Source organism: Heterodontus francisci, unplaced genomic scaffold (assembly GCF_036365525.1).
Source record: "Heterodontus francisci isolate sHetFra1 unplaced genomic scaffold, sHetFra1.hap1 HAP1_SCAFFOLD_778, whole genome shotgun sequence".
Taxonomy (NCBI): Eukaryota; Metazoa; Chordata; class Chondrichthyes; order Heterodontiformes; family Heterodontidae; genus Heterodontus; species Heterodontus francisci.
In genome coordinates, this window is record NW_027140149.1 from 3,448 (window position 1) to 291,805 (window position 288,358).

A 288,358-nucleotide genomic window follows, 5' to 3' on the forward strand; every position below is an offset into this window, starting at 1 on the left:
GTAAAAGACAGGCAACTCCCTCAGAGAGGCGTGGCTAACGGATTCCACCGGGAGCTGCGTGTCGTCTTGAAGGCAGTGACACTGGCGGAAAAAATACGTCGCCAGCGCACACCATCTGGGAGGACGCACGACGTACAGGTATCTCTGCAGGGTCCGAAGGCAGAGAGTCGCAGCCTGGGTGCGGACGCACACCAGCGACTGACCGCCCTCCTCGATCGGGAGACTCAGGACCGCGGCAGAAACCCAGTGTTTCCTCTTGCCCCAGAAGAAATCGACGAGTTTTTTCTGGATCTTGTTGGCAAATACAGGGGGCGGGGCCAAAGTGACCAACCGGTACCACAGCATGGAGGCCACCAGTTGGTTTATGACCAGCGCTCGGCCCCTGTAGGAAAGCACTTGGAGCAGTCCTGTCCAGCGCCCCAGCCGAGCGGTGACTTGCGCCTCCAACTCCTGCCAGTTTGCCGGCCAGGCTTCCTCAGCGGGGCTAAGGTGGACGCCCAGATAGAGGAGGTGCGTGGTGCTCACGCAAAAAGTGTCATCTCCTCCGGCAGGGAGTCCACCCGCCACTGACCAACCAGGAGTCCGGAACATTTCTCCCAATTGATCCTCGCGGAGGATGCGGCAGAAAAGGTCTGCTGGCAGTCGCGCATCCTCCGCAAGTCAACGGGATCTGTGATTGCGAGGAGCACGTCGTCGGCGTAAGCCGAGAGGACGACCCGCATGGCCGGCTCGCGCAGAGCCAATCCCGTCAACCTCCTGCGAAGCAGGCACAGGGAGGGCTCCACGCAGATGGTATACAATTGGCCGGACATGGGGCACCCCTGACGCACTCCTCTCCCAAAGCGAAGGGGCGCCGTCAAGGACCCGTTAACTTTGACTAGACACTCTGCGGCGGCGTATAAAAGTCGGACCCGGGCCACAAAATGCGGCCCGAGTCCGAAAGCGCGCAGAGTCCCGAAAAGGTAATCGTGATCCACCCTGTCGAACGCCTTCTCCTGATCGAGGGAGAGAAAGGCGACCGACTGACCAGTCCTCTGGGAAAGATGGATCAGGTCCCGGACCAGGTGGATGTTGTCCTGGATGGACCGGCCCGGGACCATGTAGGACTGGTCGGGGTGGATCATGTGGGCCAGCACGGAGCCCAGGCGGGTAGACATAGCCCGGGCAAAGATCTTACAATCCGTGCTGAGGAGGGAGACCGGACGCCAGTTTTTAAGCAGGCGGAGATCGCCCCTCTTCGGCAGCAGGACAATGACCGCCCTGCGCCACGAGAGGGGCATCTCCCCGGTCGCCAGGCTTTCCCCCAGGACCCGCGCGTAATCGTCCCCCAGGACGTCCCAGAACGCCCTGAGGAACTCCACGGTCAACCCATCCAGCCCCGGGGATTTGCCCCTCGAGAGCTGGTGGAGGGCGCCAGTCAGCTCCGCCAACGTGAGCGGAGCCTCCAATCCTTCGGCGCCCTCCGGCTGACCTGCGGCAGGTCCTCCCACAAAACTCTGCGTGCATCCTCGCTGGACGGATCCGGAGAGAACAACGCACTGTAATACGTCCGGACCAGGAGGCCCATTCCCTCCGGATCCGTGATGGAGGATCCGTCGTCGGCCAGCAGCTCGACGAGCTGCTTACGGACCCCCCGCCATTTTTCCAGCGAGTAGAAGAAGGGTGAGGCGCGGTCCAAATCTTCCAGGATCTGGATCCGCGACCTCACGTACGCGCCTCGGGACCCTATGAGCTGCAGGTCTCTCAGCGCGCCTTCTTCTCTTTGTACGCCTGCCACAGGGCCGGGTCCACGACGGCATGACCGAGGTGGGACTCCAAGTCGAGCACCTCCCTCTCAAGGCGCCCGATCTCGGCTTCCCGCCTCTTGGTCGACCCCTTCGCATACTCCTGACAGAAGACGTGGATGTGAGTCTTGCCCACATCCCACCATAGCCTCAAGGAGGGGAAGCCCCCCTGCTTCCTTCTCCAGTCGGCCCAGAATCGACAGAACGAGTCCCGAAATCGCTCGTCCTCCAGCAGCCGGTTGTTCAAGTGCCAGTACGCGGACCCCGCCCGCGTGCGGAGCGGAGTAAACTCTGCCCACACCAAGTGGTGGTCCGAGCACGGCACCAGCCGCATGGAGGCCACCGAGACGCGGGAGGCGTACGCCTGCGAAATGTAGAGGCGGTCGATTCGCGACCCCCCTCCTCCAGACCTCCACGTGAAGGCGCTGGAGTCGGGATGGAGATTCGCCAGACGTCCACCAAGTTAAGGGAGCTGATCAGTCCCCTCAACTTCTCCACCGACGCTTGGCCGCGCTGGGGACCGGAGCGATCCCCCACCTCGAGGGTGCAGTTAAAATCCCCCCCGAGGATGATGCACTCGCCGCTATCGATGGAGCTCAAGAGAGCGGACACTTCTTCAAAGAAGCGCGCTTGCAACGCGCCAGGTCTGGGTGCGTACACATTCACAAAGTGGAGCGGCACGCTACCCAGGCGAACGGCGAGGTGGAGCAAGCGGCCCGGCACTAGCTCCTTGACCCCCAAGATCTCCGGCTGAAAAGTAGGGGCCAACAAGATAGCCACCCCACTAGAAATAGGGGTGAGGTGACTCATGTAGACCCCACCCTGCCACTCCAGGAGCCAGGTGGCTTCGTCTCCCGAAACGGTGTGGGTTTCCTGCAGAAAGCTCACCGCGTATCTCCCTTCCCTGAGGACTGAGAGATTGTGAAATCTGCGGTGAGACCCCCTGCTGCCGTTGATGTTGAGGCTGGCTATGGTTATCTTCATGTCAAAGGTACTTAAAACCCGTAACCAACACCTCACTGTGAGGAGGGAGTGGAAGTGCACCTGGCCTTCCACTCCCCCAGCAACCCATTGAGGAACACATTAAAACGGCGCCTCTCAACCAGTTTCACGCCCGCGCGCTTGCCCGTTATCTTCAGGGCAGCACGGACGGACTGGATGATCAGCGCCAGATTCGACCAACGGTCGAGGGCCAGCTGAACTTTATTGCGGCAACCTCTGCAAGCCGCGAGGAAATCCCGGAGTTCCGCCGTGGGGATGAGAGGAGATTCGGTGGGAGGCACGAGGGACTCCACCACCTCACTGGCGATGGAATCAAGATCATCCTCCGTGCCCCCCACCGAATCCCCATCCTCCTCCGGGTCATCACCGCCAACGGCCGACACGCCCACCGCACACTGTGGGGCGAACGTCCCGGCCGCGCCAGCTGGTCCCGCCTCCGTCACGATCCCACCCCCAGGATCGATGGCGGAGGAGTCCTCTCTGGGTTCTATTGTGAAACTGGAGCCTGTAGGCACCAGCGGTTCAGGACCCCCCTCCACCTCCGTCCCCAGGCCAATGAGTGGTCCAGGGGAGACAGAAGTTCCGGACTCCGGGAAACCAGCCGGAGCCGAGACTGGAGGCGGAGGGAGGAGGCTATCTCCCGCTCCGCCCGCACCCACAGGCCCAGCAGATGGGGCAGCATTCTCGGTTATAACTGGGTCGGGTGTCTCCTGGTTGGTGGTGGACTCCGGCTGGGAGGCCCGACCCTCTGGGGCCTCGCCCTCCCCTTCATTCAGGGCACCCGACCCAGTAGCAGTGGCGGAATGGGCGGTTTCCCCAGGCTCCCCCACCACAAGCAGGGCCCCACTTACTCCTTTAGGAGGGGCCTCACGTACCGGGGCCATCCCCTCCCCTCCATCCTGAGGAATAGGGAGCTCCTGCCCAGACTTTGCAGCCTTGGTGGTGGCGGTAGGGGGAACCTGAGGACCAGAAACAGGAGGCAGCTCCCCTCCAACAGATGGGCCCTGCACCTCAGGGCCCTGTGTTATTTCTGTGGAGGGGTGCCTTCTCCTCTTTTTCGCACTTGGGCGCGGAGACTCAGAGACCTCCATGTCATCAGAGGCCTCCGCCTCCGCACCCTTTTTTTCCTTTTTAGTCACCCTGGGCCTGAGCCCAGCCCTGGGACAGGTGGATTCCATGGGAATGGGCTTTGGGCTGAGCTCAGGCTCGGGTTGAGTCAAAGTGTCCAGGGGACGCGCCTCATGATGTTTCTTTTTTCCCCGCGTCTTCCTTCTGCTCGGACGGACGCTCCCCTCCCCGCCAGAGGCTGTGAAAACCACAGCCTCCGGAACCGACTGAGCGGTGTCTGTTGGATCTGCGGGGGGAGTGGGAGGAGGTGCTGTGGAACCACTCTGGGCCGCCGAGGTGGAGCTGGCGGCCGGGAGGTTGGGGCAGTTCTTACGAACATGCCCCACCCCCTTGCAGACATGGCACCGCGCCCCATCCGAGGTCCAGAAGACGCGGTAGGCCGTCCCCTGAAACTCTATACCGAAGTGGCCCTCCAAGACCTCCTCCCGCACCAGCTGCATGAATAGCTGGCGGCGGAAGGAGTAGACATGTCGGAGGCTGTGCTCCCGAAGACCGAGCGGGACTGGGGTGATCCCTGACCTCACCTCCCCCAGATGGTGTAGATGGGGGAGGAGGAGCTCATCAGGAATGAAGGGTGGGACGTTCGACAAGGTTACCCGATGTGCAGTGGCCCCCAGAGGGTCCACTGGCAGGAAAATCCCACCCACTGTGAGCCCCGTACTTAGGGCGAGGGACACAGCCCGCTCGGTCTTCAGGAAGAACACAGCCTTCCCATACATCTTTGAGGCTGCAACAATGGCCGAGGGGCCGACAACCACGGCCATTGCCTTAACACAAGCCTCAATAGTCATATTAGGATGAGTGTAACTCTTCACCCCATGCTTTGATGTTAAGATTTTAAATGGTGACAGGGCCACAGGAGCAGCTGTCGCAGCTGCTGCAGCATAGGAGGGCCCCGCCACCGGAGAGAACTGAGAAGTCATGGGGTAGAAGAGTTACAAGCACTTTGCTGAGAGAAAAAAAAAGACCAAATACAATAAATCAAAAAAGCAACATTTAAAGGATGTAGCACAGGGGAAGAGGCTGAGGGAGAGGAAGGCCAGGAGGAATCAGTCTTTGTTGGTATTTTAAAGAAGTCTTGTAGCTGGTCTTCCAGTTGGGAGGGTGGGGTGATGTCTTCACCTGGGTCAGCTGTAAGCTGCCAAGGCACACGCCTCCTTCGATGTTCAGATAAGAGAAAAGAGAAGAAAAGTCTCTTCACCTGGGCAGCTCCAGTTGTCCCAGGCTTAGTAGTTGGGGTGGGGAGGGAGCTCCCTATCCAACGATGTTAAACACAGGAGCTCCCTATTGAACAATACAGCCCCACCCAAGGTCTTCAGGTCTCTTCTTTCCCCACCCCCAACAATCAATGAAAAAGACTTCAGGATAAAACAAACTCACAAAAGAGCTTCCAGTTCTCTGCCTTCCTTCCTTTGTTGAAATTTGGAACAAACTTTTGTTTCAGTTTGAATCTCCCTCTTGCAGCAGTCACACAGCCTGCAGCCTCCAACCTCTGCACACAGCCCACAGTCAGCTGCACCTCGTTGATGCACTCAGGCTCCCAAATCAGAGAGCAGCCAATCCCAGTGCTGTACCTGTCCTGGGAGTGTTTGATGGGGACAGTGTAGAGGGAGCTTTACTCTGTATCTAACCCGTGCTGTATCTGTCCTGGGAGTGTTTGATGGGGACAGTGTAGAGGGAGCTTTACTCTGTATCTAACCCGTACTGTACCTGCCCTGGGAGTGTTTGATACTTTGCCAAAAGCAGAATTTATTTTGATGAGTGCATGTGTACGAAGTGCTTTCTCTAATTGCTGTTTTGGGCATCCTGGATCCTGTTGGCACTATTTATACCCACACCAGAGATGAATACACACACACAGCCATGGGTTTAACGGAGCTTTATTCCCCCTGATGTATTACAGTTTCTCACAATTCTAGCTGAGGGGCTCCATTAATGTGTGAAATTAACCCACTTCAGAGACTTCCCTTGAAGTTTGTGTGCTGGGGGAATGAAGATGGTTAGTTCAGGATTATGGAGCAGGTTCCCAGTGGGTGAGCTGTGCCAGTCTCGACCTGAGTTGACGGGTACCCAGTGAGTCTGAGGATGCAGGAGAGAGGGGTAGAGGGAGGGAGATAAAGAAAGTTAGGGGGCAATTTAAGAGGCGGAGAGGGAGCGAGGGAAGGAGAGAGAGACTGAGACAGGGAGGGATTTGAGTTTTACAGAGGGGGAAGGAAGTGTTCCGTGTCACAGGTCAATGCTTAGCAATAACAGAGACACAAGCCAAACTGTTTGTGGGGAATTGTGGAGCTGGTGCAGGGGGTGTACATTCTCCGGGGGAGGTGGGGTTGGTGGCTAGGTGGGAGAGTGGTTAACCAGGGGGCAGCAGTGTGAGGGGGATGGGTGTCACCCAGGGGGTGTTTGGTGTTTCTGTCATCCAGAAGTGTAGCCATGGTGAGAGATGTAAACTCCTGCTAAACACAATAGTTGGATCAGGTGATTCAGGGAGAAGGTGGATTGAATGTTTGCTGGGTGAGGGATTGGGTGACTTGGTGATGACCCCGTTCTCCATGGGTTTTGCTTGTGGATAATTTCAGGCTTGTTCTGCTGTCTATTGGTGAACTGGCTCTTCCATCAGCCCCCTGGGATCCATGACCCTCCCGATGTGCAGCAGAGAGCCAGAGGGATTGTCATACAGGACCAGGAGGAAAGGCCGGTTGACATGGAAATCCATGATGAGTTGTCTGTCATTGGGATCCAACACCGGAGGCTCCCTAACACCTTTCTCGTCCAACTCCAAGACAGCATGGTGTTTAATGCTGGAGACCATCAATGGCACATTTGTAATTTTATTCAGTCGGGACGGTGTGTACAGAGGAGTCAGACCTGGTTTAAAACAAACAGACATTTCTATGTTTACGTGCTTTTGTTTGAAATTTCTGCAAGAAATTAAAAATTTTACCAAATTCCCACTTCACCCCACAAAAATGTATCAAGCATTTTCGGCCTGCAGGTTTAAAACAGCAGGTGGAGGAAAGATGTGAAACCTCAAGTTGCTGGAGAAGAGAGAGAATCAGGGAGAGGTAGAGGAACTTAATGTTACAATGCAAGGAGATGGTCAACACAGATAGAATGATTGACCAACCTTATCCAGCACAGACTGCTGAGAGGCTGAGCTCAATCAGACACTAAGGATTTGCTGAAACCACACTTGGTTTTTGAAAGCTTGCAGAATGATAAAATAATACAGAACAATAGGAGGCAATTGTTCCTGTGTCGGCTTTTACAATCTATCCAATTAGTCCCACTATCCCCTCTTTCCCCACAGCCCTGCACATTTTTAATTTTCAACTATTTATCCAACTCCCTTTTGAAAGTTACTATTGAATCTGCTTCCACCTCCCTTTCAGGCAGCATGTTCCAGATCACAACAACTCACTGTGTAAACAAAAAAAATTCTCCTCATCTCCCCCCCCTGATTCTTTTTCCAATGATCTGAAATCTGTATCCTCTGGTTACTCACCCCGCCCCCGCCCCCCCCTCTGCCACTGGAAGCTTTCTCCTTATTTACTCTATGAAAACCCACATAATTTTGAACATCTATTAAATCTCTTAACCCTCTCTGCTCGAAGGAGAACAATCCCAGTTTTTCCAGTCTCTCCACAAAACTCAAGTCCTCCATCCCTGGTCCCATCCTGGTAAATCTCCTCCGCACCCTCTCCAAGGCTTTGACATTTTTATTAAAGTGTGCTGCCCAGAAAGGAACACAATTCCCCTGAGGCCAAACCAGCATTTTGTAAAGGTTTAGCATAATTTGCATTTGCATTCTCTGCCTGTGTTTTCAGAGGATTCCTTTTATTACAGTAAGGAATCTGAGAGAAGGTTTGGAAGGAAGGCTCAATAGAGCCTAACCTGCTGCCTAAAACATTAGAGTCATAGAGAGATACAGCACTGAAACAGGCCCTTCGGCCCACCGAGTCTGTGCTGACCAACAACCACCCATTTATACTAATCCTACATTAATCCCATATTTGCTACCAAATCCCCGCCATTCTCCTACCACCTACCTACACTAGGGGCAATTTACAATAGCCAATTTACCTATCAACCTGCAAGTCTTTGGCTGTGGGAGGAAACCGGAGCACCCGGAGAAAACCCACACGGTCACAGGAAGAACTTGCATACTCCACACAGGCAGTACCCGGAATCGAACCTGGGTCCCTGGAGCTGTGAGGCTGCGGTGCTAATCACTGCACCACATTGAAAGAAAACACTTACATTTCTATAATCCTATTATGACGTCATTGGCTTTACAGCCAATTAAAAACTTTTCAACGTGGTTATTGTTATAATGTTGGAAACACGGCACACAGCAAGATCCCACAAACAGCAATGTGATAATGACCAGATAATCTAGTTAGTGATGTCAGTTGATTGATAAATTTTGGCCAGGACACTGAAGAGAGCTCCCCTGCTCTTTAGTAGCGATCATGGGATCTTTTACATCCACCTGAGAGAGCGGAGAGGGTTTCAGTTTAATACCTCATCTCAAAGAGGGCAGTGCGGCGCTCCCTCAGTACTGACCCTCCGATAGTGCAGCACTCCCTCATTACTGACCCTCCGACAGTGCAGCACTCCCTCATTACTGACCCTCCAACAGTGCAGCACTCCCTCATGACTGACCCTCCGACAGTGCAGCACTCCCTCAGTACTGACCCTCCGACAGTGCGGCACTCCCTCAGTACTGACCCTCCGACAGTGCGGCACTCCCTCAGTACTGACCCTCCGACAGTGCGGCGCTCCCTCAGTACTGACCCTCCGACAGTGCGGCGCTCCCTCAGTACTGACCCTCCGACAGTGCAGCACTCCCTCAGGACTGACCCTCCGACAGTGCAACACTCCCTCAGTACTGACCCTCCGACAGTGCAGCACTCCCTCAGTACTGACCCTCCGACAGTGCAGCACTCCATCATTACTGACCCTCCGACAGTGCAGCACTCCCTCATTACTGACCCTCCGACAGTGCAGCACTCCCTCAGTACTGACCCTCCGACAGTGCAGCACTCCCTCATTACTGACCCTCCGACAGTGCAGCACTCCCTCATTACTGACCCTCCGACAGTGCAGTGCTCCCTCATTACTGACCCTCCGACAGTGCAGCGCTCCCTCATTACTGACCCTACGACAGTGCAGCGCTCCCTCATTACTGACCCTCCGACAGTGCAGCGCTCCCTCTTTACTGACCCTCCGACAGTGCAGCGCTCCCTCAGTACTGACCCTCCGACAGTGCAGCACTCCCTCAGTACTGACCCTCCGACAGTGCAGCGCTCCCTCATTACTGACCCTCCGACAGTGCAGCACTCCCTCAGTACTGACCCTCCGACAGTGCAGCACTACCTCAGTACTGACCCTCCGACAGTGCAGCGCTCCCTCAGTACTGACCCTCTGACAGTGCAGCACTCCCTCAGTACTGACCCTCCGACAGTGCAGTGCTCCCTCATTACTGACCCTCCGACAGTGCAGCGCTCCCTCATTACTGACCCTACGACAGTGCAGCGCTCCCTCATTACTGACCCTCCGACAGTGCAGCGCTCCCTCTTTACTGACCCTCCGACAGTGCAGCGCTCCCTCAGTACTGACCCTCCGACAGTGCAGCACTCCCTCAGTACTGACCCTCCGACAGTGCAGCGCTCCCTCATTACTGACCCTCCGACAGTGCAGCACTCCCTCAGTACTGACCCTCCGACAGTGCAGCACTACCTCAGTACTGACCCTCCGACAGTGCAGCGCTCCCTCAGTACTGACCCTCCGACAGTGCAGCGCTCCCTCAGTACTGACCCTCTGACAGTGCAGCACTCCCTCAGTACTGACCCTCCGACAGTGCAGCGCTCCCTCAGTACTGACCCTCCGACAGTGCAGCACTCCCTCAGTACTGACCCTCCGACAGTGCAGCACTCCCTCAGTACTGACCCTCCAACAGTGCAGCGCTCCCTCATCACTGACCCTCCGACAGTGCAGCGCTCCCTCATTACTGACCCTCCGACAGTGCGGCACTCCCTCAGTACTGACCCTCCGACAGTGCAGCGCTCCCTCAGTACTGACCCTCCGACAGTGCAGCACTCCCTCAGTACTGACCCTCCGACAGTGCAGCGCACCCTCATTACTGACCCTCCGACAGTGCAGCACTCCCTCATTACTGACCCTCCGACAGTGCAGCATTCCCTCAGTACTGTCGCCAATGGAAACGCACTTACTCATTTCCCCAAGCGATTCCTTCAGCTCCAGTTCAGCATTAATCTTGAGCCTGGGTAAAGAGACACTCGCTTTCACTTCCTGCAGCTGACTGACCAGATCATGGATAAACACGGGGTTCAGACTCTCCTCCAGCAGGCTCATGTTCTTCCTGATATCGATGGGCAGAAAGATGAGCAGGCTGATGTCACCCAGATATCGAAACAGGCCAATCTGGAGAACAAAGAGTGAATTCTTTCGACAGAAATCTGTGAAACTCCACAAGTTCTGCAATCTGCTCCATCCAAACACACAATCACACAGAAGAGTGTAAGCAGAGAGCAGAACACTGGCTGATGTGGCACTGAGCTCCACACACAGCAGGAGGCCCAGGCTGGTGCCGAGTTAGTGAATCTCACCAGGGAGGCAGTAGATATCGCCCTGCATTAGGGAGAAAATCAGCCAGGATTCCTTCTCCTGATTGATGTCCTGTGACCACATGCTGGAAGGGTTGCTTTGCGTCTATTGGATTACAAGGTTCAGCTGTATTACCTCTCCGACAGTCAGCACTCCCTCAGTACTGACTCTCCAACAGTGCGGCGCTCCCTCAGTACTGACCCTCCAACAGTGCGGCGCTCCCTCAGTACTGACCCTCCAACAGTGCGGCGTTCCCTCAGTACTGACTCTCCAACAGTGCGGCACTCCCTCAGTACTGACCCTCCAACAGTGCGGCGCTCCCTCAGTACTGACCCTCCAACAGTGCGGCGCTCCCTCAGTACTGACCCTCCAACAGTGCAGCACTCCCTCAGTACTGACCCTCCAACAGTGCGGCGCTCCCTCAGTACTGACCCTCCAACAGTGCGGCGTTCCCTCAGTACTGACTCTCCAACAGTGCGGCACTCCCTCAGTACTGACCCTCCAACAGTGCGGCGCTCCCTCAGTACTGACCCTCCAACAGTGCAGCACTCCCTCAGTACTGACCCTCCAACAGTGCGGCGCTCCCTCAGTACTGACCCTCCCACAGTGCGGCGCTCCCTCAGTACTGACCCTCCCACAGTGCGGCGCTCCCTCAGTACTGACCCTCCGACAGTCAGCGCTCCCTCAGTACTGACCCTCCCACAGTGCGGCGCTCCCTCAGTACTGACCCTCCGACAGTCAGCGCTCCCTCAGTACTGACCCTCCGACAGTCAGCGCTCCCTCAGTACTGACCCTCCCACAGTGCGGCGCTCCCTCAGTACTGACCCTCCGACAGTCAGCGCTCCCTCAGTACTGACCCTCCCACAGTGCGGCGTTCTCTCAGTACTGACCCTCCAACAGTGCGGCGCTCCCTCAGTACTGACCCTCCCACAGTGCGGCGCTCCCTCAGTACTGACCCTCCCACAGTGCGGCGCTCTCTCAGTACTGCCCCTCCGACAGTCAGCGCTCCCTCAGTACTGACCCTCCGACAGTCAGCACTCCCTCAGTACTGACCCTCCCACAGTGCAGCACTCCCTCAGTACTGACCCTCCGACAGTGCAGCACTCCCTCAGTACTGACCCTCCAACAGTGCAGCACTCCCTCAGTACTGACCCTCCGACAGTCAGCGCTCCCTCAGTACTGACCCTCCAACAATGCAGCACTCCCTCAGTACTGACCCTCCGACAGTGCAGCGCTCCCTCAGTACTGACCCTCCAACAATGCAGCGCTCCCTCAGTACTGACCCTCCCACAGTGCGGCACTCCTTCAGTACTGACCCTCCAACAGTGCGGCGTTCCCTCAGTACTGACCCTCCAACAGTGCGGCGTTCCCTCAGTACTGACCCTCCGACAGTGCAGCACTCCCTCAGTACTGACCCTCCAACAGTGCGGCGTTCCCTCAGTACTGACCCTCCAACAGTGCGGCGTTCCCTCAGTACTGACCCTCCAACAATGCAGCGCTCCCTCAGTACTGACCCTCCAACAGTGCGGCGTTCTCTCAGTACTGCCCCTCCGACAGTGCGGCACTCCCTCAGTACTGACCCTCCAACAGTGCAGCACTCCCTCAGTACTGACCCTCCAACAGTGCGGCGTTCCCTCAGTACTGACCCTCCGACAGTGCAGCACTCCCTCAGTACTGACCCTCCGACAGTGCAGCACTCCCTCAGTACTGACCCTCCGACAGTGCAGCACTCCCTCAGTACTGACCCTCCGACAGTGCAGCACTCCCTCAGTACTGCCCCTCCCACAGTGCAGCGCTCCCTCAGTACTGACCCTCCGACAGTGCAGCACTCCCTCAGTACTGACCCTCCAACAGTGCGGCGTTCCCTCAGTACTGACCCTCCGACAGTGCAGCACTCCCTCAGTACTGACCCTCCGACAGTCAGCGCTCCCTCAGTACTGACCCTCCAACAGTGCGGTGCTCCCTCAGTACTGACCCTCCGACAGTGCAGCACTCCCTCAGTACTGACCCTCCGACAGTGCAGCACTCCCTCAGTACTGACCCTCCGACAGTGCAGCACTCCCTCAGTACTGACCCTCCGACAGTGCAGCACTCCCTCAGTACTGACCCTCCGACAGTGCGGCGTTCCCTCAGTACTGACCCTCCAACAGTGTGGCACTCCCTCAGTACTGACCCTCCAACAGTGCAGCGTTCCCTCAGTACTGACCCTCCGACAGTGCGGCGCTCCCTCAGTACTGACCCTCCGACAGTGCGGCGTTCCCTCAGTACTGACCCTCCGACAGTGCGGCGCTCCCTCAGTACTGAGGGTTAACCAGAGGTTTAATAGTGAGAGATTATTCTGACTGGAAATTAATCAGAAAGAGGAGATTGACAGATTTTTTGGGGGGTCAGGATCTCTGTAGCTATGAATCAAAGCTGGGTAAATGCTATTGAGGTACAGATCAGACAAATATTCTGAGGGATCAGGATTAGAATTAGAGACAACGGGAGGGAGAAGGGAGTGATCAGACCTTCCAATCTATTTCCCAAAAACACTGAACTGGACACAACTTTGAGAGGGAATCAGACAGCAAGGAAGGGAAGGAAAGAGGGAAAGAGGCAGGGAGTAGCGAATAGCTATCGTGTGGACACAGCGCTGGCTTCACTTTTTGACTTTGCAGCCATCTGTGGGTAAAGATTACCTTGCAGCTCAACTCGGAGTCATAACCGTAACGTAAAGGATAGTTTGTGTCAGACATCATGGGAACAATGACATTTTGGCCGTAATCTACGCTGAACACCTTTTGTGTCGTCTCAGCTGAATTGAATTTGGTTAACAGTTGACCTGAAAGAAAAGAAAAGACAATGTACCAGGACAGCTGGACTGTGGAATAAGGCTGGCACAAAGCTGGCAAACTTTGGATCAATCACAGTCAATGCCACCAATTCCATTCACTGGACACCGACTCCATCTCTTTCTCCAGCCACTGTCTCAAGCTTGTGCAGTCGCTTCATAACCTTGGTTTCTTATTTGACCTGACGCTGAATTTACAATACCATATCCACCAGCAAAACTTCCGAACAACACTCGCCTCAGCTCATCTGCTGCTGAAACCCTCGTGTGCCTTCCCTTCATTATACCAACACTGTTTTGGCCAGTTTCCCATCTTCCACCCTGTGTAATCACAAGCTCAGTCAAGCCTCCAGTGAGAGTCAGCACCTTCAGGAACTGTCCCCCAGTGAGAGTCAGCACCTTCTGGAACTGTGTCCCAGTGAGAGTCAGTACCTTCAGGAACTGTATCCCAGTGAGAGTCAACACGTTCAGGAACTGTATCCCAGTGAGAGTCAGTACCTTCAGGAACTGTCCCTCAGTGAGAGTCAGCACCTTCAGGAACTGTATCCCAGTGAGAGTCAGCACCTTCAGGAACTGTCCCCCAGTGAGAGTCAGCACCTTCAGGAACTGTCCCCTAGTGAGAGTCAGCACCTTCTGGAACTGTGTCCCAGTGAGAGTCAGTACCTTCAGGAACTGCCCCCCAGTGAGAGTAAGTACCTTCAGGAACTGTATCCCAGTGAGAGTCAACACGTTCAGGAACTGTATCCCAGTGAGAGTCAGTACCTTCAGGAACTGTCCCTCAGTGAGAGTCAGCACCTTCAGGAACTGTATCCCAGTGAGAGTCAGCACCTTCAGGAACTGTCCCCCAGTGAGAGTCAGCACCTTCAGGAACTGTCCCCCAGTGAGAGTCAGCACCTTCAGGAACTGTCCCCCAGTGAGAGTCAGCACCTTCTGGAACTGTGTCCCAGTGAGAGTCAGCACCTTCAGGAACTGTACCCCAGTGAGAGTCAGCACCTTCAGGAACTGTACCCCAGTGAGAGTCAGCAACTTCAGGAACTGTCCCCCAGTGAGAGTCAGCACCTTCTGGAACTGTGTCCCAGTGAGAGTCAGCACCTTCAGGAACTGTACCCCAGTGAGAGTCAGCACCTTCAGGAACTGTACCCCAGTGAGAGTCAGCACATTCAGGAACTGTACCCCAGTGAGAGTCAGCACCTTCAGGAACTGTCCCCCAGTGAGAGTCAGCACCTTCAGGAACTGTCTCCCAATGAGAGTCAGCACCTTCTGGAACTGTCCCCCAGTGAGAGTCAGCACCTTCAGGGACTGTATCCCAGTGAGAGTCAGCACCTTCTGGAACTGTCCCCCAGTGAGAGTCAGCACCTTCTGGAACTGTACCCCAGTGAGAGTCAGCACCTTCAGGGACTGTACCCCAGTGAGAGTCAGCACCTTCAGGAACTGTATCCCAGTGAGAGTCAGCACCTTCAGGAACTGTCCCCCAGTGAGAGTCAGCACCTTCAGGAACTGTATCCCAGTGAGAGTCAGCACCTTCAGGAACTGTCCCCCAGTGAGAGTCAGCACCTTCAGGAACTGTATCCCAGTGAGAGTCAGCACCTTCAGGAACTGTCCCCCAGTGAGAGTCAGCACCTTCAGGGACTGTCTCCCAGTGAGAGTCAGCACCTTCAGGAACTGTCTCCCAATGAGAGTCAGCACCTTCTGGAACTGTCCCCCAGTGAGAGTCAGCACCTTCAGGGACTGTATCCCAGTGAGAGTCAGCACCTTCTGGAACTGTCCCCCAGTGAGAGTCAGCACCTTCAGGAACTGTACCCCAGTGAGAGTCAGCACCTTCAGGGACTGTACCCCAGTGAGAGTCAGCACCTTCAGGAACTGTATCCCAGTGAGAGTCAGCACCTTCAGGAACTGTCCCCCAGTGAGAGTCAGCACCTTCAGGGACTGTACCCCAGTGAGAGTCAGCACCTTCAGGAACTGTACCCCAGTGAGAGTCAGCACCTTCAGGAACTGTCCCCCAGTGAGAGTCAGCACCTTCAGGAACTGTACCATCACAGGGATTCCTTGACTCCAAAGGATTGTGCTGACCAGGCTGTGCCACTGGGTCTCTGGGCTGAACCAACTGACCAGACTTCAACAACTCCCCCTCCCCTTCATCTCATCCTCATGCCAAGTTCAGCACAGGTTCAAGTTTCAGACCCTGCCTATGTGCAGAATTTTGTGCTCTGGCCAGTACCTTTATAATGAGCAGCACTGAGCAGGAGCAGGCTGATGTCTTGTGGCATTGAGCTGATTACTTGCTTTATCAGACCACTGGTACGGGACTTCGCCCACTGATTAATATTCCGCAGGTCCACCTGGACATTGCCAAACACAGCCTTGGGCCTGGCACCGTAGAACTGATCAACTTGGTTCACAAACTTTGACCTCATTTTCAGTTCTGTGTGAAAAAGAAAAGAAAGAAGAGCAAACAGCAGCAGCTCAATTCCTCAAATTCATTCAATTGACACATTTCCCAGTGCGTTTGCTCAGAGTTTTCCTGATTCAGACTGGCTTTACGTAGTATGATCTGATGGAATCTCACTCCCGTTGATGCTGTCACTCACACTCTCTATTCCTGCTGGTGACCCGGACAGCAGGAGGCAAGGGCAGGAATGAGCTGGTCCTCTGCTGGTTACAGACCAGTGGGCTGCATCATTCTCATTGCAATCAGCCAGCTCACACCCTGGGCTCAAAGTTCGGCTGAGGCACACAATGAGGGTGCTAGTCTCTCACTCACTGACACACAAGCACACACTCAGACAGACACAAATGTATGTGTGCCAGCACAGGTACACACACACACAGTAACACACACAGAGTTATACACACACACACACAATTACACACACTTATACACACACAATAACACACAGTTGTACACACACACACAGTGACACACATATAGTTATACACACACACAGTTACACACAGTTATAAACACACACACAATTACACACAGTTATGCACACGCACACAGTTATACACACACACAATTACACACAGTTATACACACACACACATAATTACACATTGTTATCCTTTTGGGCCTCCTTATCTCGAGAGACAATGGATACGCGCCTGGAGGTGGTCAGTGGTTTGTGAAGCAGTGCCTGGAGTGGCTATAAAGGCCAATTTTGGAGTGACAGGCTCTTCCACAGGTGCTGCAGAGAAATTTGTTTGTTGGGGCTGTTGCACAGTTGGCTCTCCCCTTGCGCCTCTGTCTTTTTTCCTGCCAACTACTAAGTCTCTTCGACTCGCCACAATTTAGCCCTGTCTTTATGGCTGCCCGCCAGCTCTGGCGAATGCTGGCAACTGACTCCCACGACTTGTGATCAATGTCACACGATTTCATGTCGCGTTTGCAGACGTCTTTATAACGGAGACATGGACGGCCGGTGGGTCTGATACCAGTGGCGAGCTCGCTGTACAATGTGTCTTTGGGGATCCTGCCATCTTCCATGCGGCTCACATGGCCAAGCCATCTCAAGCGCCGCTGACTCAGTAGTATGTATAAGCTGGGGGTGTTGGCCGCTTCAAGGACTTCTGTGTTGGAGATATAGTCCTGCCACCTGATGCCAAGTATTCTCCGAAGGCAGCGAAGATGGAATGAATTGAGACGTCGCTCTTGGCTGGCATACGTTGTCCAGGCCTCGCTGCCGTAGAGCAAGGTACTGAGGACACAGGCCTGATACACTCGGACTTTTGTGTTCCGTGTCAGTGCGCCATTTTCCCACACTCTCTTGGCCAGTCTGGACATAGCAGTGGAAGCCTTACCCATGCGCTTGTTGATTTCTGCATCTAGAGACAGGTTACTGGTGATAGTTGAGCCTAGGTAGGTGAACTCTTGAACCACTTCCAGAGCGTGGTCGCCAATATTGATGGATGGAGCATTTCTGACATCCTGCCCCATGATGTTCGTTTTCTTGAGGCTGATGGTTAGGCCAAATTCATTGCAGGCAGACGCAAACCTGTCGATGAGACTCTGCAGGCATTCTTCAGTGTGAGATGTTAAAGCAGCATCGTCAGCAAAGAGGAGTTCTCTGATGAGGACTTTCCGCACTTTGGACTTCGCTCTTAGACGGGCAAGGTTGAACAACCTGCCCCCTGATCTTGTGTGGAGGAAAATTCCTTCTTCAGAGGATTTGAACGCATGTGAAAGCAGCAGGGAGAAGAAAATCCCAAAAAGTGTGGGTGCGAGAACACAGCCCTGTTTCACACCACTCAGGATAGGAAAGGGCTCTGATGAGGAGCCACCATGTTGAATTGTGCCTTTCATATTGTCATGGAATGAGGTGATGATACTTAGTAGCTTTGGTGGACATCCGATCTTTTCTAGTAGTCTGAAGAGACCACGTCTGCTGACGAGGTCAAAGGCTTTGGTGAGATCAATGAAAGCAATGTCGAGGGGCATCTGTTGTTCACGGCATTTCTCCTGTATCTGACGAAGGGAGAACAGCATGTCAATAGTCGATCTCTCTGCACGAAAGCCACACTGTGCCTCAGGGTAGACGCGCTCGGCCAGCTTCTGGAGCCTGTTCAGAGCGACTCGAGCAAAGACTTTCCCCACTATGCTGAGCAGGGAGATTCCACGGTAGTTGTTGCAGTCACCGCGGTCACCTTTGTTTTTATAGAGGGTGATGATGTTGGCATCGCGCATGTCCTGGGGTACTGCTCCCTCGTCCCAGCACAGGCATAGCAGTTCATGTAGTGCTGAGAGTATAGCAGGCTTGGCACTCTTGATTATTTCAGGGGTAATGCTGTCCTTCCCAGGGGCTTTTCCGCTGGCTAGGGAATCAATGGCATCACTGAGTTCCGATTTGGTTGGCTGTATGTCCAGCTCATCCATGACTGGTAGAGGCTGGCTGCATTGAGGGCGGTCTCAGTGACAACATTCTCCCTGGAGTACAGTTCTAGGTAGTGCTCAACCCAGCGGTCCATCTGTTTGCGTTGGTCAGTGATTATGTCCCCTGATTTAGATTTGAGGGGGGTGATCTTCTTGATGGTTGGCCCAAGAGCTCTCTTCATGCCATCATACATTCCTCTGATGTTTCCGGTGTCTGAGGCCAGCTGAATATGACTGCATAGGTGTTGCCAGTAGTCGTTTGCGCAACGCCTAGCTGTTCTTTGTGCAGTACTTCTGGCTGCTTTAAGTGCTGCGGATGTTAACTCGCTGGGGGCTTTCTTGTAGTTCAAAAGTGCAATGCGCTTAGCGGCTATGACAGGTTCCAGCTCTTCATTATGAGATTGAAACCAGTCTGCATTTCTCTTCGCACTTTTGCCGTAGGTGGTCAAAGCTGACTCATAGATGGCGTCTCTGATGTGGGCCCACTTGGTCTCAGCATCCCCTGTGGGAGTGTTTTGAAGGGCTGTTACAAGTGAATTTAGAAATTTTTGTAACAGCTGTGGGTGAGAAATTCTGCTCGTGTTGATGCGCGGGTGGCCCTTCTGCTTGGAATGATGCAACTTCTTTGGTCTGAGTCTAACCTTGCTGCACACCAGGGAGTGGTCGGTGTCGCAGTCCGCACTGTGGAAGCTGCGTGTGATTTGAACACTGTTTAAGGCGGCTCGCCTTGTGACAATGAGGTCTAGCTGGTGCCAACGACGTGATCTTGGGTGCCTCCATGAAACCTGGTGACAGGGTTTAGTGTGAAAGAACGAGTTGGTGATGCAGAGGTTATGATAGGTACACAACTCAAGCAGTCTCTGCCCGTTCTCATTCATCCTTCCAACGCCATAGCGCCCAAGGCAGGAGGGCCATGAGTCATGGTCGGCCCCAACCCTGGCATTAAAGTCCCCCAGCAGGAATAGGTGTTCGGTGTTGGGGATGCTGCTAATGATGTTATGGAGTTGTTCATAGAACTGGTCTTTAGCTTCAGGTGCGGAACAGAGTGTTGGAGCATAGATGCTGAGTAGGTGTACTGGACCAGAGGTGGTGAGCAGTCGGATGGACAGTATGCGTTCCGAGCCATTTGAGGGAGGCTCTATCATGCTGAGCAAGGAGTTTCTGATGGCGAAGCCCACTCCATGCTGTCTTGGTTCTTCAGGATCCCTGCCCTGCCAGAAGAAGGTGTAGTCTTGCTCTGCTAGAGAGCCAGTCGCGGGGAGGCGAGTCTCCTGAAGTGCTGCAATGTCCACATTGAGTCTACTGAGCTCGTTGTTAATGATGGCGGTCTTCCGAGAATCGTTGATTTGTGTAAGGTCTTCCGACAGGCCAGGACACGTAGTTCTGACGTTCCAGCTTGCAAAGCGAAGGGCTGGTACCTTCTTTCCTTTTTTCATGTTGTTTGGTGCGGTGTATCAGTCCACCTTTCAGGCAATGACCCTGAGCTCCAAGCACCCATTGAAGCAGGCAGACTGTGGCGGGACAGAACCTTATTGACCGGGGGCTGCCCGGTTTGAGGCGGGCGGTAGCTGTCCAGTGAGGTGCAATGACCTCTCCCACCGACAAAGGCAACCCGTGGCGCCCAGTTTCTACGCCAATTTATCTGGACTTATAACCCGTAACTGCTGCCTTCCGTGTTGTTTCAGTCGCTGTGAGGCAACTATGGAGTGACCTCTCCATGGCGCATGCCTGGGCAAATTTATGGAGGTTGAGAGTTGCCCAGTCGTCAAAACCCCCCTCTCGGCCTTTCTGGTGGGGTCCAAAGGAGTGCAGGACACGACGTTTGGCACCAGTATGGCTGCAGGAACTGCCGGAAACATGCCAAAGGTGACACATGACCGCCTACGGGGTTCCGCTCCGGATTTTCTGTTAGGGTTTACTCCCTTAGCCTTGGTCTCTCCCGAGACGCCCACAAGGCAGTGGGGTTGTTGGGGCCCCTACACAGGTGTAGGATGGTGCCGGTGGGAGGAGGGGATGCAAGGGGGAGGGGTAGAGGGAGGAGGGGGGGGTGCAGGGGAAGGGGGTGCGGGGTGAAGATGGTGCGAGGGGGGGGCGGGCTGGGACGGGGTTGTGAGGGGGTGAGCTGAGAGGGTGGAGCAGGGAAGGGGACGGGGGTGGAAGGGGGGTAAAGGGGGGGGAGGGGGGGTGGAATCTGGTGCAGGTAATAAGCCATTTCCTCAGTGCCCACCATCGACGTCCGGAAAGCTCATCCACGTCCTTCGGGAGGTGAAGCATCATTTGGCAGACTTAGAGGTGATTACATTTGCTAAGGGTTTTTTTTTTGCAGTGGTTTAAATAAAGGCATGCAGCATTGCCGACAGTGCGCTGCAGATGCTCTCCGAGCCATCTCCCGCGGGCGCTTTGAAGTTGCGGCCGGGGGGGCCGTTCGTGGATGTTTTGGGTGTTCGGGGCACCTTTTCACAGGACTTCTCTCGGGTCCCGCAGCTCCTTCTTCACCTCAATGGACTTACCGCATGCCGTGGCTGCAGACACTCTGGACTGTGAAGACAGCAGGATCGGAGATTAAAGTATCGGCAGCTGTTCTCGTCAGTTTCATCCGGATCAATTTCATTGAGAAAACAAAGAGCAGGTGTGGCTGGGGGAGGGCAGTGGGCCCAGGTAACATACACTAAACTAACTGTTAACTTTTAGATAGGGCTAAAATGAACTGATTTAAAGAGCCAGGGGAATTTAAACAGTTTAAGAGGGCAGATTGGGGGAGAAAACGTTAGGGATGGGAGCAGATGGCCATGGATAGAGTTGAACAGCAAGGGAGCTTCCTAGGGAGCTTCCAGCCCAGGAGCCATCTTGAACAACCATCACATTGTTATACACACACATAATTACACACAGTTATATACACACACAATTATGCACAGTTATATACACACACAATTAAACACAGTTAAACACACACACACAATTGCACACAGTTATACACACACACAATTACACACAGTTATACACACACACACACAGTTACACAGTTATACCCACACACACACACAGCTATACACAGACACACAGTTATACACAGTAATACACACACACAAAATTACACACAGTTATACACACACACACACAATTACACACAGTTATACACACACACAGTTATACACACGCACACACACAATTACACACAGTTATACACACACACACACAGTTACACAGTTATACCCACACACACACAGTTATGCACATGCACACAGTTATACACACAGTTACACACACACAAAATTACACACAGTTATACACACACACACACACACAATTACACACAGTTATATACACACACAGTTATACACACGCACACACACAATTACACACAGTTATACACACGCACACACACAATTACACACAGTTATACACACACACACTATTACACACAGTTATACACACACACACATAATTACAAACAGTTATACATGCACACAATTACACACAGTTATACACACACACAATTACACACAGTTATATACACACACACAGTTACACAAAGTTATACTCACACACACAGACAATTACACAGTTATACACACACACACACACAATTACACACAGTTATAAATACACACTCAATTACACACAGTTATACACACACACACACACAATTACACACTGTTATATACACACACAGTTATGCACACACACAGTTATACACACGCACACACACAATTACACACAGTTATACACACACACAGTTATACACACACAGTTATACACACACACATAATTACACACAGTTATACACACACAGTTATACACACGCACACACACAATTACACACAGTTATACACACACACATATAATTACAAACAGTTATACATGCACACAATTACATACAGTTATACACACACACACAGTTACACACAGTTATAAACACACACACACAATTACACAGTTATACACTCACACACAATTACACACACACAATTACACACAGTTATACACACACACACAGTTATATACACAGTTATACATACACACACAATTACACACACACAGTTATACACACACACACACAGTTACACACAGTTATAAACACACACACAATTACACACAGTTATGCACACGCACACAGTTATACACACACACAATTACACACAGTTATACACACACACACATAATTACACATTGTTATACACACACATAATTACACACAGTTATACATGCACACAATTACACACAGTTATACACACACACAGTTATGCACACACACACACAATTACACACATTTATATACACACACAATTATGCACAGTTATATACACACACAATTAAACACAGTTAAACACACACACACAATTGCACACAGTTATACACACACACAATTACACACAGTTATACACACACACACACAGTTACACAGTTATACCCACACACACACACAGCTATACACAGACACACAGTTATACACAGTAATACACACACACAAAATTACACACAGTTATACACACACACACACAATTACACACAGTTATACACACACACAGTTATACACACGCACACACACAATTACACACAGTTATACACACGCACACACACAATTACACACAGTTATACACACATACACATAATTACAAACAGTTATACATGCACACAATTACACACAGTTATACACACACACAATTACACACAGTTATATACACACACACAGTTACACAAAGTTATACTCACACACACAGACAATTACACAGTTATACACACACACACACAATTACACACAGTTATAAACACACACTCAATTACACACAGTTATACACACACACACACACAATTACACACAGTTATATACACACACAGTTATGCACACACACAGTTATACACACGCACACACACAATTACACACAGTTATACACACACACATAATTACACACAGTTATACACACACAGTTATACACACGCACACACACAATTACACACAGTTATACACACACACATATAATTACAAACAATTATACATGCACACAATTACATACAGTTATACACACACACACACACACACACACAGTTACACACAGTTATAAACACACACACACAATTACACAGTTATACACTCACACACAATTACACACACACAATTACACACAGTTATACACACACACACACAATTACACACAGTTATACACACACACACACACACAGTTACACAAAGTTATACACACACACACACACACACAGACAATTACACACAGTTATAAACACACACACACACAGTTATATACACAGTTATACAAACACACACAATTACACACACACAGTTATACACACACACAGACACAGTTACACACAGTTATAAACACATACACACAATTACACAGTTATACACTCACACGCAATTACACACACACAATTACACACAGTTATATACACACACACATAATTACACACAGTTATACATGCACACAATTATACACACACAGTTATACACACACACACTATTACACACAGTTATATACACACACAATTACGCACAGTTATATACACACACAATTACACACAGTTATAAACATACACAATTACGCACAGTTATATACACACACATTTACACACAGTTATACACACACACAGTTATGCACACACACAATTACACACACACAATTACACACAGTTAAACACACACACACAGTTACACACACACACAATTACACACAGTTATACACACAATTACACACAGTTATACACAGATACACAGTTATACACAGTAATACACACACACATAATTACATACAGTTATACACACAATTACACACAGTTATGCACACACACAGTTATATACACAGTTACACACACACGCACATTTACACACAGTTATATACACACAATTACACACAGTTATACACACACACACACAATTACACACAGTTATATACACACACAATTACACACACACACAGTTATACACACGCACACACACAATTACACATAGTTATACACACACACAGTTATACACACACACACTATTACACACATTTATACACACACACATAATTACACACAGTTATACACACACACATATAATTTCAAACAGTTATACATGCACACAATTAAACACAGTTATACACACACACACAATTACACACAGTTATACACACACACACAGTTATACACACACACACACACAATTACACAATTACTCACAGTTAAATACACACACAATTACACACAGTTATACACACACACACTCAATTACACACAGACAGTTACACACAGTTGTACACACACGCATACAATTACACACAGTTATATACACACACACACTGTTACACACACAGAATTACACATAGTTATACACACACACAATTACACAGTTATATACACACACACAGTTACACAAAGTTATACACACACACACAATTACATACAGTTATAGACACACACACAGTTACACAGTTATACCCACAAACACACACAGTTATACACACACACAGTTATACACGCACACACAATTACACACAGTTATACACACGCACACAATTACACACACACACAATTACACACAGTTATACACACACACACACAATTACACAGTTATACACACACACACAGTTATACACACACACAGTTATACACACACACACACACAATTACACAATTACTCACAGTTAAATACACACACAATTACACACAGTTATACACACACACACTCAATTACACACAGACAGTTACACACAGTTGTACACACACGCATACAATTACACACAGTTATATACACACACACACTGTTACACACACAGAATTACACATAGTTATACACACACACAATTACACAGTTATACATACACACATACACAATTACACACATTGGAAGAGCCTGTCACTCCAGAATTGGCCTTTATAGCCACTCCAGGCGCTGCTTCACAAACCACTGACCACCTCCAGGTGCGTATCCATTGTCTCTCGAGATAAGGAGGCCCAAAAGAAAGAAAGAAAAGAACACATACACAATTACACACAGTTATACACACACACACAATTACACACTGTTATACACACACAGTTAGACACACACACAGTTATACACACACACATAATTACAATATACATACACACAGTTACACACACACACACAATTACACACAGTGATACACACACACACACACAATTACACACAGTTATATACACACACAGTCATACACACATACACAGTTACACACACACACAGTTACACACACACGCACAGTTACACGCAGTTATATACACACAATTACACACAGTTATACACACACACACACAATTAAACACAGTTATATACACACACAATTACACACACGCACAGTTATACACACGCACACACACAATTACACACAGTTATACACACACACAGTTATACACACACACACTATTACACACATTTATACACACACACATAATTACACACAGTTATACACACACACATATAATTTCAAACAGTTATACATGCACACAATTACACACAGTTATACACACACACACACAATTACACACAGTTATACACACACACACACAATTACACAGTTATACACACGCACACAGTTACAAAGTTATACACACACTCACACACACACAGACAATTACACACAGTTATACACACACACACACACACAATTACACACAGTTATATACACACACATGATTACGCACAGTTATATACACACATAATTACACACAGTTATACATACACACAGTTACACACACACAGACACAGTTACACACAGTTATACACACACAGTTACACACACACACACAGTTACACACAGTTATACACACACACGCAATTACACACAGTTATACACACACACAGTTATATACACGCACAGCTGCACACATTTATACACACATACACAATTACACACACAGTTCTACACACACACACACAATTATACACAGTTATACACACACACAGTTATACACACACACAGTTAAACACAGTTATACACACACACACACACACAATTGCACACAGTTATACACATACACAATTACACACAGTTATACACGCACACACAATTACACACACACAATTACACACAGTTATGCACACACAAGAGTTACAGACAGTTATACACACACAGAATTACACACACACACACAGTTACACACAGTTATAAACACACACACACAAATACACACACACACAATTACACACAGTTATACACACACACAATTACACACAGTTTTTTTTTAGAGATACAGCACTGAAACAGGCCCTTCGGCCCACCAAGTCTGTGCCGAACATCAACCACCCATTTATACTAATCCTACACTAATCCCATATTCCTACCAAACATCCCCACCTGTCCCTATATTTCCCTACCACCTACCTATACTAGTGACAATTTATAATGGCCAATTTACCTATCAACCTGCAAGTCTTTGGCTGTGGGAGGAAACCGGAGCACCCGGAGAAAACCCACGCAGACACAGGGAGAACTTGCAAACTCCACACAGGCAGTACCCAGAATTGAACCCGGGTCGCTGGAGCTGTGAGGCTGCAATGCTAACCACTGCGCCACTGTGCCGCCCTATACACATGCACACAGTTATACACACACACATATAATTTCAAACAGTTATACATGCACACAATTACACACAGTTATACGCACACACATATAATTTCAAACAGTTATACATGCACACAATTACACACAGTTATACGCACACACACACAATTACACACAGTTATACACACACACACAATTACACAGTTATATACGCACATACAGTTACACAAAGTTATACACACACTCACACACACACAGACAATTACACACAGTTAAACACACACACACAATTACACACAGTTATACACACACACATAATTTCAAACAGTTATACATGCACACAATTACACACAGTTATACGCACACACACACAATTACACACAGTTATACACACACACACAATTACACAGTTATATACGCACATACAGTTACACAAAGTTATACACACACTCACACACACACAGACAATTACACACAGTTAAACACACACACACAATTACATACAGTTATACACACACACAGTTATACACACACACACAATTACACACGGTTATACACACGCACACAATTACACACACACACAATTACACAGTTATACACACACACACGATTACACACAGTTATACACACACACACAATTACACAGTTATACACACACAGTCACACAAAGTTATACACACACTCACACACAGACAGACAATTACACACAGTTATACACACACACACACAATTACATACAGTTATAGACACACACACAGTTACACAGTTATACCCACACCCACACACAGTTATACACACGCACACACACAATTACACACAGTTATATACACACACAATTACACACAGTTATACACACATAAACAGTTACACACACACACAGTTACACACATAAACAATTACTCGCAGTTAAATACACACACAATTACACACAGTTATACACACACACACTCAATTAAACACAGACAGTTACACACAGTTGTACACACATGCATACAATTACACACAGTTATATACACACACACACTGTTACACACACAGAATTACACACAGTTATACACACACAATTACACAGTTATACATACACACACACACACAATTACACACTTATACACACACAGTTAGACACACACACAGTTATATACACACACATAATTACACACAGTTATACATACACACAGTTACACACACAATTACACACACAATTACACACAGTTATATACACACACATGATTATGCACAGTTATATACACACATAATTACACACTGTTATACATACACACAGTTACACACACACACACACAGTTACACACAGTTACACACACACAGACAGTTATACACACACACACAATTACACACAGTTCTACACACACACACACACAATTACACACAGTTATACACACACATACACAGTTATACACACACACAGTTAAACACAGTTATACACACACACACACACACACAATTACACACAGTTATACACACACACACAGTTATACACACACACAGTTAAACACAGTTATATACACACACACACACACACACAATTACACACAGTTATACACACACACAGTTACACACAGCTACAAACACACACACACACTTACACACATAAACAATTACACACAGTTATACACACACACACATACAATTACACACAGTTATATACACAGACAATTACACACAGTTATACACACTTACACAGTTACACACACACACACACACAGTTATACACACACAATTACACAGTTAGACATACACACACACACAATTACACAGTTATACACACACACACACAATTGCACAGTTATACACACACAATTACACACAGTTATACACACACATATAATTACACACAGTTATACATGCACACAATTACACACAGTTATACACACACACAATTACACACAGTTATACACACACACACACACAATTACACACTGTTATACACACACAGTTAGACACACACACAGTTAGACACACACACACAATTACACACAGTGATACACACACACACATACAATTACACACAGTTATATACACACACATGATTACGCGCCGTTATATACACACATAATTACACACAGTTATACATACACACAGTTACACACACACACAGTTACACACAGTTATACACACACAGTTACACACACACAGACAGTTATACACACACACACAATTACACACGGTTATATACACGCACAGCTACACACATTTATACACACATACACAATTACACACACAGTTCTACACACACACACACACAATTACACACAGTTATACACACACACATACACAGTTATACACACACACAGTTAAACACAGTTATACACACACACGCAATTACACACAGTTATACACACACACAGTTATATACACACATACACAATTAAACACACAGTTCTACACACACACAATTATACACAGTTATACACACACACAGTTATACACACACACAGTTAAACACAGTTATACACACAAACACAATTACACACAGTTATACACACATACACAATTACACACAGTTATACAAACACACACACAATTACACACAGTTATACACATACACAATTACACACAGTTATACACGCACACACAATTACACACAGGTATGCACACACAGAGTTACACACAGTTATACACACACAGAATTACACACACACACACAATTACACACAGTTATACACACACACACACAATTACACACAGTTATGCACATGCACACAGTTACACACAGTTATACACACACACACAATTACACACAGTTATACACACACACATATAATTACACACAGTTATACACACAATTACACACAGTTATACACACACACATATAATTACACACAGTTATACACACACACAGTTATACACACACAGTTATACACACACACACAATTACACACAGTTATACACACACACATAATTACACACAGTTATACACACAATTACACACAGTTATATATACACACACAATTATGCACAGTTATATACACACACAATTACACACACACAGATACACACAGTTATACACACACACAGTTTCACACATACATAATTACTCGCAGTTAAATACACACACACAATTACACACAGTTATACACACACACACTCAATTACACACAGTTACACACAGTTGTACACACACGCATACAATTACACACAGTTATATACACACACACACTGTTACACACACAAAATTACACACAGTTATACACACACGCAATTACACAGTTATACATACACACACACACACAATTACACACAGTTATACATACACACACACACAATTACACACAGTTATACACACACACAATTACACACTGTTATACACACACAGTTAGACACACACACAGTTACACACACACACAGTTATACACACACAGTTATACACACACACATAATTACACACAGTTATACACACAATTACACACAGTTATATATACACACACAATTATGCACAGTTATATACACACACAATTACACACACACAGATACACACAGTTATACACACACACAGTTTCACACATACATAATTACTCGCAGTTAAATACACACACACAATTACACACAGTTATACACACACACACTCAATTACACACAGTTACACACAGTTGTACACACACGCATACAATTACACACAGTTATATACACACACACACTGTTACACACACAAAATTACACACAGTTATACACACACGCAATTACACAGTTATACATACACACACACACACAATTACACACAGTCATACATACACACACACACAATTACACACAGTTATACACACACACAATTACACACTGTTATACACAACCAGTTAGACACACACACAGTTACACACAGCTACACACACACACACACACAATTATACACACACACAGTTATACACACACATAATTACACACACACACACACACACAATTCCACACAGTTATACACACACACACTCAATTAAACACAGACAGTTACACACAGTTGTACACACATGCATACAATTACACACAGTTATATACACACACACACTGTTACACACACAGAATTACACACAGTTATACACACACACAATTACACAGTTATACATACACACACACACAATTACACACTTATACACACACAGTTAGACACACACACAGTTATACACAGTTATACATACACACAGTTACACACACACACACAATTACACACAGTGATACACACACACACACACAATTACACACAGTTATATACACACACATGATTACGCACAGTTATATACACACACAATTACACAGTTAGACATACACACACACAATTACACACAGTTATACACACACACACAGTTATACACACACACACAGTTACACACAGTTACACACACACAGACAGTTATACACACACACACAATTACACACAGTTATACACACACAGTTCTACACACACACACACACACAATTACACACAGTTATACACACACACATACACAGTTATACACACACACAGTTAAACACAGTTATACACACACACACACACACACAATTACACACAGTTATGCACACACACACACAGTTATACACACACACACAGTTAAACACAGTTATACACACACACACAATTACACATACTCACACACACAATTACACACAATTATACACACACACACACACACACACACAGTTACACACAGTTATAAGCACACACACACAATTACACACAGTTATACACACACACAATTACACACATACAATTACACACAGTTATACACACGCACACAGTTACACACAGTTATACACACACAGTTATACATGCACACAATTACACACAGTTATACACACACACACATAATTACACACTGTTATACACACACACATAATTACACACAGTTATATACACACACAATTACACAGTTAGACATACACACGCACAATTACACAGTTATGCACACACAATTACACAGTTATACACACACACAATTACACAGTTATCCACACACACACAATTACACACAGTTATATACACACACACACAATTACACAGTTATACACACACAATTACACAGTTATACACACACAAAATTACACAGTTATCCACACACACACAATTACACACAGTTATACACACACACACACAATTACACACACAGTTATACACACACAGTTACACACAGTTACACACAGCTATAAACACACACAGTAATACAGACACACACAGTTATACACACAAACATAATTACACACATTTATACATGCACACAATTACACACAGTTATACACACACACAATTACACACAGTTATACACACACACACACTTACATACAGTTATACACACACACACAGTTACACAAACTTATACACAATTACACACACACAGACAAGTACACACAGTTATACACACACACACGCACACACACAATTACACAGTTATACACATGCACACAGTTATACACAGTAATACACACATACACACAATTACACACACACAGTTATACACACGCACACACACAATTACACAGTTATACACACACACAGTTATACACAGTTATACACACACAGTTACACACAGTTATACACACATACACAATTACACACAGTTATACACACACACACAGTTACACATAGTTATACACATACTCACACACACAATTACACACACACAGACAAGTACACACAGTTATACACACACACACACAATTACACACAGTTATAGACACACACACACAGTTACACAGTTATACACACACACACACACACACACAGTTATACACACAAACACAGTTATACACACACACAATTACACACAGTTATACACACGCACACATTTATACACAGTTATACACACACACACACAATTACACACAGTTAATCACACACAGAGTTACACACAGTTATACATGCACAGTTACACACAGTTATACGCACATACACAATTACACACACACAATTATACTCAGTTATACATGCACACACACAATTACACACAGTTATACACACACTCACACACACACAATTACACACAGTTATACACACACTCACACACACACAATTACACACAGATATACACACACACACAATTACACACAGTTATACACACACACAGAGTTACACAAACTTATACACATACTCACACACACAATTACACACACACAGACAAGTACACACAGTTATACACACACACACACACACACACACAATTACACACAGTTATAGACACACACACAGTTACATAATTATACCCACACACACACACAGTTATACACACACACAGAGTTATACCGACGCACACACACAATTACACACAGTTATACACATGCACACAGTTAAACACAGTAATACACGCGCACCCAATTACACACAGTTATGCATACACAGAGTTTCACACACACACACACACACACTTACACACAATTACACACACACACACACACAATTACACACAGTTATAAACACACACACACAATTACACACAGTTATATACACACACAATTATACACAGTTAGACACACACACACAATTACACACAGTTATACACACACACAGATACACACAGTTATACACACACACACAGTTACACACATACACAATTACACACAGTTAAACACACACACACAATTACACACAGTTTTACACACACACACTCAATTACACACAGACAGTTACACACACACAGACAGTTATACACACACACACAATGACACACAGTTATATACACACACACAATTAAACACTGTTAAACACACATATAGACACAAACACAGTTACACACAGCTACACACACACACACAATTATACACACACAGTTATATACACACACAATTACACACAGTTATACACACAGACACAATTACACACTGTTATACACACAGTTAGACACAAACACAGTTACACACAGCTACACACACACACACACAATTATACACACACAGTTATACACATACAGTTATACACATACACAATTACACGCAGTTATACACATACACACAATTACACACTGTTATACACACACAGTTATACACACACAATTACACACAGTTATACACATACACACAATTACACACTGTTATACACACACAGTTATACACACACACAGTTATACACACACACAGTTACACACAGTTATACACACAGACACAATTACACACTGTTATACACACAGTTAGACACAAACACAGTTACACACAGCTACACACACACACGCACAATTATACACACACACAGTTACACACACACACAGTTATACACACACAGTTATACACACACACACAATTACACACAGTTATACACACACACATAATTACACACAGTTATACACACAATTACACACAGTTATATATACACACACAATTATGCACAGTTATATACACACACAATTACACACACACAGATACACACAGTTATACACACACACAGTTTCACACATACATAATTACTCGCAGTTAAATACACACACACAATTACACACAGTTATACACACACACACAGTTACACATAGTTATACACATACTCACACACACAATTACACACACACAGACAAGTACACACAGTTATAGACACACACACAGTTACACAGTTATACACACACACACACACACACACACAGTTATACACACAAACACAGTTATACACACACACACAATTACACACAGTTATACACACGCACACATTTATACACAGTTATACACACACACACACAATTACACACAGTTAATCACACACAGAGTTACACACAGTTATACACGCACAGTTACACACAGTTATACGCACATACACAATTACACACACACAATTACACTCAGATATACATGCACACACACAATTACACACAGTTATACACACACTCACACACACACAATTACACACAGATATATACACACACACAATTACACACAGTTATACACACACTCACACACACACAATTACACACAGTTATACACACACACAGAGTTATACCGACGCACACACACAATTACACACAGTTATACACATGCACACAGTTAAACACAGTAATACACGCGCACCCAATTACACACAGTTATGCATACACAGAGTTTCACACACACACACACACAATTACACACAATTACACACAATTACACACACACAATTACACACAGTTATAAACACACACACACAATTACACACAGTTATATACACACACAATTATACACAGTTAGACACACACACACAATTACACACAGTTATACACACACACAGATACACACAGTTATACACACACACACAGTTACACACATACACAATTACACACAGTTAAACACACACACACAATTACACACAGTTTTACACACACACTCAATTACACACAGACAGTTACACACAGTTGTACACACATGCACACAATGACACACAGTTATATACACACACACAATTAAACACTGTTAAACACACATATAGACACAAACACAGTTACACACAGCTACACACACACACACAATTATACACACACAGTTATACACACACACAATTACACACAGTTATACACACAGACACAATTACACACTGTTATACACACAGTTAGACACAAACACAGTTACACACAGCTACACACACACACACACAATTATACACACACAGTTATACACATACCGTTATACACATACACAATTACACACAGTTATACACATACACACAATTACACACTGTTATACACACACAGTTATACACACACAATTACACACAGTTATACACATACACACAATTACACACTGTTATACACACACAGTTATACACACACACAGTTATACACACACACAGTTACACACAGCTACACACACACACACAATTATACACACACAGTTATACACACACACAATTACACACAGTTATACACACAGACACAATTACACACTGTTATACACACAGTTAGACACAAACACAGTTACACACAGCTACACACACACACACACAATTATACACACACAGTTATACACATACAGTTATACACATACACAATTACACACAGTTAAACACACACAATTACACACAGTTATACACATACACACAATTACACACTGTTATACACACACAGTTATACACACACACAGTTATACACACACACAGTTACACACAGCTACACACACACACACAATTACACACAGTTATACATACAGACAGTTACACACACACAATTACACACAATTATACACACACACAGTTACACACACACACAGAATTACACACAATTATACACACACACAGTTACACACACACACACAATTACACACAGTTATACATACACACACACACACAATTACACACAGTTATATACACACACACGATTACGCAGTTATATACACACACAATTACACACAGTTATACACACACACAGATACACACAGTTGTACACACACACACAGTTACACACACACACAATTACACACTGTTAAACTCACACACACAATTACACATAGTTCTACACACACACACAATTACACACAGTTGTATACACAAGCACACAATTACACACAGTTATAGACACACACACAGTTACACACTGTTACACACACACAATTACACAGTCATACATACACACAATTACACACAGTTATACACACACACACAATTGCACACTGTTATACACACACACAGTTATACACACACACAATTACACAGTTATACACACACACAATTACACACAGTTATACACACAGATACAATTACACACTTTTATACACACACACAGTTACACACAGTTACACACAGTTATACACACACACAGTTACACACAGCTATACACACGCACACACAATTACACACAGTTCCACACACATATACACAGTGTCAGACAATTGCACACACAAACAATTACAGTTATTCACACACACACACAGCAGCACACAGTTGCACACACACACAAACAATGACAGTTACACACACAGTGTCACACAGTTGTACACACAAACAATTACAGTTATACACACACACATAGTGTCACACAGGCCCCTTTAATTCTCATTGTCATCAGTTAAGACTCCAATTTCTTACTCTTCTTTATGTAAATTCGCGAAACTGTTCTGAAGTGTTTGGGGAGAGCTGTAATCTCAGTCAGGAGGACCTTGTAGACACTGTGAATATCCAAATCCTTCACTAAATCATAGTTCAGGAGTCGATGCAAAATCTGTGCATTTGTGGAGTCAGTACCTTAAAGAGGGAATAAAAAACAGCAAGGTTGTAATGAACCCATGTCAGCATTGCCATTTCTTCATCACCCCTCTAAAAATCAGAGATCGATACTAGAAACACAGAATCAGAGAATGATCACAGCACTGAAGGAGGCCATTCGGCCCATCGTGTCTATACCGGCTTTCTGCAAAAGCGACTCACATAGTCCCACGGCCCTGCCTTTTCCCAGTAAACCTGCAATTTATTTCTCTTCTGATAATTGTCCACTTCTCTTTTGAAGGCTTCAACTGAACGTGCCTCCACCACACTCTCAGACAGTACATTCCAGATGCTAAACACTCACTGAACCTGCCTCCACCACACTCTCAGACAGTGCATTCCAGATCCTAAACACTCACTGAACCTGCCTCCACCACACTCTCAGACAGTGCATTCCAGATCCTAAACACTCACTGAACCTGCCTCCACCGCACTCTCAGGCAGAGCATTCCAGATCCTAAACACACAATAAACCTGCCTCCACCACACTCTCAGACAGTGCATTCCAGATCCTAAACACTCACTGAACCTGCCTCCACCACACTCTCAGACAGTTCATTCCAGATCCTAAACACTCACTGAACCTGCCTCCACCACACCCTCAGACAGTGTATTCCAGATCCTAAACACTCACTGAAACTGCCTCCACCACACTCTCAGACAGTGCATTCCAGATCCTAAACACTCACTGAACCTGCCTCCACCACACTCTCAGACAGTTCATTCCAGATCCTGAACACTCACTGAACCTGCCTCCACCACACTCTCAGACAGTGTATTCTAGATCCTAAACACTCACTGAAACTGCCTCCACCACACTCTCAGACAGTGCATTCCAGATCCTAAACACTCACTGAACCTGCCTCCACCACACTCTCAGACAGTTCATTCCAGATCCTGAACACTCACTGAACCTGCCTCCACCACACTCTCAGACAGAGTATTCCAGATCCTAAACACTCACTGAACCTGCCTCCACCACACTCTCAGACAGTTCATTCCAGATCCTGAACACTCACTGAACCTGCCTCCACCACACTCTCAGACAGTTCATTCCAGATCCTGAACACTCACTGAACCTGCCTCCACCACACTCTCAGACAGTGCATTCCAGATCCTAAACACACAAAGAACCTGCGTCCACGACACTCTCAGACAGTGCATTCCAGATCCTAAACACTCACTGAACCTGCCTCCACCACACTCTCAGACAGTGCATTCCAGATCCTAAACACTCACTGAACCTGCCTCCACCACACTCTCAGACAGTTCATTCCAGATCCTAAACACTCACTGAACCTGCCTCCACCGCACTCTCAGACAGTGCATTCCAGATCCTAAACACACAAAGAACCTGCCTCCACCACACTCTCAGACAGTGCATTCCAGATCCTAAACACTCACTGAACCTGCCTCCACCACACTCTCAGACAGTGCATTCCAGATCCTAAACACTCACTGAACCTGCCTCCACCACACTCTCAGACAGTGCATTCCAGATCCTAAACACACACTGAACCCGCCTCCACCACACTCTCAGACAGTACATTCCAGATCCTAAACACTCACTGAACCTGCCTCCACCACACTCTCAGACAGTGCATTCCAGATCCTAAACACTCACTGAACCTGCCTCCACCACACTCTCAGACAGTGCATTCCAGATCCTAAACACTCACTGAACCTGCCTCCACCGCACTCTCAGGCAGAGCATTCCAGATCCTAAACACACAATAAACCTGCCTCCACCACACTCTCAGACAGTGCATTCCAGATCCTAAACACTCACTGAACCTGCCTCCACCACACTCTCAGACAGTGCATTCCAGATCCTAAACACTCACTGAACCTGCCTCCACCACACTCTCAGACAGTGCATTCCAGATCCTAAACACACACTGAACCCGCCTCCACCACACTCTCAGACAGTACATTCCAGATCCTAAACACTCACTGAACCTGCCTCCACCGCACTCTCAGACAGTGCATTCCAGATCCTAAACACTCACTGAACCTGCCTCCACCACACTCTCAGACAGTGCATTCCTGATCCTAAGCACTCACTGAACCTGCCTCCACCACACTCTCAGGCAGTGCATTCCAGATCCGAAACACTCACTGAAACTGCCTCCACCACACTCTCAGACAGAGTATTCCAGATCTGAAAAATTCACTGAACCTGCCTCTACCGCACTCTCAGACAGTTCATTCCAGATCCTAAACACACAATAAACCTGCCTCCACCACACTCTCAGACAGTGCATTCCAGATCCTAAACACTCACTGAACCTGCCTCCACCACACTCTCAGACAGTTCATTCCAGATCCTAAACACTCACTGAACCTGCCTCCACCACACTCTCAGACAGTGTATTCCAGATCCTAAATACTCACTGAACCTGCCTCCACCACACTCTCAGACAGTTCATTCTAGATCCTAAACACTCACTGAACCTGCCTCCACCACACTCTCAGACAGTGTATTCCAGATCCGAAACACTCACTGAACCTGCCTCCACCACACTCTCAGACAGTGTATTCCAGATCCGAAACACTCACTGAACCTGCCTCCACCACACTCTCAGACAGTTCATTCCAGATCCTAAACACTCACTGAACCTGCCTCCACCGCACTCTCAGACAGTGCATTCCAGATCCTAAACACTCACTGAACCTGCCTCCACCACGCTCTCAGACAGTGCATTCCAGATCCTAAACACTCACTGAACCTGCCTCCACCACACTCTCAGACAGTGCATTCCAGATCCTAAACACTCACTGAACCTGCCTCCACCACACTCTCAGACAATGCATTCCAGATCCTAAACACACACTGAACCTGCCTCCACCACACTCTCAGACAGTTCATTCCAGATCCTAAACACTCACTGAACCTGCCTCCACCACACTCTCAGACAGTGCATTCTAGATCCTAAACACTCACTGAACCTGCCTCCACCACACTCTCAGACAGTGTATTCCAGATCCTAAACACTCACTGAACCTGCCTCCACCACACTCTCAGACAGTTCATTCCAGATCCTAAACACACACGGAACCTGCCTCCACCACACTCTCAGACATTGCATTCCAGATCCTAAACACTCACTGAACCTGCCTCCACCACACTCTCAGACAGTTCATTCCAGATCCTAAACACACACGGAACCTGCCTCCACCACACTCTCAGACAGTGCATTCTAGATCCTAAACACTCACTGAACCTGCCTCCACCACACTCTCAGACAGTGCATTCCAGATCCTAAACACTCACTGAACCTGCCTCCACCACACTCTCAGACAGTTCATTCCAGATCCGAAACACTCACTGAACCTGCCTCCACCACACTCTCAGACAGTGTATTCCAGATCCTAAACACTCACTGAACCTGCCTCCACCACACTCTCAGGCAGTGCATTCCAGATCCTAAACACTCACTGAACCTGCCTCCACCACACTCTCAGACAGTTCATTCCAGATCCGAAACACTCACTGAACCTGCCTCCACCACACTCTCAGACAGTGCATTCCAGATCCTAAACACTCACTGAACCTGCCTCCACCACACTCTCAGGCAGTGCATTCCAGATCCTAAACACTCACTGAACCTGCCTCCACCACACTCTCAGGCAGTGCATTCCAGATCCTAAACACTCACTGAACCTGCCTCCACCACACTCTCAGACAGTTCATTCCAGATCCGAAACACTCACTGAACCTGCCTCCACCACACTCTCAGGCAGTGCATTCCAGATCCTAAACACTCACTGAACCTGCCTCCACCACACTCTCAGACAGTTCATTCCAGATCCGAAACACTCACTGAACCTGCCTCCACCACACTCTCAGGCAGTGCATTCCAGATCCTAAACACTCACTGAACCCGCCTCCACCACACTCTCAGACAGTACATTCCAGATCCTAAACACTCACTGAACCTGCCTCCACCGCACTCTCAGACAGTGCATTCCAGATCCTAAACACTCACTGAACCTGCCTCCACCACACTCTCAGACAGTGCATTCCTGATCCTAAGCACTCACTGAACCTGCCTCCACCACACTCTCAGGCAGTGCATTCCAGATCCGAAACACTCACTGAAACTGCCTCCACCACACTCTCAGACAGAGTATTCCAGATCTGAAAAATTCACTGAACCTGCCTCTACCGCACTCTCAGACAGTTCATTCCAGATCCTAAACACACAATAAACCTGCCTCCACCACACTCTCAGACAGTGCATTCCAGATCCTAAACACTCACTGAACCTGCCTCCACCACACTCTCAGACAGTTCATTCCAGATCCTAAACACTCACTGAACCTGCCTCCACCACACTCTCAGACAGTGTATTCCAGATCCTAAATACTCACTGAACCTGCCTCCACCACACTCTCAGACAGTTCATTCTAGATCCTAAACACTCACTGAACCTGCCTCCACCACACTCTCAGACAGTGTATTCCAGATCCGAAACACTCACTGAACCTGCCTCCACCACACTCTCAGACAGTGTATTCCAGATCCGAAACACTCACTGAACCTGCCTCCACCACACTCTCAGACAGTTCATTCCAGATCCTAAACACTCACTGAACCTGCCTCCACCGCACTCTCAGACAGTGCATTCCAGATCCTAAACACTCACTGAACCTGCCTCCACCACGCTCTCAGACAGTGCATTCCAGATCCTAAACACTCACTGAACCTGCCTCCACCACACTCTCAGACAGTGCATTCCAGATCCTAAACACTCACTGAACCTGCCTCCACCACACTCTCAGACAATGCATTCCAGATCCTAAACACACACTGAACCTGCCTCCACCACACTCTCAGACAGTTCATTCCAGATCCTAAACACTCACTGAACCTGCCTCCACCACACTCTCAGACAGTGCATTCTAGATCCTAAACACTCACTGAACCTGCCTCCACCACACTCTCAGACAGTGTATTCCAGATCCTAAACACTCACTGAACCTGCCTCCACCACACTCTCAGACAGTTCATTCCAGATCCTAAACACACACGGAACCTGCCTCCACCACACTCTCAGACATTGCATTCCAGATCCTAAACACTCACTGAACCTGCCTCCACCACACTCTCAGACAGTTCATTCCAGATCCTAAACACACACGGAACCTGCCTCCACCACACTCTCAGACAGTGCATTCTAGATCCTAAACACTCACTGAACCTGCCTCCACCACACTCTCAGACAGTGCATTCCAGATCCTAAACACTCACTGAACCTGCCTCCACCACACTCTCAGACAGTTCATTCCAGATCCGAAACACTCACTGAACCTGCCTCCACCACACTCTCAGACAGTGTATTCCAGATCCTAAACACTCACTGAACCTGCCTCCACCACACTCTCAGGCAGTGCATTCCAGATCCTAAACACTCACTGAACCTGCCTCCACCACACTCTCAGACAGTTCATTCCAGATCCGAAACACTCACTGAACCTGCCTCCACCACACTCTCAGACAGTGCATTCCAGATCCTAAACACTCACTGAACCTGCCTCCACCACACTCTCAGGCAGTGCATTCCAGATCCTAAACACTCACTGAACCTGCCTCCACCACACTCTCAGGCAGTGCATTCCAGATCCTAAACACTCACTGAACCTGCCTCCACCACACTCTCAGACAGTTCATTCCAGATCCGAAACACTCACTGAACCTGCCTCCACCACACTCTCAGGCAGTGCATTCCAGATCCTAAACACTCACTGAACCTGCCTCCACCACACTCTCAGACAGTTCATTCCAGATCCGAAACACTCACTGAACCTGCCTCCACCACACTCTCAGACAGTGCATTCCAGATCCTAAACACTCACTGAACCTGCCTCCACCACACTCTCAGACAGTGCATTCTAGATCCTAAACACTCACTGAACCTGCCTCCACCACACTCTCAGACAGTTCATTCCAGATCCTAAACACTCACTGAACCTGCCTCCACCACACTCGCAGACAGTGCATTCCAGATCCTAAACACTCACTGAACCTGCCTCCACCACACTCTCAGACAGTTCATTCCAGATCCTAAACACACACTGAAACTGCCTCCACCACACTCTCAGACAGTGCATTCCAGATCCTAAACACTCACTGAACCTGCCTCCACCTCACTCTCAGACAGTTCATTCCAGATCCTAAACACTCACTGAACCTGCCTCCACCACACTCTCAGATAGTTCATTCCAGATCCTAAACACTCACTGAACCTGCCTCCACCACACCCTCAGACAGTGTATTCCAGATCCTAAACACTCACTGAAACTGCCTCCACCACACTCTCAGACAGTGCATTCCAGATCCTAAACACTCACTGAACCTGCCTCCACCACACTCTCAGACAGTTCATTCCAGATCCTGAACACTCACTGAACCTGCCTCCACCACACTCTCAGACAGTGTATTCTAGATCCTAAACACTCACTGAAACTGCCTCCACCACACTCTCAGACAGAGTATTCCAGATCTGAAAAATTCACTGAACCTGCCTCCACCACACTCTCAGACAGTTCATTCCAGATCCGAAACACTCACTGAACCTGCCTCCACCACATTCTCAGACAGTTCATTCCAGATCCTAAACACTCACTGAACCTGCCTCCACCACACTCTCAGACAGTGTATTCCAGATCCTAAACACTCACTGAACCTGCCTCCACCACACTCTCAGACAGTGCATTCCTGATCCTAAACACTCACTGAACCTGCCTCCACCACACTCTCAGGCAGTGCATTCCAGATCCTAAACACTCACTGAAACTGCCTCCACCACACTCACAGACAGAGTATTCAAGATCTGAAAAATTCACTGAACCTGCCTCCACCACACTCTCAGACAGTTCATTCCAGATCCGAAACACTCACTGAACCTGCCTCCACCACACTCTCAGACAGTGTATTCTAGATCCTAAACACTCACTGAAACTGCCTCCACCACACTCTCAGACAGAGTATTCCAGATCTGAAAAATTCACTGAACCTGCCTCCACCGCACTCTCAGACAGTTCATTCCAGATCCTAAACACTCACTGAACCTGCCTCCACCACACTCTCAGACAGTGCATTCCAGATCCTAAACACTCACTGAACCTGCCTCCACCGCACTCTCAGGCAGTGCATTCCAGATCCTAAACACACAATAAACCTGCCTCCACCACACTCTCAGACAGTGCATTCCAGATCCTAAACACTCACTGAACCTGCCTCCACCACACTCTCAGACAGTTCATTCCAGATCCTAAACACTCACTGAACCTGCCTCCACCACACTCTCAGACAGTGTATTCCAGATCCTAAATACTCACTGAACCTGCCTCCACCACACTCTCAGACAGTTCATTCTAGATCCTAAACACTCACTGAACCTGCCTCCACCACACTCTCAGACAGTGTATTCCAGATCCGAAACACTCACTGAACCTGCCTCCACCACACTCTCAGACAGTTCATTCCAGATCCTAAACACTCACTGAACCTGCCTCCACCGCACTCTCAGACAGTGCATTCCAGATCCTAAACACTCACTGAACCTGCCTCCACCACGCTCTCAGACAGTGCATTCCAGATCCTAAACACTCACTGAACCTGCCTCCACCACAGTCTCAGACAGTTCATTCCAGATCCTAAACACACACTGAACCTGCCTCCACCACACTCTCAGACAGTTCATTCCAGATCCTAAACACACACGGAACCTGCCTCCACCACACTCTCAGACAGTGCATTCCTGATCCTAAACACTCACTGAACCTGCCTCCACCACACTCTCAGGCAGTGCATTCCAGATCCTAAACACTCACTGAAACTGCCTCCACCACACTCACAGACAGAGTATTCAAGATCTGAAAAATTCACTGAACCTGCCTCCACCACACTCTCAGACAGTTCATTCCAGATCCGAAACACTCACTGAACCTGCCTCCACCACACTCTCAGACAGTGTATTCTAGATCCTAAACACTCACTGAAACTGCCTCCACCACACTCTCAGACAGAGTATTCCAGATCTGAAAAATTCACTGAACCTGCCTCCACCGCACTCTCAGACAGTTCATTCCAGATCCTAAACACTCACTGAACCTGCCTCCACCACACTCTCAGACAGTGCATTCCAGATCCTAAACACTCACTGAACCTGCCTCCACCGCACTCTCAGGCAGTGCATTCCAGATCCTAAACACACAATAAACCTGCCTCCACCACACTCTCAGACAGTGCATTCCAGATCCTAAACACTCACTGAACCTGCCTCCACCACACTCTCAGACAGTTCATTCCAGATCCTAAACACTCACTGAACCTGCCTCCACCACACTCTCAGACAGTGTATTCCAGATCCTAAATACTCACTGAACCTGCCTCCACCACACTCTCAGACAGTTCATTCTAGATCCTAAACACTCACTGAACCTGCCTCCACCACACTCTCAGACAGTGTATTCCAGATCCGAAACACTCACTGAACCTGCCTCCACCACACTCTCAGACAGTTCATTCCAGATCCTAAACACTCACTGAACCTGCCTCCACCGCACTCTCAGACAGTGCATTCCAGATCCTAAACACTCACTGAACCTGCCTCCACCACGCTCTCAGACAGTGCATTCCAGATCCTAAACACTCACTGAACCTGCCTCCACCACAGTCTCAGACAGTTCATTCCAGATCCTAAACACACACTGAACCTGCCTCCACCACACTCTCAGACAGTTCATTCCAGATCCTAAACACACACGGAACCTGCCTCCACCACACTCTCAGACAGTGCATTCCTGATCCGAAACACTCACTGAACCTGCCTCCACCACACTCTCAGGCAGTGCATTCCAGATCCTAAACACTCACTGAACCTGCCTCCACCACACTCTCAGACAGTGCATTCTAGATCCTAAGCACTCACTGAACCTGCCTCCACCACACTCTCAGGCAGTGCATTCCAGATCCGAAACACTCACTGAAACTGCCTCCACCACACTCTCAGACAGAGTATTCCAGATCTGAAAAATTCACTGAACCTGCCTCTACCGCACTCTCAGACAGTTCATTCCAGATCCTAAACACACAATAAACCTGCCTCCACCACACTCTCAGACAGTGCATTCCAGATCCTAAACACTCACTGAACCTGCCTCCACCACACTCTCAGACAGTTCATTCCAGATCCTAAACACTCACTGAACCTGCCTCCACCACACTCTCAGACAGTGTATTCCAGATCCTAAATACTCACTGAACCTGCCTCCACCACACTCTCAGACAGTTCATTCTAGATCCTAAACACTCACTGAACCTGCCTCCACCACACTCTCAGACAGTGTATTCCAGATCCGAAACACTCACTGAACCTGCCTCCACCACACTCTCAGACAGTGTATTCCAGATCCGAAACACTCACTGAACCTGCCTCCACCACACTCTCAGACAGTTCATTCCAGATCCTAAACACTCACTGAACCTGCCTCCACCGCACTCTCAGACAGTGCATTCCAGATCCTAAACACTCACTGAACCTGCCTCCACCACGCTCTCAGACAGTGCATTCCAGATCCTAAACACTCACTGAACCTGCCTCCACCACACTCTCAGACAGTGCATTCCAGATCCTAAACACTCACTGAACCTGCCTCCACCACACTCTCAGACAATGCATTCCAGATCCTAAACACACACTGAACCTGCCTCCACCACACTCTCAGACAGTTCATTCCAGATCCTAAACACTCACTGAACCTGCCTCCACCACACTCTCAGACAGTGCATTCTAGATCCTAAACACTCACTGAACCTGCCTCCACCACACTCTCAGACAGTGTATTCCAGATCCTAAACACTCACTGAACCTGCCTCCACCACACTCTCAGACAGTTCATTCCAGATCCTAAACACACACGGAACCTGCCTCCACCACACTCTCAGACATTGCATTCCAGATCCTAAACACTCACTGAACCTGCCTCCACCACACTCTCAGACAGTTCATTCCAGATCCTAAACACACACGGAACCTGCCTCCACCACACTCTCAGACAGTGCATTCTAGATCCTAAACACTCACTGAACCTGCCTCCACCACACTCTCAGACAGTGTATTCCAGATCCTAAACACTCACTGAACCTGCCTCCACCACACTCTCAGACAGTTCATTCCAGATCCGAAACACTCACTGAACCTGCCTCCACCACACTCTCAGACAGTGTATTCCAGATCCTAAACACTCACTGAACCTGCCTCCACCACACTCTCAGGCAGTGCATTCCAGATCCTAAACACTCACTGAACCTGCCTCCACCACACTCTCAGACAGTTCATTCCAGATCCGAAACACTCACTGAACCTGCCTCCACCACACTCTCAGACAGTGCATTCCAGATCCTAAACACTCACTGAACCTGCCTCCACCACACTCTCAGGCAGTGCATTCCAGATCCTAAACACTCACTGAACCTGCCTCCACCACACTCTCAGGCAGTGCATTCCAGATCCTAAACACTCACTGAACCTGCCTCCACCACACTCTCAGACAGTTCATTCCAGATCCGAAACACTCACTGAACCTGCCTCCACCACACTCTCAGGCAGTGCATTCCAGATCTTAAACACTCACTGAACCTGCCTCCACCACACTCTCAGACAGTTCATTCCAGATCCTAAACACTCACTGAACCTGCCTCCACCACACTCTCAGACAGTGCATTCCAGATCCTAAACACTCACTGAACCTGCCTCCACCACACTCTCAGACAGTGCATTCTAGATCCTAAACACTCACTGAACCTGCCTCCACCACACTCTCAGACAGTTCATTCCAGATCCTAAACACTCACTGAACCTGCCTCCACCACACTCGCAGACAGTGCATTCCAGATCCTAAACACTCACTGAACCTGCCTCCACCACACTCTCAGACAGAGTATTCCAGATCTGAAAAATTCACTGAACCTGCCTCCACCACACTCTCAGACAGTTCATTCCAGATCCTAAACACACACTGAAACTGCCTCCACCACACTCTCAGACAGTGCATTCCAGATCCTAAACACTCACTGAACCTGCCTCCACCTCACTCTCAGACAGTTCATTCCAGATCCTAAACACTCACTGAACCTGCCTCCACCACACTCTCAGATAGTTCATTCCAGATCCTAAACACTCACTGAACCTGCCTCCACCACACCCTCAGACAGTGTATTCCAGATCCTAAACACTCACTGAAACTGCCTCCACCACACTCTCAGACAGTGCATTCCAGATCCTAAACACTCACTGAACCTGCCTCCACCACACTCTCAGACAGTTCATTCCAGATCCTGAACACTCACTGAACCTGCCTCCACCACACTCTCAGACAGTGTATTCTAGATCCTAAACACTCACTGAAACTGCCTCCACCACACTCTCAGACAGAGTATTCCAGATCTGAAAAATTCACTGAACCTGCCTCCACCACACTCTCAGACAGTTCATTCCAGATCCGAAACACTCACTGAACCTGCCTCCACCACATTCTCAGACAGTTCATTCCAGATCCTAAACACTCACTGAACCTGCCTCCACCACACTCTCAGACAGTGTATTCCAGATCCTAAACACTCACTGAACCTGCCTCCACCACACTCTCAGACAGTGCATTCCTGATCCTAAACACTCACTGAACCTGCCTCCACCACACTCTCAGGCAGTGCATTCCAGATCCTAAACACTCACTGAACCTGCCTCCACCACACTCTCAGGCAGTGCATTCCAGATCCTAAACACTCACTGAAACTGCCTCCACCACACTCACAGACAGAGTATTCAAGATCTGAAAAATTCACTGAACCTGCCTCCACCACACTCTCAGACAGTTCATTCCAGATCCGAAACACTCACTGAACCTGCCTCCACCACACTCTCAGACAGTGTATTCTAGATCCTAAACACTCACTGAAACTGCCTCCACCACACTCTCAGACAGAGTATTCCAGATCTGAAAAATTCACTGAACCTGCCTCCACCGCACTCTCAGACAGTTCATTCCAGATCCTAAACACTCACTGAACCTGCCTCCACCACACTCTCAGACAGTGCATTCCAGATCCTAAACACTCACTGAACCTGCCTCCACCGCACTCTCAGGCAGTGCATTCCAGATCCTAAACACACAATAAACCTGCCTCCACCACACTCTCAGACAGTGCATTCCAGATCCTAAACACTCACTGAACCTGCCTCCACCACACTCTCAGACAGTTCATTCCAGATCCTAAACACTCACTGAACCTGCCTCCACCACACTCTCAGACAGTGTATTCCAGATCCTAAATACTCACTGAACCTGCCTCCACCACACTCTCAGACAGTTCATTCTAGATCCTAAACACTCACTGAACCTGCCTCCACCACACTCTCAGACAGTGTATTCCAGATCCGAAACACTCACTGAACCTGCCTCCACCACACTCTCAGACAGTTCATTCCAGATCCTAAACACTCACTGAACCTGCCTCCACCGCACTCTCAGACAGTGCATTCCAGATCCTAAACACTCACTGAACCTGCCTCCACCACGCTCTCAGACAGTGCATTCCAGATCCTAAACACTCACTGAACCTGCCTCCACCACAGTCTCAGACAGTTCATTCCAGATCCTAAACACACACTGAACCTGCCTCCACCACACTCTCAGACAGTTCATTCCAGATCCTAAACACACACGGAACCTGCCTCCACCACACTCTCAGACAGTGCATTCCTGATCCTAAACACTCACTGAACCTGCCTCCACCACACTCTCAGGCAGTGCATTCCAGATCCTAAACACTCACTGAAACTGCCTCCACCACACTCACAGACAGAGTATTCAAGATCTGAAAAATTCACTGAACCTGCCTCCACCACACTCTCAGACAGTTCATTCCAGATCCGAAACACTCACTGAACCTGCCTCCACCACACTCTCAGACAGTGTATTCTAGATCCTAAACACTCACTGAAACTGCCTCCACCACACTCTCAGACAGAGTATTCCAGATCTGAAAAATTCACTGAACCTGCCTCCACCGCACTCTCAGACAGTTCATTGCAGATCCTAAACACTCACTGAACCTGCCTCCACCACACTCTCAGACAGTGCATTCCAGATCCTAAACACTCACTGAACCTGCCTCCACCGCACTCTCAGGCAGTGCATTCCAGATCCTAAACACACAATAAACCTGCCTCCACCACACTCTCAGACAGTGCATTCCAGATCCTAAACACTCACTGAACCTGCCTCCACCACACTCTCAGACAGTTCATTCCAGATCCTAAACACTCACTGAACCTGCCTCCACCACACTCTCAGACAGTGTATTCCAGATCCTAAATACTCACTGAAACTGCCTCCACCACACTCTCAGACAGTTCATTCTAGATCCTAAACACTCACTGAACCTGCCTCCACCACACTCTCAGACAGTGTATTCCAGATCCGAAACACTCACTGAACCTGCCTCCACCACACTCTCAGACAGTTCATTCCAGATCCTAAACACTCACTGAACCTGCCTCCACCGCACTCTCAGACAGTGCATTCCAGATCCTAAACACTCACTGAACCTGCCTCCACCACGCTCTCAGACAGTGCATTCCAGATCCTAAACACTCACTGAACCTGCCTCCACCACACTCTCAGACAGTGCATTCCAGATCCTAAACACTCACTGAACCTGCCTCCACCACACTCTCAGACAATGCATTCCAGATCCTAAACACACACTGAACCTGCCTCCACCACACTCTCAGACAGTTCATTCCAGATCCTAAACACTCACTGAACCTGCCTCCACCACACTCTCAGACAGTGCATTCTAGATCCTAAACACTCACTGAACCTGCCTCCACCACACTCTCAGACAGTGTATTCCAGATCCTAAACACTCACTGAACCTGCCTCCACCACACTCTCAGACAGTTCATTCCAGATCCTAAACACACACGGAACCTGCCTCCACCACACTCTCAGACAGTGCATTCCAGATCCTAAACACTCACTGAACCTGCCTCCACCACACTCTCAGACAGTGCATTCCAGATCCTAAACACTCACTGAACCTGCCTCCACCACACTCTCAGACAGTGCATTCCAGATCCTAAACACTCACTGAACCTGCCTCCACCACACTCTCAGACAGTGCATTCCAGATCCGAAACACTCACTGAACCTGCCTCCACCACACTCTCAGACAGTGCATTCTAGATCCTAAACACTCACTGAACCTGCCTCCACCACACTCTCAGACAGTGCATTCCAGATCCTAAACACTCACTGAACCTGCCTCCACCACACTCTCAGACAGTTCATTCCAGATCCGAAACACTCACTGAACCTGCCTCCACCACACTCTCAGACAGTGCATTCTAGATCCTAAACACTCACTGAACCTGCCTCCACCACACTCTCAGACAGTGCATTCCAGATCCTAAACACTCACTGAACCTGCCTCCACCACACTCTCAGACAGTGCATTCCAGATCCTAAACACTCACTGAACCTGCCTCCACCACACTCTCAGACAGTGCATTCTAGATCCTAAACACTCACTGAACCTGCCTCCACCACACTCTCAGACAGTTCATTCCAGATCCTAAACACTCACTGAACCTGCCTCCACCACACTCTCAGACAGTTCATTCCAGATCCTAAACACTCACTGAACCTGCCTCCACCACACTCTCAGACAGTGTATTCCAGATCCTAAACACTCACTGAACCTGCCTCCACCACACTCTCAGATAGTTCATTCCAGATCCTAAACACTCACTGAACCTGCCTCCACCACACCCTCAAACAGTGTATTCCAGATCCTAAACACTCACTGAAACTGCCTCCACCACACTCTCAGACAGTGCATTCCAGATCCTAAACACTCACTGAACCTGCCTCCACCACACTCTCAGACAGTTCATTCCAGATCCTGAACACTCACTGAACATGCCTCCACCACACTCTCAGACAGTGTATTCTAGATCCTAAACACTCACTGAAACTGCCTCCACCACACTCTCAGACAGAGTATTCCAGATCTGAAAAATTCACTGAACCTGCCTCCACCACACTCTCAGACAGTTCATTCCAGATCCTAAACACACACTGAACCTGCCTCCACCACACTCTCAGACAGTGCATTCCAGATCCTAAACACTCACTGAACCTGCCTCCACCTCACTCTCAGACAGTTCATTCCAGATCCTAAACACTCACTGAACCTGCCTCCACCACACTCTCAGATAGTTCATTCCAGATCCTAAACACTCACTGAACCTGCCTCCACCACACCCTCAGACAGTGTATTCCAGATCCTAAACACTCACTGAAACTGCCTCCACCACACTCTCAGACAGTGCATTCCAGATCCTAAACACTCACTGAACCTGCCTCCACCACACTCTCAGACAGTGTATTCTAGATCCTAAACACTCACTGAAACTGCCTCCACCACACTCTCAGACAGAGTATTCCAGATCTGAAAAATTCACTGAACCTGCCTCCACCACACTCTCAGACAGTGCATTCCAGATCCTAAACACTCACTGAACCTGCCTCCACCACACTCTCAGACAGTGTATTCTAGATCCTAAACACTCACTGAAACTGCCTCCACCACACTCTCAGACAGAGTATTCCAGATCTGAAAAATTCACTGAACCTGCCTCCACCACACTCTCAGACAGTTCATTCCAGATCCGAAACACTCACTGAACCTGCCTCCACCACATTCTCAGACAGTGTATTCCAGATCCTAAACACTCACTGAACCTGCCTCCACCACACTCTCAGACAGTGTATTCCAGATCCTAAACACTCACTGAACCTGCCTCCACCACATTCTCAGACAGTTCATTCCAGATCCTAAACACTCACTGAACCTGCCTCCACCACACTCTCAGACAGTTCATTCCAGATCCTAAACACTCACTGAACCTGCCTCCACCACACTCTCAGACAGTGTATTCCAGATCCTAAACACTCACTGAACCTGCCTCCACCACACTCTCAGGCAGTGCATTCCAGATCCTAAACACTCACTGAAACTGCCTCCACCACACTCACAGACAGAGTATTCAAGATCTGAAAAATTCACTGAACCTGCCTCCACCACACTCTCAGACAGTTCATTCCAGATCCGAAACACTCACTGAACCTGCCTCCACCACACTCTCAGACAGTGTATTCTAGATCCTAAACACTCACTGAAACTGCCTCCACCACACTCTCAGACAGAGTATTCCAGATCTGAAAAATTCACTGAACCTGCCTCCACCGCACTCTCAGACAGTTCATTCCAGATCCTAAACACTCACTGAACCTGCCTCCACCACACTCTCAGACAGTGCATTCCAGATCCTAAACACTCACTGAACCTGCCTCCACCGCACTCTCAGGCAGTGCATTCCAGATCCTAAACACACAATAAACCTGCCTCCACCACACTCTCAGAAAGTGCATTCCAGATCCTAAACACACAATAAACCTGCCTCCACCACACTCTCAGACAGTGCATTCCAGATCCTAAACACTCACTGAACCTGCCTCCACCACACTCTCAGACAGTTCATTCCAGATCCTAAACACTCACTGAACCTGCCTCCACCACACTCTCAGACAGTGTATTCCAGATCCTAAATACTCACTGAACCTGCCTCCACCACACTCTCAGACAGTTCATTCTAGATCCTAAACACTCACTGAACCTGCCTCCACCACACTCTCAGACAGTGTATTCCAGATCCGAAACACTCACTGAACCTGCCTCCACCACACTCTCAGACAGTTCATTCCAGATCCTAAACACTCACTGAACCTGCCTCCACTGCACTCTCAGACAGTGCATTCCAGATCCTAAACACTCACTGAACCTGCCTCCACCACGCTCTCAGACAGTGCATTCCAGATCCTAAACACTCACTGAACCTGCCTCCACCACACTCTCAGACAGTGCATTCCAGATCCTAAACACTCACTGAACCTGCCTCCACCACACTCTCAGACAATGCATTCCAGATCCTAAACACACACTGAACCTGCCTCCACCACACTCTCAGACAGTTCATTCCAGATCCTAAACACTCACTGAACCTGCCTCCACCACACTCTCAGACAGTGCATTCTAGATCCTAAACACTCACTGAACCTGCCTCCACCACACTCTCAGACAGTGTATTCCAGATCCTAAACACTCACTGAACCTGCCTCCACCACACTCTCAGACAGTTCATTCCAGATCCTAAACACACACGGAACCTGCCTCCACCACACTCTCAGACAGTGCATTCCAGATCCTAAACACTCACTGAACCTGCCTCCACCACACTCTCAGACAGTGCATTCCAGATCCTAAACACTCACTGAACCCGCCTCCACCACACTCTCAGACAATGCATTCCAGATCCTAAACACTCACTGAACCTGCCTCCACCACACTCTCAGACAGTGCATTCCAGATCCTAAACACACACGGAACCTGCCTCCACCACACTCTCAGACAGTGCATTCCAGATCCTAAACACTCACTGAACCTGCCTCCACCACACTCTCAGACAGTGCATTCCAGATCCTAAACACTCACTGAACCTGCCTCCACCACACTCTCAGACAGTGCATTCCAGATCCTAAACACTCACTGAACCTGCCTCCACCACACTCTCAGACAGTTCATTCCAGATCCTAAACACACACGGAACCTGCCTCCACCACACTCTCAGACAGTGCATTCTAGATCCTAAACACTCACTGAACCTGCCTCCACCACACTCTCAGACAGTGCATTCCAGATCCTAAACACTCACTGAACCTGCCTCCACCACACTCTCAGACAGTTCATTCCAGATCCGAAACACTCACTGAACCTGCCTCCACCACACTCTCAGACAGTGCATTCTGGATCCTAAACACTCACTGAACCTGCCTCCACCACACTCTCAGACAGTGCATTCCAGATCCTAAACACTCACTGAACCTGCCTCCACCACACTCTCAGACAGTGCATTCTAGATCCTAAACACTCACTGAACCTGCCTCCACCACACTCTCAGACAGTGCATTCCAGATCCTAAACACTCACTGAACCTGCCTCCACCACACTCTCAGACAGTTCATTCCAGATCCGAAACACTCACTGAACCTGCCTCCACCACACTCTCAGACAGTGCATTCTAGATCCTAAACACTCACTGAACCTGCCTCCACCACACTCTCAGACAGTGTATTCCAGATCCTAAACACTCACTGAACCTGCCTCCACCACACTCTCAGACAGTGCATTCCAGATCCTAAACACTCACTGAACCTGCCTCCACCACACTCTCAGACAGTTCATTCCAGATCCGAAACACTCACTGAACCTGCCTCCACCACACTCTCAGACAGTGCATTCCAGATCCTAAACACTCACTGAACCTGCCTCCACCACACTCTCAGACAGTGCATTCTGGATCCTAAACACTCACTGAACCTGCCTCCACCACACTCTCAGACAGTGCATTCCAGATCCTAAACACTCACTGAACCTGCCTCCACCACACTCTCAGACAGTGCATTCTAGATCCTAAACACTCACTGAACCTGCCTCCACCACACTCTCAGACAGTGCATTCCAGATCCTAAACACTCACTGAACCTGCCTCCACCACACTCTCAGACAGTGCATTCCAGATCCTAAACACTCACTGAACCAGCCTCCACCACACTCTCAGACAGTGCATTCCAGATCCTAAACACACACTGAACCTGCCTCCACCACACTCTCAGACAGTGCATTCCAGATCCTAAACACTCACTGAACCAGCCTCCACCACACTCTCAGACAGTGCATTCCAGATCCTAAACACTCACTGAACCTGCCTCCACCACACTCTCAGACAGTGCATTCTAGATCCTAAACACTCACTGAATCTGCCTCCACCACATTCTCAGACAGTTCATTCCAGATCCTAAACACTCACTGAACCTGCCTCCAGCCACACTCTCAGATAGTGCATTCCAGATCCAAAACACTCACTGAACCTGCCTCCACCTCACTCTCAGACAGTTCATTCCAGATCCTGAACACTCACTGAACCTGCCTCCACCACACTCTCAGACAGTTCATTCCAGATCCAAAACACTCACTGAACCTGCCTCCACCACACTCTCAGATGGTGCATTCTAGATCCTAAACACTCACTGAACCTGCCTCCACCACACTCTCAGACATTGCATTCCAGATCCTAAACACTCACTGAACCTGCCTCCACCACACTCTCAGATAGTGCATTCTAGATCCTAAACACTCACTGAACCTGCCTCCACCACACTCTCAGACATTGCATTCCAGATCCTAAACACTCACTGAACCTGCCTCCACCACACTCTCAGACAGTGCATTCCAGATCCTAAACACTCACTGAACCTGCCTCCACCACACTCTCAGATAGTTCATTCCAGATCCTAAACACTCACTGAACCTGCCTCCACCACACTCTCAGATAGTTCATTCCAGATCCTAAACACTCACTGAACCTGCCTCCACCACACTCTCAGACAGTTCATTCCAGATCCAAAACACTCACTGAACCTGCCTCCACAACACTCTCAGACAATTCATTCCAGATCCTAAACACTCACTGAACCTGCCTCCACCACACTCTCAGACATTGCATTCCAGATCCTAAACACTCACTGAACCTGCCTCCACCACACTCTCAGATAGTGCATTCTAGATCCTAAACACTCACTGAACCTGCCTCCACCACACTCTCAGACATTGCATTCCAGATCCTAAACACTCACTGAACCTGCCTCCACCGCACTCTCAGACAGTGCATTCCAGATCCTAAACACTCACTGAACCTGCCTCCACCACACTCTCAGACAGTGCATTCCAGATCCTAAACACTCACTGAACCTGCCTCCACCACACTCTCAGATAGTTCATTCCAGATCCTAAACACTCAGTGAACCTGCCTCCACCACACTCTCAGACAGGGCATTCCAGATCCTAAACACTCACTGAACCTGCCTCCACCACACTCTCAGACATTGCATTCCAGATCCTAAACACTCACTGAACCTGCCTCCACCACACTCTCAGACAGTGCATTCCAGATCCTAAACACTCACTGAACCTGCCTCCACCACACTCTCAGACAGTTCATTCCAGATCCTAAACACTCACTGAAACTGCCTCCACCACACTCTCAGACAGAGTATTCCAGATCTGAAAAATTCACTGAACCTGCCTCCACCACACTCTCAGACAGTTCATTCCAGATCCGAAACACTCACTGAACCTGCCTCCACCGCACTCTCAGACAGTTCATTCCAGATCCTAAACACTCACTGAACCTGCCTCCACCACATTCTCAGACAGTTCATTCCAGATCCTAAACACTCACTGAACCTGCCTCCACCGCACTCTCAGGCAGTGCATTCCAGATCCTAAACACACAATAAACCTGCCTCCACCACACTCTCAGACAGTGCATTCCAGATCCTAAACACTCACTGAACCTGCCTCCACCACACTCTCAGACAGTTCATTCCAGATCCTAAACACTCACTGAACCTGCCTCCACCACACTCTCAGACAGTGTATTCCAGATCCTAAACACTCACTGAACCTGCCTCCACCACACTCTCAGACAGTTCATTCCAGATCCGAAAAACACTCACTGAACCTGCCTCCACCGCACTCTCAGACAGTTCATTCCAGATCCTAAACACTCACTGAACCTGCCTCCACCACACTCTCAGACAGTGCATTCCAGATTCAAAACACTCACTGAACCTGCCTCCACCACACTCTCAGGCAGTGCATTCCAGATCCTAAACACTCACAGAACCTGCCTCCACCACACTCTCAGACAGTTCATTCCAGATCGTAAATACACACTGAACCTGCCTCCACCTCACTCTCAGACAGTGCATTCCAGATCCTAAACACTCACTGAACCTGCCTCCACCACACTCTCAGACAGTTCATTCCAGATCCTAAATACTCACTGAACATGCCTCCACCACACACTCAGTTCATTCCAGATCCTAAATACTCACTGAACCTGCCTCCACCACACTCTCAGACAGTGCATTCCAGATCCAAAACACTCACTGAACCTGCCTCCACCTCACTCTCAGACAGTGCATTCCAGATCCTAAACACTCACTGAACCAGCCTCCACCACACTCTCAGACAGTGCATTCCAGATCCTAAACACTCACTGAATCTGCCTCCACCACATTCTCAGACAGTTCATTCCAGATCCTAAACACTCACTGAACCTGCCTCCACCTCACTCTCAGACAGTTCATTCCAGATCCTAAACACTCACTGAACCTGCCTCCACCACACTCTCAGATAGTGCATTCTAGATCCTAAACACTCACTGAACCTGCCTCCACCACACTCTCAGACAGTGCATTCCAGATCCTAAACACTCACTGAACCTGCCTCCACCACACTCTCAGACATTGCATTCCAGATCCTAAACACTCACTGAACCTGCCTCCACCACACTCTCAGATAGTTCATTCCAGATCCTAAACACTCACTGAACCTGCCTCCACCACACCCTCAGACAGTGTATTCCAGATCCTAAACACTCACTGAAATCGCCTCCACCACACTCTCAGACAGTGCATTCCAGATCCTAAACACTCACTGAACCTGCCTCCACCACACTCTCAGACAGTTCATTCCAGATCCTAAACACTCACTGAACCTGCCTCCACCACACTCTCAGACAGTGTATTCCAGATCCTAAACACTCACTGAACCTGCCTCCACCACACTCTCAGACAGTTCATTCCAGATCCGAAAAACACTCACTGAACCTGCCTCCACCGCACTCTCAGACAGTTCATTCCAGATCCTAAACACTCACTGAACCTGCCTCCACCACACTCTCAGACAGTGCATTCCAGATTCAAAACACTCACTGAACCTGCCTCCACCACACTCTCAGGCAGTGCATTCCAGATCCTAAACACTCACTGAACCTGCCTCCACCACACTCTCAGACAGTTCATTCCAGATCGTAAATACACACTGAACCTGCCTCCACCTCACTCTCAGACAGTGCATTCCAGATCCTAAACACTCACTGAACCTGCCTCCACCACACTCTCAGACAGTTCATTCCAGATCCTAAATACTCACTGAACATGCCTCCACCACACACTCAGTTCATTCCAGATCCTAAATAATCACTGAACCTGCCTCCACCACACTCTCAGATAGTGTATTCCAGATCTTAAACACTCACTGAACGTGCCTCCACCACACTCTCAGACAGTGCATTCCAGATCCTAAACACTCACTGAACCTGCCTCCACCACACTCTCAGACATTGCATTCCAGATCCTAAACACTCACTGAACCTGCCTCCACCACACCCTCAGACAGTGTATTCCAGATCCTAAACACTCACTGAAACTGCCTCCACCACACTCTCAGACAGTGCATTCCAGATCCTAAACACTCACTGAACCTGCCTCCACCACACTCTCAGACAGTTCATTCCAGATCCTGAACACTCACTGAACCTGCCTCCACCACACTCTCAGACAGTGTATTCTAGATCCTAAACACTCACTGAAACTGCCTCCACCACACTCTCAGACAGAGTATTCCAGATCTGAAAAATTCACTGAACCTGCCTCCACCGCACTCTCAGACAGTTCATTCCAGATCCTAAACACTCACTGAACCTGCCTCCACCACACTCTCAGACAGTTCATTCCAGATCCTAAACACTCACTGAACCTGCCTCCACCGCACTCTCAGACAGTTCATTCCAGATCCTAAACACTCACTGAACCTGCCTCCACCACATTCTCAGACAGTTCATTCCAGATCCTAAACACTCACTGAACCTGCCTCCACCACACTCTCAGGCAGTGCATTCCAGATCCTAAACACACAATAAACCTGCCTCCACCACACTCTCAGACAGTGCATTCCAGATCCTAAACACTCACTGAACCTGCCTCCACCACACTCTCAGACAGTTCATTCCAGATCCTAAACACTCACTGAACCTGCCTCCACCACACTCTCAGACAGTGTATTCCAGATCCTAAACACTCACTGAACCTGCCTCCACCACACTCTCAGAGAATTCATTCCAGATCCGAAAAACACTCACTGAACCTGCCTCCACCGCACTCTCAGACAGTTCATTCCAGATCCTAAACACTCACTGAACCTGCCTCCACCACACTCTCAGACAGTGCATTCCAGATTCAAAACACTCACTGAACCTGCCTCCACCACACTCTCAGGCAGTGCATTCCAGATCCTGAACACTCACTGAACCTGCCTCCACCACACTCTCAGACAGTTCATTCCAGATCGTAAATACACACTGAACCTGCCTCCACCTCACTCTCAGACAGTGCATTCCAGATCCTAAACTCTCACTGAACCTGCCTCCACCACACTCTCAGACAGTTCATTCCAGATCCTAAATACTCACTGAACATGCCTCCACCACACACTCAGTTCATTCCAGATCCTAAATACTCACTGAACCTGCCTCCACCACACTCTCAGACAGTTCATTCCAGATTCAAAACACTCACTGAACCTGCCTCCACCACACTCTCAGACAGTTCATTCCAGATCCTAAACACTCACTGAACCTGCCTCCACCACATTCTCAGACAGTTCATTCCAGATCCTAAACACTCACTGAACCTGCCTCCACCACACTCTCAGACAATGCATTCTAGATCCTAAACACTCACTGAACCTGCCTCCACCACACTCTCAGACAATGCATTCTAGATCCTAAACACTCACTGAACCTGCCTCCACCACACTCTCAGACAGAGCATTCCAGATCCTAAACACTCACTGAACCTGCCTCCACCGCACTCTCAGACAGTTCATTCCAGATCCTAAACACTCACTGAACCTGCCTCCACCACACTCTCAGACAGTGTATTCCAGATCCTAAAGACTCACTGAACCTGCCTCCACCACCCTCTCAGACAGTGTATTCCAGATCCTAAACAGTCACTGAACCTGCCTCCACCACACTCTCAGACAGTTCATTCCAGATCCTAAACACTCACTGAACCTGCCTCCACCACACTCTCAGACAGTTCATTCCAGATCCTAAACCCTCACTGAACCTGCCTCCACCACACTCTCAGACAGTTCATTCCAGATCCTAAAAACTCACTGAACCTGTCTCCACCACACTCTCAGACAGTTCATTCTAGATCCTAAACACTCACTGAACCTGCCTCCACCACACTCTCAGACAGTGTATTCCAGATCCGAAACACTCACTGAACCTGCCTCCACCACACTCTCAGACAGTTCATTCCAGATCCTAAACACTCACTGAACCTGCCTCCACCGCACTCTCAGACAGTGCATTCCAGATCCTAAACACTCACTGAACCTGCCTCCACCACACTCTCAGACAGTGCATTCCAGATCCTAAACACTCACTGAACCTGCCTCCACCACACTCTCAGACAGTGCATTCCAGATCCTAAACACTCACTGAACCTGCCTCCACCACACTCTCAGACAGTGCATTCCAGATCCTAAACACTCACTGAACCTGCCTCCACCACATTCTCAGACAGTGCATTCTAGATCCTAAACACTCACTGAATCTGCCTCCACCACATTCTCAGACAGTTCATTCCAGATCCTAAACACTCACTGAACCTGCCTCCACCACACTCTCAGACAGTGCATTCTAGATCCTAAACACTCACTGAATCTGCCTCCACCACATTCTCAGACAGTTCATTCCAGATCCTAAACACTCACTGAACCTGCCTCCACCACACTCTCAGACAGTTCATTCCAGATCCTAAACACTCACTGAACCTGCCTCCACCACACTCTCAGACAGTTCATTCCAGATCCTAAACACTCACTGAACCTGCCTCCACCACACTCTCAGACAGTTCATTCCAGATCCTAAACACTCACTGAACCTGCCTCCACCACACCCTCAGACAGTTCATTCCAGATCCTAAACACTCACTGAACCTGCCTCCACCACACTCTCAGACAGTTCATTCCAGATCCTAAACACTCACTGAACCTGCCTCCACCACACCCTCAGACAGTGCATTCCAGATCCTAAACACTCACTGAATCTGCCTCCACCACATTCTCAGACAGTTCATTCCAGATCCTAAACAATCACTGAACCTGCCTCCAGCCACACTCTCAGATAGTGCATTCTAGATCCTAAACACTCACTGAACCTGCCTCCACCACACTCTCAGATAGTGCATTCTAGATCCTAAACACTCACTGAACCTGCCTCCACCACACTCTCAGGCAGTGTATTCCAGATCCTAAACACTCACTGAACCTGCCTCCACCACACTCTCAGACATTGCATTCCAGATCCTAAACACTCACTGAACCTGCCTCCACCACACTCTCAGATAGTTCATTCCAGATCCTAAACACTCACTGAACCTGCCTCCACCACACCCTCAGACAGTGTATTCCAGATCCTAAACACTCACTGAAACTGCCTCCACCACACTCTCAGACAGTGCATTCCAGATCCTAAACACTCACTGAACCTGCCTCCACCACACTCTCAGACAGTTCATTCCAGATCCTGAACACTCACTGAACCTGCCTCCACCACACTCTCAGACAGTGTATTCTAGATCCTAAACACTCACTGAAACTGCCTCCACCACACTCTCAGACAGAGTATTCCAGATCTGAAAAATTCACTGAACCTGCCTCCACCGCACTCTCAGACAGTTCATTCCAGATCCTAAACACTCACTGAACCTGCCTGCACCACATTCTCAGACAGTTCATTCCAGATCCTAAACACTCACTGAACCTGCCTCCACCGCACTCTCAGGCAGTGCATTCCAGATCCTAAACACACAATAAACCTGCCTCCACCACACTCTCAGACAGTGCATTCCAGATCCTAAACACTCACTGAACCTGCCTCCACCACACTCTCAGACAGTTCATTCCAGATCCTAAACACTCACTGAACCTGCCTCCACCACACTCTCAGACAGTGTATTCTAGATCCTAAACACTCACTGAACCTGCCTCCACCACACTCTCAGACAGTTCATTCCAGATCCGAAAAACACTCACTGAACCTGCCTCCACCGCACTCTCAGACAGTTCATTCCAGATCCTAAACACTCACTGAACCTGCCTCCACCACACTTTCAGACAGTGCATTCCAGATTCAAAACACTCACTGAACCTGCCTCCACCACACTCTCAGGCAGTGCATTCCAGATCCTAAACACTCACTGAACCTGCCTCCACCACACTCTCAGACAGTTCATTCCAGATCCTAAATACACACTGAACCTGCCTCCACCACACTCTCAGACAGTTCATTCCAGATCCTAAATACACACTGAACCCGCCTCCACCACACTCTCAGACAGTTCATTCCAGATCCTAAATACTCACTGAACATGCCTCCACCACACACTCAGTTCATTCCAGATCCTAAATACTCACTGAACCTGCCTCCACAACACTCTCAGACAGTTCATTCCAGATTCAAAACACTCACTGAACCTGCCTCCACCACACTCTCAGACAGTTCATTCCAGATCCTAAACACTCACTGAACCTGCCTCCACCACATTCTCAGACAGTTCATTCCAGATCCTAAACACTCACTGAACCTGCCTCCACCACACTCTCAGACAATGCATTCTAGATCCTAAACACTCACTGAACCTGCCTCCACCACACTCTCAGACAATGCATTCTAGATCCTAAACACTCACTGAACCTGCCTCCACCACACTCTCAGACAGTGTATTCTAGATCCTAAACACTCACTGAACCTGCCTCCACCACACTCTCAGACAGTTCATTCCAGATCCTAAACACTCACTGAACCTGCCTCCACCACACTCTCAGACAGTGCATTCCAGATCCTAAACACTCACTGAACCTGCCTCCACCACACTCTCAGACAGTTCATTCCAGATCCTAAACACTCACTGAACCTGCCTCCACCACACTCTCAGACAGTGTATTCTAGATCCTAAACACTCACTGAACCTGCCTCCACCACACTCTCAGACAGTTCATTCCAGATCCGAAAAACACTCACTGAACCTGCCTCCACCGCACTCTCAGACAGTTCATTCCAGATCCTAAACACTCACTGAACCTGCCTCCACCACACTCTCAGACAGTGCATTCCAGATTCAAAACACTCACTGAACCTGCCTCCACCACACTCTCAGGCAGTGCATTCCAGATCCTAAACACTCACTGAACCTGCCTCCACCACACTCTCAGACAGTTCATTCCAGATCCTAAATACACACTGAACCTGCCTCCACCACACTCTCAGACAGTTCATTCCAGATCCTAAATACACACTGAACCCGCCTCCACCACACTCTCAGACAGTTCATTCCAGATCCTAAATACTCACTGAACATGCCTCCACCACACACTCAGTTCATTCCAGATCCTAAATACTCACTGAACCTGCCTCCACCACACTCTCAGACAGTTCATTCCAGATTCAAAACACTCACTGAACCTGCCTCCACCACACTCTCAGACAGTTCATTCCAGATCCTAAACACTCACTGAACCTGCCTCCACCACATTCTCAGACAGTTCATTCCAGATCCTAAACACTCACTGAACCTGCCTCCACCACACTCTCAGACAATGCATTCTAGATCCTAAACACTCACTGAACCTGCCTCCACCACACTCTCAGACAATGCATTCTAGATCCTAAACACTCACTGAACCTGCCTCCACCACACTCTCAGACAGAGCATTCCAGATCCTAAACACTCACTGAACCTGCCTCCACCGCACTCTCAGACAGTTCATTCCAGATCCTAAACACTCACTGAACCTGCCTCCACCACACTCTCAGACAGTTCATTCCAGATCCTAAACCCTCACTGAACCTGCCTCCACCACACTCTCAGACAGTTCATTCCAGATCCTAAACACTCACTGAAGCTGCCTCCACAGCACTCTCAGACAGTGCTTTCCAGATTCAAAACACTCACTGAACCTGCCTCCACCAGACTCTCAGACAGTTCATTCCAGATCCTAAATACTCACTGAACCTGCCTCCACCACACTCTCAGACAGTTCATTCTAGATCCTAAAAACTCACTGAACCTGCCTCCACCACACACTCAGACAGTTCATTCTAGATCCGAAACACTCACTGAACCTGCCTCCACCACACTCTCAGACAGTGTATTCCAGATCCGAAACACTCACTGAACATGCCTCCACCACACTCTCAGACAGTTCATTCCAGATCCTAAACACTCACTGAACCTGCCTCCACCACACTCTCAGACAGTGCATTCCAGATCCTAAACACTCACTGAACCTGCCTCCACCACACTCTCAGACAGTGCATTCCAGATCCTAAACACTCACTGAACCTGCCTCCACCACACTCTCAGACAGTGCATTCCAGATCCTAAACACTCACTGAACCTGCCTCCACCACACTCTCAGACATTGCATTCCAGATCCTAAACACTCACTGAACCTGCCTCCACCACACCCTCAGACAGTGTATTCCAGATCCTAAACACTCACTGAAACTGCCTCCACCACACTCTCAGACAGTGCATTCCAGATCCTAAACACTCACTGAACCTGCCTCCACCACACTCTCAGACAGTTCATTCCAGATCCTGAACACTCACTGAACCTGCCTCCACCACACTCTCAGACAGTGTATTCTAGATCCTAAACACTCACTGAAACTGCCTCCACCACACTCTCAGACAGAGTATTCCAGATCTGAAAAATTCACTGAACCTGCCTCCACCGCACTCTCAGACAGTTCATTCCAGATCCTAAACACTCACTGAACCTGCCTCCACCACACTCTCAGACAGTTCATTCCAGATCCTAAACACTCACTGAACCTGCCTCCACCGCACTCTCAGACAGTTCATTCCAGATCCTAAACACTCACTGAACCTGCCTCCACCACATTCTCAGACAGTTCATTCCAGATCCTAAACACTCACTGAACCTGCCTCCACCACACTCTCAGGCAGTGCATTCCAGATCCTAAACACACAATAAACCTGCCTCCACCGCACTCTCAGACAGTTCATTCCAGATCCTAAACACTCACTGAACCTGCCTGCACCACATTCTCAGACAGTTCATTCCAGATCCTAAACACTCACTGAACCTGCCTCCACCGCACTCTCAGGCAGTGCATTCCAGATCCTAAACACACAATAAACCTGCCTCCACCACACTCTCAGACAGTGCATTCCAGATCCTAAACACTCACTGAACCTGCCTCCACCACACTCTCAGACAGTTCATTCCAGATCCTAAACACTCACTGAACCTGCCTCCACCACACTCTCAGACAGTGTATTCTAGATCCTAAACACTCACTGAACCTGCCTCCACCACACTCTCAGACAGTTCATTCCAGATCCGAAAAACACTCACTGAACCTGCCTCCACCGCACTCTCAGACAGTTCATTCCAGATCCTAAACACTCACTGAACCTGCCTCCACCACACTTTCAGACAGTGCATTCCAGATTCAAAACACTCACTGAACCTGCCTCCACCACACTCTCAGGCAGTGCATTCCAGATCCTAAACACTCACTGAACCTGCCTCCACCACACTCTCAGACAGTTCATTCCAGATCCTAAATACACACTGAACCTGCCTCCACCACACTCTCAGACAGTTCATTCCAGATCCTAAATACACACTGAACCCGCCTCCACCACACTCTCAGACAGTTCATTCCAGATCCTAAATACTCACTGAACATGCCTCCACCACACACTCAGTTCATTCCAGATCCTAAATACTCACTGAACCTGCCTCCACAACACTCTCAGACAGTTCATTCCAGATTCAAAACACTCACTGAACCTGCCTCCACCACACTCTCAGACAGTTCATTCCAGATCCTAAACACTCACTGAACCTGCCTCCACCACATTCTCAGACAGTTCATTCCAGATCCTAAACACTCACTGAACCTGCCTCCACCACACTCTCAGACAATGCATTCTAGATCCTAAACACTCACTGAACCTGCCTCCACCACACTCTCAGACAATGCATTCTAGATCCTAAACACTCACTGAACCTGCCTCCACCACACTCTCAGACAGTGTATTCTAGATCCTAAACACTCACTGAACCTGCCTCCACCACACTCTCAGACAGTTCATTCCAGATCCTAAACACTCACTGAACCTGCCTCCACCACACTCTCAGACAGTGCATTCCAGATCCTAAACACTCACTGAACCTGCCTCCACCACACTCTCAGACAGTTCATTCCAGATCCTAAACACTCACTGAACCTGCCTCCACCACACTCTCAGACAGTGTATTCTAGATCCTAAACACTCACTGAACCTGCCTCCACCACACTCTCAGACAGTTCATTCCAGATCCGAAAAACACTCACTGAACCTGCCTCCACCGCACTCTCAGACAGTTCATTCCAGATCCTAAACACTCACTGAACCTGCCTCCACCACACTCTCAGACAGTGCATTCCAGATTCAAAACACTCACTGAACCTGCCTCCACCACACTCTCAGGCAGTGCATTCCAGATCCTAAACACTCACTGAACCTGCCTCCACCACACTCTCAGACAGTTCATTCCAGATCCTAAATACACACTGAACCTGCCTCCACCACACTCTCAGACAGTTCATTCCAGATCCTAAATACACACTGAACCCGCCTCCACCACACTCTCAGACAGTTCATTCCAGATCCTAAATACTCACTGAACATGCCTCCACCACACACTCAGTTCATTCCAGATCCTAAATACTCACTGAACCTGCCTCCACCACACTCTCAGACAGTTCATTCCAGATTCAAAACACTCACTGAACCTGCCTCCACCACACTCTCAGACAGTTCATTCCAGATCCTAAACACTCACTGAACCTGCCTCCACCACATTCTCAGACAGTTCATTCCAGATCCTAAACACTCACTGAACCTGCCTCCACCACACTCTCAGACAATGCATTCTAGATCCTAAACACTCACTGAACCTGCCTCCACCACACTCTCAGACAATGCATTCTAGATCCTAAACACTCACTGAACCTGCCTCCACCACACTCTCAGACAGAGCATTCCAGATCCTAAACACTCACTGAACCTGCCTCCACCGCACTCTCAGACAGTTCATTCCAGATCCTAAACACTCACTGAACCTGCCTCCACCACACTCTCAGACAGTTCATTCCAGATCCTAAACCCTCACTGAACCTGCCTCCACCACACTCTCAGACAGTTCATTCCAGATCCTAAACACTCACTGAAGCTGCCTCCACAGCACTCTCAGACAGTGCTTTCCAGATTCAAAACACTCACTGAACCTGCCTCCACCAGACTCTCAGACAGTTCATTCCAGATCCTAAATACTCACTGAACCTGCCTCCACCACACTCTCAGACAGTTCATTCTAGATCCTAAAAACTCACTGAACCTGCCTCCACCACACACTCAGACAGTTCATTCTAGATCCGAAACACTCACTGAACCTGCCTCCACCACACTCTCAGACAGTGTATTCCAGATCCGAAACACTCACTGAACATGCCTCCACCACACTCTCAGACAGTTCATTCCAGATCCTAAACACTCACTGAACCTGCCTCCACCACACTCTCAGACAGTGCATTCCAGATCCTAAACACTCACTGAACCTGCCTCCACCACACTCTCAGACAGTGCATTCCAGATCCTAAACACTCACTGAACCTGCCTCCACCACACTCTCAGACAGTGCATTCCAGATCCTAAACACTCACTGAACCTGCCTCCACCACACTCTCAGACATTGCATTCCAGATCCTAAACACTCACTGAACCTGCCTCCACCACACCCTCAGACAGTGTATTCCAGATCCTAAACACTCACTGAAACTGCCTCCACCACACTCTCAGACAGTGCATTCCAGATCCTAAACACTCACTGAACCTGCCTCCACCACACTCTCAGACAGTTCATTCCAGATCCTGAACACTCACTGAACCTGCCTCCACCACACTCTCAGACAGTGTATTCTAGATCCTAAACACTCACTGAAACTGCCTCCACCACACTCTCAGACAGAGTATTCCAGATCTGAAAAATTCACTGAACCTGCCTCCACCGCACTCTCAGACAGTTCATTCCAGATCCTAAACACTCACTGAACCTGCCTCCACCACACTCTCAGACAGTTCATTCCAGATCCTAAACACTCACTGAACCTGCCTCCACCGCACTCTCAGACAGTTCATTCCAGATCCTAAACACTCACTGAACCTGCCTCCACCACATTCTCAGACAGTTCATTCCAGATCCTAAACACTCACTGAACCTGCCTCCACCACACTCTCAGGCAGTGCATTCCAGATCCTAAACACACAATAAACCTGCCTCCACCACACTCTCAGACAGTGCATTCCAGATCCTAAACACTCACTGAACTTGCCTCCACCACACTCTCAGACAGTTCATTCCAGATCCTAAACACTCACTGAACCTGCCTCCACCACACTCTCAGACAGTGTATTCCAGATCCTAAACACTCACTGAACCTGCCTCCACCACACTCTCAGAGAGTTCATTCCAGATCCGAAAAACACTCACTGAACCTGCCTCCACCGCACTCTCAGACAGTTCATTCCAGATCCTAAACACTCACTGAACCTGCCTCCACCACACTCTCAGACAGTGCATTCCAGATTCAAAACACTCACTGAACCTGCCTCCACCACACTCTCAGGCAGTGCATTCCAGATCCTGAACACTCACTGAACCTGCCTCCACCACACTCTCAGACAGTTCATTCCAGATCGTAAATACACACTGAACCTGCCTCCACCTCACTCTCAGACAGTGCATTCCAGATCCTAAACTCTCACTGAACCTGCCTCCACCACACTCTCAGACAGTTCATTCCAGATCCTAAATACTCACTGAACATGCCTCCACCACACACTCAGTTCATTCCAGATCCTAAATACTCACTGAACCTGCCTCCACCACACTCTCAGACAGTTCATTCCAGATCCTAAACACTCACTGAACCTGCCTCCACCACATTCTCAGACAATGCATTCTAGATCCTAAACACTCACTGAACCTGCCTCCACCACACTCTCAGACAATGCATTCTAGATCCTAAACACTCACTGAACCTGCCTCCACCACACTCTCAGACAATGCATTCTAGATCCTAAACACTCACTGAACCTGCCTCCACCACACTCTCAGACAGAGCATTCCAGATCCTAAACACTCACTGAACCTGCCTCCACCGCACTCTCAGACAGTTCATTCCAGATCCTAAACACTCACTGAACCTGCCTCCACCACACTCTCAGACAGTTCATTCCAGATCCTAAACCCTCACTGAACCTGCCTCCACCACACTCTCAGACAGTTCATTCCAGATCCTAAACACTCACTGAAGCTGCCTCCACAGCACTCTCAGACAGTGCTTTCCAGATTCAAAACACTCACTGAACCTGCCTCCACCAGACTCTCAGACAGTTCATTCCAGATCCTAAATACTCACTGAACCTGCCTCCACCACACTCTCAGACAGTTCATTCTAGATCCTAAAAACTCAATGAACCTGCCTCCACCACACACTCAGACAGTTCATTCTAGATCCGAAACACTCACTGAACCTGCCTCCACCACACTCTCAGACAGTGTATTCCAGATCCGAAACACTCACTGAACATGCCTCCACCACACTCTCAGACAGTTCATTCCAGATCCTAAACACTCACTGAACCTGCCTCCACCACACTCTCAGACAGTGCATTCCAGATCCTAAACACTCACTGAACCTGCCTCCACCACACTCTCAGACAGTGCATTCCAGATCCTAAACACTCACTGAACCTGCCTCCACCACACTCTCAGACAGTGCATTCCAGATCCTAAACACTCACTGAACCTGCCTCCACCACACTCTCAGACATTGCATTCCAGATCCTAAACACTCACTGAACCTGCCTCCACCACACCCTCAGACAGTGTATTCCAGATCCTAAACACTCACTGAAACTGCCTCCACCACACTCTCAGACAGTGCATTCCAGATCCTAAACACTCACTGAACCTGCCTCCACCACACTCTCAGACAGTTCATTCCAGATCCTGAACACTCACTGAACCTGCCTCCACCACACTCTCAGACAGTGTATTCTAGATCCTAAACACTCACTGAAACTGCCTCCACCACACTCTCAGACAGAGTATTCCAGATCTGAAAAATTCACTGAACCTGCCTCCACCGCACTCTCAGACAGTTCATTCCAGATCCTAAACACTCACTGAACCTGCCTCCACCACACTCTCAGACAGTTCATTCCAGATCCTAAACACTCACTGAACCTGCCTCCACCGCACTCTCAGACAGTTCATTCCAGATCCTAAACACTCACTGAACCTGCCTCCACCACATTCTCAGACAGTTCATTCCAGATCCTAAACACTCACTGAACCTGCCTCCACCACACTCTCAGGCAGTGCATTCCAGATCCTAAACACACAATAAACCTGCCTCCACCACACTCTCAGACAGTGCATTCCAGATCCTAAACACTCACTGAACTTGCCTCCACCACACTCTCAGACAGTTCATTCCAGATCCTAAACACTCACTGAACCTGCCTCCACCACACTCTCAGACAGTGTATTCCAGATCCTAAACACTCACTGAACCTGCCTCCACCACACTCTCAGAGAGTTCATTCCAGATCCGAAAAACACTCACTGAACCTGCCTCCACCGCACTCTCAGACAGTTCATTCCAGATCCTAAACACTCACTGAACCTGCCTCCACCACACTCTCAGACAGTGCATTCCAGATTCAAAACACTCACTGAACCTGCCTCCACCACACTCTCAGGCAGTGCATTCCAGATCCTGAACACTCACTGAACCTGCCTCCACCACACTCTCAGACAGTTCATTCCAGATCGTAAATACACACTGAACCTGCCTCCACCTCACTCTCAGACAGTGCATTCCAGATCCTAAACTCTCACTGAACCTGCCTCCACCACACTCTCAGACAGTTCATTCCAGATCCTAAATACTCACTGAACATGCCTCCACCACACACTCAGTTCATTCCAGATCCTAAATACTCACTGAACCTGCCTCCACCACACTCTCAGACAGTTCATTCCAGATTCAAAACACTCACTGAACCTGCCTCCACCACACTCTCAGACAGTTCATTCCAGATCCTAAACACTCACTGAACCTGCCTCCACCACATTCTCAGACAGTTCATTCCAGATCCTAAACACTCACTGAACCTGCCTCCACCACACTCTCAGACAATGCATTCTAGATCCTAAACACTCACTGAACCTGCCTCCACCACACTCTCAGACAATGCATTCTAGATCCTAAACACTCACTGAACCTGCCTCCACCACACTCTCAGACAGAGCATTCCAGATCCTAAACACTCACTGAACCTGCCTCCACCGCACTCTCAGACAGTTCATTCCAGATCCTAAACACTCACTGAACCTGCCTCCACCACACTCTCAGACAGTGTATTCCAGATCCTAAAGACTCACTGAACCTGCCTCCACCACCCTCTCAGACAGTGTATTCCAGATCCTAAACAGTCACTGAACCTGCCTCCACCACACTCTCAGACAGTTCATTCCAGATCCTAAACACTCACTGAACCTGCCTCCACCACACTCTCAGACAGTTCATTCCAGATCCTAAACCCTCACTGAACCTGCCTCCACCACACTCTCAGACAGTTCATTCCAGATCCTAAAAACTCACTGAACCTGTCTCCACCACACTCTCAGACAGTTCATTCTAGATCCTAAACACTCACTGAACCTGCCTCCACCACACTCTCAGACAGTGTATTCCAGATCCGAAACACTCACTGAACCTGCCTCCACCACACTCTCAGACAGTTCATTCCAGATCCTAAACACTCACTGAACCTGCCTCCACCGCACTCTCAGACAGTGCATTCCAGATCCTAAACACTCACTGAACCTGCCTCCACCACAATCTCAGACAGTGCATTCCAGATCCTAAACACTCACTGAACCTGCCTCCACCACACTCTCAGACAGTGCATTCCAGATCCTAAACACTCACTGAACCTGCCTCCACCACACTCTCAGACAGTGCATTCCAGATCCTAAACACTCACTGAACCTGCCTCCACCACATTCTCAGACAGTGCATTCTAGATCCTAAACACTCACTGAATCTGCCTCCACCACATTCTCAGACAGTTCATTCCAGATCCTAAACACTCACTGAACCTGCCTCCACCACACTCTCAGACAGTGCATTCTAGATCCTAAACACTCACTGAATCTGCCTCCACCACATTCTCAGACAGTTCATTCCAGATCCTAAACACTCACTGAACCTGCCTCCACCACACTCTCAGACAGTTCATTCCAGATCCTAAACACTCACTGAACCTGCCTCCACCACACTCTCAGACAGTTCATTCCAGATCCTAAACACTCACTGAACCTGCCTCCACCACACTCTCAGACAGTGTATTCCAGATCCTAAACACTCACTGAACCTGCCTCCCCCACACTCTCAGACAGTGCATTCTAGATCCTAAACACTCACTGAAACTGCCTCCACCACATTCTCAGACAGTTCATTCCAGATCCTAAACAATCACTGAACCTGCCTCCAGCCACACTCTCAGATAGTGCATTCTAGATCCTAAACACTCACTGAACCTACCTCCACCACACTCTCAGATAGTGCATTCTAGATCCTAAACACTCACTGAACCTGCCTCCACCACACTCTCAGGCAGTGTATTCCAGATCCTAAACACTCACTGAACCTGCCTCCACCACACTCTCAGACATTGCATTCCAGATCCTAAACACTCACTGAACCTGCCTCCACCACACTCTCAGATAGTTCATTCCAGATCCTAAACACTCACTGAACCTGCCTCCACCACACCCTCAGACAGTGTATTCCAGATCCTAAACACTCACTGAAACTGCCTCCACCACACTCTCAGACAGTGCATTCCAGATCCTAAACACTCACTGAACCTGCCTCCACCACACTCTCAGACAGTTCATTCCAGATCCTGAACACTCACTGAACCTGCCTCCACCACACTCTCAGACAGTGTATTCTAGATCCTAAACACTCACTGAAACTGCCTCCACCACACTCTCAGACAGAGTATTCCAGATCTGAAAAATTCACTGAACCTGCCTCCACCGCACTCTCAGACAGTTCATTCCAGATCCTAAACACTCACTGAACCTGCCTCCACCACATTCTCAGACAGTTCATTCCAGATCCTAAACACTCACTGAACCTGCCTCCACCGCACTCTCATGCAGTGCATTCCAGATCCTAAACACACAATAAACCTGCCTCCACCACACTCTCAGACAGTGCATTCCAGATCCTAAACACTCACTGAACCTGCCTCCACCACACTCTCAGACAGTTCATTCCAGATCCTAAACACTCACTGAACCTGCCTCCACCACACTCTCAGACAGTGTATTCTAGATCCTAAACACTCACTGAACCTGCCTCCACCACACTCTCAGACAGTTCATTCCAGATCCGAAAAACACTCACTGAACCTGCCTCCACCGCACTCTCAGACAGTTCATTCCAGATCCTAAACACTCACTGAACCTGCCTCCACCACACTCTCAGACAGAGCATTCCAGATTCAAAACACTCACTGAACCTGCCTCCACCACACTCTCAGGCAGTGCATTCCAGATCCTAAACACTCACTGAACCTGCCTCCACCACACTCTCAGACAGTTCATTCCAGATCCTAAATACACACTGAACCTGCCTCCACCACACTCTCAGACAGTTCATTCCAGATCCTAAATACACACTGAACCCGCCTCCACCACACTCTCAGACAGTTCATTCCAGATCCTAAATACTCACTGAACATGCCTCCACCACACACTCAGTTCATTCCAGATCCTAAACACTCACTGAACCTGCCTCCACCACACTCTCAGACAGTTCATTCCAGATTCAAAACACTCACTGAACCTGCCTCCACCACACTCTCAGACAGTTCATTCCAGATCCTAAACACTCACTGAACCTGCCTCCACCACATTCTCAGACAGTTCATTCCAGATCCTAAACACTCACTGAACCTGCCTCCACCACACTCTCAGACAATGCATTCTAGATCCTAAACACTCACTGAACCTGCCTCCACCACACTCTCAGACAATGCATTCTAGATCCTAAACACTCACTGAACCTGCCTCCACCACACTCTCAGACAGAGCATTCCAGATCCTAAACACTCACTGAACCTGCCTCCACCGCACTCTCAGACAGTTCATTCCAGATCCTAAACACTCACTGAACCTGCCTCCACCACACTCTCAGACAGTTCATTCCAGATCCTAAACCCTCACTGAACCTGCCTCCACCACACTCTCAGACAGTTCATTCCAGATCCTAAACACTCACTGAAGCTGCCTCCACAGCACTCTCAGACAGTGCTTTCCAGATTCAAAACACTCACTGAACCTGCCTCCACCAGACTCTCAGACAGTTCATTCCAGATCCTAAATACTCACTGAACCTGCCTCCACCACACTCTCAGACAGTTCATTCTAGATCCTAAAAACTCACTGAACCTGCCTCCACCACACACTCAGACAGTTCATTCTAGATCCGAAACACTCACTGAACCTGCCTCCACCACACTCTCAGACAGTGTATTCCAGATCCGAAACACTCACTGAACCTGCCTCCACCACACTCTCAGACAGTTCATTCCAGATCCTAAACACTCACTGAACCTGCCTCCACCGCACTCTCAGACAGTGCATTCCAGATCCTAAACACTCACTGAACCTGCCTCCACCACACTCTCAGACAGTGCATTCCAGATCCTAAACACTCACTGAACCTGCCTCCACCACACTCTCAGACAGTGCATTCCAGATCCTAAACACTCACTGAACCTGCCTCCACCACACTCTCAGACAGTGCATTCCAGATCCTAAACACTCACTGAACCTGCCTCCACCACACTCTCAGACAGTTCATTCCAGATCCTAAACACTCACTGAACCTGCCTCCACCACATTCTCAGACAGTGCATTCTAGATCCTAAACACTCACTGAATCTGCCTCCACCACATTCTCAGACAGTTCATTCCAGATCCTAAACACTCACTGCACCTGCCTCCACCACGCTCTCAGACAGTGCATTCCAGATCCTAAACACTCACTGAACCTGCCTCCACCACACTCTCAGACAGTGCATTCTAGATCCTAAACACTCACTGAATCTGCCTCCACCACATTCTCAGACAGTTCATTCCAGATCCTAAACACTCACTGAACCTGCCTCCACCACACTCTCAGACAGTTCATTCCAGATCCTAAACACTCACTGAACCTGCCTCCACCACACTCTCAGACAGGTCATTCCAGATCCTAAACACTCACTGAACCTGCCTCCACCACACTCTCAGACAGTGCATTCCAGATCCTAAACACTCACTGAACCTGCCTCCACCACACTCTCAGACAGTTCATTCCAGATCCTAAACACTCACTGAACCTGCCTCCACCACATTCTCAGACAGTGCATTCTAGATCCTAAACACTCACTGAATCTGCCTCCACCACATTCTCAGACAGTTCATTCCAGATCCTAAACACTCACTGAACCTGCCTCCACCACGCTCTCAGACAGTGCATTCCAGATCCTAAACACTCACTGAACCTGCCTCCACCACACTCTCAGACAGTGCATTCTAGATCCTAAACACTCACTGAACCTGCCTCCACCACATTCTCAGACAGTTCATTCCAGATCCTAAACACTCACTGAACCTGCCTCCACCACACTCTCAGACAGTTCATTCCAGATCCTAAACACTCACTGAACCTGCCTCCACCACACTCTCAGACAGGTCATTCCAGATCCTAAACACTCACTGAACCTGCCTCCACCACACTCTCAGACAGTGCATTCTAGATCCTAAACACTCACTGAATCTGCCTCCACCACATTCTCAGACAGTTCATTCCAGATCCTAAACACTCACTGAACCTGCCTCCACCACACTCTCAGACAGTTCATTCCAGATCCTAAACACTCACTGAACCTGCCTCCACCACACTCTCAGACAGGTCATTCCAGATCCTAAACACTCACTGAACCTGCCTCCACCAGACTCTCAGACAGTTCATTCCAGATCCTAAATACTCACTGAACCTGCCTCCACCACACTCTCAGACAGTGCATTCCAGATCCTAAACACTCACTGAACCTGCCTCCACCACACTCTCAGACAGTTCATTCCAGATCCTGAACACTCACTGAACCTGCCACCACCACACTCTCAGACAGTGTATTCTAGATCCTAAACACTCACTGAAACTGCCTCCACCACACTCTCAGACAGAGTATTCCAGATCTGAAACATTCACTGAACCTGCCTCCACCACACTCTCAGACAGTTCATTCCAGATCCTAAACACTCACTGAACCTGCCTCCACCACACTCTCAGACAGTGCATTCCAGATCCTAAACACTCACTGAACCTGCCTCCACCACACTCTCAGACAGGTCATTCCACATCCTAAACACTCACTGAACCTGCCTCCACCACACTCTCAGACAGTTCATTCCAGATCCGAAACACTCACTGAACCTGCCTCCACCGCACTCTCAGACAGTTCATTCCAGATCCTAAACACTCACTGAACCTGCCTCCACCACACTCTCAGACAGTTCATTCCAGATCCTAAACACACAATAAACCTGCCTCCACCACATTCTCAGAGAGTGCATTCCAGATCCGAAACACTCACTGAACCTGCCTCCACCACATTCTCAGACAGTTCATTCCAGATCCTAAACACTCACTGAACCTGCCTCCACCACACTCTCAGACAGTGCATTCCAGATCCTAAACACTTACTGAAGCTGCCTCCACCACACTCTCAGACAGTTCATTCCAGATCCTAAACACTTACTGAAGCTGCCTGCACCAGACTCTCAGACAGTTCATTCCAGATCCTAAAAACTCACTGAACCTGCCTCCACCACACTCTCAGACAGTGCATTCTAGATCCTAAACACTCACTGAACCTGCCTCCACCACACTCTCAGACAGTGTATTCCAGATCCGAAACACTCACTGAACCTGCCTCCACCACACTCTCAGACAGTTCATTCCAGATCCGAAACACTCACTGAACCTGCCTCCACCGCACTCTCAGACAGTTCATTCCAGATCCTAAACACTCACTGAACCTGCCTCCACCACACTCTCAGACAGTGCATTCCAGATTCAAAACACTCACTGAACCTGCCTCCACCACACTCTCAGGCAGTGCATTCCAGATCCTAAACACTCACTGAACCTGCCTCCACCACACTCTCAGACAATTCATTCCAGATCCTAAATACACACTGAACCTGCCTCCACCTCACTCTCAGACAGTGCATTCCAGATCCTAAACACTCACTGAACCTGCCTCCACCACACTCTCAGACAGTTCATTCCAGATCCTAAACACTCACTGAACCTGCCTCCACCACACTCTCAGACAATGCATTCTAGATCCTAAACACTCACTGAACCTGCCTCCACCACACTCTCAGACAGAGCATTCCAGATCCTAAACACTCACTGAACCTGCATCCACCGCACTCTCAGACAGTTCATTCCAGATCCTAAACACTCACTGAACCTGCCTCCACCACACTCTCAGACAGTGCATTCCAGATCCTAAACACTCACTGAACCTGCCTCCACCACACTCTCAGACAATGCATTCCAGATCCTAAACACTCACTGAACCTGCCTCCACCACACTCTCAGACAGTGCATTCCAGATCCTAAACACTCACTGAACCTGCCTCCACCACACTCTCAGACAATGCATTCTAGATCCTAAACACTCACTGAACCTGCCTCCACCACACTCTCAGACAGAGCATTCCAGATCCTAAACACTCACTGAACCTGCATCCACCGCACTCTCAGACAGTTCATTCCAGATCCTAAACACTCACTGAACCTGCCTCCACCACACTCTCAGACAGTGTATTCAAGATCCGAAACACTCACTGAACCTGCCTCCACCACACTCTCAGACAGAGCATTCCAGATCCTAAACACTCACTGAACCTGCATCCACCGCACTCTCAGACAGTTCATTCCAGATCCTAAACACTCACTGAACCTGCCTCCACCACACTCTCAGACAGTGCATTCCAGATCCTAAACACTCACTGAACCTGCCTCCACCACACTCTCAGACAGTGCATTCCAGATCCTAAACACTCACTGAACTTGCCTCCACCACACTCTCAGACAGTGCATTCCAGATCCTAAACACTCACTGAACTTGCCTCCACCACACTCTCAGACAGTGCATTCTAGATCCTAAACACTCACTGAATCCGCCTCCACCACATTCTCAGACAGTTCATTCCAGATCCTAAACACTCACTGAACATGCCTCCACCACATTCTCAGACAGTGCATTCCAGATCCTAAACACTTACTGAAGCTGCCTCCACCACACTCTCAGACAGTTCATTCCAGATCCAAAACACTCACTGAAGCTGCCTCCACCACACTCTCAGACAGTGCATTCCAGATCCTAAACACTCACTGAACCTGCCTCCACCACACTCTCAGACAGTGCATTCTAGATCCTAAACACTCACTGAACCTGCCTCCACCAGACTCTCAGACAGTTCATTCCAGATCCTAAAAACTCACTGAACCTGCCTCCACCACACACTCAGACAGTTCATTCCAGATCCTAAAAACTCACTGAACCTGCCTCCACCACACTCTCAGACAGTTCATTCTAGATCCTAAACACTCACTGAACCTGCCTCCACCACACTCTCAGACAGTGTATTCCAGATCCGAAACACTCACTGAACCTGCCTCCACCACACTCTCAGACAGTGTATTCCAGATCCGAAACACTCACTGAACCTGCCTCCACCACACTCTCAGACAGTTCATTCCAGATCCTAAACACTCACTGAACCTGCCTCCACCACACTCTCAGACAGTTCATTCCAGATCCTAAACACTCACTGAACCTGCCTCCACCACACTCTCAGACAGTGCATTCCAGATCCTAAACACTCACTGAACTTGCCTCCACCACACTCTCAGACAGTGCTTTCCAGATTCAAAACACTCACTGAACCTGCCTCCACCACACTCTCAGACAGTGTATTCTAGATCCTAAACACTCACTGAACCTGCCTCCACCACACTCTCAGACAGTGCATTCTAGATCCTAAACACTCACTGAACCTGCCTCCACCACACCCTCAGACAGTTCATTCCAGATCCTAAACACTCACTGAACCTGCCTCCACCACACTCTCAGACAGTGCATTCCAGATCCTAAACACTCACTGAACTTGCCTCCACCACACTCTCAGACAGTGCATTCTAGATCCTAAACACTCACTGAATCCGCCTCCACCACATTCTCAGACAGTTCATTCCAGATCCTAAACACTCACTGAAGCTGCCTCCACCACACTCTCAGACAGTGCATTCCAGATCCTAAACACTTACTGAAGCTGCCTCCACCACACTCTCAGATAGTTCATTCCAGATCCTAAACACTCACTGAAGCTGCCTCCACCACACTCTCAGACAGTTCATTCCAGATCCTAAAAACTCACTGAACCTGCCTCCACCACACTCTCAGACAGTTCATTCTAGATCCTAAACACTCACTGAACCTGCCTCCACCACACTCTCAGACAGTGTATTCCAGATCCGAAACACTCACTGAACCTGCCTCCACCACACTCTCAGACAGTTCATTCCAGATCCTAAACACTCACTGAACCTGCCTCCACCACACTCTCAGACAGTTCATTCCAGATCCGAAACACTCACTGAACCTGCCTCCACCGCACTCTCAGACAGTTCATTCCAGATCCTAAACACTCACTGAACCTGCCTCCACCACACTCTCAGGCAGTGCATTCCAGATCCTAAACACTCACTGAACCTGCCTCCACCACACTCTCAGACAATTCATTCCAGATCCTAAATACACACTGAACCTGCCTCCACCACACTCTCAGACAGAGCATTCCAGATCCTAAACACTCACTGAACCTGCATCCACCGCACTCTCAGACAGTTCATTCCAGATCCTAAACACTCACTGAACCTGCCTCCACCACACTCTCAGACAGTGCATTCCAGATCCTAAACACTCACTGAACCTGCCTCCACCACACTCTCAGACAATGCATTCCAGATCCTAAACACTCACTGAACCTGCCTCCACCACACTCTCAGACAGTGCATTCCAGATCCTAAACACTCACTGAACCTGCCTCCACCACACTCTCAGACAATGCATTCTAGATCCTAAACACTCACTGAACCTGCCTCCACCACACTCTCAGACAGAGCATTCCAGATCCAAAACACTCACTGAACCTGCATCCACCGCACTCTCAGACAGTTCATTCCAGATCCTAAACACTCACTGAACCTGCCTCCACCACACTCTCAGACAGTGTATTCAAGATCCGAAACACTCACTGAACCTGCCTCCACCACACTCTCAGACAGAGCATTCCAGATCCTAAACACTCACTGAACCTGCATCCACCGCACTCTCAGACAGTTCATTCCAGATCCTAAACACTCACTGAACCTGCCTCCACCACACTCTCAGACAGTGCATTCCAGATCCTAAACACTCACTGAACCTGCCTCCACCACACTCTCAGACAGTGCATTCCAGATCCTAAACACTCACTGAACTTGCCTCCACCACACTCTCAGACAGTGCATTCCAGATCCTAAACACTCACTGAACTTGCCTCCACCACACTCTCAGACAGTGCATTCTAGATCCTAAACACTCACTGAATCCGCCTCCACCACATTCTCAGACAGTTCATTCCAGATCCTAAACACTCACTGAACATGCCTCCACCACATTCTCAGACAGTGCATTCCAGATCCTAAACACTTACTGAAGCTGCCTCCACCACACTCTCAGACAGTTCATTCCAGATCCAAAACACTCACTGAAGCTGCCTCCACCACACTCTCAGACAGTGCATTCCAGATCCTAAACACTCACTGAACCTGCCTCCACCACACTCTCAGACAGTGCATTCTAGATCCTAAACACTCACTGAACCTGCCTCCACCAGACTCTCAGACAGTTCATTCCAGATCCTAAAAACTCACTGAACCTGCCTCCACCACACACTCAGACAGTTCATTCCAGATCCTAAAAACTCACTGAACCTGCCTCCACCACACTCTCAGACAGTTCATTCTAGATCCTAAACACTCACTGAACCTGCCTCCACCACACTCTCAGACAGTGTATTCCAGATCCGAAACACTCACTGAACCTGCCTCCACCACACTCTCAGACAGTGTATTCCAGATCCGAAACACTCACTGAACCTGCCTCCACCACACTCTCAGACAGTTCATTCCAGATCCTAAACACTCACTGAACCTGCCTCCACCACACTCTCAGACAGTTCATTCCAGATCCTAAACACTCACTGAACCTGCCTCCACCACACTCTCAGACAGTGCATTCCAGATCCTAAACACTCACTGAACTTGCCTCCACCACACTCTCAGACAGTGCTTTCCAGATTCAAAACACTCACTGAACCTGCCTCCACCACACTCTCAGACAGTGTATTCTAGATCCTAAACACTCACTGAACCTGCCTCCACCACACTCTCAGACAGTGCATTCTAGATCCTAAACACTCACTGAACCTGCCTCCACCACACCCTCAGACAGTTCATTCCAGATCCTAAACACTCACTGAACCTGCCTCCACCACACTCTCAGACAGTGCATTCCAGATCCTAAACACTCACTGAACTTGCCTCCACCACACTCTCAGACAGTGCATTCTAGATCCTAAACACTCACTGAATCCGCCTCCACCACATTCTCAGACAGTTCATTCCAGATCCTAAACACTCACTGAAGCTGCCTCCACCACACTCTCAGACAGTGCATTCCAGATCCTAAACACTTACTGAAGCTGCCTCCACCACACTCTCAGATAGTTCATTCCAGATCCTAAACACTCACTGAAGCTGCCTCCACCACACTCTCAGACAGTTCATTCCAGATCCTAAAAACTCACTGAACCTGCCTCCACCACACTCTCAGACAGTTCATTCTAGATCCTAAACACTCACTGAACCTGCCTCCACCACACTCTCAGACAGTGTATTCCAGATCCGAAACACTCACTGAACCTGCCTCCACCACACTCTCAGACAGTTCATTCCAGATCCTAAACACTCACTGAACCTGCCTCCACCACACTCTCAGACAGTTCATTCCAGATCCGAAACACTCACTGAACCTGCCTCCACCGCACTCTCAGACAGTTCATTCCAGATCCTAAACACTCACTGAACCTGCCTCCACCACACTCTCAGGCAGTGCATTCCAGATCCTAAACACTCACTGAACCTGCCTCCACCACACTCTCAGACAATTCATTCCAGATCCTAAATACACACTGAACCTGCCTCCACCTCACTCTCAGACAGTGCATTCCAGATTCAAAACACTCACTGAACCTGCCTCCACCACACTCTCAGGCAGTGCATTCCAGATCCTAAACACTCACTGAACCTGCCTCCACCACACTCTCAGACAATTCATTCCAGATCCTAAATACACACTGAACCTGCCTCCACCTCACTCTCAGACAGTGCATTCCAGATCCTAAACACTCACTGAACCTGCCTCCACCACACTCTCAGACAGTGCATTCTAGATCCTAAACACTCACTGAACCTGCCTCCACCACACTCTCAGACAGTTCATTCCAGATCCTAAACACTCACTGAACCTGCCTCCACCACCCTCTCAGACACTGCATTCTAGATCCTAAACACTCACTGTATCTGCCTCCACCACATTCTCAGACAGTGCATTGCAGATCCTAAACACTCACTGAACCTGCCTCCACCACACTCTCAGACAGTTCATTCCAGATCCTAAACACTCACTGAACCTGCCTCCACCACACTCTCAGACAGTTCATTCCAGATCCTAAACACTCACTGAACCTGCCTCCACCACACTCTCAGACAGTGTATTCCAGATCCAAAACACTCACTGAACCTGCCTCCACCACACTCTCAGACAGTGTATTCCAGATCCTAAACCCTCACTGAACCTGCCTCCACCACACTCTCAGACAGTTCATTCCAGATCCGAAACACTCACTGAACCTTCCTACACCGCACTCTCAGACAGTGCATTCCAGATCCTAAACCCTCACTGAACCTGCCTCCACCACACTCTCAGACAGTGTATTCCAGATCCAAAACACTCACTGAACCTGCCTCCAGCACACTCTCAGATCGTGCATTCTAGATCCTAAACACTCACTGAACCTGCCTCCACCACACTCTCAGACAGTGCATTCCAGATCCTAAACACTCACTGAACCTGCCTCCACCAAACTCTCAGACAGTGCATTCCAGATCCTAAACACTCACTGAACCTGCCTCCACCACACTCTCAGACAATGCATTCTAGATCCTAAATACTCACTGAACCTGCCTCCACCACACTCTCAGACAGTGTATTCCAGATCCTAAACACTCACTGAACCTGCCTCCACCACACTCTCAGACAGTTCATTCCAGATCCTAAACACTCACTGAACCTGCCTCCACCACACTCTCAGACACTGCATTCTGGATCCTAAACACTCACTGTATCTCCCTCCACCACATTCTCAGACAGTTCATTCCAGATCCTAAACACTCACTGAACCTGCCTCCACCACACTCTCAGACAGTTCATTGCAGATCCTAAACACTCACTGAACCTGCCTCCACCACACTCTCAGACAGTGCATTCCAGATTCAAAACACTCACTGAACCTGCCTCCACCACACTCTCAGACAGTGCATTCTAGATCCTAAACACTCACTGAACCTGCCTCCACCGCACTCTCAGACAGTGCATTCCAGATCCTAAACACTCACTGAACCTGCCTCCACCACACTCTCAGACAGTGTATTCCAGATCCAAACACTCACTGAACCTGCCTCCACCACACTCTCAGACAGTGTATTCCAGATCCTAAACACTCACTGAACCTGCCTCCACCACACTCTCAGACAGTGTATTCCAGATCCTAAACACTCACTGAACCTGCCTCCACCACAGTCTCAGACAGTGCATTCCAGATCCTGAACACACACTGAACCTGCCTCCACCACACTCTCAGACAGTGTATTCCAGATCCTAAACACTCACTGAACCTGCCTCCACCACACTCTCAGACAGTTCATTCCAGATCCTAAACACTCACTGAACCTGCCTCCACCACAGTCTCAGACAGTGCATTCCAGATCCTGAACACACACTGAACCTGCCTCCACCACACTCTCAGACAGTGTATTCCAGATCCTAAACACTCACTGAACCTGCCTCCACCACACTCTCAGACAGTGCATTCCAGATCCTAAACACTCACTGAACCTGCCTCCACCGCACTCTCAGACAGTGCATTCCAGATCCTAAACACTCACTGAACCTGCCTCCACCACACTCTCAGACAGTGTATTCCAGATCCTAAACACTCACTGAACCTGCCTCCACCACACTCTCAGACAGTGTATTCCAGATCCTAAACACTCACTGAACCTGCCTCCACCACACTCTCAGACAGTGTATTCCAGATCCTAAACACTCACTGAACCTGCCTCCACCACACTCTCAGACAGTGTATCCAGATCCTAAACACTCACTGAACCTGCCTCCACCACACTCTCAGACAGTGTATTCCAGATCCAAACACTCACTGAACCTGCCTCCACCGCACTCTCAGACAGCAGACAGTGCATTCCAGATCCTAAACACTCACTGAACCTGCCTCCACCAGACTCTCAGACAGTGAATTCCAGATCCAAACACTCACTGAACCTGCCTCCACCGCACTCTCAGACAGTGCATTCCAGATCCTAAACACTCACTGAACCTGCCTCCACCACACTCTCAGACAGCAGACAGTGCATTCCAGATCCTAAACACTCACTGAACCTGCCTCCACCACACTCTCAGACAGTGCATTCCAGATCCTAAACACTCACTGAACCCGCCTCCACCACACTCTCAGACAGTGCATTCCAGATCCTAAACACTCACTGAACCCGCCTCCACCAAACTCTCAGACAGTGCATTCCAGATCCTAAACACTCACTGAACCCGCCTCCACCACACTCTCAGACAGTGCATTCTAGATCCTAAACACTCACTGAACCCGCCTCCACCACACTCTCAGACAGTGCATTCCAGATCCTAAACACTCACTGAACCTGCCTCCACCACACTCTCAGACAGTGCATTCCAGATCCTAAACACTCACTGAACCTGCCTCCACCGCACTCTCAGGCAGTGCATTCCAGATCCTAAACACTCACTGAACCTGCCTCCACCACACTCTCAGACAGTGCATACCAGATCCTAAACACTCACTGAACCCGCCTCCACCGCACTCTCAGACAGTGCATTCCAGATCCTAAACACTCACTGAACCTGCCTCCACCGCACTCTCAGGCAGTGTATTCCAGATCCTAAACACTCACTGTATCTGCCTCCACCACATTCTCAGACAGTTCATTCCAGATCCTAAACACTCACTGAACCTGCCTCCACCACACTCTCAGACAGTTCATTCCAGATCCTAAACACTCACTGAACCTGCCTCCACCACCCTCTCAGACACTGCATTCTAGATCCTAAACACTCACTGTATCTGCCTCCACCACATTCTCAGACAGTGCATTGCAGATCCTAAACACTCACTGAACCTGCCTCCACCACACTCTCAGACAGTTCATTCCAGATCCTAAACACTCACTGAACCTGCCTCCACCACACTCTCAGACAGTTCATTCCAGATCCTAAACACTCACTGAACCTGCCTCCACCACACTCTCAGACAGTGTATTCCAGATCCAAAACACTCACTGAACCTGCCTCCACCACACTCTCAGACAGTGCATTCCAGATCCTAAACACTCACTGAACCTGCCTCCACCACACTCTCAGACAGTGTATTCCAGATCCTAAACCCTCACTGAACCTGCCTCCACCACACTCTCAGACAGTGCATTCCAGATCCGAAACACTCACTGAACCTGCCTCCACCACACTCTCAGACAGTGCATTCCAGATCCTAAACCCTCACTGAACCTGCCTCCACCACACTCTCAGACAGTGTATTCCAGATCCAAAACACTCACTGAACCTGCCTCCAGCACACTCTCAGATCGTGCATTCTAGATCCTAAACACTCACTGAACCTGCCTCCACCACACTCTCAGACAGTGCATTCCAGATCCTAAACACTCACTGAACCTGCCTCCACCAAACTCTCAGACAGTGCATTCCAGATCCTAAACACTCACTGAACCTGCCTCCACCACACTCTCAGACAATGCATTCTAGATCCTAAATACTCACTGAACCTGCCTCCACCACACTCTCAGACAGTGTATTCCAGATCCTAAACACTCACTGAACCTGCCTCCACCACACTCTCAGACAGTTCATTCCAGATCCTAAACACTCACTGAACCTGCCTCCACCACACTCTCAGACACTGCATTCTGGATCCTAAACACTCACTGTATCTCCCTCCACCACATTCTCAGACAGTTCATTCCAGATCCTAAACACTCACTGAACCTGCCTCCACCACACTCTCAGACAGTTCATTGCAGATCCTAAACACTCACTGAACCTGCCTCCACCACACTCTGAGACAGTGCATTCCAGATTCAAAACACTCACTGAACCTGCCTCCACCACACTCTCAGACAGTGCATTCTAGATCCTAAACACTCACTGAACCTGCCTCCACCGCACTCTCAGACAGTGCATTCCAGATCCTAAACACTCACTGAACCTGCCTCCACCACACTCTCAGACAGTGTATTCCAGATCCAAACACTCACTGAACCTGCCTCCACCACACTCTCAGACAGTGTATTCCAGATCCTAAACACTCACTGAACCTGCCTCCACCACACTCTCAGACAGTGTATTCCAGATCCTAAACACTCACTGAACCTGCCTCCACCACAGTCTCAGACAGTGCATTCCAGATCCTGAACACACACTGAACCTGCCTCCACCACACTCTCAGACAGTGTATTCCAGATCCTAAACACTCACTGAACCTGCCTCCACCACACTCTCAGACAGTGTATTCCAGATCCTAAACACTCACTGAACCTGCCTCCACCACAGTCTCAGACAGTGCATTCCAGATCCTGAACACACACTGAACCTGCCTCCACCACACTCTCAGACAGTGTATTCCAGATCCTAAACACTCACTGAACCTGCCTCCACCACACTCTCAGACAGTGTATTCCAGATCCTAAACACTCACTGAACCTGCCTCCACCACACTCTCAGACAGTGTATTCCAGATCCAAACACTCACTGAACCTGCCTCCACCGCACTCTCAGACAGTGCATTCCAGATCCTAAACACTCACTGAACCTGCCTCCACCACACTCTCAGACAGCAGACAGTGCATTCCAGATCCTAAACACTCACTGAACCTGCCTCCACCACACTCTCAGACAGTGAATTCCAGATCCAAACACTCACTGAACCTGCCTCCACCGCACTCTCAGACAGTGCATTCCAGATCCTAAACACTCACTGAACCTGCCTCCACCACACTCTCAGACAGTGCATTCCAGATCCTAAACACTCACTGAACCCGCCTCCACCACACTCTCAGACAGTGCATTCCAGATCCTAAACACTCACTGAACCCGCCTCCACCACACTCTCAGACAGTGCATTCCAGATCCTAAACACTCACTGAACCCGCCTCCACCACACTCTCAGACAGTGCATTCCAGATCCTAAACACTCACTGAACCCGCCTCCACCACACTCTCAGACAGTGCATTCCAGATCCTAAACACTCACTGAACCTGCCTCCACCACACTCTCAGACAGTGCATTCCAGATCCTAAACACTCACTGAACCCGCCTCCACCGCACTCTCAGACAGTGCATTCCAGATCCTAAACTCTCACTGAACCTGCCTCCACCACCCTCTCAGACAGTGCATTCCAGATCCTAAACTCTCACTGAACCTGCCTCCACCACACTCTCAGACAGTTCATTCCAGATCCTAAACACTCACTGAACCTGCCTCCACCACACTCTCAGACAGTGTATTCCAGATCCTAAACACTCACTGAACCTGCCTCCACCACACTCTCAGACACTGCATTCTAGATCCTAAACACTCACTGTATCTGCCTCCACCACATTCTCAGACAGTTCATTCCAGATCCTAAACACTCACTGAACCTGCCTCCACCACACTCTCAGACAGTGTATTCCAGATCCTAAACCCTCACTGAACCTGCCTCCACCACACTCTCAGACAGTTCATTCCAGATCCGAAACACTCACTGAACCTTCCTACACCGCACTCTCAGACAGTGCATTCTAGTTCCTAAACACTCACTGAACCTGCCTCCACCACACTCTCAGACAGTGCATTCCAGATCCTAAACACTCACTGAACCTGCCTCCACCACACTCTCAGACAGTGCATTCCAGATCCTAAACACTCACTGAACCTGCCTCCACCACACTCTCAGACAGTTCATTCCAGATCCTAAACACTCACTGAACCTGCCTCCACCACACTCTCAGACACTGCATTCTGGATCCTAAACACTCACTGTATCTCCCTCCACCACATTCTCAGACAGTTCATTCCAGATCCTAAACACTCACTGAACCTGCCTCCACCACACTCTCAGACAGTTCATTGCAGATCCTAAACACTCACTGAACCTGCCTCCACCACACTCTGAGACAGTGCATTCCAGATTCAAAACACTCACTGAACCTGCCTCCACCACACTCTCAGACAGTGCATTCCAGATCCTAAACACTCACTGAACCTGCCTCCACCACACTCTCAGACAGTGCATTCCAGATCCTAAACACTCACTGAACCTGCCTCCACCACACTCTCAGACAGTTCATTCCAGATCCTAAACACTCACTGAACCTGCCTCCACCACACTCTCAGACAGTGCATTCTAGATCCTAAACACTCACTGAACCTGCCTCCACCACACTCTCAGACAGTGCATTCCAGATCCTAAACACACACTGAACTTGCCTCCACCACACTCTCAGACAGTGCATTCCAGATACTAAACACTCACTGAACCTGCCTCCACCACACTCTCAGACAGTGTATTCCAGATCCTAAACACTCACTGAACCTGCCTCCACCACACTCTCAGACAGTTCATTCCAGATCCTAAACACTCACTGAACCTGCCTCCACCACACTCTCAGACAGTGCATTCCAGATCCTAAACACTCACTGAACCTGCCTCCACCACACTCTCAGACAGTGCATTCTAGATCCGAAACACTCACTGAACCTGCCTCCACCACACTCTCAGACAGTGTATTCCAGATCCTAAACACTCACTGAACCTGCCTCCACCACACTCTCAGACAGTGCATTCCAGATCCTAAACACACACTGAACCTGCCTCCACCACACTCTCAGACAGTTCATTCCAGATCCTAAACACTCACTGAACCTGCCTCCACCACACTCTCAGACAGTGCATTCTAGATCCTAAACACTCACTGAATCTGCCTCCACCACATTCTCAGACATAGCATTCTAGATCCTAAACACTCACTGAACCTGCCTCCACCACACTCTCAGACAGTGCATTCCAGATGCTAAACAGTCACTGAACCTGCCTCCACCACACTCTCAGACAGTGCATTCTAGATCCTAAACACTCACTGAACCTGCCTCCATCACACACTCAGACAGTGTATTCCAGATCCTAAACACTCACTGAACCTGCCTCCACCACACTCTCAGACAGTTCATTCCAGATCCTAAACACTCACTGAACCTGCCTCCACCACATTCTCAGACAGTTCATTCCAGATCCTAAACACTCACTGAACCTGCCTCCATCACACACTCAGACAGTGTATTCCAGATCCTAAACACTCACTGAACCTGCCTCCACCACACTCTCAGACACTGCATTCTAGATTCTAAACACTCACTGAACCTGCCTCCACCACATTCTCAGACAGTTCATTCCAGATCCTAAACACTCACTGAACCTGCCTCCACCACACTCTCAGACAGTTCATTCCAGATCCTAAACACTCAATGAACCCGCCTCCACCTCACTCTCAGACAGTGCATTCCTGATCCTAAACACTCACTGAACCTGCCTCCACCACATTCTCAGACAGTTCATTCCAGATCCTAAACACTCACTGAACCTGCCTCCATCACACACTCAGACAGTGTATTCCAGATCCTAAACACTCACTGAACCTGCCTCCACCACACTCTCAGACACTGCATTCTAGATCCTAAACACTCACTGAACCTGCCTCCACCACATTCTCAGACAGTTCATTCCAGATCCTAAACACTCACTGAACCTGCCTCCACCACACTCTCAGACAGTTCATTCCAGATCCTAAACACTCACTGAACCTGCCTCCACCACACTCTCAGACAGTGCATTCCAGATCCAAAACACTCACTGAACCTGCCTCCACCACACTCTCAGACAGTGCATTCCAGATCCTAAACCCTCACTGAACCTGCCTCCACCACACTCTCAGACAGTTCATTCCAGATCCGAAACACTCACTGAACCTTCCTACACCGCACTCTGAGACAGTGCATTCCAGATTCAAAACACTCACTGAACCTGCCTCCACCACACTCTCAGACAGTGCATTCCAGATCCTAAACACTCACTGAACCTGCCTCCACCACACTCTCAGACAGTTCATTCCAGATCCGAAACACTCACTGAACCTTCCTACACCGCACTCTCAGACAGTGCATTCCAGATCCTAAACCCTCACTGAACCTGCCTCCACCACACTCTCAGACAGTGTATTCCAGATCCAAAACACTCACTGAACCTGCCTCCAGCACACTCTCAGATCGTGCATTCTAGATCCTAAACACTCACTGAACCTGCCTCCACCACACTCTCAGACAGTGCATTCCAGATCCTAAACACTCACTGAACCTGCCTCCACCAAACTCTCAGACAGTGCATTCCAGATCCTAAACACTCACTGAACCTGCCTCCACCACACTCTCAGACAATGCATTCTAGATCCTAAATACTCACTGAACCTGCCTCCACCACACTCTCAGACAGTGTATTCCAGATCCTAAACACTCACTGAACCTGCCTCCACCACACTCTCAGACAGTTCATTCCAGATCCTAAACACTCACTGAACCTGCCTCCACCACACTCTCAGACACTGCATTCTGGATCCTAAACACTCACTGTATCTCCCTCCACCACATTCTCAGACAGTTCATTCCAGATCCTAAACACTCACTGAACCTGCCTCCACCACACTCTCAGACAGTTCATTGCAGATCCTAAACACTCACTGAACCTGCCTCCACCACACTCTGAGACAGTGCATTCCAGATTCAAAACACTCACTGAACCTGCCTCCACCACACTCTCAGACAGTGCATTCCAGATCCTAAACACTCACTGAACCTGCCTCCACCACACTCTCAGACAGTGCATTCCAGATCCTAAACACTCACTGAACCTGCCTCCACCACACTCTCAGACAGTTCATTCCAGATCCTAAACACTCACTGAACCTGCCTCCACCACACTCTCAGACAGTGCATTCTAGATCCTAAACACTCACTGAACCTGCCTCCACCACACTCTCAGACAGTGCATTCCAGATCCTAAACACACACTGAACTTGCCTCCACCACACTCTCAGACAGTGCATTCCAGATACTAAACACTCACTGAACCTGCCTCCACCACACTCTCAGACAGTGTATTCCAGATCCTAAACACTCACTGAACCTGCCTCCACCACACTCTCAGACAGTTCATTCCAGATCCTAAACACTCACTGAACCTGCCTCCACCACACTCTCAGACAGTGCATTCCAGATCCTAAACACTCACTGAACCTGCCTCCACCACACTCTCAGACAGTGCATTCTAGATCCGAAACACTCACTGAACCTGCCTCCACCACACTCTCAGACAGTGTATTCCAGATCCTAAACACTCACTGAACCTGCCTCCACCACACTCTCAGACAGTGCATTCCAGATCCTAAACACACACTGAACCTGCCTCCACCACACTCTCAGACAGTTCATTCCAGATCCTAAACACTCACTGAACCTGCCTCCACCACACTCTCAGACAGTGCATTCTAGATCCCAAACACTCACTGAATCTGCCTCCACCACATTCTCAGACATAGCATTCTAGATCCTAAACACTCACTGAACCTGCCTCCACCACACTCTCAGACAGTGCATTCCAGATGCTAAACAGTCACTGAACCTGCCTCCACCGCACTCTCAGACAGTGCATTCCAGATCCTAAACACTCACTGAACCTGCCTCCATCACACACTCAGACAGTGTATTCCAGATCCTAAACACTCACTGAACCTGCCTCCACCACACTCTCAGACAGTTCATTCCAGATCCTAAACACTCACTGAACCTGCCTCCACCACATTCTCAGACAGTTCATTCCAGATCCTAAACACTCACTGAACCTGCCTCCATCACACACTCAGACAGTGTATTCCAGATCCTAAACACTCACTGAACCTGCCTCCACCACACTCTCAGACACTGCATTCTAGATCCTAAACACTCACTGAACCTGCCTCCACCACATTCTCAGACAGTTCATTCCAGATCCTAAACACTCACTGAACCTGCCTCCACCACACTCTCAGACAGTTCATTCCAGATCCTAAACACTCACTGAACCTGCCTCCACCACACTCTCAGACAGTGCATTCCAGATCCTAAACCCTCACTGAACCTGCCTCCACCACACTCTCAGACAGTGCATTCCAGATCCTAAACACTCACTGAACCCGCCTCCACCGCACTCTCAGACAGTGCATTCCAGATCCTAAACTCTCACTGAACCTGCTTCCACCGCACTCTCAGGCAGTGTATTCCAGATCCTAAACACTCACTGTATCTGCCTCCACCACATTCTCAGACAGTTCATTCCAGATCCTAAACACTCACTGAACCTGCCTCCACCACACTCTCAGACAGTTCATTCCAGATCCTAAACACTCACTGAACCTGCCTCCACCACCCTCTCAGACACTGCATTCTAGATCCTAAACACTCACTGTATCTGCCTCCACCACATTCTCAGACAGTTCATTCCAGATCCTAAACACTCACTGAACCTGCCTCCACCACACTCTCAGACAGTGTATTCCAGATCCTAAACCCTCACTGAACCTGCCTCCACCACACTCTCAGACAGTTCATTCCAGATCCGAAACACTCACTGAACCTTCCTACACCGCACTCTCAGACAGTGCATTCTAGTTCCTAAACACTCACTGAACCTGCCTCCACCACACTCTCAGACAGTGCATTCCAGATCCTAAACACTCACTGAACCGGCCTCCACCAAACTCTCAGACAGTGCATTCCAGATCCTAAACACTCACTGAACCTGCCTCCACCACACTCTCAGACAATGCATTCTAGATCCTAAATACTCACTGAACCTGCCTCCACCACACTCTCAGACAGTGTATTCCAGATCCTAAACACTCACTGAACCTGCCTCCACCACACTCTCAGACAGTTCATTCCAGATCCTAAACACTCACTGAACCTGCCTCCACCACACTCTCAGACACTGCATTCTGGATCCTAAACACTCACTGTATCTCCCTCCACCACATTCTCAGACAGTTCATTCCAGATCCTAAACACTCACTGAACCTGCCTCCACCACACTCTCAGACAGTTCATTGCAGATCCTAAACACTCACTGAACCTGCCTCCACCACACTCTGAGACAGTGCATTCCAGATTCAAAACACTCACTGAACCTGCCTCCACCACACTCTCAGACAGTGCATTCCAGATCCTAAACACTCACTGAACCTGCCTCCACCACACTCTCAGACAGTGCATTCCAGATCCTAAACACTCACTGAACCTGCCTCCACCACACTCTCAGACAGTTCATTCCAGATCCTAAACACTCACTGAACCTGCCTCCACCACACTCTCAGACAGTGCATTCTAGATCCTAAACACTCACTGAACCTGCCTCCACCACACTCTCAGACAGTGCATTCCAGATCCTAAACACACACTGAACTTGCCTCCACCACACTCTCAGGCAGTGCATTCCAGATACTAAACACTCACTGAACCTGCCTCCACCACACTCTCAGACAGTGTATTCCAGATCCTAAACACTCACTGAACCTGCCTCCACCACACTCTCAGACAGTTCATTCCAGATCCTAAACACTCACTGAACCTGCCTCCACCACACTCTCAGACAGTGCATTCCAGATCCTAAACACTCACTGAACCTGCCTCCACCACACTCTCAGACAGTGCATTCTAGATCCGAAACACTCACTGAACCTGCCTCCACCACACTCTCAGACAGTGTATTCCAGATCCTAAACACTCACTGAACCTGCCTCCACCACACTCTCAGACAGTGCATTCCAGATCCTAAACACACACTGAACCTGCCTCCACCACACTCTCAGACAGTTCATTCCAGATCCTAAACACTCACTGAACCTGCCTCCACCACACTCTCAGACAGTGCATTCTAGATCCTAAACACTCACTGAATCTGCCTCCACCACATTCTCAGACATAGCATTCTAGATCCTAAACACTCACTGAACCTGCCTCCACCACACTCTCAGACAGTGCATTCCAGATGCTAAACAGTCACTGAACCTGCCTCCACCACACTCTCAGACAGTGCATTCTAGATCCTAAACACTCACTGAACCTGCCTCCATCACACACTCAGACAGTGTATTCCAGATCCTAAACACTCACTGAACCTGCCTCCACCACACTCTCAGACAGTTCATTCCAGATCCTAAACACTCACTGAACCTGCCTCCACCACATTCTCAGACAGTTCATTCCAGATCCTAAACACTCACTGAACCTGCCTCCATCACACACTCAGACAGTGTATTCCAGATCCTAAACACTCACTGAACCTGCCTCCACCACACTCTCAGACACTGCATTCTAGATCCTAAACACTCACTGAACCTGCCTCCACCACATTCTCAGACAGTTCATTCCAGATCCTAAACACTCACTGAACCTGCCTCCACCACACTCTCAGACAGTTCATTCCAGATCCTAAACACTCAATGAACCCGCCTCCACCTCACTCTCAGACAGTGCATTCCTGATCCTAAACACTCACTGAACCTGCCTCCACCACATTCTCAGACAGTTCATTCCAGATCCTAAACACTCACTGAACCTGCCTCCATCACACACTCAGACAGTGTATTCCAGATCCTAAACACTCACTGAACCTGCCTCCACCACACTCTCAGACAGTTCATTCCAGATCCTAAACACTCACTGAACCTGCCTCCACCACATTCTCAGACAGTTCATTCCAGATCCTAAACACTCACTGAACCTGCCTCCATCACACACTCAGACAGTGTATTCCAGATCCTAAACACTCACTGATCCTGCCTCCACCACACTCTCAGACACTGCATTCTAGATCCTAAACACTCACTGAACCTGCCTCCACCACATTCTCAGACAGTTCATTCCAGATCCTAAACACTCACTGAACCTGCCTCCACCACACTCTCAGACAGTTCATTCCAGATCCTAAACACTCAATGAACCCGCCTCCACCTCACTCTCAGACAGTGCATTCCTGATCCTAAACACTCACTGAACCTGCCTCCACCACATTCTCAGACAGTTCATTCCAGATCCTAAACACTCACTGAACCTGCCTCCACCACACTCTCAGAGAGTTCATTCCAGATCCTAAACACTCACTGAACCTGCCTCCACCACACTCTCAGACAGTGCATTCCAGATCCAAAACACTCACTGAACCTGCCTCCACCACACTCTCAGACAGTGCATTCCAGATCCTAAACCCTCACTGAACCTGCCTCCACCACACTCTCAGACAGTTCATTCCAGATCCGAAACACTCACTGAACCTTCCTACACCGCACTCTGAGACAGTGCATTCCAGATTCAAAACACTCACTGAACCTGCCTCCACCACACTCTCAGACAGTGCATTCCAGATCCTAAACACTCACTGAACCTGCCTCCACCACACTCTCAGACAGTTCATTCCAGATCCGAAACACTCACTGAACCTTCCTACACCGCACTCTCAGACAGTGCATTCCAGATCCTAAACCCTCACTGAACCTGCCTCCACCACACTCTCAGACAGTGTATTCCAGATCCAAAACACTCACTGAACCTGCCTCCAGCACACTCTCAGATCGTGCATTCTAGATCCTAAACACTCACTGAACCTGCCTCCACCACACTCTCAGACAGTGCATTCCAGATCCTAAACACTCACTGAACCTGCCTCCACCAAACTCTCAGACAGTGCATTCCAGATCCTAAACACTCACTGAACCTGCCTCCACCACACTCTCAGACAATGCATTCTAGATCCTAAATACTCACTGAACCTGCCTCCACCACACTCTCAGACAGTGTATTCCAGATCCTAAACACTCACTGAACCTGCCTCCACCACACTCTCAGACAGTTCATTCCAGATCCTAAACACTCACTGAACCTGCCTCCACCACACTCTCAGACACTGCATTCTGGATCCTAAACACTCACTGTATCTCCCTCCACCACATTCTCAGACAGTTCATTCCAGATCCTAAACACTCACTGAACCTGCCTCCACCACACTCTCAGACAGTTCATTGCAGATCCTAAACACTCACTGAACCTGCCTCCACCACACTCTGAGACAGTGCATTCCAGATTCAAAACACTCACTGAACCTGCCTCCACCACACTCTCAGACAGTGCATTCCAGATCCTAAACACTCACTGAACCTGCCTCCACCACACTCTCAGACAGTGCATTCCAGATCCTAAACACTCACTGAACCTGCCTCCACCACACTCTCAGACAGTTCATTCCAGATCCTAAACACTCACTGAACCTGCCTCCACCACACTCTCAGACAGTGCATTCTAGATCCTAAACACTCACTGAACCTGCCTCCACCACACTCTCAGACAGTGCATTCCAGATCCTAAACACACACTGAACTTGCCTCCACCACACTCTCAGACAGTGCATTCCAGATACTAAACACTCACTGAACCTGCCTCCACCACACTCTCAGACAGTGTATTCCAGATCCTAAACACTCACTGAACCTGCCTCCACCACACTCTCAGACAGTTCATTCCAGATCCTAAACACTCACTGAACCTGCCTCCACCACACTCTCAGACAGTGCATTCCAGATCCTAAACACTCACTGAACCTGCCTCCACCACACTCTCAGACAGTGCATTCCAGATCCTAAACACTCACTGAACCTGCCTCCACCACACTCTCAGACAGTGCATTCCAGATCCTAAACACTCACTGAACCTGCCTCCACCACACTCTCAGACAGTGCATTCCAGATCCTAAACACACACTGAACCTGCCTCCACCACACTCTCAGACAGTTCATTCCAGATCCTAAACACTCACTGAACCTGCCTCCACCACACTCTCAGACAGTGCATTCTAGATCCTAAACACTCACTGAATCTGCCTCCACCACATTCTCAGACATAGCATTCTAGATCCTAAACACTCACTGAACCTGCCTCCACCACACTCTCAGACAGTGCATTCCAGATGCTAAACAGTCACTGAACCTGCCTCCACCGCACTCTCAGACAGTGCATTCCAGATCCTAAACACTCACTGAGCCTGCCTCCATCACACACTCAGACAGTGTATTCCAGATCCTAAACACTCACTGAACCTGCCTCCACCACACTCTCAGACAGTTCATTCCAGATCCTAAACACTCACTGAACCTGCCTCCACCACATTCTCAGACAGTTCATTCCAGATCCTAAACACTCACTGAACCTGCCTCCATCACACACTCAGACAGTGTATTCCAGATCCTAAACACTCACTGAACCTGCCTCCACCACACTCTCAGACACTGCATTCTAGATCCTAAACACTCACTGAACCTGCCTCCACCACATTCTCAGACAGTTCATTCCAGATCCTAAACACTCACTGAACCTTCCTCCACCACACTCTCAGACAGTTCATTCCAGATCCTAAACACTCAATGAACCCGCCTCCACCTCACTCTCAGACAGTGCATTCCTGATCCTAAACACTCACTGAACCTGCCTCCACCACATTCTCAGACAGTTCATTCCAGATCCTAAACACTCACTGAACCTGCCTCCATCACACACTCAGACAGTGTATTCCAGATCCTAAACACTCACTGAACCTGCCTCCACCACACTCTCAGACACTGCATTCTAGATCCTAAACACTCACTGAACCTGCCTCCACCACATTCTCAGACAGTTCATTCCAGATCCTAAACACTCACTGAACCTGCCTCCACCACACTCTCAGACAGTTCATTCCAGATCCTAAACACTCACTGAACCTGCCTCCACCACACTCTCAGACAGTGCATTCCAGATCCTAAACCCTCACTGAACCTACCTCCACCACACTCTCAGACAGTGCATTCCAGATCCTGAACACTCACTGAACCTTCCTACACCGCACTCTGAGACAGTGCATTCCAGATCCGAAACACTCACTGAACCTTCCTACACCGCACTCTGAGACAGTGCATTCCAGATTCAAAACACTCACTGAACCTGCCTCCACCACACTCTCAGACAGTGCATTCCAGATCCTAAACACTCACTGAACCTGCCTCCACCACACTCTCAGACAGTGCATTCTAGATCCTAAACACTCACTGAATCTGCCTCCACCACACTCTCAGACAGTGCATTCTAGATCCTAAACACTCACTGAACCTGCCTCCACCACACTCTCAGATCGTGCATTCTAGATCCTAAACACTCACTGAACCTGCCTCCACCACACTCTCAGACAGTGCATTCCAGATCCTAAACCCTCACTGAACCTGCCTCCACCACACTCTCAGACAGTTCATTCCTGATCCGAAACACTCACTGAACATTCCTACACCGCACTCTCAGACAGTGCATTCCAGATTCAAAACACTCACTGAACCTGCCTCCACCACACTCTCAGACAGTTCATTCCAGATCCTAAACACTCACTGAACCTGCCTCCACCACACTCTCAGACAGTGCATTCTAGATCCTAAACACTCACTGAATCTGCCTCCACCACACTCTCAGACAGTGCATTCCAGATCCTAAACACTCACTGAACCTGCCTCCACCACACTCTCAGACAGTTCATTCCAGATCCTAAACACTCACTGAACCTGCCTCCACCACACTCTCAGACAGTGCATTCCAGATCCTAAACACTCACTGAACCTGCCTCCACCACACTCTCAGACAGTTCATTCCAGATCCTAAACACTCACTGAACCTGCCTCCACCACACTCTCAGACAGTGCATTCTAGATCCTAAACACTCACTGAACCTGCCTCCATCACACACTCAGACAGTGTATTCCAGATCCTAAACACTCACTGAAACTGCCTCCACCACACTCTCAGACAGTTCATTCCAGATCCTAAACACTCACTGAACCTGCCTCCACCACACTCTCAGACAGTGTATTCCAGATCCTAAACACTCACTGAACCTGCCTCCACCACACTCTCAGACAGTGCATTCTAGATCCTAAACACTCACTGAACCTGCCTCCATCACACACTCAGACAGTGTATTCCAGATCCTAAACACTCACTGAACCTGCCTCCACCACACTCTCAGACAGTTCATTCCAGATCCTAAACATTCACTGAACCTGCCTCCACCACACTCTCAGACAGTGCATTCCAGATCCTAAACACTCACTGAACCTGCCTCCACCACACTCTCAGACAGTTCATTCCAGATCCTAAACACTCACTGAACCTGCCTCCACCACACTCTCAGACAGTTCATTCCAGATCCTAAACACTCACTGAACCTGCCTCCACCACACTCTCAGACAGTGCATTCTAGATTCTAAACACTCACTGTATCTGCCTCCACCACATTCTCAGACAGTTCATTCCAGATCCTAAACACTCAGTGAACCTGCCTCCACCACACTCTCAGACAGTTAATTCCAGATCCTAAACACTCACTGAACCTGCCTCCACCACACTCTCAGACAGTTCATTCCAGATCCTAAACACTCACTGAACCTGCCTCCACCACACTCTCAGACAGTGTATTCCAGATCCTAAACCCTCACTGAACCTGCCTCCACCACACTCTTAGACAGTTCATTAAAGATCCGAAACACTCACTGAACCTGCCTCCACCACACGCTCAGACAGTTCATTCCAGATCCGAAACACTCACTGAACCTGCCTCCACCACACTCTCAGACAGTGCATTCTAGATCCTAAACACTCACTGAACCTGCCTCCACCACATTCTCAGACAGTGTATTCCAGATCCTAAACACTCACTGAACCTGCCTCCACCACACTCTCAGACAGTGTATTCCAGATCCTAAACCCTCACTGAACCTGCCTCCACCACACTCTCAGACAGTTCATTCCAGATCCGAAACACTCACTGAACCTGCCTCCACCACACGCTCAGACAGTTCATTCCAGATCCGAAACACTCACTGAACCTGCCTCCACCACACTCTCAGACAGTGCATTCTAGATCCTAAACACTCACTGAACCTGCCTCCACCACATTCTCAGACAGTGTATTCCAGATCCTAAACACTCACTGAACCTGCCTCCACCACACTCTCAGACAGTGTATTCCAGATCCTAAACACTCACTGAACCTGCCTCCACCACACTCTCAGACAGTGCATTCTAGATCCTAAACACTCACTGAACCTGCCTCCACCACATTCTCAGACAGTTCATTCCAGATCCTAAACCCTCACTGAACCTGCCTCCACCACACTCTCAGACAGTGCATTCCAGATCCTAAACACTCACTGAACCTGCCTCCACCACACTCTCAGACAGTTCATTCCAGATCCGAAACACTCACTGAACCTGCCTCCACCACACTCTCAGACAGTGTATTCCAGATCCTAAACACTCACTGAACCTGCCTCCACCACACTCTCAGACAGTGCATTCTAGATCCTAAACACTCACTCAACCTGCCTCCACCACACCCTCAGACAGTGCATTCTAGATCCTAAACACTCACTGAACCTGCCTCCACCACACTCTCAGACAGTGCATTCCAGATCCTAAACAGTCACTGAACCTGCCTCCACCACACTCTCAGACAGTGCATTCCAGATCCTAAACACTCACTGAACCTGCCTCCATCACACTCTCAGACAGTGTATTCCAGATCCTAAACACTCACTGAACCTGCCTCCACCACACTCTCAGACAGTTCATTCCAGATCCTAAACACTCACTGAACCTGCCTCCACCACACTCTCAGACAGTTCATTCCAGATCCTAAACACTCACTGAACCTGCCTCCACCACACTCTCAGACAGTTAATTCCAGATCCTAAACACTCAGTGAACCTGCCTCCACCACACTCTCAGACAGTTAATTCCAGATCCTAAACACTCACTGAACCTGCCTCCACCACACTCTCAGACAGTTCATTCCAGATCCTAAACACTCACTGAACCTGCCTCCACCACACTCTCAGACAGTGTATTCCAGATCCTAAACACTCACTGAACCTGCCTCCACCACACTCTCAGACAGTGCATTCTAGATCCTAAACACTCACTGAACCTGCCTCCACCACATTCTCAGACAGTTCATTCCAGATCCTAAACCCTCACTGAACCTGCCTCCACCACACTCTCAGACAGTTCATTCCAGATCCGAAACACTCACTGAACCTGCCTCCACCACACTCTCAGACAGTGTATTCCAGATCCTAAACACTCACTGAACCTGCCTCCACCACACTCTCAGACAGTGCATTCTAGATCCTAAACACTCACTCAACCTGCCTCCACCACACCCTCAGACAGTGCATTCTAGATCCTAAACACTCACTGAACCTGCCTCCACCACACTCTCAGACAGTGCATTCCAGATCCTAAACAGTCACTGAACCTGCCTCCACCACACTCTCAGACAGTGCATTCCAGATCCTAAACACTCACTGAACCTGCCTCCATCACACTCTCAGACAGTGTATTCCAGATCCTAAACACTCACTGAACCTGCCTCCACCACACTCTCAGACAGTTCATTCCAGATCCTAAACACTCACTGAACCTGCCTCCACCACACTCTCAGACAGTTCATTCCAGATCCTAAACACTCACTGAACCTGCCTCCACCACACTCTCAGACAGTTCATTCCAGATCCGAAACACTCACTGAACCTGCCTCCACCACACTCTCAGACAGTTCATTCCAGATCCTAAACACTCACTGAACCCGCCTCCACCACACTCTCAGACAGTGCATTCCAGATCCTAAACACACACTGAACCTGCCTCCACCACACTCTCAGACAGTGCATTCCCGATCCTAAACACTCACTGAACATGCCTCCACCACACTCTCAGACAGTGTATTCCAGATCCTAAACCCTCACTGAACCTGCCTCCACCACACTCTCAGACAGTGTATTCCAGATCCTAAACCCTCACTGAACCTGCCTCCACCACACTCTCAGACAGTGTATTCCAGATCCTAAACCCTCACTGAACCTGCCTCCACCACACTCTCAGACAGTTCATTCCAGATCCGAAACACTCACTGAACCTTCCTACACCGCACTCTCAGACAGTGCATTCCAGATTCAAAACACTCACTGAACCTGCCTCCACCACACTCTCGGACAGTTCATTCCAGATCCTAAACACTCACTGAACCTGCCTCCACCACACTCTCAGACAGTGCATTCCAGATCCTAAACACTCACTGAACCTGCCTCCACCACACTCTCAGACAGTGCATTCCAGATCCTAAACACTCACTGAACCTGCCTCCACCACACTCTCAGACAGTGCATTCCAGATCCTAAACACACACTGAACCTGCCTCCACCACACTCTCAGACAGTTCATTCCAGATCCTAAACACTCACTGAACCTGCCTCCACCACACTCTCAGACAGTGCATTCCAGATCCTAAACACTCACTGAACCTGCCTCCACCACACTCTCAGACAGTTCATTCCAGATCCTAAACACACACTGAACCTGCCTCCACCACACTCTCAGACAGTGCATTCCAGATCCTAAACACACACTGAACCTGCCTCCACCACACTCTCAGACAGTGCATTCCAGATCCTAAACACTCACTGAACCTGCCTCCACCTCACTCTCAGACAGTGCATTCTAGATCCTAAACACTCACTGAACCTGCCTCCATCACACACACAGACAGTGTATTCCAGATCCTAAACACTCACTGAACCTGCCTCCACCACACTCTCAGACAGTTCATTCCAGATCCTAAACACTCACTGAACCTTCCTCCACCACACTCTCAGACAGTGCATTCCAGATCCTAAACACTCACTGTATCTGCCTCCACCACATCCTCAGACAGTTCATTCCAGATCCTAAACACTCACTGAACCTGCCTCCACCACACTCTCAGACAGTGCATTCCAGATCCTAAACACTCACTGAACCTGCCTCCACCACACTCTCAGACAGTGTATTCCAGATCCTAAACACTCACTGAACCTGCCTCCACCACACTCTCAGACAGTGTATTCCAGATCCTAAACACTCACTGAACCTGCCTCCACCACACTCTCAGACAGTGTATTCCAGATCCTAAACACTCACTGAACCTGCCTCCACCACACTCTCAGACAGTTCATTCCAGATCCTAAACACTCACTGAACCTGCCTCCACCACACTCTCAGACAGTTCATTCCAGATCCTAAACACTCACTGAACCTGCCTCCACCACACTCTCAGACAGTTCATTCCAGATCCGAAACACTCACTGAACCTGCCTCCACCACACTCTCAGACAGTTCATTCCAGATCCGAAACACTCACTGAACCTGCCTCCACCACACTCTCAGACAGTTCATTCCAGATCCGAAACACTCACTGAACCTGCCTCCACCACACTCTCAGACAGTTCATTCCAGATCCGAAACACTCACTGAACCTGCCTCCACCACACTCTCAGACAGTTCATTCCAGATCCTAAACACTCACTGAACCTGCCTCCACCACACTCTCAGACAGTTCATTCCAGATCCGAAACACTCACTGAACCTGCCTCCACCACACTCTCAGACAGTGCATTCCCGATCCTAAACACTCACTGAACATGCCTCCACCACACTCTCAGACAGTGTATTCCAGATCCTAAACACTCACTGAACCTGCCTCCACCACACTCTCAGACAGTTCATTCCAGATCCGAAACACTCACTGAACCTGCCTCCACCACACTCTCAGACAGTTCATTCCAGATCCTAAACACTCACTGAACCTGCCTCCACCACACTCTCAGACAGTTCATTCCAGATCCGAAACACTCACTGAACCTGCCTCCACCACACTCTCAGACAGTTCATTCCAGATCCTAAACACTCACTGAACCTGCCTCCACCACACTCTCAGACAGTGCATTCCCGATCCTAAACACTCACTGAACATGCCTCCACCACACTCTCAGACAGTGTATTCCAGATCCTAAACCCTCACTGAACCTGCCTCCACCACACTCTCAGACAGTGCATTCCCGATCCTAAACACTCACTGAACATGCCTCCACCACACTCTCAGACAGTGTATTCCAGATCCTAAACCCTCACTGAACCTGCCTCCACCACACTCTCAGACAGTGTATTCCAGATCCTAAACCCTCACTGAACCTGCCTCCACCACACTCTCAGACAGTGTATTCCAGATCCTAAACCCTCACTGAACCTGCCTCCACCACACTCTCAGACAGTTCATTCCAGATCCGAAACACTCACTGAACCTTCCTACACCGCACTCTCAGACAGTGCATTCCAGATTCAAAACACTCACTGAACCTGCCTCCACCACACTCTTGGACAGTTCATTCCAGATCCTAAACACTCACTGAACCTGCCTCCACCACACTCTCAGACAGTGCATTCCAGATCCTAAACACTCACTGAACCTGCCTCCACCACACTCTCAGACAGTGCATTCCAGATCCTAAACACACACTGAACCTGCCTCCACCACACTCTCAGACAGTTCATTCCAGATCCTAAACACTCACTGAACCTGCCTCCACCACACTCTCAGACAGTGCATTCCAGATCCTAAACACTCACTGAACCTGCCTCCACCACACTCTCAGACAGTTCATTCCAGATCCTAAACACACACTGAACCTGCCTCCACCACACTCTCAGACAGTGCATTCCAGATCCTAAACACACACTGAACCTGCCTCCACCACACTCTCAGACAGTGCATTCCAGATCCTAAACACTCACTGAACCTGCCTCCACCACACTCTCAGACAGTGCATTCCAGATCCTAAACACACACTGAACCTGCCTCCACCACACTCTCAGACAGTTCATTCCAGATCCTAAACACTCACTGAACCTGCCTCCACCACACTCTCAGACAGTGCATTCCAGATCCTAAACACTCACTGAACCTGCCTCCACCACACTCTCAGACAGTTCATTCCAGATCCTAAACACACACTGAACCTGCCTCCACCACACTCTCAGACAGTGCATTCCAGATCCTAAACACACACTGAACCTGCCTCCACCACACTCTCAGACAGTGCATTCCAGATCCTAAACACTCACTGAACCTGCCTCCACCTCACTCTCAGACAGTGCATTCTAGATCCTAAACACTCACTGAACCTGCCTCCATCACACACTCAGACAGTGTATTCCAGATCCTAAACACTCACTGAACCTGCCTCCACCACACTCTCAGACAGTTCATTCCAGATCCTAAACACTCACTGAACCTTCCTCCACCACACTCTCAGACAGTGCATTCCAGATCCTAAACACTCACTGTATCTGCCTCCACCACATCCTCAGACAGTTCATTCCAGTTCCTAAACACTCACTGAACCCGCCTCCACCACACTCTCAGACAGTGCATTCCAGATCCTAAACACTCACTGAACCTGCCTCCACCACACTCTCAGACAGTGTATTCCAGATCCTAAACACTCACTGAACCTGCCTCCACCACACTCTCAGACAGTTCATTCCAGATCCTAAACACTCACTGAACCTGCCTCCACCACACTCTCAGACAGTTCATTCCAGATCCGAAACACTCACTGAACCTGCCTCCACCACACTCTCAGACAGTGCATTCCAGATCCTAAACACTCACTGAATCTGCCTCCACCACACTCTCAGACAGTGCATTCCAGATCCTAAACACTCACTGAACCTGCCTCCACCACACTCTCAGACAGTGCATTCCAGATCCTAAACACACACTGAACCTGCCTCCACCACACTCTCAGACAGTTCATTCCAGATCCTAAACACTCACTGAACCTGCCTCCACCACACTCTCAGACAGTGCATTCCAGATCCTAAACACTCACTGAACCTGCCTCCACCACACTCTCAGACAGTGCATTCCAGATCCTAATCACACACTGAACCTGCCTCCACCACACTCTCAGACAGTTCATTCCAGATCCTAAACACACACTGAACCTGCCTCCACCACACTCTCAGACAGTGCATTCCAGATCCTAAACACTCACTGAACCTGCCTCCACCACACTCTCAGACAGTGCATTCCAGATCCTAAACACTCACTGAACCTGCCTCCACCACACTCTCAGACAGTGCATTCCAGATCCTAAACACACACTGAACCTGCCTCCACCACACTCTCAGACAGTTCATTCCAGATCCTAAACACTCACTGAACCTGCCTCCACCACACTCTCAGACAGTGCATTCCAGATCCTAAACACTCACTGAACCTGCCTCCACCACACTCTCAGTTCATTCCAGATCCTAAACACACACTGAACCTGCCTCCACCACACTCTCAGACAGTGCATTCCAGATCCTAAACACACACTGAACCTGCCTCCACCACACTCTCAGACAGTGCATTCCAGATCCTAAACACTCACTGAACCTGCCTCCACCTCACTCTCAGACAGTGCATTCTAGATCCTAAACACTCACTGAACCTGCCTCCATCACACACTCAGACAGTGTATTCCAGATCCTAAACACTCACTGAACCTGCCTCCACCACACTCTCAGACAGTTCATTCCAGATCCTAAACACTCACTGAACCTTCCTCCATCACACTCTCAGACAGTGCATTCCAGATCCTAAACACTCACTGTATCTGCCTCCACCACATCCTCAGACAGTTCATTCCAGATCCTAAACACTCACTGAACCTGCCTCCACCACACTCTCAGACAGTGCATTCCAGATCCTAAACACTCACTGAACCTGCCTCCACCACACTCTCAGACAGTGTATTCCAGATCCTAAACACTCACTGAACCTGCCTCCACCACACTCTCAGACAGTTCATTCCAGATCCTAAACACTCACTGAACCTGCCTCCACCACACTCTCAGACAGTTCATTCCAGATCCGAAACACTCACTGAACCTGCCTCCACCACACTCTCAGACAGTGCATTCCAGATCCTAAACACTCACTGAATCTGCCTCCACCACACTCTCAGACAGTGCATTCCAGATCCGAAACACTCACTGAACCTGCCTCCACCGCACTCTCAGACAGTGCATTCCAGATCCGAAACACTCACTGAACCTGCCTCCACCACACTCTCAGACAGTGCATTCCAGATCCGAAACACTCACTGAATCTGCCTCCACCACACTCTCAGACAGTGCATTCCAGATCCGAAACACTCACTGAACCTGCCTCCACCACACTCTCAGACAGTGCATTCCAGATCCGAAACACTCACTGAACCTGCCTCCACCACACTCTCAGACAGTGCATTCCAGATCCTAAACACTCACTGAATCTGCCTCCACCACACTCTCAGACAGTTCATTCCAGATCCTAAAAACTCACTGAACCTGCCTCCACCACACTCTCAGATCGTGCATTCTAGATCCTAAACACTCACTGAACCTGCCTCCACCACACTCTCAGACAGTGTATTCCAGATCCTAAACACTCACTGAACCCGCCTCCACCACACTCTCAGACAGTGCATTCCAGATCCTAAACACTCACTGAACCTGCCTCCACCACACTCTCAGACAGTGCATTCCAGATCCTAAACACTCACTGAACCTGCCTCCACCACACTCTCAGACAGTGTATTCCAGATCCTAAACACTCACTGAATCTGCCTCCACCACACTCTCAGACAGTGCATTCCAGATCCGAAACACTCACTGAACCTGCCTCCACCACGCTCTCAGACAGTTCATTCCAGATCCTAAAAACTCACTGAACCTGCCTCCACCACACTCTCAGATCGTGCATTCTAGATCCTAAACACTCACTGAACCTGCCTCCACCACACTCTCAGACAGTGTATTCCAGATCCTAAACACTCACTGAACCCGCCTCCACCACACTCTCAGACAGTGCATTCCAGATCCTAAACACTCACTGAACCTGCCTCCACCACACTCTCAGACAGTGCATTCCAGATCCTAAACACTCACTGAACCTGCCTCCACCACACTCTCAGACAGTGTATTCCAGATCCTAAACACTCACTGAACCTGCCTCCACCACACTCTCAGACAGTGCATTCCAGATCCTAAACACTCACTGAACCTGCCTCCACCACACTCTCAGACAGTGCATTCCAGATCCTAAACACTCACTGAACCTGCCTCCACCACACTCTCAGACAGTGCATTCCAGATCCTAAACACTCACTGAACCTGCCTCCACCACACTCTCAGACAGTGTATTCCAGATCCTAAACACTCACTGAACCTGCCTCCACCACACTCTCAGACAGTGTATTCCAGATCCTAAACACTCACTGAACCTGCCTCCACCACACTCTCAGACAGTTCATTCCAGATCCTAAACACTCACTGAACCTGCCTCCACCACACTCTCAGACAGTGCATTCTAGATCCTAAACACTCACTGAATCTGCCTCCACCACATTCTCAGACAGTGCATTCCAGATCCTAAACACTCACTGAACCTGCCTCCACCACACTCTCAGACAGTGCATTCCAGATCCTAAACAGTCACTGAACCTGCCTCCACCACACTCTCAGACAGTGCATTCCAGATCCTAAACACTCACTGAACTTGCCTCCACCACACTCTCAGACAGTGCATTCCAGATCCTAAACACTCACTGAACCTGCCTCCATCACACACTCAGACAGTGTATTCCAGATCCTAAACACTCACTGAACCTGCCTCCACCACACTCTCAGACAGTTCATTCCAGATCCTAAACACTCACTGAACCTGCCTCCACCACACTCTCAGACAGTGTATTCCCGATCCAAAACACTCACTGAACCTGCCTCCACCACACTCTCAGACAGTGTATTCCAGATCCTAAACCCTCACTGAACCTGCCTCCACCACACTCTCAGACAGTGCATTCCAGATCCAAAACACTCACTGAACCTGCCTCCACCACACTCTCAGACAGTGTATTCCAGATCCTAAACCCTCACTGAACCTGCCTCCACCACACTCTCAGACAGTGCATTCCAGATCCTAAACACTCACTGAACCCGCCTCCACCACACTCTCAGACAATGCATTCTAGATCCTAAAAACTCACCTAACCTGCCTCCACCACACTCTCAGACAATGCATTCCAGATCCTAAAAACTCACCTAACCTGCCTCCACCACACTCTCAGATCGTGCATTCTAGATCCTAAACACTCACTGAACCTGCCTCCACCACACTCTCAGACAGTGCATTCCAGATCCTAAACACTCACTGGACCTGCCTCCACCACACTCTCAGACAGTGCATTCCAGATCCTAAACACTCACTGAACCTGCCTCCACCACACTCTCAGACAATGCATTCTAGATCCTAAATACTCACTGAACCTGCCTCCACCACACTCTCAGACAGTGTATTCCAGATCCTAAACACTCACTGAACCTGCCTCCACCACACTCTCAGACAGTTCATTCCAGATCCTAAACACTCACTGAACCTGCCTCCACCACACTCTCAGACACTGCATTCTGGATCCTAAACACTCACTGTATCTGCCTCCACCACATTCTCAGACAGTTCATTCCAGATCCTAAACACTCACTGAACCTGCCTCCACCACACTCTCAGACAGTGCATTCCAGATCCAAAACACTCACTGAACCTGCCTCCACCACACTCTCAGACAGTGCATTCCAGATCCTAAACACTCACTGAACCTGCCTCCACCACACTCTCAGACAGTTCATTCTAGATCCTAAATACTCACTGAACCTGCCTCCACCGCACTCTCAGACAGTGCATTCCAGATCCTAAACACTCACTGAATCTGCCTCCACCACACTCTCAGACAGTGCATTCCAGATCCTAAACACTCACTGAATCTGCCTCCACCACACTCTCAGACAGTGCATTCCAGATCCAAAACACTCACTGAACCTGCCTCCACCACGCTCTCAGACAGTTCATTCCAGATCCTAAACACTCACTGAACCTGCCTCCACCACAGTCTCAGACAGTGCATTCCAGATCCTAAAAACTCACTGAATCTGCCTCCACCACATTCTCAGACAGTTCATTCCAGATCCTAAACACTCACTGAACCTGCCTCCACCACACTCTCAGACAGTGTATTCCAGATCCTAAACACTCACTGAACCTGCCTCCACCACACTCTCAGACAGTGCATTCCAGATCCTAAACACTCACTGAATCTGCCTCCACCACATTCTCAGACAGTTCATTCCAGATCCTAAACACTCACTGAACCTGCCTCCACCACACTCTCAGACAGTGCATTCCAGATCCTAAACAGTCACTGAACCTGCCTCCACCACACTCTCAGACAGTTCATTCCAGATCCTAAACACACACTGAACCTACCTCCACCACACTCTCAGACAGTGCATTCTAGATCCTAAACACTCACTGAACCTGCCTCCACCACACTCTCAGACAGTGTATTCCAGATCCTAAACACTCACTGAACCTGCCTCCACCACACTCTCAGACAGTTCATTCCAGATCCTAAACACACACTGAACCTGTCTCCACCACACTCTCAGACAGTGCATTCTAGATCCTAAACACTCACTGAACCTGCCTCCACCACACTCTCAGACAGTGTATTCCAGATCCTAAACACTCACTGAACCTACCTCCACCACACTCTCAGACAGTGCATTCCAGATCCTAAACACTCACTGAACCTGCCTCCACCACACTCTCAGACAGTGCATTCCAGATCCTAAACACTCACTGAACCTGCCTCCACCACACTCTCAGACAGTTCATTCCAGATCCTAAACACTCACTGAACCTACCTCCACCACACTCTCAGACAGTGCATTCCAGATCCTAAACACTCACTGAACCTGCCTCCACCACACTCTCAGACAGTGCATTCCAGATCCTAAACACACACTGAACCTGCCTCCACCACACTCTCAGACAGAGCATTCCACATCCTAAACACTTGCTGCCTAAAAAGGATTTTCCTCATGTCACTGTTGCTTTTTTTCCCTACCAGCTGATCCCTCTGCTGGAGACAATGGGACTGATTGGGGTTCAGGAGAGATTACGATCTCGAGAACCCATATTCCTCAGCAGGTGGAACTTGCAGCTGTCCTGTTGCCGGGAGTGTCCAAGCACTGACTGGATCCTCACTCACTTGTCTTCAGAGCCTGTGTCACAGCTCAGCCAGTAACAGCTCCACTGGCCAAGAATGTAGGGCTTGAGATAGATTGCGTCACTCACACATTCGACACAAAAGGTGAAGAGAAGTGGAAATGCAAATAGTGTGAAAAGGGGATCTGACTGAAACACAACAGGAGAGACAATGGCCCATTGGCTAGTGTGCTCTGCATTTCTGGGCCCATTTAGCCCTCTCTTTCATCAAAGGCACAGCCAATTCTCAATGAAGGTCTCACTGCCCCTTTTGCACAGAGGCTGTGGCCCAGCAGCCACACCCAAGTTTCATCTCCGCACGATGCTGGTTGATGTGATCTCAGCCAGGGGGCAGCAAACATTGGCCTCAGTACCGCTGGAACGAGGAGGGTGAGAGACCGTTTCTGGTCAGCAACAGGTCCCACTGTCAACAAGTGTCTGGACATAAAGTGAGAACAGGATGAGATGTGATCCACGTTTACCCACACGGTCAGATATCATGTGACACTCAACTGTTGGGTTCACACATGAAGGATGGTCACAAGGGGCAGTTGATGTGCATAAAATTTGTACCCCAGTGAGAGTCAGTGTGTGTGGGACCCGTACCCCAGTGAGAATCAGTGTGTGGGACCTGTACCCCAGTGAGAGTCAGTGTGTGTGGGACCCGTACCCCAGTGAGAGTCAGTGTGTGTGGGACCCGTACCCCAGTGAGAGTCAGTGTGTGTGGGACCCGTACCCCAGTGAGAGTCAGTGTGTGTGGAACCCGTACCCCAGTGAGAGTCAGTGTGTGTGGAACCTGTACTCCAGTGAGAGTCAGTGTGTGTGGAACCCGTACCCCAGTGAGAGTCAGTGTGTGTGGAACCCGTACCCCAGTGAGAGTCAGTGTGTGTGGAACCTGTACTCCAGTGAGAGTCAGTGTGTGTGGAACCCGTACCCCAGTGAGAGTCAGTGTGTATGGGCCGTACCCCAGTGAGAGTCAGTGTGTGTGGGACCCGTACCCCAGTGAGAGTCAGTGTGTGTGGGACCCGTACCCCAGTGAGAATCAGTGTGTGTGGGACCCGTACCCCAGTGAGAGTCAGTGTGTGTGGGACCCGTACCCCAGTGAGAGTCAGTGTGTGTGGAACCCGTACCCCAGTGAGAATCAGTGTGTGTGGGACCCGTACCCCAGTGAGAGTCAGTGTGTGTGGAACCCGTACCCCAGTGAGAGTCAGTGTGTGTGGGACCCGTACCCCAGTGAGAATCAGTGTGTGGGACCCGTACCCCAGTGAGACTCAGTGTGTGTGGAACCGTACCCCAGTGAGAGTCAGTGTGTGTGGGCCGTACCCCAGTGAGAGTCAGTGTGTGTGGGACCCGTACCCCAGTGAGAATCAATGTGTGTGGGACCCGTACCCCAGTGAGAGTCAGTGTGTGTGGAACCCGTACCCCAGTGAGAATCAGTGTGTGTGGGACCCGTACCCCAGTGAGAGTCAGTGTGTGTGGGACCCGTACCCCAGTGAGAGTCAGTGTGTGTGGAACCCGTACCCCAGTGAGAGTCAGTGTGTGTGGAACCTGTACTCCAGTGAGAGTCAGTGTGTGTGGAACCCGTACCCCAGTGAGAGTCAGTGTGTGTGGGATCCGTACGCCAGTGAGAGTCAGTGTGTGTGGAACCTGTACTCCAGTGAGAGTCAGTGTGTGTTGGACCCGTACCCCAGTGAGAGTCAGTGTGTGTGGGATCCGTACCCCAGTGAGAGTCAGTGTGTGTGGGATCCGTACGCCAGTGAGAGTCAGTGTGTGTGGAACCCGTACCCCAGTGAGAGTCAGTGTGTGTGGGATCCGTACGCCAGTGAGAGTCAGTGTGTGTGGAACCCGTACCCCAGTGAGAGTCAGTGTGTGTTGGACCCGTACCCCAGTGAGAGTCAGTGTGTGTGGGACCCGTACCCCAGTGAGAGTCAGTGTGTGTGGAACCCGTACCCCAGTGAGAGTCAGTGTGTGTGGAACCTGTACTCCAGTGAGAGTCAGTGTGTGTGGAACCCGTACCCCAGTGAGAGTCAGTGTGTGTGGAACCTGTACTCCAGTGAGAGTCAGTGTGTGTGGAACCCGTACCCCAGTGAGAGTCAGTGTGTGTTGGACCCGTACCCAAGTGAGAGTCAGTGTGTGTGGAACCTGTACTCCAGTCAGAGTCAGTGTGTGTGGAACCTGTACCCCAGTGAGAGTCAGTTTGTGTAGGACCCGTATCCCAGTGATAGTCAGTGTGTGTGGGACCCGTACCCCAGTGAGAGTCAGTGTGTGTGGGACCTGTACCCCAGTGAGAGTCAGTGTGTGTGGGACCCGTATCCCAGAGAGAGTCAGTGTGTGTGGAACCCGTACCCCAGTGAGAGTCAGTGTGCGTGGGACCCGTACCCCAGTGAGAGTCAGTGTGTGTGGAACCTGTACCCCAGTGAGAGACAGTGTGTGTGGGACCCGTATCCCAGTGATAGTCAGTGTGTGTGGGACCCGTACCCCAGTGAGAGTCAGTGTGTGTGGGACCCATATCCCAGTGAGAGTCAGTGTGTGTGGAACCTGTACACCAGTGAGAGTCAGTTTGTGTAGGACCCGTATCCCAGTGATAGTCAGTGTGTGTGGGACCCGTACCCCAGTGAGAGTCAGTGTGTGTGGAACCTGTACCCCAGTGAGAGTCAGTGTGTGTGGGACCCGTATCCCAGTGATAGTCAGTGTGTGTGGGACCTGTACCCCAGTGAGAGTCAGTGTGTGTGGGACCCGTATCCCAGAGAGAGTCAGTGTGTGTGGAACCCGTACCCCAGTGAGAGTCAGTGTGCGTGGGACCCGTACCCCAGTGAGAGTCAGTGTGCGTGGGACCCGTACCCCAGTGAGAGTCAGTGTGTGTGGGACCCGTATCCCAGTGAGAGTCAGTGTGTGTGGGACCCGTACCCCAGTGAGAGTCAGTGTGTGTGGGACCCGTATCCCAGTGAGAGTCAGTGTGTGTGGGACCCGTACCCCAGTGAGAGTCAGTGTGTGTGATACCCATATCCCAGTGAGAGTCAGTGTTTGTGGAACCCGTACCCCAGTAAGTGTCAGCGTGTGTGGGGCCCGTACCCCAGTGAGAGTCAGTGTGTGTGATACCCATACCCCACTGAGAGTCAGTGTGTGTGGTACCAATATCCCAGTGAGAGTCAGTGTGTGTGGAACCCGTACCCTAGTGAGAGTCAGTGTGTCTGGGACCCATACCCCAGAGAGAGTCAGTGTGTGTGGGACCCGTACCCCAGTGAGAGTCAGTGTGTGTGGAACCTGTACGCCAGTGAGAGTCAGTGTGTGTGGGTCCCATACCCCAGTGAGAGTCAGTGTGTGTGGGACCCGTATCCCAGTGACAGTCAGTGTGTGTGGGACCCGTACCCCAGTGAAAGTCAGTGTGTGTGGAACCTGTACCCCAGTGAGAGTCAGTGTGTGTGGGACCCGTACCCCAGTGAGAGTCAGTGTGTGTGGAACCTGTACCCCAGTGAGAGTCAGTGTGTGTGGAACCCGTACCCCAGTGAGAGTCAGTGTGTGTGGGACCCATACCCCAGTGAGAGTCAGTGTGTGTGGGACCCGTACCCCAGTGAGAGTCAGTGTGTGTGGGACCCATACCCCAGTGAGAGTCAGTGTGTGTGGGACCCGTATCCCAGTGACAGTCAGTGTGTGTGGGAACCGTACACCAGTGAGAGTCAGTGTGTGTGGGACCCGTACCCCAGTGAGAGTCAGTGTGTGTGGGACCCATACCCCAGTGAGAGTCAGTGTGTGTGGGACCCGTATCCCAGTGACAGTCAGTGTGTGTGGGAACCGTACACCAGTGAGAGTCAGTGTGTGTGGAACCTGTACCCCAGTGAGAGTCAGTGTGTGTGGAACCTGTACCCCAGTGAGAGTCAGTGTGTGTGGGACCCGTATCCCAGTGACAGTCAGTGTGTGTGGGACCCGTACCCCAGTGAAAGTCAGTGTGTGTGGAACCTGTACCCCAGTGAGAGTCAGTGTGTGTGGGACCCGTACCCCAGTGAGAGTCAGTGTGTGTGGAACCTGTACCCCAGTGAGAGTCAGTGTGTGTGGGACCCGTACCCCAGTGAGAGTCAGTGTGTGTGGAACTGTACCCCAGTGAGAGTCAGTGTGTGTGGAACTGTACCCCAGTGAGAGTCAGTGTGTGTGGAACCTGTACCCCAGTGAGAGTCAGTGTGTGTGGGACCCGTATCCCAGTGACAGTCAGTGTGTGTGGGACCCGTACCCCAGTGAAAGTCAGTGTGTGTGGAACCTGTACCCCAGTGAGAGTCAGTGTGTGTGGGACCCGTACCCCAGTGAGAGTCAGTGTGTGTGGAACCTGTACCCCAGTGAGAGTCAGTGTGTGTGGAACCCGTACCCCTGTGAGAGTCAGTGTGTGTGGGACCCGTACCCCAGTGAGAATCAGTGTGTGTGGGACCCGTACCCCAGTGAGAGTCAGTGTGTGTGGGACCCGTACCCCAGTGAGAATCAGTGTGTGTGGAACCTGTACCCCAGTGAGAGTCAGTGTGTGTGGGACCCATATCCCAGTGAGAGTCAGTGTGTGTGGAACCCGTACCCTGGTGAGAGTCAGTGTGTGTGGGACCGTACCCCAGTGAGAGTCAGTGTGTGTGGGACCCGTACCCCAGTGAGAGTCAGTGTGTGTGGGACCCGTACCCCAGTGAGAGTCAGTGTGTGTGGAACCCGTACCCCAGTGAGAGTCAGTGTGTGTGGAACCCGTACCCCAGTGAGAGTCAGTGTGTGTGGAACCCGTACCCCAGTGAGAGTCAGTGTGTGTGGAACCCGTACCCCAGTGAGAGTCAGTGTGTGTGGAACCCGTACCCCAGTGAGAGTCAGTGTGTGTGGAACCCGTACCCCAGTGAGAGTCAGTGTGTGTGGGACCCATATCCCAGTGAGAGTCAGTGTGTGTGGAACCCGTACCCCAGTGAGAGTCAGTGTGTGTGGGACCTGTACCCCAGTGATAGTCAGGGTGTGTGGAACCTGTACCCTAGTGAGAGTCAGTGTGTGTGGGACCCGTACCCCAGTGAGAGTCAGTGTGTGTGGGACCCGTACCCCAGTGAGAGTCAGTGTGTGTGGCACCCCTACCCCAGTGAGAGTCAGTGTATGTGGAACCCGTACCCCAATGAGTCAGTGTGTGTGGGACCTGTACCCCAGTAAGAGTCAGTGTGTGTGGGACCTGTACCCCAGTGAGAGTCAGTGTGTGTGGGACCCGTACCCCAGTGAGAGTCAGTGTGTGTGGAACCTGTACCCCAGTAAGAATCAGTGTGTGTGGAACACGTACCCCAGTGAGAGTCAATGACTTCAGCAGCAGAGAGGGGGCAAGTTTGGAAGAACAAAATGCTCATTGGTGACCCTCCCATTGAGAGATATTGGATTGGCATCTTCCTCACCAAGGGACAGTGCTGACAGGGTCACAGCTACGCTCACGGGAGACAGGAAGACGTTGGAACCTGGGTCCCTGCTGGCCACTAGCCGGTAAAGATCGTAGCCAAAGTCGGAGACAGAGTACGCAAGTCTCCGCACCGGAGAGATCAGGATTTGCTCCTCCTCTTCATCTTCCTCTTCCAGTCCGGGATCTGGCAGCTCCTCCGCCCTCCTCACATCCTCCACAGGGTCCTGGAAATATTGAATACAATCGGCACTATGTCAGAAAGTTGCAATTGGCTGAGAGCATGACAAATATTGTATTATATTTTGGAATGAGTTACAGGCTAGCATCTAATCGTGGGGTTCTTGAGGGTTATTGTAGAGTGCTGTCACATTCTCGATCTGCTCTCTGAGTCCATTCTCCATTCCCCTGTTTGGGATATCTCTCTCTGTCTGATCTCCATCACCTGCTTTGCTGCATTCCTAATGATTTTGCGTCTGACTCACGTGATCATTGCTCAGTCTAATATTCTCTGCTGTACTGAACACAGTGATGATCTCTCTCTGCGCTGTTATATATTAAGAGACTGATGTAATTATTGCCACTATTCCTGAGATTATTCCATGATTCTCTTGATATGATTCATTCGAAATGATTGCCTTCTTCACTTTCCCTGTTAATGAGCTGCATCTGATTAATTAGCAGTATACAACCTACTCATAAACAGGCAGCCCTGAGCAGACAGCAGAGGGAACATAGCAGGAAGAGGCCATTCAGCCCCTCTGGCCTGTTCTGCCATTCATTAAGGTCACGGCTGATCTGTGTTTGAACTCCATCCACCCTGCCTTACCTCCATATCTTTTTATAATCTTAACCAGCAAAAATCCATCAGTCTGAGATTTAAGATGAGTTGACTCCCCAGCATCTACTGCTTTCTATAGGTGAGTGTTTCACACTTGTATCACCTTCTGTGTGAGCAAGTGTTGTCTAATGTCTCTCCTGAACGGCCTGGCTCTGATTTCCAGGTTCTGTCCCCGTGTCCGAGACTCCCCCCACCAGCAGAAAACATTTCTCTCCATCTGCCCTTCAGCTCCTTTCAAAACCCTAAGAACCTCAAACAAATCACTGCTTAACCTTCGATATTCCAGGGACGACAAGCCTTGTTTATGTAATCTCCCCTCTTCATCTAACCCTTTGTAGCCCCAGTTACATTCTGGTGAATCTGTGCTGCACTTTTCCAATCTATCCTTTCTAAGGTGTAGTGATCTGAACTGTACACAATGCTCTAGATGTGGTCTAACCAGGGCTTTGTACAGCTGAAACAAAAGGGTCCGCTCTCTGCCTTTATATTCCAGACCTCCAGATATAAACGCTAACATTCCAGTAGCCTTAGTGATTTTTTTTGTTGGTACCTGTCCATTACATTTTAGTGATGTGTGTACACGGATCCTTAAATCTCTGGACCACCAACGTTCCTAGCTTTTCACCAGGTAAATAATATACCGATTTCTCCTTCTTTGGGGCAAATTGGATGAACTCACCGGCATCAAAATCCATCAGCCAGGTTTTCACCCACTCACTAAATCTATCAATGTCTCTTTGTAATTTTATGCTCTCTACTTACTACAATTATTATTGCACTAATCTTTGTGTCATTTGCAGACTTGATATCTAGCAGTCTATTGTGTTATTTAAGTCCTAAATAAAGACAGTGACTAGTTGCAATACCAGCACAAATACTGGTGGGATTCTGAGTGCTCACACAGTCTCTGATCAGTTAACAGAGTCTCACTGTGTCACTTTTGAATTAGTCCCTGCAGAGGAACTGAACTCAGCCTAAACAACAGGACAGGACGGTACTCCTAGAATTACAGAAATCACAGCACAGGAGGATCCATTTGGACCATGATACCTGTGCTCGCTCGAGGGTGGAGCTATCTAATTAGTCCCAGGACTCCAGAGCTGTGCTGATTAATGAATACATTGCTCACCATGACTCAGTTCATTCACACTGCTGGAGACAGCGGTCAGTCCATGCACTGACACAGGAGCAATGTGTTGCACACGTGCTGGAGTGAGAGCTTGTTCAGCAGGTGGCTTTTCTAACTGCCCACCTTTATATATTATGTAACAAAGTGACAGCAAATGACAAGGTTTCTGTTGTATTTCAGTTTTGACACGATGCAGGGAGATGTTTCAGCCCCTGCTCTACTCTTCAATTCATGCCTGATCTGCATCTTAACTCCCTTTGCCCACCTTTGCTGCAGATTTTGTGCTTTACCCTGACTCAGCAAAACCTCATCATCTCGGTTTTAAAATATTCCATTGACTCCCAGCATCCACAGCTTTCTGGGGGAGAGAGTTCCAGATTCCCACTCCCCTTTGTGTGAAGAAGTGCTTCCTGACATCACCCCTGAACGGCCTGGCTCCAATTTGAAGGTTATGGCCCCTTGTTCTGGACTCCCCCCCACCTGAGGAAATAGTTTCTCTCTCGACCCGATTCAATCCTTTATTTCTCTGGCTCATCCGATTAAAGCTCATTTTGATGAACTTTCTTCAGTTATATCCTGACCGTCTAACTGAATGATCTCTTTCTCTTTTTAACCAGCTGGACCAGAAAGTTGTAGCAAGTGAAGTGTTCAAGGATAAAAAAGACAATTTGTTCTGGTAATAGTTTCTCTATAGAATCATAGAAAGTTTAAGGCACAGAAAGAGGCCACTTGGCCCATCGTGTCTGTGCCAGCCGAAAAACGATCCACCTATCACCATCCAGCATTTGGTCCGTAGCCCTGCAGATTACGACACTTGAGGTGCATATCCAGACTCCTTTTGAATGAGTTGAGGGTCTCTGCTTCAATTACCCTATCAAATTGTTAAATGATTTTAAACACCTTGATTAGATCACCCCTTAATTTTTTTAACTCAATGGAAAACAAGCCTAGTCTGTGCAACCTTGCCTCATAATTTAACCCTTTTAGCCCTGGGATCTTTTTTTATTTCCAAAATATACTTTATTTGAAAAAAACACATTGCAAAACAGTTCAAAAACAGCACAAGGTCAAACAATACAAAGAGTGCAAAGGAGATCAGTTTCCTTCAATACAGCAGTGAGTTGCCTCACAACCCTTCCATTCTATTTTACCTGCCATGTACATTTTGCAGCAAACAAATATTTTCTGGATACAGCCCGAGGGATTTTCCATGGATCCAGCCCCTCAGTTCACCTTGGTGGGGGTACCTTTTAGCCCTGGGATCAATCTGGTGAATCTGCACTGCACCCCCTCCAAGTCCAAGATATTCTTCCTGAGTAGTGGAGTCAGTTACTCCAGATGCCACCTCACAGTACAGCTGAGATTAGGGCATGAGGGATAGGTGCTGGTGTGGGCAACTGGTGCCACAAAGACTAAAGCATTGTGCACCTCACCAAGATTCTTACTGAACAGGCAATCTCAACATCAGAACTCCTTTAAATTAGTTTTCTTCTGATCATAATAGACCCTTTGAGCTGGAACCCAAATCACGAAGCTATCTGGGAGATGTTGCTATGGAAACTGGAGACACTATATCTTAAAAATAACTGACAACTTACCAGTGTTAAATGGCCCTCTTGACTGGAGGAGAGTCTGACAGCGGTCAGTAAGAGCAGTGCAGTGAGAATCTTCATCCTGCAGACAGGGCTGAGAGGGAACAACAGAAATACTATCAGAGGCTGGCGACAGTGTGTAGAGACTGGCACAAGCTCTTCCCACTCAAAGGAAAATCAGCATTATCCCGAATTTGCTCTGTGCCTGACCTCACTGCCCAGGGTCAGTGGGAAGTACTCGCTCTCTCACTCAGCAGTTGTGGATCCAACTCCCACTCCAGAGACTTGAGCACAAAATCCAAGCCGACACTCCCAGTGCTGTACTGAGGGAGCGCCGCACTGTCAGAGGGTCAGTAATGAGGGAGAGCTGCACTGTCAGAGGGTCAGTAATGAGGGAGTGCCGCACTGTCAGAGGGTCAGTAATGGGGGAGCGCCGCACTGTCAGAGGGTCAGTAATGAGGGAGAGCTGCACTGTCAGAGGGTCAGTAATGGGGGAGCGCCGCACTGTCAGAGGGTCAGTAATGAGGGAGAGCTGCACTGTCAGAGGGTCAGTAATGAGGGAGCGCCGCACTGTCAGAGGGTCAGTACTGATGGTGTGCCGCACTGTCGGAGGGTCAGAACTGAGGGAGTGCTGCACTGTCAGAGGGTCAGTACTGAGGGAGAGCTGCATTATCGGAGGGCCAGTACTGAGGGAGCGCTGCACTGTCGGAGGGTCAGTACTGAGGGAGTGCTGCACTGTCGGAGGGTCAGTACTGAGGGAGTGCTGCACTGTCAGAGGGTCAGCAGTGAGGAAGTGCTGCACTGTCGAAGGAGCAGGTTTACGGGAATGCTGAACTGTCGGAGGGTCAGGACTGAGGGAGTGCCGCACTGTCAGAGGGTCAGTACTGAATTTGTGCCACACTGTCGGTGGGTCAGTACTGAGGGAGAGCTGCATTGTCGGAGGGCCAGGACTGAGGGAGCGCTGCACTGTCGGAGGGTCAGGACTGAGGGAGTGCTGCACTGTCGAAGAAGCAGGTTTACGGGAATGCTGAACTGTCGGAGGGTCAGGACTGAGGGAGTGCTGCACAGTCAGAGGCTCAGTACTGAGGGAGTGCTGCACTGTCGGTGGGTCAGTACTGAGAGAGTGACGCACTGTCGGAGGGTCAGTACTGAGGGAGAGCTGCATTGTCGGAGGGCCAGTACTGAGGGAGCGCTGCACTGTCGGAGGGTCAGTACTGAGGGAGTGCTGCACAGTCAGAGGCTCAGTACTGAGGGAGTGCTGCACTGTCGGTGGGTCAGTACTGAGAGAGTGACGCACTGTCGGAGGGTCAGTACTGAGGGAGCGCTGCACAGTCAGAGGCTCAGTACTGAGGGAGTGCTGCAACGTCAGAGGGTCAGTTCTGAGGGAGCGCCGCACTGTCGGAGGGTCAGTACTGAGGGGGTGCGGCACTGTCAGAGGGTCAGTACTGAGAGAGTGACGCACTGTCGGAGGGTTAGTACTGAGTGAGCACTGCACAGTCAGAGACTTAGTACTGAGGGAGTGCTGCACTGTCAGAGGGTCAGTTTTGAGGGAGCGCCGCACTGTCGGAGGGTCAGTATTGAGGGGGTGCTGCACTGTCGGAGGGTCAGTACTGAGGGAGCGCTGCATTGTCGGAGGGTCAGTACTGTGGGAGCGCTGCACAGTCAGAGGCTCAGTACTGAGGGAGTGCTGCACAGTCAGAGGGTCAGTAATGAGGGAGCACCGCACTGTCGGGGGGTCAGTACTGAGGGGGTGCTGCACTGTCGGAGGGTCAGTACTGAGGGAATGCTGCACTGTCGGAGGGTCAGTACTGTGGGAGTGCTGCACTGTCGGAGGGTCAGCACTGTGGGTGCGCTGCACAGTCAGAGGCTCAGTACTGAGGGGGTGCTGCACTGTCGGAGGGTCAGTACTGAGGGGCTGCTGCACTGTCGGAGGGTCAGTACTGAGGGAATGCTGCACTGTCGGAGGGTCAGCACTGTGGGTGCGCTGCACAGTCAGAGGCTCAGTACTGAGGGAGTGCTGCATTGTCGGAGGGTCAGTACTGAGGGGGTGCTGCACTGTCAGAGGCTCAGTACTGAGGGAGTGCCGCACTGTCGGAGGGTCAGTACTGAGGGGGTGCTGCACTGTCGGAGGGTCAGTACTGAGGGAATGCTGCACTGTCGGAGGGTCAGTACTGTGGGAGTGCTGCACTGTCGGAGGGTCAGTACTGAGGGAATGCTGCACTGTCGGAGGGTCAGTACTGAGGGGGTGCTGCACTGTCGGAGGGTCAGTACTGAGGGAATGCTGCACTGTCGGAGGGTCAGTACTGTGGGAGTGCTGCACTGTCAGAGGCTCAGTACTGAGGGAGTGCCGCACTGTCGGAGGGTCAGTACTGAGGGGGTGCTGCACTGTCGGAGGGTCAGTACTGAGGGAATGCTGCACTGTCGGAGGGTCAGCACTGTGGGTGCGCTGCACAGTCAGAGGCTCAGTACTGAGGGGGTGCTGCACAGTCGGAGGGTCAGTACTGAGGGAATGCTGCACAGTCAGAGGCTCAGTATTGAGGGAGTGCCGTACTGTCAGAGGGTCATTACTGAGGGAGTGCTGCATTGTCGGAGGGTCAGTACTGAGGGGGTGCTGCACTGTCGGAGGCTCAATACTGAGGGGGTGCTGCACTGTCGGAGGGTCAGTACTGTGGGTGCGCTGCACAGTCAGAGGCTCAGTACTGAGGGGGTGCTGCACTGTCGGAGGGTCAGTACTGAGGGGGTGCTGCATTGTCAGAGGGCCAGTACTGAGGGAGCGCTGCACTGTCAGAGGGTCAGTACTGAGGGAGCGCTGCACTGTCAGAGGGTCAGTACTGAGGGAGTGCTGCACTGTCAGAGGGTCAGTAGTGAGGAAGTGCTGCACTGTCGAAGGAGCAGGTTTTCGGGAATGCTGAACTGTCGGAGGGTCAGTACTGAGGGAGTGCTGCACAGTCAGAGGCTCAGTACTGAGGGAGTGCTGCACTGTCAGAGGGTCAGTACTGAGGGAGCGCCACACTGTCGGAGGGTCAGTACTGAGGGGTGCTGCACTGTCGGAGGGTCAGTGCTGAGAGAGTGACGCACTGTCGGAGGGTCAGTACTGAGGGAGCGCTGCACAGACAGAGGCTCAATACTGAGGGAGTGCTGCACAGTCAGAGGGTCAGTACTGAGTGTGCGCCGCACTGTCGGAGGGTCAGTACTGAGGGACTGCTGCACTGTCGGAGGATCAGTACTGAGGGAGTGCTGCACTGTCAGAGGGTCAGTACTGTGGGTGCGCTGCACAGTCAGAGGCTCAGTACTGAGGGGGTGCTGCTCTGTCGGAGGGTCAGTACTGAGGGAGTGCTGCTCTGTCGGAGGCTCAGTACTGAGGGAGTGCTGCACAGTCAGAGGCTCAGTACTGAGGGAGTGCCGCACTGTCAGAGGGTCATTACTGAGGGAGTGCTGCATTGTCGGAGGGTCAGTACTGTGGGAGCGCTGCACAGTCAGAGGCGCAGTACTGAGGGAGTGCTGCACAGTCAGAGGCTCAGTACTGAGGGAGTGCCGCACTGTCAGAGGGTCAGTACTGAGGGAGTGCCGCACTGTCAGAGGGTCAGTACTGATGGTGTGCCGCACTGTCGGAGGGTCAGTACTGAGGGAGTGCTGCACTGTCAGAGGGTCAGTACTGATGGTGTGCCGCACTGTCGGAGGGTCAGTACTGAGGGAGCGCTGCACTGTCGGAAGGTCAGTACTGAGGGAGTGCTGCACTGTCAGAGGCTCAGTACTGAGGGAGTGCTGCACTGTCAGAGGGTCAGTACTGAGGGAGGGTCAGTACTGAGGGGGTGCTGCACTGTCGGAGGGTCAGTACTGAGAGAGTGACGCACTGTCGGAGGGTCAGTACTGAGGGAGCGCTGCACAGTCAGAGGCTCAGTACTGAGGGAGTGCTGCACTGTCAGAGGGTCAGTACTGATGGAGTGCTGCATTGTCTGAGGGTCAGTACTGAGGGAGTGCTGCACTGTCAGAGGGTCAGTACTGAGAGAGCACCGCACTGTCGGAGGGTCAGTACTGAGGGGGTGCTGCACTGTCGGAGGGTCAGTACTGAGGGAATGCTGCACTGTCGGAGGGTCAGTACTGTGGGTGCGCTGCACAGTCAGAGGCTCAATACTGAGGGGGTGCTGCACAGTCAGAGGCTCAGTACTGAGGGGGTGCTGCACAGTCAGAGGCTCAGTACTGAGGGGGTGCTGCATTGTCAGAGGGCCAGTACTGAGGGAGCGCTGCATTGTCAGAGGGCCAGTACTGAGGGAGCGCTGCACTGTCAGAGGGTCAGTACTGAGGGATTGCTGCACTGTCAGAGGGTCAGTACTGAGGGATTGCTGCACTGTCGGAGGGTCAGTACTGAGGGGGTGCTGCACTGTCGGAGGGTCAGTACTGAGGGAGTGCTGCACTGTCAGAGGGTCAGTACTGAGGGAGCGCCGCACTGTCGGAGGGTCAGTACTGAGGGGGTGCTGCATTGTCGGAGGGTCAGTACTGAGGGAGCGCTGCACAGTCAGAGGCTCAGTACTGAGGGAGTGCTGCACTGTCAGAGGGTCAGTTCTGAGGGAGCGCCGCACTGTCGGAGGGTCAGTACTGAGGGGGTGCTGCACTGTCGGAGGGTCAGTACTGAGAGAGTGACGCACTGTCGGAGGGTCAGTACTGAGGGAGCGCTGCACAGTCAGAGGCTCAGTACTGAGGGAGTGCTGCACTGTCAGAGGGTCAGTAGTGAGGAAGTGCTGCACTGTTGAAGGAGCAGGTTTTCGGGAATGCTGAACTGTCGGAGGGTCAGTACTGAGGGAGTGCTGTACAGTCAGAGGGTCAGTACTGAGGGAGCGCCACACTGTCGGAGGGTCAGTACTGAGGGGTGCTGCACTGTCGGAGGGTCAGTGCTGAGAGAGTGACGCACTGTCGGAGGGTCAGTACTGAGGGAGCGCTGCACAGTCAGAGGCTCAATACTGAGGGAGTGCTGCACAGTCAGAGGGTCAGTACTGAGTGAGCGCCGCTCTGTCGGAGGGTCAGTACTGAGGGAGTGCTGCACTGTCGGAGGATCAGTACTGAGGGAGTGCTGCACTGTCAGAGGGTCAGTACTGTGGGTGCGCTGCACAGTCAGAGGCTCAGTACTGAGGGGGTGCTGCTCTGTCGGAGGGTCAGTACTGAGGGAGTGCTGCTCTGTCGGAGGCTCAGTACTGAGGGAGTGCTGCACAGTCAGAGGCTCAGTACTGAGGGAGTGCCGCACTGTCAGAGGGTCATTACTGAGGGAGTGCTGCATTGTCGGAGGGTCAGTACTGTGGGAGCGCTGCACAGTCAGAGGCTCAGTACTGAGGGAGTGCTGCACAGTCAGAGGCTCAGTACTGAGGGAGTGCCGCACTGTCAGAGGGTCAGTACTGAGGGAGTGCCGCACTGTCAGAGGGTCAGTACTGAGGGAGTGCTGCACTGTCAGAGGGTCAGTACGGAGAGAGTGATGCACTGTCGGAGGGTCAGTACTGAGGGGGTGCTGCACTGCCGGAGGGTCAGTACTGAGGGAGTGCTGCACTGTCAGAGGGTCAGTAGTGAGGGAGTGCTGCACTGTCAGAGGGTCAGTACTGAGGGAGTGCTGCACTGTCAGAGGGTCAGTACGGAGAGAGTGACGCACTGTCGGAGGGTCAGTACTGAGGGGGTGCTGCACTGTCGGAGGGTCAGTACTGAGGGAGTGCTGCATTGTCAGAGGGTCAGTACGGAGAGAGTGACGCACTGTCGGAGGGTCAGTACTGAGGGGGTGCTGCACTGTCGGAGGGTCAGTACTGAGGGAGTGCTGCACTGTCGGAGGGTTAGTACTGAGGGAGTGCTGCACTGTCGGAGGATCAGTACTGAGGGAGTGCTGCACTGTCGGAGGGTCAGTACTGAGGGGGTGCTGCACTGTCGGAGGGTCAGCACTGAGGGGGTGCTGCACTGTCGGAGGGTCAGTACTGTAGGTGCGCTGCACTGTCGGAGGGTCAGTACTGAGGGAGTGCTGCACAGTCAGAGGCTCAGTACTGAGGGAGTGCTGCATTGTCGGAGGGTCAGTACTGGGGGAGTGCTGCATTGTCGCAGGGTCAGTACTGCGGGAGTGCTGCATTGTCGGAGGGTCAGTACTGTGGGAGCGCTGAACAGTCAGAGGCTCAGTACTGAGGGAGTGCTGCACTGTCAGAGGGTCAGTACTGAGGGAGCACCGCACTGTCGGAGGGTCAGTACTGAGGGGGTGCTGCACTGTCGGAGGGTCAGTACTGAGTGAGTGCTGCACTCAGAGGGTCAGTACTGGGGGGGTGCTGCATTGTCGGAGTGTCAGTACTGAGCGAGTGCTGCGCTGTTAGAGGGTCAATACTGAGGGAGTGCTGCACTCTCGGAGGGTCAGTACTGTGGGTCCGCTGCACAGGCAGAGGCTCAGTACTGAGGGAGTGCTGCACTGTCGGAGGGTCAGTACTGAGTGGGTGCTGCACAGTCAGAGGCTCAGTACTGAGGGAGTGCTGCACTGTCGGAGGGTCAGTACTGAGTGGGTGCTGCACAGTCAGAGGCTCAGTACTGTGGGTGCGCTGCACAGTCAGAGGCTCAGTACTGGGGGAGTGCTGCACTGTCTGACAGTCAGTACTGAGGGAGTGCTGCACTGTCAGAGGGTCAGTACTGAGGGAGTGCTGCACTGTCAGAGGGTCAGTACTGAGGGAGTGCTGCACTGTCAGAGGGTCAGTACTGAGGGAGCGCTGCACTGTCAGAGGGTCAGTACTGAGGGAGTGCTGCACTGTCAGAGGGTCAGTACTGAGGGAGTGCTGCACTGTCGGAGGGTCAGTACTGAGGGAGTGCTGCACTGTCAGAGGGTCAGTACTGAGGGGGTGCTGCACTGTCGGAGGGTCAGTACTGAGGGAGTGCTGCACTGTCGGAGTTTCAGTACTGAGAGAGTGCTGCACTGTCGGAGGGTCAGTACTGAGGGAGTGCTGCACTGTCGGAGGGTCAGTACTGAGGGAGTGCTGCACTGTCCGAGGGTCAGTACTGAGGGGGTGCTGCACTGTCGGAGGGTCAGTACTGAGGGAGTGCTGCACTGTCAGAGGGTCAGTACTGAGGGAGTGCTGCACTGTCAGAGGGTCAGTATTGAGGGAGTGCCGCACTGTCGGAGGGTCAGTACTGAGGGAGCGCTGCACTGTCGGAAGGTCAGTACTGAGGGAGTGCTGCACTGTCGGAGGGTCAGTACTGAGGGAGTGCTGCACTGTCGGAGGGTCAGTACTGAGTGAGAGCTGCACTGTCGGAGGGTCAGTACTGAGGGAGTGCTGCACTATCGGAGGGTCAATACTGAGGGAGTGCTGCACTATCGGAGGGTCAATACTGAGGGAGTGCTGCACTGTCGGAGGGTCAGTACTGAGGGAGTGCTGCACTGTTGGAGTTTCAGTACTGAGGGAGCGCTGCACTGTTGGAGGGTCAGTACTGAGGGAGTGCTGCACTGTCAGAGGGTCAGTACTGAGGGGGTGCTGCACTGTCGGAGGGTCAGTACTGAGGGAGTGCTGCACTGTCGGAGTTTCAGTACTGAGAGAGTGCTGCACTGTCGGAGGGTCAGTACTGAGGGAGTGCTGCACTGTCGGAGGGTCAGTACTGAGAGAGTGCTGCACTGTCGGAGGGTCAGTACTGAGAGAGTGCTGCACTGTCAGAGGGTCAGTACTGAGGGGGTGCTGCACTGTCGGAGTTTCAGTACTGAGAGAGTGCTGCACTGTCGGAGGGTCAGTACTGAGGGAGAGCTGCACTGTCGGAGGGTCAGTACTGAGGGAGAGCTGCGCTGTCGGAGGGTCAGTACTGAGGGAGAGCTGCACTGTCGGAGGGTCAGTACTGAGGGAGTGATGCTCCATGAGAGGAGGTGTCCCTGTCTGCACTCTCAGTTTAATACAAAAGGTGCCGTAACACTATTTGGAAGAAGAGCAGGGGAATTCTCCCTAGTGTCCTGGCCAATATTTATCCCTTGACCAACACTTCAAACAAATGAACTGGTCATTATCACTTTGCTGCTTTTGGGATCTTGCTCTGCACAGTACACATCCTACATTACAACAGTGACGACACTACAAAAGTACTTCATTGGCTGTAAAGCACTTTGGGATTTGCTGAAGTCATGAAAGGTGCTATCGAAATGCAAGTCTCTCTTTTGCATTGACCACGAATCCTCCATGGCCTCCAAACTCCCTGTCTCTGTAATCTCCTTCACTACCCCCAGAATCTCCATTTCCCTCACTCTGGTCTCTTGTTCTTCTTCACTCCCCTTCACTTCCCTGCTGTAGTCATGGTTCAGCTGCCTAGGCCCCATATTCTGGAATTCCCTCCCTGGATCGCTGGGGTTTTTCATCTCAGTGTGGACAATATGCCAGGCAGTTTCATCACAGAACCTCCCGCCTCCACTGCCCAGCCCCCACACTGCCACCATTGGTTACCTGACATGTCAATCTTTGCAGTATTTGGTGACTACAATACCCACAATACCTATGCTCCTGAAACCACTCTATCTATTGCAATGTTGTGCAGTTATGGTCTGTGCCAGGGCCCAGTTAGGTTGTGGGTGTGTTATGGCCTCAATGAGTTGCCCAGGAGACTGTAGACAGCCCAGGAAGATTGGGAACCCTATAAATTGCTTTGTTTCCTTCTCTTCCTTTCACACCATGTACAAAAGCCATTACATTGACCAAGCTTTCAGACACCATTGCTGATCTCTCCTTTGATTCAGAGCCCACATTTGCTCATTACACATTTATGAAGTGCACTGAGATATTTTTCTACGTTAAAGTCACTCTATAAATATCAGTTGTGAATGCTGTTGTCGAGTATATAAAACTCCTACAATGCTTTCAACGTCATCCTTTAATATTACAACACCCTGCTCCAGCTGTGTGTAAAGTTGCCTCAAATAACCTTCTTACCAGCCTCAGGAGCCTTGTGAAGAATTAGTGTGGCTCTTTTACTAAACAGAGCCTCTCAACGAAATGAATCGCACGCATTGGAACCAAATCTGTCACCGGACCTGAGGCCCACAAACAAATCAGCTCTGACCTTTCACAGCCTTAAATTGAAACGTGGGCCCCGAGAGATTTGCTCTCTAATCCAAACCTTACACAACCTTCAGCTCTAAGGTCATGTTTACTGAAACAGAGATAAAAACAGAATGATGCATGTTTAACTAGTACTGAATCACTGACCTGAGCAGCACAGATAAGCAAAGTCAGGAGATTAGACGTATAAACTGGTTAAAGATGCTTCAGTGTGTCGGGGAGGGGAGAGTGAGGGGATGAGATTATCAATAGGCATGTGCAGTGTAACTCTGCTCCCGTTCACAATCAGTTGATAATTTAGCTCCAATCTTCATAGCAATGACTCCTCATTAACATCCACGGGTTAGCTGCATCACTCTGCTTCACCCCATCACATCACCCATTAACCTTCTAAACTCAAAGGAATACAAGTCAAGTCTATGCAGACTGTCCTTGTAATTTAACCCTTTTAGCCCCAGTATCATTCTGCTGCGTCTGGGCTGAAGCTCCTGCAAAGCCGATAGATCCTTCCTACGGTGCCCAGAACTCAACACAATTACTGTGTTTGAGTTTTATCTGCTGTGTCTTGTATCAAATTCTCTCATATCCAAACCAGAGCCTGATTGACAGCTGGAGTGTTAGTCACAGGCTGCAGTTTGAACTCAGTAACTGGGTTAATGATCAAACAGCAATTTTAAAGAAATCTTTAGGAAAAGATTTATAACCAAATGGAAACTAAATCCCAGTTAGAAATATTACATTTAAACTCTTGGATAACTTAAGGTTTCCAATGTTTGTCTTTTCGAAAAACCGAATGTCATTTCACCCTAAAACATTTTGCAGAAGGCCAGTATTTATCACCAAGTTAAGAAGATTCCAGAGCGCAGTCTCAGGGACTCTGAGATACACAGAGTTCACTGGAATAAAACTGAACCAACACGAGTCAGAGTCCTGTCAGTGAGTGACATTGTCACTGCTGGTTACAGATACTGGCTGGACAGACCAGCCCTCCCCCACCCCCTCCCTGACCCTCCCCCACCCCTCCCTGACCCCTGCCCCTCCCCCACCCCTACCCCTCCCCCACCCCTCACCTCGCACTCCCCTCCCCGACCCGGACCCTACCTCTCCCCCACCCGACACCTCCCCCACCCCCTACCCCTCCACCCACCCCCACCCCTTCCCTGACCCCTGCCCCTCCTCCACCCCCTCCCCCACCTGACCCCACCCCCTCCTCCACCCAACCCCACCCCTCCCCCAACCCTCACCTCCCACTCCCCTCCCCGACCCGGACCCTACCCCTCCCCCACCCGACACCTCCCCCACCCCCTACCCCTCCACCCACCCCCACCCCTTCCCTGACCCCTCCCACTCCCCCACCCCTCACCTCACACTCCCCTCCCCGACCCGGACCCTACCCCTCCCCCACCCCGACACCTCCCCCACCCCCTACCCCTCCACCCACCCCCACCCCTTCCCTGACCCCTCCCACTCCCCCACCCCTCACCTCACACTCCCCTCCCCGACCCGGACCCTACCCCTCCCCCACCCCGACACCTCCCCCACCTCCTTCAATCCAACTAGCGGAGAGTTTTCCCCCTGATTCCCGTTGAGTTCAATTTTACTCAGGTCCCTTGATGCCATCCTCGATCAAATGCTGCTAATGGATCAAATCCTTCCCATTCACCCCCATTGAACAGAATTCCGATGGACTCATGCCCTTCCCAGTTAGTGCTAACACCAATGATAATGTAATCACTGGTGAGCTGCTCAGTGTACTGGCCTCAATCTCAGTGAGTAAATGTTGCTGGGACAATGGGGCCTGGAGTGGACTTTGTTTGTTTGCAATGATTGTTTTTGGTCTGTGTTTTCTCTTCCAGGAGGTGCTGTGATTGAACCATTCACTTACTTTGGTTTGTGTCTGTTATTCTCTGGATTTTAAAATAATCTTGATCCCAAGGCAATGGCCATTCTACCTCCTCTTGTTCAGACAGTGATTTGCCAACAGCCATTTCTAACACAGTTGGAATTGAGCAGAATACAGAGAGGATTCAAACCAGTCAAACTGCACATCAGACAGAGAATGACTGGCAGAATGATCCCTAATCATTACGAATTCAGAATTCTAAAGCATTGCCCAGACTGCACTGACTAACGGTAACTGTTCCAAATATTATCTCCTTTGGTGTCAAATTTTGTTTGTTAACACTTCTGTGAAGCACCTTGGGACACTTTACCATGTTAAATGTGCTGTATCAATGCAAATTGCTCTTGTTTAATCTGCACTGACTGTAACGATCCTTCGTTGAAAGCTGTGCCACAGATTTTCATCTCCACTTTGATTTTAAATGAGTCACATCAAGCTCAAACTTTATCCTTTTGACATTTAGCTCAATTGATTCATTAGCTTTAAATCCTACTCAAGAATCGAGTGCACTGACTGAATCACCAACTACAAAACTACAGTCACTGCTCTTCGCAGTCAGTCTTGTTATGTGAAGAGCTTTGAAATGTTTCTCAGTTCCCTGCTGAAGGACAGAGCTTTCCTTTCCAACACGCTCTCTGCTCTGGTCTTAGTAATTTAACAGTAAAACTGTTCAGCTTCTTACCTGCCTTAGCAGAGACCGACTTTTGCAAAGTGAGTGATTTACAGCTTTTATCCAGGATTCTCTGGGTAAATATTTGTCTTAATGTGGGAGCCTCAGGGCGTTTCTGTTCAGGGATGAGTCTGTGTGGGGTTTGGCTAATCTGCACACAGCAACGTGGCAGATAGTGGGAATGTAGCAGATCCTGAGGTAATTCCAGGGAAAATGAAAACCATTTCCTGTCCACACAGGCGGAGGGAAACCTATTAACTGGAGAAGGAATGAAAACACAGGAAACACCTGGACAATGTGGTCCACAGCCAATGGCCGCTTCTCTGTATTACAGTCACATTATAAAAAAATATCACAAACATTTGCCTTTCTGATTTTTTTTTAATAGATGAATTTAGAAAACAGGTTGAAGAATGTGTGGCTTCACTGAGCCCAGTGTGACTGCCAGGACCTGATCCTCCACCACTTCCCCTGCTGATGTCAATGGATCAGAGAAAGGGGCACACAAAACAGTGACACCCAGCACAGGGGCACCCAGCACAGTGACACCCAGCACAGTGACACCCAGCACAGTGACACCCAGCACAGGGGCACCCAGCACAGTGACACCCAGCACAGGGGCACCCAGCACAGTGACACCCAGCACAGACACCCAGCACAGTGACAACCAGCACAGTGACACCCAGCACAGGGGCACCCAGCACAGTGACTCCCAGCACAGTGACACCCAGCACAGTGACACCCAGCACAGACACCCAGCACAGTGACAACCAGCACAGTGACACCCAGCACAGTGACACCCAGCACAGGGGCACCCAGCACAGACACCCAGCACAGTGACACCCAGCACAGGGGCACCCAGCACAGGGGCACCCAGCACAGTGACACCCAGCACAGTGACACCCAGCACAGACACCCAGCACAGTGACAACCAGCACAGTGACACCCAGCACAGTGACAACCAGCACAGTGACACCCAGCACAGTGACACCCAGCACAGGGGCACCCAGCACAGACACCCAGCACAGTGACACCCAGCACAGGGGCACCCAGCACCGTGGCACCCAGCACAGTGACACCCAGCACAGTGACACCCAGCACAGTGACACCCAGCACAGTGACACCCAGCACAGGGGCACCCAGCACAGACACCCAGCACAGTGACACCCAGCACAGGGGCACCCAGCACCGTGGCACCCAGCACCGTGGCACCCAGCACAGTGACACCCAGCACAGGGGCACCCAGCACAGTGACACCCAGCACAGGGGCACCCAGCACAGACACCCAGCACAGTGACACCCAGCACAGGGGCACCCAGCACAGGGGCACCCAGCACCGTGGCACCCAGCACAGTGACACCCAGCACAGTGACACCCAGCACAGGGGCACCCAGCACAGGGGCACCCAGCACCGTGGCACCCAGCACAGTGACACCCAGCACAGTGACACCCAGCACAGGGGCACCCAGCACAGACACCCAGCACAGGGGCACCCAGCACAGGGGCACCCAGCACCGTGGCACCCAGCACACGGACACCCAGCACAGTTACACCCAGCACAGTGACACCCAGCACAGGGGCACCCAGCACCGTGGCACCCAGCACAGTGACACCCAGCACAGGGGCACCCAGCACAGTGGCACCCAGCACAGGGGCACCCAGCACAGTGACACCCAGCAGAGGGGCACCCAGCACAGTGACACCCAGCACAGTGGCACCCAGCACAGTGGCACCCAGCACAGGGGCACCCAGCACAGTGACACCCAGCACAGTGGCACCCAGCACAGTGACACCCAGCACAGTGACACCCGGCCAAAATGCACCCAGCACAGGGACACCTAGCAGAGGGACACCCAGCAGAGGGGCACCCAGCACAGTGACACCCAGCACAGTGGCACCCAGCACAGTGACACCCAGCACAGTGACACCCGGCCAAAATGCACCCAGCACAGGGACACCCAGCAGTGGGGCACCCAGCACATGGGCACCCAGCAGTGGGGCACCTAGTACAGGGGCACGCAGTGCAGGGACACCCAGCACAAAGGCACCCAGTACAGGGGCACCCAGCACAGGGACACCCAGCACAGGGACACCCAGCACAGTGATACCCAGTGCAGGGACACCCAGCACAGGGACACCCAGCACAGGGGCACCTAGCACAGTGACACCCAGTGCAGGGACACCCAGCACAGGGACACCCAGCACAGGGGCACCTAGCACAGTGACACCCAGTGCAGGGACACCCAGCACAGGGACACCTAGCACAGTGACACCCAGTGCAGGGACACCCAGCACAGGGACACCCAGCACAGGGGCACCTAGCACAGTGACACCCAGTGCAGGGACACCCAGCACAGTGACACCCAGCACAGGGGCACCTAGCACAGTGACACCCAGTGCAGGGACACCCAGCACAGGGACACCCAGCACAGGGGCACCTAGCACAGTGACACCCAGTGCAGGGACACCCAGCACAGTGACACCCAGCACAGTGACACCCAGCACAGGGGCACCCAGCACAGTGACACCCAGCACACGGACACCCAGCACAGGGGCACCCAGCACAGTGACACCCAGCACACGGACACCCAGCACAGGGGCACCCAGCACAGTGACACCCAGCACACGGACACCCAGCACAGGGGCACCCTGCATTGGAGCTGCCAGCAGAGGGGCACCCAGCACAGTGACACCCAGCACAGTGACACCCAGCACAGTGACACCCAGCACAGGGGACACCCAGCACAGTGACACCCAGCACAGTGACACCCAGCACACGGACACCCAGCACAGGGGCACCCTGCATTGGATCTCCCAGCAGAGGGGCACCCAGCACAGTGACACCCAGCACAGTGACACCCAGCACGGTGACACCCAGCACAGGGGCACCCAGCACAGTGACACCCAGCACAGTGACACCCAGCACGGTGACACCCAGCACAGGGGCACCCAGCACGGTGACACCCAGCACAGTGACACCCAGCACAGTGACACCCAGCACAGTGACACCCAGCACGGTGACACCCAGCACAGGGACACCCAGCACAGTGACACCCAGCACAGTGACACCCAGCACAGGGGCACCCTGCATTGGAGCTCCCAGCAGAGGGGCACCCAGTGCAGGGGCACCCAATGCAGGGACACCCAACACTGGGGCACCCAGCACAGGGGCACCCTGCATTGGAGCTGCCAGCAGAGGGGCACCCAGCACAGTGACACCCAGCACAGTGACACCCAGCACAGTGACAACCAGCACAGGGGACACCCAGCACAGTGACACCCAGCACAGTGACACCCAGCACAGTGACAACCAGCACAGGGGACACCCAGCACAGTGACACCCAGCACAGTGACACCCAGCACACGGACACCCAGCACAGGGGCACCCTGCATTGGATCTCCCAGCAGAGCGGCACCCAGTGCAGGGACACCCAACACTGCGGCACCCAGTACAGGGGCACCCAGTACAGGGACACCCAGAGGGGGAAAGGGCAACATTTGATTTCTGCTATTGGCCAAGCCTACACTGCCCTGTCCCTCGTCTAGCCACGCCTCCTACCCCTGGCCACACCCACTCTCATGCCAACGACCTTATTTGGGGTTTGGATATAAACCGTCCACTGACAATGGACGGTGGAGATTAAATGAAACACAGAACTTGCATTTCTATAGCGGCTTTCACTACTTCAGGTCATCACAAAGCACTGTACAACCAATGAAATACTTTTGAAATATAGTCACTGTTGTAATGTAGGAAATTCAGCATTGTTTGTGCACAGCAAGATCCCACAAACAACAATCAGATAGTTCCCAGTTTTTATTGATGTTGGTTGAAGAATACATGCTGGCCGTGAGACTGGGGAAATCCCCTCCTCTTTCCTTAAATGGTGCCGTGGGATCTTTGACACCCTGAGAGAGGGACAGGGCCTCAGTTTAACATCTGATCCCACACAGAGAAAATCTAAGAGATGGTAATCAGTCAGCAGTCAGCTGGATATTTGCCTGGCTGACCTTTCACCTCTGTCTGCCCAATACGCTCTAATTCTGGCCTCTTTACATCCCCAATTTCAGTTGCTCCGCCATTGGCGTCCGTGCCTTCAGCTGTCTGGGCCCTAAACTCTGGAATTCCCTCCCTAAACCTCTTACCCCTCTCTCACCTCCTCTACGATGCTCCTTAAAACCAACCTCTTTGATCAAGCTTTTGGTCACCTGTCCTACTAACTCCTGATATGACTCAGTGTTTGATTTTGTTTGATAATGTTCCTGTGAAGGAACATGTCAAAGGTGCCATATAAATGGAAGAGTTGTTGTTGTTGAAATTGGAAAGAAAGCCAATGAAAAGCCAGACTGGAGATACCATCAATCCACAATGCCGAGTCTCTGCTCCGCCCTTCCCCAACCTCCCGAATATCAGGGTGTGGTTTCATCTGCAGTCACTGCTCTCTCGTTTCAAACTCCTGAATTGCTGTGTTTATACATTCCAGCAATTTCCAATTACAGATGTGAAGATCCCAGGCTTCTAATTTCAGGATTGTTGGATTTTGTGCCTCTGTGATGCTGAGTTCTGATAAATCCTCCCAGTCCCCCAAATCATGCAACAGAAAATGCCTTTCAGTCTGAGTTCAGCTCTGTGCTGAGTGCTGCAGCAGGACACTGCCTGATATTTACACTCACCAGGCTTCACAGTCATCTCCCTCTGCCACTGGGGTTGCCAACTCTGCTTGGACATATTCCTAGAGGTTTTGTCTCATTGCAGACCAGCATCACCCAGTCAAACAACCTTGTCTCCCCCATTTCTAATATTTGTATAACTAATAAACCAAGATATTCAAAGAAAACTTTTTTAAAAACTACTATTTTTCTAACCACATTTGATTTTTCTGCTGGAGACTCCAGGGTAATCCTGAATGGTTGACAACCCCAACATCCCACACTGGGACGGGCTCTTTGTAGCAGCAGGTGTGTGGGTACAGTCACTTTGCTGCTCTTGTACCTTGTCACCCAGCAACACAGGAAGTACAGACAGCTTGACTTTGGTAGAGCTTCGACAAATCAGATACCATGCTTTCCTTTATCGAGTGTGAACCCTCCCTCTTTGTCCAGAAACAGACTGGTCTACAGGCTGTCGTGACATATACTGGCTTTGTCAGTGTAACTATTCCCACTCTCCAGCCCCCATTCCTTGTTCTGCTCTCCTACAGTACCAGGGACAGAGGACCAGGACAGAAATGCATGGTCTCCTCATTCGCTCACTATCCCAATGTACAGTCCGGATGCACAACTTAACTGACAATGGACTCAATCAATTTACCACAAATTCACAGCCAAAAGATTGGAGCAGACAAGGAGACAAGATGTGAATTATTGTTTATTAATTTGTAAAAAAGATCTCCAAACCAATGTCACCAGATTGGTCTGACGCCATTCGGTGCTGACAGACCCCAGCTGGGAACTCATTTGGGATCCACTAACTCCACCGTCTTCTTCATTCTCTCGAGATTCACCATCAACTTATCCTGGGATTCCTTCTGAATTTGTGGCTTCGGGTCCTTGATGGTCCCAAGGAAGAGTGGGATTCCGGAGATGTCATCACGGATGAGGAAGAAGAAGGGCCGGTTGATGTTGCATTGCAAGAAGGAGCGGCTGACAGCGACCCCCGTGGTAGCAGCAGCCTCCACTCCTTCTTCCTTCAGCTCCATGGTGGCCTTGTGCTGAACACTCGACACAAGCAGAGGCGTGGCTGAGATCTTGCTCAGGTTCGGGTTGGTGAAAAGATTGCTGAGGCCTGGAACAGCAGAGAGCAAGGATGAGAGAAGAAGATTGACTTGGCTGGTCAGGGAGGTGAGCGGCCGTGTGTGGGGCAGAGGGCCATCGGTGTCTGTTAGACAGACCCAGCTCACGCCACACCCTGCTACCCGCGCGCACACACACACACTCACACACACACACTCACACACACTCACACTCACACACACTAACACACACACTCACACTCACACACTAACACACACACACACACACTCACACACACACACTCACACACACTAACACACACACTCACACTCACACACTAACACACACACACACACACTCACACACACACACTCACACACACTCACACTCACACACACTCACACACTAACACACTAACACACTCACACACACACACTAACACACTCACACTCACACTCACACACTCACACACACTCACACTCACACACACACACTAACACACTCACACACACTCACACACCCACACACTAACACACTCACACTCACTCACACACTCACACACACACACACTCACACTCACACACACACACTCACACTCACACACACACACTCACACTCACACACTCACACACACACTAACACACTCACACACACACACTAACACTCACACACTAACACTCACACACACACTCACACACTCACACACTCACACACTCACACACACTCACACACACTCACACACACTCACACACACACACACACTCACTCACACTCACACACTCACTCACACACTCACACACACACACACACACACACACACACACACACACACACTAACACTCACACTCACTCACACTCACACACACACACACACTAACACACACACACTAGCACACTCACACTCACACTAACACACTCACACTCACACACACACACACACTCACACACACTAACACTCACACTCACTCACACTCACACACTCACACACACACACACACTAACACACACACACTAGCACACTCACACTCACACTAACACACTCACACTCACACACACACACACACTCACACTCACACACACACACACTAACACACTCACACACTGACACTAACACACACACGCTAACACGCACTCACACATACACTCACACACTCACATACTAACATACACTCACACATACACTCACACACACACTCTCACTCACACTCTTATTCACACTCTCACTCACACACATACACTCACACACACACTCTCACTCACTCACACACACTCACACATGCACACTCACTGACACACTCACATGCACTCACACTTACACACATACACACACTCACTCACTCGCGCACACACTCACTCACACACCACACTTATGGTGAAGGTTTTTGAGTCATTTACACACTTTTGGTTTTGATTTTCAGGGAAGCGAGGATTCAGCCCAATAGGAAGTGAGATTGGGTGCAGTGGGTTCGCAACTAGCTGATGGCACAAGGATGTTAGAAAGACATGGGAGAATTGGCCGACATACCGAGGCTCTGCAAGGCTTGGCTTAGGTCGACATCAAAGTCAATGTTGAGTTTTGGCACCTTGACTGGCATTGGCCGAGCTCTGAAAAACCTGGCCAGGAGCTCAGTGATATTTAGCTTGGCCACAATGCTGTTGAGTCTTCCAGCCATCATCGGCTTCACCACAATGAAGCTCATGTTTTGTTTGAAGGACAACCTGGCAACCTAAGAGGAAAGATGTCATCACCTGGCTTAGAAATAACACACAACAGATTCCTTTAACATGACCCCTCTTCCCCACCCCAATTCCCTGACCCATCATTTCATTTCCTTTTATATACAGCTTCTCCCCTGAATTCATGCTGGAGTCACCCTGTAACAGTCGCTGTCAGCAGACATGGAGACAGTTACACAGAATATACAGCACAAAAACAGGCCATTCGGCCCAACCACTCTATACTGGTGTTTATGGATAGGGCTTCAAATTATTAGAGCAGGCAACAGTGTTCAGGTGAAGGAAGATTTAGAAATCCAAAGAGAAAAGTTGGGACAATAGAACAGTGTAGCAATGTGGGTAAAGACAAGTAGTGGGAGAGGCAGGGACAGAGAGTTTAACAGTAATAGTGCATCAGTGAATAAAATCCATGCAAAGATTAATAAATAAAAAATTAAATTAAAGGTTCTTTATCAGAATGTGTGAATCATCCGCAATAACCGAGATGAACTAGTGGCACAAACAGAGATAAATGGATTCGATCTAATTGTCATTACAGAGACATGGTTACAAGATGACCAGGGTATGCAATATTTTGAAAAGACAGGCAGAATGGAAAAGGAGGAGGCGTAGCCCTGATTGTAAAGGATGACATAAGGGCATTAGCGAGAAAGGACCTTGGCTCAGAAAATCATGGAGTAGAATCAGTATGGGTGGAGAATAGGAATAGTAAAAGTGAGAAAACACTGGTGGGCGTAGTTTATAGGCCCCCTACCAGTAGATATACTGTTGGATAGAGTATTAAACGAGAAATTATTGGCACTTGTAACAAAGACAATTAATAATTGGTGGTGGGGGGGGGGGGTACTTTAATCATAATATAGACTGGACCAGGTGGGAACATTGGTATGAGGAATCGAACTGGACAGGTACTTAAGGGTCTAACATCTGAACACAGCAAACTACATAGATATGTGGAGTGAGTTAGGAAAAGTAGATTGGGAAACTAGATTACAAGATATGACAGTAGACAAGTAATGGCAAACATTTAAAGAATTAATTCATAATTTGCAACAAATACATATTCCTCGAAGGAATAAAAACCCTAGGGGAAGAGTGATCAAAACATGGCTAACAAGAGAATTTGTAGGTAATATTAGATGAAAGGAATTGGCTTATAATGTTACTAGAAAGAGAAGTAAGTCTGAGGATTGAGAGGATTTTAGAATTCAGCAAAGCATGATCAAGAAATTGATAAAGGAAGAGAAAAGAGAATATAAGAATCGACTAGCAAGACATATAAAAACAGATTGTGAGAGTTTTTACAAGCATGTAAATAGGAAGAGAGCAGTGAATGTGAACATGGGTCCATTAGAGACAGAGACAGGAGAAATTATCATGGGGTTCTAAGGAAATAGCAGAGACACTGAACAAATACTTTGTATCTGTCTTCACAATAGAAACACAAAAAAAATCCAGAAATAACAGGGAACCAAGGATCTAGTGAGAATCTAAAGAAATAGTACTAGGGAAATTAATGGGATTATGTGGCAACTAATCCCCTGGGCCTAATGGCCGACGTCCAAACGTTTTAAAAGATGTGTCCCATGGATTGGAAGATAGCAAGCATAACCCTGCTGTTCAGGAAAGGAAGGAGAGAGAAAACAGGGAACTACAGGTTAGCCTGACATCAGTAGCGGGGAAAATATTAGAATCTATTATTAGTGGTGTGGTAACAGGGCACCGAGAAAATCCTAATATGGTTAAGAGGAGTCAACTAGGCAAATCATGTTTGACAAATTTATTTGAGTTTTTTCAGTTTGTAACTAGCAGGCTGGATAAAGGGGAACCAGTGGATGTAGTATATTTGGAATTTCAAAAAGCATTCAATAAGGTGCCACTCAAGAGGCTATTACACAAAATTAGGACTCATGGGATTGGGAGTAATATATTAGCATGAATTCAGGATTGATTAACAGACGAAAAACAAAGAGTAGGAATAAATGGGTCATTTTTGGGTTGACAGGCTGTAACTAGCGCAATACTGTAAGGATTTAGGTTGGAGAATCTGGGATTGTTCTGCTTGGAGTAAAGGAGATTGAGGGGAGGTTTGATAGAGGTGTACAAGATTATGACAGGGTTAGATAAGATAGAGAAAGAAAAGTTGTTCCCATTAGCTGATGGTACAAGGACTAGGGAACACAGCTTAATGGTTTTAGGCAAGCGAAGCAGAGGGGATGTGAGGAAGATCTTTTTTACACAGTGAGTGGTGATGACCTGGAACTCGCTGCCCACGAGGGTGGGGGAAGTGGAGACGATCAACGATTTTAAAAGGAAATTGAATGGGCACTTGAAGGAAATAAACTTACAGGCTTATGGGGATAAAGCAGGGGAGTGGGACTGACTGGATTGCACTACGGAGAGCTGATATGGACTAGATGGGCCGAATGGCCTCCTTCTGTGCTGAAAATGATTCTACAGATCAGTGCTGGGGTATCAGCTATTTACAATTTATATTAATGAGGGGACTAACAGTAATGTATCCAAGTTAGCTGACGATACAAAGTTTGGTGAAAAGGTAAGCAGTGAGGAGGACACAAAGAGGCTGCAAAGGGATATAGACAGATTGTGTGGACAGATTGAATACATATATTTAGTGTATTACTACACATTTTTAATAATTCATTAGAAAAGGTGCAGTGCCAGAGGGTGGTGCCGTAGTGGCCATGCCACTAAACTTGTAATCCAGAGGCCCAGGCTAATGTCCTGGGGACACAAGTTCAAATCCCATCACAGCAGCTGGTGGAATTTACATTCAATTAATTAATCTAAATTTAATTAATTAATTTTAAAAAATCTGGAATTGAAAGCCAGGCGCAGTAATGGTGCCATAAAACTATCATTGATTGTTGCTAAAAACCCATCTGGTTCACTAATGTCCTTTAGGGAAGGAAATCTGCTGTCCTTACCTGGTCTGGCCGACATGTGACTCCAGACCCACAGCAATGTGGTTAACTCTTACATGCCCTCTGAAATGACCTAACAAGACATTCAGCTGTCAAGGGCAATTAGGGATGGGCAACAAATGCTGGCCTTGCCAGTGACGCCCACATCCCATGAAAGAAAAAAAAAGCTAACGTAATTCCTATATTTAAGAAGTGGGAAAGGACATGTCCAGGGAATCATAGATCAGTCAGCTTAACATTGGTGATCGGAAAAATAATGGAATCCCTACGAAAGGAGAGAATTGAAGAATGTCTAGGAACAAAAAATATAATAGCGTGGATTTCAAAAGAGAAAATCTTGCTTAACCAAACTTACCGAATTTTTTGAGGAAGTAATAGAGAGAATAGATAATGGTAATGCAGTAGATGTTATTTGTCTGGATTTTCAAAAGGCCTTTGATAAGTTGCTCCATAATTGGCTATTGAATAAGGTCAGAGAATGTGGAATCAGGGGACAAGTGTCAGAATGGATTGGTAACTGGCTTCATGACAGAAAGCAGAGATTGTGAGTAAAGGGTTGTTATTCAGAGTGATAGAAGGTGGGAAGTGATATTCCACAAGGACCAGTGCTGGGACCAGTGCTGTTCACAATTTACATTAATGATTTAGACTTTGAAATCAAAAACACAATTTCTAAATTTACAGAAGACACCAAATTGCGGGGGGGTGGGGGGAGGGGGGGATAGTCAATACTGAGGAGGATTGCAATAAATTACAGGAGAACATTAATAAACTTGCGGAATGGGGAAGTAATTAGTTTAACACAGATAAATGTGAGGTAGTACATTTTAGTAGGAAGAATAGTGGAGTTTGCAAGTTCTCCCTGTGACCGCATGGGTTTTCGCCAGGTGCTCTGGTTTCCTCCCACAGCCAAAGCCTTGCAGTTTGATAGGTAAATTGGCCGTTGTAAATTGCCCCTAGTATAGGTGGGTGATAGGGAATATGGGATTACTGTAGGGTTAGTATAAATGGGTGGTTGATGGTCAGCACAGACTCGGTGGGCCGAAGGGCCTGTTTCAGTGCTGTATCTATAAATAAATAAAATAAATAAATAAAATTATTACTTGGAAGGTGCAAGTGTCGGTGGGGCAGAGGAGCAAAGGGATCTGAGTGGACAAATACACCAATCACTAAAATTGCACCACAGGTTAACAAAGTCATAAAAAGAAGCAAACCCCAAACACCAGGGTTTATTTCTCCAGGGACTGAATTGAAGAGTAGAGGAGTTATGCTGAAACTGTATCGAACCCTGGTTAGACCATACTTAGGGCTGGTTTTTAACAGCCCACTGCCGATCTCGACGGCACACACACCAAAGAGTCACCGCAATCTCAAGGGTAGTGGCTCATTTAAATAGCCGGGGGAATCCGCCCCCCACCCCCCAGTCTCGTGGAGGGGGTGGGCTGTCCATCCTCGGCAATGACATCAGCTGCCTGTGTGCAGGCACTGGTGCCATTTTAAAAGGGCTGCCAGCCTTGCTGCCCAATTTAAATTTTTAAAGTCCTACCACACAAACTTAAATAAATAAATTTCCATCACCCCTTTCCCACCCACCCCCCCATAACAATTGCAATAACTATTTGCCCTTCCCCCCAAAACACTTAACTTTTACTTCTGACCTTCCCCGTCAAACTGCACAAAGTTTAAGGTTCAACCCTTCCCACCATCCCGTTCACCCATGACGTTTATTTGACCCCGTTTCCACACCCCCCACAACACTGATAAACGTACCTCCTCCCCCCGCCCCACCAGTGTGGTGCTTCCTTTCCCAGGATGGGGATGTAAAGGCATGGGAGTGTGAGGTGATACACTTTGGGAGGACGAACAAGGCAAGGGAATATACAATGGATGGTAGGACCCTAGGAAGTACAGAGGGTCAGAGGGACCTTGGTGTACTTGTCCATAGATCACTGAAGGCAGCAGCACAGGTAGATAAGGTGGTTAGGAAGGCATATGGGATACTTGCCTTTCTTAGCTGAGGCACAGAATATAAGAGCAAGGAGGTTATGATGGAGCTGTATGAAACACTAGTTAGGCCACAGCTGGATTACTGTGTACAGTTCTGGGCACCACACTATAGGAAGGATGGGACTGCACTGGAGAGGGTGCAGAGGAGATTCACCAGGATGTTGCCTGGGCTGGAGCATTTCAGCTATGAAGAGAGACGGAAAAGGCTAGGGTTGTTTTCTTTAGAGCAGAAAGACTGAGGGGGGACCTGATTGAGGTATGTAGAATTATGAGGGGCATTGATAGGATAGATAGGAAGAAACTTTTTCCCTTAGCGGAGAGGTCAATAACCAGAGGGTGTAGATTTAAGGTAATGGGCAGGAGGTTTACAAGGGATTTGAGGAAAAATATTTTCACCCAGAGGGTGGTTGGAATCTGGAACACATTGCCTGAAAAGGTGCTGGAGGCAGGAACCCTCACAACATTTAAGAAGTATTTAGATGAGCACTTGAAATGCCATAGCGTACAAGGCAACAGGCCAAGTGCTGGAAAATGGGATTAGAATAGATAGGTGCTTGATGGCCGGCACAGTCACGATGGGCCGAAGGGCCTGTTTCTATGCTGTATAACTCTATGACTCTATGCACCGAAGATGGTGGCAGACCCTCAAGATTGGAGGTAAGTCTATTTAAATGTAATAATTTTATTCATTTGACTAAGTAAATCGTGGTCCCGTCCCCCAGTGGGGGTGGGGGGCCACCATGGAGCCTCGTCACTGCTGGGAGGATCGGGCCGAGCCCTCACATCATCGAGGTCCATGGCGGGCCTCATCCGGAGCCATCTTCAGGCTCCCCCGCCTCCCCCCCACCCCCCGTTCACGGAACCAGACGCCTGGGGGAGAACAAAATCCAGCCCTTAGAGTATTGTTATTGTGTGCAGTTCCAGTCTAAGAGCAAAGACCAAAGTATGGAAAGTCCTCATCAGGGAACTCCTCTTTGCTGACGATGCTGCTTTAACATCTCACACTGAAGAGTGCCTGCAGAGTCTCATCGACAGGTTTGCGGCTGCCTGCAATGAATTTGGCCTAACCATCAGCCTCAAGAAAACGAACATCATGGGACAGGACGTCAGAAATGCTCCATCCATCAATATCGGCGACCACGCTCTGGAAGTGGTTCAAGAGTTCACCTACCTAGGCTCAACTATCACCAGTAACCTGTCTCTCGATGCAGAAATCAACAAGCGCATGGGAAAGGCTTCCACTGCTATGTCCAGACTGGCCAAGAGAGTGTGGGAAAATGGCGCACTGACACGGAACACAAAAGTCCGAGTGTATCAGGCCTGTGTCCTCAGTACCTTGCTCTACGGCAGCGAGGCCTGGACAACGTATGCCAGCCAAGAGCGACGTCTCAATTCATTCCATCTTTGCTGCCTCCGGAGAATACGTGGCATCAGGTGGCAGGACCGTATCTCCAACACAGAAGTCCTCGAGGCGGCCAACATCCCCAGCTTATACACACTACTGAGTCAGCGGCGCTTGAGATGGCTTGGCCATGTGAGCCGCATGGAAGATGACAGGATCCCCAAAGACACATTGTACAGCGAGCTCGCCACTGGTATCAGACCCACCGGCCGTCCATGTCTCCGCTTTAAAAACGTCTGCAAACGCGACATGAAGTCCTGTGACATTGATCACAAGTCGTGGGAGTCAATTGCCAGTATTCGCCAGAGCTGGCGGGCAGCCATAAAGGCGGGGCTAAAGTGTGGCGAGTCAAAGTGACTTAGCAGTTGGCAGGAAAAAAGACAAAAGCGCAAGGAGAGAGCCAACTGTGTAACAGCCCCGACAAACAAATTTCTCTGCAGCACATGTGGAAGAGTCTGTCACTCTAGAATTGGCCTTTATAGCCACTCCAGGCGCTGCTTCACAAACCACTTACCCACCTCCAGGCACTTACCTATTGTCTCTCGAGACAAGGAGGCCAAAGAAGAAAGAAGATTATAGAAAGGATATAGAAGCACTGGAGAGGGTGCAGAGAATTACAAGAATAATATCAGAAATGGATTACCAGGCTGGGTCTCTTTTCTCCTGAAAAAAGAAGGTTAAGGGGTGACCTAATAGAGGTCTTTAATATGATGAAAAGTTTTGATAGAGTGGATACAGAGAGAATATTTACTCCTGTGGGGAGGAGCATAACTCGGGGCCATCAATATAAGATAGTCACCAATAAATCCAATGGGGAATTCAGAAGAACTTTCTTTCCCCAGAGTGTGGTGAGAATGTGGAACTCACTACCACAGGGAGTGGTGAGAATGTGGAACTCACTACCACAGGGAGTGGTGAGAATGTGGAACTCACTACCACAGGGAGTGGTGAGAATGTGGAACTCACTACCACAGGGAGTGGTGAGAATGTGGAACTCACTACCACAGGGAGTGGTTAAGGTGAATAATATCGACACATTTAAGGGGAAACTGGATAAACAGATGAAGGAGAAAGGAATAGAAGGATATGTTGATAGATTTAAGTGAGGAAAGATGGGAGGAGGCTTGAGTGGAGCATAAACACTGGCAAAGACGGTTTGCACCAAATGACCTGGTTCTGTGTCGTGTATCCCGTGTAATAATGTGGGGAAATGTGAAGTTATCCAGTTTAAATGGTGAGAGACTGGGAAATGTGGATATTCAGAGGGATCTGGGTGTCCTTGTACACAAATCACAGAAAGTTAACTTCCAGATACACAAGCAATTAGGAAAGCAAGTGGTATGTTAGCCTTTAATACAAAGGGATTGGAGTAAAGAAATCTTACTACAATTATACAGGCATTGATGTGACCATACCTGGAGCACTTGTACAGTTTTAGGCTCCTTACCTGAGGAAGGATCTACTTGCCTTAGAGAGAATGCAATGAAGGTTCAGTAAACTGAATCCTGGGGTGAGGGGATTGTCCCATGAGTAGACTGGGCCTATATTCCCTGAAGTTTAGAAGAATGAGAGGCGATCTCATTGAAACATATAAAATGCTTTGCGGGGCTAGACAGTGTTGATACTGAGAGACTGTTTCCCCCTGGCTGGAGAGTCTAGAACTAGGGGTCACAGTCTCAGGATAAGGGGTCGGCCATTTGGGACTTAGAAGAGGAGTCTGAATGGCCTCTTTCTGTGCTATAATGACTCTGCGATTCAGAGGGTTGTGAATTGTAATTCTCTCCCCAGAGAGTTGTAGATGCTCAGTTGTTGATTATATTCAAGACAGGGATTGATAGATTTTTGGATAATAAGAGAATTTCGGGATATGGGGATTTTGTGGGAAGGTGCAGTTGATGTAGAAGATCAGCCATGATCTTGTGGAAAGGTGGAGCAGGGTTGAGGGGCTGAATGGCTTAGTCCTATTTCTTATGTTCTAATGTCCCCATATTCTGTGGCTCAGTAGATAACACTCTCACCTCTCAGCAGATTGTGGGTTTGAGTCTCACATCAGAGACTTGTGCCTATAATCTAGGCTGCCAGCCACCGTGCAGCACTGAGAGAGTGTTACACTGCCAGAGGTGAGACATTAAACTGAGAGCTGTCTCAGGGTGGATGTAAAAGATCCCATGGGAATATTTGAAGGCGGGAAATAAGTTCTCCCCAGTGTCCTGCCCAATGATTGATTGGCATGTTTCCACGTGAAAGAGATGATGGGAATGCAGCCTCAGAACTTTGAGGAGATCATCTGCTGCACTTCTTTTGAAGGTTGAACAAGTCGATTCTGGAAAGGCAAAGTCTGCCACAGTTCCACACATGAAGTTGTCGCTTGTCAGTGGTGTGGGATGGACTCTGTTGATGCTTTGTTTGCAGGGCTGCCATCTGCTTTGGAGTTTCTGAAACCACATATCGTCATGGTGACAAATTCCTGCCCACAGCTGGTGTCACCATTTCTATCGATTGTCAGCTAGACTTTCCCACTTGTCATGATTGAAGTTGAGGGCCTTCATGTCTCTTTTCACAGCATCCTTGAATCGGGATTTTGGGTGCCTGCTGGTCTCTGGGCACGGGTTACCTCCCTGTACAGCAGACCCTTGGGAATGAGGCCATCTTCCATCCTGTACACATACACAGACCAGCAAATCCTTCTTTGCTTGATTAGCACCAGCATGCTTGGCATGTTTGTGTTAGAAAGGACTGTTTCATTGGTGGCTTTGCCTTTCCATGTGATGCCGAGGATGTGTCACATGTAGACACCAGAGATGGAAGTTATTGAGCCTTTTTTCTTGGTAGGTTTAAGTTGCCTAGGCTTTGCTGCCATACAGCAATGTGCTGAGGATACAGGCCTTGTAGATGAGCATCTTGGTCCTGTGGGTCCGCTTATCCATGCCCATTCTGTTAGTTGGCCAAAGTTGGTGACTGCCTTTCCAATGCGTGCTCCGAGCTCTTCATCCAGAGACAGGATGTCTGTCACTATAGATCCAAGGAGCAGAATTTTCTGACTGCTTCCAGTGGTGTGTTCTTGTGTTTGATCACAGGTGGAGAGACAACACCCTGTCCCATAACTACAGTTTTCTTGACACTGATGGTGAGGGGGAACATGACACAGGCATGGGACAGAAAATCCATGAGACTTGGAACTGGTCTTCTGTCTGGGCAGCTCGTGCAGCACCATCAGCGTACAGAAGTTCAGGACACGGTACACTTTAGTCTTGGATTTTAGTCTTGATAGGTTGAGGAGTTTCCTGTCTGTGTGTGGAGGTACACTCCTTCCATGTCAGCAGGGAAAGAGTAGGGCAAGAGGACAAAGAAAAAGATATAAAACAGGTTAAAAGCTAAGATACAGCCCTGTTTTATCCCATTCTTGATCTCAAAACTGTCAGAGGTGGAGCTGTCAAACTGCATGGTGTGGTGTACGTTATCACATAAGAACCATATGAGACTATGTAGCCTGGGAGGACAGGTGATTTTCTCTGGTATCCGGCCCGTCCTGCTCACGGTGTCAAATGCTTTTGTGAAAAGCAAGGTAGAATAGCGTTTGCTGATCTCTGCACTTCCCTTGAAGCTGACATAGGGTGAAGATCATATGAGGTGTTTCAAAGTCGTGATTGGCATCTCAATTATCTGCGTTAATGTGTTGTTGATAGAAAAGCCCACTCCATGTTCACGCTGGTCATCTGCAGTTTTACCTTGCCATCAGAAGGTATAATTGGTCTCGTGTATTGCTCTTGTGTCGGCCAATCTAGTCTCTTGGAGAGCAGCAATATCTATGTTGAACATCTGTAGCTCACAGTCGATCAATGCCATCTTACAAATATTATCTGTTGACTCCAAGTGTTCATGCAGGCCAAGATGCATTGTTCCAAGCTGAAAAATCTTCACCTTTTGTTTCGTGGTAGCCATTTTCTATCTGCTAGTCAGGATAGGATCTCTAATCCTCACACACCCATCGAGGAAGGCAGCCGTTGGCAGGTCAGTACCTTATTGGCTGGAGGCTGCCCAGTTTGAGGCAGGCAGTGATTGACCAATAGAATGCATTGATCCTTCCCACAATCAGAGGCAACCTGTGGCACCCTTCCCTTACGCCAATCAAGCAAGGTTTATAATCCATAAACTGCTACCTCATGTGTTGGTCCCCTCACTGGTAAGAAAGGTCTACAGTTTATTTTCATATATAGGGAGTTCTAAAGTAATGAGGACCAGGGAAGAAGGGCCCGAGAGTAATTGATATTATTTGATATTAAGCATCTTCCAAAAGGTTTAATTTAAAGGGTTAAGTCATGGCAGGAGAGCTCAAAGCCGTGGTGTGCTCCTCGTGCTCTATGTGGGAAGCCGGGAACAATCCCAGTGCCCGGGACCAGCATGTGTGCAGGAAGTGTGTCCAGCTGCAGCTCCTGGAAGCCCGGGTTTTGGAGCTGGAGCAGTGGCTGGGGACACTGTGGAGCATCCGCGAGGTGGAGAGTATCGTGGATAGCACGTATAGACAGGTGGTCACACTGCAGGCTCAGACTCCACAGGCAGGAAGGGTATGGGTGACCACCAGGCAGAGCAAGAGGACTAGGCAGGCAGTTCAGGAATCTCCTCTGGCTATTCATCTGCAAAACAGATATATTGCTTTGGATACTGTTGGGGGGAATGGCCTCTCAGAGGAAAGCAGCAACAGCCCAATTCGTTGCACCACAGTTGGCTCTGCTGCACAGGGGAGGAGTAAAAAGTGTGGGAATGCAATAGTTATAAGGGATTCAATTGTAAGGGGAATAGACAGGCGTTTCGTGGCCGCAAAAGAGACTCCAGGATGGTATGTTGTCTCCCTGGTGCTAGGGTCAAGGATGTATCAGAGCGGTTACAGAACATTCTGAAGGGGGAGGGTGAACAGCCAGAGGTCATGGCACACATTGGTACAAATGACGTAGGTAAAAAAAAGGATGAGGTCCTAAAGGCAGAATATAGGGAGGTAGGAAGTAAGTTGAAAACTAGGACCTCAAAGGTTTGTATTGGAGTGCTGACTTGGGTTGCAATAGTGTGCTACAGTGGAAGTTTGGTAAGTGAGGATAATTAAGGGTTAATTTTATCTTAAATCTAGTCTGTCTTTTATTTAGCAGATTAATTTAACAGTTGCTGTTTGGGTTGGAGAAGGTGAGTTTTAGACCAGCTTTAAACAGGGTTCACTCAGGCTCTGCTTGCAGCTGCACCTTGTTAATTAGAGAATTGGTTTAAACCAGTTTTCAGGGGGCTAGAGTCAGTCAGTATAAAAGTGAGCCATCTGAGTGTTGACTTGTGTTGCAATAAGAGTGCTACAGTGGATGTTTGGTAAGTGAGGAAGTTCGGTAAGGAGGGAGCGAGGAGCTCCTTTCATTTCCTACCTGTCCTCAGAGTGAGGGGAGCCCAGAGCTTCCAAAGAGCACAGCTGACTGGGAGAAGACTCGGAGGGCAGAGTTCCGGACCGGTAAGTATAAAAAACTTACCTCTGGTTAAAAAAAACTGAAAGTGAGGTCACAGGAAAGCTGTGACCTGATTGGCTGGTAGGGAACTTTTTTTTACTGAATTTAAAATAAAACATTGATAAAAATTGAGTAAAACCCAAATTAACTAATTAATAAGTAGAGTAACTAAACCAGAGGGAGGAGATTACTGTATTTAGTTAGCATTTAATATTTATAGTAGGAATCTAACACTAGGGACCATATAGTTATAACAATTTAGTAAGGATTTAATAAGTATTTATTTATCTTAAATTAATTAACTAATTAGTGCTAGAAATGTCAGTTAGAGGGGTGAAATGCTTCACCTGTGAGATGTGGGAGGTCTGTGATGCTTCCAGCGTTCCGGACGACTGCATCTGCAGGAAGTGTACCCAGTTGCAGCTCCTCACAGACCGCATGGATCGGTTGGAGCGGCAACTGGATGCACTTAGGAGCATGCAGGTGGCGGAGAGCATCATAGACAGGAGTTTTAGAGAAGTGGTTACACCCAAGGTGCAGGCAGATAGATGGGTGACCGCTAGAAGGGGCAGGCAATCAGTGCAGGAATCCCCTGTGGCTATCCCCCTCTCTAACAAGTATACCGTTTTGGATACTGTTGGGGGGGATGGCCTATCAGGGGAAAACAGCAGCAGCCAGAGCAGTGGCACCACGGCTGGCACTGTTGTTCAGCAGGGAGGCACAAAGCGCAGAAGAGCAATAGTTATAGGGGACTCTATAGTCAGGGGCACAGATAGGCACTTCTGTGGACGTGAAAGAGACTCCAGGATGGTATGTTGCCTCCCTGGTGCCAGGGTCAACGATATCTCTGAATGGACAGGAGGCATTCTGAAGGGGGAGGGTGAACAGCCAGAGGTTGTGGTACACATCGGTACCAATGACATAGGCAGGAAGAGTGACGAGGTCCTGCAGGGGGAGTTTAGGGAGTTAGGTAGAAAGTTAAAAGACAGGACCTCTAGGGTTGTAATCTCGGGATTACTCCATGTGCCACGTGCCAGTGAGGCTAGAAATAGGAAGATAGTGCAGCTAAACATGTGGCTGAACAGCTGGTGTAGAGGGGAGGGTTTCAGATATCTGGACCATTGGGATCTCTTCAGGGACAGATGGGACCTGTACAAGAAGGACGGGTTGCATCTAAACTGGAGGGGCACTAATATCCTGGCTGCAAGGTTTGCTAACGTCACTCGGGAGGGTTTAAACTAGTGTGGCAGGGGGTGGGAACCAGAGCAGGAGGACAGCAAGTGAAAGAAATGAGGAGGAACGAGTAAATAAGGCCAGTAAGACTAAGAGGAAGAGCAAGCAGGGAGATGTTGCTGAGAACAGCGGGACTGGTAGGCTGAAGTGCATTTGTTTCAATGCGAGAAGTATAACAGGTAAGGCAGATGAACTTAGAACTTGGATTAGTACTTGGAACTATGATGTTGCTATTACAGAGACATGGTTGAGGGAAGGACAGGATTGGCAGCTAAATGTTCCAGGATTTAGAAGCTTCAGGTGGGATAGAGGGGGAAGTAAAAGGGGTGAGGGAGTTGCATTACTGGTTAAGGAGAATATCACAGCTGAACTGCGGGAGGACACCTCAGAGGGGTCATGCAGCGAGGCAATATGGGTGGAGCTCAGGAATAGGAAGGGTGCAGTCACGATGTTGGGGGTTTTCTACAGGCCTCCCAACAGCCAGCGGGAGGTAGAGGAGCAGATATGTAGACAGATTTGGGAAAGATGTAAAGGTAACAGGGTTGTAGTGGTGGGTGATTTTAACTTCCCCAATATTGACTGGGACTCACTTAGTGCTAGGGGCTTGGATGGGGCAGAATTTGTAAGGAGCATCCAGGAGGGCTTCTTGAAACAATATGTAGATAGTCCAACTAGGGATGGGGCCGTATGGACCTGGTATTGGGGAATGAGCCCGGCCAGGTGGTCGAAGTTTCAGTAGGGGAGCATTTCGGGAGCAGTGACCATAATTCCATAAGTTTTAAGGTACTTGTGGATAAGGATAAGAGTAGTCCTTGGGTGAAGGTGCTAAATTGGGGGAAGGCTAATTATAACAATATTAGGCAGGAACTGAAGAATTTAGATTGGGGGCGGCTGTTTGAGGGTAAATCAACATCTGACATGTGGGAGTCTTTCAAACGTCAGCTGATTAGAATCCAGGACCAGCATGTTCCTGTGAGGAAGAAGGATAAGTTTGGCAAGTTTCGGGAACCTTGGATAACATGGGATATTGTGAGCCTAGTCAAAAAGAAAAAGGAAGCATTTGTAAGGGCTGGAAGGCTAGGAACAGACAAATCCCTTGAGGAATATAAAGACAGTAGAAAGGAACTTAAGCAAGGAGTCAGGAGGGCTAAAAGGGGTCATGAGAAGTCATTGGCAAACAGGATAAAGGAAAATCCCAAGGCTTTTTATACGTATATAAAGAGCAAGAGGGTAACCAGGGAAAGGGTTGGCCCACTCAAGGACAGAGAAGGGAATCTATGTGTGGAGCCAGAGGAAATGGGCGAGGTACTAGATGAGTACTTTGCATCAGTATTCACCAAGGAGAAGGACTTGGTGGATGTTGAGCCTAGGGAAGGGAGTGTTGATAGTCTCAGTCATCTTATTATCAAAAAGGAGGAGGTGTTTGGTGTCTTGCAAGGCATTAAGGTAGATAAGTCCCCAGGGCCTGATGGGATATACCCCAGAATACTGAGGGAGGCAAGGGAAGAAATTGCTGGAGCCATGACAGAAATCTTTGCATCCTCATTGGCTACAGGTGAGGTCCCAGAGGACTGGAGAATAGCCAATGTTGTTCCTTTGTTTAAGAAGGGTAGCAAGGATAATCCAGGAAATTATAGGCCGGTGAACCTTACATCAGTGGTAGGGAAATTATTAGAGAGGATTCTTCAGGACAGGATTTACTCCCATTTGGAAACAAATGGACTTATTAGCGAGAGGCAGCATGGTTTTGTGAAGGGGAGGTCGTGTCTCACTAATTTGATTGAGTTTCTTGAGGAAGTGACGAAGATGATTGATGAAGGAAGGGCAGTGGATGTTATCTATATGGACTTCAGTAAAGCCTTTGACAAGGTCCCTCATGGCAGACTGGTACAAAAGGTGAAGTCACACTGGATCAGAGGGGAGCTGGCAAGATGGATACAGAACTGGCTCGGTCATAGAAGACAGAGGGTAGCAGTGGAAGGGTGCTTTTCTGAATGGAGGGATGTGACTAGTGGTGTTCCGAGGGATCAGTGCTGGGACCTTTGCTGTTTGTAGTATATATAAATGATTTGGAGGAAACTATAGCTGGTCTGATTAGTAAGTTTGCGGACGACACAAAGGTTAGTGGAGTTGCGGATAGTGATGAGGATTGTCAGAGGATACAGCAGGATATAGTTTGGTTGGAGACTTGGGTGGAGAAATGGCAGATGGAGTTTAATCCAGACAAATGTGAGGTAATGCATTTTGGAAGATCTAATGCAGGTGGGAAGTATACAGTAAATGGCAGAACCCTTAGGAGTATTGACAGGCAGAGAGATCTGGGCGTACAGGTCCACAGGTCACTGACAGTGGCAACGCAGGTGGATAAGGTAGTCAAGAAGGCATACGGCATGCTTGCCTTCATCGGCCGGGGCATAGAGTATAAAAATTGGCAAGTCATGCTGCAGTTGTACAGAACTTTAGTTAGGCCACACTTGGAATATTGCATGCAATTCTGGTCGCCACACTACCAGAAGGACGTGGAGGCTTTGGAGAGGGTACAGAGGAGGTTTACCAGGATATTGCCTGGTCTGGAAGTCATTAGCTCTGAGGAGAGGTTGAATAAACTCGGATTGTTTTCACTGGAACGACGGAGGTGGAGGGGCGACATGATAGAGGTTTACAAAGTTATGAGCGGCATGGACAGAGTGGATAGTCAGAAGCTTTTTCCCAGGGTGGAAGAGTCAGTTACTAGGGGACATAGGTTTAAGGTGAGAGGGGCAAAGTTTAGAGGGAATGTGCGAGGCAAGTTTTTTTTTTTACACAGAGGGTGGTGAGTGCCTGGAACTTGCTGCCGGGGTAGGTGGTGGAAGCAGGTACCATAGAGACGTTTAAGAGGCATCTTGACAAATAAATGAATAGGATGGGAATAGAGGGATACAGTCCCTGGAAGTGCAGAAGGTTTTAGTTTAGGCAGGCATCAAGATCGGCGCAGGCTTGGAGGGCCGAATGGCCTGTTCCTGTGCTGTACTGTTCTTTGGTAGTGATCTCAGGATTACTATCAGTACCACGTGCTAGTCAGAGTAGAAATAGCAGGATATATCGGATGAATACGTGGCTGAAGAGATGGTCTGAGGGGGAGGATTTTAGATTCCTGGGACATTGGGACTGGTTCTGGGGGAGGTGGGACCAGTACAAACTGGACGGGTTACATCTGGGCTGGACTGGGACTGATGTCCTAGGAGGAGTATTTGCTAGAATGGTTGGGGAGGGTTTAAACTAAAATGACAGGGGGGTGGGAACCATTGCAAGGAGTCAGAGGAGGGGGGGATCAAAGACAAGAACAAAAGACAGTAAGGGGAATAAGAAAAGTGATAGGCAGAGAAATCAAGGGCCTGAATCAAACAGGGCCACAGTGAAAAATAGTGGGAAGGGGACAAGTAATGTTAAAAAGACAAGCCTTAAGGCTTTGTGCCTTAACGGGTGGAGCATTCGCAATAAAGTGGATGAATTAATCGCGCAAATAGATGTAAACAGGTATGATCTAGTCGGGATTACGGAGACATGGCTGCAAGGTGACCAGGGATGGGAAATGAACATCCAGGGATATTCAGTATTTAGGAAGGACAGACAAAAAGTAAAAGGCGGTGGAGTTGCATTGCTGGTTAAAGAGGAAATTAACGCAATAGTGAGGAAAGATATTAGCTCTGACGATGTGGAATCTGTATGGGTAAAGCTGAGAAACACTAAGGGGCAAAAAACGTTAGTGGGGGTTGTATATAGACCCCCAAACTGTAGTGGTGATCTTGGGAATGGCATTAAATAGAAAATGAGAGACGCATGCGAGAAAGGAACATCTGTAATTATGGGTGACTTTAATCTGCATATAGATTGGGCAAATCAAATTAGTCACAATACCATAGAGGAGGAATTCTTGGAGTGTATACGGGATGGTTTTCTGGACCAATACGTTGAGGAACCAACTAGAGAACAGGCCATCCTAGACTGGGTATTGTGTAATGAGAGAGGACTAATTAACAATCTAGTGGTGCGAGACCCCTTGGGGATGAGCGACCATAATATGATAGAATTCTTCATCAAGATGGAGAGTGACGTAGTTGATTCTGAGACTAGGGTCCTGAATCTTAATAAAGGAAACTATGAAGGTCTGAGGCACGAGTTGGCTATGATGGATTGGGAAACGTTACTTAAAGGGATGACGGTGGATAGGCAATGGCAAACATTTAAAGAGCGCATGGATGAACTGCAACAATTGTTTATCCCTGTCTGAGGCAAAAGTAAAATGGGAAAGGTAGTTAAACCATGGCTTACAAGGGAAATTAGAGATAGCATTAGATCCAAGGCAGACAAATTTTCCAGAAAAATCAACAGACCTGAGGATTGGGAGCAGTTTAGAATTCAGCAAAGGAGGACCAAGGGATTGATTAAGAAGGGGAAAATAGAGTACGAGAGCAAGCTTGCAGGGAACATAAAAACTGACTAAACGTTTCTATAGATATGTGAAGAGAAAAAGATTGGTGAAGACAAATGTAGGTCCCTTACAGTCAAACAGGGGAATTTATTATGGGAACAAAGAAATGGCTGACCAACTAAATGCATACTTTGGTTCTGTCTTCACAAAGGAGGACACAAATATCATACCAGAAATGTTGGGGAACATAGGGCTTAGTGAGAGAGGAATTGAAGGAAATGGGACTGAAGGCCGATAAACCCCAGGGCATGATGGTCTGCATCCCAGACTACTTAAGGAAGTGGCACTAGAAATAGTGAATGCATTGGTGGTCATCTTCCAAGATTCTATAGACTCTGGAACAGTTCCTACAGATTGGAGGGTAGCTAATGTAACCCCACTATTTAAAAAGGGAGGTAGAGAGAAAGCAGGGAATTATAGACCAGTCAGCCTGATGTTGGTAATGGGGAAAATTCTAGAGTCCATTATCAAAGATTTTATAGCAGAGCACTTGGAGAACAGTGGTAGAATCGGACAGAGTCAGCATGGATTTACGAAAGGGAAATCGTGCTTGACAAATCTACTAGAATTTTTTGAGGATGTAACTAGTAGAGTTGATGAGGGGGAGCCAGTGGATGTGGTTTATTTGGACTTTCAGAAGGCTTTCAACAAAGTCCCACATAAGAGATTAGCATTTAAAATTAAAGCACATGGGATTGGGGGTAGTGTATTGCGATGGATAGAAAATTGGTTGGCAGACAGGAAACAAAGAGTAGGAATAAACGGGCCTTTTTCCGAATAGCAGGCAGTGACTAGTGGGGTACCGCAGGGATCGGTGCTAGGACCCCAGCTATTCACAATATGTATTAATGATTTAGATGAGGGAACTAAATGTAATATCTCCAAATTTGCAGATGACACAAAACTGGGTGGGAGGGTGAGTTGTGAGGAGGATGCAGAGAGGCTTCAGGGTGATGTGGACAAGTTGAGTGACTGGGCTAATGCATGGCAGATACAGTATAATGTGTTAAATGTGAGGTTATCCACTTTGGTAGCAAAAACAGGAAGGCAGATTATCTGAATGGCTATAAACTGAGAGAGGGGAATATGCAACGAGACGAGTTCTCGTACACCAGTCGCTGAATGTAAACATGCAGGTGCAACTTGCGATAATAAAGGCAAATGGTATGTTGGCCTTCATAGCGAGAGGATTCGAGTACAGAAGCAGGGATGTCTTGCTGCAATTATACAGGGCCTTGGTGAGGCCACACCTGGAATATTGTCTGCAGTTTTGGTCTCCTTATCTGAAGAAGGATGTTCTTGCTATCGAGGGAGTGCAGCGAAGGTTTACCAGACTGATTCCTGGGATGGCGGGACTGACGTATGAGGAGAGATCGAGTCAGTTAGGATTATATTTGCTGGAGTCCAGAAGAGTGAGGGGGGATCTCATAGAAACCTATAAAATTCTAACAGGACTTGACAGGGTAGATGCAGGAACGATGTTCCCAATGGTGGGGGAGTCCGGAGCCAAGGGTCATAGTCTAAGGATATGGGGTAAACCTTTCAGGACTGAGATGAGGAGAAATTACTTCACCAAGAGAGTGGTGACCCTGTGGAATTCGCTACCACAGAAAGCAGTTGAGGCCAGAACATTGTATGTTTTCAAGAAGGAGTTAGATATAGCTCTTGGGTATAAAGAGATCAAAGGGTATGGAATGAAAGCGGGAACAGGTTACTGAGTTGGATAGTCACCCATTATCACAATGAATGGTGGAGCAGGCCTGAAGGGCTGAATGGCCTCCTCCTGCTCCTATTTTCTATGTTTCTAAGAAGTGTCCTCTCCATTTGTTTTTTGGATGCCTAGCCTGGGGAGGATTTGGAGGCACAGACTTGCCCAGCACCTGCATCTCTCCCTTGACCTTACAGACTGAATCCAGATCAGGATGTCCAACCTTTTCACATGGGGGAGGGGCCACATTATAATTTTTGTCTTACATGGGGGGACCAATGAGACAATTTTGGAAAAATAAAGGCATTTAAAATACATCTTACCATTAATCAAAACAACAACAAATGTGCATTTTTGTGAAGAAGCTTTAAATAAGATGATTAATTTCTTGATTTACTTTCTCATCACTATGATGGACACTGATTTAGTGAGACACACCTGCCCAATATTTATCTGTCAACCAACACTCTTTAAAAACAGACGGTCTGGTCATTTATCTCATTGCTGTTTGTTGGATCTTGTTATGTGCAAATTGGCTGCTGTGCTTCCAACATTACAACAGTGACTACACTTCATTGGCTGTAAAGTGTTTTAGAATGTCCTGAGGATATTGAAAGTGAGGAAGAGGGGCCCATTTACAGGGCTGTGGGAAAAGCTCCACCAAAGAGCTGGCATGACTACAGCAGGCCAAATGGTCACCTTCTATGCTGTATCATTCTCTGAACAGCTTGAGAAAGGTGCTACACAAATGCATGTCTTTTCTTTTTTTCTCACTGTGATAGGGCCTGAACCCCAAACTCCCATCTAGACAATTATAGGCTGAATTATTTGGATAATCTCCATTAGACACTGTGTGTGGCCTCATTTGTTGGCATTTCCCCCAAGTCCGATATCTGAACAGCAACATGCTGGGCATCACCGGACTCCTCCCCAGTCACAGGGCCTCCAATTGGTCACAGAATTTCTCCAAGGAGAAAGATGGAGACGTGTATTGACTGGAATCACCATGAGAAACATTGGGCACACGAAAGGCCCATTGGGACAGGGTCAGATATTGACAAGAGAGGAGATAAAGGCCAATGGAAAAGGAGCAGAAACCAAGGCATTGTGGGAAGTGTTACCTCAATCTGAAGGTCATCATCGTGGAAACCGCTGATGGGATATTTGGGATGCTGCATCATTGGCACATGCACTGAACTCCCATCCTCCTTGTAAAATATATCATCTGAGGTTGCACGGGGGTCAAATTGAACTTGCCACAACCCTGCGTGTGTTGGAATGAAACACAAAACCAATCAGCATTTCGAACTTTCACCTTCATTTTCATTTTGTGAGCTGGAGAAACTGGGATTATTCTCCTCCGAACAGAGAAGGTTAAAGGGGGATTTAAAAATGATGAACAGCATTGATAGAATGAATAAGAAGAAATTGTTTCCAGTGGCAGGAGGGTCAGTAACCAGAGGACACAGATTTAAGATGATTGGTAAGAGAACCAGAGGGGGAGATGGGAAGAATTTTTTTACACAGCGAGTTGTTATGATCTGGAATGCACTGCCTGAAAGGGCGATGGAAGCGGATTCAGTAGTAACTATCAAAAGGGGTCCCGTACCCCAGTGAGAGTCAGCGTGTGTGGGTCCCGTACCCCAGTGAGAGTCAGCGTGTGTGGGTCCCGTACCCCAGTGAGAGTCAGCGTGTGTGGGTCCCGTACCCCAGTGAGAGTCAGTGTGTGTGGGTCCCGTACCCCAGTGAGAGTCAGTGTGTGTGGGACCCGTACCCCAGTGAGAGTCAGTGTGTGTGGGACCCGTACCCCAGTGAGAGTCAGCGTGTGTGGGACCCGTACCCCAGTGAGAGTCAGCGTGTGTGGGACCCGTACCCCAGTGAGAGTCAGCGTGTGTGGGACCCGTACCCCAGTGAGAGTCAGCGTGTGTGGGACCCGTACCCCAGTGAGAGTCAGCGTGTGTGGGACCCGTACCCCAGTGAGAGTCAGCGTGTGTGGGACCCGTACCCCAGTGAGAGTCAGCGTGTGTGGGACCCGTACCCCAGTGAGAGTCAGCGTGTGTGGGACCCGTACCCCAGTGAGAGTCAGCGTGTGTGGGACCCGTACCCCAGTGAGAGTCAGCGTGTGTGGGACCCGTACCCCAGTGAGAGTCAGCGTGTGTGGGACCCGTACCCCAGTGAGAGTCAGCGTGTGTGGGACCCGTACCCCAGTGAGAGTCAGCGTGTGTGGGTCCCGTACCCCAGTGAGAATCAGCGTGTGTGGGTCCCGTACCCCGGTGAGATTCAGCATGTCTGGATCCCGTACCCCAGTGAAATTCAGCGTGTGTGGGACCCGTACCCCAGTGAGAGTCAGCGTGTGTGGGACCCGTACCCCGGTGAGATTCAGCGTGTCTGGATCCCGTACCCCAGTGAGATTCAGCGTGTCTGGATCCCGTACCCCAGTGAAATTCAGCGTGTGTGGGACCCGTACCCCGGTGAGAGTCAGCGTGTGTGGGACCCGTACCCCGGTGAGAGTCAGCGTGTGTGGGACCCGTACCCCGGTGAGAGTCAGCGTGTGTGGGTCCCGTACCCCGGTGAGAGTCAGCGTGTGTGGGTCCCGTACCCCGGTGATATTCAGCGTGTCTGGATCCCGTACCCCGGTGAGATTCAGCGTGTCTGGATCCTGTACCCCAGTGAAAACGAATTTATTTACAAGAGCAGCTCAGAAAATCATCAGCTGAACATTTGAGGAGTGATCTGCTAGCTACCCATCAACTCCAAACAGGATGGAGATTGTGAGACTTGGCCAGAAGACAGACACACACACACCTTTAAAATGGATGGCATTGAGCAGCAGCAGAACGATGTTACTTGGAATCTCGTTGAAAAATGTTTTAATTTTCCGATCTGTCATCTGCTCCACCCAATTGTTGATCATGTTTGTATCCTTAGCATTTATACCGGACAGGAGCTGCGGCCGTGATTTGTAAAACTTCTCTGAATCTTCGATGAACTCAGGCTTAATGTGAAATCCTGTGTGGTGAAAACAGAGGGCATGAGACACACAAAACTAAGCATCAGACAGCCACACATAAACAACAACAACTTGCATTTATGTAGCATCTTTAACCTAATTAAACCTTCCAAGGTGCTTCACAGGAGCATTATAAAGTAAGACACCAAGCTACATATTAGGGAAGATGTCCAAAGCTTGGTCAAAGAGGTAGGTTTTAAGAAGTGTCTTAGAGGAGGAAAGCGAGGTGGACAGGTGCAGAGGTTTAAGGAGGGAATTCCAGAGCTTGGGGCCCAAGCAACTGAAGGCACAGCCGCCAATGGTGGAGCGATTAAAATCAGGGATGCACGAAAGTCCAGAATTAGAGGAGCGCAGAGATCTGAGGGTTATGGGGCTGGAGGAGATTACAGAGATAGGGAGGGGCGAGACCATGGAGGGATTTGAAAACAAGAATGAGAATTTTAAAAATTGAGGTGTTGCTAGACCAGAAGCCACTGTAGGTCAGTGAACACAGGGGGTGATGGGTGAACAGGACTTGGTGTGAGTTAAGACACAGGTAGCAGAGTTTTGGACAACCTCAAGTTTACAGAGGGTTGAATGTGGGAGGCTGGTCAGGAGTGCATTGGAATAGTCAAGTCTAGAGGTAACAGATATGGATGAGGCTTTCAGCAGCAGAACAGTTCAGGCAGGGGTGGAGTTGGGCAATGTTAGAGGTGGAAATAGGTGGTCTTAGTGATGGTGCGAATATGTGGCTGGAAGCTCATCTCAGGATCAAATAGGACATCAAGATTGCGAACTGTCTGGTTCAGCCTCAGACAGTTGCCATGGAGAGGGATGGAATTGGTAGCTAGGGAACGGAGCTGGGGACCGAAGACAATGGCTTCAGTCTTCTCAATATTTAATTGGAGGAAATTTCTGCTCATCCAGTACTGGATGTTGGATAACAGTCTGATAATTTAGATACAGTGGAGGGGTCAAGAGAGGTGGTGGTGAAGTAGAGCTGGGTGTCATCAGCGTACATATGGAAACTAACACTGTGCTTTCAGATGATGTCACCAAGTGGTAGCATGTAGGTGAGAATTAGAAGGGGGCCAAGGATAGATTGTTGGGGGACACCAGAGGTAACAGTGCAGAAATGAGAAGGGAAGACATCAGTGGTGATTCTCTGGTTACAATTAGATAGCTAAGAATAGAACCAAGCGCGAGCAGTCCCACCCAACTGGACGATGTGGAGGTGTTGGGGGAGCATGATGTGATCAACTGTCAAAGGCTGCAGATAAGACCAGAAGAATGACGAGGGAAATGTTATCTTTGTCACAGTCACGCAGGAGGTCATGTGTAACTTTGATAAGAGCTGTTTTGGTCCTACAGCGAGGGTAGAAACCTGAACATGGAGTTCCGGGAAAGGTGGGCACGGATTTGGGAGGTGACAACATGTTCTAGGACTTTGGAGAGGAAAGGGAGGTTGGAGATGGGATGGTAGTTTGCAAAGCGGGAGGTGTCAAGAGTTGGGTTTTTTGAAGAGAGGGGTGATGACAACAGACTTAATGGAGAGAGGGACAACACCAAAAGAGAGAGAAGTGTTAACAATATGGACTAACATGGGGACCAGGAGGGGAAGTTGGAATAAAGTGGAGGGTCCACCCAGGAGGTGGGTCTCTTAGACAAGACAAGCTCAGAGAGGGCATGAGGGGAGATAGCAGAGAAACTAGAGAAGGAAACAAGTTCAGGGCTAGGGCAGGGGGCAGCCTTAGAGGAAGATTGGCCCAGTGGTCTTGGAGAAGGAAGGGAAGTGACAGAGGCGGCTGATCGGATGATCTTGAATGACAAAGAAATCCATGAGCTCCTCGCACTTATTGTTGGAGGTGAGGGTGGAGGAGACAGGGGAGAGGGGTTTAAGAAAAGTTTCCTGTAGAGAAAAGAAGTCGGGAATTATCTTTGCATTCCAGGATGATCCTGGAATACTGAGCAGCTTTCACAGACAAAAGCAGGACCTGACGGTGCTTTATATGGTCCAGCCAGATCTGAGTGAATGGTTAAACTAGTTGTCCACCATATCTGTTCAAGTCTGCATCCCTTGGATTTAAGGGAGTGGAGATGAGGATTGTATTGGGTGAATGGACAGGGTGGGAGAGAGTAATGGTTTTATTGGGAACTAAGGCATTGAATGTGGAGGTGAGAGTTTGGCTGAACAAAATCTGTAACTGCAGAAATGTTGTTGTGAATGGAGGGCCAAAGGCTAGATAGTTGGGATTTTGAAAGTGCAGTTGTATGTGAATCGGTGAAGAGTTTTTTTTTCAGGGATGGATACTGAAGGTAGTAGGGGTTTGGAGGGAGAAGCAGGATGTGGATGGATGATACAAGGAAGTGATCAGAGATGGCTTTATCAGTGATTGATACGATGGGAGTAGCAAGGCCATGTAGAATTATAGAGTCATAGAAAGGTTACAACACAAAGAGGCCATTTGGCCTGTTGAGTCTGTGCCAGCTCTCTGCAAGAGCAATCTAGTTAGTCCCCCTCCCTTGCCTTTTCCCTGTAACCCTGCAAATTTTTCTCGAGATAAGGCTTTCCCTTTTGAAAGCCTTAATTGAATCTGCCTCCAGCATACCCTCAGGCAGTGCATTCCAGATCCCAACCACTCGCTGCGTAAAACATTTTTCTTCATGTCACCTTTGCTTCTTCAGTCATTCACTTTAAATCAATGTCCTCTGGTTCTCGGTCCTTCCGTCAGCGGAACAGTTTCTCTCCATCTACTCTGTCCAGACCCCTCATGATTTTGAGCACCTCTATCAATTCACCTCTTAACCTTCCCTTCTCCAAGGAGAACAGACCTAGCTTCTCCAATCTATCCACAGAACTGAAGTTCTCATCCATGGAACTATTCTCATGAATCTTTTCTGCACCCTCTCTAAAGCCCTCACATCCTTCCTGAAGTGAGGTGCCCTGAATCGGACATAATACTCTAGTTAAGGCTGAACCAGTGTTTTATAAAGGCTCATCCTAACTTCCTTGCTTTTGTACTCTATGCCTCTCTTTATAAATCCCAGGATGCTGTATGCCTTGTTAACCACTTTCTCACCCTGCCCTGCACCTTCAATGATTTGTGCACATATACCCCTAGGTCCCTCAATTCCTGCACCCTCTTTAGAATTGTACCCTTTATTTTATATTGCCTCTCCTTGTTCTTCCTACCAAAATGTATCACTTTACATTTCACTGCATTAAATTTCATCTGCCATGTGTCTGCCCATTCCACCAACTTGTCTATGTCCTCTTGAAGTCTATCACTATCCTCCTCACAATTCACAACACTTCCAAGTTTTGTATCATCTGCAAATTTTTAAATTGCGCCCTGTGTCACCAAATCTAGGTCATTAATATATATCAAGAAAAGCAGGGGTCCCGACACTGACCCTTGGGGAACCCCAGCTGTTCACCACTACTCACTCTTTCCTGTCATTCGGCTAATTTCCTATCCATGCTGCTACTGTCCCTTTTATTCCATGGGCTTTAACTTTGCTGACAAGCCTGTTGTGTGGCACTTTATCAAGTGCCTTTTGGAAGTCCATGTACACCATATCAACAGCATTACCCTGAACAACCCTCTCTGTCACCTCATCAAAAACTCAATCAACTTAGTTAAACACAATTTGCTCTTAACAAATCCGTGCTGGATTTTCTTAATTAATCTCCATTTGTCCAGGTGACTGCTAATGTTGTCCCGGGTTATTGTTTCTAAAAGATTTCCCACCACCGAGTTTAAACTGACTGCAATTCTCCAGTCCTCTGGTACTTTTTCACCCAGAGGGTGGTGGGTGTCTGGAATTCACTGCCAGGAAAGGTGGTGAAGGCAGAAACCCTCAATTCATTTCAAAAGGTACCTGGACATGCATCTGAAGTGCTGTAACCGGCAAGGCTATGGACCAGGTGCTGGAAGGTGAGATTAGATTGGGCAGCTAGTTTTTTCAGTCGGCGCAGACACGATGGGCTGAATGGCCTCCTTCTGTGCCATCATTTTTCTATGGTTCTATGGCACCACCCCTGTATCTAAGGAGAATTGGAAGATAATGACCAGTGCCTCTGCATTTTCCATCCTTACTTCCCTCAGGATTCTTGGATGCAGCTGATCCTGCCTGGCGACTTATCAACTTTAAGTACAGCCAGCCTTTCTAATACCTCCTCTTAGTCAATTTTTAGCCTATCCAGTGTGTCAACTGTAATATCAGGATATAAAGGGTTAATGCTGAAGACAGTGAGCGACCCCTCCCACTGTAAGAGTGATGATGTAACAGTCACATGAGAATAGGCTTGGGAGAAGAGAGAGCAGCACGAAGGATTCTAGCTTAGGCGGCTCGATGAGGGTGTATCTGGGATTATGTAAGTAAGGGCGGTGCAGTGGTTAGTACCGCAGCCTCACAGCTCCAGCGACCTGGGTTCAGTTCTGGGTACTGCCTGTGCGGAGTTTGCAAGTTCTCCCTGCGTCTGTGTAGGTTTCCGCCGGGTGCTCCGGTTTCCTCCCACAGCCAAAGACTTGCAGGTTGATAGGCAAATTGGCCATTGTAAATTGCCCCTAGTGTAGGTAGGTGGTAGGAGAATGGTGGGGATGTGGTAGAGAATATGGGATTAATGTAGGATTAGTATAAATGGGTGGTTGTTGGTCGGCACAGATTCGGTGGGCCGAAGGGCCTGTATCTCTAAGAAAAATAGAGTTCTTAGTTGACCTTATCCTGAGTCTGAGGCTTTCTCCAGAATGTCCCAGTTACACTACTAAATACAACAACAACCCTGTTCCCCCATTGTGCCCACTCCCCAACCCCCATCCCGCATTGTAAAGCCTGGCTACCAGACCTGATCCTGACTAGACCTGACTACATTTATTTATTTAGAGATACAGCACTGAAACAGACCCTTCGGCCCACCGAGTCTGTACCGACCATCAACCACCCATTTATACTAATCCTACACTAATCCCATATTCTTACCACATCCCCACCTGTCCCTCTATTCCCCTACCACCTACCTACACTAGGGGCAATTTATAACGGCCAATTTACCTATCAACCTGCAAGTCTTTGGCTGTGGGAGGAAACTGGAGCACCCGGAGGAAACCCACACAGACACAGGGAGAACTTGCAAACTCCGCACAGGCAGTACCCGGAATCGAACCTGGGTCGCTGGAGCTGTGAGGCATGTGTCGTCACGGGTCGGATCTATATTCCGAATCCAGCATCTGGGCTCAGTTCGGGTCTTTATTCCGAGTCCGGCATTTGCGTTCGGGTCAGATCGGGCTGGACAGTGTTGTTTCCGGGATGTTACGGGATCAGGACCATGATTTCCCACAACTCCAGCTGCAGGAATAGTCTGCTGCTGGAATGGATGAACGATATTCGTGTTGGGTCAGGTCGGGTGCAAAAAAAAATTAGAGGTCGGGTTCGGGGTCAGGTTGGGCCCGGGTTGGATTTTAATTTTATACCCGAGCCAGGCTTTACCCCACTGTGCCCACTCCCCATCCCCATTGTGCCCACTCCTCACCCCATCCTCCACTGTCCCCACTCCCCATTCCCATCCTCCATTGTGCCCACTTCCCATCCCATCCCGCCCCTCAGCCTGTCTGCTGGCTTATTCCTGGATACTCACCCTTTTTAATGTAGATTGCTGAGGCAATGCTGAGTGCACTCCTGGTGAAACTGTTGATGGTGGTGCAGAGCGTGTAGTGAGAACAGTTGAGTGAGGTGAAATGGAGGGTTTCTTGAAGTTGTTTCTCTGTCTTGTTCGCAGAACCTGGAGCAGGTGTTGCAGAAACAGAACTGGATTAATCACAGCTCTGCGTAGCCCCAGCATCCCCCTCCTCCCACCCACTGTTCCATTTTTGTGATCACAGACTAACCCTGAATGGGCCCCATTTTAAACAAAGGAACAAGAGTTGACCATTCAGCCCCTCGATCCTGTTCTGCCATTCCATCAGATCATGGCTGCTTTGGAAACTATCCACCCTCATAAACTTGAGCTCATTCAAAGCTTTGCTCTCTGTGTCCTAACTCACACCAATTCCTGTTCACCTATCGTCCCCTGTGCTTGCTGACCTACATTCGCTCCCAGTCAAGCAATGTCTTGATTTTAAAATTCTCACCCATGTTTTTAAATCCCTCCCTGGCCTCGCCCCTCCCTATCTCTGTAATCACATCCAGCCCTACAAGCCTCTGAGATCTCTGCACTCCTCTAATTCTGGCCTCTTGTGCATCCCTGATTTTCATTGTGACACCATTGGTGGCCATGCCTTCAATGTTACTTCATTCCATTTGCCTGCCATCCATTTATAAATCATCGGCAATGCACTAAAACATCTCAACACTCTTCACAGGAACATAATCAGACAAACATTTGACACCAAACCACATGAGGAGATATTCGGGCAGATGATTAAAAGCTTGGTCAAAGAGATACATACAAACATACGCATTAGGAGTAGGAGCAGGCCATTCGGCCCCTCGAACCTGCTCCACTATTCAATAAGTTCATGGCTGAACTGATTACTCCACATTTCCACCTACCCCTGATAACCTTCCACCCCCTTGTTAATCAAGAATCTATCTACCTCTGCCTTAAACATATTCAAAGACTCTGCTTCCACTGCTTTTTGAGAAAGAGTTCCAAAGACTCACCACCCTCTGAGAAAAAAATGTCTCCTCATCTCTGTCTTAAATGGGAAACTCCTTATTTTTAGACAGTGACTCCTGGTTTAGTTTAGTTTTATATTAGTTCTAGATTCTTCCTCAAGGGGAAACATCCTTTCCACATCCACCCTGTCAAGACCCCCCAGGATCTTATAGTTTCAGATAAGTCGCCTCTTACTCTTAATAATTCCAGCGGATACAAGCCTAGCCTGTCCAATCTTTCCTCATAAGATAGCCTGCCCATTCCAGGTATTAGTCTAGTAAACCTTTGAACTGCTTTTGAGGAGCGTCTTAATTGAGGTGAGAGAGGGGGAGAGGTTTAGGGACAGAATGCCAGAGCTTAGGGCCCTGGCAGCTGAAGGCACGGCTGCCAATGGTGGGTTGAGGGAACTCTTTCTCTGAGTTTCTTTGCCTCTTCTGCCCAGTCCCTGATCCCTGGTCTGAATTAATTTGAAGGAATGTGTTACCCAGACTGAGTTGAGCAAGGCCGAGGGCAATGCTTAGTGGGGAGATGATCACGTTTGGTTTGCTGGTTTCCTGTAAAACCTCCTTGAACAGGTCCAAGCCAAATTTGCTGATGGCATTTCCCAAAAGTCGCATCTCCCCTGGTGATGTCTCTTGTCTACAGTCTCCCACTGCCTGTTTGCCATCCACATGATGCTGCTCTTCAGTCAGCTCAATGGATCCTGGAGATTCAGTCGCAGTGGAACTGTTGCCTTTTAGTTGCATCTCTGCTGTAGTTGATGCAATGTTTGATGGCTCGGTAACTGCTGGCTGCGTCTGTGGTCGCTCAGTAACTGCCGGCTGGGTGTGTGGTTGCTCGGTAACTGCCGGCTGGGTGTGTGGTTGCTCGGTAACTGCCGGCTGGGTGTGTGGTTGCTTGGTAACGGCTGGATGGGTGTGTAGATGCTCGGTAACTGCTGGCTGGCTGGAGTGGAGAGCTGATCGCTCTGTCAGCAAAGCTGACACTGTTTCCTTCCCTTCATTGCTCACTTTATCTGTCACCTACAAAGGTGAAAAATCAAACAGTGAAAGTATGCGGAAGGAGTCTCGTTAGGCAGGGATACAGAGATAGAAGAAAGAGAGACATGCAGTTCTATAGCACCTTTCACAATCTGAGGATGTTTCTTTGGGACACAGTCCTGTTATAGACACAGTCAGTGCTGGGACACTCTGTCCTGTTACACACAGACACAGGGTCAGTGCTGGGACACTCAGTCCTGTTACACACACAGTCAGTGCTGGGACACTCAGTCCTGCTATACACAGACACAGGGTCAGTGCTGGGACACTCAGTCCTGTTACACACACAGTCAGTGCTGGGACACTCAGTCCTGTTACACACACAGTCAGTGCTGGGACACTCTGTCCTGCTATACACAGACACAGGGTCAGTGCTGGGACACTCAGTCCTGTTACACACACAGTCAGTGCTGGGACACTCTGTCCTGCTATACACAGACACAGGGTCAGTGCTGGGACACTCAGTCCTGTTACACACACAGTCAGTGCTGGGACACTCAGTCCTGCTATACACAGACACAGGGTCAGTGCTGGGACACTCAGTCCTGCTATACACAGACACAGGGTCAGTGCTGGGACACTCAGTCCTGCTATACACAGACACAGGGTCAGTGCTGGGACACAGTCCTGCTATACACAGACACAGGGTCAGTGCTGGGACACTCAGTCCTGCTATACACAGACACAGGGTCAGTGCTGGGACACTCGGTCCTGCTATACACAGACACAGGGTCAGTGCTGGGACACTCGGTCCTGTTATACACAGACACAGGGTCAGTGCTGGGACACTCAGTCCTGTTATACACAGACACAGGGTCAGTGCTGGGACACTCAGTCCTGTTATACACAGACACAGGGTCAGTGCTGGGACACTCTGTCCTGTTATAGACACACAGTCAGTGCTGGGACACTCAGTCCTGTTATACACAGACACAGGGTCAGTGCTGGGACACTCTGTCCTGTTTGACACACACAGTCAGTGCTGGGACACTCTGTCCTGTTTGACACACACAGTCAGTGCTGGGACACTCTGTCCTGCTATACACAGACACAGGGTCAGTGCTGGGACACTCAGTCCTGTTACACACACAGTCAGTGCTGGGACACTCTGTCCTGCTATACACAGACACAGGGTCAGTGCTGGGACACTCAGTCCTGTTAAACACACAGTCAGTGCTGGGACACTCAGTCCTGCTATACACAGACACAGGGTCAGTGCTGGGACACTCAGTCCTGTTACACACACAGTCAGTGCTGGGACACTCAGTCCTGCTATACACAGACACAGGGTCAGTGCTGGGACACTCAGTCCTGTTACACACACAGTCAGTGCTGGGACACTCAGTCCTGTTACACACACAGTCAGTGCTGGGACACTCTGTCCTGCTATACACAGACACAGGGTCAGTGCTGGGACACTCAGTCCTGTTACACACACAGTCAGTGCTGGGACACTCTGTCCTGCTATACACAGACACAGGGTCAGTGCTGGGACACTCAGTCCTGTTACACACACAGTCAGTGCTGGGACACTCAGTCCTGCTATACACAGACACAGGGTCAGTGCTGGGACACTCAGTCCTGCTATACACAGACACAGGGTCAGTGCTGGGACACTCAGTCCTGCTATACACAGACACAGGGTCAGTGCTGGGACACTCAGTCCTGCTATACACAGACACAGGGTCAGTGCTGGGACACTCAGTCCTGCTATACACAGACACAGGGTCAGTGCTGGGACACTCAGTCCTGCTATACACAGACACAGGGTCAGTGCTGGGACACTCAGTCCTGCTATACACAGACACAGGGTCAGTGCTGGGACACTCGGTCCTGTTATACACAGACACAGGGTCAGTGCTGGGACACTCGGTCCTGTTATACACAGACACAGGGTCAGTGCTGGGACACTCGGTCCTGTTATACACAGACACAGGGTCAGTGCTGGGACACTCAGTCCTGTTATACACAGACACAGGGTCAGTGCTGGGACACTCTGTCCTGTTATAGACACACAGTCAGTGCTGGGACACTCAGTCCTGTTATACACAGACACAGGGTCAGTGCTGGGACACTCTGTCCTGTTTGACACACACAGTCAGTGCTGGGACACTCTGTCCTGCTATACACAGACACAGGGTCAGTGCTGGGACACTCAGTCCTGTTACACACACAGTCAGTGCTGGGACACTCAGTCCTGCTATACACAGACACAGGGTCAGTGCTGGGACACTCAGTCCTGCTATACACAGACACAGGGTCAGTGCTGGGACACTCAGTCCTGCTATACACAGACACAGGGTCAGTGCTGGGACACTCAGTCCTGCTATACACAGACACAGGGTCAGTGCTGGGACACAGTCCTGCTATACACAGACACAGGGTCAGTGCTGGGACACTCAGTCCTGCTATACACAGACACAGGGTCAGTGCTGGGACACTCGGTCCTGTTATACACAGACACAGGGTCAGTGCTGGGACACTCGGTCCTGTTATACACAGACACAGGGTCAGTGCTGGGACACTCAGTCCTGTTATACACAGACACAGGGTCAGTGCTGGGACACTCAGTCCTGTTATACACAGACACAGGGTCAGTGCTGGGACACTCTGTCCTGTTATAGACACACAGTCAGTGCTGGGACACTCAGTCCTGTTATACACAGACACACGGTCAGTGCTGGGACACTCTGTCCTGTTTGACACACACAGTCAGTGCTGGGACACTCTGTCCTGTTTGACACACACAGTCAGTGCTGGGACACTCTGTCCTGTTTGACACACACAGTCAGTGCTGGGACACTCTGTCCTGTTTGACACACACAGTCAGTGCTGGGACACTCTGTCCTGTTTGACACACACAGTCAGTGCTGGGACACTCTGTCCTGTTTGACACACACAGTCAGTGCTGGGACACTCTGTCCTGTTTGACACACACAGTCAGTGCTGGGACACTCTGTCCTGTTATAGACACACACAGTCAGTGCTGGGACACTTAGTCCTGATTTACACTCAGTCAGTGCAATGCTGTGTAATTTCTTACCTGTGTCGATGTTTGGTTTCTTGAATTCTCAGGAACTTTCGTGGCATCTTCACTCTGAGGAATTGATAAATTGAAATGAATCTGTTTCCCTGAAAACATTAGTATTTGATGCTTGCAATCTGTTTAGTTCATCAATTTTATATCAAACTGATTAACGATTTAAACGGCTGAATGATAGTGAGGGATGGTGAGGAATAGTGTGGGATGTTGTGGGATATTTAGGATTGGTGAGGGATGGTGGGGGATCTCAGTGAATCTGGTGGACTAGAATATAATCGGGTAGAGGTCATGCTTCAGTTGTACAAAGTCCTGGTTAGACCACACCTGGGGGAGTGCAGTGTAGATTTACCAGAATGATACCTGGACTGAAAGGGTTAAATTACAAGGAGAAATTAAACAAACTCTGGTTATATTCCCTGGAATTTAGCTGGATCGGGGTGATTTTATCGAAGTTTTCAAGATATTAAGGGGAACACATCGGGTAGAAAATCAAACTATTTCCGCTGGTTGGAAAGTCTAGGACGAGGGGACAGAGTCTAACATTTCGAGGCAGACCTTTCAGGGGTGAAATGAGGAAACACTTCTCCACACAAAGTGGGTAGAAGTTTGGAAATCAGTTCCACAAACAGCAATCGATTCTCAATCAATTTTTAATTTTAAATCTGAGATTGATAGATTTTTGTTAATGAAGTTATTAATGGATATGGGCCAAAGGCAGGTAGATGGGGTTAGGTTACAGATCAGCCATGATCAGATTGAATGGGGGAGCAGGTCTGAGGGGCTGAACGGCCTCTTCCTGTTCCTATATCCTATGAATTTTGAGCAGAACTCATTGTTTCAGTCAATAAGTCTCTCAAAGCACAGCTTGGGTTACAAGAGCAATCATATTGGTCAGACTCTTAACTCATCCTTGAAGTCCCTCTCACTGACCATCCCACTGATCTGCAGCTGGATAAAGGCATGTAAAACAAAGTTACAGCCTCCAACAAAAACAAGCACTTCTCAAAGGCAGAGAGAAAACACAAGGAGAGGAAATCCTGATCCAGCAGCTCAGCTAAAACTCAGTTGTCTTCCGTATCCTGGCCTATTTGCAGCTGAAACGTCTGGGTGCAAATCTGCCTCAGCAGTTACCTACATATCACCCCACATAATGGACATGGTCACCTTCGCCTCGAAGGACGAACAACAGCCGAACAGAGTGACCGTCCCGGGGCGATCCGTGACCGGGCAGAGTGACCGTCCCGGGGCGAGCCGTGACCGGGCAGAGTGACCGTCCCTGGTGGAGAGACAGAGATGAAAAGTAAATTGGGGAAATGAAATATGAAATAGAAACTGCATCAATTCAAACGTGAAGATGGTGGATTCTTCTCGGAACAGGAGGAGCAGAAGATCATTCAGAAACTGAACTGGAGTAGCCATATAAATACTGTGGCTACAAGAGCAGGTCAGAGGCTGGGAATCCTGTGGCAAGTAACTCATCTCCTGACTCCCCAAAGCCTGTCCACCATCTACAAGGCACAAGTCAGGAGTGTGATGGAATACTCTCCACTTGCCTGGATGGGTGCAGCTCCAACAACACTCAAGACATCGTCCAGGACGAGCAGCCCGCTTGATTGGCACCCCATCCTCAAACATTCACTCCCTCCACCACTGACGCACAGTGGCAGCAGTGTGTACCATCTACAAGATGCACTGCAGCAATGCACCAAGGCTCCTTAGACAGCACCTTCCAAACCCACGACCCCTACCAACTAGATGGACAAGGGCAGAAAATGCATGGGAACACCACTACCTGCAAGTTCCCCTCCAAGTCACACACCATCCTGACTTGGAACTATATCACCGTTCCTTCACTGTCGCTGGGTCAAAATCCTGGAACTCCCTTCCTAACAGCACTATGGGTGTACCTACCCCTCATGGACTGGAGCAGTTCAAGAAGGCAGCTCACCACCACCTTCTCGAGGGCAATTAGTGATGGGCAATAAATGCTGGTCTAGCTAGTGACACTCACATCCTGTAAATGAATAATAAAAAAAAGCCCCTCAAGCCTCTTCCCCAAACATCAGGAGTTGGGAGATGTGGCAGGTGATCTGGGTAAATGATGGGTTGAAATTGCAGTTGGGAATTGGGAGCAGTTAATGCAACAGGAAATGGGGACAAGAAAAGAGAAAGAATGAGAAAGGGTGAAGAGGTTGGGAGGAAAGGTTTAAAGGTTCCGGTTTACATCAGCAGTTCTGGCAGGGTTGGTGAAACACAGCAGTAGGGTCACGAGACTCCATGTGTTCATCCTGGTGACTGATGGAACACTGCAAAAAGAAATATTCATTAAACCACCAATGGAAAAGCACCAATGATCGCGGTCAAAGAAACAACAAACAATGAGATAAATCGATGAAGGAAGCTTGTGACTATTCCAATGCTCTCCTGACCAGCCTCCTACCTTTCACTCTCCCTGAACTTCAGTTCATCCAAAACTCTTCTGCCTGCATCCTAACTCATACCAAGTCCCATTCACCCATTGCTCCTTGTGCTCCCGAACCTACATTAACTCTCAGTCTGGCGGTATTTCCATTATAAAACTCTCAACCCTGTTTTCAAGTCTCTCCCCTCCCGATCTCTGTAATCACCTGCTGATCTACAACCTCTGAGATCTCTGCATCCTTTAATTCCGGCCTCTTGCACATCTCCGATTTTAATCACTCCACCATTGGCGGCCGTGCCTTCAGCTACCTGGGCCCCAAGCTCTCGAATTCCTTCTAAAAACCTCTCCACCTCTCTCTCCTCCTTCAAGCTTTTCATCATCTGCCCGAATATTACCTTTTGTGTCTCAGTGTCAAATTGTATATGAAAGCATTCCTGTGAAGAATCTGGGGATGTTTTACGGCCTTAACAATGATAAATTATACAGGTTGTTCCGAACAGTACAAGCAGAGGTCACAAGCTGCTCCTGAACAGGAACAGGATCTGACCAGAGATGCTGGAACAATCTCCGGGACAGGATCTGACCAGAGATGCTGGAACAATCTCCGGGACAGGATCCGACCAGAGATGCTGGAACAGTCTCCGGGACAGGATCCGACCAGAGATGCTGGAACAGTCTCCGGGACAGGATCCGACCAGAGATGCTGGAACAGTCTCCGGGACAGGATCCGACCAGAGATGCTGGAACAGTCTCCGGGACAGGATCCGACCAGAGATGCTGGAACAGTCTCCGGGACAGGATCCGACCAGAGATGCTGGAACAGTCTCCGGGACAGGATCCGACCAGAGATGCTGGAACAGTCTCCGGGACAGGATCCGACCAGAGATGCTGGAACAGTCTCCGGGACAGGATCCGACCAGAGATGCTGGAACAGTCTCCGGGACAGGATCCGACCAGAGATGCTGGAACAGTCTCCGGGACAGGATCCGACCAGAGATGCTGGAACAGTCTCCGGGACAGGATCCGACCAGAGATGCTGGAACAGTCTCCGGGACAGGATCCGACCAGAGATGCTGGAACAGTCTCCGGGACAGGATCCGACCAGAGATGCTGGAACAGTCTCCGGGACAGGATCCGACCAGAGATGCTGGAACAGTCTCCGGGACAGGATCCGACCAGAGATGCTGGAACAATCTCCAGAACAGCATCCGGAAGGGCAGTACTGGACCTAATCCTAGGGAATGAAGTTGGACAAGTGGTAGAAGTATCAGTGGGGGGAGCATTTCGGGGATAGTTACCATAACTCTGTAAGATTTAAGGTAGTTATGGAAAAGGACAAAAATGGACCAGGAATAAAGGTACTGAATTGGGGGAAGGCCGATTTCAATATGATAAAACAGGATCTGGCCAAAGAGAACTGGGAGCAGCTACTTGTAGGAAAGTCTACATCAGACCAGTGGGAGTCATTCAAAGAGGAAATAGTGAGGGTTCAGAGCCAACATGTACCCATTAAGGTGAAGGGTAGGACCAACGTCCAGGGAACCCTGGATGTCAAGGGATATAGAGGATTGGATCAGGAAAAAAAAGGAGGCTTATGGCAGATTCAGAGGGCTGAAAACAGTGGAGACCCTCAGAGTATAGAAAGTTTAGGGGGGTTCTTATAAAAGTAATTAGGAGAGCGAAGAGGGGGCATGAAGAAACACTGGCAGGCAAGATAAAGGAAAATCCTAAGGCGTTTTATAAGTATATTAAGGGCAAGAGGATAACCAGGGAAAGAGTAGGGCCCATTAGAGACCAAAGTGGCAATCTGTGTGTGAGGCCAGAGTACATAGGTGAGGTTTTAAATGATTACTTTTCATCTGTGTTCACTATGGAGAAGGACGATGTAGGTGTAGAGATCAGGGTGGGGGATTGTGATATACTTGAACAAATTAGCATTGAAAGGGAGGAAGTATTAGCAGTTTTAGCGGGCTTAAAAGTGGATAAATCCCCAGGCCCAGATGAGATGTATCCCAGGCTGTTATGTGAAGCAAGGGAGGAGATTGCAGGGGCTCTGACACAAATTTTCAAATCCTCTCTGGCCACAGGAGAGGTACCAGAGGACTGGAGGACAGCGAATGTGGTACCATTAATCAAGAAGGGTAGCAGGGATAAACCAGGTAATTACAGGCCTGTGAGTCTAACATCAGTGGTAGAGAAACTATTGGAAAAAATTCTGAGGGACAGGATTAATCTCTACTTGGAGAGGCAGGGATTAATCAGGGATAGTCAGCATGGCTTTGTCAGGGGGAGATCGTGTCTAACAAATTTGATTGAATTTTTTGAGGAGGTGACTAGATGTGTAAATGAGGGTAAAGCAGTTGATGTAGTCTACATGGACTTCAGTAAGGCTTTTGATAAGGTCCCACATGGGAGATTGGTTACGAAGGTAAGAGCCCATGGAATCCAGGTCAATTTGGCAAATTGGATCCAAAATTGGCTTGGTGGCAGGAGGCAGAGGGTGATTGATGGTCGAGGGTTGTTTTTGCGATTGGAAGCCTGTGACCAGTGGTGTACCACAGGAATCGGTGCTGGGACCCTTGCTGTTTGTAGTGTACATTAATGATTAGACGTGAATATAGGAGGTCTGATCAGTAAGTTCGCAGATGACACGGAAATTGATGGTGTCGTAAATAGTGAGGAGGAAAGCCTTAGATTACAGGACGATATAGATGGGCTGGTAAGATGGGCAGAGCAATGGCAAATGGAATTTAATCCTGAGAAGTGTGAGGTGATGCATTTTGGGAGGACGAACAAGGCAAGGGAATATACAATGGATGGTAGGACCCTAGGAAGTACAGAGGGTCAGAGGGACCTTGGTGTATTAGTCCATAGATCACTGAAGGCAGCAGCACAGGTAGAGAAGGTGGTTTGGAAGGCATATGGGATACTTGCCTTTATTAGCTGAGGCATAGAATATAAGAGCAGGGAGGTTATGATGGAGCTGTATAAAACACTAGTTAGGCCACAGCTGGAGTACTGTGTACAGTTCTGGGCACCACACTATAGGAAGGATGTGATTGCACTGGAGAGGGTGCAGAGGAGATTCACCAGGATGTTGCCTGGGCTGCAGCATTTCAGCTATGAAGAGAGACTGGATATGCTAGGGTTGTTTTTCTTAGAGCAGAGAAGGCCGAGGGGGGAACCTGATTGAGGTATACAAAATTATGAGGGGCATTGATAGATTAGATAGGAAGAAACTTTTTCCTGAGCGGAGGTGTCAACAACCAGTGGGCATAGATTTAAGGTAAGGGGCAGGAGGTTTAGAGGGGATTTGAGGAAAATTTTTGGTAGAGGCAGGAACCCTCACAACATTTAAGAAGTATTTAGATGAGCACTTGAAACGCCATAGCATACAAGGCTACAGACCAAGTGCTGGAAAATGAGAGACTAGATAGGCTTGATGGCTGGCACAGACATGATGGGCTGAAGGGCCTGTTTCTGTGCTGTATAACTCTATGACTCTATAATCTCCAGAATAAGATCTGCCCGGAGATGCTGGAACAATCCCCGGAACAGCAGCCCCGGAACAGCATCCCCGGAACAACACCCCTCCCACCCCCCCTGGAGTTGCTGGAACAATCTCCGGAACAGCATTCCCCTCCCCCCCCCCCCCCCCGCCCCGCCCAGAGCTGCTGGAATAATGTCCGGAACAGCATCCCCCCCCCCCCCCCCCGCCCGGAGCTGCTGGAACAATCCCCGGAACAGCATCCCCCCACCCCCCCCCCCACCCGGAGCTGCTGGAATAATGTCCGGAACAGCATCCCCCCCCCCCCCCCCCGCCCGGAGCTGCTGGAACAATCCCCGGAACAGCATCCCCTCCCCCCCCCCCGCCCGGAGCTGCTGGAATAATGTCCAGAACAGCATCCCCCCCCCCCCCCCGCCCGGAGCTGCTGGAACAATCCCCGGAACAGCATCCCCTCCCCCCCCCCCCGCCTGGAGTTGCTGGAACAATCTCCGGAACAGCCTCCCCCCCGGAGTTGCTGGCAGCTGTATTGATTCTTTCACATGTAAAAAAAGAGAATTCTTTCAGAAAACAGCATTTTGGGATATGGTATATGAGGAACATGAGACATGACATGTTAGGACAGAGGAGTTTTGGACAATGTCAGGTTTACAGAGCTTGTAGAAGGGGAGAGCAGCCTGGAGAGCATTGCAATCATCAGGTTTGAAGGTGACAAAGGCAGAGTGAGGATTTCAATGGAAGATGGGTGGAGTTGTGTGATGGGACAGAGGAGGGAGTAGGCACTGTTTGGAATGGAAAGGATACGGGACAGTAACTCACTGTGGGCTGGAATAGGAGTCCATGGTTCTCACAGCTGGGTGGGTGAAGTAGGGAAATGATCAGCCTGGGCTGTTGCTTTCAATCACTGCCCAGAAACTCCTACTGAACATTGTGAACACTGCAGCTGATATTTGAGGGCAACTGGTGATTATACACTTGCCCTCAGGAGAGGAGAGAGGACAGAAGGGAACTTTTATAATAACCTTCCTTAGGTGTCAGCCTCACCTCTGAGTCAGAAGGGCATAGTAGGTTCAAGTCCCAGTCTAAGGACTTGATCAGAGAATCCAAGCTGACACGTGAGGGTCAGTACTGAGGGAGTGCTGCACTGTCGGAGGGTCAGTACTGAGGGAGTGCTGCACTGTCGGAGGGTCAGTACTGAGGGAGCGCTGCACTGTCGGAGGGTCAGTACTGAGGGAGCGCTGCACTGTCGGAGGGTCAGTACTGAGGGAGCGCTGCACTGTCGGAGGGTCAGTACTGAGGGAGCGCTGCACTGTCGGAGGGTCAGTACTGAGGGAGCGCTGCACTGTCGGAGGGTCAGTACTGAGGGAGCGCTGCACTGTCGGAGGGTCAGTACTGAGGGAGCGCTGCACTGTCGGAGGGTCAGTACTGAGGGAGCGCTGCACTGTCGGAGGGTCAGTACTGAGGGAGCGCTGCACTGTCGGAGGGTCAGTACTGAGGGAGCGCTGCACTGTCGGAGGGTCAGTACTGAGGGAGCGCTGCACTGTCGGAGGGTCAGTACTGAGGGAGCGCTGCACTGTCGGAGGGTCAGTACTGAGGGAGCGCTGCACTGTCGGAGGGTCAGTACTGAGGGAGCGCTGCACTGTCGGAGGGTCAGTACTGAGGGAGCGCTGCACTGTCGGAGGGTCAGTACTGAGGGAGCGCTGCACTGTCGGAGGGTCAGTACTGAGGGAGCGCTGCACTGTCGGAGGGTCAGTACTGAGGGAGCGCTGCACTGTCGGAGGGTCAGTACTGAGGGAGCGCTGCACTGTCGGAGGGTCAGTACTGAGGGAGCGCTGCACTGTCGGAGGGTCAGTACTGAGGGAGCGCTGCACTGTCGGAGGGTCAGTACTGAGGGAGCGCTGCACTGTCGGAGGGTCAGTACTGAGGGAGCGCTGCACTGTCGGAGGGTCAGTACTGAGGGAGCGCTGCACTGTCGGAGGGTCAGTACTGAGGGAGCGCTGCACTGTCGGAGGGTCAGTACTGAGGGAGCGCTGCACTGTCGGAGGGTCAGTACTGAGGGAGAGCTGCACTGTCGGAGGGTCAGTACTGAGGGAGTGCTGCACTGTCAGAGGTGTCATCTTTTGGACGAAATGTTAAACCAAGGCCCTATTTGCCCTCTGAGCTGGATGCAAAAAAATCCCATGGCCACTATTTTTAAGACAAGCAGGGTATTCTCTCCAGTGCCCTGGGGCCAATATTTTTCCCTTCATCAAAATCAGTAAAACAGATTATCTGGTCATTACCACATACTGTTTGTGGGATCTTGCTGTGTGTAAATTTGCTGCCCCATTTCCTACATTACAACAGTGACTTCACTTCAGAACATACTTCATTGGCTGCAAAGCAATTTGGAACGTCCTGAAGTTATGAAAAGCGCTATAGAAATGCAAGTCTTTCTTTGTGACTATTAACTGTTAATTCCATTCTGTCTCAGATGAGTAACAGTAACATGTCGACAGAGTTTAAAGGTTTGGAATCCATCAGCTGGCTCACAGCAATCTAACTATCTCTTCAGTTTCACATTCCCTTTCCGGTCAGGACCTATCCTGAGGATTCCAATCTCTGGCTCAGCAAAAAGTCACGCAAAATTGCTTTTACTTTCCCTGTTTTTAAAAAATATTATCTGATTTTCACCTCTATTCAGGTTGTCCCTCCCACTCTTCCATTCCTTTCCCACTCCCACACTCTCTCTCTCTTTTCCTCTCCCACACTCTCTCTTTCTCTCTTTCTCCTTCTCTCTCCTCTCACACCTTCTCTCTCCCACATTCTCCCTCTCTCCCTCTTCCTCTCTCTCCCACATTCTCCCTCTCTCACACACACACACACACTCTCTCCCTCCCTTCCTGTTTCCCCACCCCTCACGTTGACAAGTCATCATTCCCAGCCAGTGCAGTGAGGGTGAGTGAAGGGCATAATTAAACCTCCCTCCATCCGCTGAGTGTTTCCCCTTCACATTACACTTCACTGTGACAACGCACCTGGAAACCATGGTCTCACCCCACGTGTGCATGTGAGAAGGAGTCAAAGGCACCCGTGCCTCCCAGGTGGGCAGCCTGTGACACTGATAACGGACAGAGGAATGAGGGGGGAAGAGACACAATGTGGGGGAACTGCCATCTCTCCACAGGATCTCAGAGTCCTGCCAAAGTGAGTTAACATGCAGATTATACATTTATAACATAAACCCTGTCTAATAAAATGGAGAGACAGACGCAGAGTCTCAGTACAGCACCGGGTGTTGCTGTCCTTTTACCCATTAGTGTTGTGGCCCTAATACTGGTCAACGTTCAGGCTCCAGAGTGTCTGCTTGTCATTGGGCATGACATTCCCACCAACCCACCAACCCCCCAACCCCCACTCCCAACCGAGCTCCATTCTCTCTAAGGGCCCAGCATATCCAAACTAGACAATCACAAATCCGACCGCATTTAAATTCCAAGTATTTTGAAGTTTTATATAGGAAGCTGTAATCGAGTTCCCAATCTCCCCACAGCACGCAAGAGTTAACAGGACTCTGCAGGAACATCAGGAGTGACACACAAGAGTAAAGCAATGGATCTTACCTCGCTATTCACAGCCTTGCCTTCTATTCAACTGATGAAGGGGAAAAAAATGGGCTAAAATCCCATGACATCAGCAATTTGCTGATTGTTAGAGTGAGATAACAATCAGTAACTCCCAGGGCCATTCACTTATTTATCAAACTCACTTCAACAAACATTGAGCCACAGATTTGTTAAACATTTGCCTGAAACTGTGCATCTGTTTATTACGGAAACGTAGTAAGAACATTTGGAAAAGGGAGCAGGCCATTCAGTCCCTCAAGACTGCCCCACCATTCATTTATATCCTGGCTAATCTATTCCTGAACTCCACCTTCATTCAACATCCCTTAATCCTTTTGCCCCAGCAAAAATCTATCAATCTCAGTTTTGACATTTTCAATTGAACCCCAGAATCCACAGCCTTTTTGAGGGAGAGAGTTCCAGACTCCCACCACCCTTTATTTGAAGACGTGCTTCTTGTCTTAGGGAAAATGTTAGAAGCTATTATTAAAGATGTTATAACAGGGCACTTAGAAAAATTAAAGGTAATCAGGCAGAGGCAACGTGGTTTTGTGAAAGGGAAATCATGTTTAACCAATTTATTGGAGTTCTTTGAAGAACCAACGTGTGCTGTGGATAAAGGGGAACCAATGGATGTACTGTACATAGATTTCCAGAAGGCATTTGATAAGGTGCCACATCAAAGGTTATTGCAGAAAATAAAAGCTCATGGTGTAGGGGGTAACATATTGGCATGGATAGAAGATTGGCTAGCTAACAGGAAACAGAGAGTAGGCATAAATGGGTCATTTTCCCGTTGGCAAGATGTAACGAGTGGTGTGCCACAGGGATCTGTGCTCGACCCTCAACTTTTTACAATTTATATAAATGACTTGGATGAAGGGACCGAAGGTATGGTTGCTATATTTGCTGATGACACAAAGATAGGTAGGAATGTAAGTTGTGAAGAGGACATAAGGAGGCTACAAAAGGATATCGATAGGTTAAGTGAGTGGGCAAAGACCTGGCAAATGGAGTATAATGTGGGAAAGTGTGAAATTGTCCACTTTGGCAGGAAGAATAAAAAAGAAGCATATTATCTAAATGGTGAGAGATTGCATGTACAACAATTAATTAGGAAAGCTAATAGAATGTTATTGTTTATTGTGAGGGGAATTGAATACAAAAGTAGGGAGATTATGCTCCAGTTACACAGGGCATTGGTGAGACCACATCTGGAGTACTGTGTACAGTACTGGTCTCCTTATATAAGGAAGGATGTAAATGCATTGGAAGCAGTTCAGAAAAGGTTTGCGAGACTAATACCTGGGATGGGTAGGTTGTCTTACGAGGAACGATTGGACAGGCTCGGCTTGTATCCGCTGGAGTTTAGAAGAGTAAGAGGCGACTTGATTGAAGCATATAAGATCCTGAGGGGTCTTGACAGGGTGGATGTGGAAAGGATGTTTCCCCTTGTGGGTGAATCTCGAAGTAGGGGTCACTGTTTAAAAATAAGGGGTCACCCATTTAAGACAGAGATGAGGAGACATTTTTTCTCTCAGAGGGTCGTGAGTCTTTGGAATTCGCTTCCTTAAAAGGCAGTGGAAGCAGAGTCTTTGAATATTTTTAAGGCAGAGGTAGATGGATTCTTGATAAGCGAGGGGGTGAAAGGTTATCAGGGGTTGGCGGGAACGTGGAGTCGAGGTTATGATCAGATTAGCCATGATCTTATTGAATGGCGGAGCAGGCTCGATGGGCCGAGTGGCCTATCCCTGCTCCTAATTCTTATGTTCGTGTCACCCCTGAACAGCCTGGCTCTAATTTTAAAGTTCTGCCCCCTTGTTCTGGATGCCCACCCACCCCCTACCAGAGGAAATTGTTTCTCTCGATCGACCCTAACAACTTCTTTATCATCTTAAACACCTCAATTAGATTACCCCTTATACATTTTTAAATCAAATGTTATTTCCAGTTTGTGAGGGAGATCACTGTTAGAAATCTGGGCCGTATGAATTGTTCTTGCTGACTGTAATTCAGGCAGGTCTTCAGACACCTTTCTCAGAATCCATCCATGGTGAGGTAACCAAGTCTCTTATCCTCAGTGTGAATGAGAAAAGGGTTCGGACTCCCAGGACAGAAGGGAATTTCTATCCCCTCTGTCGCCCTCCCCATCATCCTCCCCCAACAACAAAACTTGCATTTATATAGCGTCTTTCACATTTAAAATGTTTCAAGGCACATCAAAGGAACAATTATTAAACAAAATTTAACACCAAGCCACATAAGGAGATATTAGGACAAGTGACCAAAAGTTTCGTCAAAGAGGCAGATTTTAAGGAACATCTTAAAGGAGAAGAGGAGAGGGAGGAGGGAGAGGTGGAGAGGTTTAGGGAGGGAATTCCCGAGCTTAGGGCCCAGGCTGCTGAAGGCACAGCCGCCAATGGTGGAGTGATTAAAATGAGCAAGAGGCCAGAATGAGCTATGAGTATGGGGTCAGAAGCTCATCTTGGCATCAAAGGTTGTGAACTGTCTGGTTCATCCTCAGACAGTTGCCAGGGAGAGGGATGGAGTCTGTGTCCAGGGAACGGAGTTTGTGCTGGGCACTGGAGAGAATGGCTTTGGTTTTCTTTTTGGAGGAAATTTTGATCATTCCGTACTGGCTGTCAAACAAGGGCAGTCTGATGTAGAAACAGAGAAAATATACAGCACAGAAGGAGGCCATTCAGCCCATCATATCTGTGCTAGCCAAAAAAGTGATCCAACCTAATCTCGCTTTCCAGCTCTTGGTCCATAGCCTTGGAGGTTAAGGTACCTCAATTGCATAGCACAACATTTTTTTAAATGTGATGACCCTTTCACCCTTTCAGGCAGTGAGTTCCAGACCTCACCACCTTCTTAGAGAAAATATTACTCCTCATCTCCCCTCTGACCTTTCCACCAATTAATTTAACTCTATGCCCCTGGTTATTGATCTCCCTGCTAATGGAAATAGGACCTTATCCACTATAACTAGGCCCCTCATAATTTTATATATCTCAATTAAATCTCCCCTCAGCCTCCTCTGTTCCAAAGAAAACAAACTCAGCCTATTCAATCTTTCCTCATAGCTCAAATTCTCCATTCCTGGCAACATCCTTGTAAATTTCTTCTGTACCCTCTCTAGTGTGATTATGTCCTTCCTGTAATGTGGCCAGAACTGTATGCAATACACTTGCTGCAATCAAATTAGTGTTTTGTACAATTCCTGCACAACCTCCCTGCTCTTATACTCTAGTCCTTGGCCAGTAAAGGAAAGTATCCTGTTTGGCTTCTTGACCAACTTATTTACCTGTCCTGCACCACTGGAGACAGATAATCGAAAGTCCCTCTGTTCCTCTACAACAGGGGAGTCCAACCTTTTCGCCAGGGGCCACATTACAATTTTTCTGCAGTGAGCAAATTATGGAATGATAAAGACATTAAAAATGTATTTTACAATCAATCCAAACAACAAAATATGAGCTTTTTTGTGAATAAGCTTTAAATGAGAAGACTGATTTATTAACTTACATTCTCTTCACAGTAATGTAAACAGATTTAGTGAGATAGCTGGCATTGTTTTTGCTTGTACAATGTCTACCGCACACGTGATGCAACAATGCGTAGTATTCTGAATAGATGTCCAAATGTCAGGAATGATCTTGACCTCTCTCATCTCCCGTCTATCAGTGTCTCCTCTTCAATCTCTCTCTGTCACGCACTTTCTCTGTCTCTCCCCCTGTCCCCAACAGCACTGTATCTCAGTGTTATACAGTGACAGACATGTCCCCACCTGTACTGTAATCCAGTGTTATACAGTGACAGACCTGTCCCCACCAGTACTGTACCCCAGTGTTATCCAGTGACAGACATGTCCCCACCTGTACTGTAATCCAGTGTTATACAGTGACAGACCTGTCCCCACCAGTACTGTACCCCAGTGTTATACAGTGACAGACCTGTCCCCACCAGTACTGTAATCCAGTGTTATACAGTGACAGACCTGTCCCCACCAGTACTGTACCCCAGTGTTATACAGTGACAGACCTGTCCCCACAGGTACTGTACCCCAGTGTCATACAGTGACAGACATGTCCCCACCAGTACTATATCTCAGTGTTATGCAGTGGCAGACCTTTCCCCATAAGTACTGTACCCCAGTGTGAAACAGTGACAGACCTGTCCCCACAGGTACTGTACCCCAGTGTCATACAGTGACAGACATGTCCCCACCAGTACTATATCTCAGTGTTATGCAGTGGCAGACCTTTCCCCATAAGGACTGTACCTCAGTGTGATACAGTGGCAGACCTTTCCCCACCAGTACTATACCCCAGTGTTATACAGCGACAGGCCTGTACCCACCGGTAGTGCATCTCAGTGTTATCCTGTGACAGACCTGTCCCCACCAGTACTGTACCCCAGTGTTATACAGTGACAGACCTGTCCCTACCAGTACTATATCTCAGTGTTACACAGTGACAGCCCTGTGCCCACAAGTACTGTATCTTAGTGATATACAGTGACAGACCTGTCACCACCAGTACTGTACCCCAGCATTATACAGTGACAGACCTGACCCCACCAGTACTGTACCCCAGTGTTATACAGTGGCAGACCTGACCCCACCAGTACTGTACCCTAGTGTTATACAGTGACAGAGCTGTCCCCACCAGTACTGTACCCCAGTGTTATATAGTGACAGACCTGTCCCCACCAGTACTGTATCTCAGTGTTGTACAGTGACAGACCTGTCCCCACCAGTACTGTACCCCAGTGTTATACAGTGACAGAGCTGTCACCACCAGTACTGTACCCCAATGTTATACAGTGACAGACCTGTCCCCACCAGTACTGTACCCCAGTGTTATACAGTGGCAGACCTGTCCCCACCAGTACTGTACCCTAGTGTTATACAGTGACAGAGCTGTCCCCACCAGTACTGTACCCCAGTGTTATATAGTGACAGACCTGTCCCCACCAGTACTGTATCTCAGTGTTGTACAGTGACAGACCTGTCCCCACCAGTACTGTACCCCAGTGTTATACAGTGACAGACCTGTCCCCACCAGTACTGTACCCCAGTGTTATACAGCGACAGACCTGTCCCCACCAGTACTGTACCCCAGTGTTATACAGTGACAGACCTGTCCCCACCAGTACTGCATCTCAGTGTTATACAGTGACAGACCTGTCCCCACCAGTACTGTATCTCAGTGTTATACAGTGACAGACCTGACCCACCAGTACTATAATCCCTGTGTTTGACAGTGACAGACCTATCCCCAGCAGTACTGTATCCCAGTGTTATACAGTGACAGACCTGTCCCCACCAGTACTGTATCTCAGTGTTATACAGTGACAGACCTGTCCCCACCAGTACTGTACCCCAGTGTTATACAGTGACAGACCTGTCCCCACCATTACTGTATCTCGGTGTTATACAGTGACAGACCTGTCCCCACCAGTACTGTATCTCAGTGTTATACAGTGACAGACCTGTCCCCACCAGTACTATAATCCCTGTGTTTGACAGTGACAGACCTATCCCCACCAGTACTGTATCCCAGTGTGAAACAGTGACAGACCTGTCCCCACCATTACTGTATCTCAGTGTTATACAGTGACAGACCTATCCTCAGCAGTACTGTATCCCAGTGTTATACAGTGACAGACCTGTCCCCACCATTACTGTATCTCAGTGTTATACAGTGACAGCTCTGTGCCCACAAGTACTGTATCTTAGTGTTATACAGTGACAGCCCTGTGCCCACAAGTACTGTATCTTAGTGTTATACAATGACAGACCTGTCCCCACCAGTACTGTATCCCAGTGTTATACAGTGACAGACCTGTCCCCACCAGTACTGTACCCCAGTGTTATACAGTGGCAGACCTGTCCCCACCAGTACTGTACCCTAGTGTTATACAGTGACAGAGCTGTCCCCACCAGTACTGTACCCCAGTGTTATATAGTGACAGACCTGTCCCCACCAGTACTGTACCCCAGTGTTATACAGTGACAGACTAGTCCCCACCAGTACTGTATCTCAGTGTTATGCAGTGACAGACCTGTCCCCACCAGTAATGTACCCCAGTGTTATACAGCGACAGACCTGTCCCCACCAGTACTGCATCTCAGTGTTATACAGTGACAGACCTGTCCCCACCAATACTGTATCTCACTGCTATAAAGTGACAGACCTTTCCCCACCAGTACTGTATCCCAGTGTGAAACAGTGACAGACCTGTCCCCACCAGTACTGTATCTCAGTGTTATACAGTGACAGACCTGTCCCCACCAGTACTGTATCTCAGTGTTATACAGTGACAGACCTGTCCCCACCAGTACTATAATCCCTGTGTTTGACAGTGACAGACCTGTCCCCAGCAGTACTGTATCTCAGTGTTGTACAGTGACAGACCTGTCCCCACCAGTACTATATCTCAGTCTTACACAGTGACAGCCCTTTGCCCACAAGTACTGTATCTTAGTGATATACAGTGATAGACCTGTCCCCACCAGTCCTGTATCCCAGTGTTATACAGCGACAGACCTGTCCCTATCAGTACTGTATATCAGTGTCATACAGTGGCAGACCTGACCCCACCAGTACTGTATCCCAGTGTTATCCAGTGACAGGCCTGTCCCTATCAGTACTGTATATCAGTGTCATACAGTGGCAGACCTGACCCCACCAGTACTGTACCCCAATGTCATAGTGACAGACCTGTCCCCACCAGTACTGTACCCCAATGTCATAGTGACAGAACTGTCCCCACCAGTACTGTACCCCAATGTCATAGTGACAGACCTGTCCCCACCAGTACTGTACCCCAATGTCATAGTGACAGACCTGTCCCCACCAGTACTGTACCCCAGTGTTATACAGCGACAGACCTGTCCCCAGCAGTGCTGCACCCCAGTGTTATACAGCAACAGACCTGTTCCCACCAGTACTGTACCCCAGTGTTATACAGTGACAGACCTGTCCCCACCAGTACTGTATCTCAGTGTTACACAGTGACAGATCTGTCCCCACCAGTCCTGTATCCCAGTGTTATACAGCGACAGACCTGTCCCTATCAGTCCTGTATATCAGTGTCATACAGTGGCAGACCTGACCCCACCAGTACTGTATCCCAGTGTTATCCAGTGACAGGCCTGTCCCTATCAGTACTGTATATCAGTGTCATACAGTGGCAGACCTGACCCCACCAGTACAGTACCCTAGTGTTATACAGTGACAGACCTGTCCCCACCAGTACTGTACCCCAATGTCATAGTGACAGACCTGTCCCCACCAGTACTGTACCCCAATGTCATAGTGACAGACCTGTCCCCACCAGTACTGTACCCCAGTGTTATACAGCGACAGACCTGTCCCCAGCAGTGCTGCACCCCAGTGTTATACAGCAACAGACCTGTTCCCACCAGTACTGTACCCCAGTGTTATACAATGACAGACCTGTCCCCACCAGTACTGCATTTCAGTGTTATACAGTGACAGACCTGTCCCCACCAGTACTGTATCCCAGTGTGAAACAGTGACAGACCTGTCCCCACCAGTACTGTATCTCAGTGTTATACAGCGACAGACCTGTCCCCAACAGTACTGTGCCACAGTGTTATACAGTGACAGACCTGTCCCCAACAGTACTGTACCCCAGTGTTATACAGTGACAGACCTGTCCCCACCTGTACTTTGCCCCAGTGTTATACAGTGACAGACCTGTCCCCACCAGTACTGTACCCCAGTGTTATACAGCGACAGACCTGTCCCCACCAGTACTGTATCTCAGTGTTACACAGTGACAGATCTGTCCCCACCAGTACTGTACCCCAGTGTTATACAGTGACAGACCTGTCCCCACCAGTAGTGTACCCCAGTGTTATACAGTGACAGACCTGTCCCCACCAGTAGTGTACCCAAGTGTTCTACCGTGACAGACCTGTCCCCACCAGTACTGTGTCTGTGTTACACAGTGACAGATCTGTCCCCACCAGTACTGTATCTCAGTGTTGTACAGCGACAGACCTGTCCCCACCAGTACTTAATCTCCATGTTATACAGTGACAAACCTGTCCCCACCGGTACTGTACGCCACTGTTATACAGCGACAGGCCTGTCCCCACCGGTACTGTACGCCACTGTTATACAGCGACAGGCCTGTACCCACCGGTACTGCACCCCAGTGTTATACAGTGACAGCTCTGCCCCACCGTTTCTATACCCCAGTGTTATACATTGACAGACCTGTCCCCACCAGTACTGTACCTCAGTGTTCTACAGTGACAGACCTGTCCGCACCAGTACTGTATCCCAGTGTTATACAGTGACAGACCTGTCCCTATCAGTACTGTACCCTAGTGTTATACAGTGACACAGCTGTCACCACCAGTACTGTACCCCAGTGTTTGACAGTGACAGACCTGTCCCCACCATTACTGTATCTCAGTGTTACACAGTGACAGATCTGTCCCCACCAGTCCTGTATCCCAGTGTTATACAGCGACAGACCTGTCCCTATCAGTCCTGTATATCAGTGTCATACAGTGGCAGACCTGACCCCACCAGTACTGTATCCCAGTGTTATCCAGTGACAGGCCTGTCCCTATCAGTACTGTATATCAGTGTCATACAGTGGCAGACCTGACCCCACCAGTACTGTACCCTAGTGTTATACAGTGACAGACCTGTCCCCACCAGTACTGTACCCCAATGTCATAGTGACAGACCTGTCCCCACCAGTACTGTACCCCAATGTCATAGTGACAGACCTGTCCCCACCAGTACTGTACCCCAGTGTTATACAGCGACAGACCTGTCCCCAGCAGTGCTGCACCCCAGTGTTATACAGCAACAGACCTGTTCCCACCAGTACTGTACCCCAGTGTTATACAGTGACAGACCTGTCCCCACCAGTACTGCATTTCAGTGTTATACAGTGACAGACCTGTCCCCACCAGTACTGTATCCCAGTGTGAAACAGTGACAGACCTGTCCCCACCAGTACTGTACCCCAGTGTTATATAGTGACAGAGCTGTCACCACCAGTACTGTACCCCAGTGTTATACAGCGACAGACCTGTCCCCAACAGTACTGTGCCACAGTGTTATACAGTGACAGACCTGTCCCCAACAGTACTGTACCCCAGTGTTATACAGTGACAGACCTGTCCCCACCTGTACTTTGCCCCAGTGTTATACAGTGACAGACCTGTCCCCACCAGTACTGTACCCCAGTGTTATACAGCGACAGGCCTGTCCCCACCGGTACTGCACCCCAGTGTTATACAGTGACAGCTCTGCCCCACCGTTTCTATACCCCAGTGTTATACAGTGACAGACCTGTCCCCACCAGTACTGTACCTCAGTGTTCTACAGTGACAGACCTGTCCCCACCAGTACTGTATCCCAGTGTTATACAGTGACAGACCTGTCCCTATCAGTACTGTATATCAGTGTTCTACAGTGACAGACCTGTCCACACCAGTCCTATACCCTAGTGTTATACAGTGACACAGCTGTCACCACCAGTACTGTACCCCAGTGTTATACAGCGACAGACCTGACCCAACAGTACTTTGCCCCAGTGTTATACAGTGACAGACCTGTCCCCACCAGTACTGTACCCCAGTGTTTGACAGTGACAGACCTGTCCTCACCATTACTGTATCTCAGTGTTACACAGTGACAGATCTGTCCCCACCAGTACTGTACCCCAGTGTTATACAGTGACAGACCTGTCCCCACCAGTAGTGTACCCAAGTGTTCTACCGTGACAGACCTGTCCCCACCAGTACTGTATCTGTGTTACACAGTGACAGACCTGTCCCCACCAGTACTGTATCTCAGTGATATACAGTGACAGACCTGTCCCCACAAGTACTGTATCTTAGTGATATACAATGACAGACCTGTCCCCACCAGTACTGTACCCCAGTGTTATACAGCGACAGACCTGTCCCCACCAGTACTGTGCCCCAGTGTTATACAGCGACAGACCTGTCCCCACCAGTACTGTGCCCCAGTGTTATACAGTGACAGACCTGTCCCCACCAGTACTGTGCCCCAGTGTTGTACAGCGACAGACCTGTCCCCAACAGTGCTGTGCCCCAGTGTTATACAGTGACAGACCTGTCCCCACCAGTACTGTACCCCAGTGTTATACAGTGACAGACCTGTCCCCACCAGTACTGTACCCCAGTGTTATACAGTGACAGACCTGTCCCCACCAGTACTGTACCCCAGCGTTACACAGCGACAGACCTGTCCCCACCAGTACTGTGCCCCAGTGTTATACAGTGACAGACCTGTCCCCACCAGTACTGTGCCCCAGTGTTGTACAGCGACAGACCTGTCCCCAACAGTGCTGTGCCCCATTGTTATACAGTGACAGACCTGTCCCCACCAGTACTGTGCCCCAGTGTTGTACAGCGACAGACCTGTCCCCACCAGTACTGTGCCCCAGTGTTGTACAGCGACAGACCTGTCCCCAACAGTGCTGTGCCCCATTGTTATACAGTGACAGACCTGTCCCCACCAGTACTGTGCCCCAGTGTTGTACAGCGACAGACCTGTCCCCACCAGTACTGTGCCCCAGTGTTATACAGTGACAGACCTGTCCCCACCAGTACTGTACCCCAGTGTTATACAGCGACAGACCTGTCCCCGCCAGTACTGGATCTCCATGTTATACAGCGACAGACCTGTCCCCAACAGTGCTGTGCCCCAGTGTTATACAGTGACAAACCTGACCCCACCAGTACTATACCCCAGTGTCATACAGTGACCGTCCCGTCCCCACTAGTACTGTATCTCAGTGTTATACAGTGACAGACCTGTCCCCACCAATGCTGTACCCCAGTCTTATACAGTGACCGTCCCGTCCCCACCAGTACTGTACCCCTATGTTACACAGTGACAGACCTGTCCCCACCAGTACTGTACCCCAGTGTTATGCAGCGACAGACCTGTCCCCACCAGAAATGTATCAGTGTTATACAGTGACAGACCTGTCCCCACCAGTACTGTACCCCAGTGTTATACAGCGACAGACCTCTCCCCACCAGTACTGTACCCCAGTGTTATACAGTGACAGACCTGTCCCCACCAGTACTGTACCCCAGTGTTATACAGTGACAGATCTGCCCCACCGTTACTATACTCCAGTGTTATACAGTGACAGACCTATCCCTACCAGTACTATATCTCAGTGTTATACAGTGACAGACCTGTCCCCATCAGTACTGTATCTTAGTGATATACAGTGACAGACCTGTCCCCACCAGTACTGTACCTCAGTGTTATACAGTGGCAGACTTGACCCCACCAGTACTGTACCCTATTGTTATACAGCGACAGACCTGTCCCCAACAGTGCTGTACCCCAGTGTTATACAGTGACAGACCTGTCCCCACCAGTACTGTACCCCAGTGTTATACAGTGACAGACCTTTCCCCACCTGTACTATCCCCCAGTGTTATACAGTGACAGACCTGTCCCCACCAGTACTGTACCCCTGTGTTATACAGTGACAGACCTGTCCCCACCAGTACTGTACCCCTGTGTTATACAGTGACAGACCTTTCCCCACCTGTACTATCCCCCAGTGTTATACAGTGACAGACCCGTCCCCACCAGTACTGTGCCCCAGTGTTATACAGTGACAAACCTGTCCCCACCAGTACTGTACCCCAGTGTTATACAGTGACAGACCTTTCCCCACCTGTACTATCCCCCAGTGTTATACAGTGACAGACCTGTCCCCACCAGTACTGTACCCCTGTGTTATACAGTGACAGACCTTTCCCCACCTGTACTATCCCCCAGTGTTATACAGTGACAGACCTTTCCCCACCTGTACTATACCCCAGTGTTATACAGTGACAGACCTGTCCCCAACAGTACTGTATCTCAGTTTTATACCATGACAGACCTGTCCACACCTTTACTATATCCCTGTTTTATACAGTGACAGGCCTGTCCCCACCAGTACTGTACTCCCGTGTTATTCAGCGATTCCTGTGCAGTAATATGGTGTAACATGCATCAGTGCTGTAGATATTTCACAAGGGAGTGTTCACAATGTAGTGCGTTCTTCGTGGTAATAAGAGGCCAGTTAGGAACAATGGGGAGGTTGCAGTCAAGTCCTGTGACATGTCCCATCAGAGGAGAGAACTGACGAACATCATCACTGCTTGGTTTTCTGTTGTGTCTTTTGTCCAACCAGCTCCTCGCTCGGGGGCCTTGCCAGTTGGCTCCTGGTTCCTACAGCGTCAGTTCTCCGTGCAAGCCTAGTAACACTGTGGGGCAGGCAGTGGTGGTGTCGTGGTAATGACACTGGACTAGTAATCCAGAGGCTTGGACTGATTCCCTGGGGTACACTGTTTCAAATCCCACCACGGCAGCTAGTGGTATTTATATTTACTTAATTAATAAAAATCCAGAATTGAAAGCTCATCTCAGTAATAGTGCCATGAAACTATCATTGATTGTTGTAAAAATCCATCTGGTTTAGGGAGCAAGGGAAATCTGCCATCCTTACCTGGTCTGGCCTACATGTGATTCAGATCCACAGCAATGTGGTTGATTCTTAACTGCTCTCTGAAAGGCCGAGCAAAACATTCAGTTGTCAAAGACAATTGGTGACCGGCAACAAATGCTGTCCTTTCCAGCGACACCCACATCCCATGAAAGAATAAAAAAGAGTCATAGCCCTTCAGTAGAGAGCAAAGAACCACTGGTAACAAAGCGAAGATGTTCAATCCAAACTCAGAATGTGCTTTTCCCCAGGAGCAGAGCAACTGGCTGCACAGCAGTTTGTGAGGCAGGTAGGACCAGCGTGCAGTATCCAGCACTGCAGTCTGGGTGAGGGCTGTGACCATCGCTCTGCTGGTGTGGTCACTCCACAGCTAGCCTGCTATCAGTCATACAGGATTGGCAGGCTGGATTCAAACCTTTGGCGGACTGGATTCTAGCCGCAGGCCATATGTTGGACAACCATGCTCTACGCTTTTCAGAATCTTACCACTTAAAATATATTCCCTTCCTTTGTTTTCCTTCCCCAAATGCATTGCCTCACACTTCTCTAGATTGAATTCCATTTGCCACTTTTCTGCCCATTTGACCAGTCCATTGATATCTTCCTGCAGCCTACAACTTTCTTCCTCACTATCAACCACATGGCTAGTTTTCCTATCATCTGCAAACTTCTTAATCATGCCTTCTATATTTAAGTCTAAATCATTGATATCTGCCACAAAAAACATGGGATCTTGTATTGAACCCTGTGGAATCCCACTGGGAATAGCCTTCCTGTCACAAAAAACACCCATCGACCAATACCCTTTGCTTCCTGGCACTTTAATTTAGAGACAGTGGAGGGCTTGAGAGAGGGACCCTCCCTCCCACTCTCATCACCCTCCCCTGTACTGGTGCTCCTCCCTCCTTCCCATCTCCTCACATATCATAATAATAAGGCTTGGACTGGGCCTAACCGTTGGTACCCCACTGAGAAGCCTCGCCTTAAATTCTTTCCAATAAACCCTTTAAAAATGGCAATAGATTGTCCTGATTTAAATGTGGGATCAATATTAAAATATTGTATTAATTGAACGCCTCGATTTTAAAATTCTCATCCTCGTTTTCAAATCCCTCCATGGTCTCGCCCCTCCCTATCTCTGTAACCTCCTTCAGTCTTACAACCCTCCGAGTTCTCTGCATTCCTCCTATTCTGGCCTCGTGCATCCAATCCACCATTGGTGGACGTGCCTTCAGCTGTCTGGGCCCTAAGCTCTGGAATTCCCCCCCTAAACCTCTCCACCTCTCTCTCACCTCCTTTAAGCGACTCCTTAAAACCACCTGTCATAATGTCTTTATGTGGCTTGGCGTCAAATTTTGTCTGATTTATGCTCCGGTGAAGCACCTTGGACTATTTTGCAACTGTTAAAGGTGCTATATAAATGCAATTTGTCGTGTTGGAGATCCCTGGGAGCCAGTGCAAGCTGGTGATGAATGGAGAGGAAATCTGCTTGAAGTGCTGAGCGATAAAGAGGATTAGTCAGTGTTCCAGAATGGAGGGCAGATGGTGGTGCAGTGGTAATGTCACTGAACTAGTAATCCAGAGGCCCAGGCTAATGCCCTGGGGACACTGGTTCAAATCCCACCTCGGCAGCTGATGAAATTAAATTCAATTATTTCATACAGGAAATCTTGAATTGAAAGCTATTCTCTGTAATGGTGCTGTGAATTTATCATCAATTGTTGTAAAAACCCATCTGGTTTACTAATGTCCTTTAGGGAAGGAAATCTGCTGTCCTTACCTGGTCTGGCCGACATGTGACTCCAGACCCAGAGCAATGTGGTTAACTCTGACATGCCCTCTGAAATGGCCTCGCAAGCCACTCAGTTCAAGGGCAATCAGGTATGGGCAACAAATGCTGGCCTGCCAGTGATGCCCTCATCCAATAAACAAATCTGTCTGGGATCTGTGCTTCCTTTCCCCGGAAAGGTTTGAAGGGCCTAAATGCTTCCTCTGAGCACAACTGCAATCAACTGGTCATCCAGGCCCAGCAAGATTCAACATTATGGGCAGGCAGCACCTTGGGGTTTATCTTTCAATTCTTTTGTGTTCATTCACAGGATGTGAGAAAGGCGAACAGTTACTGCCCATCACTAATTGCTCTTGAGAAGGTGGTGGCGAGCCGCCTTCTTGAACTGCTGCAGTCCATGTGAGGTAGGTACATCCACAGTGCTGTTAGGAAGGGAGTTCCAGGATTTTGACCCAGCGACAGTGAAGGAACGGCGATATAGTTCCAAGTCAGGATGGTGTGTGACTTGGAGGGGGAACTTGCAGGTGGTGGTGTTCCCATGTATTTGCTGCCCTTGTCCTTCTAGTTGGTAGAGGTCGCGGGTTTGGAAGGTGCTGTCGAAGGAGGCATACAGAGTCATAACAGCACACCAGGAGGCCATTCAGCCCATTGGGACCATGCCAGCTCTCCGTAGAACAATCCAATCAGTCCCATTCCCTGGCTCATCCCTGTAACCCTGCAGGTTTATTACCTGCACGTGCCCATGCAATTTCCCTTTGAAGTCAGTCATTGTCTCTGCTTCCACCTCCCTCATAGGCAGCGAGTTCCTGGTCATTCCTATTCGCTGTGTAAAAAGGTTCCTCCTCACATTCCCCCTGTATCTCTTGCCCAAAACCTTCAATCTGTGTCCCCTAGTCTTTGTACCGTCAGCTAATGGGAGCAGCTTTTCTTTGTCTACCTTATCTAAACCTGTCATAATCTTGTACACCTCTATCAAACCTCCCCTCAATCTCCTTTGCTCCAAGGAGAACAACCCCAGCTTCTCCAACCTAACCATGTAACTAAATTCCCCCATCCCTGGAACCATTCTGCTAAATCTCCTCTGCACCCTCTCAAGGACCCTCACATCCTTCCTAAAGTGTGGTGACCAGAACTGGACACAATACTCCAGTTGGGTCCTAACCAGAGCTTGATAAAGGTTCAGCATAACTTCCCTGCTTTTGTACTCAATGCCTCTATTTATGAAGCCCAAGATCCCATATGCTTTACAAACCACTCTCAATATGTCCTGCCACCTTCAAAGATCACCCAGAGGGTGGTTGGAATCTGGAACACACTACCTGAAGGGGTGGTAGAGGCAGGAACCCTCAACATTTGAGAAGTGTTTAGATGACTTGAAACGCCATAGCCTACAATGCAACGGGCCAAGTGCTGGAAAATGGGATTAGAATAGATGGGCTTGATGGCCAGCACAGACACGATGGGCCGAAGGTCCTGTTTCTGTGCTGTATAACTCTATGACTCTATGACTAAGATCGATGCACGTGAACCCCCAGGTCCCTCTGTCCCTGTACACTCTTCAGAACTGTGCCATTTAATCTGCATTGCCTCTCCCTATCCCTTCTGCCAAAATACATCACCTCACACTTCTCTGTATTCAATTCCATCTGCTACTTGTCTGTCCATTCTGCTAGCCTGTCTATGTCCTGCTGCAGTTGATCGGTATCATCCTCACTTTTTGCCACAACTCCACATTTGGTATCCTGATCAAGTTTTGAAATTCTACTCTGTATTTTCATATCCAAGTTATTTTATATATATCAAAAAAAGCAGTGGTCCCAGCACTGACTCTTGGGGAACACCACTGTCTACCATCCTCCAGTCTGAAAAGCAACCATCTACCGCGACTCACTGTTTTCTGTCCTTGAGCCAATTTTTTATCCAATTGGACACTGACCCTCCTATTCTATGAGCCTCACTTTTGTTCACCAGTCTTTTCTGTGGTACTTCATCAAACGCTTTCTTAAAATCCACATAGACAACATCCATTGCTTTCCCTATATCAACTTTGTTACTTTATCAAAAAATTCAATCAGATTAGTCAAGCACGATCTGCATTTTACGAGAGAGAGGGTGAGGGGGGGTGAGATGGGGGTGAGGGTGGGGATGGGGGCAGGAGTGAGGGTGAGGGTTGGGATGGGGTTGAGGGCGGGGATGAGGGTGAAGGTGAGGGTGAAGGTGTGGATGGGGCAGGGATGAGGGTGAGGGTGGGGATGAGGATGGGGGTTGGGGTGAGGGTGAGGATGGGGGTGAGGGTGAGGGTGGGGGAGAGGATGGGGGTTGGGGTGTGGGTGAGGGTGGGGGTTGGGATTGGGTTGAGGATGGGGGTGAGGGTTGGGGTGAGGGTGAGGATGGGGGTGAGGGTGGGGGTTGGGGTGAGGGTGAGGATGGGGGTGAGGGTGAGGGTGGACATTGGGGGCGGGGATGGAGGTGGAAGAAGAACAAAGGGGAAGGTCTGTGACAGGGTTCCCCTTGTCCTCACTTTCCACCCCACCAGCCTCCACATCCAAACGATCATCCTCCACCATTTCCACCACCTCTTGCGTGATGCCATCATCAAACACATCCTCCCCTCCCCTGTCAGCATTCTGAAGAGACCTTTCCCTCCCTGACATCCTGGTCCACTCTTCCATCACTCCCGGCACCTCGTCCCCTTCCCACGGCACCTTCCCCTGCAATCGCAGGAGGTGTAGTACCTGCCCTTTTACCTCCTCTCTCCTCACTATCCAAGGGCCCAAACACTCCTTCCAGGTGAAGCAGTCATTTACTTGTACTTCTTTCAATTTCATCTACTGTATTCACTGTTCACAATGTGGTCTCCTCTACACTGGGGAGACCAAACACAGATCTGCGACCGCTTTGTGGAACACCTCCATTCTGGTTGCTTGCCATTTTAATTCACCATCTTGCTCTCATACCCACATTTCTGTCCTCGACCTGCTGGACTGTTCCAGGGAAGCTCAACGCAAACTCGAGGAACAGCACCTCATATTCCGATTCGGCACTTCACAGCCTCCTGGACTTAACATTGAGTTCAGACCATGACCTCATTTTGATTGTTTTTTTTAAACCAATGCCGGTCTTTAACTTGTTTTTTCATGTTTTTGCTTTTGGACAGAGCTGTTCATTATTTTGTCATTAATACCCTCTTTGGACAAACGTTTTGTCTTTTATTACAACTATTATCACTCCCTTTGCCTTTTATTCCATGACATCTTTGTCATTTAATCTCTCCTGCCCTCTGCCCTATCACACACCCTCCGTTTTGTTCTTCTTCCCCTCCTCCCCCCTTTCACTTGCTCAAAGCCCATCACATTTCTAACCTTTGCCAGTTCTGATGAAGAGTCACTGACCTGAAATGTTAACTCTGTTTCTCTCTCCACAGATGCTGCCAGACCTGCTGAGTATTTCCAGCACTTTCTGCTTTTATTTCAGATTTCCACCATCCACATATTATTTTGCTTTTATTTTACTACCTTTTACAAATCATAACTCAAACCTTTCCAAGTTCCTATTGATTCTTTCCTCAATTATTGTTTCTAAAACCTTACTTAGCCCTGATGTTAAACTGAGTTATACTGTAGTTAATAGGACTGTCCTTTCACCCTTTGTTGAATAAGGGTGCCACATTTGCTATTTTCCAATCCTTTGGCACCACCCCAATATCTAGGGAAGATTGGAAGTTTATGGTAAGCCCTTTCGCTATCTTCATCACCATTTCCTTTAGCAACCTGGGATGCAAGCCATCCGGACCAGGTGACTTATCCACTCTATGCATAGCCAGTTTTGGTACGTTGCTGCAGTGCATCTTGTAGATGGTACACACTGCTGCCACTGTGCGTCGGTGGTGGAGGGAGTGAATGTTTGTAGATGGGGTGCCAATCAAGCGGGCTTTGTCCTGGATGGTGTTGAGCTTCTTGTGTGTTGTTGGAGCTGCACCCATCCAGGCAAGTGGAGAGTATTCCATCGCACTACTGACTTGTGCCTTGTAGATGATAGACAGGCTTTGGGATGAGGTGAAAGAGATGCAATGCTGTGACATTCATTAAACATCAATTCACATCGAGCTTCCCTGCTCCATACCTGATGAATGATATGTTATACAGCACCTTTCACTTGCTCAGGACATTCTGAAATGCAAGAAAACCAATGAAGTATTATTGAAATACAATCACTGTTGTCATATAGTCACAGCAGCCAATCTTCACACAGAAATATCCCATAAAGAGCAAATGAGATGAATGACTCGTAAATGTATTCTGGTGATCACAGAATCATTACAACGCAGAGGGTGGCCATTCGGCCCATCATGTCCTCAACCGTTCTCCGAATGAGCAATTCACCTAATGTCATTCCCGAGCCTTCATCCCAAAATCCTGCACATTCTTCCTTTTCAGATAACAGTCAATTTCCTTTTGAATGCTTCAGTTGAACCTGCCTCCACCATACTCTCAGACAGTGCATTCCAGATCCTAAACACTCACTGAACCTGCCTCCACCACACTCTCAGACAGTGCATTCCAGATCCTAAACACTCACTGAACCTGCCTCCACCACACTCTCAGACAGTTCATTCCAGATCCTAAACACTCACTGAACCTGCCTCCACCTCACTCTCAGACAGTTCATTCCAGATCCTAAACACTCACTGAATCTGCCTCCACCACACTCTCAGACAGTGCATTCCAGATCCTAAACACACACTGAACCTGCCTCCGCCACACTCTCAGACAGTTCATTCCAGATCCTAAACACTCACTGAACCTGCCTCCACCACACTCTCAGACAGAGCCTTCCAGACCTTAACCACTCGCTGCATGAAAAAGTTTTTCCTTATGTTGTTTTTGCTTCTTTTACCAAATACTTTAAATCTGTGCCCTCTCGTTCTCGATCCTTTCACGAGTGGGAACAGTTTCTCTCTATCTACTCTGTCCAGACCCTTCATGATTTTGAATACCTCGATCAAATCACCTCTCAGCCTTCTCTTCTCCAAGGAAAACAGTCCTAACTTCTCCAATCTATCGTCATAACTGAAGTTCCTAATCCCTAGAACCATCCTTGTGAATCTTTTTTGCACCCTCTCTAACGCCTTTACATCCTTCCTAAAGTGCGATGCCCAGAACTGGACACCGTACTCTAGCTGAGGCTGAACTAGTGTCTTATACAAGTTCAACATAACTTCCTTGCTCTTGTATTCTCTTCTTTGGCCTCCTTGTCTCAATGGTTTGTGAAGCAGCGCCTGGAGTGGCTATAAAGGCCAATTCTAGAGTGACAGACTCTTCCACAGGTGCTGCAGATAAAATTGTTTGTCGGGGCTGTTACACAGTTGGCTCTCCCCTTGCGCTTCTGTCTTTTTTCCTGCCAACTGCTAAGTCTCTTCGAATCGCCACACTTTAGCCCCGCCTTTATGGCTGTCCGCCAGCTCTGGCGATCGCTGGCAACTGACTCCCACGACTTGTGATCAATGTCACACGATTTCATGTCGCGTTTGCAGACGTCTTTATAGCGGAGACATGGACGGCCGGTGGTTCTGATACCAGTGACGAGCTCGCTGTACAATGTGTCTTTGGGGATCCTGCCATCTTCCATGCGGCTCACATGGCCAAGCCATCTCAAGCGCCACTGGCTCAGTAGTGTGTATATGCTGGGGATGTTGGCCACCTCGAGGACTTCTATGTTGGAGATACGGTCCTGCCACCTGATGCCAAGGATTCTCCGGAGGCAGCGAAGATGGAATGAATTGAGATGTCACTCTTGGCTGACATACGTTGTCCAGGCCTTGCTGCCGTAGAGCAAGGTACTGAGGACACAGGCTTGATACACTCGGACTTTTGTGTTCCGTGTCAGTGCGCCATTTTCCCACATTCTCTTGGCCAGTCTGGACATAGCAGTGGAAGCCTTTCCCATGCGCTTGTTGATTTCTGAATCAAGAGACAGGTTACTGGTGATAGTTGAGCCGAGGTAGGTGAACTCTTGAACCACTTCCAGAGTGTGATCGCCGATATTGATGGACGGAGCATTTCTGACGTCCTGTCCCACGATGTTCGTTTTCTTGAGGCTGATGGTTCGGCCAAATTCATTGCAGGCAGCCGCAAACCTGTCGATGAGTCTCTGCAGACACTCTTCAGTGTGAGTTGTTAATGCAGCATTGTCAGCAAAGAGGAATTCCCTGATGAGGACTTTCCGTACTTTGGTCTTCGCTCTTAGACAGGCAAGGTTGAACAACCTGCCACCTGATCTTGTGTGGAGGAAGATTCCTTCTTCTGAAGATGCCCCTATTAATAAAGCCCAGGATACTGTATACTTTATTAACCGCTCTCTCTCCCTGTCCTGCCACCTTCAATGACTTATGTACATATACACCCAGGTCCCTCTGCTCCTGGACCCCTTTTAGAATTGTACCCTTTATTTTATATTGTCTCTCCATGTTATTCCTACCAAAATGAATCACCACATTTCTCTGCAATAAATTTTCATCTCCCACCTCCATTCTGTGCATTCCACCAACATGTCTATGTCCTTCTGAAGTTCTACACTATCCTCCTCACAGTCCACGATGCTTCCAGGTTTTGTATCATCTGCAAATTTTGAAACTGTGCCCTGTACACCAAGGTCTAGGTCGTTAATATATATCAGGAAAAACAAGGGTCCCAACACTGATCCCTGGGGAACTCCACTACAAACCTTCCTCCAGCCTGAAAAACATCCATTAACCATTTCCTGTCACTCAGCCAATGTTGTATCCATGTTGCTACTGTCCCTTTTATTCCATGAGCTATAACTTTGCTCACAAGTCTGTTGTGTGGCACTGTATCAAACGCCTTTTGAAAGTCCATGTACACCACATCAACAGCATTGCCCTCATCAATCCTCTCTGTTTTCTCATCAAAAAACTCCAGCAAGTTAGTTAAACAAATCCATGCTGGCTTTCCTTAATCAACCCGCATTTGTCCATGTGACTATTAATTTTGTCCTGAATTATTTTTGCTAGAAGTTTTCCCACCACCGAAGTTAAACTGACTGGCCTGTAGTTGCTGGGCTTATCTTTACACCCTTTTTTGAACAAGGGTGTAAAATTTGCAATTCTCCAGTCCTCTGACACCACCCCTAAATCTAAAGAAGACTGAAAAATTATGGTCAGTGTCTCTGCAATTTCCACCCTCACTTCCCTCAGTATACTTGGATGCATCTCACCCGATCCTGGTGCTTTATCTACTTTAAGTACAGTCTATCTAATACCTCTCCTTATCAATTTTAGATCCGTCTAGTGTCTGAATATCCCCTCTTTCACCGTGATCTGGGTAGCATCATCTTCCTTAGTAAAGACAGATGCAAGGTATTCATTTAATACCTCAGCTATTCTCCCTGCCTCCATGTGTAAATCCCATTTCTGTTCCCCAATCGTCCCAACTCCACCTTTTACCACCCTATTACTATTTATATGCCTATAGAAGACTTTGAGATTCCCTTTTATGTTAGCTACCAGTCTCTTTTCATACTCTCTCTTTGCTTCTCTTATTTGCTTTTTCACTTCCCCTCTGAACCTTCTATATTCAGCCTGAATCTCTGTTGTATTATCTACCTGATATGTGTCATAAGCACATTTCTTCTTTATCTTTATCTCTATTTCTTTCATCATCCAGGGAGCTCTGGATTTGTTGTTCCGACCTTTCCCTTTCATGAGAATATACCTTGACTGTGCTGAAAATATCTCTTTGAAGGCAGTCCATTGTTTAGTTACTGTGTTTTCCTGCCAACCTTTGATTCCAATTTATTCGGGCCAGATCCATTCTTACCCCATTGAAGTTCACTTTCCCCCAGTTAATTATTCTTACTTGTACTTTGTCATTTTCCAATGTCAGCCTAAACCTTATGATACAATGATCACTATCCCCTAAATGCTCTCCTACTGATACTTGATCCACTTGGCCCATCTCATTCCCTAGAACCAGGTCTAGCAGTGCCTCCTTTCTCATTGGGCTAGCAACAAACTGTTGTAGAAAATTTACCTGAACACACTCTTGGAACTCTTGCCCTTTACACTAATACTAGCCCAGGCTATATTTGGATAATTAACGTTCCCCTTTTCAACTACTCTATAAGTCTTGAACGTCTCTCTAATTTCCTTGAAAATTAGTTTCTCTATCTCTTTCCAACTGGTTGGTGTCCTGTAGACTATCCTGAGAAATGTAACTGCACCTTTTTTGTTCCTTAGCTCTCGCCAAATAGATTCTTCCTAGACTCCTCTGGGAGATCCTCTCTCTCTCTCCAGCACTGTAATGCTCTCCTTAATCAACATGGCCACCCCTCCCACTTTTCTTCGATTCCTATCTTTCCTGACCATCTTGTATCCAGGAACATTTAAAACCCAGTCCTGCCGTTCTTTGAGTCAGGTCTCTGTTATAGCCACATCATCATATTTCCACATGGCAATCTGTGCCTGTTGGTTGAGGGATAAATATTGGACAGGACACTGGGGGTAAGGTCCCCTGCTCTTCCTCTAATAGTGGCGGTGTTGTATCTTTTACGTACAACCAAGAGGGCAGATGGATCTTTCTTTCGGCTCTGTATATTACAACAAGGGTGAAAGGTAAGGGAGCCAAAGCCAGGGCTCCTTGGATGACAAGCAAGATACAGAAAATGATGAAACAAAAAAGAGGGTGTATGATGCATGTCAGGTGAATTCTTCAAATGAGAATGAGGTCAAATACGATAAGTTGAGGGAAGTGAAGAGGAAATTAAGACTGGCAAAGCGAGCATATGAGAACAGAATGGCAGGCAACATAAAAGGGGACCCAAAAATCATCTACTGGCATGTAAATAGCTAAACAAAGAAACATAGAAAATAGGAGCAGGAGTAGGCCATTCGGCCCTTTGAGCCTGCTCCGTCATTCATTATGATCGTGGCTGATCATCCAACTCAGCAGCCTGTTCCCGCTTTCGCCCCATACCCTTTGATCCCTTTAGACCCAAGAGCTATATCTAACTCCTTCTTGAAAACGTACAATGTTTTGGCCTCAACTGCTTTCTGTGGTAGCGAATTCCACAGGCTCACCACTCTCTGGGTGAAGAAATTTCTCCTCATCTCAGTCCTGAAAGGTTTACCCCGTATCCTTAGACTATGACCCCTGGTTCTGGACTCCCCCACCATCGGGAACATCCTTCCTGCATCTACCCTGTCAAGTCCTGTTAGAACTTTATAGGTTTCTATGAGATCCCCCCTCACTCCTCTGAACTCCAGCGAATATAATCCTAACCGACTCAATCTCTCCTCATACATCAGTCCCGCCATCCCAGGAATCAGTCTGGTGAACCTTCGCTGCACTCCCTCTATGGCAAGAACATCCTTCCTCAGATAAGGACACCAAAACTGCACACAATATTCCAGGTGTGGCCTCACCAAGGCCCTGTTTAATTGCAGCAAGACATCCCTGCTCCTGTACTCGAATCCTCTCGCTATGAAGGCCAACACCATTTGCCTTTTTTACCGCCTGTTGCACCTGCATGCTTACCTTCAGCGACTGGTGTACGAGAACACCCAGGTCTCGTTGCATATTCCCCTCTTTCAGTTTATAGCCATTCAGATAATAACCTGCCTTCCTGTTTTTGATACCAAAGTGGATAACCTCACATTTTACTGCATCTGCCATGCATTAGCCCACTCACTCAACTTGTCCAAATCACCCTGAACCCTCTCTGAATCCTCCTCACAACTCACCCTCCCACCCAGGTATGTGTCGTCTGCAAATTTGGAGATATTACATTTAGTTCCCTCATCTAAATCATTAATACATATTGTGAATAGCTGGGGTCCTAGCACCGATCCCTGCGGTACCCCACTGGTCACTGCCTGCCATTTATCCTTACTATTTGTTTCCTGTCTGCCAACCAATTTTCTATCCATCGCAATACAGTACCCCCAATCACATGCGCTTTAATTTTACACATTAATCTCTTATGTGGGACTTTGTCGAAAGCCTTCTGAAAGTCCAAATAAACCACATCCACTGGCTCCCCCTCATCAACTCTACTAGTTACATCCTCGAAGAATTCTAGTAGATTTGTCAAGCATGATTTCCCTTTTGTAAATCCATGCTGACTCTGCCTGATTCTACCACTGTTCTCCAAGTGCTCTGCTATAAAATCTTTGATAATGGACTCTAGAATTTTCCCCACTACCGACATCAGGCTGACTAGTTTATAATTCCCTGCTTTCTCTCTACCTCCCTTTTTAAATAGTGAGGTTTCATTATCTACCCTCCAATCTGTAGGAACTGTTCCAGAGTCTATAGAATCTTGGAAGATGACCACCAATGCATCCACTATTTCTAGGGCCACTTCCTTAAGTACTCTGGGATGCAGACCATCAGGCCCTGGGGATTTATCAGCCTTCAATCCCATCAATTTCCCCAACACCATTTATCTACTAATACTGATTTCCTTCAGTTCCTCTCTCTCACTGAGCCCTGTGTTCCCCAACATTTCTGGTATGATATTTGTGTCCTCCTTTGTGAAGACAGAACCAAAGTATGCATTTAGTTGGTCAGCCATTTCTTTGTTCCCCAAAATAAATTCCCCTGTTTCTGACTGTAAGGGACCTACATTTGTCTTCACCAATCTTTTTCTCTTCACATATCTATAGAAACGTTTAGTCAGTTTTTATGTTCCCCGCAAGCTTGCTCTCGTACTCTGTTTTCCCCTTTTTAATCAATCCCTTGGTCCTCCTTTGCTGAATTCAAAACTGCTCCCAATCCTCAGGTCTGGTTTTTTCTGGAAAATTTATATGCCTCTTCCTTGGATCTAATGCTATCTCTAATTTCCCTTGTAAGCCATGGTTTGGCTTCCTTTCCCATTTTACTTTTGCACCAGACAGGGATAAACAATTGTTGCAGTTCATCCATGCGCTCTTTAAATGTTTGCCATTGCCTATCCACCGTCATCTCTTTAAGTAACGTTTCCCAATCCGTCATGGCCAACTCGCACTTCATACCTTCGTAGTTTCCTTTACTAAGATTCAGGACCCTAGTCTCAGAATCAACTACGTCACTCTCCCTCTTGATGAAGAATTCTATCATATTATGATCGCTCATCCCCAAGGGGTCTCGCACAACTAGATTGTCAATTATTCCTCTCTCATTACACAATACCCAGTCTAGGATGGCCTGTTCTCTAGTTGGTTCCTCAACGTATTGGTCCAGAAAACCAACCTGTATACACTCCAAGAATTTCTCCTCTACGGTATTGACTAATTTACTTCTCTAATTTCTTGTTTAATGCCATTCCCAACATCACCACTACAGTTTGGGGGTCTATATACAACCACCACTAATGTGTTTTTTGCCCCTTAGTGTAGTGTTCTCAGCTCTACCCATACAGATTCCACATCGTCAGAGCTAATACCCTTCCTCACTATTGTGTTAATTTCCTCTTTAACCAGCAATGCAACTCCAGCTAGGGGGGTAGTAAGAGGCAGGGCAGTGCCTATTAGGGACAAAGAGGATGATATATGCTTAGAGGCACAGGGCAAGGCTGGAATACTTAATGAGTACTTTGTATCAGTGCTTACTCAGGAAATGGATGCTGACCAAATATCAGTCGAAGCTGAGATGATAGAAATAATGGATGGGGTGAAATTTGATAAGCAGAATGCACTGGAAAGGCTGGCTATGCTTAGAGTGGATAAGTTGCCTGGTCTGGATGACTTGCATCCCAATTTGCTAAAGGAAGTGGGGATGAAGATAACAGAAAGACTTGTCATAATCTTCCAACCTTCCCTGGATACAGGGGAGGTGCCAGAGGAATGGAAAATGACAAATGCACGGTCCTTATTCAAGAACTGGTATAAGCACATCCTCGTAACTACAGGCCAGCCAGTTTAACACCAGTGGTGGGTAAGGTTTTAGAAACAATAATTGGGGGGAAAAAAATCAACAGACACTTGGAAAGGTTTTGAGTTAACTAAGGAGAGCCAGCATGGATTTGTAAAAGGCAGATTGTGTTTAACTAATCAAATTGAATTTTTTGAAGTAACAGAGAAGTTTGATGAAGGGAAAGCAATGGATGTTGTCTGTGTGGATTTTAAGAAAGTGTTTGACAAAGTACCACATAAAATACTGGTGAACAAAATTGAGGCTCATGGAACAGAAGGGTCAGTGTCAGCTTCGATAAAAAATTGGCTTAAGGACAGAAAACAGCGAGTCGTGGTAAATGGGTGTTTTTCAGACTGGAGGATGGTGGACAGTGGTGTTCACCAAGGATCAGGGCTGGGACCATTGCTTTTTTTGATATATATAAATTCCTTGAATATTGGAATACAGAGTAAAATTTCAAAATTTGCTGAAGATACCATATGTGGAGGTGTGGCAAACTGAGGATGATACCAATCAACTGCAACATGACAGATAGATTAGCAGAATGGAGAAACAAGTGGCAGATGGAATTTAATGGAGATGTGTGAGATATTTTGGCAGAAGGGATACAGTGAGGCTATACTTAATGACACAGTTGTAAAGAGTGTGCAGGAACAGAGGGACCTGGGGGTTCATTGATCTTTGAAGGTGGCAGGACATATTGAGAGAGTGGTTAGTAAAGCATATGGAATCTTGGGCTTCATAAATAGAGGTATTGAGTACAAAAGCAGGGAAGTTATGCTGAACCTTTATAAAGCTCTGGTTAGGCCCCAACTGGAGCATTGCGTCCAGTTCTGGTCACCACACTTTAGGAAGGATGTGAGGGTCCTTGAGAGGGTGCAGAGGAGATTTACCAGAATGGTTCCAGGGATGGGGGATTTTAGTTACATGGTTAGGTTGGAGAAGCTGGGGTTGTTCTCCTTGGAGTAAAGGAGATGGAGGGGAGGTTTGATAGAGGTGTACAAGATTATGACAGGTTTAGATAAGATAGACAAAGAAAAGCTGCTCCCATTAACTGATGGTACAAAGACTAGGGGACACAGATTGAAGGTTTTGGACAGAAGATGCAGAGGGTACGTGAGGAAGAACTTTTTTTTACACAGCCAATAGTAATGACCAGGAACTCGCTGCCGACAAGGGTGGTGGAAGCCGAGACAATGAATGACTTCAAAAAGAAATTGGATGGGCACTTGAAGGAAATGCAATGCCATGGGGATAGAGCAGGGGAAGGGGAGAGACTGGATTGCTCCAGAGAGCCAGCATGGACTTGATGGGCCGAATGGCCTCCACCTGTGTCAGAATGACTATCTCATCCAAAAGATAGCACCTCCAACAGTACACAACTCCCTCGGTTCTCCCCCTCTGACAGTGCTGCTCTCCCTCAGTACTGCACATTGAGCAGACCCAGTCTGCGCTCTTATACAATGGAGCTGATTGTGTTAGGGACATTGCCCCCTCAGACAGTACCCAGTCAGAGACCCTTCCCTCAATAGGCAGAGTCCCAACCTCCCTCCCTCCACCCCTCTCCCAACTCCCCATCCCTTCCCCCTCCCCTGCCCCCCACTGATTGTGTCATTTGACTCAAAGCCAAAACCACACACTGATTTCAAGATATTTTATTTATAAATATTCACATCTGCCGATGAAGTTTGGCGCCATTTCTAGAAAAGTTCCTGTGCGCTACCTGGAGACATTGGCATCAGCATCACGCAATGGGCACAAAAAATAAACTTGCAGCCCGAGGGCAAAGGGCACTCCCCAAACTGGTCACCAAGAGATGGGATTGTCCTGTCCCCAGTCGGCTTCACCTTTAACCCTACTCATTCCTGTTTGCTGAGTGGGGGGTGGGGTTAAGGGTCAGTTGTGATTCACTTGGACACTTTCTGGGGAGAAGAGGGGCAGAACAGCTCAATTCTGGAGCAAAGATGTCAAAACTTATTAAATATTTAGATGCCCTGCCCTGAAAATAAGACTGTGGGAATCCAGCACCCCTCCCCACCCCACAGATACCTCTCCCCAACCTCACTACCCCCAGATACCCCTCCCAAACCTCGTTACCCCCAGATACCCCTCCCAAACCTCACTACCCCCAGATACCCCTCCCAAACCTCACTACTCCCAGATACCCCCCTCCCAAACCTCACTACTCCCAGATACCCCCCTCCCAAACCTCACTACCCCTCCCAAACCTCACTACCCCCAGATACCCCTCCCAAACCTCGCTGCCCCCAGATACCCCTCCCTCCCAAACCTCACTACCCCCAGATAACCCCCTCCCAAACCTCGCTGCTCCCAGATACCCCTCCCGAACCTCACTACCCCCAGATACCCCTCCCAAATCTCACTACCTCCCAGATACCCCTCCCCAACCTCACTGCTCCCAGATACCCCTCCCCAACCCCACCACCCCACAAGTACCCCTCTGAAACCGCACCACCTAATACCCCTCCGAAACTCCACCACCCCACACTTATCCCTCCCTTCCCCCAGAGATACCCCTCCCAAACCTCACCACCCCACAGATATCCTTCTCTTATGCCACCCAGCCAAGTCCGTGGGCTTTATAAAACTACAGCTGATTGCCTGCAGGAGTGGGGGTGGGGCTAGGAGGAACTGCCCACCAGGGTGGGGGAGCAGCCCGCGGAGCGGGAGTGAGGCTCGGAGGAGCATGCCCACGAGGGTGGAGGAGCAGCCCGCGGAGCGGGAGTGGGGCTCGGAGGAGCATGCCCACCAGGGTGGAGGAGCAGCCCACGGAGCAGGGTGGGGCTGCCCACGGGGTGGCTGCCCCCAGGGGATTTGATGAGATTTTAACTCTTTCTAGGTTGCAAGAAGTTGAAGGGTTTGAGTTTCTGGATGCTGTGCCTCTCCCAGTAAGAGCTCGGGAGGGAATCAGTTTCCATTTCACCTGAAATCTCAAAAATCCTCCAAGAAATCTCCCCCTGCTGTTCCCAAACCCCTCCCACCATCAACCGGAATGACTGTGGATCCCAGACAATCTCCTGTAAATTCTGATTGAACCAGGAGACGGTCGAGATCTCACTGGGTGGGAAGGAGCGGGGGGTGGGGATAAAGGGCGAGGGGGAGGGGGGGGTGCATGGGGGAAGAGCAGGAGAGAGAGGGGGAATGGGGGAGGGAGTGGAGAGGGTAGCACCATTAGAGACCATTGGGCCACAGTTAAACTCACCGATTCGCAGGAGGGATTTCCCCCATGCCCCAAGTTAAGGAGAAGACACCCCGTGTCCTGCAAACTCTCAACCTATTGGGATGGGTCTCAGCCAGGTTGCTAAGGAGACAGGTCCCTCTCGCATGGTGAGCAGTTTGATACGTTAACAGTCGAGATTTCACTTGCACAATGGGTCTGGATCTACCCGGTTCAACCTGTACAAAAAAAGCCCAATGTCTCTCTTGAAAAGGCAGCACAATATGAAATGGAATATAAGGCAATTAACCGTGTAAACATGGTTAGCAACAGACTCTCCTGCTCCTGTCCACTGGGAAATACTGCTGATAGTCCCCACTTCCTCTCAATAACCATTACTCCTTACAACACGCCTTGAGGGTTATGATCCACTCAGAGATCAGCCAGTCCACTACACATCACCCAAATTTGGCTGCTTTTAATCTTAAAATCTTCCTGACATGGGCTGATCCTTTTTGCTCGGCATCTCTCTCTGGATTGGTTGTTTTATTGGTGTCTAGGCAGGTTAACACACACCCCACCAAACGGTGAACCCAACCCCTCATTTCTCCCGACACCCCCATTCCACAGAAGCCAGGGTGGGTGTGCAGTGCAGAAAGCCAGATTCACCCCCTCCGGTTAACATCGCTGATGAGGCAGGTCCCTTGTGGCCAGACCACTTAAACATAATCTTGGGGGCTAGCTACCCCTGGACTGGGGCTAACGTCCTTTCATTTTCCCAGTAACAAGGCAAGAGGTGACGGGTACGAACAGGCTACTGCCTCCTAACCATGAAGACAATGACCATCAATACAACCCCCCAAAGACAGCTCCTGGTTCTCCCTGCACTCACACAGACCCTGCTTACTGAGCTTAGACAGACTGATGGACACTAACTGCGCGGTTACAGACCTGCTCACTGTCAGCGACAGTCACAGGGCCCCTGTCGAGGGTCTGGGGTATACCTGAGGCACTGAGATCAGACATTCCATCATTCACCTGAACCCCAGGACACACCCAGTGAAAAAAACAGGTATTTCAGGAGAGGGAATAAGACTGAGAAAGCACTAGCACCAAGTCTTCAAGAACCTGGAATTTCCATTAATGCCTCAGCTAAGCACTGACTGACTGAGGATTCAAAACTCCAAAACAAACAACACAGATAGAAACTTTTCTCTTTTTAAAAAATAAAGTCCCGGAGTTTCTTGGTTGATCAGATGTTTTAAAAGTCTGGGAGTGTTTGCTCTCTTTTCCCAGCGGATCTGGACACAGAATTCAGATTGGCAGCTTCACTGTATGGCATAAATAAAAAGGAGCTTGGTCTGAAAACGCCAAAACTTGCTTCGCTCCTGGGATGCGCCAGGGCTGTCAGGCAGGGGTGACTGCTCGGCTGGGAAGGGCATCACTAGAACAATTCTGCACACATCACTGGAACCTGAGTGTTTGATCGAGAGTCGAGCTTCCGTGTTACTAAACATAAGGATGAGCTTGGTGCATGAACGTTTATATTTATTAAAAATAGTGCTTGTTCCTCTGGCCTTCAGGTCCCAGGCACTGGGTTAAGCTAGAAGCCTAATCACTCCATTATCGGAGCCCAGTAGGAGCAGACGCTTTGCCGGAAGGATCCCCAGGCTTGTCAGCGTCCCGCGGAAATTCTCTGAGCTCAGCCTGTTCATGGCGACAGGGACCGAGTTGTCCAGTAGTGAGTAGATCCCAATGCGATTGGCTACTGTACCAGCCACAATATCATTGCCGTGGAGATCGAAGGTATGCACAGGGTCAGACAGCGACCTGTAGTGGTGGAAGGGCTTTTGGTCGGACTCTTTCCAGATAGTGAGGGAGTGATCTGTCGAGGAGCTGACCAACATATTAGCCTCCACAGCCTGAGAAAGGGGAAAGAAAAACTGAGTGAGCAGAGGGAGAACAACAATGTGCATTTACATAGAACCTTTAAAGCAGTACAATATCTGAAGGTGCCTGACCAGCGTGTTCTTGATAAAGGCATTTTTGACATAGAGTCTGAGAAGATTAGGACACAGGGGCTTGTTCGAAGAGGTAAATTAAGAGGAGGATCTTAATGGAGGTGGAGAGATTAAGGGAGGAAGTTCCAGAACTTGGGATCTACTTGGGATAATTCAAACAGGTTTTTATCCATCAGTTTTAAATATCTACAATTATTCAGCCTTGGCTGATGTTCCCAGTATTGCTGGAGAGTTGGGTTGAGCTCCCTCAAGGGCAGCTATGGTGGGACAGTGGACCCAGGGACAGTCACCAGTATCTGACTCTCACTGCAATGTTTACCTTTCTGTGAAATTTTAGCCAAAAAATACACTCCTCACCCACGCACTGGACCACAGAACACAAACACAACTCACTTAACCCTCGCCAGCCTGCAACATTTCAAAGGAAAGGAGGGAGACAGAAAGCAGGAAACTATAGGCAAGATAGCCTAACATCTGTCATCAAAAAAATGCTGGAATCCATCACGAAGGAAGTAGTAGCAGGACATTTAGAAAATCATAAAACAATCAGGCAGAGTCAACATGGTTTTAGAAAAGGGAAATAGTGTTTGACAAATTTATTACAATTCTTTGAGGATGTAACAAGCAGGGTGGATAAAGGGGAACCAGTAGATGTAGTATATTTGGAATTCCAAAAGGCATTCGATAAGGTGCCACATAAAAGATTACGGCACAAGATAAAAGTTAATGGTGTTGGGGGTAATATTTTAGCATGGCTATGATCTTACTGAATGGTGGAGCAGGCTCGAGGGGCTGAATGGCCTACTCCTACTCCTAGTTCTTATGTAAACTATTCGGAACCAGTGGTGGCAGGGCTGGACAAGCAATGGAGAGATTAGGGAGTTCAAATCCCTCGAAGGCAAGCTGGGAAACGGAATGCAATAAATCTGGTGATTTACCAGCCAAGACCAAATAAAACGACCATGGCATTTGACAGATTTTGGTTAAAACCCCAACTGCTTCATTAATGTCCTTTAGGGAAGGAACCCTGCTGGCCTGACCTGGTCCCATTCACCGATTCACTAACCAGTGATAATCCTCAATCAGTCTCCCTAGTTACCGATTCACTAACCAGTGATAATCCTCAATCAGTCTCCCTAGTTGCCGATTCACTAACCAGTGATGACCCTCAGTCTCCCTAGTTACCGATTCACTAACCAGTGATGACCCTCAGTCTCCCTAGTTACTGATTCACTAACCAGTGATGACCCTCAGTCTCCCTAGTTACCGATTCACTAACCAGTGATGACCCTCAGTCTCCCTAGTTACCGATTCACTAACCAGTGATGACCCGCCGTCTCCCTAGTTACCGATTCACTAACCAGTGATGACCCTCAGTCTCCCTAGTTACCGATTCACTAACCAGTGATGACCCTCAGTCTCCCTAGTTACCGATTCACTAACCAGTGATGACCCGCCGTCTCCCTAGTTACCGATTCACTAACCAGTGATGACCCTCAGTCTCCCTAGTTACCGATTCACTAACCAGTGATGACCCTCAGTCTCCCTAGTTACCGATTCACTAACCAGTGATGACCCTCAGTCTCCCTAGTTACCGATTCACTAACCAGTGATGACCCGCCGTCTCCCTAGTTACCGATTCACTAACCAGTGATGACCCTCAGTCTCCCTAGTTACCGATTCACTAACCAGTGATGACCCTCAGTCTCCCTAGTTACCGATTCACTCACAAGTGGGAACAATCTCTCAGTTTTCACCCCCTCCAGAACCTGCCTAATTTTCACCACCTCTTTAGCTCCAAGTATTTATCCAATTCCCTTTGGGAAGTTATTATTGAACCTGTTCCCATCGCCCTTTCAGAATGAACATTCCAGATGGGCAGGAGCTTGGCTTGTGAGCAGACATCCAATGGTCAGTCTCAGGGAGATGAGGGATCAATCACCAATCCTTGATCAATACCATCAATCGTTTCACCGGGAGATAGTTTAATGGAAATATTCTACTGTTCCTCCTTGTAATAATCAACTCTGCCAGTATTAAGTGGAGGAAGTGGGAGATCACAGGCAGAGTGCCCGCAGTACAGGGTTTCACACAGTCTTCAGCAGCATTGGTACTGATGGACTACACAAGGGGTCAGTGTGAAAACCAGGTAATAATTCGGAACAGAATGCAAGTCCCCAGTCTGAGGGTGGATGGGGAGGGGCTAGTTCAGTCCCTCTCTTAGTCTTCCCTCACCCCCTTAACCCAATCAGTGTGAGTTTTTAAACTTCGAGCTCAGGTACTCACTCGTCATGAGTTCCGGTTCAGTGACCTGAACGAGGTCGAGAGATCATGTTGAGTTTGTTTAATTCTACAGCTCAAGGGCACTCCCAGGTCCAGTAAACAGAAGCAGTGGCTGCTCATCCACCCCCCACCAGAAACCTGGACAATCAGTCACACACTTCAGCACTCCCTGTGCTGTGGGTTCAGGGAACTGGGCAGCTGGCAAAGGCTGTGCCACACTGACCACCCAGCTCCCTGACTCACTGACCAGTGCACTGGTCAGTCACACTCCTGCCCAGCTAGTGTCCCCAGGGGCTGTGACAGGAGACTGGGTCTCTTACAGTACCTTGATTTGAAGGATGTCACTGTCATGTGCTTGCCACACCTTCATGATCAGCCCTGTCCTGGTGTCCAGCAGATAAATGTAGCCGGAAGAGAAACCCACAGCAACTGACCGCCCACTAGGACTGACCGCCATACAGCGAATCAGCCCGGCTGTCACACTTGTGTTCAGTTTGAAGTCATGCTGCAAAACAGGTCAGAAAATGGTGACTTGCAGGATCCGACCACCTCAGAGTTTCACCGACAAAGACAGCTCGAACTCAGTTTCATTTCACCAAACCTCAGCCGAGGTGCAAATTCCAAACGATGCAAGACTGAGCAACAGCAGTTATAAAAAGGCACAAATCACACCAAACCCAATGCTGCCCTCTCCCCAACACCCAGACTCCACAGGATTACTGGGCAGGGATAGGAGCAGGAACCCGGGCTGATTTCCCTCTCTATAACCCAGGGTCAGTGGGGATCAGGGGCAGGAACCCGGGCTGATTTCCTCTCTCTAACCCAGGGTCAGTGGGGATCAGGGGCAGGAACCCGAGCTGATTTCCTCTCTCTAACCCAGGGTCAGTGGGGATCAGGGGCAGGAACCCGAGCTGATTTCCTCTCTCTAACCCAGGGTCAGTGGGGATCAGGGGCAGGAACCCGAGCTGATTTCCTCTCTCTAACCCAGGGTCAGTGGGGATCAGGGGCAGGAACCCGAGCTGATTTCCCTCTCTCTAACCCAGGGTCAGTGGGGATCAGGGGCAGGAACCCGGGCTGATTTCACTCTCTCTAACCCAGGGTCAGTGGGGATCAGGGGCAGGAACCCGGGCTGATTTCCCTCTCTCTAACCCAGGGTCAGTGGGGATCAGGGGCAGGAACCCGGGCTGATTTCCCTCTCTCTAACCCAGGGTCAGTGGGGATCAGGGGCAGGAACCCGGGCTGATTTCCCTCTCTCTAACCCAGGGTCAGTGGGGATCAGGGGCAGGGACCCGGGCTGATTTCCCTCTCTCTAACCCAGGGTCAGTGGGGATCAGGGGCAGGAACCCGGGCTGATTTCCCTCTCTCTAACCCAGGGTCAGTGGGGATCAGGGGCAGGGACCCGGGCTGATTTCCCTCTCTCTAACCCAGGGTCAGTGGGGATCAGGGGCAGGAACCCGAGCTGATTTCCTCTCTCTAACCCAGGGTCAGTGGGGATCAGGGGCAGGAACCCGGGCTGATTTCCTCTCTCTAACCCAGGGTCAGTGGGGATCAGGGGCAGGGACCCGGGCTGATTTCCCTCTCTCTAACCCAGGGTCAGTGGGGATCAGGGGCAGGAACCCGAGCTGATTTCCCTCTCTAACCCAGGGTCAGTGGGGATCAGGGGCAGGAACCCGGGCTGATTTCCCTCTCTCTAACCCAGGGTCAGTGGGGATCAGGGGCAGGAACCCGGGCTGATTTCCCTCTCTCTAACCCAGGGTCAGTGGGGATCAGGGGCAGGGACCCGGGCTGATTTCCCTCTCTCTAACCCAGGGTCAGTGGGGATCAGGGGCAGGGACCCGGGCTGATTTCCCTCTCTCTAACCCAGGGTCAGTGGGGATCAGGGGCAGGAACCCGGGCTGATTTCCCTCTCTCTAACCCAGGGTCAGTGAGGATCAGGGGCAGGAACCCGGGCGGATTTTATTGCCCTGACCTCAGGCAGTTTGGGTAATTGCTGCTCCAGGTGTTATGAGCTCACTTGGCCAAGCAGGAAGGGAAAGGTTTTGCCCCTCGTGACTCTGGGGTTCAGCTCTCCCCTGGGCTGTGCCCATGTCCACGTGGATAACGATTGTGCTGTACAGCAGGGCTCAAAATGCTGTAAAGAAGGTGAGACGGGTGCTGCTGTCTCACTGCAATGTTCGAGTGACATCGAGTGGGAAAAGCCGGAGAGAAAGAATGAAGCTACATTTCTATAGCGCCTCTCACAACCTCAGAGCTACCGAAGCACTTTAATCAATGAAGTATGCAGTAAAGTGCACTCACTGTTGTAAAGTAGGAAATACAGCAGCCAAATTGTGCACAGCAAGATCCCACAAACAGCAATTTGATAATGACTAGGTTTTTATTAAATGATGTTGGATGAGGGATAAATAATGCTCAGGAGACCGGACAGAAATCCCCCTCAGTAGTGACCCTCCGACAGTGCAGCACTCCCTCAGTACTGACCCTCCGACAGTGCAGCACTCCCTCAGTAGTGACCCTCCGACAGTGCAGCACTCCCTCAGTACTGACCCTCTGACAGTGCAGCACACCCTCAGTACTGACCCTCCGACAGTGCAGCACACCCTCAGTACTGACCCTCCGACAGTGCAGCACTCCCTCAGGACTGACCCTCCGACAGTGCAGCACTCCCTCAGGACTGACCCTCCGACAGTGCAGCACTCCCTCAGGACTGACCCTCCGACAGTGCAGCACTCCCTCAGGACTGACCCTCCGACAGTGCAGCACTCCCTCAGGACTGACCCTCCGACACTGCAGCACTCCCTCAGTACTGACCCTCCGACAGTGCAGCACTCCCTCAGTACTGACCCTCCGACAGTGCGGCACTCCCTCAGTACTGACCCTCCGACAGCGCGGCGCTCCCTCAGTACTGACCCTCCGACAGTGTGGCGCCCCCTCAGTACTGACCCTCCGACAGTGCGGCGACCCCTCAGTACTGACCCTCCGACAGCGCGGCGCTCCCTCGGTACTGACCCTCCGACAATGCGGCACTCCCTCGGTACTGACCCTCCGACAGTGCGGCGCTCCCTCGGTACTGACCCTCCGACAGCGTGGCGCTCCCTCGGTACTGACCCTCCGACAGCGTGGCGCCCCCTCAGTACTGACTCTCCGACAGCGTGGCGCTCCCTCGGTACTGACCCTCCGACAATGCAGCACTCCCTCGGTACTGACCCTCCGACAGTGCGGCGCTCCCTCGGTACTGACCCTCCGACAGCGTGGCGCTCCCTCGGTACTGACCCTCCGACAATGCAGCGCTCCCTCGGTACTGACCCTCCGACAGCGTGGCGCTCCCTCGGTACTGACCCTCCGACAATGCAGCGCTCCCTCGGTACTGACCCTCCGACAATGCAGCGCTCCCTCAGTACTGACCCTCCGACAGTGCGGCGCTCCCTCAGTACTGACCCTCCGACAGCGCAGCGCTCCCTCAGTACTGACCCTCCGACAGCGCAGCGCTCCCTCAGTACTGACCCTCCGACAGCACAGCACTCCCTCAGTACTGACCCTCCGACAGCGCAGCACTCCCTCAGTACTGACCCTCCGACAGCGCAGCACTCCCTCAGTACTGACCCTCCGACAGCGCAGCACTCCCTCAGTACTGACCCTCCGACAGCGCAGCACTCCCTCAGTACTGACCCTCCGACAGCGCAGCACTCCCTCAGTACTGACCCTCTGACAGCGCAGCACTCCCTCAGTACTGACCCTCCGACAGTGCAGCGCTCCCTCAGTACTGACCCTCCGACAGTGCAGCACTCCCTCAGTACTGACCCTCCGACAGTGCAGCACTCCCTCAGTACTGACCCTCCGACAGTGCAGCACTCCCTCAGTACTGACCCTCCGACAGTGCAGCACTCCCTCAGTACTGACCCTCCGACAGTGCAGCACTTCCCTCAGTACTGACCCTCCGACAGTGCAGCACTCCCTCAGTACTGACCCTCCGACAGTGCAGCACTCCCTCAGTACTGACCCTCCGACAGTGCAGCACTCCCTCAGTACTGAGGGGCATGACTGAGAGAATTGGTCACTTCTCCTCATGTGACAGAGATGTGGACTGATTTAGGGGGAGAACACCAGGAAGGTTCCGGGTTCCCTGGAGGTTTGTAGATTCGGGGATGAGGTGTGAAAAATGATAAAAAGTTTTGACATTGTAGGTTGAGACAAACTATTTCCGCTGCTGGGCAGGGCAGGGCGGGGAGTCCAGAACAAAGGGGCAGAATCTTAAAATTCAAGCCAGGCCGTTCAGGGACGATGTCAGGAAGCACTTCTTCACACAAAGGGAAGTGGGAATCTGGAACTCTCTCCCACAAAGCTGTGGATGCTGCAGGGATTAATTGGAATTTCCAGGACTGAGATTGATGGATTTTGTGGTCAGGGCTTTATGGGATATGGAATTAAGGCAGGTAAAGGGGGTGAGTTACTGATCACCAATGATCGAACTGAAAGGTAGAACAGGCACGAGGGACCGAATGGCCATCCTGCGGCTCTCCTATGGAGCTAACCCGGGCGCTGCCCCATAATGCTCTACACTGGTACATCAGGCAGGTGAACTTTCATCTTTGAACCCTCTTGTTGAACCTTCCCCCAGAGTGGGGACGACCAAAAAATGAAAGGGTCACATTCCTACGAGCAGCTCTGCACCAGCAGAGGCCGAGCGTCTTCCTGGACAGGAGAAGGAGCAGAGCTGAGACCCCAGTCTCAGCCCGGCTTCCTGGGGTCAATCCCCGGGGTTGGGGGGAGGGGTTTACCTGCAGCCCCGGCTTCCTGGGGTCAATCCCCGGGATGGGGGGAGGGGAGGGGTTTACCTGCAGCCCAGGCTTCCTGGGGTCAATCCCCGGGTTGGGGGGAGGGGAGGGGTTCACCTGCAGCCCCGGCTTCCTGGGGTCAGCCCCTGGGGTTGGGGGGAGGGGAGGGTAGGGAAGGGGTTTACCTGCAGCCCCGGCTTCCTGGGGTCAATCCCCGGGATGGGGGGAGGGGAGGGGTTTACCTGCAGCCCCGGCTTCCTGGGGTCAGTCCCTGGGGTTGGGGGAGGGGAGGGGTTTACCTGCAGCCCCGGCTTCCTGGGGTCAATCCCCGGGGTTGGGGTGAGGGGAGGGGAGGGGAGGGGTTTACCTGCAGCCCCGGCTTCCTGGGGTCAATCCCCGGGGTTGGGGGGAGGGGAGGGGTTTACTTGCAGCCCCAGCTTCCTGGGGTCAATCCCCAGGGTTGGGGGGAGGGGAGGGGTTTACCTGCAGCCCCGGCTTCCTGGGGTCAATCCCCGGGGTTGGGGGGAGGGGAGGGGTTTACCTGCAGCCCCGGCTTCCTGGGGTCAATCCCCGGGATGGGGGGAGGGGAGGGGTTTACCTGCAGCCCCGGCTTCCTGGGGTCAATCCCCGGGATGGGGGGAGGGGAGGGGTTTACCTGCAGCCCCGGCTTCCTGGGGTCAATCCCCGGGGTTGGGGTGAGGGGAGGGGAGGGGAGGGGTTTACCTGCAGCCCCGGCTTCCTGGGGTCAATCCCCGGGATGGGGGGAGGGGAGGAGTTTACCTGCAGCCCCGGATTCCTGGGGTCAAACCCCGGGATGGGGGGAGGGGAAGAGTTTACCTGCAGCCCCGGCTTCCTGGGGTCACCCCCGGGATGGGGGGAGGGGAGGAGTTTACCTGCAGCCCCGGATTCCTGGGGTCAATCCCCGGGATGGGGGGAGGGGAGGAGTTTACCTGCAGCCCCGGCTTCCTGGGGTCAATCCCTGGGATTGGGGGGAGGGGAGGGGTTTACCTGCAGCTCTGGCTTCCTGGGGTCAATCCCCGGGATGGGGGGAGGGGAGGGGTTTACCTGCAGCCCCGGCTTCCTGGGGTCAATCCCTGGGATTGGGGGGAGGGGAGGGGTTTACCTGCAGCCCCTGCTTCCTGGGGTCAGTCCCTGGGGTTGGGGGGAGGGGAGGGGTTTACCTGCAGCCCCGGCTTCCTGGGGTCAATCCTCGGGGTTGGGGGGAGGGGAGGGGTTTACCTTCAGCCCCGGCTTCCTGGGGTCAATCCCCGGGATGGGGGGAGGGGAGGAGTTTACCTGCAGCTCTGGCTTCCTGGGGTCAATCCCCGGGATGGGGGGAGGGGAGGGGTTTACCTGCAGCCCCGGCTTCCTGGGGTCAATCCCCGGGGTTGGGGGGAGGGGAGGGGTTTACCTGCAGCCCCGGCTTCCTGGGGTCAATCCCCAGGGTTGGGGGGAGGGGAGGAGTTTACCTGCAGCTCTGGCTTCCTGGGGTCAATCCCCGGGATGGGGGGAGGGGAGGGGTTTACCTGCAGCCCCGGCTTCCTGGGGTCAATCCCCGGGGTTGGGGGGAGGGGAGGGGTTTACCTGCAGCCCCGGCTTCCTGGGGTCAATCCCCGGGATGGGGGGAGGGGAGGAGTTTACCTGCAGCCCCGGCTTCCTGGGGTCAATCCCTGGGATGGGGGGGAGGGGAGGGGTTTACCTGCAGCCCCTGCTTCCTGGGGTCAGTCCCTGGGGTTGGGGGGAGGGGAGGGGTTTACCTGCAGCCCCTGCTTCCTGGGGTCAGTCCCTGGGGTTGGGGGGAGGGGAGGGGTTTACCTGCAGCCCCTGCTTCCTGGGGTCAATCCCTGGGGTTTGGGGGAGGGGAGGGGTTTACCTGCAGCCCCTACTTCCTGGGGTCAATCCCCGGGCTGGGGGGAGGGGAGGGGTTTACCTGCAGCCCCGGCTTCCTGGGGTCAATGAAGTGCAGCACAGAGTCAGCAGTCCCGGTGATAACGCTGCAGTGAGGGGCCGGCATCGAGGTGACGGCAGTGACCGGGTTCCGAGAGTCGAAACTATCAAAAATCCGGATTGTCTTCCCTGCGAAACAAACACTAACAGTCAGGAAGAGTGAGCGGGGGGAAGGGGGAGAGCCGGGTGCGGTGGGAGCTTTTGTTGCTGTGATTGTGAAGCAGGTAGAAGTGGGTCTGGCCTCCCACAGAATCCAGTGAACATCTGACGACAACAGCAAGGCTCCTGCTGCACCCCTCCTCACCCCCACCTTGGGCTCCAGCTGCCCCCACCCCCTCACTCCCCCCACCCCCCTCCCCCAGGGCTCCCGCTGCCCCCCCCCTCACCCCAGCTCCTGCCGGCCCCCCCCTCACTCCCCCCACCCCCCAGGGCTCCCACTGCCCCCCCACCCTCCCACTGCCCACCCCCCAGGGCTCCCTCTGCCAGCCCCCCCCCCCACTGGCTCCCGCTGCCCCCCCTCACTCCCTCCAGCCCCCAGGGCTCCCGCGCTCTGTCGCAGGACACTGAGGGTCTCTAGTGGTCGACACCAGTACAGCAGCTTGTGGCACCTGCAGAATTCGGGATGAACTCCAGCCAATCAGAAAATCAATCCACAGGCACCAATAACACACAGCAGCTCATTCCCCTCCCCCCTTCCCCCCCACCCCCTTCCTCTCCCCACTCCACCCCCTCCCCATACCCACCCCTCCGCTCTCCCTCCTCTGCTGCAAACCCCACCTCAGGCTGGGGTATAATTCCCACACAACACTGGCATCTCACCCAACCAAACCTAATCGAGTGGTGACTGCCTGCTTCACTATGTGGGGCATCACAGCTCAATCTGACCCTGTCCTCACCCATGTCCACACACCAGTCTTGTACATGTGAATACATGTGGTTTCACACAGACACACATGCAGTCACACACACAGGTTCACAATCACATGCGTGCTCAGTCACAGAGGTTCACAATCACATGCGTGCTCAGTCACACACACAGGTTCACAATCACATGCGTGCTCAGTCACACACACGCCAGTAAGTCACTGGGGTTTTGATCTGCAGCAAAAAGAACAGCTGATTTGCCTCTCCACACTCCAGGGGCATGAATGCAGCAGAGCCCAGCACAAAGGCAGGGCACTCCCCTGTGTTACTGGACACAGAGTATTTATCACTGCATTAATCTGCTGCTCTCACCTGTGAACTGGTCCCAGAGGTGGACGGAACCATCACAGCTGACCACCTGCTGTAGGGACTCAGCCTGATGGACATAGAAGACAGACTTTCTGTGCTCCGAGTAGGTCAAGCGTGACTCTATCTCCCTGGTCCCATCACCATAGTTATACAGTGGCCACAGACGCACTGTCTTGTCCCGGCTCGCACTCAGGAAGAAGTCCTCGCTACCCAGGACGGAGAGGCATTTGACCGTGCCCGCATGGCCAGTGAAAGTCTGCAGCTTGATCTGATGGAAAGAGAAGTGTGTATTGTGTTGACTCAGCCCGATCTCGTACTGCCAGTATGCCAGCCAGTTCCCATACAGCACTCTCGCACTCCTAGGCAGCTCCTGCTTCAGGGCACTGTCCTCCTGTGACCCCCCAAATGCCAGGGGTTGGGGGCACTGCTTCACTTGGGCCAAGTGATGACTCTCCGACGTGGAATCTGGTGGGATCTCAATACGATTGCCAACCATCACGCTCCCAAACGTCCCAGTCATTCCGTCATCTCCTGCGAGACCACCCCGTGTGCTGAAAGTAAAGCCGTTCTCCTGATGGGTCTCCGGGGGGAGGAGATGTGGTGATTTGGGACCCTGCACACTGACTGTTTCCTGGTACAGTGTCATCAACATACACACGTGATCGTGGTTCCGCAAAACCTTCTTGATAATGGAATCTCCTGGGAACAGGAAAGAGGTTAATGATTGGCAAATTGCCCCTCCAGAGAGAGTCCAAGAAAAAGAGCATCCGAGAGTGAGAGAAAGAGAGAAAGAGAGAAAGAGCACAGGGCACTGCGCATCAAATCTCTCCCCCCATTCCCACTCCAATACCCACAGTGGTCCTAAACCGGTCCCCACTCCCTCCCAACACCCAAACTTACCCCCCTCCCTCTCCCTGAATTCATTCCCAACCCCTCCCCCTTCCCCCTTCCACCCCTTCCCATCCCCCACACGTCCTCACCGATCAGGCAGTTGAATGGGATGTAAGCAGAATAGGCCATCTCCGGACTGAACACTTTCTCCAGCTCCTCAAGAGCAGCAAGATCCCAGGCCAGCTCGTTGCATTCAGACAGACCTGTGCATCGGGCACTGGAATCTTCACTCGCTCCCATCTGTAGAGGCCAACACAAAACACAGGGAATGCACAGTTTCCCGAGAGCTGGGAGTCATTCGCTGCACTTACCCCTCCGATTGCAGACACATGGGGCTAAGGCCCAGTCTGAAACGTTACAGTGTGAGATCTATCCATCCCCGTAACACAACAAGGGATGTTACTGGGAAGGAGAATTCCTCTCTGTCCCTCCCAACACAATTCCAAATATCGTTCACAGCAGAAACTGTGTACATTCTGGGAGGGATTCCACACAATCCAGGCTAAAAACAGCAATCAGACAAACAATGTCATTCAGTTTTTTGTAGTGTTGGTTAAAACTAACTTCTATAGTACCCTTTCCCAGCCTCAAGACTCTACAGCACTCCCTCAGTACCGACCCTCCGACAGTGCGGCGCTCCCTCAGTACCGACCCTCTGACAGTGTGGCGCTCCCTCAGTACCGACCCTCCGACAGTGTGGCGCTCCCTCAGTACCGACCCTCCGACAGTGCGGTGCTCCCTCAGTACCGACCCTCCGACAGTGCGGCGCTCCCTCAGTACCGACCCTCCGACAGTGTGGCGCTCCCTCAGTACCGACCCTCCGACAGTGCGACACTCCCTCAGTACTGACCCTCCGACAGTGTGGCGCTCCCTCAGTACCGACCCTCCGACAGTGTGGCGCTCCCTCAGTACCGACACTCCGACAGTGCGACACTCCCTCAGTACCGACCCTCTGACAGTGCGGCGCTCCCTCAGTACTGACCCTCCGACAGTGCGACACTCCCTCAGTACTGCACTGGGAATGTCTGGATGTTTGTGCTCAAGTCTTCGGAGTGGGACTCAAACCCTCAACCTTATGACTCAGAGATGACAATGCCACCTATAAAGCCACAGTTGGTTATTAGCTGCGCATGGATAGAGGGACATTTTCCAGTGGCCTACCTGCTCCTTCAAGTCCGGAAGGACAGAGAATCCCTCAAAGAATCGACACAGCGTCTCGCTCATGTGCTGAGTCACCATCTCCTGTCCAATTCTCAAACACACGAGGGCGATAAGACTGAGTGTCTTCACACAGAGCACAGAGCGAGCCTGCACTCCACTGGGGAAACTGAGACACACACACACACTGGTTACAAACATCTCCTGCAAACCAGAACCCCCCAGGGGTACAAACAAGAATAGCAACCGGTGAAGAACACCCCAACCCGGACTCTGAACAGGGCACAAATAAAATTCATGCAGTAGAGATGATATCCACGTTCAGAGGCTGCTGGGCCGAGCAGAGGTCCCGGATATCAGAGTCACAGCGAGATGGGCACCGTCCCCAAACACTCCCAGGACAGACACAACACGGGGTTAGATACAGAGTAAAGCTCCCTCTACACTGTCCCATCATTGTACCTCTGTCCCAATCTCAAGAAAGCTCCCCCACCTCATATTCATTGCCGTTTTCACATTTCTCACACCAGCTCCTGTCCCCTGCAATGAGATTCCCAATTCCATCCTTGCAATCAGTGAATTGGGGACAGTTGGCGATTTGGGTCCCCGTTCACTGCCCAGAGTCATCATGTCGGGTCCCCTCCAGCTGCCTGGGCTGCAGTCGATCTCTGGGTGGAGAGTGGTGTCTAACTCACTGCACCAACTCTGTCCTGCTCAGCAAAGCCATGCCTGAGGTTAATAAATGTTCCTGTGAGAAAGCAGGTCCCACCGACATGGATTCCCTACTAGGTCTTCAGGACATTGGACCCACCTGGTGTTGGGAGAGGTGAGAACCTCCAGTGCTGGAAGCAGCACCTCCTGGTTGATTTTGGGCAGAACATCCATTAGCGTGGTGTCAGACAGGTAAACGATAATCTTCTGCATCAGGACCATCGCTGACAGTAACCCTGCCTCCTTCCGACTGTTCAACCGCCAGCTGTTGCTGGGGCCAACCTGCAGGGTCAGAGGTCAGGCCAGCATTAACCCTCTTGGCCACAGCAGGTAACCCCTCCCAGTGGCTAAATTACCTGGAGCCCATCTTGGACTGGTCACTAACCACATGTGATGAATCGAGAATCCAGATGTGACTAATTACATATTTGATTCACCAAAAGAAGAGTGAGTAACAGACACAGTCATCAGTCAGTGATCTCAACACTCATTGGCACGGTGTGTGAGGGTGAACTTTAACCTTTGTGTGTTTGTTGGTAAAATGGAAAGGGTATGAGTGTTTTTTGATCATTGTGGCTGCTTTACTTCCATGGTTACTAAATGGTGCGAGATGTTTATTTAAATCGACGTGAACTATATTCACCTAATTGTGAGAGCGCGAGAGGAGTTTCGACTAAAATTAGTGCAGATGGTTAAAACAAATGTTAATGCAGCATCACCTGGTGCTGGTCAGTGATACTTACCGGCCAACGTTGGGTTAAACTTGGTGTCATTCAGGATTACACTGACCACAAATACACCATAAACAATTAAACGTGTTCGGCAAAATACATTCAGCTGACGTTTAATAGTTAGGAATAAATTTGACAGTCCAGTGTTGAACAGTACACGCTCAGCGAGCGCCCTCTCTCAGACCCCTCGCGCTCAGCGAGCGCCCTCTCTCAGACCCCTCGCGCTCAGCGAGCGCCCTCTCTCAGACCCCTCGCGCTCAGCGAGCGCCCTCTCTCAGACCCCTCGCGCTCAGCGAGCGCCCTCTCTCAGACCCCTCGCGCTCAGCGAGCGCCCTCTCTCAGACCCCTCGCGCTCAGCGAGCGCCCTCTCTCAGACCCCTCGCGCTCAGCGAGCGCCCTCTCTCAGACCCCTCGCGCTCAGCGAGCGCCCTCTCTCAGACCCCTCGCGCTCAGCGAGCGCCCTCTCTCAGACCCCTCACCTTCTGTGTGAGCAAGTGTTGTCTAATGGCTCTCCTGAACGGCCTGGCTCTGATTTCCAGGTTCTGTCCCCGTGTCCGAGACTCCCCCCACCAGCAGAAAACATTTCTCTCCATCTGCCCTTCAGCTCCTTTCAAAACCCTAAGAACCTCAAACAAATCACTGCTTAACCTTCGATATTCCAGGGACGACAAGCCTTGTTTATGTAATCTCCCCTCTTCATCTAACCCTTTGTAGCCCCAGTTACATTCTGGTGAATCTGTGCTGCACTTTTCCAATCTATCCTTTCTAAGGTGTAGTGATCTGAACTGTACACAATGCTCTAGATGTGGTCTAACCAGGGCTTTGTACAGCTGAAACAAAAGGGTCCGCTCTCTGCCTTTATATTCCAGACCTCCAGATATAAACGCTAACATTCCAGTAGCCTTAGTGATTTTTTTTGTTGGTACCTGTCCATTACATTTTAGTGATGTGTGTACACGGATCCTTAAATCTCTGGACCACCAACGTTCCTAGCTTTTCACCAGGTAAATAATATACCGATTTCTCCTTCTTTGGGGCAAATTGGATGAACTCACCAGCATCAAAATCCATCAGCCAGGTTTTCACCCACTCACTAAATCTATCAATGTCTCTTTGTAATTAGACACACTCGTCTACACTGCTTAGATAACATCAATGATGTGCTTTTTTGAAGTGTAGTCAATGTTGTAATGTAGGAAACGAGGCAGCTATTTTGCACACAGCAAGATCCCACCAACAGCAATCTGCTAATGATCAGATCATCTGTTTTGGTGAGCTTGATTGAGCGATAAATATTGGCCAGGACACTGGGGAGAACTCAACAGCTCTCCTTTTGAAGTCGGATCTATTATATCCACCAGACAGCACTGATGGGGCCTTAATTTAATGCTTCATCCAAATGATGGCACCTCTGACGGTGCAGCACTCCCTCAGTCCTGCATTGGGACTGTCAGCCTGGATTATGTGCTCACGTCTCTGGAGTGGGACTTGAACCCAAAACCTACAGACTCAGATGAGAGTGCTAACCACTGAGATACGGCTAATTGAAGGAGTTGTGACCCGTCCTACAACCGATGACCTATACACTCTTGCCTCCAATAATGCCTGGCTTAACTTGCTTTCCCAAGTGAAGAAACAGGACTCCATTCAACCTTACTACATCTAAAATTAGAATCAGAACGACTACAGAGTCAAAGGAGGCCATTCGGCCCATCGCGACCATGCCAGCTCTCTGAAAAGGCAACTCATTCAGTCCGACTTCCCTGTCTACTCGCTGTGTCCCTGCAAATTTTGTGTCTTCACATAATTCTCCAATTTCCTTTTGAAAACCTCAATTGAACCAGCCTCCACCACACTCTCAGACAGAGCATTCCAGATCCTAAACACTCACTGAACCTGCCTCCACCACACTCTCAGACAGAGCATTCCAGATCCTAAACACTCACTGAACCTGCCTCCACCACACTCTCATTCCAGATCCTAAACACTCACCGAACCTGCCTCCCCCTCACTCTCATTCCAGATCCTAAACACTCACTGAACCTGCCTCCACCACACTCTCAGACAGTGCATTCCAGATCCTAAATATTCACTGAACCTGCCTCCACCACACTCTCATTCCAGATCCTAAACACTCACCGAACCTGCCTCCCCCTCACTCTCATTCCAGATCCCTAAACACTCACTGAACCTGCCTCCACCACACTCTCAGACAGAGCATTCCAGATCCTAAATATTCACTGAACCTGCCTCCACCACACTCTCATTCCAGATCCAGAACACTCACTGAACCTGCCTCCACCACACTCTCATTCCAGATCCTAAACACTCACTGAACCTGCCTCCACCACACTCTCATTCCAGAACCGAAACACTCGCTGAACCTGCCTCCACCACACTCTCATTCCAGATCCTAAACACTCACTGAACCTGCCTCCACCACACTCTCAGGCAGTGCATTCCAGATCCTGAACACACGCTGAACCTGCCTCCCCCACACTCTCATTCTAGATCCTAAACACTCACTGAACCTGCCTCCACCACACTCTCATTCCAGATCCAGAACACTCACTGAACCTGCCTCCACCACAATCTCAGGCAGTGCATTCCAGATCCTAAACACTCACTGAACCTGCCTCCACCACACTCTCATTCCAGATCCAGAACACTCACTGAACCTGCCTCCACCACAATCTCAGGCAGTGCATTCCAGATCCTAAACACTCACTGAACCTGCCTCCACCACACTCGCAGACAGTGCATTCCAGATCCTAAACACTCACTGAACCTGCCTCCACCACAATCTCAGGCAGTGCATTCCAGATCCTAAACACTCACTGAACCTGCCTCCACCACACTCTCATACAGTGCATTCCAGATCCTAAACACTCACTGAACCTGCCTCCACCACACTCTCATTCCAGATCCTAAACACTCACTGAACCTGCCTCCACCACACTCGCAGACAGTGCATTCCAGATCCTAAACACTCACTAAACCTGCCTCCACCACAATCTCAGGCAGTGCATTCCACATCCTAAATATTCACTGAACCTGCCTCCACCACACTCTCAGACAGTGCATTCCAGATCCTAAACACTCACTGAACCTGCCTCCACCACACTCTCAGGCTGCACATTCCAGATTCTAAACACTCACCGAACCTGCCTCCACCACACTCTCAGACAGTGCATTCCAGATCCTAAACACTCACTGAACCCGCCTCCACCACATTCTCAGACAGTTCATTCCAGATTCTAAACACTCACTGAACCCGCCTCCACCACATTCTCAGACAGTTCATTCCAGATTCTAAACACTCACTGAACCTGCCTCCACCACACTCTCAGACAGTGCATTCCAGATCCTAAACACTCACTGAACCTGCCTCCACCACACTCTCAGACAGTGCATTCCAGATCCTAAATATTCACTGAAACTGCCTCCACCACACTCTCATTCCAGAACCTAAATATTCACTGAAACTGCCTCCACCACACTCTCATTCCAGATCCTAAACACTCACCGAACCTGCCTCCACCACACTCTCATTCCAGATCCTAAACACTCACTGAACCTGCCTCCACCACACTCTCAGACAGTGCATTCCAGATCCTAAACACTCACTAAACCTGCCTCCACCACACTCTCATTCCAGATCCTAAACACTCACTGAACCTGCCTCCACCACACTCTCATTCCAGATCCTGAACACTCACTGAACCTGCCTCCACCACACTCTCATTCCAGATCCTAAAGACTCACTGAACCTGCCTCCACCACACTCTCAGGCAGTGAATTCCAGATCCTAAACACTCACTGAACCTGCCTCCACCACACTCTCATTCCAGATCCTGAACACTCACTGAACCTGCCTCCACCACACTCTCATTCCAGATCCTAAACACTCACTGAACCTGCCTCCACCACACTCTCAGGCAGTGAATTCCAGATCCTAAACACTCACTGAACCTGCCTCCACCACACTCTCAGACATTGTATTCCAGATCCTAAACACTCACTGAACCTGCCTCCACCACACTCTCATTCCAGATCCTAAACACTCACTGAACCTGCCTCCACCACACTCTCAGGCAGTGCCTTCCAGATCCTAAACACGCACTGAACCTGCCTCCACCACACTCTCAGGCAGTGCATTCCAGATCCTAAACACTCACTGAACCTGCCTCCACCACACTCTCATTCCAGATCCTAAACACTCACTGAACCTGCCTCCACCACACTCTCAGGCAGTGAATTCCAGATCCTAAACACTCACTGAACCTGCCTCCACCACACTCTCATTCCAGATCCTAAACACTCACTGAACCTGCCTCCACCACACTCTCAGACAGTGCATTCCAGATCCTAAACACTCACTGAACCTGCCTCCACCACACGCTCAGGCAGTGCATTCCAGATCCTAAACACTCACTGAACCTGCCTCCACCACACGCTCAGGCAGTGCATTCCAGATCCTAAACACTCACTGAACCTGCCTCCACCACACTCTCAGACAGTGCATTCCAGATCCTAAACACTCACTGAACCTGCCTCCACCACACTCTCATTCCAGATCCGAAACACTCACTGAACCTGCCTCCACCACACTCTCATTCCAGATCCGAAACACTCACTGAACCTGCCTCCACCTCACTCTCAGGCAGTGCCTTCCAGATCCTAAACACTCACTGAACCTGCCTCCACCACACACTCAGGCAGTGAATTCCAGATCCTAAACACTCACTGAACCTGCCTCCACCACACTCTCAGGCAGTGCATTCCAGATCCTAAACACTCACTGAACCTGCCTCCACCACACTCTCATTCCAGATCCTAAACACTCACTGAACCTGCCTCCACCACACTCTCATTCCAGATCCTAAACACTCACTGAACCTGCCTCCACCACACTCTCAGGCAGTGCATTCCAGATCCTAAACACTCACTGAACCTGCCTCCACCACACTCTCATTCCAGATCCAGAACACTCACTGAACCTGCCTCCACCACAATCTCAGGCAGTGCATTCCAGATCCTAAACACTCACTGAACCTGCCTCCACCACACTCTCATTCCAGATCCAGAACACTCACTGAACCTGCCTCCACCACAATCTCAGGCAGTGCATTCCAGATCCTAAACACTCACTGAACCTGCCTCCACCACACTCGCAGACAGTGCATTCCAGATCCTAAACACTCACTGAACCTGCCTCCACCACACTCTCATTCCAGATCCAGAACACTCACTGAACCTGCCTCCACCACAATCTCAGGCAGTGCATTCCAGATCCTAAACACTCACTGAACCTGCCTCCACCACACTCGCAGACAGTGCATTCCAGATCCTAAACACTCACTGAACCTGCCTCCACCACAATCTCAGGCAGTGCATTCCAGATCCTAAACACTCACTGAACCTGCCTCCACCACACTCTCATACAGTGCATTCCAGATCCGAAACACTCACTGAACCTGCCTCCACCACGCTCTCAGACAGTGCATTCCAGATCCTAAACACTCACTGAACCTGCCTCCACCACACTCTCAGGCAGTGCATTCCAGATCCTGAACACACGCTGAACCTGCCTCCCCCTCACTCTCATTCCAGATCCAGAACACTCACTGAACCTGCCTCCACCACACTCTCATTCTATATCCTAAACACTCACTGAACCTGCCTCCACCACACTCTCATTCCAGATCCAGAACACTCACTGAACCTGCCTCCACCACAATCTCAGGCAGTGCATTCCAGATCCTAAACACTCACTGAACCTGCCTCCACCACACTCTCATTCCAGATCCAGAACACTCACTGAACCTGCCTCCACCACACTCTCATTCCAGATCCAGAACACTCACTGAACCTGCCTCCACCACAATCTCAGGCAGTGCATTCCAGATCCTAAACACTCACTGAACCTGCCTCCACCACACTCGCAGACAGTGCATTCCAGATCCTAAACACTCACTGAACCTGCCTCCACCACAATCTCAGGCAGTGCATTCCAGATCCTAAACACTCACTGAACCTGCCTCCACCACACTCTCATTCCAGATCCTAAACACTCACTGAACCTGCCTCCACCACACTCGCAGACAGTGCATTCCAGATCCTAAACACTCACTGAACCTGCCTCCACCACAATCTCAGGCAGTGCATTCCACATCCTAAATATTCACTGAACCTGCCTCCACCGCACTCTCAGACAGTGCATTCCAGATCCTAAACACTCACTGAACCCGCCTCCACCACACTCTCAGACAGTTCATTCCAGATCCTAAACACTCACTGAACCCGCCTCCACCACACTCTCAGACAGTGCATTCCAGATCCTAAACACTCACTGAACCTGCCTCCACCACACTCTCATTCCAGATCCTAAACACTCACTGAACCTGCCTCCACCACACTCTCAGACAGTGCATTCCAGATCCTAAACACTCACTGAACCTGCCTCCACCACACTCTCATTCCAGATCCGAAACACTCACTGAACCTGCCTCCACCACACTCTCATTCCAGATCCGAAACACTCACTGAACCTGCCTCCACCTCACTCTCAGGCAGTGCCTTCCAGATCCTAAACACTCACTGAACCTGCCTCCACCACACTCTCAGGCAGTGCATTCCAGATCCTAAACACTCACTGAACCTGCCTCCACCACACTCTCATTCCAGATCCTAAACACTCACTGAACCTGCCTCCACCACACTCTCAGGCAGTGAATTCCAGATCCTAAACACTCACTGAACCTGCCTCCACCACACTCTCAGGCAGTGCATTCCAGATCCTAAACACTCACTGAACCTGCCTCCACCACACTCTCAGGCAGTGCATTCCAGATCCTGAACACACGCTGAACCTGCCTCCCCCTCACTCTCATTCCAGATCCTAAACACTCACTGAACCTGCCTCCACCACACTCTCATTCCAGATCCTAAACACTCACTGAACCTGCCTCCACCACACTCTCAGGCAGTGAATTCCAGATCCTAAACACTCACTGAACCTGCCTCCACCACACTCTCAGGCAGTGCATTCCAGATCCTAAACACTCACTGAACCTGCCTCCACCACACTCTCAGGCAGTGCATTCCAGATCCTGAACACACGCTGAACCTGCCTCCCCCTCACTCTCATTCCAGATCCAGAACACTCACTGAACCTGCCTCCACCACACTCTCATTCTAGATCCTAAACACTCACTGAACCTGCCTCCACCACACTCGCAGACAGTGCATTCCAGATCCTAAACACTCACTGAACCTGCCTCCACCACAATCTCAGGCAGTGCATTCCAGATCCTAAACACTCACTGAACCTGCCTCCACCACACTCTCATACAGTGCATTCCAGATCCTAAACACTCACCGAACCTGCCTCCACCACACTCTGATTCCAGATCCTAAACACTCACTGAACCTGCCTCCACCACACTCTCATTCCAGATCCTAAATATTCACTGAACCTGCCTCCACCACACTCTCAGACAGTGCATTCCAGATCCTAAACACTCACTAAACCTGCCTCCACCACACTCTCAGACAGTGTATTCCAGATCCTCAACACTCACTGAACCTGCCTCCACCACACTCTCAGACAGTGCATTCCAGATCCTAAACACTCACTGAACCTGCCTCCACCACACTCTCATTCCAGATCCTGAACACTCACTGAACCTGCCTCCACCACACTCTCAGACATTGTATTCCAGATCCTAAACACTCACTGAACCTGCCTCCACCACACTCTCAGACATTGTATTCCAGATCCTAAACACTCACTGAACCTGCCTCCACCACACTCTCATTCCAGATCCTAAACACTCACTGAACCTGCCTCCACCACACTCTCAGGCAGTGAATTCCAGATCCTAAACACTCACTGAACCTGCCTCCACCACACTCTCAGGCAGTGCCTTCCAGATCCTAAACACGCACTGAACCTGCCTCCACCACACTCTCAGGCAGTGCATTCCAGATCCTAAACACTCACTGAACCTGCCTCCACCACACTCTCATTCCAGATCCTAAACACTCACTGAACCTGCCTCCACCACACTCTCATTCCAGATCCTAAACACTCACTGAACCTGCCTCCACCGCACTCTCAGGCAGTGAATTCCAGATCCTAAACACTCACTGAACCTGCCTCCACCACACTCTCAGGCAGTGCATTCCAGATCCTAAACACTCACTGAACCTGCCTCCACCACACTCTCAGGCAGTGCATTCCAGATCCTGAACACACGCTGAACCTGCCTCCCCCTCACTCTCATTCCAGATCCAGAACACTCACTGAACCTGCCTCCACCACACTCTCATTCTAGATCCTAAACACTCACTGAACCTGCCTCCACCACACTCTCATACAGTGCATTCCAGATCCTGAACACTCACTGAACCTGCCTCCACCACACTCGCAGACAGTGCATTCCAGATCCTAAACACTCACTGAACCTGCCTCCACCACACTCTCAGACAGTGCATTCCTGATCCTAAACACACACTGAACCTGCCTCCCCCTCACTCTCATTCCAGATCCAGAACACTCACTGAACCTGCCTCCACCACACTCTCATTCCAGATCCAGAACACTCACTGAACCTGCCTCCACCACACTCTCATACAGTGCATTCCAGATCCTAAACACTCACTGAACCTGCCTCCACCACACTCGCAGACAGTGCATTCCAGATCCTAAACACTCACTGAACCTGCCTCCACCACACTCTCAGACAGTGCATTCCTGATCCTAAACACACACTGAACCTGCCTCCCCCTCACTCTCATTCCAGATCCAGAACACTCACTGAACCTGCCTCCACCACACTCTCATTCCAGATCCAGAACACTCACTGAACCTGCCTCCACCACACTCTCATACAGTGCATTCCAGATCCTAAACACTCACTGAACCTGCCTCCACCACACTCGCAGACAGTGCATTCCAGATCCTAAACACTCACTGAACCTGCCTCCACCACAATCTCAGGCAGTGCATTCCAGATCCTAAACACTCACTGAACCTGCCTCCACCACACTCTCATACAGTGCATTCCAGATCCTAAACACTCACCGAACCTGCCTCCACCACACTCTGATTCCAGATCCTAAACACTCACTGAACCTGCCTCCACCACACTCTCATTCCAGATCCTAAATATTCACTGAACCTGCCTCCACCACACTCTCAGACAGTGCATTCCAGATCCTAAACACTCACTAAACCTGCCTCCACCACACTCTCAGACAGTGTATTCCAGATCCTCAACACTCACTGAACCTGCCTCCACCACACTCTCATTCCAGATCCTAAACACTCACTGAACCTGCCTCCACCACACTCTCATTCCAGATCCTGAACACTCACTGAACCTGCCTCCACCACACTCTCAGACATTGTATTCCAGATCCTAAACACTCACTGAACCTGCCTCCACCACACTCTCAGACATTGTATTCCAGATCCTAAACACTCACTGAACCTGCCTCCACCACACTCTCATTCCAGATCCTAAACACTCACTGAACCTGCCTCCACCACACTCTCAGGCAGTGAATTCCAGATCCTAAACACTCACTGAACCTGCCTCCACCACACTCTCAGGCAGTGCCTTCCAGATCCTAAACACGCACTGAACCTGCCTCCACCACACTCTCAGGCAGTGCATTCCAGATCCTAAACACTCACTGAACCTGCCTCCACCACACTCTCATTCCAGATCCGAAACACTCACTGAACCTGCCTCCACCACACTCCCAGGCAGTGCATTCCAGATCCTAAACACTCACTGAACCTGCCTCCACCGCACTCTCATTCCAGATCCTAAACACTCACTGAACCTGCCTCCACCACACTCTCAGGCAGTGAATTCCAGACCCTAAACACTCACTGAACCTGCCTCCACCACACTCTCAGGCAGTGCATTCCAGATCCTAAACACTCACTGAACCTGCCTCCACCACACTCTCAGGCAGTGCATTCCAGATCCTAAACACTCACTGAACCTGCCTCCACCGCACTCTCATTCCAGATCCTAAACACTCACTGAACCTGCCTCCACCACACTCTCAGGCAGTGAATTCCAGATCCTAAACACTCACTGAACCTGCCTCCACCACACTCTCAGACAGTGCATTCCAGATCCTAAACACTCACTGAACCTGCCTCCACCGCACTCTCAGACAGTGCATTCCAGATCCTAAACACTCACTGAACCTGCCTCCACCACACTCTCAGACAGTGCATTCCAGATCCTAAACACTCACTGAACCTGCCTCCACCACACTCTCAGGCAGTGAATTCCAGATCCTAAACACTCACTGAACCTGCCTCCACCACACTCTCAGGCAGTGCCTTCCAGATCCGAAACACTCACTGAACCTGCCTCCACCACACTCTCAGACAGTGCATTCCAGATCCTAAACACTCACTGAACCTGCCTCCACCACACTCTCAGACATTGTATTCCAGATCCTAAACACTCACTGAACCTGCCTCCACCACACTCTCATTCCAGATCCTAAACACTCACTGAACCTGCCTCCACCACACTCTCAGACAGTGCATTCCAGATCCTAAACACTCACTGAACCTGCCTCCACCACACTCTCAGGCAGTGAATTCCAGATCCTAAACACTCACTGAACCTGCCTCCACCACACTCTCAGGCAGTGCCTTCCAGATCCGAAACACTCACTGAACCTGCCTCCACCACACTCTCAGGCAGTGCATTCCAGATCCTAAACACTCACTGAACCTGCCTCCACCACACTCTCAGACAGTGCATTCCAGAACCGAAACACTCACTGAACCTGCCTCCACCACACTCTCATTCCAGATCCGAAACACTCACTGAACCTGCCTCCACCACACTCTCAGACAGTGCATTCCAGATCCTAAACACTCACTGAACCTGCCTCCACCACACTCTCAGGCAGTGCATTCCAGATCCGAAACACTCACTGAACCTGCCTCCACCACACTCTCAGACAGTGCATTCCAGATCTGAACCACATCGTGTGCAAAAAGGTTTTTCATGTCACTGTTACTTCTTTTGCCTTAAATCAATGTCCTCTGCTTCACAATCCTCAGCCAGTGGGAACAGTTTCTCTCTGTCTCCTCTGTCCAGACCCCTCATGATTTTGTTACTTCTATCAAATCTCCTTTTAATTTTCTCCTCTCCAAGGAGGACTGACCCTAACAGTAGCTATGCTGTCGGACAGAATATATATTGAGAAATAATGATGGCTGGCAGGAAAGGTACTGCAATAATCGTGGGTGTTTTTAATCTTCATCTTGATTGGACTAATCAAATTGGCAATGGTAGCCTGGAAGATAAGTTCACAGTGTATTAGAGACAGTTTCTTAGAACAGTACATTGTCGAACCAACCAGGGAGCAGGCTATTTTCAACCCGGTAATGTTCACGAGACAGGATTAATAAGTAAGGATAATCTAGGCAAGAGTGATCATAACATGATAGAATTTCACATTCAGTTTGAGGCTGAGAAGTTTGGGTCTGAAACTAGTGCCTTAAACTTAGATAAAGGCAATTACAAGGATATAAAGACAGAATTGGCTAAAGTGGATTGGGAAAATAAGTTAAAAGGTACGACAGTATAGAAGCAGTGGCAGACATTTAAGGAGATATTTAATAATTCTCAACAAAGATATATTCCATTGAGAATGAAAGACTCTGAGAAGGTTGCACCATCTGTGGCTAACTAATAAAGTTAAGGATGGTATCAAATTCCAAGAAAAGGAGTACAAAGCTGCACAGATTAGTGGTAGGCCAGAAGATTGGCAACATTTTAGAAAGGATGACTAAATAAAGAGAAATTAGAATGAGAGTCAACTAGCAAGAAATATAAAAAAAGACAGTAGAAGCTTCTACAAATATATAAAAATGAAGACAGTGGCTAAAGTAAGCATTGGTCTTCGAGGATGAGACTGGAAAATTAATACTGGGAGACAAGGAAATGGCAGAGACTTTGAACATTTATTTTGTATCTTTCTTCAAAGTAGAAGACACAAAAAACAATTCATCATTAAGGAAGCAGGATATTTAGAAAGTCTTAATGCAAGCAGGCAGAGTCAACATGGTTTTATAAAGAGGAAATTGTGTTTGACAAATTTATTAGAGTTCTTTGAGGATGTAACAAGCAGGGTGGATAAAGGGGAACCAGTAGATGTAGTATATTTGGATTTCCAAAAGGGTTTCAATAAGCTGCCACATAAAAGATTACGGCACAAGTTAAGAGCTCATGGTGTTGGGGGTAATATATTAGTGTGGATAGAGGATTGACCAACTAACAAGAAACAGAGAGTGAGGATAAATGGAGCATTTTCAGGTTGGCAAACTGTAACTAGTGGAGTGCCACAGGGATCAGTGCTGGGCCTCAACTATTTACAATCTATATTAATGACTTGGATAAAGAGACCAAGTGTATTGTAACCAAATTTGCAGACGATACAAAGATAGGTAGGAAAGCAAGTTGTCTGCAAAGTGATATAGATAGGTTGAGTGAGTGGGCAAAAATCTGGCAGATGGAGTATAATGTGGAAAATGTGATGTCCACTTTGGCAGGAAGAATAGAAAAGTAGAATATTATTTAAATGGAGAGAGACTGCAGAATGCTGTGGTACAGAGGGATCTGGGAGTCCTTGTACATGAATCACAAAAAGTTAGCATGCAGGTACAACAAGTATTTAGGAAGGTAAATGGGATGTTGGCCTTTATTGCAAGGGGGATGGAGTATAAAAGTAGGGAAGTCTTGCTACAACCGTACAGGGCATTGGTGAGACATCACCTACAGTACTGTGTACAGTTTTGGTCTCCTTACTAAGGAGGAATATACTTGCATTGGAAGCAGTTCAGGGAATGTTCACTAGGCTGATTCCTGGGATGAAGGGGATGTCTTATGAGGGAAGGTTGAGCAGGTTGCACCTCTCCTCACTGAAGTTTAGAAGAATGAGAGATGATCTTATTGAAATATATAAGATTCTGAAGGGGTTTGACAGGGTAGATGCTGAGAGGACGTTTCCCCTTGTGGGGGAATCTAGAACTAGGGAACACAGTTTCAAAATGAGAGGTTTCCCTTTTAAGACAGGAGATGAGGAGGAATTTCCTCTCTTAGAGGGTTGTTAATCTTTGGAATTCTCTTGCCAGACAGCAGTGGAGGCTGGGTCATTGAATATATTCAAGGCTGAGTTAGATTTTTGATGAACAAGGGAGTTAAGGGCTAAGGGGGGGGGGGGGGGGGGGGGGGGGGGGAGGGGGCAGGCAGGAAAGTGGAGTTAAGGCCACAATCAGATTATCTATGATCGTATTGAATGGCAGAGCAGGCTCGAGGGGCCGAATGGCCTCCTCCTGCTCCTATTTCTTATGTTCTTGGACCCGGTTTCTCCAACTTATCCATCTAACTGAAGTCCCTCATCCCTGGAACCATTCTCCTGAATCTTTACTACACCCTCTCTAATGCCTTTACACAAAGTCTGGTGCCCAGAACTGGACACGATATTCCAGTTGAGGCTGAGCCAGCGTTTTATAAAGGCTCATGATGTCCCTGTTTTTGTACTCTATGCCTCTATTTATAAAGCACAGGATCCCATATGTTTTATTAACTGCTTTCTCAACCTGCCCAGCCATGACTTATGCACATCTCCCCCCCAGGTCCCTCTGTTCCTGCACCCCCTTTAGAATTGCATCATTTATTTTCTATGGCTTCTTCTTGTTCTTCCTACCAAAATGTATCACTTGCAATAAATTTCATCTTTCCTGTGTCTGCCCATTCCACCAGCCTGGTCTATGTCCTCTTGAAGTTTATCACTACCTTTTTAAAAAATGCATTTTTGAGGAATGTGAGTGTCGCTGACTAGTCCAGCATTTATTGCCCTTGAACTGAGTGACTCGCTGGGCCATTTCAAAGGGCATTTTAAGAGTCAACCACATTGCTGTGGGTCTGGAGTCACATGTAGGCCAGACCAGGTAAGGACAGCAGATTTCCTTCCCTGAAGGACATTAGTGAACCTGATTGGTTTTTACAACAATTGACAATGGTTCCATGGTCACCATTAGACTAGATTTTAATTCCATTAATTGAATTCAAATTTCACCATCTAACGTGGTGGGATTCGAACCCATGTCCCACAGCAATAGCCTGGGTGCTGTGACATTCCCACTACACCACCACCTCCCCATCCTCCTCACAGTTCACAATACTTCCAAGTTTTCTGTCATCTGCAAATTTGGAAATTGTGCCCTGTACACCCAAGTCTAGGTCATTAATATACATCAAGAAAAGCTGTGGTCCTAACACTGACCCCTGGGGAACCCCACTATATACCAGCCCCCAGTCCAAAAAACAGCCGTTCACAACTACTCTGTTTCCTGTCACTCAGCCAATTTTGTATCCATGCTGCTACTGTCCCTTTTATTCCACTTTGCTGACAAGCCTGTTATATGGCACTGTATCAAATGCCTTTAGTCCATGTACACCACATCAACCCTCTCTGTTACCTCATCAAAAAACTCAAGCAAGTTAGTTAAACACAATTTTCCCCTCAACAAATCTGTACTGTCTTTCATTAATTAATCCCCATTTGTCCAAGTGACTATTTATTTTGTTCCGAATTATTGTTTCTAAAAGCTTTCTTACAACGGAGATTAAATTAACTGGCCTGTCGCAGCTGGGCTCATCTTTACACCTTTTTTGAACAAGCTTGCAACATTTGCAATTCTCCACTCCTCTGACACCACCCATGTATCTAAGGAGGATCGGAAGATAACGGCTAGTGCCTCCACGATTTCCACCCTTACTTCCCTAAATATCCTTGGATGCATGTCAGCTGGTTCTGATGACTTATCAGCTTTAAGTACATCCAGCCTATCTTAATACTTACGCTATCAATTTTTAGCCCATCCAGTGTCTCAACTACCTCGTCTATTGATTGTGACCAAACTCTCAGGCTCTTCTAGGCAGGGTTGACATGTCTACACCCAGTAGAGAATTATCTCGACACATCCATGGCTGGAGGTCAAAGCATGAGAAGTGATGATTCATAGCACAGAATGCTCAAACTGAAAACCCACACAGCTCTCAGTCACACCAGCATTTGTACACTACATCTCGCGAGCTCCCCACACACCCTTCCTGCAGTGATGGCTCTTGTCTGTCTGTTATAGTCCTCCTGTACACTTGGAATGCTGTTGCAGAAGTGTGTACAACACACCCTGCTTAATCAGAACACCAGGAGGCCATTCAGCCTTTCAAACCTATTCCATCAACCTATCCCATGATCCCCTTACCCAACAAAAATCATTCAATCTCAGTCTTAAAATTTTCAATTGATTCCCAGCATCCAGAAGCTTTTGGGGGAGAGTTCCAGATTTCCACTCCCTTTTATGTGAAGAGGTGCTTCCTGACATCACCCCTGAACTGCCTGGCTCTAATTTTAAGGTTCTGGCAGGGGGGGAGGGGGGGGGGGGAAGAGGGGGAAGAGGGGGAACGGGGAGGGGAGTGACGATCATCACTGTTAATACATCTATCTCTGCAACCTCCTCCAGCTTTACAATCCTCTGCGATGTTCCTCCAATTTGGCCTCTTGTACATCCTCCAATTTTAATCACTCCACCACTGGCAGCCGTGCCGTCAGCTGTTAAGGCCCTAAGCTCTGGAATTCCTTCCCTAAACCTCTCCTCCTTGAAGACATGCCTTAAAACCAACTCTAAGACCAAGCTTTTGGTCACCTGTCCTAACTTATCTGATTCTGCTCCTGTGTTGCACCATGTGACGTCTTCCTACATTAAAGGTGCTATATAAATACAAGTTTCTGTGTATTCTGTGAGGCTCTCTCTGGTAGAGAGGAAAAGGCCCCAGATCCCAACGACAGAGATTGTGCAACAGTAGGAGTTATATTCCAGTAAATCGCAAAGTATCACTGTTCATCCCGATCAATGGGCAGGTAAAGGCACACTCCAGATCATAAGGGACATTAGGGGCGTTTACAGAATGGCCTGTGACACCAAACCCACAGAAAATATCTTCCATTAAAAACCCCAAACACAGTGTAAGCTAGAAAGATCACCAATAACACAGACTAAGGCAAAGCACAGCATTCCCCTCGCCTCCCCTCCCACTCAGCACTCTCTCAGAAACGTTCACTCATGAACGTTGGAATGGGAGAAGACTAGCCTGAAACTCACATGCTTTGAGCTTACCAGATACGCGATGTAGGTGAGGCACTGGTACGTAAGCACTGGCTCTCCATAAAGCTGGGCCACATATGTCAGACATTCCAGGACAGGCCTTGCCATCATGTCTCCCAGCACTGCCCGACGCTCATAGATATTGCCAACATGAGTCAGATCATCATCAGCCATCGACACAAACTGATGCTTCTCTGAACCTGTAAGGGGGTGAAAGACAGAATTCAAATTAATTCCATTTATATCAGCTGGAAGCAAAGTTGAGAGTTAAACATTAGAGGAATGTCCCAGAGGTTTGTGTCAATGCTTGTCCCACCCAGCTACAGCTTAACCACATTAATTATCAGCCTTGACAATCTGTCCCCGTCCGCTCTCAGAATGTCATCACACATTGCACAGGGAGCTGATTAACTCAGTCAAAACGTTTCTGTCAGGAGTGTGGTGGAATATTCTGGAACATTCCTCGCTCCCCTGCACGGTGAAGCTGCAACAAAAAGCAGCTCAACACCAACCAGGACACAGAACTTCCCTCGCTCTCCCTCCACGCCCGGGAACCTCCACTCCCAGGAACATACGAGCTAGGAGCAAGAGTAGGCCACTCGGTCCCTCGAGCCTGATCCGCTATTCAATAAGATCATGGCTGAACTGATTACTCCACATTTCCACCTACCTCTGATAACCTTTCACCCCCATTGCTTATCAAGAATCTCTCAACCTCTGCCTTAAAAATATTCAAAGACTCTGCTTCCACTGCCTTTGAGGAAGAGAATTCCAAAGACACACGACCCTCTGAGAGAAAACATTTCTCCTTAAATGGGTGACCCCTTATTTTTAAATAGTGACCCTTAATTCTAGATTCTCCCAAAAGAGGAAACATCCTTTCCACATCCACCCTGTCAAGACCCCTCAGAATCTTATATGTCTCAATCAAATCGCCTCTGACTCGCCTTTCCTCATAAGACAACCCGTCCATTCCAGGTATCAGTCTAGTAAACCTTCTCTGAACTGCTTCCAAAACATTTACATCCATCCTTAAATAAGGAGACCAGTACTGTACACAGTACTCCAGATGTGGTCTCACCAATGCCCTGTATAGCTGAAGCATAACCTCCCTACTTTTGTATTCAATTCCCCTCACGATAAACGATAACATTCTATTAGCTTTCCTAATTATGTGCTGTACCTGCAAACTAACCTTTTGCGATTCATGCACTAGGACACCCAGATCCCTCTGCATCTCAGAGCTCTGCAATCTCTCACCATTTAGATAATATGCTTTTTTATTCTTCCTGCCAAAATGGACAATTTCCCACTTTCCCACATTATACTCCATTTGCCAGGTCTTTGCCCACTCACTTATCCTATCTATATCCCTTTGTAGCCTCCTTATGTCCTCTTCACAAGCTACTTTCCTACCTATCTTTGTGTCATCAGCAAATTTAGCAACCATACCTTCGGTCCCTTCATCTAAGTCATTTATATAAATTGTAAAAATTTGAGGCCCCAGCACAGATCCCTGTGGCACACCACTCGTTACATCTTGCCAACCAGAAATTGTTCAATAAGTTCATGGCTGAACTGATTACTCCACATTTCCACCTACCCCTGATAACCTTTCACCTCCTTGCTTATCAAGAATCTATCTACCTCTGCCTTAAAAATATTCAAAGACTCTGCTTCCAGAAACAGCCTGTTTCCTGTTAGCTAACTAATCTTCTATCCATGCAAACATGTTACCCCCTACACCACGAACTTTTATTTTCCACAATAACCTTTGATGTGCCACCTTATCAAATGCCTTCTGGAAATCTAAGTACAGTACATCCACTGGTTCCCCTTTATCCACAGCACATGTTACTTCTTCAAAGAACTCCAATAAATTGGTTAAACATGATTTCCCTTTCACAAAACCATGTTGACTCTGCCTGATTACCTTGAATTTTTCTAAATGCCCTGCTATAACGTCTTTAATAATAGCTTCTAACATTTTCCCTGAGACAGATGTTAAGCTAACTAGTCTGTAGTTTCCTGCTTTCTGTCTCCCTCCCTTTTTGAATAAAGGAGTTACATTCGCTATTTTCCAATCTAACGGAACCTTCCCCAAATCTAGGGAATTTTGGAAAATTAAAACCAATGCATCAACTATCTCACTAGCCATTTCTTTTTAAGACCCTAGGATGAAGTCCATCAGGACACGGGGACTTGTCAGCCCACAGTTCCAACAATTTGCTCAGTACTACTTCCCTGGTGATTGTAATTTTCTTGAGTTCCTCCCTCCCTTCCATTTCCTGATTAACAGCTATTTCTGGGATGTTACTTGTATCCTCCATAGTGAAGATTGATGCAAAATCCCTGTTCAGTTCATCTGCCATCTCTTTATTTTCCCTTATTAATTCCTCAGACTCACTTTCTACAGGACCAACACTCACTTTGTTAACTCTTTTCTTTTTTAAATATCTATGGAAACTCTTACTATCTGTTTTTATATCTTCTCGCCAGCTTTCTCACATACTCTAATTTTTCCCTCCTTATTAGTTTTTAGTCATTCTTTGCTGCTTTTTATATTCTGTCCAATCTTCTGACCTGCCTCCCATCTTTGCGCAATTATATGCTTTTTCTTTAAGTTTGATACTATTTTTAACTGTTTTAATTAACCAGAGATGGCGAGTTGTCCCCTTGAAATTTCTCTTTCTCGTTGGAATGTATCCATTCTGTGTATTCTGAAATATCCCCTTAAATGTCTGCCACTGCATCTCTATTGACTTATCCCTTAAACTACTTTGCCAGTTCACTTTAGCCAGCTCCACTTTCATGCCCTCATAATTGCCTTTATTTAAGTTTAAAATACTAGTCTTAGACCCACTCTTCCCTCCCTCAAACTAAATGTAAAATTCAATAATTTTATGATCGTTGCTGTTCAGCGGTGCCTTCACTATGAGGTCATTAATTAATCCTATCTCATTGCACAATACCAGGTCTAGTATAGCCTGCTCTCTGGTTGGCTCCAGAATGTACTGTTCTCAGAATCTATCCCAAAAACATTCTATGAACTCCTCATCAAGGCTACAGTTGCCCATCTGATTTTTCCAGTCTATATGTAGGTTGGAATTCCCCATAATTATCGCTGTACTTTTCTGACAAGCTGCCATTATTTCTTCTTTTATACCCCATCCTACAGTGTGGTTACTATTAGATAGCCTGTACACCACTCCCACGAGTGACCTCTTGCCTTTATCATTTCTCATCTCGACCCAAACCGCTTCTACATCCTGGTTTCCTGAACTTGGGTCATCCCTCTTTATTGCGCTAATACCACCATTAATTAACAGAGCTACCCCTCCACTTTTCCTAGCTTCCAGTCCTTCCTAAATGTCATGTACCCTTCAATATTCAGGTCCCAATCTATGTCATCCTGTAGCCATGTCTCTGTAATGGCTATCAGATCGTATTTATTTATTTCTATTTGCACTCTCAGTTCATCCGTTTTGTTTTAAATGCTACGTGCATTCAGATACAGAGCCTTTAGTTTTGACCTTGTATTATTTTTGCAACCTCTAGCCTTGTCTGTTGATTTACTCTTAGATTTGTAAGCTCTGTCCCTTCCTGTCATGGTCTGTTTATCTTTTCCCATATTAATACCTTTCTCTTTTGCCTTGTCTCTACTCCTTGATTTATCATATCTTCCCAGATTTGATCCCTTGCCCCCACTGTTTAGTTTAAAACCCACTCTACTTCCCTAGCTATGCGACTCACGAGAACACTGGTTCCAGCATAGTTCAGGTGTCGATCGTTCCAATGGTACAGCCCCCAGTACTGGTGCCAGTGCCCCATGAACCGGAACCCACTTCTACCACACCAGTCTTTGAGTCACACATTCATTTCTCTAATCTTATTTGTCCTCCTCCAATTTGCACATGGCTCAGGTAATAATCCAGAGATAGTTACCTTTGAGATTCTGTTAATTTGGTGCCTAGTTCCTCATACTGACTATGTAGAACCTCTTTCCTCGTCCTATGCCATTGGTACCTACATGGGCCACGATGACTGGATCCTCCCCCTCCCACTGTATGCTCATCAGCCCTGAGCAGACGTCCTGAACCCTGGCACCTGGCAGGCAACACAGCCGTCTGGACTCTCACTCTTTGCTACAGAGAACAGTGTCAATCCCCCCTCACTATACTGTCCCCTATCACCACTACCTACCTTTTTTCGCCCACAGCTTGAATGGCTTCCTGTACCATGGTGCCATGGTCAGTCTGCTCATCTACACTACAGCTCTCACTCTTGTTGTTCAATTGCAAGGGCTGAGGCTCCTCCACTCCCACCTTCTCAATTCCCTTACCTGCCTGACTCGGAGTCACACCCTCTTGTCCCTAACCACCAACCAAAACAGACCAGGGGTGTGACTACCCTCTGGAACAAAGTGTCCAGGTAACTTTCCCCCTCCCTGATGCATCACAGTATCTGCAGTTGGGCCTCCAGCTCAATGACTCTGAGCCGAAACTCCTCAAGCCACAGACACTTACTACAGACATAACTGTCATGGATTGCCATAACTTCCAGGAGCTCCCACATACTGCAGCCACGACACATCACCTGTCCTACCATCTTTATTGTGTTAATTTCATTAAATTTATTTTCTCTTAATTTATAGTTCCCCTCCTTAATGAACTCCCTCACTTACCAAACTCCCTTCTTCACACTCTGTTCCCTCCAGCAGCACTTACTCCCTCCATCACTATGAACCTCCACCACCTTAAATATTCACTCCTTTTACCACCGACGCACAGTGGCAGCAGTGTGCACCGTCTACAAGATGCACTGCAGCAACTCACCAAAGCTCCTTCGACAGCACCTTCCAAACCTGCGACCTCTACTAACTAGAAGGACAAGGGCAGCAAATACATGGGAACACCACCACCTGCAAGTTCCCCCTCCAAGTCACACACCATCCTGACTTGGAACTATAATCGCCGTTCCTTCACTGTCACTGGGTCAAAATCCTGGAACTCCCTTCTTATCAGCACTATGGGTGTACCTACCCCACATGGACTGCAGCGGTTCAAGAAGGCAGCTCACCACCACCTTCTCAAGGGCAATGAGGGATGGGCAAAAAATGCTGGCCTGGCCAGCGACACCCACATCCCATGAACAAGACCAAAATGGAGCTGGTTACAATATGATTGGAGGTTATCAGCATAAATACAGATTGAGGAGTACAATAGTTCCTGTGCTGCAGGACTGCGTGGGTAGATAGGGGTAAATAGTGGAAATAAAAAGACAAGGAAATGCTGTAATTTCAGTGTCTGACAAGGACCCGGATTTAAGAGGTTCAGTTGGAAGAGAATCAGAAAGAAGGGTCTTCCTCCAAAAGTCTGGTTTATCAGCTTCACAAAGATTTACCAACCTGGGTCGAACAATTTGGACTCAGGAACCAGAAGTACAATTTCAAAATCTACAGATGACACCAAAATTGGGGAAGTGTAGTTAACACAGAGGAGGGCTGTGATAACATTTAATAAACGTGCAGACAGGGAGTGTAATTGGCAAATGAACTTCAATATTGAAAAGTGTGAAGTGATACAGTTTGATAGGAAGAATAAAGAGGCCACATACTGCCTGGAAAGTAGAGTCTAAATGGTGTCGAGGAGCAGGGGGATCCAGGGCTACAGATACACAAATAACTAAAAGTAACAATGCAGGTTAATAAGTGCCAAAGCACTGGGATTCATTCCCAGAGGGGAAGAATTGAAAAATAGAGAAGTTATGTTAAACTTGTACAGAATCTTGGTTAGATCACACTTGGATTTACTGTGAACAGTTCTGGTTTCCACATTATAAATAGGATGGAAAATAGAGGAACATAAGAAATAGGAGCAGGAGTAGGCCATTCAGCCCCTCAAGCTGCCCCATTTATTTTATTTATTTTTTATTTTATTTAGAGATACAGCACTGAAACAGGCCCTTCGGCCCACCGAGTCTGTGCCGACCAAGAACCACCCATTTATACTAACCCTACAGTAATCCCATATTCTCCTACCACCTACCTATACTAGGGGCAATTTACAATGGCCAATTTACCTATCACCTGCAAGTCTTTGGCGGTGGGCGGAAACCGGAGCACCCGGCGAAAACCCACGCGGTCACAGGGAGAACCTGCAAACTCCGCACAGGCAGTACCCAGAGCTGAACCCGGGTCACTGGAGCTGTGAGGCTGCAGTGCTAACCACTGCGCCACCCAATAAGATCTTGGCTGATCTGTCCCAGGCCTCAACTCCTCTTTCGGGCCTGCTCCGCCTAACCCTCGACTCCCCGGGATTTCAAAAATCTACCGACCTCCTCCTTAAATACATTCAGTGATCTAGCCTCCACAACTCTCCGAGGTAGAGAATTCCAGAGATTCACCACCCTCAGAGAAGAAATTCCTTTGCATCTCAGTTTTAAATGTGTGTCCCCTTATTCTGTAACCATGTCCCCTAGTTTAAGATTCCCCCACTAGTGGAAATATCTTCTCAACATCTACCCTGTCAAGCCCCCTTAGAATCTTGTACGTTTCAATAAGATCACCTCTCATTCTTCTAAACTCTAATGAATAAAGGCCTCACCTGTTTAGCCATTCTTGATAAGTCAACCCCCTTCATCCCAGGAATCAGCCTAGTGAATCTCTTTTGAACTGCCTCCAATGCCAGTATATCCTTTCTTAAATACAGGGACCAAAACTGTACACAGTATTCCAGGTGTGGCCTCACCAACACCCTGTACAGTTGTAACAAGACTTCCCTATTTTCAAACTCCAACCCCCTAGCAATAAAGGCCAAAATTCAATTTGCCTTCCTAATTACTTGCTGCACCTGCATGCTAACCTTTTGTGTTTCATGTACAAGAACACCCAGATCCCTCTGTACTGCAGTATTTTGTAGTCTTTCTCCATCTAAATAATAATCTGCCTTTTTATTCTTCCTACCAAAGTGCATGACCTCACACTTTCCCACATTGAACTCCATCTGCCAAGTTTTTGCCCACTCACTGAATCTATCTATATCCCTTTGCAGATTCTTTGTGTCCTCATCACAACATGCCCTCCCACTTATTTTTGTATCAGCAAATTTGGATATATTACACTCTGTCCCTTCCTCTAAGTCATTAATATAGATAGTAAATAGCTGAGGCCCTAGAACCGATCCTTGCAGAACCCCACCAGTTAAGGCTTTCCAACCTGAAAAAGACCCATTAATCCCGACTCTCTGCCTTCTGTGTGTTAATCAATCCTCAATCCATGCCAACACATTACCCCCAATACCGTGAGCTCCTATCTTGTGCAATAATCTTTTATGTGGCATCTTATCAAATGCCTTTTGAAAATCTAAATACACTACATCTACCGGTTCCCCTTTATCAACTCTGCTTGTTATATCCTCAAAGAACTCTAACAAATTTGTCAAACATGATTTCCCTTTCATAAAACCATGTTGACTCTGTTTGATTGCATTATGTTTTTCAAATGTCCTGCTATTTCTTCCTTAATAATGGACTCTAGCATTTTCCCAATGATAGATGTTAAGCTAACTGGTTTATAGTTTCCTGCTTTGTCTCCCTCCTTTCTTGAATAGGGGTGTCACATTAGCGGTTTTCCAATCTGCTGGTACCCTACCAGAATCCAGTGAGTTTTGGTATATTATGACCAATGCCTCCACTATCTCTGCAGCCACTTCTTTTATAACCATTGGATGTAGGCCATCAGGTCCTGGCGACTTGTCTGCCTTTAGTCCCATCAGTTTGTCCAGCACCTGTTCCCTCGTGATAGAGATTGTTACAAGTTCCTCCCTCCCATTTACACCTTGCTCATCTATTATTGTTGGGATGTTTATAGTGTCCTCCACCGTGAAGACCGATGCAAAATATTGGTTTAAATTATCTGCCATTTCCCTGTTCCCTGTTATTAATTCCCCATTCTCATCCTCTAAGGGTCCCACACTTACTTTAGCTACTCTCTTCCTTTTAATATACCCATAGAAGCTCTTACTGCTTGTTTTTATATTTCTTGCCAATTTACTCTCAATCAATTTTCTCCCTCTTTATTAGTTTTTTAGTCATCTGCTGCTGGTTTCTAAAAAAATTCCCAATCCTCTGACCTACCACTAGCTTTTGCTGATTTGTACGCCTTTGTTTTTGATTTGATACTCTCCTTAACTTCCTTTGTTATCCACAGGTGGTTCATCATTCTCATCGAGTCCTTCCTTCTGACTGGAATGTTTGCTGAGTGTTCTGAAATATCTGCTTAAAAGTCTGCCACTGCTCATCTACTGACTTTCTTTGTAGTCTATTTCCCAGCCCGCTTTAGACAACTCTTTCTTCATACCAGAGAGACACTGGAGAAAGTCCAAAAAAGGATTCCCAAGGATGATCCCAGAACTGAGAGGATAAAACTATCAGGAAAGATTGAACAGGTTGGGATTGTTTTCCCTAGAAAAGGCTCAGGGGTGACCCGATAGAGGTCTTTAAAATTATAAAAGGGTTTCGATAGGGTAGACGTAGAGAAGATGTTTCCACTTGTTGAGGAGACCAGAACTAGGAGCCATAAATATAAGATAATCCCGAATAAATCCAATCGGGAATTCAGGAGAAACTTCTTTCCCCAGAGAGTGGTGAGAATGTGGAACTCACTACCACAGGGAGTGGTTGAGGTGAATAGTATCGATATATTTAAGGGGAAGCTGGATAAACACACGAGGGAGAAAGGAATAGAAGGATATGGTGATAGGGGGAGATGGAGAGGGGTGGGAGGAGGTTCGTGTGCAGCATAAACACCAGCACGGAGCAGATGGGTTGAATGGCCTGTTTCTGTGCTGTATATGCTGCAAAAACAGAGAGCACGGAGAGTTTCCACAATTTTGAATCCATCTCCAGCCATCAGCTCACAGAACAGTAAGTGAAATGGGAGGAGAGGGGTTTTTGATCAGAGCCCCTCAGAAGGAATCCCCTCCCCTGACTGTCTGGGAGTGCAGACAGCTGACCATTCCTTTGAGGATATAGCCTTTGACCTGCAAAGCAAGTGAGTCGCAGCATCCTTCATCAGAGCTGGCTGTGTCACCCGGTGGAACCGATACAATCTGCCAGCTACAAACAGACCCAGCAACTCCAGGTGTCTCTCTCCCTCCGTCATCAGATCTCAAAGCTGCAGCAACAAGGGGGCCAGAGAAGTTATCAGCACCACCGCCCTGTCTGAACGATCTGAGCAATAGTTGCCCCACAAACTTGGAGGAATTTTTTTTTTTTTAAAAAAGGGCAACCAACAGAATTATGCAGAATCTTTAAATAACCTCAGGGTACAACCAGAGCATAACCTGCAATCGCCATGGCTACTCCAGGAAATTCCAACACATGGCAACAATTGTGAGACTATAGAACATGTTTAAACCAAACACTCACTCCACCATCATTAGTTTTAAATAGCCAACTCCACAGGACGGGATATCAAGGGGTTAAATTACCAAAGTAGCAGCTAGTGAGCAGACGCAGGAGATTCCGCACAATATATCTGGAGCTGAGTGTTGGTCCCAGCTTCGCCGACAACCATTTCACTGTCTTACAGGCCGTGTCTGTAGGAGATACAAAAACACCGTTACCAGCAGGAGAGCGCAACGGGACAGCGTTACCAGCAGGAGAGAGCAACGGGACAGCGTTACCAGCAGGAGAGCGCAACGGGACAGCGTTACCAGCAGGAGAGCGCAACGGGACAGCGTTACCAGCAGGTGAGCGCAACTGGACAGCGTTACCAGCAGGTGAGCGCAACTGGACAGCGTTACCAGCAGGTGAGCGCAACTGGACAGCGTTACCAGCAGGAGAGCGCAACTGGACAGCGTTACCAGCAGGAGAGCGCAACTGGACAGCGTTACCAGCAGGGGAGCGCAACTGGACAGCGTTACCAGCAGGAGAGCGCAACTGGACAGCGTTACCAGCAGGAGAGCGCAACTGGACAGCGTTACCAGCAGGAGAGCGCAACTGGACAGCGTTACCAGCAGGAGAGCGCAACTGGACAGCGTTACCAGCAGGAGAGCGCAACTGGACAGCGTTACCAGCAGGAGAGCGCAACAGGACAGCGTTACCAGCAGGACAGCGCAACAGGACAGCTTTACCAGCAGGAGAGCTCAACAGCACAGCGTTACCAGCAGGAGAGCGCAACTGGACACCTCCCCCAACACACACTCTCCCGGTATCGCACCCCCACCCCCAAACAACCCCCCATATCACCCCCCTGCCCCCAACACACACATACACACACTCTCCCCCGTTCTCCCATATAACCCCAACCCCCCCCCAAGACCACCATCACCAAACACACACGTGCTGTACCCAGCCCCCCTTCATGGCCCACACACTGCAGTACCACACTTTCTTAAATGAGGAGACTAAAACTGCGCACAGTATTCCAGGTGGGGTCTCACCAAAGCCCTGTACAATTTTAGTAAGACTTCTTTATTCCTGTACTCCAATCCCCTTGCAATAAAGGCCAACATGCCATTTGCCTTCCTCATTACTTGCTGTACCTGCATGTTAACTTTCGGTGTTCCTTGTACAGGTACACCCAAGTCTCTCTGAACATCAACATATACAAGCTTCACACTTTAAAAAAAATTCTACTTTTCTACTCTTATCAAAATGAATAGCTTCACACTTCCCCACATTATACTCCATCTGCCACCTTGTTGCCCATTCATTTAACCCTGTCCCTATCTCTTTGCAGCCTCTGTGTCCTCCTCACAGCTTACATTCCCACCTAACTTCGTATTGTCAGCAAACTTAGATACATTACTCAGTCTCTTTGTCTAAGTTATTAATATCGATTGTAAATAGTTGAGGCCCCAGCACTGATCCTTGCGGCACTCCACCAATTACAGTCTGCCGACTTGAAAATGCCCTGTTTATGCTCACTCTCTGCTTCCTGTCCCATTAACCAATCCTCGATCCACGCTAATATATCAGCCCAATTCCACGAGCCATTATCTTACTTGTTAATCTTTTATGTGGCACATTATGGAATGCCATTTGTGTGTCCAGCTCCCCCACAATGAGTTACAGGACAGTCCACACAACCTCACCCATATAACACACCGTCCCCTCATCCAAATCCCTGAAGAGTGAAACCGCAAATCCTACCTGCACAGAACAATGTTCAGCTTTCAGGAAAAAGCAGGAATCCAGTCACTCACCAAGCAATATCTTCTGCTCCTTCCCCTCGCTAAACTCCTCCCCTTCCTCCTCATCCAGACTTTCCCTCTCAATGAGGGTTTCACTCGCCCTGGGATCGGAGGCTGGTGGAGAGCAAAAGGATGCCGAGTCTGGAACATCCTCTTCCGCCTCATCTCCTGGCTGGAGGGAGCCCTCGACCAGTTTGAGGTCCTGATTACTGTCCATCGAGTGGAGACTCAGTCTCTCCTTGGAGTCGGAGTCAGTTGCTCGATCCTCGGCAGAGGTATCACTGTTGCTGCTCCTGTCACTCAGCTTCCCCAGGCTGACAGATTCCTGCTCCCGCTCGCTAAGGAAGATCCCATTCTGGAAGTCCTCGGTCTCGGTCAGCTCGGCCTGGTCGCTGAAGCTGATGCCCGAGGAGAAGTCCACCATGCTGGAGGAACCATGCTCGGCTGCGCCCTGCAGCTCACTGCTGCTATAGGATGCCGGGCTGTCAGAGACATTTTCCTCATCGTCTGCTGCACCCCCCAGCACCCGGCTCTCCTCAGCCCCTTCCGGCCCGGTGAGGACCTGCAAGATATGGGGCAGGAGGCTGCTGAGGAAAGGCTGGAGGCCCAACCGCACAATCAACTGAACGATGAAACAATCAGTGTACAGGTAGAAACGGCCGCAGAGGTACCCAGGCCTCTCATAAACCCCAACCAGAGGCTTCAGGAGGTACCGGTAAGCATTGCGAGGTCCCAGGGCATGAGCAATGGGCTCAAAGAAATACCAGGCAGCGTAGACAGCGGTCAAATTGTTGGACATGAGTCCGAGGATGAAGGGGAGGAGAATCTCCAGTCCTTCTGGCTGCATCTTCTCCAAGAGCTTATCCAGCTGCTGCCAGAGAGAGAAAACAAAATCCCGCCCTTGATCATCATCTTGTGCCCAGTGAGAGCAGTAACTGCAGACAAATTGGTGAAGAGTGCTAAAGTAATGAGGGAAAGGGATGATTGGGCAACAGGGGCTGAGCAGCAGTGCTGGACTGGGTGGAGGTAATCCCTCATAGACAGGCTCATACTCAAACAGGCTGACGTGGTCTCGATGTGCTCGAGTCATCAACAACTCCTCAGGGCTCTTGTGAAGCTGGAGTAGTGTGGATACGGCATGCTGGAGTGGGCCTGCAATCTCCTTCATGTGGTGGAGGCACAGCTTACGCACAGCCAGGAAACGCTCCCAGAGAGGGGCATCTTGTGCCAAGCTTCTTAGCCGGTGAGCGAAAAAGATTTCAGCGATGAGGACCCCAAACGCTTGCACATCCCGCTGGACGAGCTGGGAGAAGGAGAGGTGTTGAGTCCGAGCTCGGTAGATGTTTTCCTCCAGTTGGCTGTACAACCCTCGCACCAAGAAGTTATCCAGTTTCTGCAGCTCCTCCAGAGCCTGCAGAGGATTAAAACCTTCGGGAAGGGAGATCCTGGCCTCCTGCAGCTCGTGGTCAACTACCCCTCTGTTACGGTTCACTCTGAGGGCAGCCGGAGGCTCTGGTGACAAGACATTGCAAACTGGGGCAGGACACGACTGCTCCAAGGGCTTACCCAAGGCATACAGAGAATCCAGTGCCTCCATGCCCTCCTCAAGATCCTCCTCCTTAGCACCATCTCCTGAATCCTGAGCCACTAGCCACTCTCCCTCTGAGCCTGTGGTCTCCAGCACTGGGCCGTTAATTGGGCAGACTGCCCCTGTGCGGGAGTGCCGCCCCTCCACCTCCTTCAGGCTTCGGGTGATGGCGGGTGCCTCTGCCAGAGCACAGCTGCCTCCCACCAAGCGCTGAGGGTGAGGTTGGTCAAACAGCTGGACCACCCCATAGCTGGTCAGGTGGGCATGACTGTCGACCAGGTGTAAGCACACGTTTTTGGCTTTTACTGCTTCCTTCCCAGTCAGTTTGTAGCCAAAGGTCAAATCCACCCAGTGGTGCAGATTGAGGGAGACTTCTTTAGACTCCAGCAGTTTGCAGTGAATATCAATGAATTCCTGGTAGGAACCACACCAGGCTGGAATATCCAGGTCCGGCATGTCAGGGTGGATTGACTGGAAGATGGTGGGATCGGTGTAGAATTCAGGGATACATTCGTCTGGGGTCCAGGACTGCATGCGCTCCATGCTGGCAGGATACTCATTGGGTTCCCACTGGGATCTCACGTGGCTACACAGGACAGAACGAGGAGTTCTCCGAGCTTTGTAAACATAGTACGTTATGTCTGAGAGGATGTCAGAGATGTGATGGGGGACATGAAGCTGTTCTCCAGCTTGGCCTCCAGCCACAAAAGCCTCCTTCGTCATCTCGTAGGTGAAATCCAGCTGCTTGTCCCCTTTGTTGAGTCGGAACTTTGATTTGCGAAGGTCCCGGAACTTTCCGTAAGGGACGGTGAAGTCCACCACCCAAGGCAGGACCGGGTGATAGTTGGGATCTCCAGGTCTGCGTCCTGCAAGCTTGTTCAGGCCCATCAGGTAACTGAAGTTGCTGATTCGTCCATTAACCCAGTCGGTCAGCAGCCCTCGAAGCTCCTGTGGCTGCCCGCAGCAGTCTGGCTGCTCACAGCCCCGTTCTACAGCCTCATCCCTTGTCGGCTCCACATCCTCCGGCCTCTCATAGTCTGACAGCCTGATCTGTAGCTGGGTACAGAGCCTCTCATCCACCATCAGGTGGCTGAGGGATAGGTTGCCGCAGGCCAGGCCCTCCTGGTGACAGGCCCGCATTGCTTGCAGGACCTGAAAGAGGACAAAGAGCACCTTGGCATGGCTGTTGGCCAACTTGGCAGGGCTGTAGGTCACAACATCCTGGAGAGAATAGCGGGAGAAGGGCTGCAGCACATACAGCATGTGGGCCGATTCCAGCAAGGCTTCAGCTGGGAAGAGATTGGGGTGAGTCTCTCCGCTGACAGAGGATGGGGAAGGTCCAGCCTCTCTGGTGAATGGCAAGTCTCCGCCAACTTGAATGAAGCTGCAGCCCATCGCCCTGCTGAGCGATCTCTTGACGACCTCTAGGCAGGAAGCTCCTTGTTTCTCCGTGCTAGTCATGTGTGGCCTCACGTATTTCCCATGCGCCTTGCACCACAGGTTTCTGTAATTCTGGTCAGCAACATGCTTCATGAAGCCACAGACCGTGTCCAAACCTGGGCCTCTCCCTGGTCGGTCTGACCAGCTTGTGGGGGAGCTGGATCTTGGTGACATGTGGTACCCCAGCCGGCTCTTGCGAAGGGCCTGGATAGAGATTCTGGTCCAGCCAGCAGGCAGCTTGTTGACTGAACGCTGGAGGAAGGTCCTCACCTCAGCCTCACTGATGCCCTCAGGCCTGGGGCAGGTGCTGGGAAGAGTCTTTCTGTCCTTCAGGCTGCTCAACCACTTCACCGGCACATAGGCCACCACCCGACATCCTTCTCCCAACACCAGCTGCTTCTGCTCAATCCCCAAATCATTCTCAACGCTGGCGAGGAGCCACTCCATCATCACTTCTCACCCGTTCGGACTACACGAGCATCAGCTGTACTGGTGCCGCTCTCTCTCGTCAGGACAGCCTCACCTTCAAAAATCAAAATTGAATCAGGGCAAAACTAAACATCACAAAAGGTCAAAAAACATTCTGACCCAGAGAATAACTGCAAAAACTGCATTTCTATAACACCTTTCAAAATCTTAGGACATCCCAAAGCACTTTGCAGCCAATGAAGTACTTTTTAAAAATGTAGTCATTGTTGTGTTGTGGGAATCGAGGCACAGCAAGATCCCACAAATAGCAATGTGATAATGACCACCTAACCTGTTTCAGTGATGTTGAATGAGTTACAGCACTGGGTTAGATACAGAGTAAAGCTCCCTCTACACTGTCCCCATCAAACACTCCCAGGACAGGTACAGTACGGGGGTTAGATACAGAGTAAAGCTCCCTCTACACTGTCCCCATCAAACACTCCCAGGACAGGTACAGCACGGGGGTTAGATACAGAGTAAAGCTCCCTCTACACTGTCCCCCATCAAACACTCCCAGGACAGGTACAGTACGGGGTTAGATACAGAGTAAAGCTCCCTCTACACTGTCCACATCAAACACTCCCAGGACAGGTACAGTACGGGGTTAGATACAGAGTAAAGCTCCCTCTACACTGTCCCATCAAACACTCCCAGGACAGGTACAGCACGGGGGTTAGATACAGAGTAAAGCTCCCTCTACACTGTCTTCATCAAACACTCCCAGGACAGGTACAGCACGGGGGTTAGATACAGAGTAAAGCTCCCTCTACACTGTCCCCATCAAACACTCCCAGGACAGGTACAGTACGGGGTTAGATACAGAGTAAAGCTCCCTCTACACTGTCCCCCATCAAACACTCCCAGGACAGGTACAGTACGGGGTTAGATACAGAGTAAAGCTCCCTCTACACTGTCCCCCATCAAACACTCCCAGGACAGGTACAGTACGGGGATTAGATACAGAGTAAAGCTCCTATTCTTGGCCCTGGATCCAGTTCTCTCTCTGTCTCTCTCTGTTCTGCTGCTTCTCTCTCCCGGTTTAAGAGGAGTTTCCGAGGCTCAGCCTGTAACTGGAGCCGAGCAGCAGCTGCCGAATACGGTCGGAACTCGCTCCCCTCTCCCCTCTCCCCGCGCCTCTCTCCTCTCCCCTCTCCCCGCGCCTCTCCCCTCCTCTCCCCTCCGCTCCCCCCTCCCCGGACTCACGCTCGAGCGGCTGCTCCTCCATCGGGTGAAGCTGCTGCCGAAAGGATGATCAGCTGACCGCTCACATGACCCGCACATTGGATACACAGTGAACACATGACCCCGAACCCGGAAGTAGACGAAAATATGTGGGGACACAACAGCTTCCCCCCCCCCTCCCGGGACAGAGACTCCCCCACCCCCATCAGCAGGGCACAGAACTCTCCACCCCCCCTTGGACACCCCCCCCCCTCCATCATCAGACACGACACACCCCAACACCAACCTCCTGGATCCAGACCCTGCCATCAGACACCCTCCCACCCCAGCACCAGACGCAGACCACCCATCCCTGGGACACAGATTCCCTCCCAACATAAACCCTCACTTCCAGGACACAGACCTCCCCCACTCTCAGGAAATAGAACCCCACCCCCGGGCCACAAACACTGCCCCCCCTCCACACAACCCCAGGACATCTCTTGGGATACCGAATCAGTCCGTTCACACAAGCAGCAAGACCTGGACAATATCCAGGCTTGGGCCAATAAGTGGCAAGTAACATTCGTGCCACACAAGTGCCAGGCAATGACCATCTCCAACAAGAGAGAATCTAACCATCTCCCCTTGACATTCAATGGCATTACCATCGCTGAATCTCCCACTATCAACATCCTAGGGGCTACCATTGACCAGAAACTGAACTGGAGTAGCCATATAAATACCGTGGCTACGAGCAGGTCAGAGGCTAGGAATCTTGAGGCAAGTAACTCACCTCCTGACTCCCCAAAGCCTGTCCACCATCTACAAGGCACAAGTCAGGAGTGTGATGGAATACTCTCCACTTGCCTGGATGGGTGCAGCTCCAACAACACTCAAGAAGCTCGACACCATCCAGGACAAAGCAGCCCGCTTGATTGGCACCCCATCTACAAACATTCACTCCCTCTACCACTGACGCACAGTGGCAGCGGTGTGCACCATCTACAAGATGCACTGCAGCAATGCACCAAGGCTCCTTCAGCAGCACCTTCCAAACTTACGACCTCTACCAACTGGAAGGACAAGGGCAGCAAATGCATGGGAACACCACTACCTGCAAGTTCCCCTCCAAGTCACACACCATCCTGACTCGGAACTATAATCGCCGTTCCTTCATCATCACTCAGTCAAAATCCTAGAACTCCCTCACTGTGGGAGTACCTACACCACATGGACTGCAGAAAGTGACTCACCATCACCTACTCAAAGGCAATTATGGATGAACAATAAATATTGGCCTAGCCAGAGACGCCTACTTCCTATGAACGAATATAAAAAATCCTGTGCCAAGGCAATGCGGGAATGGTAGCATAGTAATAATGTTACTGGACTAGTAAACCAGAGGCCCAGACTAATGTTCCGGAGACACAATTTCAAATCTCCCCATGGCAGCTGGAGAATTTAAATTCAATGAATTAATAAATCTGGAATAAAAAGTGAGTCTCAGTCATGGTTACCATGAAACAACTGGATTGTCCTGAAAACCCATCTGGTTCACTAATGTCCTTTATGGAAAGAAATCTGGCCTACATGTGACTCGAGACCCACAGCAATATAACTGACTCTGAGCTGCCCTCTGAAATGGCCAGCAAGACACTCAGTTGTAGCAAACTGATAAGGAAAGTCGAAAAAGAATAAAACAAGATGGGCCACCCAGCATCAACCGCGACACCGGAAACATGCCTCGTCAAATGTTACTGAACACTGTGAAATCATCAGTGAGCATCACTACTTCTGACCTTATGATGGAGGGAAGGTCCTGAATCTAGGGAATTTTGGAAAATTAAAACCAATGCATCCACTATCTCAGCAGCCACTTCTTTTAAGACCCTAAGATGAAGTCCATCAGAACCTGGGGACTTGTGAGCTTTTAGTTCTAATTTTTATTTCTTTATTCGTTCAGGGAATGTGGGCGTTGCTGGCTAGGCCAGCATTTATTGCCCCATCCCTTATTGCCCTTGAGAAGGTGGTGGTGAGCTGCCTTCTTGAACCACTGCAGTCCACGTGGGGTAGGTACACCCACAGTGCTGTTAGGAAGGGAGTTCCAGGATTTTGACACAGTGACAGTGAAGGAACAGCGATTATAGTTCCAAGTCAGGATGGTGTGTGACTTGGAGGGGAACTTGCAGGTGGTGGTGTTCCAATGTATTTGCTGCCCTTGTCCTTCTAGTTGGTAGAGGTTGCCGCACTTCTGGCTGAAGATTGTTGCAAATGCTTCAGCCTTATCTTTTGCACTGATGCGCTGGGCTCCCCCATCATTGAGGATGGGGATGTTTGTGGAGCCTCCTCCTCCAGTTAGTTGTTTAATTGTCCACCACCATTCATGACTGGATGTGGCAGGACTGCAGAGCTTAGATCTGATTCGTTGGTTATGGGATTGCTTAGCTCTGTCTATCGCATGCTGCTTATGCAGTTTGACACGCAGATAGTCCTGTGTTGTTGCTTCACCAGGTTGACACCTCATTTTGAGGTATGCCTGGTGCTGCTCCTTGCATGCCCTCCTGCACCCTTCATTGAACCAAGGTTGGACCCCGGCTTGATGGTAATGGTAGAATGGGGGGTATGCTGGGCCATGAGGTTACAGATTGTGATTGAGTACAATTCTGCTGCTGCTGATGGCCCACAGTGCCTCATGGATGCCCAGTTTTGCATTGCTAGATCTGTTCGAAATCTATCCCACTTAGCAAGGTGCTCGTGCCACACAACACGATGGTGGGTATGCTCAGTGTGAAGATGGGGCTTTGTCTCCACAAGGATTGTGTGGTCACTCCTACCAATACTATCATGGATGTATACATCTGCAACAGGCAGATTGGTGAGGACAAGGTCAAGATCAGCTATGTGGCCTGGTCCAATCTAGACCTCCTTTGTTATCTCTTGCCCCACCCCCGCCTCACTTGCTTAGAACCTGTGACTTTTCTAATATTTGTCAGTTGCGATGAAGGGTCACTGACCCGAAACGTTAACTCTGCTTCTCTTTCCACAGATGCTGCCAGACCTGCTGAGTGGTTCCAGCATTTCTTGTTTTTATTTCAGATTTCCAGCATCCGCAGTATTTTGCTTTTATTTTAGTGTTTAATTCACTGCCACTTCTCTTCCAGGAATGCCTACCTTGAAGAAGTTCTGCTCTTCTCTCAACAGGATTTTCGTTTGTCTCTTTTACCTTGTTCACCTTCATTGCTTTCTATTTCTCTCCTGGTGTTTGATAAGGTATCTACCAAAACTCGTTTTCACAGCCACATCTCCTTCCTCAGTGACTGTCTCCGGCTCCGACTTATTCCACGTGGATTCCAACTGCAGTTTCACCCATCATGCTTTGAAACCACCCAGGATCACAGGTATCTCCGAGAAATACAACGTTCTTCGGACTGCTACTCTCGCCGCATCCTGAGATCCACACTCAGTGCTATGCGCCGCCACATGCACACACTGGACCTCTCTCTCCAGCAGCACCGTCTCACCTTATCTCAAAGCTGTTCTGCTCCGCAGTTTCATTTCATCTTTCGTCTCATCCGACACATTAACTAAAAACTTTTTTTCTTCCTTTCAGGTGTTAAGGAACGCAAACTCCAGCAGCTGATGGGGACTAATGCCCCTCCAGATCCTTCTTCTCCTTCACTTCCCTCTGACCCCACCCCTTCTGATCTGATCCCTTGCCGTGTATTCACTATACCCTCTGACCTCCCCCTCTCTGATGCTGAGCGTTCTGTACTCAGCAAAGGTCTCAGTTTTAACCCCTTACACCCCCACCTCAATGAATTTCGTGCTCGGCATGACGTTGAGCTCTTCTTCCGTCGCCTCCGCCTCCGGGCTCACTTCTTTGACCAGGAGTCCTCCCCCCGACCAGCAGACCCATTCACCCGCCTCCAGCATTCTCCCTCTACCTGGACCCCTCACCCTGGCCTCTTACCCGCTCTTGATCTCTTCATTGAAAACTGTCGGCGAGACATTGGTCATCTCAATTTCTCTGCTCCCCTCACTCACTCTAACCTGTCCCCCTCTGAACTTGAGGCATTCCGTTCTTTCAGGTCTAACCCCGACATGGTCATCAAACCTGCAGACAAGGGTGGTGCTGTTGTCGTATGGCGTACCGACCTCTACCTTGCAGAAGCTCAACACCAACTCACGGACACTTCTTCCTACCTCCCTCTGGACCATGACCCCACCACCGAAAATCAAGCCACCGTTCAAAGGACTGTCACTGACCTCATCTCCTCTGGAGATCTTCCCTCTACAGCTTCCAACCTCATAGTCCCGCAACCCCGGACAGCCCGCTTCTACCTCCTTCCCAAAATCCACAAACGGGACTGTCCCGGCAGACCCATTGTGTCAGCCTGCTCCTGCCCCACTGAACTTATTTCTTCCTATCTAGACTCTATCTTTTCTCCGCTGGTCCAGTCTCTTCCCACCTACATCCGTGACTCTTCTGACGCCCTACGTCATTTTGACAATTTCCAGTTTCCTGGTCCCAACCGCCTCCTCTTCACTATGGACGTCCAATCGCTCTACACCTCCATCCCCCACCAGGATGGTTTGAGGGCTCTCCGCTTCTTCCTGGAACAGAGGCCCAACCAGTCCCCATCCACCACCACCCTCCTCCGCCTGGTTGAACTTGTTCTCACATTGAACAACTTCTCCTTCAACTCCACGCACTTCCTTCAAATAAAAGGTGTCGCTATGGGTACCCGCATGGGTCCTAGTTATGCCTGTCTTTTTGTGGGATATGTAGAGCATTCTTTGTTCCAGTCCTACTCAGGCCCCCTCCCCCAACTCTTTTTCCGGTACATTGATGACTGTATCGGTGCCGTTTCCTGCTCCCGCCCCGAACTGGAAAACGTTATCAACTTTGCTTCCAATTTCCACCCTTCTCTCACCTTTACATGGTCCATCTCCAACACTTCCCTTCCCTTCCTCGACTTCTCTGTATCCATCTCTGGGGATAGGTTGTATACTAATATCCATTATAAGCCCACCGACTCCCACAGCTACCTCGACTACACTTCTTCACACCCTACCTCCTGTAAGGACTCCATTCCATTCTCCCAGTTTCTCCGTCTCCGACGCATCTGCTCTGATGATGCTACCTTCCATGACGGTGCTTCTGATATGACCTCCTTTTTCCTCAACCGAGGATTTCCCCCCACTGTGGTTGACAGGGCCCTCAACCGTGTCCGACCCATTCCCCGCACCTCTACCCTCACCCCTTCCCCTCCCTCCCAGAACCGTGACAGGGTTCCCCTTGTCCTCACTTTCCACCCCATCAGCCTCCATATCCAAAGGATCATCCTCCGCCATTTCCGCCACCTCCAGCGTGATGCCACTACCAAACGCATCTTCCCCTCCCTTCCCCTGTCAGCATTCCGAAGGGTTTGTTCCCTCCGCAACACCCTGGTCCACTCCTCCATTACCCCCACCACCTCGTCCCCGTCCCATGGCACCTTCCCCTGCAATCGCAGGAGGTGTAATACCTGCCCATTTACCTCCTCTCTCCTCACTATCCCAGGCCCCAAACACTCCTTTCAGGTGAAGCAGCGATTTACTTGTACTTCTTTCAATGTAGTATACTGTATTCGCTGCTCACAGTGTGGTCTCCTCTACATTGGGGAGACCAAGCGCAGACTGGGTCACCGCTTTGTGCACATCTCCGCTCAGTCCGCAAGCATGACCCCGAGCTTCCGGCTGCTTGCCATTTCAACACTCCCCCCTGCTCTCATGCTCACATCTCTTTCCTGGGATTGCTGCAGTGTTCCAGTGAACATCAACGCAAGCTCGAGGAACAGCATCTCATTTACCGATTAGGTACACTACAGCCTGCCGGACTGAACATTGAGTTCAATCATTTCAGAGCATGACAGCCCCCCATTTTACTTTCATTTTTAGTTATTTTTTTCTTCCTTGTTTTTACATTCTTTTTTACATTTTTTACAATCTTTTTTTGCATTTATTTCATTTCATCTTAGTTTGTTCAGTTTGCTTACCCATTGTTTTTTTTCAGGTTTGCACTTGCTGCTGTTCAATATTCAGTGTATTAACACCTAATCTGTACTAATCCTTTGTCTTTCAACACACCATTAACATATTGTTTGCCTTTGTTCCGTGACCTTTTGGTCAGCTATGTGGCCTGGTCCAATCTGGACCTCCTTTGTTATCTCTTGCCCCACCCCCACCTTACTTGCTTAGAACCTGTGACTTTTCTAATATTTGTCAGTTCCGATGAAGGGTCACTGACCCGAAACGTTAACTTTGCTTCTCTTTTCACAGATGCTGCCAGACCTGCTGAGTGGTTCCAGCATTTCTTGTTTTTATGTCCAAGTATCTTTTTCCTGCTTGTTGGTTCCCTTACCAGCTGCTGCAGACCCAGTCTAGCAGCTATGTCCTTTCGGACTCGGCCAGCTCGGTCCATAGTGGTGCTACCGAGCCACTCTTGGTGATGGACATTGAAGTCCCCCACCCAGAGTACATTTTGTGCCCTTGCCACCCTCAGTGCTTCTTTCAATTAATGTTCAACGTGGACAAGTACTGATTCATCAGCTGATGTTGGGGGTGGGGTCAGTAGGTGGTAATCAGCAGGAGGTTTCCTTGTCCATGTTTGACCTGATGCTATGAGACTTCATGGGGTCCAGAGTCGATGTTGAGGACTCCCAGGGCAACTCCCTCCCTACTGTATACCACTGTGCCACCACCTCTGGTGGGTCTGTCCTGCCAGTGGGACAGGACATACCCGAGGATGGTGATGGCAGAGTCTGGGACATTGTCTGTAAGTTATGATTCCGTGAGTGTGACTATGTCAGGCTGTTGCTTGACTAGTCTGGGGGACAGTTCTCCCAATTTTGGCACAAATGCCCAGATGTTTGTACGGGGGATTTTGCAGGGTCGACAGGGCTGGGTTTGCCGTTGTCGTTTCCAGTGCCTTGGTCAATGCCGGGTGGTCCGTCCGGTTTCATTCATTATCAACTTCGTAGCGGTTAAATACAACTGAGTGGCTTGCTAGGCCATTTCAGAGGGCATGTAAGAGTTAACCACATTGCTGTGGGTCTGGAATCACATGTAGGCCAGACCAGGTAGGGACGGCAGATTTCCTTCCCTCCAGGACATTAGTGAACCAGATGGGTTTTTACAACAATCGACACTGGTTTCATGATCAACACTAGACTAGCTCTTTTGAATTCCAGATTTGTTAATTGAATTCAAATTCCACCATTTGCCATGATGGGATTCAAACACATGTCCCCAGAGCATTAGCCTGGGACTCCGGGTGACTAGTGATTAGTGATATTACCACTATACCACCAACTCTCTATTTCTCAGTACCCTTTCCCTGGTGATGGTAATTGTTTTAAATTCCTCCCTCCCTTTCAACTCTTGATTCACAACTATGTCTGGGATGATAGTTGTATCCTCTGCAGCGAAGACAAATGCAGAAAATCTGTTCAGTTCCTCCGCCGTTACCTTATTTTCCATTATTAACTCACAGACTCACTCTCCAGAGAACCAACACTCACTTTACTTCCTCTTTTCCTTTTTAAATACCTGTAGAAACTCTTACTATTCGTCTTTATATTTCTAACTACTTTCTCGTAATTTCTCTCACTCTAATTTCTCTCTCATTATTATTCTTTTAGTCATTCTTTGCTGTTTTTATAATCTGTCCAATGTTCTGACCTGCCACTATTTTTCATTAAATTATACACTTTTTCTTTCGATTTGATACTATCTTTAACTTCCTTCATTAGCCATGGGTGGTGTATCCTTCCCCGAGAGTCTTTCTTTCTCACTGGAATGTATCTTTGCTGAGTGTTATGAAATAGCTCCTTAAATGTCTGCCACTGCATCTCGAATGACCTATCCCTTAACCTAATTTCCCAGTTTACTTTAGTCAGCTCTGTCTTCAAACTGTCATAATTACACCGTTACGACCAAGACAGGAGTAATGCACTGTTAATTCAGTCCCACTACTCCACAGGTCATAGCATATTAGTAAAGGTTCCCACCTACTGGAACAAGTAGCCAAATTAAACACTTTATTTATCCCCCAGAATAAAGCACACCAAACCAGGTTTCTTTAAACAACTATAAAATTAACTATTTATTAATAAACTAAATCTTAAACAACAATAAGATAAATCTATATATGAAAACATATTATAACTTCTTATTCTTCCTAAACCTCATGCACACATATACATTCAAAAACAGGTTAAACCGGAAAAGGTTTTTTTTTGGTGTTCAACTGTTTCTTAGGAATAATAAAATAATTGATCTGGTTTGGTGTGATATTTCTGGGTCGGTGACGTGTCCCAGAGTCAAATAGTCAGATTCCACTTGAAGTATCTCCAGGCGAGATTGACAAACAGTCTGTGATGGGTAGGCGTTCATGGCACTACAGCAGGCAGATCTTTCAGCAAAGGGTGTAGCAACAGGTCTACTTGGATCTTGAAATAGTATTCTAGCAATAGAAGCTTTCTTGAGCTTTCAGGATCTCCCAAAACATAAGAGGCAACAGGAATCACTCCTGAGGCAGAGATTTTTCAGGGACTGGAGGCAATAGGAATTTGCTACCTTTTAAAATGCAGGGCTTCCTCTCAGCAAAGGAGCCTTACACCACAGAGAGCAGCAATTCCTCTTTTCCTGGGTCTTTTTCTCTCTCCAGGCAGACCACAGCCACCACCTCAAATGTAGAATTTCTTTTTTTAAGAGGCAAATCTTCTTTTTAGAGAGTAGGTCTTTTTTTCCTCTGATCTGCAAAGAGGAGGCGGTGGTGTAGTGGTACTATCACTGGACTAGTAATCCAGAGATCCAGGCTAGCCCTCTGTGGACATGGGTTCAAATCCCACCATGGCAGATGGTGAAATTTGAATTCAATTAATAAATTAAGCTAGTCTAATGGTGACCATGAAGCCATTATCGATTGTTGCAAAAACCCACCTGGTTCACTAATGTCCTTGAGGGAAGGAAATCTGCCGTCCTTACCTGGTCTGGCCTACATGTGACTCCAGATCCACAGCAATGTGGTTAACTCTTAACTGCCCTTTGAAATGGCCTAGCAAGCAACTCAGTTCAAGAGCAATTAGGAATGAGCAACAAATGCACATCCCATGAATGAAAAAACACAGGTCCCAGCCAGCTCACTGCTAGCTGCTTCCAGCTCCCTGGTCTTTTTCACACAGCAAAACTGAAACTAAAACCTACAATCAAGTCATGAGACAGTCATAAATCTTCTTGTCATTTCCCTGTTGGGTAGCTTGGAAATCAGTGCCTTGCAGTCAGTTCAAACAGCAAGTTTCAGCATTCAACATTCACAGAAAATCCCCCTTCCCAGTCTTTAAAAGCACACAGAATTCTCAGCTTTCAATAAAAAGAACAAAGCTCTTGTGACAACACTTAGTTAAGTTTAAAACATTCATCTTAGATCCACTCTTCTCACCCTCAAACTGAATGTGAAATTCAATCATGTTGTGATCACTGCTACCTCAGGGTGTCTTTACTATGAGGTCATTAATCAATCCTGTCTCATTCCACATTATCACATCTAGAGTAGCCTGCTCTCTGGTTAGCTCTAGAACGTGCTGCTCCAAGAAACTGACCTGAAAACAGTCCATAAACTCATCTTCCAGGCTACCTTTGCCAATCTGATTCGTCCCCAATCTACCTGTACATTAAAATTACCCATGAATATCGCCATACCTTTCTCATAAGCCCTCATTATTTCTTGGAATCACTCAGCAGGTCTGGCAGCATCTGTGGAAAGAGAAGCAGAGTTAACATTTCGGGTCAGTGACCCTTCTTCGGAACAATGTCACTGACCCGAAACGTTAACTCTGCTTCTCTTTCCACAGATGCTGCCAGACCTGCTGAGTGATTCCAGCATTTCTTGTTTTTGTTTCAGATTTCCAGCATCCGCAGTATTTTGCTTTTATTACCCCATTATTTCTTCCTGTATACCCCGTCCTGCAGCATGGTTACTGTTAGGGTGCCTATAAACTACTGCCACAAGTGACTCCCTACCTTTACTATTTCTCATCTCTACCCAAACTGATTCTACATCTTGATTTTTAGAACTAGGTTCACCTCTCTCTATTGTATTCATCTCATCCTTAGTAACAGAGCTACTACTCCACCTTTTCCTAGTTTCTTGTCTTTCCGAAATGTCATGTATCCTTGAATATTCAGGTGCCAGCCTTTGCCATCTTGCAGCCATGTCTCTGTAATGGCTATCAGGTCATACATATTTATTTCTAATTGAGCTATCAATTCATTTGTTTTGTTACAAATGCTACATGCATTCATATATAAAGCCTTTAGTTCTGACTTTGATGGATTGCGTCTTGACTTTCTAAATGCCCTGTTATTACTTCCTTAATAATGGATTCTAACAATTTCCCAACGACAGATGTTAAACTAACTGGTCAATAGTTTCCTACTTTCTGCCTCCTCCCTTTTTGAATATTAGCTTTTTTCCATTCCACTGGAACCTTAACTCCAGAACACTAGTGTGGGACTCCAGTTTCTCACCCTCAAACTGAATTTGAAATTCTAGCATGCTATGATCACTCTTCCCTAGAGGATCCTTAACTATGAGATCATTAATTAATCCCACCTCAGTACACAATACCAAATCTGTCTGGTCAGCCCACCCCGAAAAATGTGAACAGTTAGACTCCACATCTTCCTATGTAAATGCAGACTCTAGAAGCACCCCAGCAGAGTTGTTAACAGCATTTACAGGAACCTGCAGGGACAAGGAGAGACCTCTAGGGGGCACAGAAACCGTGAGGACGATGCCTTACCTAGTCGAAGTGCCACAGGAGAGTGCAGTCAAGTCTGCATACATACCTGCAGGTAGGAGTGTCCCCAGAGAACAAAGTGGAGATTAGCAAAAAATCCACCCCCGCAGTCAGAGAAAAAAGGAACCACCCGTCCCTTGGCGTCAAAAGTCTTTGCACAACTCAAAGAGTCAGGATAGACCCATCCACTACTAACTCTCCTTTAAAAAATATGACCTCAACAGGAACAAAACCCTAGGCCATCATGGCAATGGGCAAACCGAAGAAAAGCTTCCTCAAAGAACAACATGGCTACTGGGATGCCAAAAACAAAAAAATGAAATTAAAGCAGCACTGTCACCCAGAAAAGACAATTTTAATAAGCTTTAAGCATTATGAATGAATGGAAATGAATGAGAGAAATGCATGGTTTTTCTTTCTGTAACTTATATTTCTCTCAAACCTTTTAATAAACTGCTCTTTTTTTTCAAATTGCATTTCATTCCCCTGGGTGTGGAGGTGTCACGCAGGCCCCACCTGCCAAGAATGGGCCACAGATATTTCGCCACATGGACATTAAATTTTAAAATTGTTGCTGGGAAGAAAAGAAGGCCTATTACAAGGGGTTGCCAAGCCCATGACTGGAAAGATATTTGCGTAGTAACAGACAGTGCTTGGAAAGGACAAAGTGGCCACTCCCTGCTCCAATTTATTCCACAATGGACTTTTGATTACGAGACGTTGAAGGTGGAGAGGCTAGCATTCCAGGTTAACTGCTAAGCTGGCCAAATACACAAACAGATGTGGTCAGACCAGTTTAGTCACGTGACACGGCTGTTGGAGCTTTTTGAATTTGAACTTGCCACAGAGAATCTGAACTCAGAAAGCTGTTTGCTCCTGGACTGAAATGAATTCTCTTCTGTCTGCTTCCATCTCTTTCTCACGGAACTGAAGACCCATTGAAGACACATGAACCCAAAGAGAGAAAAGTCTCCTACAGTGAACAAGGTTTAAGAAGAATACTGGGCCGCAATGAAAAGCAAGACCACCTAAAAAAGGAATACAGTGAGCTCAAAGCACAGTAACAAGAAACCCTTCTGATATTGCCTCAAACCTCTCTGCTTATTTTTTCTTCAGCACTTTTCTGTCTCTATTTGCATGTGCGTTTCGGGTATGCATGCTAGTGTGGGGTGCGGTGTGTATCCGTAGGCATTAACTGAATTAAAGTTTAAGTTTAATAAAATTTCACTTTTCTTCTTGAAACCTAAGAAAACCTGGTGTGCTGGTTTCTTTGCCTTATGATTGGAAAGCGGTAAACAAAGATTCACTAAGGGGTAGCTCAAAACACAGTGTGTTTAAAAATTAAATCCTGTTTCAATAAGATCAGGTGAAGGCTGCGAAAGACCCCTAGACACCTTTCTCACCTGGTTGTAACAACAGTATAAATCAGGAAATTAGAAGTGCATGTAATCATGCGGGAGTTCAATCTACATATAGACTGGGTAAACCTAATTAGTACTCATGTTGTGGCGGACCAATTCTTGGAATGCATGCAAGATGGTTTTCTGGAGCAGTACGTTCAGAACCAACTAGGGAATGGGCTATTTTAGATCTAGAATTGGGCAATGAGATAAGGCTAATTAATAATCTTGTTGTAAAGGAGCCTTAGGAAACAGTGACCATAATGTGATAGAATGTTACATCAAGTTTGAAAGTGATGTAGTTCAATCAGAAACTAGGGTATTAAAACTAAGCAAAGGAAACTATGAAGGTATGAGGGGCAAATTGGCTATGGTGGACTGGGAAACTATGTTGAAAGATATGTTGGTAGTGCCACAAAAGATTTTATTTTGTACTAAAATCTTGGACTCCTATGTGTTACAAAAAAAATTAAAAAATTATTTTGCTCAGTGAAAGAAACCTGGAAAAATAATTGGAATTCCTGCAATGTTTTGAAAGTAAGTTCAGAACAAGGGTTGAATTTTGTGGGTGTTATGATAGGAAGTTAAACTTGTAAAAGGACAGGAAATTCAGCAGTTTCAAGGAAATCATAGGGGTTTGACCTTTCTTCAGAGCAGTTTTGAACCGGGGGAGACACTGTGTCTGGACATGTGACCATGTTCAGGAAGGTTCTTTTTTCACTTTGGACCCTTTAAAATTGGACAAAGGGCAGGCTTTTGAATATCTTTGCTTGACCTGCCTGGAGCAAGAGAGAAATGACCCAGAAAAGTGTTACCTCTCTCTGTTAAGGAGACATGCATCTCTTGAAAGGAATCCTGCATTTGAAAGGTGGCAGATTCCTGTTGCCTCCAGTCTCTGAAGAATTTCTGCATCCAGTGAGATTCCTGCTGCCTCCTTTGTTCGAAGCAATACTGAAATCTAAAGAATTCTTCTACTGCTAGGCTGCTGCTTCAAACCCCAAGCAGACCTGTTGCTACACCCCTGATGGAAGACCTATGCGATGCATGCTGCAGTTAAATTGCCGTGAACACATACCCATCACAGACTGTTCATCAACCTTGCCTGGAGAGACTTCGAGTTGCATCCGACTCTGGGACTGACTGTATTGAAAACATCCTAACAGAACGTGAACCTCAATTATTTTTTATTTTTCCTTCTATTCCTAAGAAACAGTTGTAATGCAAAACACCCCTTTGAAACCAGTTAACCATTTCTCTTTGAATGTATATGTGGATAAGGGTTAAGGGATTAAGGAATTTTCTCATATATATGGATTTATCTTGTTAGTAGTTAAGACCTATTATTTCTTTTGAATAAATAGTTAATGTTGTTGTTATTTAAAGAAACCTGGTTTGGTGTGCTTTATTCTGGGGGAAAACTGCAGTGTTTAATTTGGCTAGTCTTCGGTGGGTATGCTATGACCTGTGGAGCAGTGGTATTGAATTAACAGTGCATTACTCCCGCCATGCTCATAGCAGTAGACAGGCAATGGCTAACATTTGAAGAACTAAGACATAGTTTACAGCAAAAATACATTCCTTGAACGCACAAAAACCCAGCAAGGAAAGTGTTTCAACCGTGGCTAATGAAAGAAATCAAGGATTGTATTGGATCAAAAGATTGTATTCGATTAAAAGTTAGTCTAATGATGGCCATGAAACTATTGTCGATTGTTGTAAAAACCCATCTGGTTGACTAATGTCCTGTAGGGAAGGAAATCTGCTGTCCTTACCTGGTCTGGCCTACATGTGACTCCAGACCCACAGCAATGTTGACTCTTACATGCCCTCTGAAATGGCCTAGCAAGTCACTCAGTTGTACCTAACCGCTACGAAGTCAATAAAAAGGAATGAAACCGGACGGACCACCCGGCATCGACCTAGGCAATGGAAACGACAACGGCAAACCCAGCCCTGTCGACCCTGCAAAGTCCTCCTTACTAACATCTGGGGACTTGTGCCAAAGTTGGGAGAGCTGTCCCACAGACTAGTCAAGCAACAGCCTGACATAATCATACTCACGGAATCATACCTTACAGACAATGTCCCAGACACTGCCATCACCATCCCCGGGTATGTCCTGTCCCACCGGCAGGACAGAGTCACCAGAGGTGGTGGCACAGTGGTATACAGTAGGGAGGGAGTTGCCCTGGGAGTCCTCAACATAGACTCCGGACCCCATGAAGTCTCATGGCATCAGGTCAAACATGGGCAAGGTAACCTCCTACTGATTACCACCTACCGCCCTCCCTCAGCTGATGACTCAGTACTCCACCATGTTGAACACCACCTGGAGGAAGCACTGAGGGTGGCAAGGGCACAAAATGTACTCTGGGTGGGGGACTTCAATGTCCATCACCAATGGTGGCTCGGTAGCACCACTACTGACCGAGCTGGCCGAGTCCTAAAGGACATATCTGCTAGACTGGGTCTGCGGCAGGTGGTGGGGGAACCAACACGAGGGAAAAACATACTTGACCTCGTCCTCACCAATCTGCCTGCTGCAGATGCTTCTGTCCATGACTGTATTGGTAGGAGTGACCACCGCACAGTCCTTGTGGAGACAAAGTCCCGCCTTCACATTGAGGATACCCTCCATCGTGTTGTGTGGCACTATCACCGTGCTAAATGGGATAGATTTCGAACAGATCTAGCAATGCAAAACTGGGCACCCATGAGACGCTGTGGGCCATCAGCAGCAGCACAATTGTACTCAACCACAATCTGTGACCTCATGGCCCGGCATATCCCCCACTCTACCATGACCATCAAGCCAGGAGACCAACCCTGGTTCAATGAAGAGTGCAGGAGGGCATGCCAGGAGCAGCACCAGGCATACCTCAAAATGAGGTGTCTACCTGGTGAAGCTACAACACAGGACTATCTGCGTGTCAAACTGCGTAAGCAGCATGCAATAGACAGAGCTAAGCGATCCCATAACCAATGGATCAGATCGAAGCTCTGCAGTCCTGCCACATCCAGCCGTGAATGGTGGTGGACAATTAAACAACTAACTGGAGGAGTTGTCTCCACAAATATCCCCATCCTCAATGATGGGGGGGGCCCAGCACATCAGTGCGAAAGATAAGGCTGAAGCATTTGCAACAATCTTCAGCCAGAAGTGCCGAGTTGATGATCCATCTCGGCCTCCTCCTGAAGTCCCCAGCATCACAGATGCCAGACTTCAGCCAATTCGATTCACTCCGCATGATATCAAGAAACGACTGAAGGCACTGGATACTGCAAAAGCTATGGGCCCTGACAATATTCCGGCAATAGTACTGAAGACCTGTGCTCCAGAACTTGCCGCGCCCCTAGCCAAGCTGTTCCAGTACAGCTACAACACTGGCATCTACCCTGCAATGTGGAAAATTGCCCAGGTATGTCCTGTATACAAAAAGCAGGACATATCCAACCCAGCCAATTACCACCCCATCAGCCTACTCTCAATCATCAGTAAAGTGATGGAAGGTGTCATCAACAGTGCCATCAAGCGGCACTTGCTTAGCAATAACCTGTTCAGTGACGCTCAGTTTAGATTCCGCCAGGGCCACTCAGCTCCTGACCTCATTACAGCCTTGGTTCAAACATGGACAAAAGAGCTGAACTCAAGAGGTGAGGTGAGTGTGACTGCCCTTGAAATCAAGGCAGCATTTGACCCAGTATGGCATCAAGGAGCCCTAGCAAAACTGAGGTCAATGGGAATCAGGGGGAAAACCCTCCGCTGGCTGGAGTCATACCTAGCGCAAAGGAAGATGGTTGTGGTTGTTGGAGGTCAATCATCTGAGCTCCAGGACATCACTGCAGGAGTTCCTCAATCATAAGGTCAGAAGTGGGGATGTTCGCTGATGATTGCACAATGTTCAGCACCATTCGCAACTCCTCAGATTCTGAAGCAGTCCGTTTAGAAATGCAGCAAGACCTGGACAATATCCAGGCTTGGGCTGATAAGTGGCAAGTAACATTCGCACCACACAAGTGCCAGGCAATGACCATCTCCAACAAGAGAGAATCTAACCATCTCCCCTTGACATTCCGTGGCATTACCATCGCTGAATCCCCCACTATCAACATCCTAGGGGCTACCATTAACCAGAAACTGAACTGGAGTAGCCATATAAATACTGTGGCTACAAGAGCAGGTCAGAGGCTAAGAATCCTGAGGCGAGTAACTCACCTCCTGACTCCCCAAAGCCTGTCCACCATCTACAAGGCACAAGTCAGGAGTGTGATGGAATACTCTCCACTTGCCTGGATGGGTGCAGCTCCAGCAACACTCAAGAAGCTCAACACCATACAGAACAAAGCAGCCCGCTTGATTGGCACCCCATCTACAAACATTCACACCCTCCACAACCGACGCACAGTGGCAGCAGTGTGTACCATCTACAAAATGCATTGCAGCAATGCACCAAGGCTCCTTAGACAGCACCTTCCAAACCCGCGACCTCTACCAACTAGAAGGACAAGGGCAGCAAATACATGGGAACATCACCACCTGCAAGTTCCCCTCCAAGTCACACACCATCCTGACTTGGAACTATATCACCGTTCCTTCACTGTCGTTGGGTCAAAATCCTGGAACTCCCTTCCTAACAGCACTGTGGGTGTACCTACCCCACATGGACTGCAGCGGTTCAAGAAGGCAGCTCACCACCACCTTCTCAAGGGCAATTAGGGATGGGCAATAAATGCTGGCCTGGCCAGCGACGCCCACATCCCATGAATGAATAAAATAAAAGAAGAGGCATATAAAGTTGCCCAAAAAATGACAAGCCTGAGGATTGGGATCATTTCAGAATTCTGCAAAGGAGGATCAAGAAAAAGATTAAGAAAGGGAAAATAGAATATGAGAGTAAACTAGTGAAAAACATAAAAACAGATTGCAGAAGCTTCTATAGGTATGTAAAAAGGAAAAGATTAGCAAAAACAAATATGGGTCCATTACAAGCGGAGTCAGGAGAATTTATAATAGTGTACAAGGAAAAGGCAGAGAAACTAAACAAATAATTTGTGTCTGTCTTCATGAAGGAAAATACTAAAAACCTCCCAGAAATAATGGAGAATCAAGGGACTAGTGTAAACAAGGAACTACAAGATATTAATATCACTAAAAAATAGTACTAGAGAAATTAATGGGGCTTAAAGTAGATAAATCCCCTGGAGCTGATGATCTACATCTCAGAGTGTTGAAAGAGGTGGCTGTCGAGATAGTAGATGCATTGGTGATCATCTTCCAAAATTCTATTGACTCTGAAATGGTTCCTGCAGATTGGAAGGTGGCAAATATAATCCCACTATTTAAGAAAGGAGGGAGAGAGAAAATGGGAAACTATAGAGTATTAGTTACACTATTAGTGTAACATCAGTCATAGGGAAAATGAATTAAGGATGTGATAACAGGGCACTTAGAAAATAATGGTAGGAATGGGCAGAGTTGCCATTATGGATTCAGGATTTATGAAAGGGAAATCATGTTTAACAAACCTGTTGGAGTTTTTTTAGGATGTAATGAGCAAAATAGATAAGGGGGAACTGGTGGATGTGGTGTATTTAGATTTTCAGAAAGCTTTTGATAAGGTCCCACACAAGAGGTTAGTAAACAAAATTAGAACACATGGGATTGGGGAGAATACACTGGCATGGTTTGAGAACTAGTTAATGGACAGAAAACAGAGAGTAGGAATAAATGGGTCATTTTCTGGTCGGTAGGCTGTGACTAGTGGGGTACTGTGAGGATCACTTCTTGGGCCCAGATATTCACAATCTTATATCAATGATTTGGATATGGGGATTAAATGTAATATTTCCAAGTTTGCAGATGACACAAAACTAGGTGGAAGTGTGAGTTGTGAGGAGGATGCAAAGACACTTCATGGGGATTTGGAGAGTTTAAGCAAGTGGGCAAAACAGACAGAAAAACTAATGAGGAAGTGCTAGAAATGGCTGGAAGAAAGAGGATATTAGTGCATAACATCAACGAGAGAAAGATACAATATTCTGGTCACACCATTAGAGCTGAAGGTAGAGAGAGATAATTATTGGAAGGCAAGATCAAAGGAAAACGTAGGAGAGGGAAGCAGAAAAGAAAATGGTTGGCAGATATAATGGACTGGATGGTGCTGACTTAGGCAGAATGTGTAAGGACAGCACAGGATAGGCAGAGGTGGAAACCCATGGCAGTCCACCTTCTGAGAAGATGACACCATTCAACTACTAAAGTGAGTGGGCAAAAATTTGGCAGATGGAATACAATGTGGAGAAATGTGAGGTTATCCATTTTGGTCGGAAAAACAGAAATACAGAGTATTTCTTAAATGGTGATAGGCTGGGAAGTGTTGAACTTCAAAGGGACTTGGCTGTACTTATTCATGAGTCACTGAAAGCCAACATGCAGGTACAGCGAACAATTTAGAAGACAAATGGGACGTTGGCCTTTATTACAAGAGGATTTGAGGATAGGAGTAAAGATGTCTTGCTGCAATTATACACAGCCTTGGCAAGACAGCACCTGGAGTATTATATGCAGTTTTGGACATTGAGGGAGTGCAATGAAGGTTCACTGAACTAATTCCGGGAATGGAGGGATTGTCCTATGAGGAAAGATTAAATAGACAGGCCCTTTATTCTCTGGAGTTTAGAAAAATGGGAGGTGATCTCATTCAAACATACAAACTTCGTACAGGATTCGACAGGGTAGATGCAGGAAGGATGATTCCCCTGGCTGAGGAATTTAGAACCAGGGGACACAGTCTCAGAATAATGGGCAGGCAATTTAGGATTGAGATGAGGAGGAATTTCTTCACTCAGAGGGTGGTGAATCTTTGGGAATTCTATGCCCCAGAGGGCTGTGCAGGCTCAGTTGCTGAATATGTTGAAGACTGAGATTGATAGATTTCTACATATTAAAAACATCAAGGGTTACGGGGACAGTGCTGGAAAATGGAGTAAAGTAGAAAATGAGCCAAGATCACATTGAATGACAGAGAAGCTCGAAGGGCTGAATGGCCTGCTCCAGCTCCTATTTCTTATGTTCTTAGATACACAGAGCAATGTCAGAGCAGAGGCCAGACTGTGGGTCATACTATAAATATAGGTCAGTTGTTCCGTCAACTCACTGAGCCCACATCCTGTGCAAATACTGCTGAAGCCAGTGACTGTCTTGCTAACATCAGAGTGTCTTGCTGCAGATCTGTATTGCTCGAGAAGTAGTGAATAGAAGGAGGTTGCGGTGGTGGGGAAGGGAGTGGTGGTGGATGCTTTTTCCAGCTCTGGTCCACTGCTCAGACAACAGACATGAGCACTCAGATTAACCCTTTGAGGGCCAAATAACTGTTCCACTTTCAAAACATAATAACTTACAACTTTTACCCTCCCCTGAAGGTGCTGGCTTCCACGGGGGGACAGTTCCTGAAGGTGCTGACTCTCACTGGGGGGCAGTTCCTGAAGGTGCTGACTCTCAATGAGGGCCAGTTCCTGAAGGTCTTGACTCTCACTGGGGTACAGTTCCTGAAGGTGCTGACTCTCAATGAGGGCCAGTTCCTGAAGGTGCTGACTCTCACTGGGATACAGTTCCTGAAGGTGCTGACTCTCACTGGGGGGCAGTTCCTGAAGGTGCTGACTCTCACTGGGGGACTGTTCCTGAAGGTGCTGACTCTCACTGGGATACAGTTCCTGAAGGTGCTGACTCTCACTGGGGGGCAGTTCCTGAAGGTGCTGACTCTCACTGGGATACAGTTCCTGAAGGTGCTGACTCTCACTGGGATACAGTTCCTGAAGGTGCTGACTCTCATTGGGGTACAGTTCCTGAAGGTGCTGACTCTCACTGGGATACAGTTCCTGAAGGTGCTGACTCTCACTGGGGGGCAGTTCCTGAAGGTGCTGACTCTCACTGGGGGGCAGTTCCTGAAGGTGCTGACTCTCACTGGGGTACAGTTCCTGAAGGTGCTGACTCTCACTGGGGTACAGTTCCTGAAGGTGCTGACTCTCACTGGGGAACAGTTCCTGAAGGTGCTGAATCTCACTGAGGGACAGTTCCTGAAGGTGCTGACTCTCACTGGGGAACAGTTCCTGAAGGTGCTGAATCTCACTGAGGGACAGTTCCTGAAGGTGCTGACTCTCACTGGGGAACAGTTCCTGAAGGTGCTGAATCTCACTGAGGGACAGTTCCTGAAGGTGCTGACTCTCACTGGGGGACAGTCCCTGAAGGTGCTGACTCTCACTGGGATACAGTTACTGAAGGTGCTGACTCTCACTGGGGGGCAGTTCCTGAAGGTGCTGACTCTCACTGGGGGACAGTTCCTGATGGTGCTGACTCTCACTGGGATACAGTTACTGAAGGTGCTGACTCTCACTGGGGGGCAGTTCCTGAAGGTGCTGACTCTCACTGGGGGACAGTTCCTGAAGGTGCATACTCTCACTGGCATACAGTTCCTGAAGGTGCTGAGTCTAACTGGGGTACAGTTCCTGAAAGTGATGACTCTCACTGGGCTGCATTTCCTGAAGGTGCTGACTCTCACTGGGGTACAGTTCTTGAAGGTGCTGACTCTCACTGGGCGACAGTTCCTGAAGGTGCGTACTCTCACAAGGATACAGTTCCTGAAGGTCCTGACTCTCACTGGGATACAGTTCCTGAAGGTGCCTGACTCTCACTGGGGGACAGTTCCTGAAGGTGCATACTCTCACAAGGATACAGTTCCTGAAGGTGCTGACTCTCACTGGGATACAGTTCCTGAAGGTGCATACTCTCACAAGGATACAGTTCCTGAAGGTGCTGACTCTCACTGGGCGACAGTTCCTGAAGGTGCATACTCTCACAAGGATACAGTTCCTGAAGGTGCTGACTCTCACTGGGATACAGTTCCTGAAGGTGCTGACTCTCACTGGGATACAGTTCCTGAAGGTGCTGACTCTCACTGGGATACAGTTCCTGATGGTGCTGACTCTCACTGGGATACAGTTACTGAAGGTGCTGACTCTCACTGGGGGGCAGTTCCTGAAGGTGCTGACTCTCACTGGGGTACAGTTCCTGAAGGTGCTGACTCTCACTGGGGTACAGTTCCTGAAGGTGCTGACTCTCACTGGGGTACAGTTCCTGAAGGTGCTGACTCTCACTTGGATACAGTTCCTGAAGGTGCTGACTCTCAATGAGGGCCAGTTCCTGAAGGTCTTGACTCTCACTGGGGTACAGTTTCTGAAGGTGCTGACTCTCACTGGGGTACAGTTCCTGAAGGTGCTGACTCTCACTGGGGTACAGTTCCTGAAGGTGCTGACTCTCACGGGGGGACAGTTCCTGAAGGTGCTGAATCTCACTGAGGGACAGTTCCTGAAGGTGCTGACTCTCAATGAGGGCCAGTTCCTGAAGGTCTTGACTCTCACTGGGGTACAGTTTCTGAAGGTGCTGACTCTCACTGGGGTACAGTTCCTGAAGGTGCTGACTCTCACTGGGGTACAGTTCCTGAAGGTGCTGACTCTCACTGAGGGACAGTTCCTGAAGGTGCTGACTCTCACTGGGATACAGTTACTGAAGGTGCTGACTCTCACTGGGGGGCAGTTCCTGAAGGTGCTGACTCTCACTTGGATACAGTTCCTGAAGGTGCCTGACTCTCACTGGGGGACAGTTCCTGATGGTGCTGACTCTCACTGGGATACAGTTACTGAAGGTGCTGACTCTCACTGGGGGGCAGTTCCTGAAGGTGCTGACTCTCACTGGGGGACAGTTCCTGAAGGTGCATACTCTCACTGGCATACAGTTCCTGAAGGTGCTGAGTCTAACTGGGGTACAGTTCCTGAAAGTGATGACTCTCACTGGGCTGCATTTCCTGAAGGTGCTGACTCTCACTGGGGTACAGTTTTTGAAGGTGCTGACTCTCACTGGGCGACAGTTCCTGAAGGTGCATACTCTCACAAGGATACAGTTCCTGAAGGTGCTGACTCTCACTGGGATACAGTTCCTGAAGGTGCCTGACTCTCACTGGGGGACAGTTCCTGAAGGTGCTGACTCTCACTGGGATACAGTTCCTGAAGGTGCTGACTCTCACTGGGATACAGTTCCTGATGGTGCTGACTCTCACTGGGATACAGTTACTGAAGGTGCTGACTCTCACTGGGGGGCAGTTCCTGAAGGTGCTGACTCTCACTGGGGTACAGTTCCTGAAGGTGCTGACTCTCACTGGGGTACAGTTCCTGAAGGTGCTGACTCTCACTGGGGTACAGTTCCTGAAGGTGCTGACTCTCACTTGGATACAGTTCCTGAAGGTGCTGACTCTCAATGAGGGCCAGTTCCTGAAGGTCTTGACTCTCACTGGGGTACAGTTTCTGAAGGTGCTGACTCTCACTGGGGTACAGTTCCTGAAGGTGCTGACTCTCACTGGGGTACAGTTCCTGAAGGTGCTGACTCTCACGGGGGGACAGTTCCTGAAGGTGCTGAATCTCACTGAGGGACAGTTCCTGAAGGTGCTGACTCTCAATGAGGGACAGTTCCTGAAGGTGCTGACTCTCACTGGGGAACAGGTCCTGAAGGTGCTGACTCTCACTGGGATACAGTTCCTGAAGGCGCTGACTCTCACTGGGGGGCAGTTCCTGAAGGAGCTGTCTCTCACTGGGATACAGTTCCTGAAGGTGCTGACTCTCACTGGGGGGCAGTTCCTGAAGGAGCTGTCTCTCACTGGGATACAGTAACTGAAGGTGCTGACTCTCACTGGGATACAGTTACTGAAGGTGCTGACTCTCACTGGGGAACAGTTCCTGAAGGCGCTGACTCTCACTGGGGGGCAGTTCCTGAAGGAGCTGTCTCTCACTGGGATACAGTTCCTGAAGGTGCTGACTCTCACTGGGGGGCAGTTCCTGAAGGAGCTGTCTCTCACTGGGATACAGTAACTGAAGGTGCTGACTCTCACTGGGATACAGTTACTGAAGGTGCTGACTCTCACTGGGGAACAGTTCCTGAAGGTGCTGACTCTCACTGGGATACAGTAACTGAAGGTGCTGACTCTCACTGGGATACAGTTCCTGAAGGTGCTGACTCTCACTAGGGGACAGTTCCTGAAGGTGCTGACTCTCACTGGGATACAGTTCCTGAAGGTGCTGAATCTCACTGAGGGACAGTTCCTGAAGGTGCTGATTCTCACTGGGGGACAGTTCCTGAAGGTGCTGACTCTCACTGGGATAGTTCCTGAAGGTGCTGACTCTCACTGGGATACAGTAACTGAAGGTGCTGACTCTCACTGGGATACAGTTCCTGAAGGTGCTGACTCTCACTAGGGGACAGTTCCTGAAGGTGCTGACTCTCACTGGGATACAGTTCCTGAAGGTGCTGACTCTCACTGAGGGACAGTTCCTGAAGGTGCAGACTCTCACTGGGATACAGTTCCTGAAGGTGCTGACTCTCACTGGGATACAGTTCCTGAAGGTGCTGTCTCTCACTGGCTGACAGTTCTTGAAGGTGCTGACTCTCACTGGGATGCAGTTCCTGAAGGTGCTGACTCTCACTGGGATACAGTTCCTGAAGGTGCTGACTCTCACTGGGATACAGTTCCTGAAGGTGCTGACTCTCACTGGGATGCAGTTCCTGAAGGTGCTGACTCTCACTGGGATACAGATCCTGAAGGTGCTGACTCTCACTGAGGGACAGTTCCTGAAGGTGCTGACTCTCACTGGAGTACAGTTCCTGAAGGTGCTGACTCTCACTGAGGGACAGTTCCTGAAGGTGCCCGACTCTCACTGGGGTACAGTTAGAGGGAGTGAGTACTACCCACTGAGTCATGCCTGAGTTCGAGGGAGTGAGTACTACCCACTGAGTCATGCCTGAGTTAGAGGAGGTGAGTACTACCCACTGTGTCATGCCTGAGTTAGAGGGAGTGAGTACTACCCACTGAGTCATGCCTGAGTTAGAGGGAGTGAGTACTACCCACTGTGTCATCCCTGAGTTAGAGGGGGTGAGTACTACCCACTGTGTCATGCCTGAGTTAGAGGAGGTGAGTACTACCCACTGAGTCAGGCCTGAGTTAGAGGGGGTGAGTACTACCCACTGAGTCATGCCTGAGTTAGAGGGGGTGAGTACTACCCACTGAGTCATGCCTGAGTTAGAGGGAGTGAGTACTACCCACTGAGTCATGCCTGAGTTAGAGGGAGTGAGTACTACCCACTGTGTCATGCCTGAGTTAGAGGGAGTGAGTACTACCCACTGAGTCATCCCTGAGTTAGAGGGGGTGAGTACTACCCACTGTGTCATGCCTGAGTTAGAGGGAGTGAGTACTACCCACTAAGTCATCCCTGAGTTAGAGGAGGTGAGTACTACCCACTGAGTCATCCCTGAGTTAGAGGGGGTGAGTACTACCCACTGAGTCATGCCTGAGTTAGAGGGGGTGAGTACTACCCACTGAGTCATGCATGAGTTAGAGGGAGTGAGTACTACCCACTGTGTCATGCCTGAGTTAGAGGAGGTGAGTACTACCCACTGAGTCATCCCTGAGTTAGAGGGAGTGAGTACTACCCACTGAGTCATCCCTGAGTTAGAGGGAGTGAGTACTACCCACTGAGTCATGCCTGAGTTAGAGGGAGTGAGTACTACCCACTGAGTCATGCCTGAGTTAGAGGGAGTGAGTACTACCCACTGAGTCATGCCTGAGTTAGAGGAGGAGTACTACCCACTGTGTCATGCCTGAGTTAGAGGAGGTGAGTACTACCCACTGTGTCATGCCTGAGTTAGAGGGAGTGAGTACTACCCACTGAGTCATGCCTGAGTTAGAGGGAGTGAGTACTACCCACTGTGTCATGCCTGAGTTAGAGGGGGTGAGTACTACCCACTGTGTCATGCCTGAGTTAGAGAGGGTGAGTACTACCCACTGTGTCATGCCTGAGTTAGAGGGAGTGAGTACTACCCACTGTGTCATGCCTGAGTTAGAGGAGGTGAGTACTACCCACTGAGTCATGCCTCAGTTCGAGGGAGTGAGTACTACCCACTGTGTCATGCCTGAGTTAGAGGAGGTGAGTACTACCCACTGTGTCATGCCTGAGTTAGAGGGAGTGAGTACTACCCACTGAGTCATGCCTGAGTTAGAGGGAGTGAGTACTACCCACTGTGTCATGCCTGAGTTAGAGGGAGTGAGTACGACCCACTGTGTCATGCCTGAGTTAGAGGGGGTGAGTACTACCCACTGTGTCATGCCTGAGTTAGAGGGAGTGAGTACTACCCACTGTGTCATGCCTGAGTTAGAGGAGGTGAGTACTACCCACTGTGTCATGCCTGAGTTAGAGGGGGTGAGTACTACCCACTGAGTCATGCCTGAGATAGAGGGAGTGAGTACTACCCACTGAGTCATGCCTGAGTTAGAGGAGGTGAGTACTACCCACTGAGTCATGCCTGAGTTAGAGGAGGTGAGTACTACCCACTGTGTCATGCCTGAGTTAGAGGAGGTGAGTACTACCCACTGAGTCATGCCTGAGTTAGAGGAGGTGAGTACTACCCACTGTGTCATGCCTGAGTTAGAGGGATTGAGTACTACCCACTGAGTCATGCCTGAGTTAGAGGAGGTGAGTACTACCCACTGTGTCATGCCTGAGTTAGAGGAGGTGAGTACTACCCACTGAGTCATGCCTGAGTTAGAGGGAGTGAGTACTACCCACTGTGTCATGCCTGAGTTAGAGGGAGTGAGTACTACCCACTGTGTCATCCCTGAGTTAGAGGGGGTGAGTACTACCCACTGTGTCATGCCTGAGTTAGAGGAGGTGAGTACTACCCACTGAGTCAGGCCTGAGTTAGAGGGGGTGAGTACTACCCACTGAGTCATGCCTGAGTTAGAGGGGGTGAGTACTACCCACTGAGTCATGCCTGAGTTAGAGGGAGTGAGTACTACCCACTGAGTCATGCCTGAGTTAGAGGGAGTGAGTACTACCCACTGTGTCATGCCTGAGTTAGAGGGAGTGAGTACTACCCACTGAGTCATCCCTGAGTTAGAGGGGGTGAGTACTACCCAATGTGTCATGCCTGAGTTAGAGGGAGTGAGTACTACCCACTAAGTCATCCCTGAGTTAGAGGAGGTGAGTACTACCCACTGAGTCATCCCTGAGTTAGAGGGGGTGAGTACTCCCCACTGAGTCATGCCTGAGTTAGAGGGGGTGAGTACTACCCACTGAGTCATGCCTGAGTTAGAGGGGGTGAGTACTATCCACTGAGTCATGCCTGAGTTAGAGGGAGTGAGTACTACCCACTGTGTCATGCCTGAGTTAGAGGAGGTGAGTACTACCCACTGAGTCATCCCTGAGTTAGAGGGAGTGAGTACTACCCATTGAGTCATCCCTGAGTTAGAGGGAGTGAGTACTACCCACTGAGTCATGCCTGAGTTAGAGGGAGTGAGTACTACCCACTGAGTCATGCCTGAGTTAGAGGAGGTGAGTACTACCCACTGTGTCATGCCTGAGTTAGAGGGAGTGAGTACTACCCACTGAGTCATGCCTGAGTTAGAGGAGGTGAGTACTACCCACTGTGTCATGCCTGAGTTAGAGGGAGTGAGTACTACCCACTGAGTCATGCCTGAGTTAGAGGGAGTGAGTACTACCCACTGTGTCATGCCTGAGTTAGAGGGGGTGAGTACTACCCACTGTGTCATGCCTGAGTTAGAGGGAGTGAGTACTACCCACTGTGTCATGCCTGAGTTAGAGGAGGTGAGGACTACCCACTGAGTCATGCCTGAGTTCGAGGGAGTGAGTACTACCCACTGTGTCATGCCTGAGTTAGAAGAGGTGTTTACTACCCACTGTGTCATGCCTGAGTTAGAGGGAGTGAGTACTACCCACTGAGTCATGCCTGAGTTAGAGGGAGTGAGTACTACCCACTGTGTCATGCCTGAGTTAGAGGGAGTGAGTACTACCCACTGTGTCATGCCTGAGTTTGAGGGGGTGAGTACTACCCACTGTGTCATGCCTGAGTTAGAGGGAGTGAGTACTACCCACTGTGTCATGCCTGAGTTAGAGGAGGTGAGTACTACCCACTGTGTCATGCCTGAGTTAGAGGGGGTGAGTACTACCCACTGAGTCATGCCTGAGTTAGAGGGAGTGAGTACTACCCACTGAGTCATGCCTGAGTTAGAGGAGGTGAGTACTACCCACTGAGTCATGCCTCAGTTAGAGGAGGTGAGTACTACCCACTGAGTCATGCCTGAGTTAGAGGAGGTGAGTACTACCCACTGAGTCATGCCTGAGTTAGAGGAGGTGAGTACTACCCACTGTGTCATGCCTGAGTTAGAGGAGGTGAGTACTACCCACTGAGTCATGCCTGAGTTAGAGGAGGTGAGTACTACCCACTGTGTCATGCCTGAGTTAGAGGGATTGAGTACTACCCACTGAGTCATGCCTGAGTTAGAGGAGGTGAGTAC

General features: G+C 49.0%; 3 protein-coding genes across 7 annotated transcripts; all 3 read right to left on the reverse strand.

Annotated features, from left to right (window-relative positions):
• Window positions 1-5,778: 5,778 nt before the first annotated feature.
• On the reverse strand, window positions 5,779-133,698 carry LOC137358960 (pigment epithelium-derived factor-like). Of its 2 annotated transcripts, none has more exons than XM_068025126.1 (8): window positions 133,481-133,698; window positions 121,867-121,954; window positions 118,300-118,525; window positions 36,737-36,892; window positions 15,593-15,796; window positions 13,223-13,365; window positions 10,148-10,358; window positions 5,779-6,779 (listed from the first exon to the last, which is right to left on the reverse strand). In XM_068025126.1, exons 2-8 carry the CDS (start codon window positions 121,939-121,941, stop codon window positions 6,505-6,507), a joined length of 1,290 nt encoding a protein of 429 aa, XP_067881227.1. In that variant the 5' UTR covers window positions 121,942-121,954; window positions 133,481-133,698; the 3' UTR covers window positions 5,779-6,504. The 2 variants fall into 2 exon arrangements, with proteins under 2 accessions (XP_067881227.1, XP_067881228.1); XM_068025127.1 differs by lacking the exon at window positions 133,481-133,698 and adding an exon at window positions 130,767-130,874.
• A 5,120-nt stretch (window positions 133,699-138,818) lies between these two features.
• LOC137358961 (alpha-2-antiplasmin-like) lies at window positions 138,819-183,528 on the reverse strand. Its single transcript, XM_068025128.1, has 9 exons — window positions 183,444-183,528; window positions 176,139-176,220; window positions 173,915-173,968; window positions 170,316-170,853; window positions 168,812-168,955; window positions 162,990-163,193; window positions 161,306-161,448; window positions 140,727-140,928; window positions 138,819-139,253 (listed from the first exon to the last, which is right to left on the reverse strand). Exons 2-9 carry the CDS (start codon window positions 176,199-176,201, stop codon window positions 138,922-138,924), a joined length of 1,680 nt encoding a protein of 559 aa, XP_067881229.1. The 5' UTR covers window positions 176,202-176,220; window positions 183,444-183,528; the 3' UTR covers window positions 138,819-138,921.
• A 28,679-nt stretch (window positions 183,529-212,207) lies between these two features.
• wdr81 (WD repeat domain 81) lies at window positions 212,208-260,805 on the reverse strand. 4 transcript variants are annotated; one of them, XM_068025121.1, is made up of 11 exons: window positions 260,741-260,805; window positions 256,051-259,589; window positions 254,332-254,439; window positions 244,853-245,040; window positions 227,988-228,169; window positions 227,180-227,345; window positions 226,108-226,258; window positions 225,131-225,826; window positions 223,878-224,023; window positions 217,498-217,677; window positions 212,208-214,790 (listed from the first exon to the last, which is right to left on the reverse strand). In XM_068025121.1, exons 2-11 carry the CDS (start codon window positions 259,514-259,516, stop codon window positions 214,467-214,469), a joined length of 5,607 nt encoding a protein of 1,868 aa, XP_067881222.1. In that variant the 5' UTR covers window positions 259,517-259,589; window positions 260,741-260,805; the 3' UTR covers window positions 212,208-214,466. The 4 variants fall into 4 exon arrangements, with proteins under 4 accessions (XP_067881222.1, XP_067881226.1, XP_067881223.1 ...); XM_068025125.1 differs by lacking the exon at window positions 256,051-259,589 and having other exon boundaries at window positions 212,210-214,790; window positions 260,741-260,780; XM_068025122.1 differs by lacking the exons at window positions 217,498-217,677; window positions 223,878-224,023 and having other exon boundaries at window positions 214,689-214,790.
• Between the last annotated feature and the right edge of the window lie 27,553 nt (window positions 260,806-288,358).

Excerpts from the sequence above, each read along its gene's own strand:
- LOC137358960 (XM_068025126.1), bottom strand. The coding sequence starts at position 121,941 with ATGAAGATTCTCACTGCACTGCTCTTACTGACCGCTGTCAGACTCTCC. Across the intron at positions 15,797-36,736 it reads GCGAATTTACATAAAGAAGA|AACTGAAAATGAGGTCAAAG; the intron begins GTAAGAAATTGG and ends TTTTTCACACAG. Across the intron at positions 13,366-15,592 it reads CAGTGCTGCTCATTATAAAG|GTCAACTGTTAACCAAATTC; the intron begins GTACTGGCCAGA and ends CTTTTCTTTCAG.
- LOC137358961 (XM_068025128.1), bottom strand. The coding sequence starts at position 176,201 with ATGAACACATGGAGTCTCGTGACCCTACTGCTGTGTTTCACCAACCCT. Across the intron at positions 163,194-168,811 it reads AGCAATCTACATTAAAAAGG|GATTTCACATTAAGCCTGAG; the intron begins GTGAGTATCCAG and ends TTCACCACACAG. Across the intron at positions 140,929-161,305 it reads ATGATGACCTTCAGATTGAG|GTTGCCAGGTTGTCCTTCAA; the intron begins GTAACACTTCCC and ends CTTTCCTCTTAG.
- wdr81 (XM_068025121.1), bottom strand. The coding sequence starts at position 259,516 with ATGATGGAGTGGCTCCTCGCCAGCGTTGAGAATGATTTGGGGATTGAG. Across the intron at positions 227,346-227,987 it reads CTCACCTCTCCCAACACCAG|TTTCCCCAGTGGAGTGCAGG; the intron begins GTGGGTCCAATG and ends TGTGTGTCTCAG. Across the intron at positions 225,827-226,107 it reads CCCATTCAACTGCCTGATCG|GAGATTCCATTATCAAGAAG; the intron begins GTGAGGACGTGT and ends TCCTGTTCCCAG.